At 44.2% G+C, this 288358-nt stretch overlaps 2 protein-coding genes across 2 annotated transcripts; both read right to left on the minus strand.

Moving 5' to 3' along the window:
- Positions 1-45265: 45265 nt before the first annotated feature.
- Positions 45266-172748, minus strand: LOC138643121 (uncharacterized). The gene is made up of 24 exons (XM_069731884.1): positions 172650-172748; positions 172299-172367; positions 170177-170556; positions 169605-170079; positions 168037-168166; positions 166066-166241; positions 164982-165118; positions 163848-164017; positions 162099-162219; positions 161725-161875; positions 161564-161646; positions 159086-159162; positions 125018-125169; positions 123122-123241; positions 121537-121686; positions 120885-121025; positions 103865-103978; positions 102458-102577; positions 100362-100435; positions 98029-98239; positions 82775-82927; positions 67271-67441; positions 46885-47110; positions 45266-45521 (listed from the first exon to the last, which is right to left on the minus strand). Exons 1-24 carry the CDS (start codon positions 172728-172730, stop codon positions 45382-45384), a joined length of 3822 nt encoding a protein of 1273 aa, XP_069587985.1. The 5' UTR covers positions 172731-172748; the 3' UTR covers positions 45266-45381.
- Positions 172749-173731: 983 nt separating this feature from the next.
- Positions 173732-255332, minus strand: LOC138642473 (uncharacterized). Its single transcript, XM_069730690.1, has 8 exons — positions 254241-255332; positions 252904-253005; positions 216957-217145; positions 197967-198082; positions 194070-194252; positions 184075-184234; positions 183749-183853; positions 173732-173761 (listed from the first exon to the last, which is right to left on the minus strand). The coding sequence occupies exons 1-8, from the start codon at positions 255321-255323 to the stop codon at positions 173732-173734; spliced, it is 1968 nt and encodes a 655-aa protein (XP_069586791.1). The 5' UTR covers positions 255324-255332.
- Between the last annotated feature and the right edge of the window lie 33026 nt (positions 255333-288358).

Raw genomic sequence — 288358 nt, forward strand, 5'->3', positions numbered from 1 at the left:
CGGCGAATAAGCCTCCTTACCTTGACAAGCCAGCTGGTATGTCACTCTCCATAAGGAGAAACGATACCCCTTAGACCCCAGTCCAGAGCCTCTCACCTAGCCAAATTAGTTCTCATGCTTCGGACTGACGAGGGCCAACAGCCCGAAACACCGTGTCTGTGAATTGAGATATTGATTTGGCTTTTATACTAAGTCATATTGCACGACTCGTTAGAGGGTTGATTGTGAGTTGTAGGATCGCTACTTCCAACAGGTGGCGCTATAGAGTTTAAGTCCTCTTTTTCTCAGAAGAGGCAATTTGCATAATATGGTGTTTTTCATTTTGCCAGAACAAAAAGAACGAGTTGCATCCATGGTGGATCGGCACAAAGATTATCCTCACTCAGAGGGTCTGATTCTTCAGGGCTAAACTGCAGCTGAGAAGAATGAGCCCACCTGTTCTTCTTGCAGATGTTTTTATCCACGTCACAAACAAAAAGCAATGCATTTTTTTCTTCTTTATATTAATAGGGTATAAAATACCTTGTTCACTTAGACTGGATGCAAAATGTTAAAGGATTTGAGGAAGTCTCACTAAAATCCTGATACCCTAACTGTATCTAATGATCTTGCTTTATTTATCATATCTATGCAGTGAGTTTCACTGTTGCTTTATCTGTTGTACAGTGTAGCAGATCATTGTAAAATTGTGGTCTCAAGCCCCCCCCTCCCCCCCCCCCACACAGCGTAGACAGCTTTTAGCCAAACGATGGTTTGGCTGATGGTTAGGCCACCAGCTATCTTGCCTGACTCATACCACGCAGCTCTCGCTGTGCCGAGCCCTCCTGTGTTCTTTATGAAACAGTCGCTGCCAGACATCTTTGGCTGTTTTTCATGGTAGCCGGCTTTGCTGTTATACCCATGGTAGCTGGTTTATCTCAATGAGAACAAAGGATTGGCACACCAGATCTTTAACGCCTCGACAATCATCTGTCAGGGGGCTCCATACACACTAACACACTAGTCTCTTGACGAATCCGGCGTTATCGGCAAGTTGTGATTAGGGGGTCTTTAGGTAGACCATACTTTTAGTATAGCTCATGGTATCATACTTAAAGGTGTTGACTAGTGATGAGAGAATATACTCGCTACTCGAGATTTCTCGAGCATGTTCAGGGGGTCCTCCGAGTACTTTTTAGTGCTCGGAGACTTAGTTTTTCTTGCCGCAGCTGAATGATTTACATCTGTTAGCCAGCATAAGTACATGTGGAGGTTGCCTGGTTGCTAGGGAATCCCCACATGTACTTATGCTTGCTCATCACTAGTGTTGACCCATTTGCTTCAGGGAACCAAATCTTTCTAGAGAACAAAGGCATGTTGGATTTTGTGAGGTATATGGAGGCAAAAAGCACCTATGCACTTGCCAATTATCATCATGATACATCACTTTCTAAAATGACAAAACCTGTACCATTCGGTAGAGGTTTTACCGTTTTAGAAATTGGTGTATCATGATAATAATTGGCAAGTGCAATGGTGCTTTTAATGATGGGTGTATCAATATACCTAATTTGGATGTGTCCGTGTGTCTGTGCACAATGAGTTACCCACAGTTGGGCGTAACCATGGATACTTAAGGAGAGGAGTTCCCCCTGGTGGCGAGTTAAGGCATGAGCCTTTTTTGAATGTTAGCCTGTGAGGCAACACTGTGAGGCAAGATTGCAAAGATCAATCAATATACCTAATTTGGACGTGTCCGTGCGTCTGTGCACAATGAGTCATCCACAGTTGGGCGGAACCATGGATACCTAAGGAGAGGAGCTCCCCCTGGTGGCGAGTTAAAGCATAAGCCTTTTTTGAATGTTAGCCTGTGAGGCAACACTGTGAGGCAAGATTGCAAAGATGGATCAAATTGAGCACGCTGCTGCACATAGAGAAGCGAATCGCATACGGATGCGTAACTTGCGTCTTAATGAAACAGAAGATGAACAAAATTGTCGGAGAACTGCTAATGCAGCCCGACAGAGGGCGGCCAGAGCAAGAGAAACGAATGAATTAACTGAATTACTTAGAGAATCTAATGCTGCACGACAACGAACAATACGCAATGCACAAAGTGATACACATATTTCACAAAAAAGAGAACAAGATAGAATACGTGTACAAAATGCAAGAGTCACTCGATGACGGCAAGTTACATTTGCCGCTAGAGGACTTCTCAATCAAATTGATGAGACACGTATTGAAGACCACTATGCTGGCAAACTGACATTTCGATGTCAGTTCTGCCAATCTAAAAATTTCAAAGACGAAATGGCGCAGGACGAAACATTCCCTTCCTGATGCAAGAGAGGGCAAATCCAATTACGTCCCATTCGTATGGATGATCAATCAAGTTGATGAAAGGAGAGCATCAGCACTCCAATAACTTTATGGCTAATATAAGACAATACAATAGCTTGCTTGCTTTGGCATCAATGGAAGCACAATAACGCTAACTTCTGGGCATGGTCCATACTGTTTTCGAATTCATGGACAAATTTACCACAGAACTGCCCCATTGCATCCCGCTGTGGGTAGTACTCCCAAGTTTGCCCAGATTTATATCTTGGACAGTGAAGAAGCATTAAGTACAAGAAGTTAAGCAAATAAAAAGTGCCTCCCAGTACTGCTATCGTCTCTTGGAGAGAAAATGAAAGCAATTAACCCACTCGCAAGAGCCTTCACATTGATGAGGGAATTTGAAAAAGAGGAAGAGAAGATTGCTGAATTAGAAAATCGCGATCCACTCTAAATAACAATTTCAATTATAAATGACTACAACGATGACCAGAGGCGCTACAATGCACCAAGGTGCAATGAAGTAGCTATAATTTATCAAGATGCAATGGGTGAACCCCCATTTAATAGGGACATCAGAGTTCGCCTCAAAAGTGAAAACCAAACTGTTCAAATCAGCTTTCTTCACAGAAAGTGTGATGCAATGACATATCCACTTCTATTCCCATATGGGGACAGTGGATGGACAATAAATTTGACAACTCCAATTGCCCTAAGTGAGCAACATCAAGGAATTGGTGACATTCATCGACCATCCATACCAGTGGATCAAGATCGACAAGAAAAAATCACCCTGTTGCAGTACTATGCATAGAGGCTTGCCATTCGTGACGAGTTAAATCCCCTTTTAAATGGTGGGAAGTTGACGAAACAATTTATCATTGACAATTACGTCAAAATTGAATCCGACAGGATCGAATATATAAAACAAAATCAAAAGGCATTACGCGTCGACAGTTATGCCGGCGTTATGGATCACATCCATAATGCTGCATTACACCAAGGGTTAAAAGCTGGGACACCAGTAATTTTACCGTCCACTTTCATTGGAAGCCCAAGAGCTATGCAGCAAAATTACCAAGACGCCATGACAATTGTCCGAAAATTCGTAAAGCCAGATCTTTTTGTTACGATGACCTGTAACCCAAAGTGGAAAGAAGTTACTGAAAACTTAGAACCATGGCAAAGGCCAGAGTTCAGACCAGATTGGGTTGCACGAGTATTTAAAATAATACTCCAAGCCCTACTTAACGAGATTTTGAAAAAACACATTTTTGGCCGTGTAGTTGCCTATGTGCATGTAATAGAATTTCGGAGAGGAAGATAAACAGAGGGACAAAGAAATAATTGACGAATTGGTCTCTGCTGAAATCTCAAATGAGACAGCAAATCCAAAACTGCATGAGGCAGTGATGAAGCACATGATTCATGGCCCATGTGGCAAAGATCAACCTGGTGCTATATGCATGACAGATGGTCAATGTGCAGAAAAATTCCCAAAGGAATTTAATACAGAGATAAACCCCAATGTTGATGGTTATCCATAGTACCATCGACACAATACTGGGAAAACCAGACGAGGAACACGAGAAATCGACAATAGATGGGTAGTTCCATCCAACCCTTATTTATTACTCAAGTACAATTGCCATATCAATGTGGAGGTATGTGCTTCAATAAAAAGTGTTAAATATCTTTTCAAATATGCATACAAAGGACATGACTGTGCCAATATCAAGTTTTATACATTAAACTGGAATGAACCAGCCATGTACCTAGATTCTCGGTATATAAGCGCCCCTGAGGGCATATGGAGAATCAGAAAAAATAAAATGCATAGTGCTTCACATACCATTAAAAGGCTTGCTGTTCACCTTGAAAACATGCAGCAAGTGTTTTTTGAAGATGGCAATGTAGATATGTTTTTTTCAGACTCAAAAGTCTCTATTCTGCAGGCTCTTTGAGCTAAACAGAGTTGACGCTTCCGCCCGTGCCCGTCAGTGTTTGTACAGTGAAACCCCTAAACACTATGTCTGGGATAGAAAAGCTGTACTAGCAGGATGGAAAAAACGACGGGCTCAATTTGGGAAAACAATTGCCTGAATGTATACAGCCTCTTTAACAGATGGTGAGCTGTATTACCTAAGACTCCTTTTACTTCACGGAAGAGGAGCAAAGTCTTATGCTGACTTAAGGACTGTCAATGGAGTCGTACATGACACGTTTCAAAATGCGTGCATTGATCTTCATCTTTTGGAAGACGATTCCCAATGGGAAGACGTTATTATAACGGATGCAATCACTTTCAAATGCCCTACCAACCTCGCAACTTATTTGCCATAATTTGTGTATATGGGGAACCAGCTAAACCATTGGCATTATGGCAAAAATATAAAACCGAATTTATGGAGGATTACACCAGGCGGTATACTCCAGAAATTGCTGAGCAACTGGCTCTTCGTGATATTAATGAAGTGCTCTTAAGCAATAAAAAGTCCTGTGCTGACTACGGATTGCCAACTCCAGTAAATTTTCCTGATGAAATACTGGATCAACTGAATTATGCTGTAATAAAGCAGGAGGCTGAGCAATTGAAAGCTATGCTTAATGAAGCTCAGAAATCACCTTTCGATGCAATTATGCAAGCAGTCAATGCTGCATCACAGCCAGACGACACTAGCTCACACTGTTTTTTTTCTGGACGGCCTGGGAGGCAGTGGGAAGACATCTTTGTACAACTGCTTGCACAAGACACTACAAGCAGAAAAGAAGTCTATTTGCTCAGTAGCCTCCACTGTATTGGCGGCTACATTACTACAAAACGGTAGCACCTACCATTCCAAGTTTGGCCTTGGAATTACAACAAATGAGACCACCAAATGAGACCACAGTGTCAAAAGTTAAGCCAACCTCACTTCAAGCAAAGAAGCTTAGGGAGTCATCTGTCGTTATTTGGGACGAAGTAACAATGACTCCCCGTTTTAATATGAACGATGGGGATAATTTGTTCCAAGACATATGTGGAAAAAAAAGACCATTTGGTGGAAAAGTTTTCATAAACGGTAGTGACTTTTGTCAAACCCTACCAATAGTAGAAGGTGGAAAAAGAGCTTAAATTGTAAAGTCCACCATTAAATACTCAAAATCCTGGAATCAGTTTTCACGGTTCCAGTTACAACAGAATATGAGAACGTCTCAGGATGAAGTTGAGTACAACTCATGGTTACTGAAACTTGGCAATGGAGAGTTGTCAAATGTATATGGACACAATTAAAATCCCGAATTCTTTTATTGAAGAGGGTGATTTAATTACAGCTATTTTTGGCGACTCAATTGAGATTACTGATGCAATGGTAGAAGCAATTGCCAATAAAGCAATTCTTACGGAATTGAATGATGATGTTCACGTCTTGAATGACAAAATTCTTAGTCAAGTTAAAGGTGAACACTCAACATATCGCTCCATCGACACAATTGCTGAAGAGGAGGGTGTGAGTCTCACAGATTACCCTGTAGAGTTTCTTAACTCTTTGAATCCCACTGGGATGCCTCCTCATGAACTAAAGCTGAAACCAGGAGCTGTAATTATGCTCCTGCATAATCTTAACAGAAAGTGTGGCCTTTGTAATGGCACAAGGCTTTATGCGAAAAGCTTAAAAGCAAACGAACGTTATTCATGCCGTTGCTTAAAATGGAAAAACAAAGGGTCAGACAGTTCTTATTCCAAGAATTGACCTGATTTCCAAAGATAAAAACTTGCCAGTCCAGATGCAAGGGCGTCAGATTCCTGTCATGTTGGCTTTTGCAATGACCATCAATAAATCTCAGGAACAGCCTTGGATATTGTAGGAATTAATTTGCCTCTCCCAGTGTTTTTATATGGGCAGTTATATGTGGCTTTCTCCAGGGAAAGGAAAAGCCAACAAATAAGGGTGAAAATATTTGAGACACAGAAGCAGGGTAAACTTATTCCTAACGTTGACAAATGGTTTACTGTCAACTATGTGTGCAAAGAAGTCTTTTATTAAGCTTTTCAACAATTGTAAAAGACAAAAAAAATTGTACACAAAAGTGGGACTAACACCTAGCCGCTGTCTACGGATCAAACATTGGGCATGGGCGGGGTCTTGGGGCAGATTCCAAGTGCGCTCAACCATGTGAAATAGCTTACGCTTAGGAACATTGAGGAATAGCGCTATTGGATAGCTCTAACCGTTCATTTCCTTTAGGAATAGGGCTATGGGATAGCTCTACCCGTTCACTTTCTTCATGGATAGCGCTATCGGATAGCTCTACCTGAACAGTATTAACTATAGAGCTTTTTCATACACAAGGTAGGAGTGGCAGGAGAGGTACACCAGGTATTTATGTTTGCTATTAGTCTGCACATACGCAAGTCTGGTGCGTGGGTACACCCATTGCGTGGTTCATAATCACCGAGCGCGCCCAAAGGGAGCGCAATCACTCATTTAAGTTTAATACTCAACATAGTGTGAGCTGTAAATTTCCTATAGTAGCCAGTACCTGTGTTCACTATTACAAATCTGTTCCAGGTATCCTGGGCTCCGCTTCTTTCCCCTGGGTCCACTGCCCTCTGCGATGCACTTTGGAGTTTGCAAGTTTCCTGGAGTGGTTGAATGACATCATCTCTCTAGATCTATTTAAGACCCATTTAGACACACGCCTGTGTCCTGGGATTGAGTCTCTAGACCTCTATGTTTGGTGCGCTCCACCTTCTGTGCATACTGTGTTTTAACTTGCTTCCATCCCTGCTGGATTTCATCTGTACCGTTGCTCTTGAGATTCCTGTGTGTGCCAAGTCCTCGCTGCCCTGTGCCTTCCTGCTTGCTGCATTAATGTCCAAGGTCCGTGTGCCCACTCGGACCTAAGGCTAAGGCCGGTTTCACATTTGCGTTTGTGTCCGCAGCGTTTCTACCGCATATATCCGCATGCGTTGTGTATTCCTATATTTAACATTAGGAACGCATGCGTTTGTGATTGTCCGCGTTTTACGACGCATGCGTCGTTTTGTTGCTTGCGGCTTGGCGCGGAAATGCAACATGTAGTAATTTTTAGAGGCGTCAATTTGCCGCCTGGTAACACATGCGGTTGATTGCGCGAGGTTTGCGCCAAAAAAACGCATTGCTGTCTATATGAATGCATGCGTTCCCAAGCACATGCTTTCGGTTGCGTTTGCGGACGCATGCGTTTCAATTGAAAACAACATGTCTAGCCACCCCCCACATAGTAGGTGATAAAGGGAGGTAGTGGACATTTGCAGGTCACTACTCAGCAGACACTGAAGCAGAGCAGACAGACGCAAGCACCTTGGAGGAAACCAGACTCTGAACAATGTTAGTATATCCTAGCCAATGCCTTTATTTTCAATTTTCTGTCTCTACATGTCCTAATTTCTTGCTTTTCTTTCTTTCTACATGCATCAGAATGTCTTCTTCTTCATCATCTCATGAGGAGTTTCTACCTGGGCCATCAGAAGTCGAGCATGTGAGTGAGGTGAGTACTTGCCTCGTCTGATTGGTAAGTATTCACTGTCACATCCACACATGGGGCAATTTTTGTTTTTCATTTTTTAGAGCTCTTCTTCATCTGCGGCAGAGACTGGCCAGGAGCAGCGGAGTCAAGGTCCGGTGGAAAGACGGCAGCGGGTACGTATACAAGGCTGACTGTTTTTTATGTATCCTCAGTGTCATACTCTTGAATCTTTCTTTCTTTCCATTCGTATTTCTTAACTTTTTTCTTCTGGAATGCTTTTGTATGTTGACTTTCCTATTCATGCAATTTCTCTGCATCTTTTTTCTTTCTTTTCCTTATGTTAATTGACCAAACTTTAATGACTTTATTTATTTTTTAGGTTTCACAACGGGAGGACGATCTGATAGAGAATGAACTCCTCATCGCCCTGGTCCAGGAGCGAGTCCCGTTGTGGGACACCCGGGATCCACTGCACTCAAACAACGTCACATTGCGGCGCCTATGGAATGAGGTGGCCAAAGAGCTGTGGGATGGCTGGGACAACGCCCCGACTTGGGTCCGAAGTGCATTTGGTAAGTATTGCACTGCAGTGTGAAGCAGCAGGAGTTTCTCTCATCACACACAGTTGTGTGAGCACTGCCCAAAGTCATTTTTGTGACCAAAAATTTTTTTTTTGTAACAGCGGGCAAAGTTAAAACACGTTGGCGTTCCATTAAGGACCGCTTCAACAAGGACCTGCGTCAAGAGAGCCGTGTTCCCAGTGGTTCAGGAGCAAGGATCCAAACGTACAAATACCATCGCGTTCTGGCATTTTTAAGACCGGTCCTTGCCCAGAGAGCGTAAGTATTTATCACGTGCATTTGGTTGTATTGCATTGCCATACTATGTATGTTTATATTCCACAGGATTTGGCGTCTTGTTAATATTTGGTAGTAATTTTCATTTTCCTTTTTTCACAGCACATGGAGCACTACTGTTGGCCCAGGTTCTGGAGCGGTCCTTCATCCGACAGCCGCGGACCCATCCCAACCATCCAGCAGCGCAGCAGCAAGTGGGCCTTCCACACTAACTGGAGATCAGGGAACTGGTCCATCAGGTCTTCCCCTTTCGCAGTCCTCTTCCACTGCCCCTTTTTTTTGGGCTCCTCCCGGCAGCGGCAGAGGGCTTCAGACAGGTCACTCATGCCCGAGTTTTTGCACTTGAGCTCGGTTTTACACGAAGCAATCAAGGCTTTAGGTGACCGAATGGATGTTTCACATCACCTCTTGAATGCACGTATCCAGGAGGTCACCAAAAGCCTTGAGCAAGTGAAAGCCGACATCCAGAGGCCAGCTCATCATTTTTTTAACCAAATTGAGCAGGGCATGTCGGAACACCTTACTCCTGATCTCCAGCTGAGTGTCATGCAGGCCTGCAATGCTGCTTACGTGCAGGCTATGCAGCAGAGTCTGTATTTCCAGCAGACAGTGGCGGCCTATCCAACTGTGCCTTCACTGTCACGATTAACTTCAATGCCGACCTCTGCTGCATACCACTGCACGGCCACCTCAATTCCTTCCACAGGCAGACACCACTACAGCGCCAGCACCACGACGAGTGCAGTTGGACATCCCACCGCCACCACCGTGACAACCGCTGCTCCTGCTTGGACCTCCTTCACTGACACCACGATGCAGCAGGACCCTGGCATGGCTTTTCGTACCGGCGCCACTACGATGCAGCAGGACCCTGGCATGGCTTTTTGTACCGCCACCACCACGATGCAGCAGGACCCTGGCATGGCCTTCCGTACCGCCACCACCATGATGCAGCAGGACCCTGGCATGGCCTTCCGCTCTACAAGTGCTATGGACTCTGGCATAGCTGCACCCTCTACGAGCACTATGGACTATGGCATGGCTGCATGCTCTACGAGCACTATGGACTCTGGTATGGCTGCACGCTCTACGAGCGCTGTGGACTCTGACACGGTGCAGCTGGACCCTGACAGGTCACCCACCACCACGCCACATGAGCCCACCAGTGCCTCCCAGAACCCGTCAAACTAAAAAAAACACACACAAAAAAAACAGAGAACTGTTAGAATTCCTCCCCCTTCACCTCCCATTGTGTCTGTAATATTAGGTTTGTCTCACCCTTCCAGTGCATCTCAAGCCTCTCATGTGTCAAGCCCCATCCCCGAACTACCAGACCCCACTAGTTTCATTGCCCCTTCTCCTGTCACCTCTGCGTCGTCCACGGTTAGCCAGGCCTCAGTGCTTCACACCCCCCGTTTACATCACTCTACCCCAAGTCAGCGCAGTTAAATAAATTTTTTGGGTTGTTAAAAAAATAAATACAATTTGATTTGCCACAATTATGTTTGGTTTATTGTGTCTATCGCCGCCGGCAACACACACCATGCGCCAAGAAACTTCGCCACACACTTAATTTTTGGGCCACATCATATCTCCAGTAGTTATTAGAAAAAAATGCACCTTTGTGTGTCTTTAGTATAAAGATATGAGGTGGGCCCAAAAATAAGAGATGTATTAGCTCCATAATCTCTTCTTTCTGCTGTGACTTCAGTTGCAGTCTGAAGAGAAAATGGCGGAAATACAGTGCAGAACTCTACTGAACTGGTCAGGTGTCATTAAAAAAAAAATTAGTTCTGAAACCTGACCTGGTGAGTAGAGAACTGCCTTGTATAACCTCCATTTTCTCTTCTGTGTACATAATCTATTACACACAAATAGAAGGGACAATGGTGGTCACACACGGCATATCTATACTCACCTGCACAGGTGACAGAAATAGTGAATTCATGAGGCTGTTATATGTGCATCATGAATTCATTATTTCTGACACCTGACTTGATGAGTATAGATCTCTTGAATGTGACAGTCATTGTGTCTTCAGTCTGTGTCCAATAGATACTGCAGAACAGAATCAGGACGCAATGACATCACCAAGTGTAAAGCAATATGGCTGCCGTCACACTAGCAGTATGTGGCCAGTATTTTATATCAGTATTGGTAAGCCAAAACAAGGAGTGGAGCAATTAGAGATAAATTATGATATTAACATAACTAGCACCTCTGCCTTTAACACCCACTCCTGGTTTTGCATTACAAATACTGATATTAAATACAGACCAAATACTGCTAGTTTTAGGACAGCCTTGGTTTATAGAGGAAAAACATAGGAGACACGGTCAACACAACCAAAACTAAAGTTTATTAATGAGAAATATAATTATCATTTCAGAAAATTACTTGTACAGATCTAATTACAACAGGACATTTACACAACATTGTCCTGCCATGACACTCGTCCAATATCTGAATCAAAAAATGCAGCAAATTGGTCCCGCATGTGACCAACTGCTGCAATTGACCGCAGCGGGTGATGATGGAAATCGGGCAGTGGGTGTGCAACTGGTTCATCCAGTTCAATGTTGGGTTGCTCCTTAGCCATTATATAATTGTGAAGAACCACACAGGCTTTGACCACCTCGTCGACTGTTTCCACTTTTAGATTAATGGCTGATGCAAGAATGCGCCATTTTGAGACCAGAATGCCAAAGGAACACTCTACTGTTCTTCGGGCCCTGGTCAGTCTGTAGTTAAAGATCCTTCTAGTGTGGTTCAAGTCCCGACTGGAATAGGGCTTAAGTAGGTTTTCACACATCTGGAAGGCCTCATCCCCAACCATAACAAATGGCAGCGGTGGACCTTGAGTGTTGGGGAGAGGCTGTGGCGGGGGAAATTTTAATTTTTGCCATACACACGCCGGCCCATATCCGAGTTCTTGACAGTCTGGGAATCATTGCCACGGCCAAAAGCTCCAATGTCCACGGCGATGAAGCGACAGTCCGCATCAGCTATTGCCATGAGCACAACAGAAAAATATTTTTTAGAGTTAAAAAACTCCGATCCTCTTTTGGCAGGTTTGATAATGCGGATGTGCTTTCCATCCACCGCTCCTAAACAGTTGGGGAAATCACACACACTCCAGAATTTTTCAGTTATTTCAAGCCATATGTTCGCGGTGGGTACGGATATAAACTCATCCCGGACTACATTCCACAAAGCCCGACAGGTGTCCGCAACTATTCTGGACAGGGTGGATATTCCAAGCCGGTATTGGAAGTGGAGGGATGATAAACTCCCTACGGTTGCCAGAAATCTGTAAGGAAAACAGAAACAAAAAAAATTACAATCTATTCTATTGATGATGTGTTTACGCTAAAGAAAGATAGTTAAATAGCCAAAACATACATGTCTGAAAACACAAAATTTGGACTGTCATTGGTTTAGATTTGTAACGTACCTTAATGTAACCAGCAGACGTTCCTCCAGTGGAATCGCTCTACGGAGCTGGGTGTCCTGTCTCTGTATGGTTCCTTGGACATGAGCAAGCAAATCCCGGAACGAGTCTTGCGACATCCTTGTATATTCATGGAATTTCTCCGGGTTGGCATTAAGCTTGCCATACAGCATGTGATAGGCTCCCCGGCTCTCACGTAGTTCGATTATGGGGTGTCTCCAAAAACACCGACGTTGTCTCCTTCTCCATCTTTCACGATTTCTGTCTTGCTCCCAAGCAAAAGCACAGGCAAGAAACAGCTTGATGCTTAAATCCAAGTTGAAATAAAAGCTCTCCATGCGAAGATCCATCATGACACAGGATACAGGAGCAAAATCTGAATATTACAGCTGTTCAGGGGTCTATATAAAGAAAGACCATAATACACGCGCTCTGTAGTCCCATTGGCGGTGTCTGGTTATCTAGATTTTTCTCTTGGGAAATTTCTCATCATGCGTACAAAAAATGCGAACGCAATAAAAACGCATATGAACGCGTACAAACGCGGCGTTTTTTTAACCGCATGCGTTACCGCATGTGTTTAAAAACGCCGCATTTGTACGCGTTTATATGCGTTTTTTCCACCACTTGCGGATGCGGATTAAACGCTGCGGATTTCAACGCAAATGTGAAAGTAGCCTTAGGCCGCCGTCACACATGCGAGTTTTACGGACGTAAGAGCGCAGAATCCACGTCCGTAAAACTCGCAAAAAATACGGCACAATTATTCTCTATGCCCCTGCTCCTATTTGCCGTATTTTACTGATCAGTATTATACGGCTTTCTACGGCCGTACAAAATCGCAGCATGCTGCGTTTGTCACCGTACTGCGCAAGAAATACGCCAATGAAAGTCTATGGAAGCGTGAAAAATACGGATTACACACGGACAAGCAGTGTGACTTGCGAGAAATACGCAGCGCTGTTAGAGAGAAAAGCCGGTAATTCAGTGCGGTGTACAGTAAAATCACACTGACAGCTTACAGTAGAATAGGTAGAATAAATGTGTACACATAGAATAGGTATATATATATATATATGTCAGTGAGACACATATATGTATATATATTAATATTTATTCCAGCGCTAGACAGCTTGAAAGCCGGTAATTCAATTACCGGCTTTTTCCTTCTCCTTCCTAAAACCCGACATGATTTGAGACATGGTTTACATACAGTAAACCATGTCTTCTCTCCATTTTTTTTGCAGATTCCACACTCAGTAGTGTGTATCTGCAAAATTTGGCCGTTCTAGCTCTTAAAATAAAGGGTTCTCTCTAATATATGTGTCTACTGACATATATATATATATATATATATATATATATATATATATATATAGACAGTATATATATATTTTCTTTTCTTTTTGGGACACATGGATCACTTCTATAGCGGTATGTTGGTTTTGCTAGCCTGCGAGAAAACCACGCAGTACGGATGCCATACGGATTACATACGGAGGATGCCATGCGCAAAAAACGCTGACACACCCTGCCTACGGAGGAGCTACGGACCACTTTTTTCGGGACTTTTCAGCGTATTACGGCCGTAATATACGGACCGTATTGTTTTACGCTGTGTGTGACGCCGGCCTTAGAGGTTCCACGTCAGCTGATGAGCAGAACAATGACAGATCAGAGCTAAGGCTCCTGAGTTATTGATTGGGTACTAGTGAAATAAGAAATGACATGGGACTCTTGTTTCAAAACACTGGACTAGGGATTTTCAGAGAAAGTCAATTAGACATATGGTAAGAGTTATTGTGCCATAAAAATATGGCTGTCTCCAAGATGTCTCCACAAACATCAATTATTATACTTGCATACTGTGAGATTTTAGCAAAGACTAATTGTATTAAAACAGTTTTTCTCTCCTGGATCCGGACTGCAGAGGAAATGCTAATAAGATATATAAATTATCAGTAACATCTGGTTACCTTCTCCTGATATCCTGGTATTTAAGTCAAGCAAACTGAATTTCCCCACGAGGATCTTAAAACTAATTTGCGTCTTGTAATTATCCTCTGGAATTGGAAACAGACTGTTTAACAGAGAAAATGACTCAGGCAAATTAGTCAGCTTTATATTAAAGTGCCCTTCGTTTGGTTCAGTTTCTTAGGAGATGCCATATAGTTTGTAATTAAACGGACTTTAAATATGTATTATATGCATCCTGAAATAGGCCATTAGGTGATCAGTGTCTGATTTACATGTCTCCAGGTGGCAGCTGAAGATATGGTCCTAGCTGCAATTTCCTTCTATGTCGTCATTTTTTTGACGTTGCCATATACTATATTGAACATTTTGTTCTATGTTGAAGATGTCCTTTGCCACAATATATGCAGGAACACTCTGACTGCAGAAAATTCACCTGAATATTCATCGACATATGAAACACTGAGTTCAACATAAATATAGAACATGAACAATGCAAAAATAGAAAAATCTCAGCATTTTCCTCAATAAATCTCTTATTTAATCTTACAATTAAGTTAAACTGAGAAACATATAAAGAAATATTTTCTATGAATCTCAGAAATGAGCCATCTCACCAGCAACCTCTTCACTATTTTATGTCTGTCTGTAAGACAACTGACTGCAGCAGGAGCCTCCCCCCTCTACTCTCCATGCAATAGAACAACAGGGCTCAGCCCCACCATTCAGTAAATTTTTTTTATTACCATTTTTATTTTAGTTATTGCACCCCAAAATTATGCCACTGAACAATACAACTTATCTTGCGAAAACCAAGCCCAAGTATGGCTACATTAATAGTGTGATTTGTGATTGTGATTTCCACTAATAACTTTATAACTTTATATCAAACTACAGTAAGCAGCCCAGCAAGTGACACACCATTGGAATCAGGTTCTCTGCCCCTACATCATACTGCTCTCAGAATAGGTGGTAAAAACTTGGTGACAGATTCCCTTTAATTACTTTTAATATATTGATAGATAGGACTTTTATGGACGAGGCAATATGAAATATGTTTATTTTGTTTAGTTTTAAAATGGAAGAAATGGGGTGGATTCGATTGTTTCTATTTTTTTTTTTAGATTTTTCTAAAATTTTCTTTCTTTTTTAGTCCCTTTAGGGAACCTATTCCCATATATTTCAATAATGCTTGCTCTAGTTGCTGCTGTTCAGATCAGGAATAGCAGCATTTTAGATGCAGCATATTTTTCCTGCGTTGTAATCGCATGTGTTTAGGTTACTATGCGGATTTATCTCATCTAAGTACAGTTTATTGTTAGAGAAGACTAGCATATCAGCAACAACAATTAACATGCTGCACCGCGGGTGAGTTTATGCAGCATTAATTAGAACCACAGTGGGCGTGGGATTTCTATAAATCCTTCACTGACGGTATATCAGAAGAAAAAATATGGCACTCACCCCTAGAAATGCTGTGATGAAGTCGTTTATTTGCTACAAACAGCAATCAGGTACACATGGAGAGGCGGCAGGACGTGAACAGGAGAGGGTGCGGGGAACCGGTAAGGACTACGGCCGTTTCGCGCAAAGCGCTTCAACGGGTCCAGGTGCAAAATACACATATGTCACTTCCTTTTAAGGGGATCGACAATCACGTGAACAGAACATACAATTAAGTGAAGAGTTAAAAAATGTTCAATTTGCAAGTAGAAATGCGTACAAAGGCATAATATAGCTAATTTAATAATATTTATAGGCTGTAAGTGTATTGCTATCGGAAGAAAAACATTTTATAAAAAAAAAAAAAAAAAAAATTTATAAATTTATCCTTCCCTTTTTTTTCTTTCTTTTTTTCTTTTCCTTTTCTCTTTTAAATTTTTTTAAAAAAATTCTTCAAAAAACCTTTCAAAAAGTTTTTCAAAAAATTTCCCTCATTTTATAAGAAAACCGCCATATCAAGTTTATCATTGAGCCCGATGGGGCCTTGGGCATTAGTATCCAGGATCCACCTGGCTTCATGCTGAAGCAGAACCTTATTGCGATCACCACCTTGGTGGGGTTTTTTTAAAATTTCCAGGCCGGCGAAACGCAGGACATCCGGATTAGCCCCATGTTTATTTTTCACATGTTCAATTAATCGCAGAGAACCTTTTCCCGTTGAAATTGATCTCTGGTGTTCCCGGAATCTGGTAATTAACGGGCGGATAGTTTTCCCGATATAAAAGAAAAGACATGGACAAAAAATAATGTACACCACGTATTTGCTTCGACAATAAATAAAATCACGAACGGTATGCGTTATGGAACCTATGCGTAACGGATTTGATGTTAGATGAAGGTGACAATAATTACAGTTACCGCATTTATGATTTCCTTTGGGTCGGGACATTTCTAACCAATTTTGACTATCAGATAGAAGTCTATTGTGGACCAAGATATCTCCGATATTTCTAGTACGTTTATACGCAAATTGTGGTTGTGACGACGTGAGTTTAGACAGATCCCTGTCTTTTTGTAACACATGCCAGTTTTTTCTGATCGCAGAATAAATCACATTATCCATCTCGCTATGCGTAAAAGCGAAAGTGAATCTTTGTTCTTTTTGTGATGATCCTTTAATTTTTTTACGATTCTTTAAGAGTGCACCTTGTGACAATTTATTAACCCTGTGTTCGGCTTCCGTTAAAATGCTAAGAGGATATTCTCTTTCTTAACGGATTTGATGTTAGATGAAGGTGACAATAATTACAGTTACCGCTAGGGTTGAGCGACCTTGACCTTTTTAGAGTCGAGTCGTGTTTCGCGAAACCCGACTATCTTAGAAGTCGAGTCGAGTGGAATCGGCCGATTATCGCGAAAAGTCGGGTATCGCCCGAAACACGAAACCCAATGCAAGTCAATGGGGGAGCATAGTCGGCAGTGAGTGGAGGACAAGGAAACACCTACACTGCCCATTTTAATGGCAAAAACATCCATTCTATTTACTGAAGCTTGTCAATCGTAATTTAGCTTATAATAATTGGAAGGCATTTGAAATTGGGGGTCATTTGGCTAAAGTTGTGGGGGGTAGGGCTGGTTCAAGTAATTAGTGGGCCCAGGAAATCTGGAACGCGTCACGGCAGTGGAGCAGGGAGAGGAAAGTATTTCAACTTTGCAAGTGCTGTGATCCTGAGCAAGCAGGGGGGGCCCACTCGTTGGCACTGGCACTGGCACAGGGCCCCTCAAAGTACAGCGGTGTGTTTGCACGGCGGGGGCGCCTCCCACCGGCAGCAACACTTTTGCGTACTATGAGAGGCCCTGTGCCAGTGACATCGCCAACTAGTATTCCTCCCCCCACCTGATGAAGGAACCTGCACTTTCATCTGCACCTTCCTCTTTGTCCCCGTGTAAGGTGGTATGGTATGCGGGAAGAGGAACCTGACTTTCAGCAGGGTCACAATCTTGCTGTGTAGCGTGCAGGGGGCATTGCAGTGAAGGACAACTGGAATGAGAGGCTGACACAGAGAGTAGGCCCAAATCAGTAAGTAGTCGAAATGCAGTTCAAAATTGGCAACCGTAGTAAACAGGCGGCACAGCTTTGTTCAGTGGAGGAGAACAGCAAGGAGTGGCAGACACCGATAGTAGGCCCCAACCCAACTTGTAGGCCAAATGCAGTCTAACATTAACAACTACTTAACGAGAGCCTGAAAATGGAATTTCAGGACAGGAAACCAGGAGAACAGCAAGGAGTGGCAGACACCGATAGTAGGCCCCAACCCAACTAGTATGCCAAATGCAGTTGTTCCATTTAACCACAATTTAATGAGAGCCTGAACATAGAAGCTCAGGAAAGGCAACCTGGAGAACACCTTGTAGTGTAACACACCATCTCTCTACACCCCATACCCAATTTGTAGGTCTAATGCAGTGTAGTTTCCAACAACTACTAAACGAGAGCAGGAAGATCGAAGCAATGGCGAGGAAACCTGGGGAACACCTTGGAGTGGAACACACCATCTCTCTACACCCCATACCCAATTTGTAGGCCTAATGCACTGCAGTTTCCAACAACTACTAAACGAGAGCATTAAGATCGCAGAAATGGCGAGGAAACCTGGGGAACACCTTGGAGTGGAACACACCATCTCTCTACACCCCATACCCAATTTGTAGGCCTAATGCAGTGTAGTTTCCAACAACTACTAAACGAGAGTCGGAAGACCGAAGCAATGTGGATGAAACCTGGGGAACACCTTGGAGTGTAACACACCATCTCTCTACACCCCATACCCAATTTGTAGGCCTAATGCACTGTAGTTTCCAACAACTACTAAACGAGAGCAGGAAGATCGAAGCAATGGAGAGGAAACCTGGGGAACACCTTGGAGTGTAACACACCATCTCTCTACACCCCATACCCAATTTGTAGGCCTAATGCAGTGTAGTTTCCAACAACTACTAAACGAGAGCAGGAAGATCGAAGCAATGGCGAGGAAACTTGGGGAACACCTTGGAGTGGAACACACCATCTCTCTACACCCCATTCCCAATTTGTAGGCCTAATGCACTGTAGTTTCCAACAACTACTAAACGAGAGCATTAAGATCGCAGCAATGGCGAGGAAACCTGGGGAACACCTTGGAGTGGAACACACCATCTCTCTACACCCCATACCCAATTTGTAGGCCTAATGCACTGTAGTTTCCAACAACTACTAAACGAGAGTCGGAAGACCGAAGCAATGTGGATGAAACCTGGGGAACACCTTGGAGTGTAACACACCATCTCTCTACACCCCATACCCAATTTGTAGGCCTAATGCAGTGTAGTTTCCAACAACTACTAAACGAGAGCAGAAAGATCGAAGCAGTGGCGAGGAAACCTGGGGAACACCTTGCAGTGGAACACACCATCTCTCTACACCCCATACCCAATTTGTAGGCCTAATGCACTGTAGTTTCCAACAACTACTAAACGAGAGCATTAAGATCGCAGCAATGGCGAGGAAACCTGGGGAACACCTTGGAGTGGAACACACCATCTCTACACCCCAGACCCAACTTGTAGGCCGAATGCAGTGTTGTTTTCAACAACTACTTAAGAAGAGCCTGAAGATCAAAGCTCAGAAAAGGCAACCCGGGGAACACCTTGGAGCGGCAGACACTGGTAGTAGGCTGTAAACCCCAAATTTTGGTCAATGGAGTTTATGAAATGTTCCAGGGGTACACAGGCAGCATTGGTGTGGTAAGCGGAGGACAATTTATATTTGGGACTGCAGACAGACTTTGTAGGCTGTCCCCTGTGGACCATGCATCCACAACATTAACCCAGTGCGCCGTAATGGACATCTAACCTTTCGTGGACATGCCTACTGGTCCCTGCATCTGTTGTCAGGTGCACCTTTCTACTATTAGATAGCCAGAGAGCATGGACAATGCAGATTTTTACATGATGCTGTAGTGCTGGGATGGCTTTTCTCACAAAAGAAGTGACGACTGGGTAGCTCTTACCGTGGTACAGCGTAGTCCATCTGGGCTTTATAATTGTAAAATAGAGAATAAAAATTGGCTGTATGCACTTTAAAATAGGTTACAGGGGAACACGGGCGGCAGTGGTCTGGTCAGTGTAGTTGTAGTAGAAGGAAGGGACCGCAGACAGGCTTCGAAGGCCTAACATAACAAATTGGACAGGCTGTAGGCACTTTTACATTGGTTCCAGGGGTACACGGGCAGCAGTACAATGGTCAGTGGAGGCCAAGTGGAAGGAGGGACCGCAGACAGGCTTCGAAGGCCTAACATAAAAAAATAGGGCTGTTGGCAATTTACAATTGGTTCCAGGGGTACACGGGCAGCAGTACAATGGTCAGTGGAGGCCTAGTGGAAGGAGGGACCGCAGACAGGCTTCGAAGGCCTAACATAACAAAAATAGGGGTGCAGGCAATTTAACATTGGTTCCAGGGGTACACGGGCAGCAGTGGTCTGGTCAGTGTAGTAGTAGTAGAAAGAAGGGACTGCAGACAGGCTTCGAAGGCCTAACATAACAAAATTGGGCTGTTGGCAATTTAAAATTGGTTCCAGGGGTACACGGGCAGCAGTACAATGGTCAGTGGAGGCCTAGTGGAAGGAGGGACCGCAGACAGGCTTCGAAGGCCTAACATAACAAAAATAGGGGTGCAGGCAATTTAACATTGGTTCCAGGGGTACACGGGCAGCAGTGGTCTGGTCAGTGTAGTAGTAGTAGAAAGAAGGGACTGCAGACAGGCTTTGAAGGCCTAACATAACAAAATTGGGCTGTTGGCAATTTAAAATTGGTTCCAGGGGTACACGGGCAGCAGTACAATGGTCAGTGGAGGACTAGTGGAAGGAGGGACCGCAGACAGGCTTCGAAGGCCTAACATAACAAAAATAGGGGTGCAGGCAATTTAACATTGGTTCCAGGGGTACACGGGCAGCAGTGGTCTGGTCAGTGTAGTAGTAGTAGAAAGAAGGGACTGCAGACAGGCTTCGAAGGCCTAACATAACAAAATTGGGCTGTTGGCAATTTAAAATTGGTTCCAGGGGTACACGGGCAGCAGTACAATGGTCAGTGGAGGCCTAGTGGAAGGAGGGACCGCAGACAGGCTTCGAAGGCCTAACATAACAAAAATAGGGGTGCAGGCAATTTAACATTGGTTCCAGGGGTACACGGGCAGCAGTGGTCTGGTCAGTGTAGTAGTAGTAGAAAGAAGGGACTGCAGACAGGCTTTGAAGGCCTAACATAACAAAATTGGGCTGTTGGCAATTTAAAATTGGTTCCAGGGGTACACGGGCAGCAGTACAATGGTCAGTGGAGGACTAGTGGAAGGAGGGACCGCAGACAGGCTTCGAAGGCCTAACATAACAAAAATAGGGGTGCAGGCAATTTAACATTGGTTCCAGGGGTACACGGGCAGCAGTGGTCTGGTCAGTGTAGTAGTAGTAGAAAGAAGGGACTGCAGACAGGCTTCGAAGGCCTAACATAACAAAATTGGGCTGTTGGCAATTTAAAATTGGTTCCAGGGGTACACGGGCAGCAGTACAATGGTCAGTGGAGGCCTAGTGGAAGGAGGGACCGCAGACAGGCTTCGAAGGCCTAACATAACAAAAATAGGGGTGCAGGCAATTTAACATTGGTTCCAGGGGTACACGGGCAGCAGTGGTCTGGTCAGTGTAGTAGTAGTAAAAAGAAGGGACTGCAGACAGGCTTCGAAGGCCTAACATAACAAAATTGGGCTGTTGGCAATTTAAAATTGGTTCCAGGGGTACACGGGCAGCAGTACAATGGTCAGTGGAGGCCTAGTGGAAGGAGGGACCGCAGACAGGCTTTGAAGGCCTAACATAACAAAAATAGGGGTGCAGGCAATTTAACATTGGTTCCAGGGGTACACGGGCAGCAGTGGTCTGGTCAGTGTAGTAGTAGTAGTAGAAAGAAGGGACTGCAGACAGGCTTCGAAGGCCTAACATAACAAAATTGGGCTGTTGGCAATTTAAAATTGGTTCCAGGGGTACACGGGCAGCAGTACAATGGTCAGTGGAGGCCTAGTGGAAGGAGGGACCGCAGACAGGCTTCGAAGGCCTAACATAACAAAAATGTCAATACAATGGTATTGTCAGTGCCAGGCATTGAAGGATGTCAGCGCATAGACTAAACATTGGTGGAGCTGTGAGAGATAATTATGCAAGTGGTAGAGCACTGTTTGAGCTGGGGGGGGAACTGTCTTGTGGCCGGCGGTACAGGCCCAGGGCCCCTCATATTACAACGGTGTGTCTGACGTTGGGTGCGCACCACCACCGCCAGAGACACTTTATTGTACTATGAGGGACCCAGTGGCAGTGCCGTCGACCAAAAGCGGGCACACCCACCTCTTCAGAAAAAAAACAGCACTCTCACGGGTGCTGGCGCCAAGTGGCGATACCACGGCCCCGTGTGGGGAGTTTGGCCATTTAGGGAGGTATAAACATGTCGTATGCTGGACAATCAGGTGCAGCAAATTACGATATTGGAAAAGTCATTCATAATAGTCCACAGGGAAGACCTTTTCATAGGAAAGCTAGGTGTCAGCCGGGCAAGGTGGGGCAAAAGATTTCGAAATCCAGTTGTGGTTCATTTTAATGAAGGTTAGATCATCTACATTTTGGGTAGCCAGACGAGTCCTTTTTTCTGTTAGTATTGAACCTGCAGCACTGAATACTCTTTCTGATAGGACACTAGCTGCCGGGCAAGCAAGCTCCTGCAATGCATATTCTGCCAATTCTGGCCAGGTGTCTAATTTGGATGCCCAGTAATCAAATGGGAATGACGGTTGAGGGAGAACGTCGATAAGGGATGAAAAATAGTTTGTAACCATACTGGACAAATGTTGTCTCCTGTCACTTTGAATTGATGCTGCAGTACCTGTCCTGTCTGCGGTCATAGCAAAATCACTCCACAACCTGGTCAGAAAACCCCTCTGGCCAACGCCACTTCTGATTTCTGCCCCTCTAACACCTCTGGTCTGCTGGCCCCTGCAGCTCGTGTGAGAACGATCACGGGCGCTGTGTGCAGGGAATGCCAGAAGCAAACGGTCAACAAGAGTTGATTGTTTGGTTGCTAATATTAGTTCCAAGTTCTCATGTGGCATTATATTTTGCAATTTGCCTTTATAGCGAGGATCAAGGAGGCAGGCCAACCAGTAATCGTCATCGTTCATCATTTTAGTAATGCGTGTGTCCCTTTTGAGGATACGTAAGGCATAATCCGCCATGTGGGCCAAAGTTCCAGTTCTCAAATCTGCGGTTGTGCTTGGTTGAGGGGCAGTTTCAGGCAAATCCACGTCACTTGTGTCCCTCAAAAAACCAGAACCCGGCCTTGCCGCGCCAACAATTTCCAGTGGCCCCGGAAAAGCTTCCTCATTAAAAATATAATCATCCCCATCATCCTCCTCGTCCTCCTCCTCCTCTTCGCCCGCTACCTCGTCCTGTACACTGCCCTGGCCAGACAATGGCTGACTGTCATCAAGGCTTTCCTCTTCCTCAGCTGCAGACGCCTGATCCTTTATGTGCGTCAAACTTTGCATCAGCAGACGCATTAGGGGGATGCTCATGCTTATTATGGCGTTGTCTGCACTAACCAGCCGTGTGCATTCCTCAAAACACTGAAGGACTTGACACATGTCTTGAATCTTCGACCACTGCACACCTGACAACTCCATGTCTGCCATCCCGTGTATGTGTATCCTCCCACAAAAACATAACAGCCCGCCTCTGTTCGCAGTCTCTGAAGCATGTGCAGTGTTGAGTTCCACCTTGTTGCAACGTCTATGATTAGGCGATGCTGGGGAAGGTTCAAAGAACGCTGATAGGTCTGCATACGGCTGGAGTGTACGGGCGAACGGCGGATATGTGAGCAAAGTCCACGCACTTTAAGGAGCAGGTCGGATAACCCCGGATAACTTTTCAGGAAGCACTGCACCACCAGGTTTAAGGTGTGAGCCAGGCAAGGAATGTGTTTCAGTTGGGAAAGGGAGATGGCAGCCATGAAATTCCTTCCGTTATCACTGACTACCTTGCCTGCCTCAAGATCTACAGTGCCCAGCCACGACTGCGTTTCTTTCTGCAAGAACTCGGACAGAACTTCCGCGGTGTGTCTGTTGTCGCCCATACACTTCATAGCCAATACAGCCTGCTGACGTTTGCCAGTAGCTGCCCCATAATGGGAGACCTGGTGTGCAACAGTGGCAGCTGCGGATGGAGTGGTTGTGCGATTGCGGTCTGTGGACGAGCTCTCGCTTCTACAGGAGGACGAGGAGGAGGAGGGGGTGCGAACGGCTACAGCCAACTGTTTCCTAGACCGTGGGCTAGGCAGAACTGTCCCAAAATTGCTGTCCCCTGTGGACCCTGCATCCACAACATTCACCCAGTGTGCCGTGATGGACACGTAACGTCCCTGGCCATGCCTACTGGTCCATGCATCTGTTGTCAGGTGCACCTTTGTGCTCACAGATTGCCTGAGTGCATGGACGATGCGCTCTTTAACATGCTGGTGGAGGGCTGGGATGGCTTTTCTGGAAAAAAAGTGTCGACTGGGTAGCTCGTAGCGTGGTACAGCGTAGTCCATCAGGGCTTTGAAAGCTTCGCTTTCAACTAACTGGTAGGGCATCATCTCTAACGAGATTAGTCTAGCTATGTGGGCTTTCAAACCCTGTGTACGCGGATGCGAGGCTAAGTACTTCCTTTTTCTAACCATAGTCTCATGTAGGGTGAGCTGGACTGGAGAGCTGGAGATCGTGGAACTAGCGGGGGTGCCGGTGGACATGGCAGACTGAGAGACGGTGGGAGATGGTATTGTTGCCGCCGGTGCCCTAGATGCAGTGTTTCCTACTATGAAACTGGTGATTCCCTGACCCTGACTGCTTTGGCCTGGCAAAGAAACCTGCACAGATACTGCAGGTGGTGCGGAAAATGGTGGCCCTACACTGCCGGAAGGGATGTTGCGTTGATGACTAGCTTCATTGGCCGAGGGTGCTACAACCTTAAGGGACGTTTGGTAGTTAGTCCAAGCTTGCAAATGCATGGTGGTTAAATGTCTATGCATGCAACTTGTACTTTTCAGATTCTGCCCTCTGCTTAAGGTAGTTGAACATTTTTGACAGATGACTTTGCGCTGATCAATTGGATGTTGTTTAAAAAAATGCCAGACTGCACTCTTTCTAGCATTGGATACCTTTTCAGGCATTGCAGACTGAGCTTTAACCGGATGGCCACGCTGTCCTCCAACAGGTTTTGGCTTTGCCACGCGTTTTGGGCAAGATACGGGCCCGGCAGATGGAACCTGTTGCGATGTTGATGCCTGCTGCGGCCCCTCCTCCTCCGCTTCAGAACATAGTTAGTAAGGCCGAAAAAAGACATTTGTCCATCCAGTTCAGCCTATATTCCGTCATAATAAATCCCCAGATCTACGTCCTTTTACAGAACCTAATAATTGTATGATACAATATTGTTCTGCTCCAGGAAGACATCCAGGCCTCTCTTGAACCCCTCGACTGAGTTCGCCATCACCACCTCCTCAGGCAAGCAATTCCAGATTCTCACTGCCCTAACAGTAAAGAATCCTCTTCTATGTTGGTGGAAAAACCTTCTCTCCTCCAGACGCAAAGAATGCCCCCTTGTGCCCGTCACCTTCCTTGGTATAAACAGATCCTCAGCGAGATATTTGTATTGTCCCCTTATATACTTATACATGGTTATTAGATCGCCCCTCAGTCGTCTTTTTTCTAGACTAAATAATCCTAATTTCGCTAATCTATCTGGGTATTGTAGTTCTCCCATCCCCTTTATTAATTTTGTTGCCCTCCTTTGTACTCTCTCTAGTTCCATTATATCCTTCCTGAGCACCGGTGCCCAAAACTGGACACAGTACTCCATGTGCGGTCTAACTAGGGATTTGTACAGAGGCAGTATAATGCTCTCATCATGTGTATCCAGACCTCTTTTAATGCACCCCATGATCCTGTTTGCCTTGGCAGCTGCTGCCTGGCACTGGCTGCTCCAGGTAAGTTTATCATTAACTAGGATCCCCAAGTCCTTCTCCCTGTCAGATTTACCCAGTGGTTTCCCGTTCAGTGTGTAATGGTGATATTGATTCCCTCTTCCCATGTGTATAACCTTACATTTATCATTGTTAAACCTCATCTGCCACCTTTCAGCCCAAGTTTCCAACTTATCCAGATCCATCTGTAGCAGAATACTATCTTCTCTTGTATTAACTGCTTTACATAGTTTTGTATCATCTGCAAATATCGATATTTTACTGTGTAAACCTTCTACCAGATCATTAATGAATATGTTGAAGAGAACAGGTCCCAATACTGACCCCTGCGGTACCCCACTGGTCACAGCGACCCAGTTAGAGACTATACCATTTATAACCACCCTCTGCTTTCTATCACTAAGCCAGTTACTAACCCATTTACACACATTTTCCCCCAGACCAAGCATTCTCATTTTGTGTACCAACCTCTTGTGCGGCACGGTATCAAACGCTTTGGAAAAATCGAGATATACCACGTCCAATGACTCACCGTGGTCCAGTCTATAGCTTACCTCTTCATAAAAACTGATTACCGTATATACTCGAGTATAAGCCGACCCGAGTATAAGCCGACCCCCCTAATTTTGCCACAAAAAACTGGGAAAACTTATTGACTCGAGTATAAGCCTAGGGTGGAAATGCAGCATTTACCGGTGAATTTCAAAAATAAAAATAGATCATTATTTCCCCATAGCTGTGCCATATAGTGCTCTGCACCGTTCATATTTCCCCATAGGTGTGAACCATATAGTGCTCTGCACCGTTCATTGTGCCCCCTAGCTGTGCCATATACGGTGCTCTGCACCGTTCATTGTGCCCCATAGATGTGCCATATACGGTGCTCTGCACCGTTCACTGTGCCCCATAGCTGTGCCATATACGGTGCTCTGCACCGTTCACTGTGCCCCATAGCTGTGCTGTGCCATATACGGTGCTCTGCACCGTTCACTGTGCCCCATACATAGCTGTGCTGTGCCATATACGGTGCTCTGCACCGTTCACTGTGCCCCATAGCTGTGCTGTGCCATATACGGTGCTCTGCACCGTTCACTGTGCCCCATAGCTGTGCTGTGCCATATACGGTGCTCTGCACCGTTCACTGTGCCCCATAGCTGTGCTGTGCCATATACGGTGCTCTGCACCGTTCACTGTGCCCCATAGCTGTGCTGTGCCATATACGGTGCTCTGCACCGTTCACTGTGCCCCATACATAGCTGTGCTGTGCCATATACGGTGCTCTGCACCGTTCACTGTGCCCCATAGCTGTGCTGTGCCATATACGGTGCTCTGCACCGTTCACTGTGCCCCATAGCTGTGCTGTGCCATATACGGTGCTCTGCACCGTTCACTGTGCCCCATAGCTGTGCTGTGCCATATACGGTGCTCTGCACCGTTCACTGTGCCCCATAGCTGTGCTGTGCCATATACGGTGCCCTGCACCGTTCACTGTGCCCCATAGCTGTGCTGTGCCATATACGGTGCTCTGCACCGTTCACTGTGCCCCATAGCTGTGCTGTGCCATATACGGTGCTCTGCACCGTTCACTGTGCCCCATAGATGTTCCACATAAATTTGTGCCGCCGCTGCCGCAATAAAGAAAAAAAAACACATACTCACCTCCCTTGATTGCAGCTCCCGGCGTCTCGTTCCGGCGCCTCCATCTTCCCGGCGTCTCTGCTCTGACTGATCAGGCAGAGGGCGCCGCGCACACTGTATGCGTCATCGCGCCCTCTGCCTGAACAGTCAGAGAGCAGAGACGCCGGGAAGATGGAGGCGCCGGCCGGGAAGATGGAGCGGCGCCCGGCGGCTGGAACGAGGACAGGTGAATATAACATACTCACCTAGTCCTGGCGATCCTCGCGCTGTCCCCTCCTGTCTTCGGCGCTGCAGCTTCTTTCTCTATCAGCGGTCACCGGCACCGCTGATTAGAGAAATGAATAAGCGGCTCCGCCCCTATGGGAGGTGGAGCCGCTTATTCATTTCTGTAATGAGCGGTCCCACGTGACCGCTGAAGAGAGGAAGAAACTGCAGCGCCGAAGCCCGTGGGACGGCAGGGACAGCGCGAGGATCGCTGGGACTAGGTAAGTATACCTCAGCGCCCTCACCCCCTCACCTGCCGACCCCACCGCTACCGTGACTCGAGTATAAGCCGAGGGGGGCACTTTCAGCCCAAAAATTTGGGCTGAAAATCTCGGCTTATACTCGAGTATATACGGTAGATTGGTTTGACAGGAGCGATTTCTCATAAACCCATGCTGATATGGAGTTAAACAGTTATTCTCATTGAGATAATCCAGAATAACATCCCTCAGAAACCCTTCAAATATTTTACCAACAATAGAGGTTAGACTTACTGGCCTATAATTTCCAGGTTCACTTTTAGAGCCCTTTTTGAATATTGGCACCACATTTGCTATGCGCCAGTCCTGCGGAACAGACCCTGTCGCTATAGAGTCACTAAAAATAAGAAATAATGGTTTATCTATTACATTACTTAGTTCTCTTAGTACTCGTGGGTGTATGCCATCCGGACCCGGAGATTTATCTATTTTAATCTTATTTAGCCGGTTTCGCACCTCTTCTTGGGTTAGATTGGTGACCCTTAATATAGGGTTTTCATTGTTTCTTGGGATTTCACCTAGCATTTCATTTTCCACCGTGAATACCGTGGAGAAGAAGGTGTTTAATATGTTAGCTTTTTCCTCGTCATCTACAACCATTCTTTCCTCACTATTTTTTAAGGGGCCTACATTTTCAGTTTTTATTCTTTTACTATTGATATAGTTGAAGAACAGTTTGGGATTAGTTTTACTCTCCTTAGCAATGTGCTTCTCTGTTTCCTTTTTGGCAGCTTTAATTAGTTTTTTAGATAAAGTATTTTTCTCCCTATAGTTTTTTAGAGCTTCAATGGTGCCATCCTGCTTTAGTAGTGCAAATGCTTTCTTTTTACTGTTAATTGCCTGTCTTACTTCTTTGTTTAGCCACATTGGGTTTTTCCTATTTCTAGTCCTTTTATTCCCACAAGGTATAAACCGCTTACACTGCCTATTTAGGATGTTCTTAAACATTTCCCATTTATTATCTGTATTCTCATTTCTGAGGATATTGTCCCAGTCTACCAGATTAAGGGCATCTCTAAGCTGGTCAAACTTTGCCTTCCTAAAGTTCAGTGTTTTTGTGACTCCCTGACAAGTCCCCCTAGTGAAAGACAGGTGAAACTGTACAATATTGTGGTCGCTATTTCCTAAATGCCCAACCACCTGCAGATTTGTTATTCTGTCAGGTCTATTAGATAGTATTAGGTCTAAAAGTGCTGCTCCTCTGGTTGGATTCTGCACCAATTGTGAAAGATAATTTTTCTTGGTTATTAGCAGAAACCTGTTGCCTTTATGGGTTTCACAGGTTTCTGTTTCCCAGTTAATATCCGGGTAGTTAAAGTCCCCCATAACCAGGACCTCATTATGGGTTGCAGCTTCATCTATCTGCTTTAGAAGTAGACTTTCCATGCTTTCTGTTATATTTGTGTGAACTGCTGCCGCCTGCACCCTGTTCCCCCAATGGCTGCCAATCGGGGTCAAGAACTGGGTCATCTATTACCTCTTCTTGTATCTCGTGTGCAACTTCATCTGTGTCACCGTGTCGGTGGTATAGCGTTCGTGATGGGGCAACATAGTCTCATCAGGGTCTGATTCTTGATCATTACCCTGCGAGGGCAATGTTGTGGTCTGAGTCAAAGGACCAGCATAGTAGTCTCGCTGTGGCTGTGCATCAGTGCACTCCATGTCAGATTCAACTTGTAATGGGCATGGACTGTTAACTGCTTCACTTTCTAAGCCAGGGACGGTATGTGTAAAGAGCTCCATGGAGTAACCCGTTGTGTCGCCTGCTGCATTCTTCTCTGTTGTTGTTTTTGCTGAAGAGGACAAGGAAGCGACTTGTCCCTGACCGTGAACATCCACTAACGACGCGCTGCTTTTACATTTACCAGTTTCACGAGAGGAGGCAAAAGAGCTAGAGGCTGAGTCAGCAAGATAAGCCAAAACTTGCTCTTGCTGCTCCGGCTTTAAAAGCGGTTTTCCTACTCCCAGAAAAGGGAGCGTTCGAGGCCTTGTGTAGCCAGACGACGAACCTGGCTCCACAGCTCCAGACTTAGGTGCAATATTTTTTTTCCCACGACCAGCTGATGCTCCACCACTACCACTACCCTCATTACCAGCTGACAATGAACGCCCCCGGCCACGACCTCTTCCACCAGACTTCCTCATTGTTTTAAAAACGTAACCAAACTAACGGTATTTGTTGCTGTCACACAACTTACACGGTGAGCTATAACTTCAGTATGATTTAGCTACCCCTTTACAGGTGGGTGAGACCACAACGAAAATCAGGCACAATGTTACACACTCTGTTTTTGGTGGCACCAAATGAGAGAGATGCCACACACGCAGGACTGTCACTGAAGCACAAATGTAAATATTAATCTCCCACTGTTTTTTTTTATTTTTTTTATTTTTTTTTCAGGGAGACTTTAGAAACAAAATAAAATAAAATGATTTTTTCAGGAAGAATTTAGAAACCAAATAAAATAAAATGATTTCTTCAGGGAGAATTTAGAAAACAAATAAAACAAAAAATAGGCTTTCTATGGCCCACTGAGTGAGAGATGACACGCACAGGAGTCAGGAGTGGCACACAAGCCCAGAGGCCAATATTTTTCTCCCAATGATTGATGTAGTGATTTTTTCAGGTAGATTTTGGAACCCAAATCAAGCAAAAAAAAATAATAGGCTTTCTATGGCCCACAATTGGAGAGAGAGAGAGAGAGATGGCACACCCAGGAGTCAAGACTGGCACACAAGCAGAAAAGGCAATATTAATCTCCCACTGATTTTTTTTTTTTTCAGGGAGACTTTAGAAAAAAAAAATAGAATAAAATGATTTTTTCAGGAAGAATTTAGAAACCAAATAAAATAAAATGATTTTTTCAGGGAGAATTTAGAAAACAAATAAAACAAAAAATAGGCTTTCTATGGCCCACTGAGTGAGAGATGACGCACACAGGAGTCAGGAGTGGCACACAAGCCCAGAGGCCAATATTTTTCTCCCAATGATTGATGTAGTGATTTATTCAGGTAGATTTTGGAACCCAAATCAAGCAAAAAAAATAATAGGCTTTCTATGGCCCACAATTGGAGAGAGAGAGAGATGGCACACCCAGGAGTCAAGACTGGCACACAAGCAGAAAGGGCAATATTAATCTCCCACCGATTTCTTTTTGATTTTTTCTGGGAGAATTTCGAAACACAATAAAAAAAAAATAGGCTTTCTATGGCCCACTATTTGAGAGAGAGAGATGGCACACCCAGGAGTCAGGAGTGGCACACAAGCCCAAAGGCCAATATTAATCTCCCTTTTTTTTTCAGGGAGAATTTATAAAACCAAAAAAAAATAAATAAATAGGCTTTCTATGGCCCACTATTTGTGAGAGAGATGGCACGCTCAGGACTGGCACACAAGCCCAAAGGCCAATATTAATCTCCCACTGATTGATTTATTGATTTTTTCAGGTAGAATTTAGAACCCAAATAAAGCAAAAAAAAAAAAATAGGCTTTCTATGGCCCACTGAGTGAGTGATGATGCACACAGGAGTCAGGAGTGGCACACAAGCAGAAAAGGCAATATTAATCTCCCAGTGATTTTTTTTTTTTTTCAGGGAGACTTTAGAAAAAAAAAATAGAATAAAATGATTTTTTTCAGGAAGAATTTAGAAACCAAATAAAATAAAATGATTTTTTCAGGGAGAATTTAGAAAACAAATAAAACAAAAAATAGGCTTTCTATGGCCCACTGAGTGAGAGATGACGCACACAGGAGTCAGGAGTGGCACACAAGCCCAGAGGCCAATATTTTTCTCCCAATGATTGATGTAGTGATTTATTCAGGTAGATTTTGGAACCCAAATCAAGCAAAAAAAATAATAGGCTTTCTATGGCCCACAATTGGAGAGAGAGAGAGAGAGATGGCACACCCAGGAGTCAAGACTGGCACACAAGCAGAAAGGGCAATATTAATCTCCCACCGATTTCTTTTTGATTTTTTCTGGGAGAATTTAGAAACACAATAAAAAAAAAAAGGCTTTCTATGGCCCACTATTTGAGAGAGATGGCACACCCAGGAGTCAGGAGTGGCACACAAGCCCAAAGGCCAATATTAATCTCCCTTTTTTTTTCAGGGAGAATTTATAAAACCAAAAAAAAAATAAATAAATAGGCTTTCTATGGCCCACTATATGTGAGAGAGATGGCACGCTCAGGACTGGCACACAAGCCCAAAGGCCAATATTAATCTCCCACTGATTGATTTATTGATTTTTTCAGGTAGAATTTAGAACCCAAATAAAGCAACAAAAAAAAATAGGCTTTCTATGGCCCACTGAGTGAGTGATGATGCACACAGGAGTCAGGAGTGGCACACAAGCCCTGAGGCCAATATTTTTCTCCCACTGATTGATGTAGTGATTTTTTCAGGTAGATTTTGGAACCCAAATCAAGCAAAAAAATAAATAGGCTTTCTATGGCCCACTGACTGAGAGATGGCACACACAGGAGTCAGGAGTGGCACACAAGCCCTGAGGCCAATATTTTTCTCCCACTGATTGATGTAGTGATTTTTTCAGGTAGATTTTAGAACCCAAATCAAGCAAAAAAATAAATAGGCTTTCTATGGCCCACTGAGTGAGAGATGGCACAGACAGGGATGGCAAAAATGTAGCTTCCACTATCCCTGCACACCGAAGGTGGTGTTGGACAGTGCAAATCGCTACAGCACAAGCGGTTTGGTGGTTAATGGACCCTGCCTAATGCTATCCCTGCTTCTGACGAAGCGGCAGCAACCTCTCCCTAAGCTCAGATCAGCAGCAGTAACATGGCGGTCAGCGGGAACGCCCCTTTATAGCCCCTGTGACGCCGCAGACAGCAAGCCAATCACTGCAATGCCCTTCTCTAAGATGGTGGGGACCAGGACCTATGTCATCACGCTGCCCACACTCTGCGTTTACCTTCATTGGCTGAGAAATGGCGCTTTTCGCGTAATTGAAAAGCGACTTTGGCGCGAAAGTCGCGAACCGCATGGCCGACCCCGCACAGGGGTTGGATCGGGTTTCATGAAACCCGACTTTGCCAAAAGTCGGTGACTTTTGAAAATGAACGACCCGTTTCGCTCAACCCTAGTTACCGCATTTATGATTTCCTTTGGGTCGGGACATTTCTAACCAATTTTGACTTTCAGATAGAAGTCTATTGTGGACCAAGATATCTCCGATATTTCTAGTACGTTTATACGCAAATTGTTGTTGTGACGACGTGAGTTTAGACAGATCCCTGTCTTTTTGTAACACATGCCAGTTTTTTCTGATCGCAGAATAAATCACATTATCCATCTCGCTATGCGTAAAAGCGAAAGTGAATCTTTGTTCTTTTTGTGATGATCCTTTAATTTTTTTACGATTCTTTAAGAGTGCACCTTGTGACAATTTATTAACCCTGTGTTCGGCTTCCGTTAAAATGCTAAGAGGATATTCTCTTTCTAGAAATCCTGACTTAAGCTCGGTAAGTTGCTCCTTAAGAATTAAATCATTATTATTAATTTTTCTATACCGAACCATTTGACCGTACGGGATACATTTTTTCGTTCGTATAGGGTGCGCACTGTTAAAGTGAAGCATGTTGTTCGTTGCAGTGGATTTTTTATGTACCCGGGTGATAAATTCGCCATCGGAGACATTAATTTTAACGTCGAGAAAATCTAACTGGTTTTCGCCGAAAGTGGACGTGAACTGCATATTTTCTTTATTCACGCTATTAATGTGCGCTACGAAATTATCAAACTCGCTTTTAGAACCGTCCCAAATCATAAAAATGTCATCCGCAAATCGTACATAAAATTTCATGTGTCTCAAAAACGGATTAGCAATCGATGTGATGTACTCTTCCTCGAATGCGGCCAGAAACAAATTCGCAAAAACGCATGCGACCGGCGTGCCCATGGCCGTACCAGTACATTGTAAAAACCATCTGTCCATGAATTTAAACGCATTGTGCGATAGTACAAAATCCAGACTTTCTATGACAAAAGCAATAAAGGTGGAATTTTTTTCCGTGTTGCTTAGGATTCTCTTGATGGCCTCCAAACCTTTATTGTGCGGAATACGGGTGTATAGGCTAACGACGTCTATGGAAGCAAGAGAAAACCCAGGTTGCCAGTCTAAACTTTTTGAAAGGTTTTTTGAAGAATTTTTTTAAAAAAATTTAAAAGAGGAAAGGAAAAGAAAAAAAAAGAAAAAAAAAAGGGAAGGATAAATTTATAATTTTTTTTTTTTTTTTTTTTATAAAATGTTTTTCTTCCGATAGCAATACACTTACAGCCTATAGATATTATTAAATTAGCTATATTATGCCTTTGTACGCATTTCTACTTGCAAATTGAACATTTTTTAACCCCTTCACCCCGAAGCCTGTTTTCACTTAAGTGACAGGGCCAATTTTTACAATTCTGACCACTGTCACTTTATGAGGTAATAACTCTGAAACGCTTCAACGGATCCTGGCGATTCTGACATTGTTTTCTCGTGACATATTGTACTTCATGATAGTGGTAAAATTTATTTGATATTACCTTCGTTTATTTGTGAAACAAACGGAAATTTGGCAAAAATTTTGAAAATTTTGCAATTTTCAAAATTTGAATTTTTATACCCTTGCATTAGAGACTCATATCGCACAAATTAGTTAATAAATAACATTTCCCACATGTCTACTTTACATCAGCAACATTTTGGAACCAATTTTTTTTTCGTTAGGGAGTTATAAGGGTTAAAAGTTAAACAGCGATTTCTCATTTTTTCAACAACTTTTATAAAACCATTTTTTGTAGGGACCACATCATATTTGAAGTCACTTTGAGAGGCTTATAGGATTTAAAATACCCAAAAGTGACACCATTTTAAAAACTACACCCCCCGAGGTACTCAAAACCACATTCAAGAAGTTTATTAACCCTTCAGGTGCTTCACAGGAATTAACGGAATGTGGAAGGAAAAAAATAACATTTAACTTTTTTTTTTCCACATAATGATCTTTTAGCAACATTTTTTTTATTTTCACAAGGGTAAAAGAAGAAAATGGACCACGAAAGTTGTTGTGCAATTCCTTTTGAATACAGATACCCCATATGTGGGAGAAAACCACTGTCTGGGCGCACGGCAGGGCTCGGAAGGGAAGGAGCGCCGTTTGACTATTTCAAACCAAAATTGGCTGGAATTGAGATCGGACACCATGTCCCGTTTGGAGAGCCCCTGATGTACCTAAACAGTGGAAAACTGCCACAAGTGACCCCATTTTGGAAACTAGACCCTTCAAGGAACTTATCTAGCTATGTGGTGAGCACATTGAACCCCCAGGTGCTTCACAGAAGTTTAGAACGTAGAGGCGTGAAAATAAAAATTCACATTTTTTCCCCCAAAATTATCTTTTAACAACAATTTTTTTATCTTCACAAGTGTAAAAGGAGAAAATGGACCTCTAAAGTTGTTGACCAATTTATCCTGAATACACTGATACCCCATATGTGGGGGAAAACCACTGTTTGGGCACACAGCAGGGCTCGGAAGGGAAGGAGCGCCATTTGACTTTTACAAACCAAAATTGGCTGGAATTGAGATCGGACACCATGTCCCGTTTGGAGAGCCCCTGATGTGCCTAAACAGTGGAAAACTGCCACAAGTGACCCCATTTTGGAAACTAGACCCTTCAAGGAACTTATCTAGCTATGTGGTGAGCACATTGAACCCCCAGGTGCTTCACAGAAGTTTAGAACGTAGAGGCGTGAAAATAAAAATTCACATTTTTTCCCCAAAAATGATCTTTTAACAACAATTTTTTTATCTTCACAAGTGTAAAAGGAGAAAATGGACCACTATAGTTGTTGACCAATTTATCCTGAATACACTGATACCCCACATGTGGGGGAAAACCACTTTTTGGGCACACGGCAGGGCTCGGAAGGGAAGGAGCGCAATTTGACTTTTACAAACCAAAATTGGCTGGAATTGAGATCGGACACCATGTCCCGTTTGGAGAGCCCCTGATGTGCCTAAACAGTGGAAAACCGCCACAAGTGACCCCATTTTGGAAACTAGACCCTTCAAGGAACTTATCTAGCTATGTGATGAGCACCGTGAACCTCCAAGTGCCTCACCAAAAATTATAACGATGAGTCGTAAAAAAAAATAGAACACATTTTTTCCACAAAAATGATCTTTAGCAAGGTTTTTTTTGTTTTCCCAAGGGTTATAGGACAAAATAGAAAGAAAAAAATGTTGTGCAATTTTTCACGAGTACGCCGATACCCCATATATGGGGAAAAACCACTGTTTGTGCACATGGCAGAGCTCGGAAGGGAAGGAGCACCATTTGGAATGCAGACTTAGATGGATTGGTCTGCAGGCGTCACGTTGCATTTGCAGAGCCCCTGATGTACCTAAACAGTGGAAATCCTCCACAAGTGACCCCATTTTGAAAACTGGACCTCCCAAGGAATTTATTTAGATATGTGGTGAGCACCGTAAACCTCCAAGTGCCTCACTCCACAAGTGACACCATTTTGAAAACTGGACCTCCCAAGGAATTTATTTAGATATGTGGTGAGCACCGTAAACCTCCAAGTGCCTCACTCCACAAGTGACCCCATTTTGAAAACTGGACCTCCCAAGGAATTTATTTAGATATGTGGTGAGCACCGTAAACCTCCAAGTGCCTCACTCCACAAGTGACACCATTTTGAAAACTGGACCTCCCAAGGAATTTATTTAGATATGTGGTGAGCACCGTAAACCTCCAAGTGCCTCACTCCACAAGTGACACCATTTTGAAAACTGGACCTCCCAAGGAATTTATTTAGATATGTGGTGAGCACCGTAAACCTCCAAGTGCCTCACTCCACAAGTGACCCCATTTTGAAAACTGGACCTCCCAAGGAATTTATTTAGATATGTGGTGAGCACCGTAAACCTCTAAGTGCCTCACTCCACAAGTGACACCATTTTGAAAACTGGACCTCCCAAGGAATTTATTTAGATATGTGGTGAGCACCGTAAACCTCCAAGTGCCTCACTCCACAAGTGACCCCATTTTGAAAACTGGACCTCCCAAGGAATTTATTTAGATATGTGGTGAGCACCGTAAACCTCCAAGTGCCTCACTCCACAAGTGACACCATTTTGAAAACTGGACCTCCCAAGGAATTTATTTAGATATGTGGTGAGCACCGTAAACCTCCAAGTGCCTCACTCCACAAGTGACACCATTTTGAAAACTGGACCTCCCAAGGAATTTATTTAGATATGTGGTGAGCACCGTAAACCTCCAAGTGCCTCACTCCACAAGTGACCCCATGTTAGAAACTACACAGTGTGTTGTGTCAACAGGGTATAAACTAATTTTTATTAATTTGTGGACGTGTGGTATGCTTTGAAGCAATCCTTAATGCAAAGGCCAGGTTTCTCAGGGCAGGTTTCACAATGGTAAATTGTGTCCTTTCGGATTCCCCTCTTGGAACACACTCTGCACCGTTTTTGTGATCGTCCTGTCCTCGCTGTTTGGGGAACCTGTCCTGGGAAATGTTGACCTTGGACAATACGGGCACTATCAGATTCAGAAGTACTGGGACCCTCACCTCCCTGAGTGCCAAACATTAGGGCCTTGATGACTTGATGACTACCTCCTGAAACTGAAGGAAGGTCCCCGTATTGCCTGCAGATCGGGACAGCACAAAAGCATTGTACAGTGCCATCTGTACAATGTGTACGGCCAATTTTTTGTACCATACGTAAGCTTTTCGCATGGCACTGTATGGTTGGAGGACCTGATCTGAGAGATCCACACCCCCCATGTACCGATTGTAATCCATGATACAATCTGGTTTGGGACTTGTGTTGTGGTCCCACGAACAGTGACAAGGGTGCTGTTGTCATGGTGTATGGTGGTCAGGATAAGGACATCCCTTTTGTCCTTATACTTGACCACCAGCATGTTGTCGCTGCATTTGGCTCTGCTTTCCCCTTTTCTCAGCGTTTGCCCAATTAGCGGCTTAGGGAGGCCTCGCTGATTTTTTCGCACGGTGCCACATGCAGCTGTACCTCTGGCAGAGAGGGCCTTGAAGAGTGGGATGCTGGTGTAAAAGTTGTCAATATAAAGGTGATAACCCTTATCCAGCAGTGGGTGCAGCAATTCCCACACAATTTTCCCACTCACCCCCAGGATGGGGGGGCATTCAGGGGGGTTAATCTGGGTGTCCTTACCCTCGTAGACCCTAAATCTGTGGGTGTACCCTGAGGTACTCTCGCACAGTTTGTACAGCTTTATTCCGTACCTGGACCTCTTACTGGGCAGGTACTGTCGGAATTTTAGCCTCCCTTTGAAATGAACGAGAGATTCATCAATAGCGATGTCCCTCTGGGGTGTGTACGCCTCAGCAAATTTTCTGCTGAAGTGTTCAACCACTGGACGAATTTTATATAGACGATCAAAGTTTGGATCGTCTCGGGGAGGACACTGCGCATTATCACTGAAATGCAAAAATTTTTGGATCGCTTCAAATCGTGTCCTTTTCATGGCCATGCGGAATACCGGTGTACTGTAGAGAATGTCAGTACTCCAGTATTGCCGAAGCTTTGGCTTTTTGATTAGGCCCATATGCAGCACAATTCCCCAAAATGTCATCATCTCTGCTGCATTTACGGGGGTCCATCTGGCATAAGATGATGTGGGATTTTGGGTGAAAAATTGTTGGGCATACAGGTTCGTCTGGGCCACCATAATATTTATTATTTCATCACTGAAAAAGAATTTGAAGAAGTCAATTTCAGTGAGACCAGTCGTGTCAAACTGGATTCCTGAGCTGCTGCTGAAATCCGGAATGACGGGCTGAAAATTTTCCGGGGGTGCAATCCATACGGGATCGATTGCTGCAGGAGTTGCCTGGGTCCTACGGCGCCTTGTTACGGGTCTTTCCTCACCAGATGAGGAGGAGGATGAGGAGGAGGAGGAATAGAGGAATGTGGGATCTTCCTCACTGGCTGAATCCGTGTCGGACGCAAGGATGGCGTAAGCCTCCTCTGGTGAATAGCGCCTTGTTGACGAATGGGCCATTTTTTTTTCCCAAACCCTGGGTATGTGTGTGTAAGTGGTGCTTTTACACGTGTAATGTGTGGGGCTTGTGTATAGGGTACTCTTTATTAAAACCAATCAGAGAGAAAAAACAAGTAGTGAGACAAAATGTAGAAGAAACAAGAAAAAAAGATGAAAAGAAAAATCAATGTAAAAAAATAAGTTTGTATAAAAAAAAGTATAAATTTACCCTACGCAACTAAATATTTTTTTTTACAAAAGAAAAGCGAACGCCACTAACAGTGTGACGTACGCTCCCCTAATGCACTAGAGATTATCCGGCGATAGCAGATTTTTTTTATGCACAAGACGCTACCTCCCTACCTATAAAACTCAGTACGATTTTTTTTTTTCTAAAAGATGATCGGTCGTCACTAACGCTGTGACGCTGGCTACACTAACACGCTACCACTAAACTACTCTGTCCAATTTTTTTTTTCTCTAAAAAAAAAAAAAGACTGGTCGTCACGAACGCTGTGACACCACGTCTAAGACTACACTGTACTAACTACTATTATATTTTTGTAAAAGAAAAAAAAAAATCGGACGTTGCTTAGACTGCGAAGTCCGTTACACTAACTAGCTAAAAAATAAAAGTCCTGTAGCGCAGTCTCTGATCAGCAGCGATACTGATCAAAGAGCTGCGGACACAGGAAGAGCACGAATGCTCTGCGCGGGACGCCACGCACAGGAAAAAAGCGCAAAAAAGTGCGCAAAAAATTGAATTGGAGGGGGGTACTTGAACAGGGATGGAGGGACGTCACCAAACACTGACGCCGGCTACGCTACCTTGTTACGTCTAAAACTACACTGTACTAACTACAATTTTTTTTCTAAAAAAAAAAAAACGGACGTCGCTTAGACTGCAATGTCCGCTACACTAACTAACTAAAAAAAAAAAGTCCTGTGGCGCAGTCTCTGATCAGCAGCGATACTGATCAGAGCGCTGCAGACACAGGAAGAGCACGAATGCTCTGCGCGGGACTCCGCGCACAGGAAAAAAAGCGCAAAAAAGTGCGCAAAAAATTTCAATTGGAGGGTGAGGGAGGGAGGGGGTACTGGAACAGGGATGGGGGGATGGGAAAGGGGTGGGGGAGGTGCTGCTGCTGCTGTGATCACAGGAGTCACACAGCAGGCAGATGGCAGCAGAGAGCACACAGCACGGAGCACAAGCTGGATCAGGAGAATAAGCTGGAGGCAGGAGATCGCAGGGAGGATCGCACTGGCCACCAATGGATTCCTTCACTAAGGTGACAGAGGGGCTTAGACCACCGCTCTGCACGCCAAATCTGAGGGAAAATTGTTCAGCCAATCAGCGCCATAGGGGTTAATCAGGTGAGGTGACGTGTGAATCACCCCACCTACTGTGACGGCTGTGATTGGTGCGACGTCACACAGCATCAATCACAGCCTGTCACATGCTTTTTTTTTTTGAAACTTTATTGTCACTTCGCTGTGATTGGCTGGTCAGAATTTACCAGCCAATCACAGCGATCGCTGATGCGGGGGGGCGGTGCAGGCACCCGGGGCTGCGTGCAGGGATGGTCTGCTGTCAGGGACAGCAGACAACGGAACCCGATCACCGCGCGATGCCGCGCGGTGACCGGAAAATGGCGGCGCCGTACTAGTACTGCGGCTGGCACTAATGCAGTGTCGGCAGCGCAGTACTAGTACGGCGCATGGCGCGAAGGGGTTAACTCTTCACTTAATTGTATGTTCTGTTCACGTGATTGTCCATCCCCTTAAAAGGAAGTGACATATGTGTATTTTGCACCTGGACCCGTTGAAGCGCTTTGCGCGAAACGGCCGTAGTCCTTACCGGTTTCCCGCACCCTCTCCTGTTCACGTCCTGCCGCCTCTCCATGTGTACCTGATTGCTGTTTGTAGCAAATAAAGGACTTCATCACAGCATTTCTAGGGGTGAGTGCCATATTTTTTCTTCTGATATACCGTCAGTGAAGCCTTTGGTCCTCTGTGGATTGTTCTGTGAGCACCACCCTGAGCTGTTTTCTCTGGATAGTGTTGCAGCCGACGCTGCCGCCGCTCATCCACACACCTGTGAAAAGTTGTGGTTCTAGTGCCGCACGGCTACCATTCTTTGGTTTGCTTCTGGTTATTTCTATAAATCCCATCCACTGTGCGTGCTTGTAATGTAGAACACAGAGGTTTCAATGCAAATGTGCCGCATCCAAAACGCTGCTATTCCTGATCGTGTGCACATAGCTTACAGGTAGATGCCGGCTATGCAACAGACAGACAGGCCTCAGCGCAGATGTATGGTTAGGTACTTATGCCGACTCAAGAACTTTGACTGGTAAAATTGCAAAAGGTTTATTGAAACAAGCAACTATGCTATTTACATGTTATTAGAAGTTCTTTCAAGAACTAAGCAATTTTACATTTTATTGTTTACAATAACAATTACAGCTAGTTGCAGCATTACGGCTGCTAGACAGCCTGAGTACATGTGGGGATTCCCTAACAAACAGGCAACCCCCACATGTACTCAGGATGTCTAGCAGCCGCAAATCATGCAGCTACGGAGATAGAAACTAAATCTCCGAGAACATCCAAATACTTGGAGATCACCCGCGCGTGCTCGGGAAATCTCGAGTAACGAGTATACTCACTCATCACTAATGCTGAACTGTGCTGTCAATCAAGCAGTAGTGCACTTTTACCTAGCAAGTAAAAAAAGCCACAAGCCTGGGGATCGGTGCGCTCCTACTTGAGAAGAGTAGACAGTCCTTTTAAAACCCAAACTGGACAGGATTAAAAAGTAGTGCAAACCAAATACGTGTTTCCAGTTGTACTAATGAGATTACAGTTCTTATTTGTTTAAAGGAAAATTACAAACTAAAGAGAAAAAGGAAAATTAAAGCTGTGATCTGCCTGGTTGTATTGAACTCCTCCTACACTGCTTGATTTCTGATGTTAATTTTCTTAAAAGCTATTTTATTCTTATCTTAGAGTTGACATTTATAATTTTATTTCCAAGATGTCAGACTAATAGTTATTAAAATTAGATTGCTCTCGGACCTGGTCTCCTTCCAGACATCTTGAGTAAGCACTGTTATTCCCAGGAAAGGAACATGAACAATAATGTCCTGATGATGTTGTAAGAGCCGGACAATCCATCTGTGCATGCCCCGCCACCGGGAATGACTGTGCCAGTGCGACAGTCAGTCTCTGTGGCCTCCTCCACCACCTGAGATCTCGCACAGGTACCATTATTCATGGGGTGGCACATGTGCAGATGGGCAGTCTGGCTCTTGCATCATCATCCGGACCTTATAGCGCATACAGCTCCCCCTTCTCCACTCTCGAAAATGAAAGCTCCTGTGTGTGATTTTGTCCATGGGAGCAGGTGAAAGGGAAGAGCGACCTGTCAATTGTTGGTAGGAGGACAGCAGCAGAAGGAGAAAGAGGGAGAGAGGCAAGTACACTGATGGATTGCAAGACAACAGACTCACAAACTTATAATATAAATTTATGGAAGTGAAGATCATTACAGGTACTATACTGTGATGACATTACTCTGGGGACTAAAAACCTCCTGATAGGTTTCCTGGTTCCCTTTAATAGTTAAGAAATTGGAAATAAATATTTTTCAAGTTAGGTAGATGAAGCAATGGGAGGGATCACACTACAGTAAAGGAGGTTGTTGACTGTGTACATCCCTTGTCGTTAGAATCGTCCACTGAAAGTGTGAAGGATGACACCGGAGAGATCACAAAGAATCCCACCACATGTGACAGACCCCCATCTCGCAACCCGCCTGACTTCACTATTATGTCAGATGGATCATGTAATGCGATCGCCCCACTATCACCAACATGACTTTCTGCACCCCCTGGGGACATGTAAGGTCAGCTTGGTACAGTTTTACACAGACATCCCCAGTCTACACGGATCAGGAAGGCACAGGAAATGAAACAATGTGGCCCATACAATAACTGACATGGCACCAAACTCACAACCATGACAGGTTGGGAGGCCCCCAGCACCAGTGAAACAAAGCCCTGCCACCCTGGTAGGACTGTCACCAGTTCCTCGCTAGATACAAGACCGGTCCATTAACAGGATTTTATCAGGCCAGAAGCCAGTTCTGGTAACATGAAAAATTAAGCCACAAAATGGATTTGTGGATTCGGGGATCGAGATAAAAGCGCAGCCCAAGGTTAAATTATTAATTTAATCGCCTTAAGGGCACACTAGACAATATACTATATACACAATGGTTAAATATATACAATGATCAGATATACAAATACATATAATGGTATGACAAAATAAAAGCAGACTATATTGGTCAGTTACCAGTAGATGAAAGGCCTGGATTTTGAGGGAGGGGCTGACATATGGGAGGCTTGTGGTCCTCTCTGTTACTTGACTTCTCCCCACACGATATGTTGTCGCGACATCCCCAGAGAAAAAGCAATAGGTCATGCTGTACACAAGCATTTAAGTTCTCTTGGTCACGCTCATCCTGTCATTTGGGCTGAACCTAAATCCCCTCCACTTGCCTAGGGTAGCTAAAATTTCCAAACTCTAAGTTGTCATAACTCTTTAATGGTCGGTCCTAGGGAGGCGGTTTTGGCGCAACCACAGAATTGCTATCTGGTTTCTACTGGCTGTTCTATATATCTCCATAATATCCCTGGGTCCTAGATCCAGGGGGGCATTCACTATGTTCTGGGGATCTCGGAAATATACACAATGTACGGCTAGAGCGTATAGTATCTCCAGAACTCCTTATGGAATCATAGCTGACTCAACAAAGCGGTTTAGACAGCATAGTATCCACAAGGCAAGCAAGCCTTTTGTTCTGAGCTGACTCATAGCCTTTTAACTCTTGACCACCATCCCTGCTGCTAGCTGCACACTGAAGGGAGTCTAGGTGTTCTGTTACAGCTGCACATTTTCAGGTTTGTAAGCTGTCAATAAATCACCCCCATCCTTCAAAAAAAAGTAATCAAATTATAAGGTGTTGTGTGATATTCAGCAATCAGCTGCAATCTGACAGCAAGCATTCACTTCCCCTACGGTGACATCTGTAGTGCAGCGGGATTGGTTCAGTGTGACAGACAGTGACCACAGGGAAAGTTTACAGCAAACATGTTTTAATGTCTGCACTCACACAGTGAACCGCACACGGTATCCTCCGGATCGCAGCCAGGTAACAAAATATTCTGTGGGAGTTCGGTTGCTGAGGGTGACGGCACCACCGTATCACGCTGCGGGGTGCCAGGAGTTCGCTCTGTTGGCTCTGTGTTAACTCACACAGGCTGAGCTTCTGCTGCAAGGGTTTCAACAATCAACCTGTGGCCATAGGCCACATGGAAAACCCGGCCGGAGGAAACGGACCGCCCCGCTACCTTTCTGTAGTCTCTTTCAAAAATAAAAGCCCATAACAGGTTTTCCTGAAAAATGCCTTGGCCAAATAGCTTGACCAGGTCCACGCTTACTTTTATTTTTCTTTGTGAGTCACAGGCGTCCTGCTGTGACCAGTAGGCACTCCAGCAGGTCTAACAGGGCTTCGGCCGCATCCTGAGAGATACATATCGACCCTCGCATATGATCCCCCTCCCTGCCTCACACATCACAATGGAAATAAAAGAGAATAGGCTAACAGTTTTGTCTTCTACCGGGGCAGAAATGCCACACTAGATCAACAGTGTTATACTGTATCTGCAATAACATCAAGACAACATAATGCCGGTTTTATAAAACACGGAGGATTTGCGCACCCTAATTGTGACTTCTCAAATTACATATAAAAAAGACTAAAAAGCAATACTTAGTGTATTTTAGATATGGTAAACTTTAAATTTATCAAAAATAATCAAGTAAATTACATTTATTTTTCAGTAAGATTCAGTAAGTTTGAATAAAAGTCTGTACTTTGCCATGCTGTATGTCTACAATATTCTAAAAAAAACAACAAAAAGGATATTATAGGCAAATTCTGTAAATTCAGCGGACAGGGGGTAACTAAAAGATTAAGGAATATTGGCATATAAATGGGAATAAATACATTTTATCAGCTTCTGATAAAAAGTCTTTAAATACAGTTTTAGTGACAGACGACAGTATTTTTTTTAAAAAAAAGACCAGGAATAAAGATAAGAAAAAACACAAAAATCTTCTTCAGCCTCCCATACCAGTGCATTGGCCGTCTGTGTCCATACTGATGCCATGAGGTATGACTGCTGGGGCCAATGGTTCAAGGCTGTCATAATGTTTTGAACACTGTATCATTATGACCTGCCACAGCCGATAGACACATCATTCATGGTGTGCTGTCCCTGTGGATGCAATGTCACTGCTGGCTTTCAAATCTAGGGGACCACCTGAATAATAAGAGTCACGTGTTGTTGAAAAACGTCTTTAATATTAATCTGTAACGAAACCTATTGCCAAAGTATGAACTGACATAATGCCCCCAATACCAGTAAGTTAATCATGTTACTATTGCCTTCCCACTTTGATGAATCACTGACTCTGGGAAGACTCTTGCAGAATTGTGATAGCTTGCTCATAATCCTCAATGGCTTCCTTAGCCAATCCCATTTTTCCTCTTATGTCCGCTCTTAACTTGTACATCAAGGGATCTCCAGGTTGAAGAATCAAAGCTGAAAAAAAACATGGTCTCTGGTGAGATCCTTCGGATTACATTGCTGAAGAGTCAATTTAAAAAATCAGAAGCAATTATAAAGAATACTGATACTCCCTTTCCAGAGGCACGTACGAATAAATGTAGAAATGTTTGACACAAGTACATACCATGAAGAGATACTATACATACATAGGTTGAAGCCCTATCTGTGCAGACCGCTTGTATAAACAGAACTGCAGCCACAATAGGGCCAATTATGCGTAAAAACTAGCAACACATTTATATATCACTTTTATAATACACTCTTCAACCAAAAAAATTGCAACACCAAGAAAATGTCATTGGAATCACAGGATGGATAGACATATGTTAATGATATGCAGATGATGAACAAATGAAAGCAAAATTTTCAAAACCTCTTGATTTATTTAATATCCAGTACGTGCGCCATGTGCAGAAATTTCCGCTCTTACACCAACCTTGGCTGCTATCAATTACATTATTAATGGTTTTCTGAGGAATGTTCTACCGTGCTGAATGCACTTGGACAAATCATCAAGATCTGCTGTTGGCAGCTCCCTTTGTTATTGTCGACCAATGACATCCCAGATGTGCGGCCATTTATCCAGTGTCCCAGGAGACCTTTTTCAACATGACAATTCTAAGCCTTACGCTGCTTGTGCTACTGTAAATGGCCTATGTGGCCTAAATGTGCTATTATTGCCAGCATGACAAAGTGTGTAAGTGTGGATATTTCTATACACAGCACTCATACTCAATACTGAATGTTTTGAAAATATAATTTCTATTTTTTAATAATTTGTGTGGAATTATCATGTCTATAAATCCGGGGATTTTCAGAATTCCATGATTTCTCCTTCTAGGTGTTGCAGTTTCAATGGTGGAGGAGTTTAGCTTTGGTGTCTTAGAGTGAAGCAAGTCCACAAAATACTATCCTACCTATCTGGTTACCTTGAGCAGCATGTATTATTTGTATGGAGTAAAAAATAGTAAGATTTAGAAAATGTCATATGTCGGTTGACAGTGAGGATATGGGGAATTGTAATTCCAAACTGCTTTTTTTTTCTAATCTCCCAGTCCATAAAGGGAATAATTCCCACCATAGAGGAGATAAAGATGGTGGGATCGTTCTTTCTTTGTTATATAAGTCCATGTAAAGTAAATCTCTATTTTAGTTTAAACCAGAAGCATAAGAGTCAATACCATTGTCAACGTAGGACTATCAGACCAATATCACAAAATGTATGGTCTCAAAATATGCTCTTTAACTCATGATGACCTTCTGAAGAAATCAAGCCACTATCCGAAACCTTGTAAAATGTGCTTTGTTAATAAGGGAGACGTGATGAGCGTTGTACCTTGAGTTATGTCACGTTCAGCTTGCTGGTATTCATGCAAAGTGTTATGTAGAGTAGCACGATTGAAGTATGCCGCCGAAAATACAGGACACAGGTCTATGACCGTACAGAAATCCTCCAGTGCTTCTCGTACATCATGTAAGAGCATATTTGTGATCCCACGGTTCAGAACAGCAGATTCATTGTCAGGATCCAATTCAATAGCTTGGGAGTAGTATTCTTTAGCCTGTGTAATATACAAAGAAATGTACTATTAACAATGAACAACTTCAAGTGAAACAACTAAATTATTCAAATGACTCAATGAAGTTGAAAAAAACAGATGTGTGTGGGCAAAGTCACAATTGCATCCGAAATGCATGATAAAATCTGAAAATGGTTTTTGTCGTCGTGCCTGCTAAGGTAATGCAACAGCAAAGGTGTATTGTAATGATGGTGGGTCTGGCCACAGCAGATGGAAACCAAGAGCAATGACTTTATGCAGAAAGTAATGTCTTTTCTAAATCACGGTGTAGTATGACCTTTACATCTTTTTTTTTTTTTATAGAAGTACATACAAATGGTCAAAAAGCTACAGAGCAAATTGTCATAAAAATCAGACTAAAAAGATAAAACCAGTACATGTGCAGGCACACTTGGGGAGAACGTGGACAAAAGACGACGGCCGTTTTGCGCTGCCGCGCTTCTACGGGTCTCTTTGATTGAAACCCGTAGAAGCGCGGCAGCGTGAAACGGCCGTCGTCTTTTGTCCACGTTCTCCCCAAGTGTGCCTGCACATGTTCTGAATAAAGAACTATCGTACAAGAGACCGGTGAGTGCATTTCTCTTTTTTCTTTTTCTTGGATTTGCATACTCGTCTTTTTAAATGCACCCAGCGTCTATAAATGGCAAATATGGCACAGCAGCGGCATTCAGCAGCACTTTGTATCTTAGGAAGTGGTGATACATAGGTACAACAGTACTGTGGACTTTTTCTATTTTTCTACAGTAAAACCAGTACAGATAGTTCTTTCTTTTTAGGGTAAAAGGTATAAAAGCCTGTGAAATATATTGACACATCTTATACTGTACTAGGACTCACTCTGCAAATCAGCAGTCTTTGTTTGCTGCCGGTATCTGAAAATGTGTAAAACCAAAACCACGTCCAGCCCAATGGCCCACACTAGTGCACATTAATATCTTCCGAAACTATGCAGCTATGTCACTGGTTTGGTATATTTCTTATTCCCCTATATTTCTATGGTACAGTGCTAGAATTGATCCAAGCAGGGAAAATGAAGATCGCTCTCAGGAGCGCAGAAAGAAGACTCGAACACCAGGTTGTATTTGAACCACAATGCGTTTCAACGGATAACACCGTCTTCATCTGGTGGGCAGAATTGATCCAAGGCTCCCATGCTGCATAATACCTGTCTGAAATTCCTCTGTGTAAATATAGTAAAGGAGTTGTTCACTACTCAGACATCCCATTCTGAATTACTATATTCTCCCATGTAAAAAAAAATCAGCCTGTATTCACCTCCAATGCCAGGTCTCCTTGGCTTAAGTGATGTTATGCCATGTGAGCAAGACAGCGGCCGATTCCCTCTCATTTCTTTTGCATGTAATTGACATTCGGAGAAAGTCAGAGAACATCAGCAGTTCTTCTTTCAGATATCAGTTTCTTCTGAAGGAAGTGAGAGTGAAACAACAAATTGATTGGCTGCAGGGCTCACGTGGCATAATAACGTCATGCAAGCCCTGGGAGACCCAGCGCTGGCAGAGAATAGAAGCTGTTTTCTATTTTACATGGGGAATATAGTAATAGAAAAGGGGTTGTCCGAGCAGTGAAAAACCCTTTAATTTCTTGTATGGTAAACATGTATTTATGTAGGATATCCACTGAGCAAGAGATGATACATTTTCACTGATCCATAATCAAGCAATTATTTTTTTAGCCTGAAACATGACCTCATGTAAGAAGGTGGAATTAGTTACTGAAAAAGGAGGTAGATAAAAAAAAGTAGCATCTAGGGTCCAGTGGAAACTGAAACTGAATAACTTAATCCCAGAGGTCCTGTATTTGAGGGCAGTTCCACAGCAAGTGAAAAAGGTATCCAATTTTTGGCCACATTTCGAACAGAAGTCTGTATACAGGTCCTTCTCAAAAAATTAGCATATAGTGTTAAATTTCATTATTTACCATAATGTAATGATTACAATTAAACTTTCATATATTATAGATTCATTATCCACCAACTGAAATTTGTCAGGTCTTTTATTGTTTTAATACTGATGATTTTGGCATACAACTCCTGATAACCCAAAAAACCTGTCTCAATAAATTAGCATATTTCACCCATCCAATCAAATAAAAGTGTTTTTTAATAACAAACAAAAAAACCATCAAATAATAATGTTCAGTTATGCACTCAATACTTGGTCGGGAATCCTTTGGCAGAAATGACTGCTTCAATGCGGCGTGGCATGGAGGCAATCAGCCTGTGACACTGCTGAGATGTTATGGAGGCCCAGGATGCTTCAATAGCGGCCTTAAGCTCATCCAGAGTGTTGGGTCTTGCGTCTCAACTTTCTCTTCACAATATCCCACAGATTCTCTATGGGGTTCAGGTCAGGAGAGTTGGCAGGCCAATTGAGCACAGTAATACCATGGTCAGTAAACCATTTACCAGTGGTTTTGGCACTGTGAGCAGGTGCCAGGTCGTGCTGAAAAATGAAATCTTCATCTCCATAAAGCATTTCAGCCGATGGAAGCATGAAGTGCTCCAAAATCTCCTGATGGCTAGCTGCATTGACCCTGCCCTTGATGAAACACAGTGGACCAACACCAGCAGCTGACATAGCACCCCACACCATCACTGACTGTGGGTACTTGACACTGGACTTCAGGCATTTTGGCATTTCCTTCTCCCCAGTCTTCCTCCAGACTCTGGCACCTTGATTTCCGAATGACATGCAAAATTTGCTTTCATCAGAAAAAAGTACTTGGGACCACTTAGCAACAGTCCAGTGCTGCTTCTCTGTAGCCCATTTCGGCACCTGTAGCCCATTTCCTGCACACGCCTGTGCACGGTGGCTCTGGATGCTTCCACACCAGACTCAGTCCACTGCTTCCTCAGGTTCCCCAAGGTCTGGAATCGGTCCTTCTCCACAATCTTCCTCAGGGTCCGGTCTCCTCTTCTCGTTGTACAGCGTTTTCTGCCACATTGTTTCCTTCCAACAGACTTACCATTGAGGTGCCTTGATACAGCACTCTGGGAACAGCCTATTTGTTGAGAAATTTCTTTCTGGGTCTTACCCTCTTGCTTGAGGGTGTCAATGATGGCCTTCTTGACATCTGTCAGGTCGCTAGTCTTACCCATGATGGGGGTTTTGAGTAATGAACCAGGCAGGGAGTTTATAAAAGCCTCAGGTATCTCTTGCATGTGTTTAGAGTTAATTAGTTGATTCAGAAGATTAGGGTAATAGGTCGTTTAGAGAACCTTTTCTTGATATGCTAATTTATTGAGACAGGTTTTTTGGGTTATCAGGAGTTGTATGCCAAAATCATCAGTATTAAAACAATAAAAGACGTGACAAATTTCAGTTGGTGGATAATGAATCTATAATATATGAAAGTTTAATTGTAATCATTACATTATGGTAAATAATGAAATTTAACACTATATGCTAATTTTTTGAGAAGGACCTGTATCTAGTAGAAATACAGACTAGTGTCCTTGTTGTGAAGCAAGCTCTATGTATAATATGCAGGTCATACTCTCTGGGTATCTACCGTAGATGTTTTTCCGGGGTACATTCAGAATGTCTTCCAAGTCTTCTTGATCTATATTTCCCAGTTCCTGCTCCCAGTTGGACTTACTATGGGCTACTACATAAAATTGACTTTTGGCAATTAAACAGCTCTAATTAATATAATTAATTTGGAGCTACCCTTCATCAGTACAGAAGAAACTGAGAAGTCAGCAACTTACAGATAGTCCTGACCGAATTGAGTGTTGGAGGCAGGTAAATATCGAAATAGCATTGAGTTAGGAAAATCAAGCTTCTTCTTTAGTGTCAGGAATGTTTTTTTCCCAGACTGTGAATAGATATTTTCTAGGAAGATTATCCTTTTACTTATCCAAAATTACTGATCTGGAAGATTGAGAAATTCAGGGAAGCTAGTATGAAACCATAGAGGTGTGAATTTGTGAACATTGGATGGTATCATAGAGACGCATTGTAGTGCACCATAATTGTCTAGCTTGGTGTAGAATATAATTTGGCTGAGGTGGGGACACATGACATATAGTTTTGAGAAATACCATATACCTTGGATCTAGGTTATCACTTCCTGTAACCAAGCCAAGCTTACGTTCACATTCCAATCCATCTCAATGATGTAGGTGATAGAGTTGGGCTTCTACGTAAAAAAATGAGTGGTTTGGGAATTACTACTCCTTCATAGTCTCATGAATTCTGCAGCATCTTCCATGCTAACTTGGCTCTACCCATATGCCATATGATGGCAAAATCTAATTTAATTTTTTCGAATATGTGTATAGCTAAGTATATAGGTGATTGTTGGATAACATAATAATTTAGGTACCAATATCATCTTAAAAAGACCTACTCTGCCCACTAGATCGTGGCGCCAAGCCCAAGTTGTGCACTTTCCACAACTATAGGCAATGAGGGGTATCAAGCTAAGGGTGTATGCCTACTTACTTCTATGCCCAAGTATTTTATTTTGCCACACCACTGTAAGGAGTTATCTAATTGTTTTTGGGCCAGAGGGAAAATATCCAAGGGCAAAATATGAACAATCGAGGGATTTATTTTAAGGCCTTAATAAGTACCAAATTCATCAATGAGTGCATATAGACCTATATATTCCTCTGGGGACCTCTTCAAAAGCTAATAAAAAGATCTGTGCGCATACGTTGAGCCAGAGACTGCACAAACAGAGAATACAAAAGGGATGAGGGGAGCAGCCCTGCCTTGTACTTCTATATTACAGAAAAGGGTCAGACTGCTATCCGTCTATGCTTTCTTGTGGGACATGGTATAGAAGTTATATCCAAGATATAAAGGTAGGGCCAAACCCAAAAGCTTCTAGAATAGCCCACAAATAGGGCCAGTCTACCGAATCAAACAAGAGACACTTACAGACACCTGAGTGCTTACATCTTTTTGTACTGCATGGATACTAGCATGAAGCCTCCTAACACTAAAAATGTGTCTTTGTATGGCATAAATCCTATTTGTTCTTGGCTGATTAAAGATTAACTAACTGTATCATATCCATTTGTGAATATTTTTGCCGAGATTTTATTGTTGTCTGAAGAATCAAAATTACACGATAAGAATAACATAATGTGGGGTCTTTCCCTGGCTTGGGGAGTACTATTATTATTACCACACATCCGGCGCCCTAACTGTAGTGAAAACTTCCTTTAAATGAGGGGTAAGGATGTCGGCAAACTTTTTATAAAGTTTGCAAGGTGGCCCAACTTCTTTCCATTTTAAAAGGATGAGATGGCTTATGCGATCTTGTAGTCTCCTAATGGCTTGTCTAAGAATGTCTGCTGTTAGAGATGGTAGCGTAATAAAAGCGAGATAGTGATGTGTCTCCTGATGTGTCATACGTGTATGCGAGCTGTACAGGTCCTCATAGTAAGGGGCAAGTTGTATAGAGATATACCTATACCAGCATGTGTCCTATATATCTTACGTCAGTAACTGGCACTATATCAGATCAGGGCACGGCATTAAAGATTGTGCTCCTGGGTTTTCAACATACATTTCTCATAACTCATGGGACATAAAATACAATAATGTGATGAGCTGGGAAGTGTCCTTAGGATCATGGGTTCATGTAATTGGGATGGATCTAGTAGCTTATATGTACTACAAATATACATGCACAGGAGATCTCTTTGTAGATTATTAACATACTGTCATGATCCATTTTTGGATTCATGACAGCTCTGGCTCTGCTTTAGTTAAACGTTGTTTTTTTGCTTTCATGCCTGCAATGGTTAATGTGAGTTTTCCTTGCGGCGAGCTGCTGAGTTGCTAGGTCAGCTGATGTGGGTGGTGACCATTCCCACCATCCTTCAAATAGTCACATGATGCCTCAGCTGACTGTTGGTGATAGAGTTTTCTATGGAGACCAGCCGTGGAGTTGCCGCTCTCTGGTGTCAGCGCTGAATCAGCTACTTCTGTGGAGTTCAGGGTCCTGTTTCCATACCCTCTTTGGTGTAGAGCTTGGCAGTAAAGTCTGGAGCTACATTTTGTTTATTTACCTTGTTTGTCTCGTGTTGTCACTATCCCCTGTGTTTGTATAATCTGCAGTGGTGAGTCTAGTGTCTTTGCTGGCCAGTGCACTAGCCAGGGTTAAGTGAGGTGACAGCGGGGGAAGGACCCACATAGGGCGTTAGGGGAGATTAGGGATAGGCTCAGGCTGAGTTTGGTGGTGCCCCATCATTCATTCCCTACTGTTAGGGCCTTCCCTCCCCTTTTCCCATCCCGCTGTTGGTGTTTGTTGTGCCATCCTCTGGACTGACCCTTGTGGTCGTGACACCTACAGGTTGAACACCAATAATACAAGTTTTAGTTTTGGTTAACTTTACAAATTATTTTCAATAAGTTTAGTTTCGGTCCAGTGATGGTCTTAAAACACACTGCATTTTGTGCCTGCAATGAGGAGAGATCCATCAGCACGGACATAAAAATCTTCTTGAGTGGTACCTCTTAAATTCAAAATAACATCCATATTGGCTTAGAGCAAAAAAAAACACTGACGCATTTCTTGTGCATCAAGCACCTTTAGTCATGGACCATTTTACCATGCCTAAAGGTGCTTGAGGCATCATAAGTGCACTGTTATTTTTTATTGCTCTAAACCAATTTGGATGTTATTTGGAATTTTAACATATACCAATCAAGAAGATTTTTATTGTGGTGGAGCTGGAATGCTCTTCTTCGCTTCCAGTTTTGAGTGTTTTGGCAATAACACTATCCGTGCTCTGAACAGAACTGGATTCAGGCATTACTATAGCATTTGTTACCATCCACCTCTCGTGTCTCCCCTTTTCCTCATAGTTTGTAAGCTTGCGAGCAGGGCCCTCATTCCTCCTGGTATCTGTTTTGAACTGTATTCCTGTTATGCTGTAATGTCTATTGTCTGTACAAGTCCCCTCTATAATTTGTAAAGCGCTGCGGAATATGTTGGCGCTATATAAATAAAAATTATTATTATTATTATTACTGGGGAGCTGGACTTTGTTTCTTCACATTTTGTGCCTACACAATTCTGAAGATGAACAGCTGTCAGTAGAATGATCTTTTTGGCCTAGCATGTATGTGTTTTTAACCCCTTAATGACCACCAATACATCTTTTTACTGACCTGAGAGAAAAGAGAATAACATCCCCGTACAGGTGACAATTTAGCAGCTGTCGGCTGTACACTATAGCTGACAACTTTCTGCATCAGCCACGATCAGTGTCGGCACCATCCATATCTGTTTAACCCCTTAGATGCTGCTGTCAATAGTGACTACATCATATAAATGGTTAACAGAGTGTGGGGGCTTCTTCTTTATCCCCATCAGCGCCCTGAGATCATGATTGTGTGGCCCTGATGTTTGCTATGGCAATTCACAGCCAAATCTGCCGGCTATAGTGACCTGTTCAGAAGTTAGCGACACTTAGGTGGTAAGAATACACTTTTTCATTCCTGTCATGTCACTTTGTATTAATTCCTGAAAATCACCTGAATGGTTAATAAACCACTTGAGAGCAGTTTTCAATATGTCAGGGGGTGCTGTTTTTAAAATGTTATCACTTTTGGGGGTTTTGCAATATATAAGACCCCAAAGTCACTTCAAACCGGGATAGCTCCCAAGAAAATAAATGTTGTAAATTTCCTTGAAAAATTGCTGCTACATTTTTAAATACGGTATCTTAAAATGCTGACAAAATAACATTACATTTGACAAATTGTGCTGATTAAAAGCAGAAAGGAGGGAAATGTTATTTATTAATGGTTTTCTATGGTATGACCATCTGTATTGAAGGGATAATCATTCAAAGTTTGAAAATTGCAATTTTTTTTTACATTTTTGTCAAATTTCTGATATTTTTTTATAAATAAACACCAAACATATCGACCTAAATTTACCATTATCATAAAGTATAATGTACCAAGAAAAAAACAATCTCAGAATCAATGGGATCCGTTGAAGTGTTCCAGAGTTATTACCACATAAAATGACCCTGGTCAGATATTAAAAATGTGGCCAGGTCACTAAGGGGTTAATAGGGAGCAGAAAGTACTCTTTAGCGCGACATGTTTATTAGGCTGGGATCACACATACGCGCGAGATACGGTCGAGACTCGCAGGTGAAAAAGCTTGGCACCGGCACTCCGGAGCGGAGAGCGCAGCTCCAGGTATTGCTGTGCGGCTGCACGCTCCGCGTATGTGTGATCCCGGCCTTAAAAACAAAATGATAGAGTTAAAATTGAACATGCCCCATGCTAATCTCACAGATTATGTCAGTGGAGAGTTGGGAGGCTCCCAGACACAACTTTCGCCGCCATTAGTTCTATGCCGAACAGTACTAACTTTTATTTGAAAATTTTTAAACTTCTTGAACAATAGAACAAATTCCAAAGTTTTGAATTTACATTACAAAAGGATCATAATAGCGACAACAATTCCAAACATGATCCTTTCTTTCAACCACTTTAATTATTCTTCTCTTTGAGAATTGTATTTATGCCTATTCATGTGCAAACCTTCTAATTTAGTAGAAACATATAATCTACTATATAAAGCTGAATGTGTGTGTGTGTGTATGTGTGTGTGTGTATGTATGTCCGGGATTGGCATCTGCACCGTCGCAGCTACAGCCACAAAATTTTGCACAGTCACACGTCTGGACCCCGAGAGCGTCATAGGCTATATTGTGAGGCGAAATTTTAACCCCGCGCGTTCCAATTCACCAAACAATTTTGCCCCTATCTACATAATGGGGAAAAAAGTGAAAGGAAAAGTGTTGGAGGCGTCGCAGCTACAGAAACAAAATTTTGCAGTCACACGTCTGGACCCTGAGAGCGTCATAGGCTACGTTGTGAGGTGAAATTTTAACCCCGCGCTTTCCAATTCACCAAACAATTTTGCCCCTATCTACATAATGGGGGAAAAGTGAAATGAAAAGTGTTGGAGGCGTCGCAGCTACAGCCACAAAATTTTGCACAGTCACACGTCTGGACCCTGAGAGCGTCATAGGCTATGTTGTGAGGTGAAATTTTAACTCCGCGCTTTCCAATTCACCAAACTATTTTTTCTCTATCTACATAATGGGGAAAAGTGAAAGGAAAAGTGTTGGAGGCAAATTGACAGCTGCCAGATGTGAACAAGGGGGACTTAAAGAATGAGAGCGATGGCGCCAAAGAGTATATACCAATCAGTTGCTAAGGTGGGGCCCCGACATGAGATACCACACATGGGGATATGAACACACACACAAAATGCGCCACACACTACCACGTGCTTGAACACATATACCACCCTCAGCACACATTTCACCACACATACACCAACCTCGCCACATAAAAGTCGAAACACAAAAGTCGCCGCTCAAAACTCACCACGCGCAAAACTCGCCACATGCAAAAACTAGGCTCACGCAAAACTCGCCACAAGTGCAAAACTCACCTCATGGAAAACTCGCCACACGCAAAACTTGCACACGCGGAAAAATTGCCACATGCACAAAATTTGCAACACATGCAAAAGTTGCCTCACACAAAACTTGCACATACTCAAAAGGCACCAGACATAAAACTCACCACGCGCAAAACTCGCCATGCGCAAAACTTGCTGCACACAACTTGCTACACTAACCTGTCACATGCAACTCGACACACAAAAAGTTGCTACACGCATGTTGCCACACAAAACTCATCTCACAAAAGTCGCTACATGCATGTCGCCACACACAACTCAACACACACAACTTGACAAACGAAACTCGCCCTAAAACACACACAAGTCTGGTATTAGCCTTCAAAAATAAAAATCTGATTAATAAGCAGACAAACTACAAGAGCAACAAATGTACCATATAGGAAATACGGCAGCTGTCAGTCACATGACCTGTCTATTATGTGTATGTGTGAGCTAATATATACTGCCAGGGGGAGGGCTTCCTGTTGGCTGGGGATTTATCAGGCTGCCAATTTATCTTACAAATACTGAGGTAAAAATACTGAGCAAATAACGTGTTAACGAGGTCTAATACAGGAGATCACACAGGTATATACTATATACAGGGGAGATGACACACAGATATATACTATATACAGGAGAGATGACACACAGGTATATACTATATAGAGGAGGAGATGACATACAGGTACATACTATATACAGGAGGAGATGACATACAGGTATATACTATATACAGGAGGAGATGACACACAGGTATATACTATATACAGGAGCAGATTACCTACAGGTATATACTATATACAGGAGGAGATGACATACGGGTATATGCTATATATAGAAGATGACATACAGGTATATACTATATACAGGAGGAGATGACACACAGATATATACTATATACAGGGGAGATGACACACAGGTATATACTATATACAGGAGGAGATGACATACAGGTATATACTATATATAGAAGGAGATGACATACAGGTATATACTATATATAGGAGGAGATGACATACAGGTATATACTACATATAGGAGGAGATGACATACAGGTATATACTATATATAGGAGGAGATGACATACAGGTATATACTATATACAGGGGAGATGACACACAGCAGGTATATACTATATACAGGGGAGATGACATACAGGTATATACTATATACAGGAGATGACATACAGGTGTATACTATATATAAGGGAGATGACAAACATGTATATACTGAGGTGAAAATGAGAGGTGTGAGGTGAAAATGAAAAGGTGTGAGTGCAAAATGAGAGGAGTGAGGGAAAATAGTGTAGTGATCGGAAAATGACAGATGTGAGGTCGAAATGACAAGTGTTAGGCGGGAATGAGAGGAGTGAGGGAGAAAATGAGAGGTGTGAGGGGAAAATGAGAGATGTGAGGGGGAAAATTAAAGATGTGATTGGGAAAATGAGAGGCGTGATGGGAAAATAAGAGAAGTGACGTGCTATAACTAACCACAGATATTTACTATGCCCAGGCAACTCCGGGCTCTTCAGCTAGTCTAATGTATAAAGCTGAATGTGTGTGTGTGGGTATGTGTGTGTGTGTGTGTGTGTGTATGTCCGGGATTGGTATCTGCACCGTCGCAGCTACAGCCACAAAATATTGCACAGTCACACATCTGGACCCCGAAAGTGTTATAGGCTATGTTGTGAGGTGAAATTTTAACCCCGCGCGTTCCAATTCACCAAACAATTTTGCCCCTATCTACATAATGGGGAAAACGTGAAAGGAAAAGTGTTGGAGGCAAATTGACAGCTGCCAGATGTAAACAAGGGGGACTTAAAGAATGAGAGCGATGGCACCAAAGAGTATATACCGTACAGTTGCTAAGGTGGGGGCCCGACATGGGATACTCACCACACAAGGGGATATGAACACACACACAAAATGTGCCACACACTACCACGTGCTTGAACACATATACCACCCTCAGCACACATTTCACTACACATACACCAACCTCGCCACATAAAAGTCGAAACACAAAAGTCACTGCTCAAAACTCGGCACGCACAAAATTCGCCACATGCAAAACTAGGCTCACGCAAAACTCGCCACAAGTGCAAAACTCACCTCATGGAAAACTCACCACACACAAAACTTGCACACGCGAAAAAATGGCAACATGCACAAAAGTTGCAACACATGCAAAAGTTGCCTCACACAAAACTTGCACATACTCAAAACGCACCACACATAAAACTCGCCACGCGCAAAACTCGCCATGCGCAAAACTTGCTGCACTGTTATGATCTGGTGGCCTAGGAGCAGCATGAGACGGACTCTGGAGAAGGTGGTCCCTGTACTGACCGCAAACCCTGAACCTAGCAGCGCAACTAGAAGTAGCCGGGGGGGGGTACCTAACACTCCCTAGACCCCTCGACACAGCCTAAGATCTAACTTCCCCTAAAGACAGAAACAGGAAACCTATCTTGCCTCAGAGAAAATCCCCAAAGAATAGATAGCCCCCCACAAATATTGACTGTGAGAGGAGAGGGAAATAACATACGCAGATATGAAATCAGATTTTAGCATAGGAGGCCATACTAGCTAAAAAGAAAGAATAGAACAGAGTACTATGCGGTCAGTATTAAAACACTAGAAAATATCCACCACAGAAAATACAAATCACTACATCTGACTAAAGACATGGAGGGTATATCTGCATCTCCAGAGACACAGCTTGGCTACAAAAAATCCTTCACAGACAAAGCTGGACAAGACAAAAACATAAATATGCACAGAACTATAAGGTCCACAGCAGGTGGACCGCAAAAACAAAGCCAGGACTTATCTTTGTAGAAAAGCACAGCAAACTGGAGAGACCAGCAGGGAAGTGAATCCTCCAAAAACAATGGACAACTGGCAGGGACTAAAGAGTCCTGCAAAGCTATATACCCCAGTCAGTTTTGCAATTAGTAGATACACCTGTCCAATCCTGCAGTCCAGACACAACTGCATTACCCTCTACAACCACTGGAGGGAGCCCAAAAGCTTAATTCACAACAGTACCCCCCCCCCATTGAGGAGGGGTCACCGAACCCTCACCAGAACCCCCAGGCCGATCAGAATGAGCCCGATGAAAGGTAGGAACCAAATCAGCGGCATGGACATCAGAGGCAGAAACCCAAGAATTATCCTCCTGGCCATAACCCTTCCATTTGACAAGGTACTGAAGCTTCCGCCTCGAAAAACGAGAATCCAAAATCTTCTCAACAACATATTCCAACTCCCCATCGACCAACACAGGGGCCGGAGGATCAACAGAGGGAACAACGGGCTCCACATATTTCCGCAACAAAGATCTATGGAAGACATTATGAATAGCAAAAGAGGCCGGAAGCGCCAAGCGAAAGGACACCGGACTAATAATCTCAGAAATCCTATAAGGACCAATAAATCGAGGCTTAAACTTAGGGGAAGAAACCTTCATAGGAACATGACGGGAAGATAACCAAACCAGATCCCCAACCCGAAGCCGGGAACCAACACACCGACGACGGTTAGCAAAACGTTGAGCCTCCTCCTGAGACAGCACTATTTTTGCACTTTTGTCTGTGCCTTGTGGGCTCACCTGCCTTGGAGAGGAAAAAATTTTTTTCATTATGGACTAATTTTTGGTCTGCCCTCTTTTTTCTATTTTTTTCTATTTTTTCTATTTTTCCTATTTTTTCTATTTTAGGGTTTAATAGGGATAGTCGACGGGAGCGGGGGCACCACATGCGCAGGATATTAGGGTGCCAACCCCCGCTGGCAGGTAGGGCGTATTTATAGGTACAGTTAAGTTTTTTCTGTGTAAGGCGTTATATGTGCAATATAATAAATGAGTGTTTAATTATACACTGGTTGCAAAGCCTTTGAATTGCACAATAGATGTATCTAATATATGTGCAATATTATCTTCTCTTAGTGGTACCCTATTTTCCACACGATAGGGCTTTTTAGGGTCAGATTGGGCTAGTCTACGTTGAGCGGGGGCGCCAATGCGCAGGTTTTATAGGGTGCCAACCTCCGCTACAAGGTAGGGTACAGATAGTTGGCCCTATAGGGATTTTGTGCACTCTGTATCTTTATTAGCAGCCATATGTTTTTACAGGTCGTGTATGGTGTATTGTTTTAATATTTGAATTAGTAAATGTTAAGTTTTATTGGTGTCATTTACTGTACCTTTATGGTGTCATATGTCGGTGAATTGTTTAAAAAAAAGGGACACTTTATTTGATTCTCTGTGAGATATAGCCTCCTCCTGAGACAGCACCAAATTGTCCACCACATGAGCCCAAATCTGCTGCAACCTGTCGACCACAGAATCCACACCAGGAAGGTCAGAAGGCTCAACCTGCCCAGAAGAAAAATGAGGATGAAAACCAAAATTACAAAAAAAAGGCGAAACCAAAGTAGCCGAACTAGCCCGATTATTAAGGGCAAACTCGGCCAATGGCAAAAAAGCCACCCAATCAACCTGATCAGCAGACACAAAGCATCTCAAATAGGTCTCCAAGGTCTGATTAGTTCGCTCAGTCTGGCCATTTGTCTGAGGATGAAATGCAGAAGAAAAAGACAAATCAATGCCCAGCTTGGCACAAAAGGCCCGCCAAAACCTAGAAACAAACTGGGAACCTCTGTCGGACACAATATTCTCCAGAATACCATGCAAACGTACCACATGCTGAAAAAACAACGGAACCAAATCAGAAGAAGAAGGCAATTTAGGCAAAGGCACCAAATGAACCATCTTAGAAAATCGGTCACAGACAACCCAGATAACTGACATTCTTTGGGAAACAGGAAGATCGGAAATAAAATCCATAGAAATATGTGTCCAGGGCCTCTCGGGGACCGGTAATGGCAAAAGCAACCCACTAGCGCTGGAACAGCAAGGCTTAGCCCGCGCACAAATCCCACAGGACTGCACAAAAGAACGCACATCCCGCGACAAAGAAGGCCACCAAAAGGACCTACCAACCAAATCTCTGGTACCAAAAATCCCAGGATGGCCAGCCAACACAGAACAATGAACCTCAGAAATCACTTTACTAGTCCATCTATCAGGAACAAACAGTTTCCCCACTGGACAGCGGTCAGGTTTATTAGCCTGAAGTTCCTGAAGAATCCGTCGTAAATCAGGGGAGATGGCAGAAAGAATAACCCCTTCCTTCAGAATGCCGACCGGCTCAAGAACCCGAGGGGAATCAGGAAAAAAACTCCTACAGAGGGCATCCGCCTTAACATTCTTAGTACCAGGAATGAACGAGACCACAAAATCAAAACGGGAGAAAAACAGGGACCATCGAGCCTGTCTAGGATTCAGCCGTTTGGCAGACTCGAGGTAAATCAGATTCTTATGATCGGTCAAGACCACAATACGGTGCTTGGCCCCCTCAAGCCAATGTCGCCACTCCTCAAATGCCCACTTCATAGCCAACAACTCCCCATTGCCGACATCATAATTGCGTTCCGCAGGCGAAAACTTCAGAGAAAAGAAGGTACACGGTTTCATCAAAGAACCATCAGAATTCCTCTGAGACAAAACGGCCCCTGCCCCAATCTCAGATGCGTCAACCTCAACCTGAAATGGAAGAGAAACCTCTGGCTGACGCAACACAGGGGCAGAAGTAAATCGGCGTTTAAGCTCCTGAAAGGCAGAAACAGCCGCGGAGGACCAATTCGTCACATCAGCGCCTTTCTTTTTCAAATCGGTCAGAGGTTTAACCACACTGGAGAAGTTGGCAATGAAACGACGATAAAAATTAGCAAAGCCCAAGAATTTCTGAAGGCTCTTCACAGATGTGGGCTGAATCCAATCATGAATGGCCTGAACCTTAACCGGATCCATTTCTATAGATAAGGGTGAAAAAATGAAACCCAAAAAAGAAACCTTCTGCACTCCAAAGAGGCACTTTGACCCCTTCACAAATAAAGCATTATTATGGAGGATCTGAAATACCATCCTGACCTGTTTCACATGAGACTCCCAATCATTGGAAAAAATCAAAATATCATCCAAATATACAACCATGAATTTATCAAGATAACTCCGAAAGATATCATGCATGAAGGATTGGAACACAGATGGAGCATTAGAGAGTCCGAATGGCATCACAAGGTATTCAAAATGGCCTTCGGGCATATTAAATGCAGTTTTCCATTCGTCACCCTGCTTAATACGAATAAAATTATATGCCCCTCGAAGGTCAATCTTAGTAAACCAGCTAGCTCCCTTAATCCTAGCAAACAAATCAGTAAGCAAAGGCAAATGGTATTGAAATTTGACAGTGATCTTATTCAAGAGGCGATAATCAATAGAGGGTCTCAAGGAGCCATCCTTCTTGGCAACAAAAAAAAACCCCGCTCCCAACGGTGAAGAAGATGGCCGAATATGCCCCTTCTCCAAAGACTCCTTAATATAGCTCCGCATGGCGGCATGTTCTGGCACAGACAGGTTGAAAAGTCGGCCCTTAGGGAACTTACAATCTGGAATCAAGTCAATAGCACAATCACAGTCCCTATGCGGTGGAAGGGAACTGGATTTGGGCTCATCGAATACATCCTGGAAGTCTGACAAAAACTCAGGAATTTCAGAAGAGGGGGAAGAGGAAATTGACATCAATGGAACATCATCATGAACCCCCTGACAACCCCAACTAGTCACAGACATGGATTTCTAATCTAACACCGGATTATGTAGCTGCAACCATGGAAAACCCAGCACAATATCATCATGCAAATTATGCAACACCAGAAAACGACAATCTTCCTGATGGGCTGGCGCCATGCGCATGGTCAGCTGTGTCCAAAACTGAGGTTTATTTTTAGCCAACGGTGTAGCATCAATGCCCCTCAAAGGAATAGGGTTCTGCAAAGGCTGCAAGGGGAAACCACAACGTCTGGCAAATTCTAAGTCCATTAAGTTCAGAGCGGCGCCTGAATCCACAAATGCCATGACAGAAAATGATGACAATGAGCAGATCAAGGTCACAGATAACAGAAATTTAGGTTGTATAGTACTGATGGTAACAGAACTAGCGATTCTCTTTGTACGCTTAGGGCAATCAGAAATAACATGAGCAGAATCGCCGCAGTAAAAACACAACCTATTCTGACGCCTGAATCTTTGACGTTCAGCTCTAGACAAAATCCTATCACACTGCATAGGCTCAGGATCCGCTCAGAGGACAACGCCACAGTGTGCACAACTCTGCACTCGCGCAAGCGCCGATCAATCTGAATGGCCAGAGACATAGAATCACTCAGACCAGCAGGCGTGGGGAACCCCACCATAACATCTTTAACGGATTCAGAAAGACCCTTTCTGAGAATTGCCGCCAAGGCATCCTCATTCCATTTAGTCAGTACAGACCATTTTCTAAATTTCTGGCAATACGATTCTGCCGCTTCTTGACCTTGACACAGGGCCAACAAGATTTTCTCAGCCTGATCCACAGAATTAGGCTCATCATACAACAACCCCAATGCCTGAAAGAAAGAATCAACATCAAGCAAAGCAGGATTGCCAGTTTCCAGGGAAAATGCCCAATCCCGTGGGTCTCCAGCAGAGATATGATGATTTTAACCTGCTGAATAGGATCACCAGAAGACCGGGGTCTTAATGCAAAAAACAGTTTACAGTTATTTTTGAAACTCAAAAATTTGGATCTGTCACCAAAGAATAAATCAGGAGTGGGAATCTTAGGTTCTAAGGCAGGAGTCTGAACAATATAATCTGAAATACCCTGTACCCTAGCAGCAAGCTGATCCACCCGAGAAACTAACTCCGGAACATTCATGTTAATACTAGATTCCGTAGCCACCCAGAGATTAAGAGGGAGGAACAGGCTAAGGAAAAAAAAATGGCTCAAAACCTTCCCTCCCTTCTTCTGAGATGCAATTAACTCATTGTTGGCCAGTTGTACTGTTATAATCTGGTGGCCTAGGAGCAGCATGAGACGGACTCTGGAGAAGGTGGTCCCTGTACTGACTGCAAACCCTGAACCTAGCAGCGCAACTAGAAGTAGCCGTGGGGGGTACATAACACTCCCTAGACCCCTCGACACAGCCTAAGATCTAACTTCCCCTAAAGACAGAAACAGGAAACCTATCTTGCCTCAGAGAAAATCCCCAAAGAATAGATAGCCCCCCACAAATATTGACTGTGAGAGGAGAGGAAAATAACATACGCAGATATGAAATCAGATTTTAGCATAGGAGGCCATACTAGCTAAAAAGAAAGAATAGAACAGAGTACTATGCGGTCAGCATTAAAACACTAGAAAATATCCACCACAGAAAATACAAATCACCACATCTGACTAAAGACATGGAGGGTATATCTGCATCTCCAGAGACACAGCTTGGCTGCAAAAAATCCTTCACAGACAAAGCTGGACAAGACAAAAACATAAATATGCACAGAACTATAAGGTCCACAGCAGGTGGACAGCAAAAACAAAGCCAGGACTTATCTTTGTAGAAAAGCACAGCAAACTGGAGAGACCAGCAGGGAAGTGAATCCTCCAAAAACAATGGACAACTGGCAGGGACTAAAGAGTCCTGCAAAGCTATATACCCCAGTCAGTTTTGCAATTAGTAGATACACCTGTCCAATCCTGCAGTCCAGACACAACTGCATTACCCTCTACAACCACCGGACGGGAGCCCAAAGGCTGAATTCACAACACTGCACACAACTTGCTACACTAACCTGTCACATGCAACTCGACACACAAAAAGTTGTGTCGCCACGCAAAACTCATCTCACAAAAGTCGCTACATGCATGTCGCCACACGCAACTCAACACACACAATTTGACACATGAAACTCGCCCTAAAACACACACAAGTTTAGTATTATCCTTCAAAAATAAAAATCTGACTAATAAGCAAACTAAAAGAGCAACAAATGTACCATATAGGAAATACAGCAGCTGTCAGTCACATGACCTGTCTATTATGTGTATGTGTGAGCTAATATATACTGCCAGGGGGGAGGGCTTCCTGTTGGCTGGGGATTTATCAGGCTGCCAATTTAGCTTACAAATACTGAGGTAAAAATACTGACAAAATAATGTGTGAATGAAGACTAATACAGGAGGAGATGACACACAGATATATACTATATACAGGGGAGATGACACACAGATATATACTATATACAGGGGAGATGACACACAGGTATATATTATTATATACAGGAGGAGATGACACACAGGTATATACTATATACAGGAGGAGATGACACACACATATATACTATATACAGGGGAGATGACACACAGGTATATACTATATACAGGAGGAGATGACATACAGGTATATACTATCTACAGGAGGAGATGACACACACATATATACTATATACAGGGGAGATGACACACAGGTATATACTATATACAGGTGAGATGACACACAAGTATATACTATATACAGGAGATGACTTAAAGGCATATACTATATACTGGAGGAGATGACATACAGGTATATACTGTAAACAGAAGAGATGACATACAGGTATATACTATATACAGGGGAGATGACATACAGGTATATACTATATATAGGAGATGACATACAGGTATATAATATATACAGAAGAGATGACATACAGGTATATACTATATACAGGAGGAGATGAAATACAGGTGCATACTATATACAGTGGAGATGACACACAGGTATATACTACATACAGGAGCAAATGACACACAAGTATATACTATATACAGGAGGAGATGACATACAGGTATATACTATATACAGGTGAGATGACACACAAGTATATACTATATACAGGAGATGACTTAAAGGCATATACTATATACTGGAGGAGATGACATACAGGTATATACTGTAAACAGAAGAGATGACATACAGATATATACTATATACAGGGGAGATGACATACAGGTATATACTATATATAGGTGATGACATACAGGTATATAATATATACAGAAGAGATGACATACAGGTATATACTATATACAGGAGGAGATGACACATAGGTATATACAATATACAGGAGGAGATGACATACAGCAGGGATATACTATTTACAGAGGAGATGACATACAGGTATATACTATATACAGGAGATGACATACAGGTGTATACTATATATAAGGGAGATGACAAACATGTATATACTGAGGTGAAAATGAGAGGTGTGAGATGAAAATGAAAAGGTGTGAGTGCAAAATGAGAGGAGTGAGGGAAAATAGTGGAGTGATCGGAAAATAACAGATGTGAAGTCGAAATGACAAGTGTTAGGGGGGAATGAGAGGAGTGAGGTGCTAAATGAGAGGGGTGATGGGAAAATAAGAGAAGTGAGGTGCTATAACTAACCACAGATATTTACTATTCCCAGGCAACGCCGGGCTCTTCAGCTAGTTTTATAATAAAGTAACACCATTACAGAAGCAGGACCTCCCTTTCTAGTTGTACTTCCTCTCTCCATTACATCCACATATCTCCTTTTTCCTTCCCTTCCTAATTATTCCCCCTTTTATTTCTTTGACTGATATTATTGATCTCTTTAATTGTAATAGTCTGTGTTCTTATGTGTTCTAAAACAAATAAAGAATAAAATTAAAAAGTCAACTACAGAAGGATAAGTGATATACCGTACTTGTGAGAATTGACGGTTATGGAGAAACAGATTTGCTGCATTGAAGTAAGCCAATGAATATTTAGGGTTGGTGGCAATCGCTGACTGGTAATCCCGCATTGCATTTGGTAACTTCCCCATGAACTGGTGGATGACTCCTCGATTTGTCAGCAGCTGAGCAGTCACACCAAGCTGTAGGGATAAGGAAGGGACAGAGGCATAAGAAAATTGAAAGAGACAATAGCATCAACATAATTTAAAAAAAACAGACATATGCAAAGAAACATACTGGTCAGTTGAAGTTTAACTACAGAGAGTCTTACCTATCCACAAAAAAATGCCCTCCACAAGAGAGAGATGGAGGTCCCATCGGTTGGATACATGCAGATCAGTAAGTGATAGGGTATCCTACAGATATACTATCACACCATATCTCGTGATGGTAGAGGGAATACCTTTTTAACATACCAACATAAGACAATCCTGCTTAAGGGTTTTATGAGACTAGAAAAACATGGCTGCTTTCCCCCCAAAACAGCACCACACCAGTCCAAAGGTTGAGGGTTGTATTGCAGCTCAGCGCCATTAGGTTAAAATTAGCTGAATTTTAGGATCAAGCAAAACCCACAGGCAGTCATGTTATATATGCATGTACAATTTTTCCCGAACAATTTTCCCACGAACAAAGTACATTTTAATTACCGGTAACAGATCTTGGAATAAAAATAGGTTCCACAATTGGATGTGTTTAAAAAAATGTTCCTGTGCTGAGATAATCTTATAAATGTGTCCCTGCTGTGTGCTGTGTAATGTCTGTGTCTGATCGTGCAGGAACATGGTCTGATCATACCACAGCTCCTGGGCAGGGGGAAGGAATATATTAGTATACAGACATTATAGCAGGGTATTCTTTTTGCGAGGCAAAACATTACACTGTTTTTAAGCAATGTCTTACTTGACAGAATTATTTGTTATCTTGTGCTGTCCTCTATGTATCACCTCTGTCATCATGTTTGTTATGTTCCTGTACAGTCAGACACAGCCATTACATAGTACACAGCAGGGGCACATTTATAAGATTATCTCAGCACAGAAACATTTGTTTAAAACACATTTGAAAACATATCCAATTGTGGAGCTTATTCTTATTAAAAGATCTATTTGTTAAAATAGGATGGGAGGTATTTTCGCTTTTGCATTTTCGTTATTTGCTCTCATTCTTCCCAGAGCCATAACTTTTTTATTTTTCAGTCACAATGGCCATGTGAGGGCTTGTTTTTTGCAGGACAAGTTGTACTTTTGAACAACACCATTGGTTAACATATTGTGTACTGGAAAATGGGAAAAAACTTCCAAGTGCGGTGAAATTTCAAAAAAAGTGCAATTCCACAGTTGTTTTTTTTTATTACCATGTTCACTAAATGCTAAAACTGACCTGTCATGATTCTCCAGGTCATTACAAGTTTATGGACACCAAACATGTCTAGGTTCTTTATTATTAAGTGGTGAAAAAAAACAACAAATTTTGTAGCATCTCTATTTCTTGTGATCTGGGGCTGGGTGAGGGCTTATTTTTTTGTGCGCCGAGTTGACGTTTTTATTGATACCATTTTTTGATCGCCCTTTATTGCATTTTATTGCAATGCAGCGGTGACAACAAAAATCTTATTTTTCGGACTATCAGATGCACTTTCTTCCTCCCAAAATGTGAAGGAAAATGGGGGGTGCACCTTATAGTCCGGATATATTGGCTCTGGCTGTGGTGGGGAGGTGGGGGAGCGGTATCGGAGGAGCAGCGGGTCACAGAGGCAGGAGCCGGCGGCCCCTGCTAACTCCTGTGCCCGCTGCTAAAAAGAAATGAATATGCACTGCATTCCACGCCTAAGGGCGTGGAGGGCAATGAATATTCATTTCTTCCTGGCATCCTGGTATGATTGATTGGCCCCATCCCCTTGCTGGTATGATTGGCCCCAGCAGAAAAGATTAAAAAAAAAAAAAACTTTACTCTTACCTTCCCCAGCTCCCTCGCAGTCGCTGTGTCCTGCTCCGGTGCCAGCAGCTGCTTAATGCTTGTAAGCAGTGCATGGCAGGGACATTATATGTTGCTCACAAGCAGAGCACAGCTGCCGGAATACTCACCGGGTGTTCATCAGAGATCGTGGGGAGTATTCATTCTTCAGTAGCGTGCACTGTCAGCCGCCTGCTTCCTGCTGCTGCCGGCAGTCACATGTGCCGATAATTAAGAGAAATGAATATTCTGAATATTATTTCTCCTAAGTATCGGCACACGTGACCGCCGTCAGCAGCAGGAAGGGATGGGGCCAATCAGTCATACCAGGAACTGGATGGGGCCAATCAATCATATCAGGAACTGGATGGAGCCAGTCAATCATACCAGGAAGTGGATGGGGCCAATCAATCATACCAGGAACTGGATGGGGCCAATCAATCATACCAGGAACTGGATGGGGCCAATCAATCATACCAGGAACTGGATGGGGCCAATCAATCATACCAGGAACTGGATGGGGCCAATCAATCATACCAGGAACTGGATGGGGCCAGTCAGTCATACCAGGAACTGGATGGGGCCAATCAATCATACCAGGAACGGGATGGGGCCAATCAATCATACCAGGAACGGGATGGGGCCAATCAATCATACCAGGAACTAGATGGGGCCGTGTATACCAGGAACTGGATGGGGCCAATCAATCATACCAGGAACGGGATGGGGCCAATCAATCATACCAGGATCAGGATGGGGCCAATCAATCATATCAGAATAAGAATGGGACCATGCATACCAAGACTGGGATGGGGCCAGTCATACCAGAATAAGGATGGGGCCATGCATACCAGAATAAGCATGGGACCATGCATACCAGGATGGGGATGAGGGCCATGCATAACAGGATAGGGATGAGGGGACCATATTTACCAGAATAGGTGATCTTAAGTATAGAATTTACCACTTTTTTTGCTTCAGTTTTTTTTTCCTAATTTCCTCCTCTAAAACCTAGGTGCGTCTTATGGTCCGGTGCGTTTTATAGTCCGAAAAATACGGTAATTCTGGTGCTTTTAATTTTTTTTCTCGCTACACAATTTAGTTATTGAGTTAATTTTGTTTTTATATTGATAGATTGGGCAATTCGGAACGCGGCGATACCAAATATGTGTATGATTGATTTTTTTATTGTTTTATTTTGAATGGGGCGAAAGGGGCAAAACAGCTGATATGTGCCGGGAAAGATGTGGGCTCAGCGCTGGAGCCCACATTAAAGGGAGGGAGTACAACATGGGCGTATTATTACGCCCAAGGTTGGAAAGGGGAATCCGTCAGTAGAATCAACTCTCAAAAGCCGTCTATATGGGCATGCAGGTTATAGAAGACTGAATAAAATACTCTACATTTTTCTTAATATGTAAATTAGCTATTAAGATCTATGGCCCGGTCATAGATCTCCCTGAGATTCTGCCTCTAGAGCTTATTTTAAAGGAAAGAGGATGTTACTAGTGTGAGACTGACAGTCTGCTCTCCTGATCTACATGTCTCATGCTGTTAATGCCCCTTTCATTTATAATGAGCTACTGGAGCAGATTCTCAGGGAGATCTATGTCCGGCCCATAGATCTTAACAGCTCATTTACATATTAAGAAAAATGTGGATTACTCTGGAATGAGACATCAGATTGCAGATATCAAGGCATCATTTTATTCAACTTTCTAAGAACTGCATGTCCATATAGAAGGGTGGATCCTGCTGACAGATGCCCTTTAAAACCTATCTTTGTTCTACATTATTAATATACTGTGATGGTAACATATATTTTACATTCATTTCCCTTGAGTGAATTTAGCAATTCTAATAAGTGAATTTAGTAAAGACACTGCATATTTGACCCTTGCAGCATATATTCAGCAAAACTGGTAATTTATGCAGCTTGACCACTGTGCAGTTCATGTGATAGGAAAAGTAATTTTCTTTACAGTTCATTCTGTATAAATCTTAAACTGGGTTTAGAGAATTATTATTTTTTCATTCATGCGCCTCTTGGCTCTACCCCAGGCAGTTCACCTTGAATGAAAATATTTCCACTTACAAATTACATTACCAAGAGGGTATTACAATTCAAGCCCATAACACGTTCGTCTCCCTGCAAATGTATTCAGATTTAAAGGTGAATACTCTTTATAGGGTACACGTTTGTGGAGGAGAAGCTGTTGATATACCAGTGTAAAATAGTTGGTTTTATTTTAAAGATATAAAACATAATAAAGGATGTACATGATACAGTAGTTTTATAGCATACATAAAGAAAAGTTGTACAGCGGTTGTACCCTTTCAGAGAACTTTTAGCAATATGCACAGTTTCTTGTAAATAAATAAACTTTGTCTCCGCCTTTGACCTGGTCTTGGATGCTTGGCAGCAGAGGCATATTCACGACAACATCACTATATAATTCAAAAGTGGTATCCTGGATGGAAATCAGATAGCCATTGCCAAAATGGATAAGTACCGTATTTATATTGTCTCAACCTAGTAAAATAACAGATGAAACCCTGCAAACACAGACACAATGACTATGTCCACTCATGGCATAGATGTCGGCCACAGACATGCAGAAAGCATTAAAGGGGTTGTCCTCTACTTTCAATTAACCCCCCAATGTACCCCTCGGGACCCCTAATGAATTTTGTAAATACCTTCTGTTGCCATTTTAGCCTGTGAGCGGCGCTATACCGGCGGCTGAGTCCGGGTCACGTGACCCCCAGGCTGCAGCCGCCGCTGATATCCGCCGACGTCACGTCAATTTCCTGACTCTGGAAATTGACGTGATGTCATCAGCCTCCACAGACAGCGGTCACTCAAGAGTGACTGGGCTGTGGGCGGTGCTAGGGTCTGCGTGCGGGGCTGTCCGGGGGGTGTGCTGACCTGTCCGGGGGCTGTGCTGGCCTGTCCGGTAGTCTGCATGGCTGTTCGGGGGCTGGGCTATCCGGTGATCTGCATGGCTGTCCGGGGCTGTGCTGGCCTGTCCGGGGGCTGTGCTGGCCTGTCCGGGGCAGTGTGTGTGTGTGTCTATGACGCCGATACAGTTGAATGCAATGATGGAGGAGAGAGCTTCTGCTGATGCCCCCTCTCCCATCATTCCCCGCTCTGCCTCTGACACTGCGGGTGCGCACGCACTCACTGTGTACCAGGCAGTGCAGCGGCAGCCGCCGAGACAGGAGCAGGGAGCAACGCGGGCACAAAGAGAGGTGAGGAGTGTGTTTTTTTTTTTTTACTGGACTGTGGGGCCATTTTCGGGGGGGGGAGGGGGGGAGAGTAGCGGGCTGTGCTGTATACTACTATGTGGGCTGTGCTGTATACTACTATGTGGGCTGTGCTCTATACTGCTACGTCGGCTGTGCTGTATACTGCTACGTTGGCGTGCTGTATACTGCTACGTGGGCTGTGCTGTATACTGCTACATGGGCTGTGCTGTACACTGCTACGTGGGCTGTGCTGTATACTGCTACATGGGCATGCTGTATACTGCCACGTGGGCTGTGCTGTATACTGCTACGTGAGCTGTGCTGTATACTGCTACGTGGGCATGCTGTATACTGCTACGTGTTCTGTGCTGTATACTGCTACGTGGGTTGTGCTGTATACTGCTACATGGGCTGTGCTGTACATTGCTAAGTGGGCTGTGCTGTATACTGCTATGTGGGCTGTGCTGTATACTGCTACGTGGGCTGTGCTGTATACTGCTATGTGGGCTGTGCTGTATACTACTGTGTGGGCTGTGCTGTATACTACTGTGTGGGCTGTGCTGTATACTACTGTGTGGGCTGTGCTGTATACTACTACATGGGCTGTGTTATCTGCTATGCAGGTTGTGCTATATACTATGCGGGCTTTGCTATATACTATGGGGGGTATATTATATTCTATGGGGGAGGCCGTGCTATATACTATGGGGGGTATATTCTATTCTATGGGGAATGCCGTGTTATATACTATGGGGGGGTATATTATATTCTATGGGGGAGGCTGTGTTATATACTATGGGGGGCTGCATTATATTCTATGGGGGCTACATTATTCATTATGGGGAGGTGGGCTGTATTACATTCTATGGGGGCTGTATTAGATTTTATGAAGGATCATTGCATCATACTCTTTGATGGGGCTGCATTATATTCTGTGGGGAGGTGGGCTGCATTATATTCTATTCGGGGCTACATTATATTCTATGGGGGGCTGTATTATATTTATATTCTTTGAGGGGTGATTGCCTCATACTCTATAAGGGGGCTGCATTAAACTGTGAGGGGGGTTGCACTATATTCTATGGGGTGGCTGCATTATACCCTGGGGTGGCTGCATTATACAGTACTCTAGGGTGGCTGCATTGTATTCTGTAGGGTGGTGGCTGCATTAAACTATATGTAGGCTGCATTATACTGTATCAAGGACTATGGGGAATACGTTATACTATATGAAGAACTATGGGGTGCATTATACAAAGGGAGGTGAATTGTACTACATGAATGACTATGGTGGTGCATTATACTATATGGAGCACTATGAGGAGTGTATTATGCTATATGGAGTACTGAGCAGTGTATTTTAATATATGGAGGACTATAGGGAGTGTATTATACTATATGGAGGACTGTGGTGCACATTATAATATATAGAGGACTATGGGGTGTAACAAGTAAAATGCTGCATATTCAGATTGTTTTTGCTGGAACAAAAATCATTGTTCTCAGCAGCACATCGCTGGTGTAAACTGTAGATGTGCTGCTGATAACATGATACTGTATGGTGATCTGTTAGTGATCTATTAGTGATCTATTAGTGATCGTTCTGTTCCATCATTATTCCTCAGTTGGTGTAAAGAGGCCAGGAAACAAGCGTTGAACAACTCCAATATTGTCGATCAAACTCATTTACCGGTCTGAACTCAGCGCTTGTAGATACAAGTGAAATGCTTTTGTGTGATGTGCAATATGTTAGCATTTGGGGCCCATTTTAAACTTTGTCTAGAGCCCCACTTTGCCTAAAACCGGCCCTGCCTACAAGTGTACAAAGATATTATACAGTCAGCATGTGACAAGTGGGCCTGTGTAACTTCAAATGCCAGGGCTGAATTTTAGTCCCATCGGGCTATTCCTGCTACACTGTCAGTGAGTGACATATTAGCCAATGATGGGACAGTAGTAGTCCCATCATCCGGCTAATGTGTTGAATGTAAAAAAAAAAACCACACAGAACATACAACATATAAAATGCAGAACATACATATAACATACAACACATAACATAGATTACATACTTACCAATCACCTAATTCCCCGAAGCCCTCGTCTCCTTTAATAAAAATAACATAATAAACCAACCTATACTTACTTTTCTGCCTTAGTCCAATTTAACGAGGGTCCCACGACAATCTCCCGTGTAGAACACTGACATCGGATGATTTCAGCCGCTCTACAGGGGCTCCAGCTACAAAATGACAGGCGGAGGTAATCCTCCACTGTGTATCCCTCCGCCGCCGGGAAAGAGGTCCCGTAACCCTAACCCTAATTCTAAAGCAGCATTGCTGTAAAGTGAGCCTGAACTCAGGTAACCTCAGTGATGCTCTACAGGAGCCATTGGGAAGAGAGGGGCTAAGTGCCAGAATTGGCGCATCTTAGAGATGCGCCATTTCTGGGGCGGCTGTGGGCAGGTATTTGTAACCAGGGGGGACCAATATCCATGGCCCCTTCCTAGGCTATGAATATCAGCCCGCAGCTGTCTGCATAGCCTTTCTGGCTATAAAATATAGGGGGACCCCATCATTTTTTTAAGGGGGTCACCCTATTTTAATAGCCAGTAAAGGCTATGCAGACAGCTGCGGGCTGATATTCATAGCCTGAGAAGGGGCAATGGGTATTACCCCCTCCCAGGCTACAAATATTGGCCCCCGGACGTCGGATTTCCCCCTCTAGCACAGAAAATTGTGCGGGAGCCAACGCCATTTTTTTTTAGCTGAAACATATTGTTCATTAAGAAACATGGATATGACTATATCTATGGATATATCTATGGATATATGTATGGATATATATACTGTATCTATGCAAATATCTTTAGAAATATCTATGGATCATATATATATATATATATATGTATATATATATATATACATATATAGATAGATAGATAGATGGATAGATATAGATAGATATATGGATAGAAATATCTCTGTATGTATCTATGTATCTATCTATCTATCCATCTATCAACTATCTATCTAAAAATATTTAGAAAAATAGGCAGCTCTCCTTGCTGTTAGTGAATTTCTGTGATTTAATTCAGACCCACATGGCAGGCGACGTTAATTGCATATTCATTACTGTAATGAGCGGTAACGTGACCGCTCACTACAGAAAGAAGCTGCAGCGCCGGGGAAGCAGTGACTGCACAGCGCTAGGAGCAGGTAAGTATAATGCGGAGGGGGAGCGCTGCGCGATACTCACCTGCTCCTCGTTTCGGCGCCGCTCCATCTTCAGCAGTGGCGCTCAGGTCAGAGGGCGCGGTGACGTGGTTAGTGCGCGCCCTCTGCCTGAACGTCAGTGCTGAAGATGGAGCGGCACCGGAACGATCAGCACGTGAATATTGAAAGCGCCGTGGGCCTGAGCGACGGAGAGGTGAGTATGTGACTTTTTTTTTTATCACAGCAAATGGGGCAAGTGTCTGTATGGAGCATCTATGGGGCCATAACGTTTGTGCAGCACTATAAGGGGCCATAACGTTTGTGCAGCACTATATGGGGCCATAACGTTTGTGCAGCATTATATGGGGCCATAATGTTTGTGCAGCACTATAAGGGGCCATAACGTTTGTGCAGCACTATAAGGGGCCATAACGTTTGTGCAGCACTATAAGGGGCCATAACGTTTGTGCAGCACTATATGGGGCAAGTGTCTGTATGGGGCCATAATCAATGTTTGTGCAGCACTATGTGGGGCAAATATCTTTATGGAGCATCTTATGGGGCCATAATCAGCATTTGTGCAGCATTATATTGGGCAAATATGTCTAAGGAGCATCTTATGGGGCCATTATTAACCTTTATGCAGGATTATATGGTGCATATTTTAATATGGAGCATCTTATGGGGCCATAATGAACTTTATGGAGCATTATATGGGGCTCCTGATTCAATATGGATATTCAAAAACACAACCTACTGATGTCTCAATTAATTTTACTTTTATTGGTATCTATTTTTACTTTTGACATTTACCGGTAGCTGCTGCATTTCCCACCCTAGGCTTATACTCGAGTCATTAAGTTTTTCCAGTTTTTTGTGGCAAAATTGGGGGGGGGGGTCGGCTTATACTCGGGTCGGCTTATACTCGAGTATATACGGTATATTGCGGTGCTTATATAGTCCATCACTTAAGGCATGATAGCACCACTTATATTGTGGATTTAGGAAAAATATTATATCCACTGTTATGTCTTTTGATAGCAAATATTATATGGGTATAGGGTTTAAACATATGAGCATACGGACTATGTGGAACACCCTGGTGTACCTGACGGTGCCTTATACCTCCTGCAACCAATGGTATCCTCGGGAGACATTTAACCTACCTGTTAATGTTGTCTGTCTTGTTTTTTCAAAGGGCCCACATCTGAATTGATCAGTATATCTTTGAGGTTTTTATTTTTCTTATATGAAAAAAGTGGAGGATTTTTAAATTCCTCTACATTGGGTAGTGAAAGGAAGGAATGTTATCCCTGTTTGACAAGCATAAACTGCCCTCTAATTATTAAAGGTAGTTCTTTTGAACATCCTAATACAAATAAAAAATACTCCATTAGACACTTCTTAACGTGTAATTTAGATTTTGTGATCTATTTATTACAATGTCCATGCAATTTATGGTATACTAGATGGTGGCCCGATTCTAATGCATCGGGTATTCTAGAATATTATGTATGTAGTTTATTTATGAAGTTTTCAGAATAATGCAAGTTATACACAGGATTCGGCCGGCCGGCCGCGACCAATTAGCGAAGCGTGGTTCAAATTCCGTGCCAATTCGCGGGTGGACTGCAACTGTCGGTGATTGTTCGCGGCCGGCATGACCAATCAGTGAAGCCAGGGCCGGCTCCAGGTTTTGAGGGCCCCGGGCGAAAGAGTCTCAGTGGGCCCTGAAAATGTGCTGCTACAGCATGATAAAAGGTAATATTGCTGAAATAAACACAGTGGATGTTTTGAGTGGCACATAATAGCAAGATTTATGAAAAAAAAAAGTTATAGTAGTGGACAACTTCTTTAAGGAACTGCAAAAACCCAGTATGACAAAGGATCCAAAAGATATTGTGACACACTGGAAATAAAGGTACCATCACACATAGCGACGCTGCAGCGATACCGACAACGATCCGGATCGCTGCAGCGTCGCTATTTGGTCGCTGGAGAGCTGTCACACAGACCGCTCTCCAGCGACCAACGATCCCGAGGTCCCTGGTAACCAGGGTAAACATCGGGTTACTAAGCGCAGGGCCGCGCTTAGTAACCCGATGTTTACCCTGGTTACCATCCTAAAAAGTAAAAAAACAAACGCTACATACTTACCTACAGCCGTCTGTCCTCGGCGCTCTGCTTCTCTGGTCTGGCTGTGAGCGCCGGGCAGCCAGAAAGCAGAGTGGTGACGTCACCGCTCTGCATTCCGGCTGACCGACGCTCACAGCCAGAGCAGGAGGAGAGCAGAGCACAGCGCTGGAGGACAGACGGCTGTAGGTAAGTATGTAGTGTTTGTTTTTTTACTTTTAGGATGGTAACCAGGGTAAACATCGGGTTACTAAGCGCGGCCCTGCGCTTAGTTACCCGATGTTTACCCTGGTTACCAGCGAAGACATCGCTGAATCGGTGTCACACACGCCGATTCAGCGATGTCTACGGGGAGTCCAGCGACGAAATAAAGTTCTGGACTTTCTTCCCCGACCAGCGACATCACAGCAGGGGCCTGATCGCTGCTGCCTGTCACACTGGACGATATCGCTAGCGAGGACACTGCAACGTCACGGATCGCTAGCGATATCGTCTAGTGTGACAGTACCTTAAGAAGAGAAAACTAAGAACGATCAGACTGTTTCTGAACAAATGGTCGTAGTCAGTACAAGTCCAAACAATACAAGTGAGCAGATACAACTGAGGTCAGATACAGAACCATGCCGTTCAACAAGAGAAAATGAAGGTATGCCACCTGTATGTCTCTCATAATGATGCAAGCACTGTCAATGTACCAAGGTCTTGGGGAGACAAATCTCAGCACTCACAAGGGGAAGCCATTAAAAGCTACAAAGGAAGGAATTAAATCCATTAATGAGAACAAAAGATGTCCTGACCTCACACTGTTGGAAAGTCTTCTCACAAGTGCCAGACATATTATTGTGAAGTTGAATTTTCTGAGGAATCTTGAAGGGCAAGAAACTTCTGCACTTAAAGAACTACCCAACTGAGTACTGTACTGTGAATATTATTAGCAAAGCCATTAACTGCAAAAAGAGATGTTCAAGGCTGATGAAGAGGCCGGCACCTAATGACTTGAGTCTGAGCTGTTAAGAAGGGGTGTTAGTGTATTAAATAGTTGCAGGGTAAGCAAAAGGCCCTGTTTTAAAGATGCATATATTTTCTAATTAAAGGTGTGTTAGTGATGAGAGACCGCCTTCGGATACACTGCTATCTGAGCATGCTCGTGTCCATATTGAGCATGCTCAAAAAATATGCTTGAGTTGCCGCCGCTGCATGTCTCGCGATTGTTGACAGCCGCAACACATGCAGCCGCAGGGATTTGAGCATATTTTTTGTAGTGTGTGTATTATTATTCTCACCTACCACTAAGAGCCGCATTGTCATACTAAACTAATCCCAGGGGCTAGTCAATTTTTTTAAAGGGGTAAATTAGTACATCACCAGAACCAAATTTTGAGTATTTGATAAGGGTTTGGAGAGTTTCAGCTTAAAAAAAAAATCAGTGTGAACACAAGCTAACTGATTTTTTTTAGCAGACACTCGCCAAATCCTCCTCATAATCTCAAATCTCTAAGTTTTGACACTTTTAAAGGTTTATTGTAACCATGAAACATGTTATGGATGATTACATATGTACAAGAACAGAGTGCAGCATCAAAACCGCCATCAGTACATGAATGTAGTGCCAGAACCACTGTCAGAACATAAATGCAGTATAAGAAATACTGTCAGTACATGAATGCAGTATCAGACACAAGGTCAATAAATGAATGCAGTGCCAGAAACACCATCAGTACATAAATGCAGCAAGAGAAACATCAGTTCATGTATATAGCGCCAAGCTTAGTACAGCGATCAATTGTAATGTCAGGTCAGCACCATATAAATTTCTATTGCATGAACCTACAATTCCCAGTATGTACTTAACAATGGTAAGGAGATATTGGGAGTTGTTGTTACAGCCCTCAGACTGCAGACCACACAGGAACCACAGTGATGATGAGATGTAGGCAGGATCACAAATAAAATTTTACACCTAAGTTCCTTATAGGTGACATCTTCTCTGATTGGGGTCGCTCCCATCCCTTTTGTCCCCATGTAGCACAGACGTTATGATGAGATTTCATGCCCAGTGATCATCTTTCCGGACTTCTCTTTTCTCCATCTTCAGCAGCACAAATTGATATGGTGACCTTAAAAATTAAAGCATCATAACACTGCTCTATAATTCAAAAATATCTTCTATGTTCTGCTCCTGAATAAATAATTGTACCTCACTGTGCTTCTTACACAAAATACCCCCAACTGCCCTTCTCCAAAATATTCCCCCCAGATTTCCACTCTTTATAATAACCCCCCAATGCCCCACTTCAAATATCCCCCACAGTGTCCCTCTCCAAAATATCCTTCCATACTCCCCCTCTCCAAACATACCTCCCTCTTCCACAGACACACTGCTCTTCTACAAAATATCACCGCACACTGCCCCTCTGTATAACATCCCCCATACAGTCCCTCTCCATAATGTCCCCCCCACATACTGCCCCTTTCTATATCTTTCCCAAACTGCCCCTCGCTACACTATGCTCCCTTTCACAATCCCCCCCCATTCTCTCCAGAATGTGCCAAACTGCCCCATAATTTCCCACATTACTGCATTATGTCCCCTTGTAGTAACACAACCCTCCCCTCAACTGGCAACCTCATCTAAAATAACAGCACATTTAATCTCCAGCTCCTCCTGGAGGGCTTACCAGTGCCCTATGTCTCCTCTGCCTGTGTAGACCCGACAGCAGTGTGATGACATCAGCAGCGTGCTCACCTCATTGCGCTGCTGCACATCGAGGTGGGGGCTGACAAGCGCTCCTCTGCCCCAGTTCCGGCGCCATAGTGTTCAAATGTATTCACGTTGGGTGGCATGTGGCCAGAGGGTCATTTGTTGTGCAGGACTTCTCTATGTTCTATGCGTGACAGGGACATCTTTTTTACAATGAAAGCCTATGGACCCCTTGCTCTGACACTCTATAGGCTTAGACTGTAAAAGCCACTTCTGGGTCACGCAGAGCGCAGCATAGTCTGCAGAAGGATGACGTCACTGGGGAGAGGAGCAGAACAGTGCTGGACACTGGAGAGAAACGGTAGGTGAGTATATTAATGCAGAAGCAAACCACAAAAAATATGATAGAATCCTAGAACACACTAAAAAACCTAAAAAAACAAGGATCCCTAAAATATAACTTTTATTTCAATAAAAGTTATATTTTAGGGATCCTTGTTTTTTTTTATGTTTTTTTAGAGTATATTAATGCACTCATGCTACTGTACATTCATGTATACACTTTTCTAAAAAAAATATATATATAGCTGGGAGTGCTTCTTTTACTGTCATAGTTTATTTATGTGCTTGTATTTCCTTTGCAATCTGCACTTTATGTCCTCTCATTTTTGTTTATTCCGGTTCTTACTGTCATCCTCCATATTGTGCTGATGCAGATAATGACATCTACAGTATGTCCAGAGTAAAATAAAAACTATAGTTTTCCAAGCACTTACTATGTGTCACATTCAGACACAGGTAAGTCCGGCGGATGACACAGCATACAACAATAACTGGATGGAAACGGGGAGAGGAAGGCCCTAAATGTAGGGAGCAAGGCATGGGACACCTCCTGACACCAACCTGTGCCTGTCGCTAAACTCCCCTAATTCCCTATGTGGGTCCTTCTCCCTCGCCACAGTCACGTGCCTATTCCCTGATTGTCACCTCAATATACCCTGGCTAGTGCAATGGCCGGCAAGGACACTAGCCTCACCACTGCAGCAGATGGTAAAAACACAGGGGAAGAGACAAACATGGGACAGACAAAGAAAAAGCTCCACTGCCAAGCTCCACAGCAGCATGGAAAACAGCACCAAGAATCTGAACTCCCGCAGCTTTAGCAAAACCACCGACACAGGAGAGCTCCTCACTTCAGGGTGGTTGCCATAGAATAAGACTACTATTGACGATCAGCTGATGGGTCATGTGACTATTTAAAGGAAGGTGGGAGTGGTTACCAACCAAAGTAAGCTGACTAGCATAAAAGCAGCTGCTAGCAAGAGACTGACATTAACACTTGCTGGACCAAAAGGAAAAAACAACAGAACCAGAGATGCCACGAATCCCATAATGAATCGTGACACCATGTGTGCAAGAAAAATTAAGCAATAATGCTTACAAAAACTATAAAACCATACAGGAAAACTAACCATTAATTTGCCAATGGTAAAAAAATCCTTTCAAGGGTGACGTCGTGAACAGGATGACGGGACTTTTTCCAGACAGATGAGGTCTTTTTCAAGTGGATTCTGCCTGGAACCCGCTTGAAAAAGCACTGCAAAAAAAAAAAATGAACATAATGCACAGCAATAAAAAAAGGACTGTGCTGTACGCATGTTACATCTAATGTCACTTCTTTTCTTTGCTTCAGGGTTCGGAAACCACAAAGCTGATAAAAGCAGCATGATCATTCAAGCAGCTAGCTAGTTATAGTTGAAGGTTTAGAAAAAAAAGACACTGATGGCAGAGCCGCCACAAAATGTTAGCAAAACCGCCAGTGAAACGCCTTCCGGAAAAAAAAGAAGCGCCTTTTTCCTGAAATGCATTTACATAGTCAAACGTTGGCGAGTCCAATGGCATCGAGAGTTTTGCAAATTTCCTGGGATAATTCAAGATATGGAAACAAAAGATAAGTGAGTGATGCATATCTGTCATTCAAGTGTCCAGAAAAAATAAGTGACAGACCATGTTGGACCAGAAATGTGGCCATATTAGTTGTAACCTAGCTATAAAATAGTTATAGCTCCAGAGTGGCTAAACCGAAGGACAGATCAAGTACTTGTATTTATTTTATTGGGAAGCGAAGTTTACATGAAACATGACGTGAAATGTATATATTGATGCCTGACACTTAGATTTGTTCTAGAAACACTGTGATGTATCATTAACGAGATCACCTTTAATGCAGCATTCATGTCCTGCAGAGCAGCAAACGTGTCCCCTATTTGCAAATTTACAATAGAGCGGCCCTCAAATCCCAGAATACTTCTTGCATCAATATCCAGCGCCACAGTAAACTGGTTCCAAGCTCTCTGAAGAAGTCCCTGGGCCTGAAGAAGACAGGAATATCTGCTAAATATATTACATATTTACACAGGCACATATATGATGATGGAAAAATTGAAAGGCAAACATTTAGCAAGTGTGATGATCTGAGCAACTTCGACAACAGAAAAACTGTGATGACTAATTTACTGGATCCAAAACAGAAGTGTCTACATAAAGTGGTGGACTGATGATTCATTATTAGGCCTAACATGGGAAGCATGCAGGTTCAGCGCCACAAAAGCAGTACTGTAGAACAAATTACATCCACACTTTGACACGTATCTCCAAGTACACCCCTTTATGGCGACAATATTCTTTAATGGCATTGGCCTCTTTATCAGCAGGAGTATGCGCCCTGACACACTGCTAAAATTGTCCAGTAATGGTTTGAGGAACATCACAGAGTTGAAGGTGTTAGCTTGACATTCAAATTTCCCAGATCTCAATCCAATCTTATATATGAGGGAGGTGCTGAAAAAAGAAATCCAATCCATGGAGGCCACACCTCACAACAGGTTGCATGGTCCTCTTCAGCAGGAATGCGCTGTTCTTCTCCCTCTCGATTTCCTGCTTGCTGGGGGATGTTGTGTTCCTGCTTGACTAGCTCAAACTGAGTGCTATCCAAATCTGCAAACAGAGGCCACCTCTGCAGCAATAGAGGAGTGCAATAACACCAAAGACTACCAGATCCTGCCCCAGAACAAAGCATTGTGCTCCTTCCCTTAGAGTCCAGCAACTGCTGGTAGCCTGTAGCGGTGGCCGATAACCTAGTCAACAAGCAGTGAACTAAAAAATTAAAAACAGAGAGGATTTTTAACAACAAGGATATTGCAAAAAAAATTTAAATTCGTTTATTAAACATCAGAAAACAGAGAACAATAAGACATGCATGTTGCCTACAACCAAGCCAGTACAAATGTATACCCCAAGTCTTATCAGTACATATCTTAGTACATAGACCTGGTCTCATAAAACTTAAAATAATACAGTATATCTAAAGGACCTGTAATAAAACGCTAAAACTGTTTTACTGCCAAAACCAATTCCATTTTGATAGTATTTAAATGTTGAAACGAAGCGCGAACCAATGTGAAATTCTACCATTTATTATAGTGAAGCTGGGCTGTCTGTCACGTGACGACATGGTGAGGTATGATGAGTCCCATATATCCCAGATCTTTCCAAACTTCCCCATACATCCCCTATTCTGGTCTAACTTACGTTCATAAGGTATAATTGAGTTCACTAAATCAATCCAGGCCCTAAGAGATGGGTGATTGTTTCCCATCAAACGCAAAGCTATTATTTTTCTTGCCATAAAAAGCGTTTCTCTCAAAAAAATTTGAACATGGTGTCCCCATGTCTCTTCTTCCAGTACCCCGAATAAGCATATTAATGGGTTCAAAGGAACGGAAATATGTACAAGGGAGGTTAGTAACGTTGTCATCTCGCTCCAAAAGGATTGAATAACTGGACATCCCCAGACCATATGTATAAAGTCTGCTTCCCCTGTATGGCATCTCATACATTCTGAAGAGTTAGTCCAACCCATTTTAAATACTCATGACGGGGTTAAATAGGATTGACATATTATAGTTGGATCATTTTATTGTTGGCTGAGGGAGATACCACAGATGGGGATTCAAGAATTGTCTCCCAGTCCTCATCTTGAAGATCAGGAACTAGGAGTTTCCATTTTTCTTTAACCGGCAATGCCGCCGAATCAGCACCCACGGACAACATATATGTATACAATGTGGATATAAGACCCCAGGGTCCCTGTGATTTAAGGATCCCTATTAACGGGAAGGATGATATTGTTAGGATGGTATTTACTCTGCACATGTGCGATTGTATTGCTGATCTGAGCAGAAGATTGGGGCCTCGGGATATCATATTTAATCTGTAACTGTTCAAAAGACAAAAGGATATTCCAAAGTTGCTTGTGTGTAAAAGCAGTTAGCAGTTTTCCCTATTGATGATGATGATGATGATGATGATGATGATGAAACAACCGTTTAGGCTATATTCACACTTAGCGGTTTTTACCGCGGAACCGCCGCGATTTTGATGCTGCGGGTCCGCAGCAGTTTCCATAGCGTTTACAGTAACATGTAAACCCTATGGAAACCGCAAACCGCTGTGCACATGCTGCGGGAAAAACCGCGCGGGAACGCAGCGGTTTACAACCCGCAGCATGTCACTTCTTTGTGCAGAATCGCTGCGATTCTGCACCCATAGGAATACATTGAACCGCTTACTTCCCGCATGGGGCTGTGCCCACGTTGCGGGAAGTAAGCGGATAATGTGCGGGTGGTACCCGGGGTGGAGGAGAGGAGACTCTCCTCCAGGCCCTGGGAACCATATTTGGGGTTAAAAAATAAAAAATCTGGTTATAATCACCCTCTGATGTCCGGAGCTCCTGGGCGCTGCACGCGGCCGTCCGGTCAGAGTTGCTGTGCGACCAGGACCTGCGGTGACGTCGCGGTCACATGACCGTGACGTCACGAAGGGTCCTTCTCGCACAGCATCTTTGGAACCGGACCGCCGGGTGCAGCGCCCAGGAGATCCGGACATCAGAGGGTGAGTATAACCAATTTTTATTATTTTTAACATTACTATTGATGCTGCATATTGCTGCATATGCAGCATCAATAGTATAGGCGGAAACCCGCAGCGGAAACCGCGGAACAAACCGCGATAAATCTGCAGGGAGAACCGCAGTTGTTTTGCCCTGCAGATTTATCAAATCCGCTGCGGGAGAACCCGCAGGGACCCGACGCAAGGTGTGAACATAGCCTTAAAGTATCCACTGCTTATGTCTGATAGAAGACACCTTCAAAGGCTTTCATTCCTCCATAAGTAGGTCAGAGCTGTTATGGCGGCTTGGTGGGGGACCTACACAATGTTAGGCAGGTGGTTTTAATACTAATAATTACCGTATATACTCGAGTATAAGCTGAGATTTTCGGCCCATTTTTTGGGCTGAAAGTCCCCCTCTTGGCTTATACTCGAGTCATACTCGGGGTTCGGCAGGTTTAGGGGAGCGGGGGCAGTGTAATTATACTTACCTGCTCCCGGCGCGGTCTCTGGACGTCCCTGCTTCTTCCCCGGCGCTGCAGATTCTTCCTGTGCTGAGCGGTCACCGTTACCGCTCACTACAGAAATGAATATGCGTCTCCACCTCCCATAGAGGTGGAGCCGCATATTCATTAATGTATGAGCGGTAATGGTGACAGCTCAATACAGGAAGAATCTGCAGCGCTGGGGAAGAAGCAGGGACGCAGCACCAGGAGCAGGTAAGTATACGGGGAGGGGGAGCGCAGCGCTGCGCGATATTTACCTCTCCTCGTTCCAGTGCGGCTCCGTCTTCATCGTCCTCTGGCAGTGACGCTCAGGACAGAGGGCACGGTGACGTAGTCAGTGCGCACCCTCTGCTGAACGTCAGTGCCGAAGATGGAGCCGCACGAGGACCAGGTAAAAGTGCCAGGGTCCTGAGCGACGGAGAGGTGAGTATGTGATTTTTTTTTTTTTATGGCAGCAAAAGCAAATGGGGCAAGTGGCTGTGCGGAGCATCTGTATGGGGCCATAACACTTGTGCAGCACTATATGGGGAAAGTGGCTGTGCGGAGCATCTTATGGGACCATAACACTTGTGCAGCATTATATGGGGCAAGTGGCTGTACGGAGCATCTTATGGGGCCATAACACTTGTGCAGCATTATATGGGGCAAGTGGCTGTACGGAGCATCTTATGGGGCCATAACTCTTGTGCAGCACTATATGGGGCAAGTGGCTGTGCGGAGCATCTTATGGGGCCATAACACTTGTGCAGCACTATATGGGGCAAGTGGCTGTACGGAGCATCTTATGGGGCCATAACACTTGTGCAGCATTATATGGGGCAAGTGGCTGTACGGAGCATCTTATGGGGCCATAACTCTTGTGCAGCACTATATGGGGCAAGTGGCTGTGCGGAGCATCTTATGGGGCCATAACACTTGTGCAGCACTATATGGGGCAAGTGGCTGTACGGAGCATCTTATGGGGCCATAACACTTGTGCAGCACTATATGGGGCAAGTGGCTGTACGGAGCATCTTATGGGGCCATAACTCTTGTGCAGCACTATATGGGGCAAGTGGCTGTGCGGAGCATCTTATGGGGCCATAACACTTGTGCAGCACTATATGGGGCAAGTGACTGTGCGGAGCATCTTATGGGGCCATAACACTTGTGCAGCACTATATGGGGCAAGTGGCTGTGCGGAGCATCTTATGGGGCCATAACACTTGTGCAGCATTATATGGGGCAAGTGACTGTATGGAGCATCTTATGGGGCCATAACACTTGTGCAGCACTATAAGGGGCAAGTGGCTGTACGGAGCATCTTATGGGGCCATAACACTTGTGCAGCACTATAAGGGGCAAGTGGCTGTGCGAAGCATCTTATGAGGCCATAACACTTGTGCAGCACTATAAGGGGCAAGTGTCTGTGCGGAGCATCTTATGGGGCCATAACACTTGTGCAGCACTATATGGGGCAAGTGACTGTACGGAGCATCTTATGGGACCATAACTCTTGTGCAGCACTATAAGGGGCAAGTGGCTGTGCGGAGCATCTTATGGGGCCATAACACTTGTGCAGCACTATAAGGGGCAAGTGGCTGTGCGGAGCATCTTATGGGGCCATAACACTTGTGCAGCACTATATGGGGCAAGTGGCTGTGCGGAGCATCTTATGGGGCCATAACACTTGTGCAGCATTATATGGGGCAAGTGACTGTATGGAGCATCTTATGGGGCCATAACTCTTGTGCAGCACTATATGGGGCAAGTGGCTGTGCGGAGCATCTTATGGGGCCATAACACTTGTGCAGCACTATATGGGGCAAGTGACTGTGCGGAGCATCTTATGGGGCCATAACACTTGTGCAGCACTATATGGGGCAAGTGGCTGTGCGGAGCATCTTATGGGGCCATAACACTTGTGCAGCATTATATGGGGCAAGTGACTGTATGGAGCATCTTATGGGGCCATAACACTTGTGCAGCACTATAAGGGGCAAGTGGCTGTACGGAGCATCTTATGGGGCCATAACACTTGTGCAGCACTATATGGGGCAAGTGGCTGTGCGGAGCATCTTATGGGGCCATAACACTTGTGCAGCATTATATGGGGCAAGTGACTGTATGGAGCATCTTATGGGGCCATAACACTTGTGCAGCACTATAAGGGGCAAGTGGCTGTACGGAGCATCTTATGGGGCCATAACACTTGTGCAGCACTATAAGGGGCAAGTGGCTGTGCGAAGCATCTTATGAGGCCATAACACTTGTGCAGCACTATAAGGGGCAAGTGTCTGTGCGGAGCATCTTATGGGGCCATAACACTTGTGCAGCACTATATGGGGCAAGTGACTGTACGGAGCATCTTATGGGACCATAACTCTTGTGCAGCACTATAAGGGGCAAGTGGCTGTGCGGAGCATCTTATGGGGCCATAACACTTGTGCAGCACTATAAGGGGCAAGTGGCTGTGCGGAGCATCTTATGGGGCCATAACACTTGTGCAGCATTATAAGGGGCAAGTGGCTGTGCGGAGCATCTTATGGGGCCATAACACTTTTGCAGCACTATAAGGGGCAAGTGTCTGTGCGGAGCATCTGTATGGGGCCATAACACTTGTGCAGCACTATATGGGGCAAGTGGCTGTGCAGAGCATCTTATGGGGCCATAACACTTGTGCAGCACTATAAGGGGCAAGTGGCTGTATGGAGCATCTTATGGGGCCATAACGCTTGTGCAGCATTATAAGTGGCAAGTGGCTGTACGGAGCATCTTATGGGGCCATAACACTTGTGCTGCACTATAAGGGGGAAGTGGCTGTGTGGAGCATCTTATGGGGCCATAACACTTGTGCAGCACTATATGGGGCAAGTGTCTGTGCGGAGCATCTGTATGGGGCCATAACACTTGTGCAGCACTATATGGGGCAAGTGGCTGTGTGGAGCATCTGTATGGGGCCATAACACTTGTGCAGCACTATAAGGGGCAAGTAGCTGTGCGGAGCATCTGTATGGGGCCATAACACTTGTGCAGCACTATATAGGGCAAGTGGCTGTGCGGAGCATCTGTATGGGGCCATAACGCTTATGCAGCACTATATAGGGTAAATATCTGTTATGACCTGGTGGTTAGGAGCACCAGGAATGACCTGATGGTTAAACTCACAGGACAAGCTCTGGGAAGTGGGAACTTTGCTGACCGCAATCCCTAATCCTATCACACACACTAGAAATAGCCGTGGAGCGTACCTAACAGGCTTAGACGCCTCGGCACAGCCTAAGAACTAGCTAGCCCTAGAGATAGAAAATAAAGCCTACCTTGCCTCAGAGAAATTTCCCCAAAGGAAAAGGCAGCCCCCCACAAATATTAACTGTAAGTTAAGATGAAAGTCACAAACACAGAAATGAAACAGGTTTTAGCAAAAGGAGGCCAGAGTAACTAAATAGACAGAGGATAGGAAAGGTATCTTTGCGGTCAGCACAAAAACTACAAAAGACCACGCAGAGTGTGCAAAAAGACCCCCGCACCGACTCACGGTGCGGAGGCGCCACCCTGCAAACCCAGAGCTTCCAGCTAGCAAGACAAAATCATGAAAGCAAGCTGGACTAAAAAACCATGAACAGAAAATAACAAACGGGGACTTAGCTTCTTGCAGGAAGAGACAGGTCTCCAGAAAGATCCAAGAGCGAACTGAACCAGCACAGGAACATTGACAGCTGGCATGGAGTAACGATCTGAGTGGAGTTAAATAGAGCAGCCAACCAAAGGATAAACCATGTCACCTGTGTAAGGAACCTCAGAAGCAGCAGCTTCACTCACAGCCACCAGAGGGAGTCCATGGACAGAACTCGCCGAAGTACCATTCACGACCACAGGAGGGAGTTCAACAACAGAATTCACAACAAATATCTCTATGGAGCATCTTATGGGGCCCTTATTACCCTTTATGCAGGATTATATGGGGCATATTTTAATATGGAGCATCTTATGGGGGCCCATCACAAACTTTATGGAGCATTATATGGGGCTCCTGATTCAATATGGATATTCAAAAACACTTAAACTACTGATGTCTCAATTAATTTTACTTTTATTGGTATCTATTTTTATTTTTGACATTTACCGCTAGCTGCTGCATTTTCCACCCTAGGCTTATACTCGAGTCATTAAGTTTTCCCAGTTTTTTGTGGCAAAATTAGGGGGTCGGCTTATACTCGGGTCGGCTTATACTCGAGAATATACGGTATATATTTCTTCTAAATATCATAGCTCATAGTTGAAGACCTAATCATAGATTTTTTAACCAAAAAGAAAAGATAAGCCCTTTAGTAAAAGTATACCTAGGTATTGAGATCTATCTATAATATCCGTTCACGGCTGGCATAAATATGCACAACAGACCACTAGTTTTCCATGCGGTATTGATCTGACGGTAAGAAAGTCTTTTCTACAATTCCGTATATTCCGTGGATTATAATCTACTGTTCCCTACTGTCATCCATTCCAGGATGAAGAAAAGATTGCTTTAAGTCTTTTTCACTTGGGTTACTGACAAAAAACCCAGTGAATTGTCCATTAACATCAGTATAAAGTTGATTGCTATGAAAAAAAAAGAGAATTTTTTTAGATGCAATGCCATACATGTAATGATAGGGAATACATTACTCTGCCAGAGAATTTCTTTTTACAATAATTCATAGTCAATTTATGAATATGAATATCTGTAATACTGCATACCATGTAGGGAAGGCGATAAATGATCCTTATCCACAGTCCTTCATGGATTCTATAAAAAGCTTGACAACAATTGTTATGTAGTGTAATGAAATCTATGAAGCACAGTCGAATTTATATGATGTGGAAATATAAACCTGTTAAGGGAATAATACCCTGGAGCTATTCACACTGCAAACGAAGGAGACTGCATGGTACTAGTCTTCATACAGAGGTTTAAATTATACATTGGTACAATAATTTAAAAAGAATCTGACATACTTTCCTCCACATATGGAATTATACTGATGCAGGAAGTAAAAAAAGGAAAAAAGAAAGCAAATTGAGTGAGAAACTTTTACATTAACATTTACATTACTCCTGCTCAGTTCGGCTATGAAAAACAGTCTAGGGAATCCTCTTTTAATAACTGTGTTTATACATGTAATATAAATAAAAAATGACGACAAAATTACATGTTGGGATGTTCAAATGAAGCGTCATAAGGGGTCAAAGGCTGCGGTTACTGTTGCAGCCCCTCCTCCCCAAAACAAAGCGCCATCAGGGGTAAAGGCTGCAGTCACTGTTGAAGCCCCTGCCCACCCCCAAAAACGAAGCGCCATAAAGGGGCAAAAGCTGCAGTCACTGTTGAAGCCCCTGCCCACCCCTGAAAATGAATTACCATAAAGGGGCAAAAGCTGCCGTCACTGTTGAAGCCCCTGCCCACCCCCTAAAATGAATCGCCATAAAGGGGCAAAAGCTGCAGTCACTGTTGAAGCCCCTGCCCACCCCCTAAAATGAATCGCCATAAAGGGGCAAAAGCTGCAGTCACTGTTGCTGCCCTTATCCCATCCCTAAAATGAAACGTTATCAGGGGGCAGAGGCTACAGTCACTATCGCAGCCCCAGCTCCCTCCTTAAAATAAAGTGCCATCAGGAGGCTGAAGCTGCAGTCACTGTCACAGCCTCTGCCTCCTCCCTGAAATGAAGTATCATCAGTGCCACTCATTTCAGGGGTGGTGCTAGCCCCTGTGCAATGTGCACAGTGCACAATGCGTGCTGCCTGTTGCCGGCTCAAATCAGTAGTAACGAGTTGGCAACAGAGCAGTGCGAACTGTTAGTGCGCATTGTCAGGATACCCAACGCTCAGAGACCATCGCCGCCTCCACAAGTGATGTCACTTGTGGGGGTGGCATTGTTCTCTGCTCACCGCCGTGTATTCTGAATCCGCACTCTGACAGTGCGCTGTCCTCTGTTTTGTTGGCTTGTACGAACTGAGCTGGCCACACAAACTGTGTAATGGGCACTTTGCACACCACGCAGGGAATAGCACTGCCCCTGACGATACTTCATTTCAGGGACAGGGCAGACGCTGTGACAGTGACTGCAGCCTCTGCCCCTAATGACACTTCATTTTAGGGAGGGTGCACTGACTGCAACAGTGACAGCAGCCGCTGTCCCCTGATGACGCTTAGTTTGAGCATCCAAGAATGCACTGGGATACTCAAATGAAGTGTCATCACACAGGAAGGGGGGAAACAAAATACAAAAACTATTAGTGTAGTTAGGGAAAGGTAGGGAATTTTTTAGCACAGTTGCCTGGGATTTTTTTATGTTTTGGTTATTTTTACAACCGTATTGTTTTTTGCCCACTCTGAACCACTACAGTTCTTTTGCTCTCAGGCAACTCCCAAAAAGGACATTAGTCCTTAGTCATTAGTTAGTTGTTGTGACTTTCACAAACACACAAGGTGAGACCCTACCCTTATCTCTGGTAATATTACTCTGCCCGGCTCTCTGCATTATTTGCAGCTGTTTTGAAAGTGTCATTCTTGATGGTATACAGCCAACATGCCTTTGGTCTTCCGTTTCCTTTTACCACTAACCATTCCATGTAGCACCTCCAATTCTAATTTATCCTCATTACATATCCAAAATAGGTTAGGTTCTGTCCGGTGATCTTGCCTTACATGATAACTCTGGGTTTATATGATCAAGACCATTTTTTTGGTGATCCTAGGGGTCCATAGGATTTGTAAAAGTCTTCTCTAGCAGCAACAGCTCAAAGGCATCAATTTTTCTTCTGTCTGGTTTTTTGAGAATCCACATCTCACAGCCAAATGTTGCAATTGGGAAGATAATTAAACTGATCAGTCTTGTATGACTGAGAAGTCCTCGCTATATATATGCATTCTTCTCTATTGTATGGCAGAGTCTGGATTTTAATTTTATTTTTAAATTTAACTAATAAAACAATTTTTTATGACCATATTCTTGCTTTGATTGTTTTTATGGAATTTTTTTCTATGCGGAGTACTTGAAATTTCCCCTTTATGTAGTGGTTCACTACAAAATTTGCACACTGGGTGTCCATAGAGTGTTATTATTTATAGAGTGATATATATATATATTTTTTGATATAAATATATATATATATATATATATATATATATATTTTAATTAATTGATTTTTTACTCTGTACATTAGTGTGTTTTTAATTTGAAGCCTGATGATGATAATGCTCCTGCTGAAGAATGATGATGATAATGCTCCTACTGAAGCCTGATGATGATAATGCTCCTGCTGAAGAATGATGATGTTAATGCTCCTACTGAAGCCTGATGATGATATTGGTCCTGCTGAAGCCTGATGATACTGCTCCTGCTGAAGTCTGATGATGATAATGCTGCTGCTGAAGCCTGATGATGATAATGCTCCTGCTGAAGCATGATAATGATAATGCTCCTGCTGAAGCCTGATGATAATGCTCCTGCTGAAGCCTGATGATGATAATGCTGCTGCTGAAGCCTGATGATGATAATGCTCCTGCTGAAGCATGATGATGATAATGCTCCTGCTGAAGCCTGATGATAATTGTCCTGCTGAAGCCTGATGATTATAATGCTCCTGCAGAAGCCTGATGATAATGCTCCTGCTGAAGGCTGATGATAATGCTCCTGCTGAAGCCTGATGATGATAATGCTCCTGCAGAAGCCTGATGATAATGCTCCTGCTGAAGGCTGATGATAATGCTCCTGCTGAAGTCTGATGATGATAATGATCCTGCTGAAGCCTGATGATGATAATGCTCCTGCTGAAGCCTGATGATGATATTGCTCCTGCTGAAGGCTGATGATGATAATGCTCCTGCTGAAGGCTGATGATAATGCTCCTGCTGAAGGCTGATGATGATAATGCTCCTGCTGAAGCCTGATGATGATAATGCTCCTGCTGAAGACTAATGATAATGCTCCTGCTGAAGCCTGATGATGATAATGCTCCTGCTGAAGGCTGATGATGATAATGCTCCTGCAGAAGCCTGATGATGATAATGCTCCTGCTGAAGGCTAATGATAATGCTCCTGCTGAAGCCTGATGATGATAATGCTGCTGCTGAAGCCTGATGATGATAATGCTCCTGCTGAAGGCTGATGATGATAATGCTCCTGCAGAAGCCTGATGATGATAATGCTCCTGCTGAAGGCTAATGATAATGCTCCTGCTGAAGCCTGATGATGATAATGCTCCTACTGAAGGCTGATGATGATAATGCTCCTGCTGAAGGCTGATGATAATGCTCCTGCTGAAGCCTGATGATGATAATGCTCCTGCAGAAGCCTGATGATGATAATGCTCCTGCTGAAGCCTGATGATAATAATGCTCCTGCAGAAGCCTAATGATGATAATGTTCAATCTGAAGCAAAGGCTGTTCTGTTCGACTGTTGTGTTTCATGCACTGCACTAATAGTGAATAATTTATCCTTGTTAGAGGTAAGGGAAAAAATATAGTTTAAATTGTATATCCACATCCCATGGGGAATAGACTATATTAGCAATTAAGCAAAACGAAAAAAAAATTTAAATGTCACACTTTACAAAACTCACCGAATGGTCCTTGCATGATCAATATTCCTCATCCATTTATTGCGTTCAAATTAATGTCTAAATTAACTACAATTTTTTTGTGTAATGTGTCTAGAATTGCAAGAAACAGTAGCTATGAATTTAATAACTTGTGAAATCAGCCTACAAATTATTTACAGTAAATCTGGAGACTTTGTATTCTGTACCGGCACTCTTCTATAAAACAGTGGATCGATATATTATTATATATACAGTATATAAATTATTTTTTTTATTTTGTGAATAGGTATAGGGGAAAATTTATCAAGACTGGCTAACACCTCTTAATAAATAAATATATATATATATATATATATATATATATATATATATATATTATATATACAGTTATATGAAAAAGTTAAGCTTAATGTTTTATAAAAATTGTTTTTTTTTTCCAACAGCTATTTCAGTTTCATATATCTAGTAACTGTTGGACATAGTAATGTTTCTGCCTTGAAATGAGGTTTATTGTACTAACAGAAAATTTGCAATCTGCATTCAAACAAAATTTGACAGGTGCATAAGTATGGGCACGCCACCAGAAAAGTGACATTAATATTTAGTAGATCCTCCTTTTTGCAAAAATAACAGCCTCTAGTCACGTCCTGTAGCTTTTAATGAGTTCCTGGATCCTGGATGAAGGTATTTTTGACCATTCCTCTTTACAAAACAATTCCAGTTCAGTTAAGTTTGATGGTCGCCGAGCATGGACAGCCCTCTTCAAATGATCACACAGATGTTCAATGATATTCAGGTCTGGGGACTGGGATGGCCATTCCAGAACAGTGTAATTGTTCCTCTGCATGAATGCCTGAGTAGATTTGGAGTGGTGTTTTGGATCATTGTCTTGCTGAAAGATCCATCCCCTGCGTAACTTCAACTTTGTCACTGATTCATGAACATTTTTGTCAAGAATCTGCTGATACTGAGAGGAATCCATGCGTCCCTCAACATTAACAAGATTCCCGGTGCCGGCATTGGCTACACAGCCCCAAAGCATGATGGAACCTCCATGAAATTTTACTGTGGGTAGCAAGTGTTTTTCTTGGAATGCTGTGTTTTTTGGCCGCTATGCATAACGCCTTTTTGTATGACCAAACAACTCAATCTTGGTTTCATCAGTCCACAGGACCTTCTTCCAAAAAGAAATTGGCTTCTCCAAATGTGCTTTTGCATACCTCAGCCGACTCTGTTTGTGGCGTGCTTGCAGAAACGGCTTCTTTCGCATCACTCTCCCATACGGCTTCTCCTTGTGCAAAGTGCGTTGTATAGTTGACCGATGCACAGTGACACCATCTGCAGCAAGTTGATGCTGCAGCTCTCTGGAGGTGGTCTGAGGATTGTCCTTGACTGATCTCACCATTCCTCTCTGCCTTTCTGATGTTTTTCTTGGCCTGCCACTTCTGGCCTTAACAAGAAGTTTTTATAAAAATTGTTTTTTTTTTCCAACAGCTATTTCAGTTTCATATATCTAATAACTGTTGGACATAGTAATGTTTCTGCCTTGAAATGAGGTTTATTGTACTAACAGAAAATTTGCAATCTGCATTCAAACAAAATTTGACAGGTGCATAAGTATGGGCATGCCACCAGAAAAGTGACATTAATATTTAGTAGATCCTCCTTTTTGCAAAAATAACAGCCTCTAGTCACGTCCTGTAGCTTTTAATGAGTTCCTGGATCCTGGATGAAGGTATTTTTGACCATTCCTCTTTACAAAACAATTCCAGTTCAGTTAAGTTTGATGGTCGCCGAGCATGGACAGCCCTCTTCAAATGATCACACAGATGTTCAATGATATTCAGGTCTGGGGACTGGGATGGCCATTCCAGAACAGTGTAATTGTTCCTCTGCATGAATGCCTGAGTAGATTTGGAGTGGTGTTTTGGATCACTGTCTTGCTGAAAGATCCATCCCCTGCGTAACTTCAACTTTGTCACTGATTCATGAACATTTTTGTCAAGAATCTGCTGATACTGAGAGGAATCCATGCGTCCCTCAACTTTAACAAGATTCCCGGTGCCGGCATTGGCTACACAGCCCCAAAGCATGATGGAACCTCCATGAAATTTTACTGTGGGTAGCAAGTGTTTTTCTTGGAATGCTGTGTTTTTTGGCCGCTATGCATAACGCCTTTTTGTATGACCAAACAACTCAATCTTGGTTTCATCAGTCCACAGGACCTTCTTCCAAAAAGAAATTGGCTTCTCCAAATGTGCTTTTGCATACCTCAGCCGACTCTGTTTGTGGCGTGCTTGCAGAAACGGCTTCTTTCGCATCACTCTCCCATACGGCTTCTCCTTGTGCAAAGTGCGTTGTATAGTTGACCGATGCACAATGACACCATCTGCAGCAAGTTGATGCTGCAGCTCTCTGGAGGTGGTCTGAGGATTGTCCTTGACTGATCTCACCATTCCTCTCTGCCTTTCTGATGTTTTTCTTGGCCTGCCACTTCTGGCCTTAACAAGAACTGTACCTGTGTTCTTCCATTTCGTTACTATGTTCCTGACAGTGGAAATTGACAGGTTAAATCTCTGAGACAGCTTTTTGTATCCTTCCCCTGAACAACTATGTTGAATAATCTTTGTTTTCAGATCATTAGACAGTTGTTTTGAGGAGCCCATGATGCCACTCTTCAGAGGAGATTCAAACAGGAGAACAACTTGCAAGTGGCCACTTTAAGTAGCTTTTCTCATGATTGCATACACCTGGCTATGAAGTTCAAAGTTCAATGAGGTTAGAAAAACAAAAAAGGTGCTTTAGTAAGTCAGTAAAAAGTAGTTAGGAGTATTTAAAACAGGAAAATGATAATTGTGCCCATACTTATGCACCTGTCAAATTTTGTTTTAATGCAGATTGCACATTTTCTGTTAGTACAATAAACCTCATTTCAAGGCAGAAACATTACTGTGTCCAACAGTTATTAGATATATGAAACTGAAATAGCTGTTGCAAAAAAAACAATTTTTATAAAACATTAAGCTTAAGATTAATAGGGGTGCCCAAACTTTTTCATATAACTGTATATCTATACACACCATATATATATATATATATATATATATATATATATATATATATGTATACATACAGATCAGAAATGCTGCAAAAGTTTAATTTATATAACCAAATATTAAGTGTTTAGAGCTAAATAATGAATTCATATATCACATGTAGATGCAGGTGGACCTGATCTATAGAAATCCATGATGGACCTTAATTTTAATTAGTATTATTTATCTATATTGCACCATTGATTTCCTGGTGCTGTACATGAGAAGGGGTTACATACAAATTACAGCCATCACTTACATTAAGCAAACTAGCAATGACAGACTGATACTGAGGGGAGAGGACCGTGCCCTTGCGGGCTTACATTCTACAGGACCTTAATACAAAGAAATCTAGTTCTCACCTGCAAATTATATCCCAGACAGATCCTTGCTGCAGTACATGTGGGTTTCAAATGAAGGGCCTTCACAAAGTCCGCCTGAGCATGCTTAATGCCGTTTTTATGCCCATACTCCATATACGCATTTCCACGGCCTATGTAGCCCTCAGAAGTCAGAGGGTTTATTTGTAACACTTGACAAAATGCTTGCACAGCTTCTTCATACTGCCGTAACCTGGTAGAGGGGAAGTGTAGGGTTTCACTCTAGCTGTACAGAACCATTTATTATATAAATATATTTAGAATTGAGAGTCCTCAGTGGTTGATACCTTTTAATGGCTAACTGAAAAGATGGTAATAAATTGCAAGCTTTCGAGACTACACAGGTCTCTTCATCAGGCAAAGACTAAAACAAATTCTGAAGAATCACATATATATACTTGGCAAAGCATTTATTATATAGTAATAAGATATCCTGTCATGCTGTGACGGTCTTAGGTAGGAGAGGGGGGTCTCAAACTGTCTCTGGAACTGGGATCTTAACTATCGCTGTCCTGAGGGTACTCTTGATGGTAGAGAGGCCCGAGTCTCCAACCTCACTATGCTCCTGTTCATCCCTGGTCTGTCCCCTCCCAACCCCATGGAGCCTGGGACAGAAATGTAATGTGAAAAAGACACAAAGGACAAAACAGGGATAACAGAAACCTTCTATCATACAAAAGCACAAACCAACAATAGGGAGGAGGATAGGGACAGAGAGGAATAAACTAAACGGGAACAATGGCCAGGAGATTATCACACACTTACTACAGAACACCTATACAACAATATCTCTCCAAATACTTAGCATGAGCACACAGCAGAGGAAGACGAATTTCCAGTAGCAACAAAAAACTCCTATTCAGCACAGCGTCTCTTAAGAGCAAGGAAGCAGACCTTTCACTGCAAGACAGATAGGGTCTAGCCAGGTGTTATAGGAAGAGTTAACGACCAGATCAGAAGCAGTTGAAATGGAGCTGCATATTTCTGACCAGCATAGAAAGGGTCGTTATATAATCGTTAACTTATTCAGCACCAAAGGAAACCAAATTAATTTAATATGGGATCCAAACACACAGGCTAAATGGAAGATCTGCGATTCACAATAAGCAGTTATATTCTACCACCAGATCTCCCAGGATGGCATAACACACTGGTGATAAATCCTCTAAGGTGCCATCTTTCCATTTATGTGCCAGTGTAACACCATATAATACGTATAAATGATTTACAATATAAAAACTTGCGCCTTTTTTGATAAAAATAAGAAGAATAGAGGAAAAAATAACAGTGCTGCCCATGTGAATCAATAAAAAAAAACGATTCTATATTCTAACCTTTAAAAGATGGTTGCTTTAATCAGCAGCGCTGCTTCCTTTTGTTTCACCTTTTACAAGTGACCTTTTTGGAACATTTATTTTTAAAGAAAACCTGTCATCAGGTCAAAAGTTGCCACTTTTCATAGTTCATTTATTCCAGCTATTCCCCTGAGTATTCGGGTCTTTTCTTCTTTTCTTTTAAATCCACCATACAGCACCAAAGATATGGGCCTTTTTATTTAGTGCTTATTTTTATGGTCTTTATCAAAGGGGTTGATTCACAAAGTAATAATGCAGAGTATCCTAAATACACGCCCCAGAGGATCCTGTAAGCCATGTCCTCTCGGGGGAGACTGTAAAAATTATCAGTAACTAAAAAGGCCCATATCTCTGAAACGTATGGTAGAACAAGAGAATGAAGCTGCACAAACAAAAGTGCAGATGTAAATGCCTGACCGCAGGCTGCAACCCACCATCCTCAAGTACATAAAAAGCAAGAAAATTAAAAAAATTGGCCTTGCTGCAATCTAAAAGGCTAGTGCCATAAATTGATGGTGGTGACAGGAGTTGAGGTGTAATTTGCCATGTCTGGATTCGTATCACATAAATCATATGAGCCCTTGCGTACACCATCAATCAATTGGTTTCTAGTGCACTGTAGATTATACATTTCTACCATCAATTACTCAAGAAGTTCAGCTTGTGACACAAAAACTCCTTTAAGAATACAATACGGCCCTATCATGTCAGCACCAAACAATACTCTAGAACCTCATCCCAATGTTACAAAACCCGCTCTCAGAAAAATCAATGTCTTAGTAAAATTCTCAGGGGTGCATTGAGGAACAGGGTGTATTTTGCTATGCAAGCAGCAACATGTGACTGTAGCTACATATAAAAAGGAGTCAAAAGAACAAAGGAGAGTAACACTATAAAACAATTTGTGGCAGAAGAACTTCTCTGCTCCTTATCTTCTGACTTTTGGCTTAATATAAATACCTGTGATGACAGTTTCCTATAACCTGATGGATCTTGTCATCAGCAGGAGTCTTCATGGCCACAGCTTTAAAATCCTGTTAAAATAGAAAAATAGATGTTATTAGAGTAAGTGTCTAAAATGATTATTAAAATAGAGTTGCCATTTGTTTATAAAAGAGTATTTTTTTAGTCACTTTATTTCCTAATGTTTTTGTGATTGTGTGATTGTAATTGTGTATATTTATAACGTAACTTTTTATCATAACCTCATGGATCCGCTCTTCTCACTGATGCTTGGTCCTTATGCACATGACGCATGAGCACAACAAAACATTGGAAAAACACATAATTTCGGGATATAACGAGATTAAAATATTCATCAAGAGCAGCACTGGACTAAAATGAGCAAAATTCATTAAGAGGAGTATGCCTCATAAAGGTAATATATAACAAAAAAAAATACCTAATAAAGAAATGAGATTTTTCTCTTCAATTCATTTTTAAAAATCTGAGGTAATGTACTTTTTCCGTATCACAATTTGTATTAAAGAGAAAAAAAAAATTAGCAATTTAACCACTGGCCGCTGTGTTCTTTTATTTCAAGGTAACGCCTTGTTGTTTCAGGAAACAATAAATTTACATAGCCACAATGGTCAGACTCTGACCCTGTCTTTTGCATTGAAGTGTCTAATGAGCATGTGCAAAGATCACTGTGAATGGAGAGGGAGCAGGGTTGGCTGAGTCGTGGCCTATTGTGACTGGTGGCTCCTGTATTATCAGCTGTGTCTAAAGGCATTACCTGTCATTGTAATCCTGCCCTGGAGTGGTACCTGGTGTCTAACGGCGACCCAGCCTATCCTCACCATCAGAGACCCTAGTGAATACCCGGTAGAGACTTAGTCAAGCCCCTCTAGGGTAAGCCCGGCCAGTGGCGCAGTGGTCCACACCCACCAGCGTTACAAAAGAAGTCTGCTGAAAATTCTTACTGACAAAAAAAGGAAGCATGAGTCTAAAAAAGCCCCAGTGGCCAGCGTAAAAATTGTAAGAATAGGATTTTCTTTTAATAAAGAGATGAAAGAAAAAAAAAACACAGATTGCAAAAAAAGTTTCCAAAATACATTTAACACAAAAACGTGATTTAAACAATAGGTCATTTTCTGATGACAATTCTCTTTAATGAACTTTGCACATCTTTCAGCTGCTCATTCATTACAGTCAAAAATAATAAATTTATGCTATCATTTCTGGTGTGATTTATCGTTAATCTGCTTGACAGCGCACGACCATGCCCTCTTCTTCTAAGCTCTGTCACATTTCAAAGCCCCTTTTTTTGATGTATGGCCATTGTGAGCGCGCATTTACTTCCCCATTGATGCCATTGTACCTGTATTTTTCAAGGTTTTAATTGTTATTTAATAAAGTTTATCTATTTATGGGACGTTATAACTGCCATTTCATCGTTCTTTTCTGTTGGTATATAAAATTTGCAGTTGGCCCCGAATGGTCCTTGCATGCATGTATTCTAATGACACGTATTGTTAGTGTTGTGATAAAACTTGATTGGATTTTTTTACATGTAACATGCTTGCTACAATTTGGTTATGTTCACATTTCAAAGAATTAGAGGAGGTGGTGTTACAGTGCCAAAACTTGCTAATTTTTTTCTGCTACTCCATTTTTGACATTTTTGTGTCAGTTTTCTGGAAAAAAAGGAGATTGATGAATCGACCCCTTAGTCTTCGATATTTCCTATTATTATTATACTATTATTACCAGTGTTTACTCTATAAACTCTATGAACTATATTTATCAGCATTTTACAGCTCACAGATATCTGCTGGTAATATGTATATATGAGTATACTAAGCTATAGACCTGTATTATCTCTGACTTTTATAGCTTATTATCGTATTCTATTTTGACTGTAAAAAATGTAGGTTGTCTGCGATTTTTGCATAAGTTGTCCAGACTAAAAAAGACTCTTGGCAAGTTGTAATGAGTAGATATGGATCAATGAACATATGATCCAAAAATTCCAATAAATGTCACTAAATTAGATGCAATAGGTACATCAATAAGTTTCTTGTGCGTTTCATGAATGACGTATGATTTGATACCTCTAGTGCATTGGCATAGTCATGTAGTTCAAGGTACAGCAATCCACGATTCACAAGAACCTTCACATCTACTTCCTTCCACCCTCCAAGGAGAAGAACGATACTGTAATCCTTCAGTGCCTGCAAAGTTATAAAGCAAAGATGAAACAGCCACCACAATATTTCACAGCATACTGTACCAACATCATAAAGTAAGCTCTTTTTGGCTGAGTACATTGTTTTTATCGATTTAAAGTTCAATGGTGTCTGTTAAATGTTAAATTGGTACCCCCAGAGAAAACGTCGTCCTATCCTGTGTAGTGCAGCGGGGTTCAAAGAAACTGTCTTTAATGTCAAAAAGAACTCCCAAATGGAAAACATATGGTATCGCAGCTGGGGTGACAAAACCGTCCGTATCTGAGACCGTTTGCCTTCGGGGACTACACCGCCATGTCACGCTGAGGGGTGCCAAGTGTTTTTGCTTCCCTTGGCTCCATGTTACTTCACACAATGTTGCAGAGCCACCTGCTCTGCAGTTTGCAAACCAAGACTGACACACCCAACCCTTTGTTGCGGCTGGAGGGAGGCAACCGCCCCACTACAATCCTGAAGTTCGCTGCAAAAATAAAAGCCCTTAATGGGTTTTCCTGAATATTGCCCTGGCCAAATAGCTTGACCAGGTCCACGCTTACTTTTATTTTGCACTGCAACCACAGCTATGCCTGTGACTGCAATAGACTCCAGTGGCCACAATATGCTTTTTGCGCATCCTGGGGGATACATATCAACCCTCATACTGTATATGATCCCCTTCACACCTGTAATAGTAATATACATATTGTTAAATAAATAATTAAGATAAATCCTTATCCACTCTGTTCTGGTCTTTTTGTTTGTCCCACATGACCTGCACTCTGACTCCTAGAATCCTGTAGTGTCTTCATTATGCTGCAGAATTTAGATTTGAAATGCATCCTTATGAGCATCAAATCGAGGTTTTGGTATCCTTTATACTTTATATTGTGGGTCATATTTTACAAAAAAAGGCTGCAATAGAGAGGAAAATTCACTAATGAAGTGATTGGTAAGAAAACAAATTGCGCTGCTTGCAATCTCAATATAAGGGCTCATTCAGACTTCAGTTTTTCCTCATACGAGTGACATCTGTTTGCAGGCCACCGCAGTGAATCATGCACTAAGATGACTTGATAATCTAAAGCTACTGTATATTATGTGAAGGTTTATATCACCTTCTCCTGCTTGCATTGGATCTCCCACATCAGTATTAACATCTGTTTTCTATTCCTGTAGCCTCTGCTCAAACATCTATTTTACCATGTATACCAAGTCCGTGAGGCTGCTGCTTTCTATCAATAAACACACGTGCCTTGCTTAACGGTTATCTAATCCAGGCTCTCATCATCCTACCTCTTCATACATCTTGATCTGATGAAAGCAAACTCCTCTGTTGTAATACACAATAGAGCAAAATGGATCCAACTCTGCTGCTTTTGTCAAGTCTTGAATTGCGAATATATATGCCTGGAATGGAAAAAATATTGATTATATCTTGTGTAATGACGTCCTCTCCACAACAAAACCCTCATGTGACGTGCTTGTAAATTCTTCCTTTCTTTTATGAAGGATTCAATTTTTTCTAAAGAAATATACAGGTGTATCTCACAAAATTAGAATATCATCAAAAAGTTAATTTATTTCAGTTTTTCAATACAAAAGTGAAACTCATCGGAGTGCACGATCAGAAGGCTAAAGAATACATTTCAAAAACCTGACCGGCACATCCAAACATAGACTAAGTGTGAACAGGTGCTGAACCTAGAGTCGCCAACTCGTATATAGTTAAGTAAATAAGGCAGCACACTGCAGCGCTGAAATATGCAAACTTGAAACACGAAATTTGAACTGCATTACTGCACTAGAAATATGAAAAATGAGAGCGTTTAGCGCATAAAAATGGCCAATTTTATGTGTACCTGGTAGCCCCTTTACGGCATCTCTCTTATACCAGGTCCTACACTTGCCTTACCTCGCTGAGAATAAACGTCTCCATCTGAATGGGTACATGCGAAACCTCTTCCTAGACTAAAATTCTCTCTCTCTGTGGTGGCTTTATTTCGCCCCATCCTACGACGTATCTTGTCTCTTCTTTATCCATGGCGCACTTCTTTGGATTTATGGTAAACTCTGCCTTCCTCAGTGTATCAAGGACCGCCTGGACCTTCTGCAGGTGACTTCCCAAATCCAGGCTGAAGAGCACTGTGTCATCCAGAAAAGCTGCGGCATACTTTTTCTGAGAGGCTAGGATCCAGTCCATGGCTGTCTAGAAGGTAGATGGGGCTCTCTGCAGACCGATTCTGTCAGGATTTCATGCTCTACAACCTGCACCCGTAAGCAGGACCCAATGCTGCTGAAGCAGCTCTCAGCACTGTTGTTTCTATGTCAGTGACAGTGTCTCTGCCACAGTGACATTCTCTACCCTGGCGTCAGGATTGGCTTCCAGTCATGTAGCTTCCATCGATTCCCTGTCTCGCCATAGTTTGAACAGGTAAATCTAGTCCACTTGGTACGGCTTTCTTCTCCCTCCCTGGTGGACCTTGAAGTTTACGTACTTTACATCACTTTAACTTTTCGACCACCTCGAATGGCGCTTGCCACATGGCCAAGAACTTATTTTCTACCGTGGGGATCAATACTAGCACCCGGTTTCCAGGGCTAAACTGTCTCAGTTTTGGCAACCGGTTGAAGACCCTTGCCTAGGCCTCTTGTGCTTGAAGGAGGCTCTCCCTCACAATCGGCATCAGCCTCTCAATCCTGTCCTGCACCAGGAACACATGTTCGATAATGCTTTGGTGGAGTGTTACCTCTACTTCCCAGGTCTCCTTTTCAATGTCCAAAAGTCACCGAGGGTGCCATCCGTATAGCAGTTTGAACGATGAGAACCTCGAATAGGTCTGTGGGACTCCTCTAATGGAGAACAGTAGGTACGGTAGTAGGCAATCTCAGTCTCGCCTTTCCTCCTCAACCTTCTTCAGCATAGATTTCAAGGTCTTCTTGAACCACTCCACCAGGTCTTCCATCTGCCTATGGTACATTGACATTTACAGTTGAGTAATCTGAAGAGCCTTACACAACTCTCTCATCACTTTGGACATAAAAGGAGTCCCTTGGTCCGCCAGGATCTCTTTTCATTAGCCCTGTCCGGGAGAAGACATGGACTAGCTCTCGAGCTATACTCCTGGTGGAGGAGTTTTTTAGTGGTACCGTCTCTGGGTACCGTGTTGCATAGTCCATCACCATCAGGATATATTGGTGACACCTGGCAGACTTAACTAAGTGCTCGACAAGGTCCATGACAATCCGGTCAAATGGGACCTCTATAATGGGCAACAGCACTGGGGGACTGCAGAACTGGGATACAGGAGCAGTTAGCTCACTATTTTAGGTAAGGCAGGATCGGCAGAAATTAACAATGACTCGGCGACACCCAGGCCATTAAAACTTCTGAAGAATCCACTCTTGAGTTTTGTATACTGCCAGATCCCTACCCAAGACATGTGAATGGGCCAGATCTAACACTCTATGCCTACAACTGCTCTATCGATTCCCCTCTTGGTTTAGTGACCCGATAAAGCAGCTCTTCATTTAAAGTGAAATATGGAAACCTGGTATTGGCCCCCAGCTTTTGAACAACCCCATTTATTACAGTCACATTATCAAATGCACTTTTTAACTCAAGATCCTGCATCTGGCCTTACAGGATGCCCGGGAATATGCCAAATTAAAAACAGATATTGGCACACTCACTATGTCTGTCAGAGCCCAAAGCATTCATCCCCTGGCGGATTATGGCGACAAACCACCTCGCTCTCAGATGTTTGACTTACTATATCTGGTTCAAAAATGGTTGCAGCCAGAGGCCTCCACTCCAGCCCAGATGGTCAAGCAGGTGGTTATGGACAGATTTATTCACTCCCTCCCAAGGCCAGTGCAGACCTGGGTTGCCCAGGGAGACCCCCGTAATGCTGATGACCTGGTCGGCCTAGTAGAAGAGTACCAGGTGGTCGAGAGGTCCCTAAGGAAGCCGGAGGTGGTGCATCTCTATACTGGGGTACTCAGCAGAAGCCAGAGTATCAAAAGAGGGGTAGTAGAGCCACCACTTGGGGAATTCCTAAATACCAAGGGGTCGCAGAGGGGTTGCTAAAGACTACCCAGTTGCCAGAGTGTCTATAAAAACAAAGTGTGGGGCCGAGACCCATGAGGTTGGGATCGGTATTAATAATAATAATAATTTTATTTCAATAGTGCCAACATATTGTGCAGCATTTTACATTTCAGAGGGGACTTGTACAGACATTACAGCATAACAATCACATAAACAACAGATACCAAGAGAAATGAGGGCCCTGCTCGCAAGCTTACAATCTATGAGGATATAGGGGAGATACAAAAGGTGGATGGTAACAATTGCTTGTATTGTACGGACCAGCCATAATGTAAGAAATTGGGTGTTCATGTAAAGCATCATAAACCGGTTATAGGCCAGAATATGTAAAAGTAAAGACATAGAGGGCTATTAAATGCATAAAGCATGTGAGAACATGATATGATGAACCTCGTTATGGTGAAAATTTTAAATGGGCAAAACAGGGATAGTTAAATAAATGTGTTGAGGCGGTAGGCCAGTCTGAAGATATGCATTTTTAGGGCACACTTAAAGCTGTGAGTATTGGTGATTAATTGAATTATCCTGGGTAGTACATTCCAAAGAACTGACACAGCACGTGAGAAGTCTTGCAGACAGGAGAGAGTGGTTAAAGACTTGCTACACCTGGTGATAATAGGGCGGGACTTTAGCCTGTTCTGGGACTTATGGTGGATGGAGGGGATACTGTTATGATAAGGTAATTCAGTACCACAATGGACATAGAGGTCAGAGCACATACAGTAACCTGACAATAACCCAAAAACATAGAACGAGCTCTGAGACGTGGGAACTTTGCTGACCGCAATCCCTAATCCTCTCCAACCACACTAGAGGCAGCCGTGGATTGCGCCTAACGCTCCCTATGCAACTCGGCACAGCCTGAGAAACTAGCTAGCCTGAAGATAGAAAATAAGCCTACCTTGCCTCAGAGAAATACCCCAAAGGAAAAGGCAGCCCCCACATATAATGACTGTGAGTTAAGATGAAAAGACAAACGTAGAGATGAAATAGATTTAGCAAAGTGAGGCCCGACTTTCTGAACAGAGCGAGGATAGGAAAGGTAACTTTGCGGTCAACACAAAACCCTACAAAAACCACGCAAAGGGGGCAAAAAGACCCTCCGTACCGAACTAACGGCACGGAAGTACACCCTCTGCGTCCCAGAGCTTCCAGCAAGCAAGAAAAAACAAATAGACAAGCTGGACAGAAAAAAACAGCAAACAAAATAGCAAAGCAAAACTTAGCTATGCAGAGCAGCAGGCCACAGGAACGATCCAGGAGGAAACAGGTCCAATACTAGAACATTGACTGGAGGCCAGGATCAAAGCACTAGGTGGAGTTAAATAGAGCAGCACCTAACGACTTCACCACATCACCTGAGGAAGGAAACTCAGAAGCCGCAGTACCACTTTCCTCCACCAACGGAAGCTCACAGAGAGAATCAGCCGAAGTACCACTTGTGACCACAGGAGGGAGCTCTGCCACAGAATTCACAACAGTACCTCCCCTTGAGGAGGGGTCACCGAACCCTCACCAGAGCCCCCAGGACGACCAGGATGAGCCATATGAAAGGCACGAACAAGATCGGGAGCATGGACATCAGAGGCAAAGACCCAGGAATTATCTTCCTGAGCATAACCCTTCCACTTAACCAGATACTGGAGTTTCCGTCTTGAAACACGAGAATCCAAAATCTTCTCCACAATATACTCCAACTCCCCCTCAACCAAAACCGGGGCAGGAGGATCAACAGATGGAACCATAGGTGCCACGTATCTCCGCAACAATGACCTATGGAATACGTTATGTATGGAAAAAGAATCTGGAAGGGTCAGACGAAAAGACACAGGATTAAGAACCTCAGAAATCCTATACGGACCAATGAAACGAGGTTTAAACTTAGGAGAGGAAACCTTCATAGGAATATGACGAGAAGATAACCAAACCAAATCCCCAACACGAAGTCGGGGACCCACACAGCGTCTGCGATTAGCAAAACGTTGAGCCTTCTCCTGGGACAAGGTCAAATTGTCCACTACATGAGTCCAAATCTGCTGCAACCTGTCCACCACAGTATCCACACCAGGACAGTCCGAAGACTCAACCTGCCCTGAAGAGAAACGAGGATGGAACCCAGAGTTGCAGAAAAACGGCGAAACCAAGGTAGCCAAGCTGGCCCGATTATTAAGGGCGAACTCAGCCAAAGGCAAAAAGGACACCCAGTCATCCTGATCAGCAGAAACAAAGCATCTCAGATATGTTTCCAAGGTCTGATTGGTTCGTTCGGTCTGGCCATTAGTCTGAGGATGGAAAGCCGAGGAAAAAGACAAGTCAATGCCCATCCTACCACAAAAGGCTCGCCAAAACCTCGAAACAAACTGGGAACCTCTGTCAGAAACGATATTCTCTGGAATGCCATGTAAACGAACCACATGCTGGAAGAACAATGGCACCAAATCAGAGGAGGAAGGTAATTTAGACAAGGGTACCAAATGGACCATCTTAGAGAAGCGATCACAGACCACCCAAATGACTGACATCTTTTGAGAGACGGGAAGATCTGAAATAAAATCCATAGAGATATGTGTCCAAGGCCTCTTCGGGACCGGTAAGGGCAAAAGCAACCCACTGGCACGAGAACTGCAGGGCTTAGCCCGAGCACAAATCCCACAGGACTGCACAAAAGAACGCACATCCCGCGACAGAGATGGCCACCACAAGGATCTAGCCACTAACTCTCTGGTACCAAAGATTCCAGGATGACCAGCCAACACCGAACAATGAACCTCAGAGATAACTTTATTCGTCCACCTATCAGGGACAAACAGTTTCTCCGCTGGGCAACGATCAGGTTTATTAGCCTGAAATTTTTGCAGCACCCGCCGCAAATCAGGGGAGATGGCAGACACAATTACTCCCTCTTTGAGGATACCCGCCGGCTCAGATAAACCCGGAGAGTCGGGCACAAAACTCCTAGACAGAGCATCCGCCTTCACATTTTTAGAGCCCGGAAGGTACGAAATCACAAAAAAGTCAAAACGGGCAAAAAACAGCGACCAACGAGCCTGTCTAGGATTCAACCGCTTGGCAGACTCGAGATAAGTCAAGTTCTTATGATCAGTCAGGACCACCACGCGATGCCTAGCTCCTTCAAGCCAATGACGCCACTCCTCGAATGCCCACTTAATGGCCAGCAACTCTCGATTGCCCACATCATAATTTCGCTCAGCAGGCGAAAACTTCCTGGAAAAGAAGGCGCATGGTTTCATCACCGAGCAATCAGAACTTCTCTGCGACAAAACAGCCCCTGCTCCAATCTCAGAAGCATCAACCTCGACCTGGAACGGAAGCGAAACATCTGGCTGACACAACACAGGGGCAGAAGAAAAACGACGCTTCAACTCTTGAAAAGCTTCCACAGCAGCAGAAGACCAATTGACCACATCAGCACCCTTCTTGGTCAAATCGGTCAATGGTTTAGCAATACTAGAAAAATTGCAGATGAAGCGACGATAAAAATTAGCAAAGCCCAGGAACTTTTGCAGACTTTTCAGAGATGTAGGCTGAGTCCAATCATGGATGGCTTGGACCTTAACAGGGTCCATCTCGATAGTAGAAGGGGAAAAGATGAACCCCAAAAATGAAACCTTCTGAACACCAAAGAGACACTTTGATCCCTTTACAAACAAAGAATTAGCACGCAGGACCTGAAACACCGTTCTGACCTGCTTCACATGAGACTCCCAATCATCCGAGAAGATCAAAATGTCATCCAAGTACACAATCAGGAATTTATCCAGGTACTCTCGGAAGATGTCATGCATAAAGGACTGAAACACTGATGGAGCATTGGCAAGTCCGAATGGCATTACTAGATACTCAAAATGGCCCTCGGGTGTATTAAATGCAGTTTTCCATTCATCGCCTCGCTTAATACGCACAAGATTATACGCACCACGAAGATCTATCTTGGTGAACCAACTAGCCCCCTTATTCCGAGCAAACAAATCAGATAACAACGGCAAGGGGTACTGAAATTTAACCGTGATCTTATTTAGAAGGCGGTAATCTATACAAGGTCTCAGCGAACCATCCTTCTTGGCTACAAAAAAGAACCCTGCTCCTAATGGCGACGATGACGGGCGAATATGCCCCTTCTCCAAGGACTCCTTCACATAACTCCGCATAGCGGCGTGCTCAGGCACAGATAAATTAAACAGTCGACCTTTTGGGAATTTACTACCAGGAATCAAATCGATAGCACAATCACAATCCCTATGCGGAGGTAGGGTATCGGACTTGGGCTCATCAAATACATCCCGGTAATCAGACAAGAACTCTGGAACCTCAGAAGGGGTGGATGACGAAATAGTCAGAAATGGGACATCACCATGTACCCCCTCACAACCCCAGCTGGACACAGACATGGATTTCCAATCTAATACTGGATTATGGACTTGTAGCCATGGCAACCCCAACATGACCACATCATGCAGATTATGCAACACCAGAAAGCGAATAACCTCCTGATGTGCAGGAGCCATGCACATGGTCAGCTGGGTCCAGTACTGAGGCTTATTCTTGGCCAAAGGCGTAGCATCAATTCCTTTCAATGGAATAGGACACTGCAAGGGCTCCAAGAAAAACCCACAACGCCTAGCATACTCCAAGTCCGTCAAATTCAGGGCAGCGCCTGAATCCACAAATGCCATGACAGAATATGATGACAAAGAGCAGATCAAGGTAACGGACAGAAGAAATTTTGACTGTACCGTACCAATGGTGGCAGACCTAGCGAACCGCTTAGTGCGCTTAGGACAATCAGAGATAGCATGAGTGGAATCACCACAGTAGAAACACAGCCCATTCAGACGTCTGTGTTCTTGCCATTCAACTCTGGTCAAAGTCCTATCGCACTGCATAGGCTCAGGTTTATGCTCAGGTAATACCGCCAAATGGTGCACAGATTTACGCTCACGCAAGCGTCGACCGATCTGAATGGCCAAAGACATAGACTCTTTCAGACCGGCAGGCATAGGAAATCCCACCATGACATCCTTAAGGGCTTCAGAGAGACCCTTTCTGAAAATAGCTGCGAGCGCACCTTCATTCCATTGAGTGAGTACGGACCACTTTCTAAATTTCTGACAATATACCTCTATCTCATCCTGACCCTGACACAGAGCCAGCAAATTTTTCTCTGCCTGATCCACTGAATTAGGTTCATCGTACAGCAATCCGAGTGCCAGGAAAAACGCATCGATATTACTTAATGCAGGATCTCCTGACGCAAGAGAAAATGCCCAGTCCTGAGGGTCGCCACGTAAAAAAGAAATAATGATCCTAACTTGTTGAACTGGGTCACCAGAGGAGCGAGGTTTCAAAGCCAGAAATAGTTTACAATTATTTTTGAAACGCAGAAATTTAGTTCTATCTCCAAAAAACAAATCAGGAATAGGAATTCTCGGTTGTAACATAGAATTCTGAACCACAAAGTCTTGAATATTTTGTACTCTTGCCGTGAGCTGATCCACACATGAAGACAGACCATTAATGTCCATCGCTACACCTGTGTCCTGAACCACCCAAATGTCTAGGGGAAAAAAAAGGCAAACCACAGTGCAGAGAAAAAAAAATGGTCTCAGAACTTCTTTTTTCCCTCTATTGAGAATCATTAGTACTTTGGGCCTCCAGTACTGTTATGATAAGGTAATTCAGTACCACAATGGACATAGAGGTCAGAGCACATACAGTGACCTGACAATAACCCAAAAACATAGAACGAGCTCTGAGACGTGGGAACTTTGCTGACCACAATCCCTAATCCTCTCCAACCACACTAGAGGCAGCCGTGGATTGCGCCTAACGCTCCCTATGCAACTCGGCACAGCCTGAGAAACTAGCTAGCCTGAAGATAGAAAATAAGCCTACCTTGCCTCAGAGAAATACCCCAAAGGAAAAGGCAGCCCCCACATATAATGACTGTGAGTTAAGATGAAAAGACAAACGTAGAGATGAAATAGATTTAGCAAAGTGAGGCCCGACTTTCTGAACAGAGCGAGGATAGGAAAGGTAACTTTGCGGTCAACACAAAACCCTACAAAAACCACGCAAAGGGGGCAAAAAGACCCTCCGTACCGAACTAACGGCACGGAAGTACACCCTCTGCGTCCCAGAGCTTCCAGCAAGCAAGAAAAAACAAATAGACAAGCTGGACAGAAAAAAACAGCAAACAAAATAGCAAAGCAAAACTTAGCTATGCAGAGCAGCAGGCCACAGGAACGATCCAGGAGGAAACAGGTCCAATACTAGAACATTGACTGGAGGCCAGGATCAAAGCACTAGGTGGAGTTAAATAGAGCAGCACCTAACGACTTCACCACATCACCTGAGGAAGGAAACTCAGAAGCCGCAGTACCACTTTCCTCCACCAACGGAAGCTCACAGAGAGAATCAGCCGAAGTACCACTTGTGACCACAGGAGGGAGCTCTGCCACAGAATTCACAACAGGATACCAAGGGTCTCAGATAGAAGCCAGTTCAAACCTCATAAAACCCTATCGCAGTCGGAGGTTGATGATTTCCTGAGCTGAGGATGCCTGGGGGAAACTTTGGGACTGCTCAAATGCGGGATCTTACCCTAAAAGGGGCATTTGAAATTGTGACTGTAATAAATAGGGTTGCCCAAAAGCCATGGGCCGACACCAGGTTCCCTTAATTTGCAGTGAATGAGGAATTGCTTTATCGGGTTACGAAACAGCGAAGGGAAATATTAGAGCAGCGATTAGTCCCGGGACCCTACAAACGTAGGGTATTAGACCTGGCCCATTCTCATGTCTTGGGGTGCATCTGGGCATAGATAAAACCCAAGATCGGGTCCTTCAAAGGTTCTACTGGCCTGGGTGTCACTGGGAAATTGTTAATTATTGTCAGTCCTGTCCTACATGTCAATTACACTGCTACCGTTTCCCACTTCTGCAGTTACCTAGTTCTGTTACCCATTATAGAGGCAAAAAGTGCACAACCATTTATCAGGACAACATTGTGATCTTTAGCCCAGATTGGGGAAGTCACCTGTAGAAGGTCCAGGCGGTTCTGGATGCACTGAGGAAGGCAGGGTTTAACATAAACCCAAAGAAGTGGGCCCTGAGGAAAGAAGAGGCCAAAAACTTGGGCTACATCTGCAGGAGGGGCAAAATAAAGTCGCAAATAGATAAGGTGGAGGCAATCCATAAGTGTCCACAACCGGTCTCCAAAAGGCAGGTCAGGGCGTTTCTGAGAATTCTGGGATACTATTGGCAATTTATCCCAAATTTCACCATGATAGCCACCCCCCTGACTGATCTTCTCAAGTGCACAAATAAGTCAATGGCCAATGGTCCTCTGAAGCAGAGATGGCATTCCAGGAATTGAAGCTCGCCCTGTCCAGACAGCCGATCTTGGTGGCACCAGATTTCGCTAAAGAGTTTTTGCTCCAGACAGACACCTCCGACGTTGAGGTTGGGAGCTGTGTTGTTTCAGGAGATAGATGGGACGAACATCCAGTCCTATACCTAAGTAGGTAATTCCCTACTGTGAAAAGAACTATGCCATTGTAGAAAAAGAGTGCTTGGCCATCAAACAGGCAATTGACAGCCTGAGATACTACCTGTTAGGCCGCAAGTTCAGGTTAGTGATGTGTCAGATCATACACCTGTGCTATCCCTGTGTTGCTCCAAAGCAGGCAGCTCACGGCAGATGTATGGACTGTGTTACAGCATTTAGTTTTTTTGTTTTCCTGTTGTGCCCAAAGGGCTGTTTATTTTTCCTTTCATTTTGGTTTATGCAGTCTATGTAATAAGCCATCAGAAGATTTAAAGAGACAGTGTCCTGTTTTCTACCTTCGTGTACCGCTGAATGAGCTAAACTACCATAATATATACAGTAGGGAAAATGAAGAATGCAAAGAATGGAGAGGTCTGTAATTTTTATTTTCGGTACACTTCAACTGTCAGAGACAGAATCTACAATTAAAAAACAGAAAATCACATTGTATGATTTTTAAATAATTAAATTGCAATTTATTACATGAAAAAAGTATTTGATCACCTTCCAAACAGCAAGAATTCTGCTTCTCACAGACCTGTTAGTTTTTGTTTTTTAAGAAGCCCTCCTACTCTGCATGCATTACCTGTATTAATTGCACCTGTTTGAACTCAATACCTATATAAAAGACACCTGTCCACACACTCAATCACACTCCAACCTCTCCACCAGGGCCAAGACCAAAGAGCTGTCTAAGGACACCAGGGACAAAATTGCTCACCATTCAAGACTCCATTGCGGAACAAAAAGCATGTTCATGATTGTTTAAAGTTTGCGCAACAACATTTAGACAAGCCTGAGAATTACTGGGAGAATATAGTCTTGTCAGATGAGATCAAAATTGAACTCTTTGAATGCATAATACACACCATGTTTGAAGGCCAAAAGGCACTGCATATCACCCCAAAAACACCATACCAGCAGTGAAGTTTGGAGGTGGAAACATAATGTTGTGAGGCTCTTTTTCAGAATTCGGCACTGTAAAACTTCATATAATTGAAGGAAGATAATGAATGAACAAATGTACAAATACATTCTTAACCCCTTTACCCCCAAGGGTGGTTTGCACGTTAATGACCGGGCCAATTTTTACAATTCTGACCACTGTCCCTTTATGAGGTTATAACTCTGGAACGCTTCAACGGATCCCAGTGATTCTGACATTGTTTTCTCGTGACATATTGTACTTCATGACAGTGGTAACATGTCTTTGATATTACCTGCATTTATTTGTGAAAAAAACGGAAACTTGGCGAAAATTATGAAAATTTCGCACTTTTCCAACTTTGAATTTTTATGCAATTAAATCACAGAGATATGTCACACAAAATACTTACTAAGTAACATTTCCCACATGTCTACTTTACATCAGCACAATTTTAGAACCAAAATTTTTTTGTTAGGGAGTTATAAGGGTTAAAAGTTGACCAGCAATTTCTCATTTTTACAACACCATTTTTTTTTAGGGACCACATCTCATTTGAAGTCATTTTGAGGGGTCTATATGATAGAAAATACCCAAGTGTGACACCATTCTAAAAACTGCACCCCTCATGGTGCTCAAAACCATATTCAAGAAGTTTATTAACCCTTCTGGTGCTTCACAGGAATTTTTGGAATGTTTAAATAAAAATGAACATTTAACTTTTTTTCACAAAAAATTTACTTCAGCTCCAATTTGTTTTATTTTACCAAGGGTAACAGGAGAAAATGGTCTCCAAAAGTTGTTGTACAATCTGTCCTGAGTACACCGATACCCCATATGTGGGGGTAAACCACTGTTTGAGCGCATGACAGAGCTCGGAAGCGAAGGAGCGCCGTTTGACTTTTCAATGCAAAATTGACTGGAATTGAGATGGGACACCATGTTGCGTTTGGAGAGCCCCTGATGTGCCTAAACATTGAAACCCCCCACAATTGACACCATTTTGGAAAGTAGACCCCCTAAGGAACTTATCTAGAGGTGTGGTGAGCACTTTGACCCACCAAGTGCTTCACAGAAGTTTATAATGCAGAACCGTAAAAAAAAAAAATCATATTTTTTCACAAAAATTATCTTTTCGCCCCCAATGTTTTATTTTCCCAAGGGTAAGAGAAGAAATTGGACCCCAAAAGTTGTTGTACAATTTGTCCTGAGTACGCTGATACCCCATATGTGGGGGTAAACCACTGTTTGGGCGCATGGGAGAGCTCGGAAGGGAAGGAGCGCCGTTTGACTTTTCAATGCAAAATTGACAGGAATTGAGATGGGACGCCATGTTGCGTTTAGAGAGCCACTGATGTGCCTAAACATTGAAACCCCCCACAATTGACACCATTTTGGAAAGTAGACCCCCTAAGGAACTTATCTAGATGTGTTTTGAGCGCTTTGACCAACCAAGGGCTTCACAGAAATTTATAATGCAGAGCCGTAAAAATAAAACAAAAATTTTTTCCCACAAAAATTATTTTTTTAGCCCCCAGTTTTGTATTTTCCCAAGGGTAACAGGAGAAATTAGACCACAAAATTTGTTGCCCAATTTGTCCTGAGTGCGCTGATACCCCATAAGTGGGGGGAACCACTGTTTGGGCACATGGGAGGGCTCGGAAGGGAAGGAGCGCCATTTGGAATGCAGACTTAGATGGAATGGTCTGCAGGTGTCACATTGCGTTTGCAGAGCCCCTAATGTACCTAAACAGTAGAAACCCCCCACAAGTGACACCATTTTGGAAAGTAGACCCCCTAAGGAACTTATCTAGATGTGTGGTGAGCGCTTTGACCCACCAAGGGCTTCACAGAAGTTTATAATGAAGAGCCATAAAAATAAAACAAAAATTTTTTCCCACAAAAATTATTTTTTAGCCCCCAGTTTTGTATTTTCCCAAGGGTAACAGGAAAAATTGGACCCCAAAAGTTGTTGTCCTATTTGTCCTGAGTACGCTGATACCCCATATGTTGGGGTAAACCCCTGTTTGGGCACACGGGAGAGCTCGGAAGGGAAGGAGCACTGTTTTACTTTTTCAACGCAGAATTGGCTGGAATTGAGATCGGACGCCATGTCGTGTTTGGAGAGCCCCTGATGTGCCTAAACAGTGGAAACCCCCCAATTATAACTGAAACCCTAATCCAAACACACCCCTAACCCTAATTCCAACGGTAACCCTAACCACACCTCTAACCCTGACACACCCATAACCCTAATCCCATCCCTATTCCCAACTGTAAATGTAATCTAAACCCTAACCCTAACTTTAGCCCCAACCCTAACTGTAGCCCCAACCCTAACCCTAATCCTAGCCCTAACCCTAGCCCTAACCCTAACCCTAGCCCTAACCCTAGCCCTAACCCTAGCCCTAACCCTAACCCTAGCCTAACCCTAGTCCTAACCCTAACCCTAGCTCTAACCCTAGCCCTAACCCTAACCCTAGCCCTAACCCTAGCCCTAATGGGAAAATGGAAATAAATACATTTTTTTAATTTTTCCCTAACTAAGGGGGTGATGAAGGGGGGTTTGATTTACTTTTATAGCGAGTTTTTTAGCGGATTTTTATGATTGGCAGCCGTCACACACTGAAAGACGCTTTTTATTGCAAAAAATATTTTTTGCTATAATTTTTCCATATTTTGGTCCACAGAGTCATGTGAGGTCTTGTTTTTTGCGGGACGAGTTGACATTTTTACTCGTAACATTTTCGGGCACGTGACATTTTTTGATCGCTTTTTATTCCGATTTTTGTGAGGAAGAATGACCAAAAACCAGCTATTCATGAATTTCTTTTGGAGGAGGAGTTCATACCGTTCCGCGTTTGGTAAAATTGATAAAGCAGTTTTATTCTTCGGGTCAGTACGATTACAGCGACACCTCATTTATATAATTTTTTTATGTTTTGGCGCTTTTATACGATAAAAACTATTTTACAGAAAAAATAATTATTTTTGTATCGCTTTATTCTGAGGACTATAACTTTTTTATTTTTTTGCTGATGATGCTGTGTGGCGGCTCGTTTTTTGCAGGACAAGATGACGCTTTCAGCGGTACCATGGTTATTTATATCTGTCTTTTTGATCGCGTGTTATTCCACTTTGAGTTCGGCGGTATGATAATAAAGCGTTGTTTTTTGCCTCGTTTTTTTTTTTCTTTTCTTACGGTGTTTACTGAAGGGGTTAACTAGTGGGCCAGTTTTATAGGTCGGGTCGTTACGGACGCGGCGATACTAAATATGTGTACTTTTATTGTTTGTTTTTTTTATTTAGATGAAGAAATGTATTTATGGGAATAATTTTTTTTTTTTCATTATTTAGGAATATTTTTTTTTTTACACATTTGGAAAAAATTTTTTTTACTTTTTTATTTTGTCCCAGGGGGGGACATCACAGATCAATGATCTGACAGTTTGCATAGCACTCTGTCAGATCACTGATCTGACTTGCAGCGCTGCAGGCTTCACAGTGCCTGCTCTGAGCAGGCTCTGTGAAGCCACCTCCCTCCCTGCAGGACCCGGATCCGCGGCCATCTTGGATCCGGGGCTGGAGCAGGCAGGGAGGGAGGTAAGACCCTCGCAGCAACGCGGTCCGTGACTGCTCCTGGCACATAGTGCCGGATGTCAGCTGCGATAAGCAGCTGACTCCCGGCCGCGATCGGCGGCGCTCCCCCCGTGAGCGCTGCCGATCGAATATGACGTACTATCCCGTCGGTGGTCATAGGGGCCCACCCCACCTCGACGGGATAGTACGTCTGATGTCAGACAGGGGTTAATAAAAATCTGCTGCCATTTACCAGGATGATAAATACGAGGGTGGACATTTCATCAAGACAATGATCCCAAACACACAGTTAAGGAAACTCTCAACTGGTTTCAGAGATATGAAATAAAGCTGATAGACTGGCCCAGCCAATCGCCTGTCTATTATCACCTGCCACCTACACAAGATAATCAATACTATTTACTTCATTTTTAGTTGGTTGATGTAAAGTATACACTTAAAAAAGGTTATCTGGGACTTTGTGAGGGGTTTTCTCATTGTGCTAACAACTTACCAGTAGGTTGTAATGCCTGCTGCAGCGCAGTAGCACACAAACTCCACCAGGGGGTGCGGGTGAAGGAAAACAGGTACACTCACAGTGAAACACAGGGCAGCAGTCAGAAGCCATTAGGTGGCGAAAGAGTAGTCAGAAAAAGCCGGGTCAGCAACAGAGAGGGAATGAAGTACCAGAGGTCAGAAACAAGCCAATGAAGTCAGAGCTGACCGGGAGCAGGAAAGCCAGAGACACAAGACAGTCAAACAGGTCAGAGGACAAGCCGACTCAAATTCCAAGGGGTCACAACACAGAGAGCGAGTACTACAACGAGCGAAGTCACAGGGGAACACAGGAAAGGGACCTAGGTAAACAGGCAGAGGACAAATCAGGGTATAAAGGGTCAGCTGCTCAAGCCAGAGACAAGAACTATAACTGACACTGGTTGCCGGTAACAGCGGACTGAAATAGCCAGACAGATCCCAAAATGAGGCAAGGAAGATTAACCCCCACATGACCATCCCGGGGAGAGAATAATCAGAAACAAATCCCGGACTGGATCATGACAAGGTAGTTATTAACTACATGCCTGTTCTGCCCTGCAATGATTTGTTCTAGCTCAGGCATTGATTATCCAGCTTCCTTTGACCTCACCACAATAGAGCAGCTCTTTCTCTTCCATTCTGCTCTGTGGAGTGAGCGTTACTGCTAATGTCATTCTGATTGACAGCTGGCTCACCGCAGTTAGGTAGTGGGGAGCCGGTTGTCAATAATCATGAAACTGGCAGTGACGGCCCTTCAACAGAGCAGAGTGGAAGAGAAGGATCTGCTGTGTTTACGTGATGTCACCAGAAACAAAAGAATCCCTGGCAGGAGTGTTCCATGACCATTCTGAGTTGGAACAAATCATTGCAGGGCAGAACAGGCAGTCATCAACTACCTGCCAATAAGTTCTTAGTTCCACAGGGAAAAAAAAGTCATGGATAACACCTTTAATTGTGATGATGCCATAAAGTATATTGCCTGTATGCTCCATTTGTGCTATTATGTGACGGGTCAGTTTTCAGCATGAGTTCCCGTCTTTCTTTTTCTTTAAAAGAATAGAAAAACAGAACACAGAACGCCAGTGTCATCCGAGCCTAAGCCCTATTGTGATCAAGTCGCAGTAGTGCTTACCTTGGGATTTATAGGCTGCAATATAGTTTGATGATTTCTGAATAGTAACTGTAGCTTTGGCTTTATTGAAAGATGTAAAAAAAAAACGATACTCACAAAATATCTGTGCCAGGGATAATTTTTGATTGTGTATATTTGGTATCAGTGCACTTAAGGGAGATTTGTTTCTAAAATATATATTAGCCTTGGTCATATGGTTTCTGGCTTTGCATCTACAGCCAGCGCTACTCGTACATCACTACAAAAAGTATGTAAATTTTAATTCTTTAGAAAAGAACCTATTGATTGACAGTGATCAACAAAGCTCAAATTTTCTCCAAGAACAAAGCCCGTAGTACCAACGATACCAACTGGAGACAAAGTGGAGAAATTACCTAAAACCCCCTTGATTGACAATTACTTACAGAGACAAGCTTCAGGCATTTTAGAGTAGTTAAAAGGCTGTTCCATAAATAGAGGATCTCACCTTAATGTAGTACTTTAACGCTCCTCTGTAGAGATAAGCTCTTACGCTGCGTGGCTGTACTTTGATTGCAGAATTGCAATTCATGATGGCTTTGGAATATCGCTTTCTAAATCCATAGAAAGCTGCTCGGCACAAATAGGCCTGCATTAAAAAGCAAATTATTATGGTAGGAAGTGCAGGATGAATATGAACAGCTGTGCCCCACACTTAACAGCAGATGAAAACATACTGTACCTACATTCAAAAGTCATCATACAAACACACCTGCAACATACGGATACAAAAGAAATACAACATGCCCGATACCAAAGGATGTGCTCCATTCATATTACTTAGATAGTAAATCCAGCTCTTCACTAATTAATATTTCTTGAGGCTCCTGAGCACCCATTGCAAAATTTTTAACATCCTCATCTCTACAGTTATTTTATGCTGCTAGTCTCATCATATGAGGCAGAGACCTTTTGGACCCCTTCAGACTTCTAGGCCCAAGTGTGACTGCAACCTACAGTATGTACCCCCTATAGTACCACTTTTGCGGATCATGCACACCACTACAACACGATCAATCAATACCATCAAATTAATTTAACAACTCCCCTCTTCCGCAAAATATATTACATTTTTAGCTTGAATCAATATCTTTTTGCACCTGAAAATGTTCTGGGTTTATCTCAAGGGTTTTATTGAAATCCTGCACACAGTTTGCTTGTTGGAGACGCATTCGGCAGAGTCCTCGTTGATAATAGGCATCGCAAAAACCAGAGCGATTCTTCACTGCACTGGTCAAAGCCTCAAGAGCCTGGATTATATTGGAGTGTTGATTGCAGAAGATATAATGGATATATATGACAGCTTTACATATTATGAACAGTCAGCATCAATAAATCAATACAGAAAAGTGATAATAAGAAATATGTGATGATATGAAACTATAAGCTGGCAAATCCACCCACTTAAAGGGATTGTCTGGTCTTAGGCGACAAGTCTGCCGATACTCTATGCGACTGCAGACTTGTGAATTCTCACATCGTGCGCACTGCGCGTTGTGAAGATTGTCCACGGCTGGTGCTGGGACCACCGGGCATGTAAACGCAAGTATGTGATTTGTATACGTGCGGTCACCTGCCGACTAGATGGCAGTGACCTCGCTCTATACAAGTGTATTGAATGAAGCCGGACACGTCTAGTTGGAATGCGGGCAAAAGTATGCAGATCGTATACTTGTGGTCACATGACCGCCCATCCCTATTGCCGGCACCGGAAAATTCTCCTGTGAGGATTCAAAAGTCTATAGTCACGTAAAGTGACAGCAGACTTGTGGCCTAATGCCGGATAACCCTTTAACATGATTGGCATAATAGAGGAATAATCATTTTTTAAAGGACAAAAAGAGTCTAGAAAGATTCCAGAACTGAGTTAATGTTTAATGAACATGACAGCGTGGAGGCATTCGATGGCCATGTTTGATCTAGTGACAGACCGGATTTAAGGTAACTACTGCTTCATTGTACATTGAATCAAAAGCACTAATGCCCTGTGGCATTATAATACTGTTTCCAAAGTATCTCCAAAACGACCGCAGTATATGGAAGAACACCAGTCACTGGCAATGTTATGTTGCAAATGTGTGTATTTAGCATTTTATCCTGAAGTATTACTAGGCCACCAGCAGTTCAATACAACTCTCATTATACCCATCAGTCTCATTTATACTGAGTCAGGCTGAAGAGTGAAACACCACAAATGGGAAGCATCGCCTTCTGAGCGTGCTCAAGTAGCCACGTGAAAACTTTTATTTGTATGTATACTTTAAAAGAACAAACCTTATTGGAAAAACTAAATCTCAAATGATGCATTCCTTTCACAAGGAATTAAGAACGTGCTGTCCATGGTGCTGAATTAAAATTACAACATGATGAGAGTGATAGAAAATACAATTAACAAGTTAATATAATAACAGTCAAATATATAGTACTATTCAAAATGTCACTGCCTACAGTCCCTAATAATGCAAAGTCCCCATTTCACAGATTCCTGATACTCAATATTGCCACTATGATTGTACCCATTTCAGTTTGACAGTAATATTACTATCCAACTGCACTGGCCAGACAGTGATGTAGCCGAAATTGAGCATAGTTGGATACCTGGTCCTCTATACCATACTATGTATATACATGTGCTTTATACAAATAAGATAAGATACACACAGAAAGTTTTTATCACCCACTCACCTGGAGAAATTTAAGTTGCTCCATGTAACACAGGCCTAGCAGGTAGAAAACTTCGGCCTTATCAGAGGTGGGTGATTGGTTCAATAGGTCAAGTGCCTGTCTGAAGCTTTCACTTGCATCCTATTAAATTGTGCAGGTACAATTTTATTATAAAAAAGGAACAACTATTAGCTTATTATTAGTGATGAGCAAGTATTATTATTATTGTTATAATATACTCATTGCTCGGGTTTTCCCTAGCACGGGTGGTCTCCGAGTATTTGTGACTACTCAGAGATTTAGTTTTCCTTGCCTCATCTGCATGATTTGCAGCTACTAGCCAGCTTGATTACATGTGGGGATTCCCTAGCAACCAGGCAACCCCCACATGTACTCAGGCTGGCTAGCAGCTGTAAATAATGCAGCTGCGTCAACAAAAACTAAATCTCCGAGCAGCCACAAATACTCGGAGACCACCTGAGCGTGCTCGGGAAAACCGAGCAACAAGTATACTCTCTCATCACTACTTATCTTTTCTGACTTTCTACAACAAGTTGCAGAACTTTAGGTTCACAGTCATTGTCTGTGACATATCCATTTATAATTAAAAACAAAAAAAGAAAAGAAAAACATAGTACAATTCTGCATGAAAACTAAAGTAACTCTGAAAATGGTTTTCAATAAAAATGTCCTCCTGTTTTATGTTAGCAGCGTCTATACAGTGTTTCCAAACTACAGACTGCAGCCTTGTGAAGTCTGATCCTCCCTTTTATTTTTCCCCCTATTACTTTTTCCCCTATTACTTGATAAACTGCATTCAGTGCATTTTAAAGGGAACCTGTCACCTGAATTTGGCGGGACTGGTTTTGGGTCATATGGGCGGAGTTTTTGGGTGTTTGATTCACCTTTTCCTTACCCGCTGGCTGCATGCTGGCTGCAATATTGGATTTAAGTTCATTCTCTGTCCTCCATAGTACACGCCTGCACAAGGAAAGATTGCTTTGCGCAGGCGTGTACTATGGAGGACAGAGAATGAACTTCAATCCAATATTGCAGCCAGCATGCAGCCAACGGGTAAGGAAAGGGTGAATCAAACATCCGAAAACTCCGCCCATATGACCCAAAACCAGTCCCGCCAAATTCAGGTGACAGAGTCCCTTTAAGCAGTGGACACATGCAGGATCACACTACAGAGGGTCTACTTGGTTTATGGAGATACATATGTATGCATAAGAGCTATAGACACACAATGGTGGGCTATTTCTAACCCATAATATTCACAAAGTTGCTTCATTTTCTACAAAAGGAATCGATTATATGTCCTCAAATGATATTAACCTGCAGATATAGGGTTAATCTGCAGGTTAATAGCTTTACAATGCTATCCGACAGCTCTACTCAAAGCACGTCTAGTGGGAGAAAATGAACTTTATTCCTCCTGGGAATCACCGGCTTTTAGTCATAGAGGCATGCCCGAAGCGGCTACAATCACTACTCACAGCAATGTGAGAGGCGCCTGGCACTTTGACAGCTCGCTCTACACAGATGCACTGCAGAGTCGGCTATCAATCAAAGTGTCCAGGCATGCTTACAGCCGTTGCTCACTGTGTACTAACTGATTACAGTGTAATCAATCTGGGAACGCCTCTAAGACTGAAAGCTGGTGGCTCCAGGGAGAAGTAAAGTTCATTTTCTCCCAGCAGCTGCGCTGGTAATGGCATTTGGAGACAAGACAGGTTCCCTTTAAAGTAAATTTGTCTGAATAGTAAAAGATACTGAAAGCAATGATATAGTAACTGACTTGACTCATGCCTAAGTTTTTTTGCATTTCCTTTCAAGAGGTTTGAAACAACATTGCATGTATCTAAAACATGATGGATTTTTCACACTTTTTTGAACATTAGAAAATTTAGATACCTTGTTTTTCTTGGCTTTCATCTGAATTTTTCCTAAAAGTATCAACAGAGCAGGCATTGGCTTCTCCTTTATGGCAGAGACCAAGCAGCTAATGGCACTGCTGTTTTGATGGAGGAATGAATGGACAAGGGCTTGCTGCACTGGAGAAGAACCTGGAGAAAATCATTAGAAGGCATTAGGAAAGGAGTTTCAACTAGCATGAGCTGGCACTTCGTTCTCTCATATTTTACTATTGCACAGGGCCAGATTACAGGGAGGACAAAAGTGTTGATTACTCAGTGGTTTCCCCTACTCCTAATTCCAGTAGATACTTCCAAGATGCTCATTGCAGCAAGAGGTACAAAGCTGAAAAGTTTTTTTAAATATCCCTATAACCAATTAAAAGTTTTAATATTTTGCAGAACAAGTCATTATGCAGCTTTTATTTGAAGGATTGGAAAGCTTTTCTCTTTTTCAGAACATTGTTGTCCACTTAAACTGTAAGAGACAAAATCTAAAAATAAAAATATAAAATTACATTGCATTATTTTAAAATAATTAAATTGCATTTTACTGCATGAAATAAGTATTTGATCACCTGCCAACCAACAAGAATTCTGGTTCTCACAGACATATTAGTTTTTCTTTAAGAAGCCCTCCCACTCTGCACTAATTACCCGTATTAATTGCACCAGTTTGAACTTGTTACCTGTATAACAGACACCTGTCCACACACTCAATCACACTCCAACCTCTCCACCATGGCCAAGATCAAAGAGCTGTCTAAGAACACCAGGGACAAAATTGTAGGCCTGCTTAAGGCTGGAATGGGCTACAGGACAATAGGCAAGCAGCTTAGTGAGGAGGCAGCAACTGTTGGCACAATTATTGGAAAATGAAACACAAGATGACTGCCAATCGTCCTCAGCCTTGGGCTCAATGCAAGATCTCATCTCATGGGGTATGGATGATTCTAATAAAGATCAGGAATCAGCCCAAAAATATACGGGACGACCTGATCAATGACTTGAAGAGAGGAGGGACCACAGTCTCAAACATTACCATTAGTAACACACTATTCCGTGATGGATTAATATCCTGCAGGGCAAGCAAGGTCCCCCTGGTCGTGCCAGCACATGTCTAGGCCCATTTGAAGTTCGCCAATTACCATCTGGATGATCTAGAGGAGGCATGGGAAAAGATCATCTGGTAAGATGAGATCAAAATAGAATTTTTTGGTATCAACAACACTCGCCGTGTTTGGAGGAAGAAGGATAAGCACAAACCCAAGAACACCGTCCCAATCGTGAAGCATGGTGGGAATAAAATCATACTTTGGGGATGTTTTTCTGCAAAGGGGACAGGATGACTACACCGTATTGAAGGGAGGATGGATGGGGTCATGTATCGCAAGATTTTGACCAACAACCTCCTTCCCTCAGTAAGAGCTTTGAAGATGGGTCGTGGCTGAGTCTTCCAGCATGACAATGACCAGAAACACACAGCCAGGGCTCCATAAGAAGCATTTCAAGGCTCTGAAGTGGCCAAACCAGTCACCAGACCTGAACCCAATAGAAAATCTTTGGAGAGAGCTGAAATTTAATGTTGTCCAGCAACAGCCCCGAAACCTGAAAGATCTGGAGAAGATCTCTATGGAGGAGTGGGCCAAAATCCCTGCTGCAGTGTATGCAAACTTGGTCAAGAACTACAGGAAACATCGGACCTCTGTAATTACAAACAAAGGTTTCTGTACCAAATATTAAGTTCTGTTTTTCTATTGTATCAAATACTAATTTAATGCGATAAAATGCAAATTAAGTATGTAAAAATCATACAATGTGATTCTCTGTTTTTTATTGTTAGATTCTCTCTCTCACAGTTGAAGTGTACCTACGATAACAATTACAGACCTCACTTGCAAAATCGGCAGTGTATCAAATACCAATTTTCCCAACTGTATGTAATGTGTTTGGCCACACATCATATGCCATTGTTACTAGAGAGGGGTCTCCACCAAATATTAGCCCATGGACCCTGTTCTTCTATAACCCCCCAGCCCTGTTCTAATTGTATTTCTTTTTAAGAGCACTATGTTTTGCCTCTGTCTGTCAATTACAGTTAAAAGTATTTTTAAAGTTTTAGCCATGAGTTTCTCGTGGCTCAAGCACTGCAAGTCAGCTGAGGATGCTGGTCTAGATTTGGCTTTCTATTTGCTTTTATCCTACTAATCCTATTAGTTTTGTGACATTTCATTTATGCTACAATTTATAAGAGCTAATAATATTGTACAAATGCAGCATACGTTGCACATTGTATAAAAAAGTTCCCCTTGTGATCCAGCAAAGAGAGGATCAAGTGGGGTCACACATCATCCGTCAGTTCTAATTGCATTGCCCTGCGTGAGCTGTGTCATAATACAAGAAATCTCCAGCACAATCATTACAATGATAAATTAGATAGAAGGATGCTGTGGATACCAAACACAGCAAGTGCACACTTCAGAGATTCACGTCTTTGTATTTAAGGCGATGCTGACTACATAATGACTCAGCTAAACCAAATGCAGCCCCAGTTCTCTTTAGCTTAATTATAGTTTATTCTCTAAACTGTTCTCATCTGAAGTGCTGACACAGAGGACGCCAAATGTGCCAATCACAGACTTTGTGGGAAATACTATTTAGCAGACATTGTTTATTAGAAGTCAATTGTAAAATGCCAGGCAAGCATGTTGGTTTCATTCTTAATTTTTAATGGAAATACGCAGATAAATCACATTCTATAGATACTGCGCTGGCCCTTCTTTCCTCCTTCTGTTTTTGCAAATGATTTACTCTTCTAATAAAATTATATAATTTGTTTTCTATCATAAAAATAAGAATAAGTTTTGTATTGTAATAATCTACTAAATAATTGTCTAAGGGTCACTTCCGTCTGTCTGTCTGTTCTTCTGTCACGGTTAATCATTCGCTGATTGGTCTCCGCAGCTGCCTGTCATGGCTGCCGCGACCAATCAGCTACAAGCACAGTCCAATTAGTCCCTCCCCTACTCCCCTGCACTCACTGCCCGGCGCCCGCTCCATAATCCCCTCCACTCATGGCTCACACAGGGTTAATGGCAGCGGTAACGGCCCACGGTGTAACGCACTCCGTTACCGCTGCTGTTAACTCTGTGTGTCCCCAACTATTTACTATTGATGTGGCCTATGCAGCATCAATAGTAAAAATATGTCATGTTAAAAATAATAAAAAAACAAAAAAACCTGCTATACTCACCATCCGCCGCCTTTCCAGCTCCTCGGGACGCTCCCGGGATCGCTCCATTGCAAGCGGCAGCTTCCGGTCCAAGGGCTGGTGTGCGACAAGGACCTGCCGTGACGTCACGGTCATGTGACTGCGACGTCATCACAGGTCCTGCTCATACCAGCCCTGGGACCGTAAGCTGACGCTTGCAATGGAGCGATCCCGGGAGCGTCCCGAGGAGCTGGAAAGGCGGCGGATGCTGAGTATCGCAGGACTTCAACGGGCCTTCGGAAGGTGAGTATATGTTTGTTTGTTTTTTTAAGTCTCTATACTACGTGGCTCTGTGCTGTATACTCTGTCGCTGTTCAATATACTATGTGGCTAGGCAATATACTACGTGCCTGGGCAATACACTATGTGACTGGGCAATATACTATGTGGCTGGACAATATACTCCGTCGCTGTGCAATATACTACATGACTGGGCAATATACTATGTGGCTGGGCAATACACTAGGTGACTAGGCAATATACTACGTCACTGGGCAATATACTACATGGGCTGTGCAATATACTACATGACTGGGCAATATACTACATGGGCTGTGCAATATACTACGTGACTGGGCAATATACTACGTGGCTGGCAATATACTATATGGCTGGCCAATATACTACATGACTGGGCAATATACTACGTTGCTGGGCAATATACTACGTGGCTGGGCAATATACTACGTGACTGGGCAATATACTATGTGACTGGGCAATATACTACGTGGCTGGGCAATATACTACGTGGCTGGGGAATATACTACGTGACTGGGCAATATACTACGTGACTTGCCAATATACTACATCGCTGGGCAATATACTACGTGGCTGGGCAATATACTACGTGACTGGGCAATATACTACGTGGCTGGGCAATATACTACGTGGCTGGCAATATACTACGTGGCTGGCCATATACTACGTGACTGGGCAATATACTACGTCGCTGGGCAATATACTACGTGACTGGGCAATATACTACGTGGCTGGGCAATATACTACGTGGCTGGGCAATATACTACGTGGCTGGGCAATATACTACGTGACTGGCCAATATACTACGTGACTGGGCAATATACTACGTCGCTGGGCAATATACTACGTCGCTGGGCAATATACTACGTTGGCATGCATATTCTAGAATACCCGATGCATTAGAATCGGGCCACCATCTAGTTCTCTATACAATTATTATTACAGATGAGCAGATAAGAGTTTGAGTTGAATTTCCTGAATTTTGCGGTTTCACACGAATTAGAACACTTTGAGAATTAATTTGCGAAGCAAAATCTTCTCCTGTGCTATTTCCCACATTGCTGAAGAATCAGAGAGTGGGAGAATGTATGTATGCTGCCTCCAATAATGCCGGATATGACATCTTACGGATTATCATACCTTGTACAGTGGGGGTCAGTACTGGGGCCATCACAGATCAGTGATTCACAATGGAGCACAGTTTGTTCTGCAGAGTTGCTTTCCATTTCCAGTGTCACTGGGTAAGCCTGACTCTTCTATATAGTGTAAACTTTTGTAACACCACCACCTGTGTGGCTTCCCATCCCATACCATACAGGGACACTGACGTACTCACCAACAAAGGCCGTGCAGTGAGCTCTTTAATTTTTGCTTGCTGTGTGCTGTAAGCCTGTGCTGACTGTGCATGTTTTCTGGCTACATGTTTAGGGCGCATGCCCAGGAACTCCCTGATTATTAAAGAGACAGTGAGTGTGCTCCTAACGTGTCCCCAGCCTTTTGCTGAGAGGCACTTGGTACTTAAGGCACCTCCACCTGTTGGAAGGTGCCTGACCAACATTCTCTTTCAGTGTGTGTGCAACTACTGAGTTGCCAGGTCCTGTCCTGCTTCTGCTCTTGTCTGAACTTGTTTCCCTTGGTCTGTACACCCAGGCTTGAACCCTGAATCTGTACCTGTATCTGATCTTTACGGTTTCTGCCACCTTGGGGGCTGAATACCCAAGCCTGAACCCTGAACTTGTGTCTGTCCTTTTCTGAATTAGGACCAATCCTTGAACCTGTTTGCATCTAAGTCTGGATTTTTCCTTAAACCTGTTGTGTCTGTACCTGTACCTATCCCTAAATATGCACTGTCTTAACCAGTGCCCACAGCGAATCTGCAGTGTCTGAACCAGTACCTATTGCTAAACATCCTATGTCTGTACCTGTACCTAACCCTAAACATCCTATGTCTGTATCTGTACCAAACCCTAAACCAGCAGTATCTGTACCTATCTTTGATACCTGCAGTTTCTGAACGAGTGCCTTCATCGGTTGTCGCTGTGCAATGTTAGTTTTCAGTGAAAACACTTGTTACTTCATTGTAAGTACCCTGTGTGAACTTTTTCCAGTTTGTCTTGTCCGTACCTATCCTTGTATGGGTCCTGTGTGAACCTGACCCTGTCTACTCCTTGTTAACAAAGCCCTGTCGTGCGCAGGGGACGGTAAAGGTCAGAGAGGCCCAGCGCCTGCGCACTGCAGTACTTTGCTCTGCCCTCAAAAGGGCAGACAAAGTACACCTGCGCAGGAGCCGCGGCAAGAAGACAAGAAGAGGACGACATCGTATGAAGATGGGAGGCACCGGACTCGGACCGCGACAACCATCGGACCGGACCGCAGCGGGACCGCCCCAGGTGAGTATAATATAACCTGTTTTTCTTATCTTTCAGGATACATCGGGGGCTTATCTACAGAATTACAGAAGGCTGTAGATAAGCCCCTGATGCCGGTGGCCTTAGTTTATAGGCCAATTTTGGGGTGACAGATTCCCTTTAAAAAACATAAATCTACATAAAATGTAAATGATTCCAAATCATATGAGACAAAACAATAATAAAAATCAATTGTTAGAAAGAGGAGAAAATAAGTAAAATTCCAATACAAAAATACTTATTTCTGTTTATAGCAGACCCATATGTTTCATATATTTTTATTAATCAGAACCTCACCTAGCTAAGCCATATGATGCTCAATCAATGGGTGTGCTCAATACTAATGTTCAAACCCTCTGGATGCAAAGAAGACAACTTACATATCCAGAAGGACTCTCGGTTATTCAGCCTCTGTATCAGATCTGGACTGGTCACAGCTATATATTCAAGAATGGTCAAACATAAATTATCAGGCCTTTTTTGGTGATATATATACCGTAACTTATTTACCGTATATACCGTAACTGTTTTAATAATGACACTAACTTTATTAAAAATCCTTATAAGACAAGATGGGAATCTGATGTAAATACGGTACTTAATTTTTTCCTGAGCAATGGGAAAATGCCCTTACTTTTACCTACGTCTCGAATATATCTAAGGATTTGCATGAATCTTATTATAAAATGTTTGCTAGATGACACTACGGCCCAACTAGGTTAGCCCACATAAATGCAGACCTTTCACCTCTATGTTTGAGAAACTGTGGTCAGCAAGGTAGTCTTCTCTATATTTTCTGGAATTGCCCTAAAATTAAACCTTTTATAGTTTCAAGTATCCTCTTTAATCAATAGACTTCTCAACAAGAATGTATAATATAGTTCATTCCCCAAATGGCCCTTCTTTCAATTGATTTGGAAAATATAGACCCTTCTTTTAGATATGCTATAATTCATATTTTTCTGGTAGTAAAAAATGTGATCGCCTTTCTCTGGAAAAATAACCCTTTCCCCCTAATTTTTCTGACATTGTGGAAAAAATTACTCTTCATAAATCACTTGAATTGAGATACTCCATTGTTAATAACTTTAAGAAATACACAAAAAATGGAAATGCTGGTATTCTGTTTTTCATTGATCTCTCCAAAACCTTTGAATTCTTATTCTCCTGGTCTCTTTGTTAATAAGGAAATTATTGGTCATTTTTTCTGGTTGTATATATAGGTTATTTATGTATACATTTTACAATGACTGAGTTCTTCCTTATTTTTCCTTTCATTTACCTTTCCCATATTCCCACCCTCCCTCCTTTAAGCCCTTTTTCCTTTCCTCTTGTCTTTATTGTCCCTATAGTCATTTTCTTGCCCATATTTACAGTGCCTTGTGAAAGTATTCCCCCCCCCCCCCCCCTCCGGAACTTTTCAGCCTTTTCCCACATATCATGCTTCGAACATAAAGATACCAAATGTAAATTTTCGGTGAAGAATCAACAACAAGTGGAACACAATTGTGAAGTTGAACGGAATTTATTGGTTATTTTACATTTTTGTGGAAATTCAAAAACTGAAAAGTGGGGCGTGCAATATTATTCGGCCCCTTTACTTTCAGTGCAGCAAACTCACTCCAGAAGTTCATTGTGGATCTCTGAATGATGCAATGTTGTCCTAAATGCCTAATGATGATAAATATAATCCACCTGTGTGTAATCAAGTCTCCGTATAAATGCACCTGCTCTGTGATAGTCTCAGGGTTCTGTTTTAAGCACAGAGAGCATCATGAAGACCAAGGAACACAACAGGCATGTCCGTGATACTGTTGTGGAGAAGTTTAAAGCCGGATTTGGATACAAAATGATTTCCAAAACTTTAAGCATCCCAAGGAGCACTGTGCAAGCGATCATATTGAAATGGAAGGAGTATCATACAACTGTAAATCTACCAAGACCCGACAGTCCCTCTAAACTTTCATCTCAAACAAGGAGAAGACTGATCAGAGATGCAGCCAAGAGGTCCATGATCACTCTGGATGAACTGCAGAGATCTACAGCCTAGGTGGGACAGTCTGTCCATAGGACAACAATCAGTCGTACACTGCACAAATCTGGCCTTTATGGAAGATTGGCAAGAAGAAAGCCATTTCTGAAAGATATCCATAAAAAGTGTTCTTTAAAGTTTTCAACAAGCCACCTGGGAGACACACCAAACATGTGGAAAAAAGTGCTCTGGTCCGATGAAACCAAAATCGAATTTTTTGGCAACAATACCAAATGATATGTTTGGCATAAAGGCAACACAGCTCATCACCCTGAACACACCATCCCCACTGTCAAACATGGTGGTGGCAGCATCATGGTTTGGGCCTGCTTTTCTTCAGCAGGGACAGGGAAGATGTTTAAAATTGATGGGAAGATGGATGGAGCCAAATACAGGATCATTCTTGAAGAAAACCTGTTGGAGTCTGCAAAAGATCTGAGACTGGGGGGGTGTGATGGATGTGGAGCTGAGCGGACGTGCGAGGCTCGAGCTCCCTAACCACCAGCTATTATAAGAGGCCCAAAGCACAGTGAAGTGACTGGAGGAGGTCAGATCGGGAGATAAGATAAGCGAGGTGGTATTGCGCAGCAGGAATGAAGGGTGGGATAAGGAGGGAGCAGGCGCGGCCGGTAGCTGGATCCAAGATGGCGACCGCAGCCCTCACCACACGGCCGCAAGCAGCAGGGGTAACAGCAGTGTGAGGCAAAGGTCAGAGCTGCACACTGAAACACTCCATCAGCCCCAAACTCCCAGCAAAGCTGCAAACTCCCTGACCACACAGAGCTATTCCCCCATGCTGCAATCCCTGCTCCTTCTCCCTGCTAGGAATGCTGAAGGTCCAGAGCCTGAAGATTTACAACTACCAAACACAGCCCTGACCGTCTCCTTAGACTCTCCTATTAAAGACTCCAATTCTGCCCCAGTCACTGTAGCCACACTCAGATCCCTGCTGGGAGACTTGAAGCAAGCCATTCATACTGATATCACAACGGCTTTCACTGCGCTACATAAAGAAAATACACAGATTAGTGAGGGAACCTCACACATAGAGGGGAAACTGGAGGAATATACTACAGCGCACAACCAACTAGTAGATGCGCATAATGAAGCGGACGAAGAGATCATGGCCCTAAAACTGAAGCTTGCAGACGTAGAAGATCGATCCAGGCGCAATAACCTATGTTTCAGAGGAATCCCTGAGAGTGTGTCAGTGGATACACTAAAGGAGTTTCTAATGGACTTTTTTACAATTCTGGTGCCGTCAGCAGAACAGAGAGACCTGCTGATTGACAGGGCACATTGGATCCCCAAACCAAAGTCTGCTCCTGGCTCGGCACCGCGAGACATAGCGGAGAGATAGCCAGGCTGCACTTCTATCACTTCAAGGAGGCAGTGACCAAGGCAGCGACAGCAAAGCAAGAACTTCCAGAAAGTTTCCGGAACATCCTAGTGTTCACCGACTTGTCTGCGACAACCCTGAACAGGAGGTGGGAATTCTCATCCACAACCAAGATTCTACGGGACAATAATATTGTCTACAAGTGGGGATATCCAGTAAAGCTCATTGTAACAAAAAAAACAGAGCTTCACACGTCCTTGTGTCTCCCAGAGAGGCCATGACCCTTCTCCAGGAATGGTCCCTGACGTCAGTGGATGAAGACACCAGCTCCCCACTAAAAAAAAGACTCCCGATGCTGAACAAAGAATAGACCTGATTCTCACGCAAGTACTCTGTAGCTACTGTATATGTATCCCCTATGTGCCTATGCCAGGACACCATACTGCTATTTTTTTGCCTGGCTGGCAGGTTGAAGGGACATAAGAATAAGGCTTTCGGTTTTTCTATTCTCTCCCCGTTTAATACTGGATTTGAACGATTATCCGGTTGGTTCACATAGAACCGCCCTTTGAGTTGTACAAGTTGTACTTGTAGTTGTTATTAATAACTTTAACCTCTTTGTTTCCCTTATTATCCTGTATCTGGTGACTGATTGAATTTTTTTTATTTTTTGTAACTGATGGTATTTCAAATATCTAGCATTAATGTGAAAGGTCTAAATACAGTAGCCCTTTCAAGAGATCGTTATTATGGAAAGAAGCCCAGGCACTCAAAGCGGACATACTATGTGTCCTAGAAATTAATTTAAATCGTGAAGATACACATAGATTACAACATAAAAATTACCCCCATATCTATGCCTCATATGTGGCGAAAAAGAAGAGAGGGGTAGCGATTGCAATAAAAGACACTATAGCATTCCAGCTTGTTGATCTGGATAATGAAGGCAGATATGTAATATTGATATGTAATATCAATAATAAGGTGTATACAATTGCATCTATATACGCACCCAATTCAGGTCAAATCACTTTTATTAAAGACCTTATAACTAAATTATCCAAAATAAAACCAGGATCCCTGCTAATCTGTGGAGATTTTAACATCGTCCCGATACCTAATATAGACAAATCTTGGTGCTCAAAGAAAAAGTCCAATCCCATGCGTTGTCCCAGTGTCTTATATCAGAAGAATTGTATGACACGTGGAGGATCCTTCATGCTTCTGAACGGGATCATACATATTACTCCCACCCACATAAAGTATATTCAAGAATAGATCTAATAGTAGTGGATAAATGGCTCCTAGAAAATATACAATCTGCAAAAATAGGGAAGATAACCTGGTCGGACCACGCTCCTGTAACATGCCAAATTAAAGAGACGTACAATAATTTAACTTATTCCCCGTGGAGAAGTAATAACTTTTTAATAGCCTCAGATAATATCAAATCCCAACTAAACGACCTTCTCCAGGAATTTTTTGATATCAATAGTACCCCTGACATATCCCCGACCATAGTGTGGTGCGCCCATAAGGCCTATATAGGAGGGCGACTAATACAGAGAGCAGCGCAACACAAAAAATTAAGAATGTGACAAATAGAAGAGCTTAATAAAAATGTAGCAACATTGGAAAATACCCATAAACATAGTCCCTCACCCACGGTATATAGAAATCTACAAAAGGCAAGATACGAACTATATCAGCTATTCCAATATAAATATGAGCATAATTTGAGGAGGAATAAAGCCAAATACTATTGGCAGGGGAATAAAGCAACTAAAATACTTGCCAATAAGATTAAAGCGAGACTAACCCCTTAAGCACCAAGGGTCGTTTGCACGTTAATGACCGGGCCAATTTTTACAATTCTGACCACTGTCCCTTTATGAGGTTTTAACTCTGGAACGCTTCAACGGATCCCGGTGATTCTGACATTGTTTTCTCGTGACATATTGGGCTTCATGATAGTGGTAACATTTCTTTGATATTACCTGCGTTTATTTGTGAAAAAAAAGGGAAATTTGGCAAATATTTTGGAAATTTCGCAATTTTCCAACTTTGAATTTTTATGCCCTTAAATCACAGAGTATGTCACACAAAATACTTAATAAGTAACATTTCCCACATGTCTACTTTACATCAGCACAATTTTGGAACCAAATTTTTTTGTTTTGTTAGGGAGTTATAAAGGTTAAAAGTTGACCAGCAATTTCTCATTTTTACAACACCATTTTTTTTAGGGCCCACATCACATTTGAAGTCATTTTGAGGGGTCCATATGATAGAAAATAACCAAGTGTGACACCATTCTAAAAACTGCACCCCTCAAGGTGCTCAAAACCACATTCAAGAAGTTTATTAACCCTTCAGGTGTTTCACAGGAATTTTTGGAATGTTTAAAAAAAATGAACATTTAACTTTTTTTCACAAAAAATTTACTTCAGCTCCAATTTGTTTTATTTTACCAAGGGTAACAGGAGAAAATGGACCCCAAAAGTTGTTGTACAATTTGTCCTGAGTACGCCGATACCCCATATGTGGGGGTAAACCACTGTTTGGGCGCATGGCAGAACTCGGAAGGGAAGGAGCGTCATTTGACTTTTCAATGCAAAATTGACTGAATTGAGATGGGACACCATGTTGCGTTTGGAGAATATTGAAACCCCCCACAAGTGACAATTTTGGAAAGTACACCCCCTAAAGAACATATCTAGATGTGTGGTGAACACTTTGACCCACCAAGTGCTTCACAGAAGTTTATAATGCAGAGCCGTAAAAATAAAAAATCATATTTCTTCACAAAAATGATCTTTTCGTCCCCAATTTTTTATTTTCCCAAGGGTAAGAGAAGAAACTGGACCCCAAAAGTTGATGTGCAATTTGTCCTGAGTACGCTGAAACCCCATATGTGGGGGTAAACCACTGTTTGGGCACACAGCGGAGCTCGAAAGGGAAGGAGCTCTGTTTGACTTTTCAATGAAAAATTGACAGGAATTGATGAGACGCCATGTTGTGTTTGGAAAGCCACTGATGTGCCTAAACATTGAAACCCCCACAAGTGACACCATTTTGGAAAGTAGGCCCCTAAGGAACTTATCTAGATGTGTTGTGAGAGCTTTGAACCCCCAAGTGTTTCACTACAGTTTATAAAACAGAGCCGTGAAAATAAAAATTATTTTTTTTTCCACAAAAATTATTTTTTTAGCCCCCAGTTTTGTATTTTCCCAAGGGTAACAGGAGAAATTGGACCCCAAAAGTTGTTGTCCAATTTGCCCTGAGTACGCTGATACACTATATGTGGGGGGAACCACCGTTTGGGCGTATGGCAGAGCTCGGAAGGGAAAGATCGCCATTTGGAATGCAGACTTAGATGGATTGGTCTGCAGGCGTCACGTTGCATTTGCAGAGCCCCTGATGTACCTAAACAGTAGAAACCCCCCACAAGTGATCCCATATTGAAAATTAGACCCTCCCCCAAGGAACTTATCTAGATGTTTTGTGAGAACTTTGAACCCCCAAGTGTTTCACTGCAGTTTATAACGCAGAGCCGTGAAAATAAAAAATCATTGTTTTCCACAAAAATTATTTTTTAGCCCCCAGTTTTGTATTTTTCCAAGGGTAACAGGAGAAATTGGACCGAAACATTGTTGTCCAATTTTTCATGAGTACGCTGATATCCCATATGTGGGGGGAACCCCTGTTTGGGCACACGGGAGAGCTCGGAAGGGAAGGAGCACTATTTTACTTTTTCAATGCAGAATTGGCTGGAATTGAGATCGGACGCCATGTCGCGTTTGAGAGCCCTGATGTGCCTAAACAGTGAAAACCCCCAATTGTAACTGAAACCCTAACCCAAACACACCCCTAACCCTAATCCCAACCACACCCCTAGCCACAACCACACCCCTAACCCCAACACACCCCTAACCCTAACCATACCCTTAACTCCAACACATCCCTAACCCTAATCCCAACCATAACCCTAACCACACCCCTAACCCTAACACACCCCTAACCCTAATCCCAACCGTAAATGTACCCACGGCCATTTTGGATCCGGGGCCTGCAGGGAGGAGGCGCTCGGTACAAGGTGAGCACATCGCCTTGTACTGAGGGTCTCAGGGAAGTCCGCAGGGTTTGATCGCAGTGTTCTGGGGGTTAATGTGCGAGGAGCGGTCCGTGACCGCTCCTGGCACATAGTGCCAGATGTCAGCTGCGATAGTCAGCTGACACCCGGCCGCACTCCCCCGGTGAGCGTGGCCGATTGCATATGACGTACTATCCCAGGTCACCTTGACGGGATAGTACATCATATGGGATTAAGGGGTTAACAAAGCAAAAAATAGCTCACATGCAAGATGATCAAAAGAACAAAATATACAACCCTAAAGAGATTGCGAATACTTTCGCAAGATATTACTCCTCACTCTGTAATCTCAAGACCAATAACCTTATCCCACAACCCAATGCTGAGCTAATTAATAACTTCCTGAATAGCATATCTTTACCCCAAATCCCAGAGGATAAATTGATGGAAATAAATCAACCTATGAGCCAAAAAGAAATCCAACAAACCATTCAGGCAACAAAAAATAATAAATTCCCAGGACCGGATGGTATAACTAATGAATACTTGAAGTTATTTGACCACAGACTGTAGGCAAAAGGGCCAACAAGTGCTAAGCATTTCTGGGAACTCCTTCAAGATTGTTGGAAGACCATTCTCGGTGACTACCTCTTGAAGCTCATAAAGAGAATGCCAAGAGTGTGCAAAGCAGTCATCAAAGCAAAAGGTGGCTACTTTGAAGAACCTAGAACATAAGACATAATTTCATTTGTTTCACACTTTTTTGTTAAAGGGACTCTGTCACCTGAATTTGGAGGGAACAATTTTCAGCCATAGAGGTGGGGTTTTCGGGTGTTTGATTCACCCTTTCCTTACCCGCTGGCTGCATGCTGGCTGCAATATTGGATTGAAGTTCATTCTCTGTCCTCCGTAGTACATGCTTGCACAAGGCAAGCCCCGCAACATAAAAGACTGTTTAGTCCGTGCCGACATAGGCTCAATACAACCTCACACTACTCAGCGGTTCTTGAGCAACCCTAAAACAGGAACTTTCCCCTGTCTGAGTTGCAATCAGTGCAACAGTGTCCTTAAAGGCAATGTCATTCATCATCCGCACACAGGCAAGAGATACCCCATTAACGGTTTTTTTACCTGCAACACCAACTTTGCTGTATATCTGATTAAATGCCCCTGCGGGCTCCTGTACATAGGTGAAACCACCCAACCAGTCAAATCTAGGATTTCTAAACACAAATCGACAATAAGATGTAAGAATCTCTTACTTCCCAAACCAGCACATTTTGCCGAAAAAGGCCACAACATGTCCCAGCTCAAATTTCAAATAATAGAACACATTACATCACCTCGCCACGGTGGAGACCGCGTCTCAATTCTCAAACGCAGAGAGGCGTATTGGATACACGAGCTCAACACACTGAGCCCCAGGGGTCTCAACAGAGATTATGAGTTATCATCATTTATTTAAGATTACTGTCACAATATCACCTCCTATAGAATACCCCAGGGGGCCAGTTGAGCTCTACGGCTTTCGGAACATGTGATGTCACTTTGTATCTGTCCGTTTTTGATGACTGTTTATTATTTTCAGCTCAACCGCATTTACCAAATGTACCACTGCGTTCCTATATGTGATGCCCGCTAACCAGGTCTCCTCTCTGTATCATACCACCACATAGCTGGGCACCTCTATTTATGTTTGCTTTTTTCATTCATTTAGCATAAATGTATTTACTCACACATTTTGTGATCAACAATATGATCATATGCGTAATCACCGTTCCAGATGACTAGTAATGTGTTTTCTTATGTTAAAGAAATGTACATGGGGCGTGGCCTGAGAGTCCATGTGAGCGGACGTGCGGCTGTGAGCTCCCGCCGCTGTATATTGTAAAATCCTGCAGAGCCGCTGCTGTTTGGTCCCTGCGGGGGCTTACTGGCTGCGGGGAGACTTGGAGAGGCCGGCGGTGCTGTTCGGTAGCGCTGGAACCGACGAACATGACCAGGAGACGGCAGAAGGACGCGGGAGCCGGGGATGCAGGTGCAATCCAAGATGGCGCCGACTTGAGGGAAAAGGCAGACAAGGAGAACGCTGCATGCAGAAAGCGCATGGAGGTAGCGGCAAAGCCCCAGCAGTTTGCGAGAGCGGAGGCCGCAGAGGAGGGAGCCGGAGCTGATACCGAAGAGGAGGAGGAGGAGGAGAGCCCAGCAGGAGAACATGAGGTACAACAGGGGAGAAAGGAGAGTAAAATGGCGGTGGCAGAAGGGGGACCCGAGGAAATGGCGCCAGAAGCTGAGCCTACCCTAAGAGACGTTTTTGCGCTAGTCTCTTCATGTAAACAATCTCTGACCATACAGATACAGGAGGTTAAGGGGGACACAGCCCAGATAAACGCAGCCATGCAGAAGATTGACAAACGTGTGGGGGAGGTAGAGGAGAGAGTGAGCACTGCAGAAGACCATATAGTGCAGCTGCAAAAAGCAGAGAAAAAGTTCACTCAAGCAATAGCTGAATTGGCTGCGAAAAATGAGGACCTTGAGAACAGGTCCAGAAGAAATAATATTCGCATAGTGGGCATCCCTGAAAAAGCTGAAGGGAGGAATCCAACGGAATATATTGAAAAATGGCTGTTAGAGACATTTGGAGATATGGCGCTAACAAAAGTGTTCGCGGTAGAAAGAGCGCATAGGGTCCCGCCGAAACCACCTGTCCCTGGAGCGAATCCCCGTACCATGCTCGCCAAAATTCTAAACTATAGAGACAGAGACATTATCCTGAGGAAGGCCAGAGACATGACGGATCTGACAGTTGAAGGTCAAAAGATTGCTATATACCCAGACTATTCTACTCTGGTGCAGAAACAACGGATGATGTTCACGGGTATCAAGAGACGGCTGAGGGAATTGGGTGTGCAGTATTCCATGATGTTCCCAGCAAGACTGAGGGTGGTGGCGTTTGATAAAATTCATTTTTTCCAGAAGCCGGAGGACGCTACCCAGTGGATCGATATTAATGCTAAAAAGCTTAAAGGAAAAGGAGACTGAAACTGTGGGAAGAGTCTGAAGTTGTTTACTTATCTGTCAGTTGGAAAAGAGTCATGTGATTGACAAGCCAAGGGGTATGGGGGGGGAAGAAGGGAGCTGGATTATATCCAGTTAAAGTTAAAGGGATGGTGTAATGGCTGCTGGGAAAGGGGGAGGAAGGGTTTGCGACATATTTTAAGTTTATGCAGACTTCTTGTGTGTGCAAATAATTCTAAGTTAAAATGTTTTGAGAACGTTATTTTTCAAAATGTCTGAAATCCTGTTATGTACAGTGGTGGGAGGAGGGTTGGGAAGGTAATGCCAAACGGAGTGTTCGCTATGGGCGATGATGCCCCACTCTTGGAAAGAGGTGGAATGGTTAGATGTGAGGGGGGAAGGGTGGGAGGGGGAGTTGGGAGGGGCGGGGGGGGGGGGAGGGTAGTTAGACAGCCTGAGCTCAAAATTGATGATACTTATAGTGAAGATGAGCCAAGTGATGGGGACCCGTTTTAAGATTTTGTGCTGGAATGTGAGAGGCCTAGGGGAGAAATCTAGACGTGCTGCGTGTTTGCAATATGCAAGAGACCAAAGGGCCTCAATGATATGCTTGCTGGAGACGCATTTGGTAAGGGAAAAAGTGGATGTTTTGAATAGACGATGGATCCAGAGGGGATATCATTCTACCTTCTCCACGTATGCAAGAGGAGTCTCAATCTTGGTTCCAGCGGGAGTTCAGTATGAGGAGGTGAAGGTATATGTGGACGTGGAGGGACAGTATGTACTATTACGGTGTATACTGTATGGAGTGATGCTGTGTGTTGCCGCGATGTATATTCCGCCTCCCTACTCTAGCAGGAAGATTAGAGAAGTAATGGAGCGAGTGGAAAAATGGGGACCGACACCGTTAATAATTATCGGAGATCTAAATAACATCTGTGATGAATATTGGGATAAAAATAAAAATACTCAGAATAGGTCGGAGGGACACATAACAACATTTGGCACCTATATACAGGAGATAGGTTTGATTGATCTGTGGAGGGTTAGACATGTGGGGGAGAGAGGGTACTCATGTTATTCACCGGCACATGCCACACTCTCTAGGATTGATATGGCTCTGGGTAACAGGATTTTGGACACATTGGTTGGGGAGGTGAGATATCTGCCAAGGGCCTTGTCGGACCATAGTCCAATTGAAGTAGAGGTTAGATTGGAGGGGGCTCGCTCGCTAAGTGGGAGAGAATGGAAGATTCATCCTAATTGGTTACAGAGTATTGAGTTGGAAAGTATAGGACGGGAGGTGGTGGAATTCTTTCTCTTAAATGATGGAAGCGCCGACGCTCTTACAATTTGGGATGCAATGAAGGCGTACCTGAGGGGACTACTGTTTAGGGACATTAGTAGGTGTAAGCGGAGGACGAGAGAGGTAGAAAAAGCGGCAGTTGAGGAGTTGAAGGAAGCAGAGGATGGGATGGCCACACTGGGAACCCCTGAGGCAGAGAGAAGAATGAAAAACGCACAAAATCATTTGGAAAAAATTCTGCTAGGCAAAGCTGAGAGGAAACGAGATTTCCAAAGGGTATTGTTCTATCAGGAGGGAGAAACAGTGGGACATATGCTGTCGGTAGTGGCTGCTGCTCAGAGAGGTTCTTCATATATACACTCTTTGGATTCTGCTAGTGGAGGTAAAATAACGGAAACACCTGAAATTTTGAGAGCCTTTGCGGACTTCTATGCAGATTTGTATTCCTCTCGGGTTGGTGAATCGGTCGAGGATGCACTGACTTTCTTGGAAGATCTGGATTTGCCGAGACTGAGTGAGGCAGATAGGGAGAGCCTTGAGGCCCCTATCACTGAGGAGGAATTGAGTCGGGCATTGATGTCTATGGCCAATGGGAAGGCGCCTGGGGTCGATGGGTTACCCGCTGAGATCTATAAAGGGTTGGCAGAAGTGTTGATTCCTAGATTAAAAATGGTATTGGAGGAAGCTAGGTCTTGTGGGCGCTTGCCAGCCTCTATGAGAGAGGCCATAATAGTGGTCATTCCAAAGGAGGATAAGGACTTGGGGAAACCGGAGTCGTACCGCCCAATTTCTTTACTAACAATTGATGTCAAGCTTCTGGCCAAGGTGTTGGCTCTCCGCCTCTCTAGTGTTATTGCGAGTCTGGTGCATTCGGACCAATCTGGCTTTATGCCGGATAGATCAACGGCGATCAATTTGCGGAGGTTATATGTAAATTTGCAGGTAGAGTCTGATAACTGTGGTCGAAGAGTGATTGTATCGCTAGATGCACACAAGGCGTTTGACAGCGTCGAATGGGGGTACCTCTGGCAGGTGCTGGAATGTATGGGGTTTGGCCCACAGTTTGTGGCCTGGATACAGCTGTTGTACTCATTACCATCCGCCAGAATTAGAGTAAATGGGGAGCTATCTCGTCCTATAGGGCTGGCTAGGGGTACTAGGCAGGGATGCCCGCTTTCACCCCTCCTGTTCGCGTTGGCTGTAGAACCTCTTGCTGCTAAGATTCGGCAGTCGGATGGGGTCCCTGGGTTTAGGTATGGCAAAGTAGAGGAAAAAATAGCGTTATATGCGGATGATGTTTTGCTGTTCCTGGAGGATCCAGACAATTCACTAAGAGGGGCCGTTGAAATTGTTGAGAGATTTGGTACTGTGTCGGGACTAACAATTAATTGGGATAAGACGGTTCTTTTTAGAGTGGATGACGTAGGAGAGAATGTGAGTGAGGATGTTGGGGATGAGAGGCTGAAGGTGGTTTCCCAATTTAAATATCTTGGAATATGGATTTCGGTGCCGGTGGCGGAGTTTCTGCAAAGAAATTTGACTCCTGTTATGGGGGTACTCAAGGCAAAGGTAGACGCCTGGAATAAGCTACATCTATCGGTCGTCGGTAGGGTAAACCTTATTAAAATGGTCCTTATGCCCAAAATTCTTTATGTTCTGCATAACGCACCAATTTGGATCCCTCGGGGGAAGTTCAGGCAGATTAATGCCCTCTTTAGAAGTTTGATATGGGGTAGACAATATCCACGTATTAGCTTGGAGACGCTTCAACGACCCAAGGAAGATGGTGGTTTGGCTTTGCCCAACCCGGAAATATACTTCCTTGCGGCCCAGAGCCAGCATTTGAAGGGCTGGGCGCGAGGGGCGTCATCCAGTGCAGTACAACAGCTATTGGAAGAGGTGACGGACCGACGACCGATGGCCAGGTGTTTGGAGGATGGCTCATTGGGCGCGCTGGGGAAAATATACCCAACCCTGTTCCTGATTCGTAAATTATGGAATAGATTAAGGCAGATTCGTGGGGTTACAGGGTTGACTAAATTCACACCGATATGGTCTAACCACAACTTAAAGGATTTTGAGGCCCTGGGAGGATTGATGGAATGGCAGAATAAGGGAATTTGCTTTGTTCACCAGATAATCCAGCAGCAGGAGCTGAAGTCCTTTTCCCAATTGCAGGAAGAATTTGGTTTGCGATCCACAGGGGAATATCAGTATGCGCAGATGAGACATGCCTTTAGAGCTCAGAATAAGAAGGCTGATATCAGGGTTCAAGATGATATAGTGTTGGAGTATGTGTGTGGTGAGGGTACTACAAGGGGAGTTATTTCCACTCTGTATAAGGACCTTATGCACACATTTCTGCTAGATTTCCCTATAAAGGCGAGGGCTAAGTGGGAGAGAGAAGTGGGGCCGATGGAAAATGAAACCTGGGAATCGGTGATGGAGTGGGTTCCGCGACTATCCTTGAGTGAACCATATAGGCTCTCGCAGCTATACATTTTGCATAGGGTATATAAATCTCCGGAAGTGTTATACAAAGCGGGATTGCGTGCCAATTCTGGGTGTCCGAGGTGTGCGAGTGAGAAGGCAGGAATATATCACATGATGTGGACGTGTCCGAGACTGGCTGCCTTTTGGGTGGTGGTTTTGAGCCGAGTTGAAGCAGCGTATAAGTGCAGAGTTGTTAGAGACCCGATAGTATGTGTGCTGGGATATGTGGAAGAAATTGGAGTTGACAATACTTGGAAGATTGCAATTGCTAGGCTACTCTACATGGCCAGGAAAGTAATAGCACGAAACTGGATAAACGCGGAACCACCTGTGAGAAGGGAATTTCTCCAATATGTTCAACATGGTCTAAAATTGGAAAAGGGGGTGTACAGTAAAAGGGGGAAAATAGAACTCTTTAATAAAATATGGTCTCCTTGGCTTGATTTGGATTGAGGAGTATAGGCGTCGTGTTTCCTAAGACCTGGAAGAGGATAAATTACAAGAGGCAGATAATGCCTCGGTGGGGTGGAGATTGAGACTGAGCTGTCTTATGGGGGAGGGGGGTAGTTGGGGTAATGTTGGGGTTTATTAAAGTAAGAAAATGTGTATCTGATATAATGCAATGTAAATGGCATTCTGTTGTTCTCCTTTTTTTATATTGTTAATAAAAATCTATTTAAATTAAAAAAAAAAAAAGAAATGTACATCTGCCACATTTTTCTGTATGGTACGTACAGGACCGCTGTTTATTTATCATGCTGTCATTTGGTATTTTGCTAATCTTCTTTCTTCTCCTTACAGAATCGGCCTCTCTGAATTCACCCTTCTGACATCTGTGACACCCTGCGGCCACCGTATTGCACCTCTGCACCAGCTAGTATACTGCTCTGGAACGCACCTCCATCTTTTATTTCTTTAGTGGAACGCACTGCACACCACCCCTTGCGGTCATGTGACACCCTCGTCACCTCCCTCCGCCTCTTCCGGCTCCTTTGCCGGCATTACAATGCACACACTACCCCCTCCCTCTACTATTTAGGAAGGTCCCGAGCGCACCGTCCTCAGCCTGCACTTGCGGTGGACACCGCATGCTTCCTGTTGCTGAGAAGGCGGGTAAGTTCTATGCTCCACATGCCCTACATGCTTTCCACTGTAGCAGTCCAGCTTGTCATACATGCAACGTCCTTTCTCCCTCTATGCAGATAGTGCGCATTATTCTTGCAGCCCAGACTGGCGTTGTATACTGTGTGGCCCCTACTTCATTCAGCAGGTGAGTCCTCTGCATTACATGCCTATATAGTGCTAGCAGTCCACTGTGCCATAGGTGTCATATTATCCTTTGTTCTGCAGATAGTGTCAGTTTGTGACACACTATCTTATCTCCATAGTTTGTGCCTACCCCTTGAGCACTATTTTGCAGCCCATACTGGCGGTACATACTGCGTGCCTCCTGCTTCATTCAGCAGGTGAGTCATCTGCATCTTGTGCCCACATAGTACTAGCGTGTCCCCGTGCCATATGTGTCACACTACCCTTTCTTCCGCAGATAGTGTCAGTCCGTGACACATTACCCTATCTCAGTAGCTTGTGTCTACCTCATGCGCACTATTTTGCAGCCCATACTGGCGGTATATTCCGCGTAGCTCCTGCTCCATCCAGCAGGTGGGTCCTCCGTAGCACATGCCCATATAGTATCAGCGGTTCACAGTGTCATATAGGTTACACCTTCTTCTCTCCTGCAGTTAGTGTCACTTGTGACACACCATTGTATCTCTGCGGCTTGTGCCTACCCCTGCGACCTATATATCTTCAGGCTTTTTATTGGTAGGTGAATTCTACTACATATGATACACCATACGCCCTATCAGTTTTTCACGTAGCCTATATATTCACTCTTATTATCACTTCAACTTGCATATTGACCTCTCTTTTTAGATGCAATCTAATCTTACTACTCGGGGCTTCTCTAAGCATACTAGTATATTAGGTAGGTTTATCTTTCTCATGTTTTCCCATCCTACCACCCCCTCCTACCGTAACCCCTTATTTTTCTCCGTGATACACTACCTTATCTTTATACGCATACGTTCAATTTGTCCAGCTGTTATATCTCGGCTATCTTGTTTGATGTCTTGCTATTGGAGTTGTGTTTTATTATTCTCAATCATGACTGTATTCTCCCATGTGATGTATATCTTTTGTTTTTTCTGTTTTTTTGTTTATGTTTATTTTCATATTTTGATCCTTTTTTTATACATTGGATGTCACTTTCTCTGTATATATTTCCCTTCAGCACACTGATGAAGGTCCAGTAACGACCGAAACGTTTGTGAATACTGTATGTAAATAAAACCCCCACTTTGCATCACAACACTTTTGGAGTGTGCTAGTCACTTGTATTGTACAATTTTCATAGTCATGAAAATACAGAAAAATCTTTAAATGAGAAGGTGTGTCCAAACTTTTGGTCTGTACTGTACCTGTTTGAGGTTCTGGCCAGATTCGGATTTAAGGGGAATATTGTTAAAGCAATCACTCTGCTATATTCTCACCCATCAGCGTCAGTTTCTGTCTCTGGAATGATGTCGGATAGGTTTACTATTACTAACGGGACGAGAACGGGATGTCTGCTATCACCCCTTATATTCGCTTTGGTGATTGAGCCTCTAGCGGAGAAAATTAGATCACACTTGATCATATCAGGAATTCAGGTGAATAAAACGGAACACAAAATAGGTTTATTTTCGGACGACATCATTCTTGCGTTAACAAACCAAACAGAGTCATTACCGGCAGCAATGCAAATAATCGAATTATACACTAAAATATCATATTATAAACTAAACATGTCTAAATGACAGGTATTAAACCTAACCCCATTCATAAAATACCCAAAAATCTTTGAATATAAATACCCTTTTAAATGGGAAAATGACAATATTGAGTATTTAGGTATTCGGGTAACACTCTCAGCAGATAAAATGTAATCATTGAGTTATGAGGCTCTGAGGATGAAAATCCAAACTGATATGTTACGCATGAAGAAATACGAACTATCATGGCTGGGTAGGATTGCGTCAGTGAAAATGTTCATTCTCCCACAAATACTGTATTTGTTCTCCCTGTCATATTCCCAATGAAAATATTAAAAGAGATTCAAGCAATGATTGTAAAATACATCTGACGAGAAAAAAACCCAGAGTCCAAGCCGACACGCTTTACATCCCTATGAGTAAGGGTGGCCTGGGATGCCGTTACTACAGGGCCGCATTATTCGAACAGTTACACGATTCATGTGGAATAATGATGATGACCGGCACTGGATAGCAATTAAAAAACATCTGGTGAGAACCTCCAATGTCTCAGCTTTTTACCATGCACATCAAACTATAGTCCTTAATAAAAACCTAAAAATGTCCCCAACAATAGACGTGGCTCTGGAGCTATGGAGAGTGTTGACTAATAAATTAAGCCTTATACAAACCGTATTTATCAAGGCTCCTATAGAGACACTGTAGCATTGTATCCCGGACCTCAAACTTAAAAATTGGAATTTACCCAAAACCACCTCAATTGGGAACCTGTATGAGGGGGAGGAAATAATTACTTTTACATCATTGCGAGATGAATACAATGTCCCTCAAATGGATTTTTACAAATATTTGCAGATCCGGCATTTCCTAACTGAAAGGAAAAAACAGATGCCTACACCGCCATCTAAACTCTACTCTATGCCGATGAACCCGACATCACAGATTAGGGCGCTGTCCACAAGCTACGACTGTATGTTGGAGAATACCCTGCCCGCTCTAACTACATACCTGCAAAAGTGGGAAAAAGACCTAAAATGCACATTCACACCGAATCAGTGGAGAGCATCCTTCTCAATTATTGGAAGCCAATCTAAATGTACTGTGTTGTTATATAGATGGTATTTCACTCCCAATAGATTGTCTAGGATGTTCCGCAGTTCCCCAGACACGTGCTGGAGGTGTGGAGACCCCTGTGCAGACATGCTACCTGTATGGTGGAGTTGTGACAGAATTGGACGTCTGTGGGCAGCCATAGATCATCTGATGTTCCAGATTTGTGGTATACCGGTGACTCTTAATGCACAGCAGGCATTACTCGCTATTGATTTGGACTCGTTTCCCTATGAGTTCCGTACAGTGATTGTACATATTATTGTAGCAACAAGAATCAAAATTGCTAGTTACTGGAAAAACTCCAAGTGCCCCTCACTGCCCGAGGTCGTATCACTGATCAACGAAAATTGCCTATCAGAAAAAATAATCGCTACATCTAATAATAATATAGCTCAATTTCATAAAAAATGGAACAAATACTAATCTTTTCATTTAAATACCGTTATTAGATAATTTTGCAGATTCGCACATAGAGAATGTGATTGGATACTTATTGTAATGTCACCATTTCCCCTATCCTCCTCCCTTCCCTAATCCCCATAACATTGTGTTAATCACTAAGAATTTACTGTCATTAAGATGTAATGCTCGACACAATTTGTAAATAAATAAAAATGTATGTTTCAAAAAAAGACCTGAGACTAGGACGGAGATTTGTCTTCCAACAAGACAATGATCCCAAACATAAAGCAAAATCTACAATGGAATGGTTCACAATTAAACGTATCCAGGTGTTAGAATGGCCAAGTCATAGTCCAGACCTCAATCCAATCGAGAATCTGTGGAAAGAGCTGAAAACTGCTGTTCACATACGATCTCCATCAAACCTCACTGAGCTAGAGCAGTTTGCCAAGGAAGACCTGGCAAGAATTTCAGTCTCTCGATGAACAAAACTGATAGAGACATACCCCAAGCGACTTGTAGCTGTAATCGCAGCAAAAGGTGGCGCAACAAAGTATTAAGTTAAAGGGGCCGAATAATATTACACGCCCCACTTTTCAGTTTTTGAATTTCCACAAAAATTTAAAATAACCAATAAATTTCGTTCAACTTCACAATTATGTTCCACTTGTTGTTGATTCTTCACCAAAAATTTACATTTGGTATCTTTATGTTTGAAGCATGATATGTGGGAAAAGGCTGAAAAGTTCCAGGGGGCCGAATGCTTACGTAAGGCACTGTACTTTATTTAAAAATTTAATACAAATTATTTGAAAGAAATTCAGTACATCCATGCTTCAACATTGTGCAGCATAGACACTTAGTGTTTCCAGACTTAATCATGCCCCTACATTTTTGGGTAAATCAACCGACAGGACTGGATCAGTCCCCAAAATAAACCAATACTTTTTCAAAAAAGGTTTTTGACAATTTTATGAGACATACTAAATGTGGTTCCAAAACTATATCTATATATTGTCCCCAGCAGATTAATTGGATATTTCCATTTCCATCCCTGTATCCCTTATATTGTTCAAACAATCTGTTGGAAATTCCTTGTTTTCTTAGATGCATCTTTAAGGATTCCTTTCGGATAACCTTTTTCCAAAAACTTTTGATCTAAGTCTAATGGAGCCACCTAGGGGGATGGGTTTTTAGGAGTATTTGAGTATTTGAATTGTATTTATTTTTCTCTTTTTTCTAACAATTGATATTAATTTTTTGTATATTAATGATTTTTATTATTGTTTTGTCTTATGATTTGGAATCATTTAAATTTTATGTATATTTACCGTATGTTTTTTAGGTTTTTATGCAATTAATAATCAACAAATCACGTTAGTTTCTGTCCATTTAAAGCACTAAGCATGGTATACATTTTGTAATCACCTGGTGAAGGGGATGGATCATCCCTGAAACAAGTTGTGTGTTGAATAAATCGACTTCTCTTATCTGACCTGGGTGGTTCCTGACTGAGCGTGGCACCTTGTGGATTTCCACTGCCCACCTTTCATCTTCCGTCTTTCCTGTACAGTGTAATCTCTAATTTTCAGCGGGGTACTCTCTCTCCTGTAGAGTGTAAGCACTTATGGTCAGTGGGGTCCTCTTTCTATCTCCTGTAGAGTGTAAGCCCTTACGGTCAGCGGAGTCCTCTTTCTCTCTCCAGTAAAGTGTAAGCTCTTAAGGACAGCGCAGTCCTCTGTCCTGTAGAGTGTAAGCTCTTATGGTCAGCAGGTTCCTCTTTCTGTCTCTCTTAGAGTGTAAGCTCTTATGGACAGCGGGGTCCTCTATCTCTCTCCTGTAGAGTGTAAGCCCTTATGGTCAGCGGAGTCCTCTTTCTCTCTCCAGTAAAGTGTAAGCTCTTATGGTCAGCGGTGTCCTCTTTCATGGGTCCCATATAGTGGGTCCCATATAGTTGAAAGTAACATTCAAGTGAATATATATCTTTACCCATGTAAAGTAGCAGGATAATAAGTGTATACTCCTAATACAAGTAATTAACCAAAAACAATGGAGTTCCATACACAAAAATTTAAAAATGAAAATAATGTATTACATATGATAATACAAAATATATAAAAAATGAAGCGCAAACATAGAACATTAAACCCTAGTGAGAAGCACCTGGGTCCAAGGCATAAACAACATTGATAATGATACACATCATCATGGTACTAATATAAAGCACTGTAAATTTCAACAGCATATGGTATGCACCTTGTATGTCAATAACGCATTTGGACCTAATGTAAACCCAATGCTAACAATCATGCAACCGAAGTACACATTCTATATTGAATTATTTGAGGCTGCCACAGTGGTGATGCGCCCCCACAAAGAGGAAGAAAAAAGAAAAAGTGCCCTTAACAGCTAAGTACCGTAGCTTACCCATGATGGGGAATAACATGGTGCCGAGGAACCAGATCCAACCCCTGACGCTCGTTTCGTGTAGGCTTTATCAAAAGGGAATGAATAAAGCTTCCCCAAACCGGCGTTTTACAGTGGCATTCATCATGCGGCGTGTCGTTATTGTGCACGCGCACCGCCGCCATCACCAGAAATAGTTCCCCGCTCCCCGGCATTCACAAAGAGCGCACGTCAGGGGGAAATTCCCCGGTGATATCAATAGACATGCGCACTTGGAAAAGTGAACCTGAAGACGCAAGGTCCCTCAAGCCTTGCCAACGAGAGAGGATTGCATCAGATGGCAACCATGATATAAAAGTCCAGCAGAGTGCACAGATTAGAGTTAGTAAGTGAACCCATGATAATAACATGTGCAGACCATGAATATAAAGTGCATAAGTGCAAGGCAATGCATCAAATTAATGGCGAAAAATAAATAATTATGTGCATGATGAGAAAAGACATATATAAATATATACATGTGAAACATGCTAAAATAGTGCATGAATTTTATATGTATAAAAATGCATCATCAATTATAAAGAATGATGCATAATCATCCCGTGTAAAAATGAGTGATATGCCTAATTGGTTCATAAATATATGAAATCATTACACATTCATGAAATACACTGTAATGACTATGTGCTGAAAAACGCCCCCGATTTGCACTCGCCGTCTTGTCAAAAAGCAAGCAATAACATGGTTCCATATGTTCTTCCTTTAAATAGGTCCCACCATCTTCAGATGTAGAGTTTAATGATAAAAAATATATCATCCTCCTTGATTCCTCAAACTTTATGTACAAAATGCTACCACACAACGCCCAGCATGGGAAAACCCAATTTAGGAATGCAAAAATAAAAAACATAAATAAAGACAAAACACAACAAAATAAATAAAAAAAGTTAAAAATACAAAGAATATACACTTATTGCACAGAGAAGACACGTCGGAGCAAGGACCCTCACAAAAATGGAGCGAAGCTCAATTTTTCGTTTAATCCCACAGAGGTAATGGAATCTAAAGTCACGATCCACCTACATTCAATTTGTGCCAGCAACCGCTTAATATTCCCTCCTCTGCTACCACAGTGTGCCTGATCGATCCCAAGGATCTGTAGACCCCTGGGATCACATCCATGTAACCTATGGAAATGTTTCGGGAGGGTTTTCAGGGTACTGACATCCTCAACTTCTCTTGCATTTGTAATATCCCTCACGTGCTCCCTTACACTGACACGGAGTTGACGTGATGTCAGCCCTACATCTTGGAGCAAGGACATGTGACCAGATATATCACATATGTACTACTACAGCCTATATGATGCCGAATCTGAAATATTCTCATTCCATCTGATGACATAAAATGGGTACCCCTAATTAGATTCTTTTCTTTGCATGCCAGACAGTCACCGCACGGGTAACATCTCCAAGTTGGACCCCTGTTACTTGGCTTTAAGGGATTGGTTACCTTTGCCACATAATGGCTTTTCACTAATAAGTCTTTAATACTTTTACCACGTCTTGCGGTAAAGCACGGTCTTGTTGTAATATTGGTTGCTAAAACTGGATCCGTGAGAAGTACTGACCAATGTGTGTTTATCTCCTGCATACGTTTCCAATGGAAATTGTATGTGGAGATGAATCTGATCTTACTTTCAGATGTTGCCTTTTTCTATTTTTAAACAATAATTGGTGTCTCTTTGTTTTTTTTGGCCCTCACGTATCCATGTTTTATGCATCGGTTACTGTATCCACGGGTTTTGAACCTATTTTTCAAATCTTCTGATTGAGCCTCAAATTTTTGATCTGTTGAGTAGATCCGCTTCATCCTGATGAACTGTCCAACTGGGAAGGCCTTGATGGTATGTGAGGTGTGGGAGGAGGATGCATGCAACAAGGAATTTACAGAAGCATGGTATACATTTTGTAATCACCTGGTGAAGGTGACGGATCATCCCTGAAACAAGTTGTGTTGAATAAACCGACTTCTCTTGTCTGACCTGGGTGGTTCCTGACTGAGCGTGGCACCTTGTGGATTTCCACTGCCCACCTTTCATCTTCCATCTTTCCTATAGAGTGTAATCTCTAATATTCAGTGTGGTACTCTCTTTCCTGTAAAGTGTAAGCTCTTATGGTTAGTGGGGTTCTCTTTCTCTCTCCTGTAGAGCGTAAGCTCTTATGGTCAGCGCAGTCCTCTGTCCTGTAGAGTATAAGCACTTATGGTCAGTGGGGTCCTCTTTCTGTCTCCTGTAGAGTGTAAGCCCTTATGGTCAGTGGAGTCCTCTTTCTCTCTCCAGTAAAGGGCAAGCTCTTATGGTCAGCGGAGTCCTCTTTCTCTCTCCTGTAGAGTGTAAGCTCTTATGGTCAGCAGGTTCCTCTTTCTGTCTCCTGTAAAGTCTAAGCTCTTATGGTCAGCAGGGTCCTCTTTCTCTCCTGTAGAGTGTAAGTGCAGCGCCCCAGGGTACTGGTCATTGCAGTAATATCATTCTCCTCTAGGGGGGAGTGATGTTACGTTTGAAGGCAATAAAGGAGATCTCTTTACCAGGTATCACAAACCATGCAACACATTTCACACTCTAGTCCACCAGGGGGGAGCTATGCTCCTATTTATTAGGGCACTCTTCACAATTAGGTAAAACTGGTTGTCTGGATAGGAAGTTAGTCAGAAGCTGGCTGAGCTTCGCTCAGTGAGTTCCTGTCAGGCAGACAGAGAGGAAAGAGGAACATCTATCAGTTGCCAACAGAGTGTTCCCTGACAGGGGTGGGATCCTGTCAGAGGCCTAGACAGAAAGCCACGGAGCTGCGCTTGCCCGACGTGCGGCAGCATCCTAAGAAAAAGACACGAACAGTGAATTGTATTGTAGAGGGTGAGAAACGAAGTCACAGCAAAAGGAGAGGAAACCAGAAGGAGTTCTGCCCTATGCAGGCTGCCTCCTTCTGAGGCGCAGGATCCGGTAGCCGAAACACCGAGACCAACAGTCTCTATGCCTTGCTCCAGAGACCGGCAGGACAGATAATTCCACGTTACCTGCCCGACCTATACCCAGGAGGCATGGTGGCAACTTGTGGGGGCTGGGGCGTGCTAGAGTCCCTGTAAAAAGCCTCAGGCCTCCAGTCATACGGGTTTTCTCCTATCCATCTGGGGGACAGAGAGAAAGACATAACATCTAGAACACCAACAACAGTTGTGAGGACCTCAGCAGTAAGGTACTACAACATACAGACGCAAGAGGAAGGCTACTGATTTCCATCTGGATAAGGGGACTCTGGATTTGCCTTCAAACCATCCGGACTCTGCCTGCCCCGTGATCTGGTGCTTTGGACTGTGGATGCTGAACCTTCAGTAAAAAGGTAAAGAGACTGCCACCTTGTGTCCTCGTTCTTCACTGCGCCTCTCACCATCCACCACCTACACACTGGGAAGCCCTGGGGACATACTTCACCTGTGGGAAGGTATACCATCTGGCTGCCATAACATCACCCCAGCGAACCCCTTAAAGCAGCGTCGGTCACCCTGACTGAATACCACAGGTGGCGTCACAAACATATCCCTTTAAAGACCTTTCCCCCATTTTCACCAGACGTCCCTAGGGCCACGGAGTGGGTCAGCCACCCGTGACATCCCCCTTGAGAACCGAAGGACCCGGTACCGAGTACCCCATTGCCCTACACAGGGGCGATCCATAAGCTCTTATGGTCAGCGGAGTCCTCTTTCTATCTCCTGTAGAGTGTAAGCTCTTATGGTCAGCAGGGTCCTCTTCATCTCTCCTTTATAAGATATTATAGTCAGTGGGGTTCTTTTTCTCTCTCCAGTAGAGATTAAGCTCCTATGATCAGTGGGATGGCGTATGCTGTGGTAGGCTCTTAAATGGTCAGTTCATGCTTGAAAGCCTTCCACCAGAGCAGAATGTAATGAAAACACCCATAGCGATGTAAAAAACTTATGATTAGTTATCAGATAAATGCTTGATTGCAATTGTGGGTACTGGTCATAATTAAAGGGAGCAGTTTCATAAAGTATTTTGCGTCAACTTGCTTAAACACATCACATATTAAGAAATTTCCACTCCAGGGCAAACTGGATATTCTCACCTTCCAGTGGGCCCCCGCAGCCTTCCAGCTCTTCGCAATGCTCCCGTTCCCAGTAATGCCTTGCGACAATGACCTGTGATGACGCAGCGGTCTCGAGTGATGCCACGTCATCTGGGGTCATTGCCGCGAAGCATTACTGGGAACGGGAGCTGCTGGGAGCTTCGCGAGGAGCGGGAAGGCTGCCGGGGACGCCGGAAGGTGAGAATATCACGATTTTTTATTTTTTTTATTACTTTTAACATTATATCTTTTTACTATTGATGCTGCATAGGCAGCATCAATAGTAAAAAGGTGGTCACACTTGTCAAACACTATGTTTGACAAGTGTGACCAACCTGTCAATCAGTTTTTCAAGCGATGCTACAGATCGCTTGAAAAACGCTAGCATTCTGCAAGCTAATTACGCTTGCAAAACGCTAGTGTTTAGCAGGAATATGCATGCCAATTCTGCATGCGTATTTTCCACGGCAGGGAGTTGCAGAATTGCAGCGGAAATTTCGGCGGCAATTCTGCAACGTGTGCACATAGCCTTTATCATGACCAATATAGAGCCTTGTAATGATACTCTTTTATATCCTACCAGAATGATAGAATTTGTAGAGAAATGCTTAGTATAGTTGGGAAAATGATAAGCCATGTATTACAATTCCAGTTTGCGTTATTATTGAAAGTAATTATAGTCATGAACACCATATCACTGAGGAACAATGGACATGCTGATCATGGGGCTTCGGTGTATGGACAAAGGACGGATAACAAGAGTTGAGTTTCATTTAATTAAAATAACAGAATAACAGAAAAATTTATATTTTACATACTTTATAACAAAACATGTTCCCACTGCCAACCTGAACAATCAAAGTGTATGTTCATTGGCCTTTTCATCACCACATGGAACTGTAATGATAAGCCCCATTGTTAATAACGGGCAAATGAAAGGAATAGTCCAGGAAACTGAAATGAATTGGTTAAAGCATGAAAAAAAATGAATTAACTATAACTCACCTGTTGGTTTCACCTTCAGTGCTGTTCCCTGCCGGTCTTGGCTTACTTAGCTGCAATGATGTCAATCAAGTGACTGCTGCAGCCAATCATTGGTGTCAGTTTGGCAAGTGAACATAGAACATAGCATCACAGCAGGAAAGTGAAGACCAGTGAGGACCACCGGAGTAGAAGTTCTGGTTAAAACAGGTAAGTTCTGGTAATAATTTTCCTATATTTTAGCTATATTTTCTGCTGATTACTTCAGTTCCTGGATAAACTTTTAAACACCAGCACTGGAAATGTTCCTATTTTCTACCAGTGACAATCTGAAAAAAAAACTATTCCTCTTCCACTGTAAATTGAATACTGTTCTTTTTGTTGTAATTCTTCAGGCGTCATGCATTAATCATTAAAATTAAACATATAAATGCACAATACAGTCACACAGTGACATAATGAGGACTGCAACAAACCAAAGCCAACTGATACATTATGGCACGCGGTATGATTAGAAGGACAAGCTCAGCAGTAACCTGTCCTAGGAGATTATTTCACAGTGCTGGTAAGTAAGCTTGATGGTGTCGCCACAAAACATGCCCTATAATCACATCTAACTCAACCCTCATTACTAGCATTAGCTTTTACGCACTGATATACTATAGTGTGGTTCGGTCCTATATACGTCCGGTCCTACTGATAAGCAGCACAGCTGAATAAGTGGTTCACATTATGGATCTGGATTGGAAATGTAATTCATCCAGCATCAAATTAAGAAAAAAATGTGTAGGTTCTTGCTGTGCATCCTACGTCTGTGAGGCATCTTGTTTGTAGCACTGAAAGCTGCAGATTGGCATCTAGTTGGAAACCGAATGCGGAATTATTAAAAATGATGATTGCTACACGGTTCTTGCAAGATAATAGCATACAGGGACTCACTGCCCAGCCGCTCGGCGGTGTCTCCTTTCTCTGTAGGACTCCCTGGTCTCCTGATCCCAGGTCAGGTCTCATGGTGGGGCGTTTAGTGCGTGCGTGCACTTCCCGCCTCTTACAGGGGTAGCAAGCACTCTGAATCTTCCCCCAGTCAATAGCTGGGAGGCATCTAGTATTTAAGGAATGCTCCCCTGTAGGGAGGTGCCTGTACAACACTTTATGTAGTGTTAGTGTGAGTTTGACCTTGCTAGTTAGTTATCAGGTCCCTGAACTTATCCTTGAACCTGTTCTGTTTGAACATGAACCTGTTGCTATACCCAACTAGTCTAAACCCAAACCCGTAGCTGTGTTACCTGAACCTGAAACCGCTTCGGCAGTACCTGAACCAGTACCATTGTCCGTCTTATCAAGTGTTCCAGGGAGGGTCTGTACTGTCTGAACCTGCATAAGTGTCAGTCCTATCAAGTGTTCCAGGATTAGCACTGTCTGATCAGCATCAGTATCCGGTCTTGCCTTTGTATCGGGACTGCCGTGGAGTGGTACCTGGTGGCCACCTGCAGCTCAAGCCTAACTCCACTACCAGGAGGTCTATTAGCTATGCCCCTCTAAATGTAAGCCTGGACCGTGGCATAGTGGGTCCACGATTCACGTGCGTGACAAACTAAAGGCAGATATTCTCATTTTCAGCACCTGAATGCTGTAAGGTTGCAGTTCCAAAGACCCCACTAGGTCACCCAATATTCAATATACTGTAGCCAATTCTATGTTTAAACAAAAAAAGAATGTAACTATGAATTGTGGATTCCTTGAGGTTTCTTTTAGCTTTTGTGACAATAGCTGTCATTTCAAAGTAATGGCAATATGAACAGCAAAGGTTGCAAGTACACCTGCGCCCATCCAGGCTTCTTGTAGCATAAGAGAACAGAGGCATGTCAAGTGAAGAAGGAGAGATGCGATGACATGAAACCAATTCTAAGAAATTCTGTGACTTTTACTTTTGGAGCCCTGAAGTTATAGAGGTTTGCCGCAGTACCAGCCTTCGCTACTCAGGGCACAATGGTCCTTACCTTGAGTCATCTCTGCTGTGTGATGAATACAGAAGCTGGCAAGGTCATACCTCTTCATCTCATACAGATACTGTCCCCTGCAGGAGACAGACAAAGTAAATCACTAATGACCAATATGACCTTTATCCGGGAGCAACAAGTCATTATGAAGTGTGACCTTTAAGAACCCTGTGGTTCTCATTATAAGGAAATAAATGTATGAATCAGCCTATTATTATGTTTTACATAAGACACTGTACTTACTTCTAACTAATAACCATCAGAATATTTCAATCTTGAACCAATATTGAAGAGCACATCCTACCATTGCACATCAAGATAAAAAGCCTAAACAGAGCCTCGGGACCCAGCACACTCGAATATTACATACAAGGGCGGTGATAACATTGGCATCATGCAAGGCTTCATTTACCTGGTAGATTAAAGGGAATCTGTCACCACATTTCACCTATTTAAATTATTAATATGGAAATTAAGGTTATAGAATCCCGAGGAGAGTTATACCTGTATGTCTCCTATCAGATGTGTTGTTGCTGAGAAATCATCTTTTATCACTTTTAGAGATAGGCGAACCCAAACAGTAAAGTTTGGCATCCGTACCGAACACATACTGATAGAGTACGCACACCGAACACGGACTTCACTAGGAAGTCTGTGTTACTATTTGGGTTTGGCTCCCCCGCACACCCGATTGTTTGTTGCGCTGTCATGTACATGACAGCACGGCAAACATTTCTTTTGATTGGCGGTAAAATCATTACTGCCAGTCAGACAGCCACGAAATGACAGTGTGAGCCGCAGCTGTTATCGGAGGTAAAAAGATTACCTCCAGTCACTGGGGTCGGCTGATGGGACGACTGCTCCCATCAGCCTACGCCTGCTGTTGCTATTAACAGTGAGAGCAGGCGACAGCTAATGGAAGCATTCATCAGCCAGCGCCTGTGCTCTAAATACATTTTTTGTGTGGTTTCCTCTGTATTTTTGTAACTGTCAGCTGTCAGCTTCAGCAAGTCTGGTTATCAAGAACAGCTTGGTTGGTTGTCAAAAATGAGGTGGACCCCAAGCCTATTTTTTTAATTATTTAAATAATTTAAAAAACTGGAGTGGGGGCCCCTCTATTCTTGATAACCAGTTTTGCTAACACTGACAGCTAAGGGTTGCAGCCCCCAGCTGTGAGTTTTGCCTGGCTGGCTATCAAAAATAAAGGGGAACCCATGCTGTTTTTCTTTAAATACTATTTTAGAGTGCAGGTGCCAGCTGAAGAATACTCCCATCAGACACCACCTGCTCTCAATGTTATTAGTGGCAGCAGGCTTAGGCTGATGGGAGCAGTAGTCGATAGGAGGTATGTGTCGCAGAGCAACACAGAGATGGTTGCTCTCTGTGATGTAACCCAGAGTATTTTCTCTAGTGAATGTAAGCACGAAGAGGTTCGTTTGTTGCACCTGGGACCGGGTTACGGGTAGCTGTAAGAGATGGGCTGGTCTAGCTACCCACATACCTCACCTCTGGGTGTGGTTAACAACCTATTATAAGGGAGGCTGTTGTTTGGCACATGGTCTGTGTGTTGGGAGGGAGAAGGCCTCCTGTGTGTTTGGCTCCACAGGGAGCATGAATATTGGATTCTACCACAGCCCGTGTGCCCACAGACCTGGCGAAGCAGAGCTCTGCTATGGACATTTTAAATTATGTTTGTCTGATCTAAAGGCTGTTTGTTTTCCGTTTGGCTTCTGGGGTTTATGAAGGGATAAACCCACATGAACGTTTAAAGGAACAAGACTCCTGATCTCCTCCAGCTGCACCAAAGTGAGTAAAACCCCATATATATATATATATATATATATATATATATATATATATATATATATATATATATATATATACACCCACACGGTACATATTTGTTATATCTATATATACAGTATGTGGTAAGTATAGTTTTTTGTCACCATCTAGTGGTTTTTCGATAACACTACAGGCAAAACTTTTCTCTTTATCTTCACATATTCAACTAATAGTCTGTTCAAAAAAAAAAATTAAATTAAAATATTAGAAATAATGCTCTACCATGATTGGTAACCTGTCAAATATTGCTTTCAATTTCTGACAGCTGCATTTGCAATGCGCCAGCGGGGAACATCATGCCATGCCTCCATGTCATGATTGTGGGGCGCTGGTGAGTTGCCAACTCTATACATAACAAGCACTATAGCATGTACACATAAAATATATGAAATTTTAATTACATTAATGTTCTAGAAAATAGGAAAAAATGGAGATGCTTAGCTAAGCTAGACCAATAACACTGCAAGGGAAATATAGTATGAGTATGATATTGCATAAAAATATCACAACGTGCAACTACCGTATATCATATATCGCCATTGTTATTCTTTATGGCACTGCAGATTAAAGCCTCTTAACAACTACTGTATTTCCATAAATAAAATCTGCTCAAATTATTTCAAAACTACTCACCTGATTATATAGGGTTCAGGAGAGTCTGGATGCAGATGAATAGCACGTGTTATATCCTTCAAGGCACTATGCAAATCTTTCATCTGTGAGAAGTGGGACAAGGAATAAATGCAAAGTCCAGGAGGTAATTAGAACTATTGTATCTTCTGCAATTTCCATACCTGTTTGTGGGCCTGAGCCCTACAAAAATATGCTCGGGTACAGAGGGGGTTGACTTTTATAGCTGCAGAGAAGTGGCGCACTGCTTGAGAATATTGGGCTCGGTGAAGTAAGCAAATCAGACCCAGGTTGATATGTGCCACGGGCACGGCTCTGTAGGAATATACAATACAATCTTGTAAATCAATTCATCTAAATTGGGAAACAAGTATGAGCTTGGCATATTGAGTGCCCTCCTCTTATGTCCGCCTTTTATCACAGTTTACACACTTAATAAATGTAGAAAACGCAACAAAAAAAGCAACAAGTTCACATACCCTATCTGTTCTTGAAGTTTTTAGAGTATGTTAGTCTTATAGTTACACTTAAAACGTACTTATCTAAGGCAAGGACATGCTCAAAATCAAATGCCGCCTCCGACCACAGGCACAGATCTGTGTAAAGAACTCCACGGTGAAGAAAAGCACTGAGGTTCTCAAATCCATCATGAAGAAGCACTACGACATAGTAAATTAAAAACCAATATATTCTGTATACACTCAAAAGTATATTTATATGCAAAAACTAAACATCAATGCCATTATTTTAGGATAGAAACCAAGGTTGGAGGCAGAGCAGATGTATGGAAAGAAGGTGGAGAGTGGTGGAAATCTTGAATGACTAGAGTCTTAACAGATAAAAGTAACCACATGCACTCTGCTGACCCTGCCATTGTATGAAATGGACAATGTAAGAGAAATATTTGATGGAATCACTTTTTTATAACATATAATGATGCACAGCATTTCATTGCAAAACGCGCGTCGGGTGTGGTGGACTCCTGGACTCTCTCCATTGTTTTTGGTAAATGTATGTTCTTTTATGTACTATATTAGACACGTATTTAAGATGGTTGTACTTGGACATTGTGCATGTCGATATATATGGCACATTTAGCCTTATCCATTAATATTCGACACATGCTTGTCCATTTTGTATGCAGGTATTTATACATTTATTCTTTTATTATAAGGCTATAGCACTGGCTAGGAATAAATTAATAAGGGCCATTTTGTGTCCTTTTTCTCAAATTCTACCATCTTGTTACCTTAATGAGAGTTATATTTATACACTGGTATTTATATTTTATTATTAACTTCCAGGTTTGTCCATCACTTTTTCTGTGTTTGTTGTTTCTCACCTTTGCCTGTTTTGGCTTTTTATGACCATGCTTGGTCTTGTTTTTGTCATTAATAAACATACTTTTATATTATCTGTGTGTGGTGCCTCTCTTTGTAGGTGTATTTATATTGTTCGGCTAACCATTTAGGATATATTATAGGTGTTTTGATGCACAGCATTGGAAAAATATATTAAAGGGAACCTGTCACCTGAATTTGGCGGGACTGGTTTTGGGTCATATGGGCGGAGTTTTCGGGTGTTTGATTCACCCTTTCCTTACCCGCTGGCTGCATGCTGGCTGCAATATTGGATTGAAGTTCATTCTCTGTCCTCCATAGTACACGCCTGCACAAGGTAAGATTGCTTTGCGCAGGCGTGTACTATGGAGGACAGAGAATGAACTTCAATCCAATATTGCAGCCAGCATGCTGCCAGCAGGTAAGGAAAGGGTGAATCAAACACCCGAAAACTCCGCCCATATGACCCAAAACCAGTCCAGCCAAATTCAGGTGACAGAGTCCCTTTAAATCACCATTCCAGTGTTTTTTTTAAAACTGGAGTGGTGCTAATGTAAGGTCCCTGTCCGTACTCTCATACTTATCTGCCACCATCATCATCTTTTATCAGTGCTTCTCTGGTCGATCTCCAGCAGTTTGAGACCTGCCGGATCACTCCAGCGTTTGGTGAGAGAGCCGGAGGTCACTTTTCAATTCAAGTCTAGGAGAACCTAGTTCTGGCTTTCATTGACTTGCATTGAGAGCATGTGACCATCACCTCTGACGTTCGGATAGTCAGAAGTTGCCGTCACAAGGGGCACCAAGAAGAGCTGAAGACGGCGGCTGTTAAGTATAATTTTATGTGCAGGGATTCTGTGTTAGTAGCACCACTCCAGCGCGGCAATAAAAAAAAAGCTAGAGTGGTGCTTTAAGAAAAAGGGCAACTATTAAAAAATCTGTCATCTTACCGGAGATGCTGAAGTCTTGAAGTGCGTGTTTTGGATAGCATTTACGCAACAGGCATCCTCGATAATAAAAAGCCAACCAGTTTCTCGGATCCAAATGAACGACAGCTGAAAAATCTTCTGCCGCTTCACTGTAGCGGGTAAGTTTAGTGTAAGCTCTTCCCCGGTACAGTCTGTTTGACAGCAAGGACCCAGGTTACTTATACAGATTCTTTATTTTCTAGGAGGTATTTGCACAGAGGGAGACTACTCTGTTCCTATAGCGTTCTTGGAGAAAGATACAAGAGATGGCTGAGAGTCAGTTCGCAGGAACCGATCCATCAGCCAAGACCACGAGACTGGAGCCCTGAGAACTGCCTCTTACCTGACTGCATCAGCGGCTCTACTTTTGATTAGTGGGCCTGGCGCATGGGCATCATTGCACATAACTTCATGCTAGGCCAGTTAATCAAAAGAAGAGTTGCAGATGGTGATCGGTAAGAGACTTCAGTCTAGTGGCCACACGTTACTGATGTGGTCGATGGACAGGGTCCTGAGAAACGATTTGCCCCCACTCTGATACTAACCCCATTACAACTGGGTGATGGAAGGGTGTATAGGAGTTTCCGCCTCCAGAAGACCTGATTTCTTTGCAAACATAGGTGTCGAACCATATTCCTCAAAATGTTATGGAGGAGAGATCAAACATCAGGGCATCTATTTCGAGTTGCAGCACCAGAATGGGGTACCTTTTTAGACTTTTGCTATATACTTTCTCTTCTATCGATTTTACAAACTATAACCAGATAACTAGCTATGGGGCAACCATACGGTAATCAAAGTGTATGACACTCACTGCAGGACATGCAAGATGGCATAATCTGACCCAAAAAATGGAACATCACCATCAAAAATGATTGGAAATGTTTCTATGTTATGTCTATTTATAAAATATAAATCGTGGACGACCAATGTTTAGACCAATGAGAAGGATGAAAAGGTATGCCCATATATATTGAGATACATTACTTACTAATGCTTTCTTACTTACTACGATTACCATTCTATAGTAATGTGTAAAGACTAATGCAACATGGAGCAATTTGTTCTATGTTATGACCATGTAATGGTGACGGTAACAGCGTGATTGTATCAGACCTGGCCTCTATGTTGTCAAAGTCTTGTTTGATGATGGCAGTGAAATCCTGCACAGAGACGTTCCAGTTACTGTTCCTGAAATAGTACAATCCGTGCTTCATGAGAGCATTCACATGGCTGGGGTTATGGTGGAAGCACTGCAAAGGTAGAAAGAAAAGCGGGGTCAATGTCCAATAACAGAGATGAAAATGACATACAGTATACACAGTACAGGCACAAGGAATTTAGTGTGCAGGCCAATCGTAAAAAAATAAGAACCTGATACATATGGTATGGATCAAACGCATGTTCTGTTCTCTCACTATTAGGGATCTAGCCCCTGTGTAAGGGCCTTAAAGGGTTATTCTGAAGTTGTCTCCTAAGCAGCATACAGATTTCCTAAATAGTTCACTTGCTGGTTTCTGGCAGGGGGGCTCTCCACTTTAAGTGACAGCTTAGGTGAATAGTATTAGTAGAACTATAGAGCTCAGCACAAGTTCTGCTATAACATATTCAGCCACCAGTGGTTTGTTCTGGAGTCTATACTAAAATCACTATATTTACACATAGAAAAAGGCAATTGAACAAGCACACTGCTCTGAACAGCAAGATCAGAGAGCCATGATTAGGAGACCTTCCCTGAAAGCAGTGAGGTGGTGATTTATAACTGCATCTCTTCAGAAGCTGAGAGGGAGGTGAGCAGATAACTGCTGTGCAGAAATCAATGGGCTGGAGAAAGCTGGCTGGGATGTTAAGTGTTCACCCCTCTGCAGAAATGTAGCAGGCAATGTCTGGGCAGACATTGGTGCTCGAGCTCCATGGAATCCAGCTGTACACTATGAAAGATAAGAGCTCTCATTGCAGAAGAATGACAGCAGGTAGAAAAAGAAGGTCAAATGCAAACTTTCTTATTTCATGCTGTCTAACTAATTAAAGCAATTTAAGAACTTGAGAGTACCCCTTTAAAACAGGGCCAGGTGACTTGTATACCATCGACTGTTACTCTTTACTAGATGAAAGCTGCCCAAGTAACTCCTAACGTTACCATTCAATGAAACCCAGCTAGCTAGAATTTAGCTTTTGGTGAACATGAAGCTGTAAATACCTGTGCATAGTCATCCATGGCTATTATGAGTTCATCCTGAGCCTCATACATCTGCGCTCGCCGATAATAAATGTCATCGTCAGTAGGTCGGCATTTAAGAGCTTGTGTGTAATTCACAATAGACATGGTATAGTCTTTTTTCTGCTTGTAGATCTCAGCTTTGGACAAGTAGGCATCTGTGTTATATAGGAGATATTACATAACTGACTTGCATAAAACCATCCACATATTATATCTGTATATTTTAGAAAGTTAACCCTTCCTAGAACTGCAGCCACTATAAGTTTAGCTCGGTAGATGCGTAGAGATCAAGCGCTGGACTATTGACTCATTTTGCCAACTTACCCAGTGATTAGGTTGATTTGAAATCTTTTCTAATTTAGTGGAAGAATATTTACATGGAAAGTGGTTCATATATTGCTTCAAATAAAGACCAACATGATCTCAAAACTAAAGCTGACCATTCAGCTTGCTTTTCTTGGTGAGAAGAGTTATTGATCATGCTTTACATTTTTTCCAATGTCCTATGTCCTATGAGCCATCATCACCAAACCTGCCCTTCATTCTACATTAGTGGAAAACCTACAATGCAAAGTAACCGTACACTGCTCAGTTCAATGAACATCACTTATAATACTGCAAGGATTTCATTTCAATTCAATTGGAAAGCCCTCGTCAGAAAATGACCTACGGTTTCAATCATATTTTTGTACTAATCGTTTTTTCTTTTGTAATTTTTGCATTTTTTGTCATAATACAATCTTGATTTAAAAAAATAGTAATGTTGCAATTTTAACACTGGCCACTGGAGCTTTTTGATAAACTGACACTTCCTGGAAGTGTTTTCAGCAGTCTCCTTATCATCACAGGCAGGTTTACATTGAGGCTGCCGTCACACTATCAGTATTTGTTCAGTATTTTACATCAGTATTTGTAGCCAAAACCAGGAGTGGGTGATAAATGCAGAAGTGGTGCATATGTTTCTATTATACTTTTCCTCTAATTGTTCCACTCCTGGTTTTGGCTTCAAATACTGATGTAAAATACTGACCAAATACTGATAGTGTGACGGCAGCCTGACAGGTATCACCTCTATACACAGCTGATATCTCAGGACTGACCAATCATAAAAGGCAATATTATTGCTGAGCATTCTCCCACAATGACTTTTTCACATGCTTATTAGACACATCAATGCAAGACATAGGGCGGGGTCTCACCATTGTGTCTAATGTGAAAATTGCAAGATTTCTGTTTTTTTTTTTTTTTTTAATACAGATTGTCATATGTAAAACAAAACAAAAAAAAACTGAAACATTTGATTTAGATAATAGGTCTTTTTCTGATGATTGCTTCCTTTTAAAGGGATTTTGTAGGACTTAGATAAAGATGCCCCATCCCTAAGATAGGTTGAGAATATCTGATCAGTCTAGGTTCGACACCTGTTACCACTACCTTTGCGCTGTTTGTGGCTATTCTCTGCGGGTACAATGTGTAGCGGCTGTTCTCAGGTACTCCTATTGAAATGAATGGAGCAAATGCAAAAAGCTGATCACAAAGGGCGCGTGTCAGTCTCCCACTGATCCCATATTGATGACCTATCCTACGTCATCAATTGTAAAGTCTTGGAGAACTCATTCAATGTACAATAAAGACAAAGCACCTAAGGGGTGTCAGAAAATACACTATTTACAACCACTATTAAGCTGCCGTCACACTATCAGTATTTGGTCAGTATTTTACATCAGTATTTGTAGCCAAAACCAGGAGTGGAACAATTAGAGGAAAAGTATAATAGAAACATATGCACTTCTGTATTTATCACCCACTCCTGGTTTTGGCTTACAAATACTGAGGTAAAATACTGACCAAATACTGCCAGTGTGACGGCAGCCTTATCCGAACCTCAAGGTATTAAACGCTGACCTGTGGGGCTAGGGGTTTTTTTTTATCAGGTTTTCTATTTCTTACCTGCATGAGTTTTATTATTTTTAATAATAAAGTTCAGGTCATCCAACGCTTCGCTGGTCTTGCCTTGCAGAAGGTAAATTAAATGTCTGTGCCAATACGCATCTAGCAGTTGGGGTTCAAGTCTTATAACCTGCGGAGAAGAGCAAAAAACAGGAAAATATAAAAGACAAAGCAAATCCCATTTAAAGGAGCATTAAACCTAGAAAACACAGATTTTCTGCATGATTTTGAAAGTAAAAGATCTTGCTAAGAACACAGGGGTTAACTTGGCCCATACATTTTTATCCGAAACATTAAAGAGCGGGTGAGTCTTACTAAAGAAATGGGGTCTGCAATGTAATGGGGAAAAGCCCCTAGGACTCATGCACACGTCAGTGATTTTCTCATAAAAGAACACTTTTATCAATGTTTTAGATCAGATTTTCATAAGAGTTTGTTCCACATTTTATCTGATGAGAAGCAAAACAAAAGGTTTCTCCATGTTCTCCTATCAGTGTGTTAAAAACGCACAGCACTCAGATGGCATCCGAGTGCTGACTTTATTCACAGACCAATAGACTTTCATCGAGGAGATGGATACGACTCTCGGATCAACAATGGACAATCATCTCTGCAATTCTGCACAGTCCACAAAAATCATTGACATGAGTGCTATTTGTGAAAAACAGATAGCAATTGTATGGGAAAAACTGATGTTTGAATGAGCGCTTACAGCCACAGACCAGTCTGGCCAAAGCTTTGAGGAAGGAGGAAAGAAATAGATCATCTTCTGGGACTATAGTGCTTCTTAATAAAAACTAAAAATCAGGAGTGATAGTAAGACAACAGCTAACATTAGGGTAACTCCATGCTCGCTCTGCAGTTTTCTCAGCTCCTATAGAAATAAATGGTGAGAGTCTCCCAGGCATGGCTACATCTCTATTCCTCATTGTGCACAGAGGCCCGGTACCCAGAGATGGGACCCACAGCTCAGAGACACTCTGTGAACATGCCATAAATGTCTCAGATAGCGCAACCCCTAATTTCAAATTATGTCTTGTAGGACCAGTTCCTACAAGTTCCTTGGGCTCACCCTAAGAACTGATTCTGTGGGTGTTAGTTGCAATGATTTTATATAAAAGCCTGGTCCTGTCTTTGGACCTCTAATGCAAATTGTCTCTTCAGAGAGGAAGAGGACTAGAACTCTAGTGCCACCTATTGGAAGTAGCAATCCTAACAGTCAATGTCGACCCTTTAACGAGCCTTGTCACATGACTTAGGATAAAAGCCAAACCAGAATCTCAATTTGCAGACACTGTGTTTTGGGGTACTGCCCCCCGTCAGTGCAAAGTGGAGATCTGGTTTGGCTGAGTGAGAGGAGGAGGATTGCAGCTTTAGATCTCCTCATCTCGGTATGCTAATCATGTCACTCTCCGCAAGGAGAAACGATACTTCTTGGACCTCTAATGCCCTAAGCTAAGATTTCCCCTTCTAACTTTCCTTCAGTCTCACCCCGCTTGTGACCAGGATATTCTTCTAGTGCTATACGGATGTAAACCGAGACTTCTTCATTTTTTCAATATTCTTACCAAGTCTAAATCTTGAAGTGCCAGTGTTAGGTTCCCAATCTTTCTGCTGAGCGCTCCTCTTCTACAGTAGTGAAATATAGAAGGTTTCCTCTGTTGCTCTATTAGATCAGTCAAATCGGAAATTTCTCCCATTACATCTTGTAGTGATGCAGAGGGATCTTCCACCAAAAGAGGGGCTATTGCATTCAGGTCTATGACCCATGAAACTTCCTCCTTGGCAACTTCATCAGTGTCAAGGACACGAGTCATATCAAAGTACTTGTGCTCATCTTGAATGGATGCCTGACTTGGTGGAAACACCTCATCAAACCAGTGATTCCAGATATCTCTCACCCACTCACGAACATCCTGACCATCCTGGATGCCACCATGTGTCTTCAGGAAGTGAGGAAAATCTAGTTGTCGTGGAAGACTCATGCATCGCTGGGGCATTGCTGAACTTATTCTGGTTGGTGATCTTACAAGGGAGACTGATCTATAGAAGATGAGAATGGTACATGCAATATAAGGTACTATAGTAGTGACCATGACGAGATATACTCGTCAGCGGCCCTTTAATATTTTGGGCTTACCTCTGTATGGTGCGGGGAGGTTGTCTCAACTTCTGCAAAACTTCCTGTAACTTTGATGGATCTAGGAGTCTTTTCTTTTTCTTTGATTTCTTCTTAAAGCTAATTACACGCTTTCCGACGTGAGCGGTGACAATGCCAGCGTCAGAAGGCACAAAATCATTGCCCTTCTGCGCGAGTAAGGCCGGCTTTATGGTGTCTTCTGCCGGCGGCTCTGCCGTCTCTGCTGGTTCTTCGTGATCCGGACTAGCTGATGACGGTTTCGCTAACTTATAATTCTGCCCTTTCCATATTTCAAGTTCTTTCATACTGGTCTGAAAATCAGCCGAAAGATGAAACATACATTCCATATGGATTGATAGATTGGGAGTAGAGGTTGATTTCTAGGCAAAAATAAAACACAGAATAAGTACTTTCAAAAAGAAAAAAAAAACTTTGATAACATAAAACTAATAAACAAATATAATGGACAATTAAAAAATAAAATAAACAATATTTGTTAGAAAAATAAAACAAAAGATTTTAGTAACAATATATTGTAACTTATCTGTTCAAAACCTACGTAACTAATCATCCCAAACAGGATTATAAGGATCACTGCTCCCAGCCAATTAATAATACTTTGGGGGGCATTTTTTTTCTTAAATGCATGTATTTTTGGTTAAAAAAAAAATTGCTTCTGCAATTGGGATTTATTTAAAAAAATGTCAGCCTTTGCTTCCTTCAGCCTGTCTAATGCTGGCTGCAGAATGAGTGAACTGAGACACAGTTATACTACACACAAAACTTTTTAGAGGGTTTTTGGAGCAGAAAGTTTACAAATCCATCCCCAAATTTCAAAATCCTGGTATTTCCCTTAAGTTTCTGCTCTGAAAACTCAGCAAAATAACTCTGTGTGCACATAGCTTTTGAGAACTTGTTTTTCCGGAAGAGTTTACAACTCTGAGTCTTTCTAAGCTGCTCACAGCTGATTTCTGACCACAAAGTTTAGATCTGATGGGGTCATACGTCAGATGAGAAAAGCCTAGAAAAGGGAGGATGAGCGTAAGAAACTCTGCTGTCATCAGAAATAAACTGGAACAACAATATAGCACAAATGGGGTTTTATCAGGGTAACAAAGGGGAGACCTAAGGCAATGGTACTCACCTTGTGCGGTTGTGTGACCATAACCACTAAAGAGCTCAAGAAAACAGGTAATTGGATTATAAGGGTTAATTCTGCGCTGCCAGTGCAGAAAATAGATGGGAAGGATATCCAAGAATATAGTTTGTTAGTCAACGCGTTTCGAAGTTCCAAACTTCTTCTTCAGGACTAAACAGAGTGTCTTGTCCTGATGAAGAAGTTTGGATCTTCGAAAAGAATTGACTAAAACTCTGCTGTCAGCATGATCTCACTGATAAACATTCAGTTAACTCATAAGCCAGCAATAGGCAATGCAACACATATGGCAACAATAAATAGAAATTGAGCTGTTATGTGTATGTGTTTCTCTTAAAGGGGAAGTCCACTACTACAGAACCCCTTCTTAATAACTTTATGGCTCCTTAGGGAATTAAAACAATGTATTATTATTATTATTATACTACTAACCACTCGCAGCAGCGCTATTCCTGACAGCACCACTAATCCTGACATTGTTGTGTCTCATGCCCGCTGTAGTCAGACAGTGGTAGCTGATCGGCTGCCGCCGTCATGTGACACAATAATGTCACGTTGCCAGCCGGTATTAGCGGAGCCAACATTGCAGGAACGGCGCTTCTTTGGGAGGTGGGTATGCATGTAATTTGTTTTTCTTCTCTACCAGGCTCAACCCCTTTGCACTGTGTAACACCTTTGCGTATACTCTGTCTTCTAGCTACTTAAATCAAGCAATAACATTTTTATAGAAAATGACAATGCAGAATTACACGATGCTGTCATTTTTTGGATTTGATTTTACTGATATCAAATTTTAGCAAATTGGTTCATACAATTTGGCAACACATTTAAAAAAAAATTCTTAGGACTATACTGTCTATCCCGTCACCCATGTATACAAGTATCTTAGGGGTGATTTATTGACTTACAGCATTGCCCCTTGTATAAAAGAGACCAATATTTACTGTACCATAAGCCATCGCTTACTTTCAATGATCCAGAAGATGACATGTGGATATCAGGCAATGACTTGTATCTCCGGGATAAAATTCTGTGCTATAAAGACAGAGAAATATAAAATAAAAAGTTATTCCAAAAAAAGAAGGACTGGGCCCTAGTTCTGGATATGATATGATATCATAACAAAAGCATATGAAATTATATAAATGGACAGATGACTATTGTCCTATAGACAGATATTTCCTGAAGTACTCTGTGCGTCTGCACTTATAAATTATTGCATATTTTCAGGACATCCCCCAGTCAAAATGTTTTCGCCATCTTAAACAAACATGTCCTTCAGAAATGAGATGACACCATTGAACATCCGGAATTTACCAGCATCGACAGGTCTTCGGGATCGACGTCAACCTCATCCGATGACTCGCTGTCTGCCAGCACGGACGCAAAATCTTCCATTTCATCCTGCTCACGCAAGCAGCTCTAGAAAATGTTGAAACAGATTCTGATATATAGTTGCAGACGTGTCAAATAACGTTAAGGGGAATCTTTTTCCAGATTTCATAATGTCATCTATCTATATTGATGTCTGGTGAACGCAGTAACCGGGTCATTGCAGCAGATTTCAATGCAAGACACCATACGCAAGAAAACTGTCCCCATTCCCATGTTATTTAGGTGTATCCATATAAATGGCCCACCCAAAAAAGTTTGCCTCATCACTGAACATAATGTTCTGTGTAAACTGAGGGTCCTGTTCCAATTTTTGTTTTGCCCATTCAGCAAATTCAGCTCGCCAATCTGGCATCAGTTGAACATCCCTTCGGCGGATATTAGCTACTCACAAATGGCACCCTTACAAAATCCAGCTGCTGCAGCATCTCAACGAGGATGACACAGATCGGCGAGCTGAATTTGCAGAATGGGCAAAACAAAAATTGGAACAGGACCCTCAGTTTACACAGAACATTATGTTTAGTGATGAGGCAAACTTTTTTGGGTGGGCCATTTATATGGATACATGGGTGTCTTTCATTGAAATCTGCTGCAATGACCCGCGTACTGCGTTCACCAAACATCAACACAATTTCTATCGGCTCCTCACGTGTTAACCTCTGCGACATGTCAATGGCTGTAAACAAAGAGAAACTTGTAAATAACTCATGAAAGAATGAAGATATGTTAAAACAAAGCACACCATTGTTTTTTTTGTGAAATTCTCAGTCAGTTTGATGTGTCACATGACCCTCTTCCCATTGGAAAAAATAAAGTTGGATCCAAAATGTCTGACTTCAAAATGGCCACCATGGTCACCACCCATCTTGAAAAGTTTACCCTTCCCATATACTAATGTGCCACAAACAGGAAGTTGACATCACCAACCATTCCCACTTTATTTAGGTGTATCCATATACATGGCCCACCCTGTATATCTGTTACACCTAGTGGGGCTGGTGTATTCACTTTAATCCTTTCTCAAGTTTTGCGGCCTGAAATGACAATAACCATTAGAGCATTAGGCCGGAGTCACACTAGAGAGTTTTACGGACGTATGAGAGGCGCAAAAACAACGCATTGCACACGGACCAATGATTCTCTATGGGGCAGCTCCTATCTGCCATATATTACGCATCCGTATTTTACGGGCGTAGAAAATCGCAGCATACTGCGTTTGTCAGCGTATTGCGCAAAAAATCTGCCAATGAAAGTCTATGGGTGCGAGAAAAATACGGATTACACAAGGACCAACAGTGTGACTTGCGAGAAATACGCAAGAGTTCAGCAGGTGACAGGAAATGTGCCAAGGCCTTTTTCCAACCTCATGAGGGCCATACTCAAAATCCTTATGGCCAATACCCAACTGGCCAATATGAGCAAGGACAGCATTTTGATCAGGGAAAGACATCATACACACAGGTTGATGGACAATTGGCCCAACAAGGCCACTTGACCAGGACCCTGAGCGGCCGCCATCACCTCCACCAACTTACAGGAATCTGTAATTCAAAATGTTTTCTGGTGTAAATATTTTTGGTTGCTAACCATGTTTTGGTTTTACTCTGCTGTGATAGCACTTTGTTCTATTTTTCTAAAAAAATGGGTTATGTCAAGTTTGTTTAAAAAAAAAAATACCATATGATATTAATATGGTGTTTAACAAAAAAAAAGGCTTTTGCTATAATAAAAATATATAGTCAAAAGTCAATTTCAGTTTGCTGGACCAATCATTACAACATCATACTCAATTACTAGGTTCCTAAACATGTGTTAAAGAAGTCTATTGAAACACACATAGTTAAGTAATTTAAGTAATTTATGCATTTTTTTAGGCAAAAATATTTAGGTATAAAGGAAAAAAACTACAACATAGAAATAGCATTATCTTGCCAGGGAGTAGCACCCTGAGGAGAAATAAAATAATCTGTAAAAATATCCCTAACTTTTATGCCAGAAAGGGGACGCCGCTGAGGAAGGACTTGTGTTGTAGGCCTACCCACATTAGCCAACATGCTTTCACCACTGTCAGCTGAGGAGCTCTCATGAATTCTTGTGAAGTTGTGTAGAACAACACAAGCTTTTATGACTTCATTTACATTTGACTCACTCAGCTGAATGGCAGACTGGAAAACACGCCATTTGGATGCCATAATGCCAAAGGCGCACTCCACCAGTCACCGTGAAAGTCTGACATTAAAGACACGCCGCCGGTGGTCAAGGTTGCGCCTGGGATAAGGCCTCATGACATGCCTGGTCAATTGGAAAACCTCATCTGCCACAAGGACATATGGCACTGCTTCAGCATTGGAGCCTGGGAATTGTCGTGGTGGTGGGAGATCCAACAGGTTTTCACGTAGCCGCCGACCCATAATGGACGTGTTGAAGTCTCTAGAGTCTCCAGTTCGCCCATAGGCCCCAATGTCTACAATTATAAACCTGTAGTTACTGTCAACTACAGCTAACAGAACTACAGAGAAAAACTGCTTATAATTGTAGAATTGGGAGCCCGAGTTCGACGGCTTACGCACCCTGATATGTTTCCCATCCAGGGCTCCAATACAGTGAGGAAAATCACAAGAGTCAGACAATCCACGGGCTATTTTCAGCCAATCCTCCCTTTTGGGCTAAGGCATCACAAGTTCATGTAGTTTGTCCCATATTTGAACACATGTATTACGCAAAATGCCGGAAATAGTGGACCGCCCTATGAGAAATTCCAGATGTATTCCGGTATAAGACAATCCAGTTGACAGGAATCTGAAAGCACAACAAAAAAAAAACATTAGCAATCTTACAATGCTTGGTCAAAACCATAGTAAAGCAAAGTAATATGAGGATATAAAAAGGCAGGAGACCAGTGTACCTTACTAAATTTACACTGGCTACTAACATTTAATATTTACTACATATTTGTATCGGATTTTGTACAAATAGATTAATATAATTTAAATCTGATGCTAGGCAAATCAAAATAGTACAAAAAACATCATCAACATACATGTGAGGATGATGAATACATACCGTAAGGTAAGGAGAAGACGCTCTCTGCGGATATGCATTTCCACATCCTGGTGTCCTGATACGTTATTCCTGGACGTACTGTCTCCAACAAGATATCAAATGTGGGTATTGTCATGCAACAGTACTGGAAGAATTTGTCCGGATGTGTCCGCAGAGATGAATATAGCCTGTGAAAATGTCTTTTAGCGAGACGTTGCCGCAAAAGTGGATGCACCCACATTCTTCTTCTCCACCTTCGCGGATCCACTATCACTGGGTATGGCTGGCCAAAGCGACGTGACAACACCCGCTGAGTTGGTGTGAAATGTAGGAGGTCACACATGTTGCCCAAGTATCACCAAAAACACTTACACAAGCACAGCAACAAAATCGCCATATGGGAGGGTTCCACTTGTTGTAGAGGCCTTAAATAGGGTTTATGCTGATGATTTAAATTAATTTCAGGCCTTATAACCGTTAAATGTCCATTTTGTAAGGTTGCGTGAAAAAAACGCAGTACGGATGCCATACGGATTACATACGGAGGTTTTACAGGATCACTGTTTTGGGATCATTTCTGCATATTACGCCTGTAAAAAACGGACCGTATTTCCCTACACTGAGTGTGACCCCGGCCTTAGCTGGAAAATGCTATTTTAAGAACACTTTCAGCCACTTTGACAAAGCTAACCTCATCAGGTCTAATATATCTATTTAATAATATATTCAGTTTTCATTGTGAAATCTGGTGATAGAGCTGCTTTAAGCAGAACTGTAAAAAAATTATATACACTGTTCAAAGAAATAAAGTGAACACTTAAACAAAACATTGTTACTCCAAGTCAATCACACTTCTGTGAAATCAACTTGTGCAGTTATGAAGCAACACTGATTCTAAATCAATTTCTCCTGCTGATGTGCAAATGGGACAACAGGTTCAAATGATAGGCAATCAGCAAGAATACCCCTATAGAGGAGTGGTTCTGCAAGGGGTGACCACAGACCATTTCTCTGTTATCATCCTTTTTGGCTGTTGTTTTGGTCACTTTTGCATCTCGTAATTGCTCCCACCCCTACAGTAGCATGAGGCGGTGTCTACAACCCACAGAAGTTGCCCAGATAGTGCAGCTCATCCAAGATGGCACATCAATGCCAGCTGTGGCAAGAAGGGTAGCTGTATCTGTCAGCACAGTGTCCACAGCATAGAGCAGATACTAGGAGACTGGCCAGTACACGATGAGATGTGGTGGGGCCATAGGAGGGCAACATCCCAGCATCAAAACCACTACCTTCTCCTTGGTGATAGGAAGAACAGGAGGCGCAGTACCAGAACCATGCAAAATGACCTCCAGCACTAACATCAAACTGCTCAAACTGTCACAAACAGACCCTATGAGGGTGGTATGAGGGCCCGATGTCCAGAGGTGGGGGTTGTGCTTACAACCCAACAAGGGCCATTGGCATTTGCCAGAGAACACCAAGATTGGCAGATTTGACATTAGCTCCCTATTCTCTTCACGGATGAGAGCAGGTTCACACTGAGCACACGTGACAGACATGACAGAGTTTGGAGACACCATGGAGAATGTTTTGCTGCCTGCAACATTCTCCAGCATGACTGGTTTGGTAGAGGGTAATGGTGTGGGGAGGCATTTCTTTGGAGGACAACAAACACACATGCTATGCAGCAGGGACAACCAATTAAATACCAAAAATTATTAGAGTCAACACAACACCAAAAATTTTAAAAACAGCTCATACTATACGCTCCCATGAATGGGATCCACCCACAGGACAGGAAAAACACCATCAATCCCAAAATATACCAACAATTTATGTAATAATACAATGAACCTATTCAAAAGCACTGTGCACCTGAGTTGTAATTTTGAAGCATTTCTTTGGAGGGTCGCAGAGCCCTCCATGTGCTCGCCAGAGGTAGCCTGACTGCCATTAGGCACCGAGATGTGATCCTCAGACCCCTTGTGAGACCATATGCTGGTGCAGTTGGCCCTGGGTTCCTTCTGAATCATGACACTCCTAGGTCTTAAGAGGCTGAAGTGTGTCAGCAGTTCCTGCAAGATGAAGGCTTTGAAGCTACGGACTGGCCCGCCCGTTCGACAGACCTGAATCCGATTGAACACATCTGGAACATCATGTCTCGCACCATCCACCAACGTCACATTGCACCACAGACTGTCCAGGAGTTGGTCTAGGTCTTGAGGCATTTCCACTGAAGTTGGATCAGCCTGTAATGTGATTTTCCATTTTGATTTTGAGTATCATTCCAAATCCAGACCATATCCATTGGATATTCATTTTGATTTACTTTGATCATTTTTATGTTTTATTGTTCTCAACACATTCCACTATGTAATGAATAAAGATTTACAACTGAAATATTTAATTCAGTGATATCTAGGATGTGGTATTTTAGTGTTCCCTTTATTTTTTTGACGATTGTATATAATAGTATCATGTGCATTTAAAAACCTGTAGGGATATGTCCACATATAGGCTTGATTCAAGCCGAGATCAGATTTATTACATGATGATTCTCATTGACTTTGATAGGGTCCAGTAGGATTTTCATCATTTCACAAGAAAAAATAGTGCATATGTATTAAATTTCCAACAGAATCTGCAACCACAGAAAGCACGCATACAAGAAAATCCAAATGAGCTCCAAGATGTCGTGTCCAGGTTCCAGCAAACAAAATATTAATGCTGTCATGCCATCATCTGGACATTAGTGGTACTGCATCTATAATGAATGAATGCATACAAAGGCGAAACAAAGGTACAACAAAGTACAATACCACCAGAAAGTTATTTCACATATTTAAATGCTGCTGAAAATGCACTATGATGGGTCTGTAGTCAGTATTATTTTAGGGGACCAGGACTGGGGTTTGTATTTGTTTACGGTGACCTGTATGGGGAAAATATTAATATTCTAGGTTTGATCTTTATTTGTTAAGGGGGCCTAATTTGGGGTTTGTACTAGTTTAGGGGTCTGGGTTCTGTGATTATGAGAGCCATATGCAATGTTCCTTGTGTGTCTTTGTTGCTAACAAGTTGAGAAGATAGTGATCAGACCATTTCAACCTCTAGGAAAGACAACATAGAACTGCATCACATTTATGTAAAGGTACCGTCACACTCAGCAACTTTCCAACGATCACGACCAGCGATAAGACCTGGCCGTGATCGTTGGAAAGTCCCCGGGTACCAGGGTAAACATCGGGTTACTAAGAGCAGGGCCGCGCTTAGTAACCCGATGTTTACCCTGATTACCATTGTAAATGTAAAAAAAAAAAAACACTACATACTTACATTCCGGTGTCTGTCACGTCCCTCGCCGTCAGATTCCCTGTTATGATACGGTGGTTTAGGAGCAACATGGACCGAGCTCTGAAGGAAGTGGTAACTGTACTGACCGCAGTCCCTAAGCTCAACACAACACTAGAAGTAGCCGTGGGATGCTCCTAACTCTCCCTAGGCACCTCGTCACCGCCTAAGAGCTAACTACCCCTAAAGATAGAAGCAGGAAAACTATCTTGCCTCAGAGAAAATCCCCAAAGGATAGATTAGCCCCCCACAAATAATGACGGTGAGTGGAGAGGGAAAAGACATACACAGAATGAAACCAGGATGAGCACAGGAGGCCAGTCTAGCTTGATAGATAGGACAGGATGGAATACTGTGCGGTCAGTATAAAACACTACAAAAATCCACGCAGAGTTTACTAAAAATCTCCACACCTGACTAAAGGTGTGGAGGGTAAATCTGCTTCCCAGAGCTTCCAGCAAGACAGAATTAATTCATACTGATTACGCTGGACAAACATAGAAAGCACAGAACGGATAAGTCCACAATCAGTGAACAGAAAAAAGCAAGCAAGACTTAGCTTTGCTGAACTGGTCAGGATAACAGGGAAATCCAAAGAGATGTGAATCCAACCAGGAACCATTTACAAGTGGCAGTGGCTGAAGAAAGAGCCAGGCCTAAATAGCTGAGCAGAAAAGACGATCAGTGAAAGCAGCTGCTGACAGCTAACCAAGGAGCAGCCATACCACTTGAAACCACAGGAGGGAGCCCAAGAGCAGAACTCACAAAAGTGCCACTTACAACCACCGGAGGGAGCCCAAGAACGGAATTCACAACACTTCCCGCACTGACTGTGAGCGCCGGCCGTAAAGCAGAGCACAGCGGTGACGTCACCGCTGTGCTTTACGGCCGGCGCTCACAGTCAGTGCGGGAAGCTGACGGCGAGTGACGTGACAGACATCGGAATGTAAGTATGTAGTGTTTTTTTTTCTTTTACTTTTACAATGGTAACCAGGGTAAATATCGGGTTACTAAGCGCAGCCCTGCGCTTAGTAACCCGATGTTTACCCTGGTTACCATTGAACACATCACTGGATCGGCGTCACACACGCCGATCCAGCGATGTCAGCGGGTGATCCAGCGACGAAATAAAGTTCTGGCCTTCTAGCTCCGACCAGCTATGTCACAGCAGGATCCAGATCACTGCTGCGTGTCAAACACAACGAGATCGCTATCCTGGACGCTGCAACGTCACGGATCGCTATCGTTATCCTTGTAATGTTGTTCAGTGTGAAGGTACCTTAAGTGGCCCTGCTAATCAGCTAGAAAGCAGAGGGACACATAGCATCCAGGCAAACAGTGCAGTGAAGGTTATTGTCTGCATCCACTCATGGTCAAGAAACGGATGACTGTCTGTATTACTGGATGACATGGGCAGTCAACTGTTAAAGGGGCATTCCCATCTCCAAGATCCTATCCTAATATGTAGTAAGTGTACAGTAGTAATATTAGCAAATACAGTACTTCCAATTAGAAATGTAGTATAGCTCTTCTGATTCGCTGTCGCTTACCCCATGTGCAGGGCATTGCAGTAGCTTAGATATCCATGGTTACGACCTCTCATATTGTGACAGTTAGTTGTTGGTGGTCGTAACCATGTATATCGAAGCTACTGCAATGTCATGAACATGAGGAAAGTGACATAGAGTATCAGAAGAACTATACTACATTTTAAATTGGAGATATTTGATAATATTATTATTACATCTACTACATATTGTGATAGGAACTTGAAAATGGGAATACCCCTCTGATAAAATATGACAGTAAAGTTTTATGTATCAGCATCTCCAATGCGCTCAGGTTGTAAAAGTGATACTGTTAATATTGCTTGTCGTCTAGGACAATGTGACAATCCATGGTAAATCTGAGGAGTGAAGTAGTTAATATCTTTATTCTGGTTGGACAGTGATAGGGTTAATGTACATGTGACAGGTGATCTGTGGCATTTAATGTATCAGTGCCAGCATCCATTGTGATTTAGGGCAGTGAAAGGGTTAATGTCAGTATAACTGGTGATGGGGTCAAAGGTTCCCTGATGGTCTAGAGCAGCGAATGGATTACTATCAGTGTAGCTTCCGGCAGACAAATTATTAAATTGAAGGTTTTTGACCTAGGGTGAAGGAAGAGTTAATGCTGCATACCTGGTGTCCAGTGAGTGCCTTAGTTCTCCTTTCTCCAGGGTTCTCCTTTGTTGTATCTGATGTTTCCATCCGGCACTGACAATATTAATGAGTGCAGCGGGACATAACTGTACAGCTGGACAGTTCTCTCTATGATAGGGCAGAGTGATTCAGGAACGCTCTGCCTTCTGCCTGATCATTAGCGTAGCAGTCTTCCACTGAACAGGAGTAGCCTCGGAGCTGGGCGACTGTACAACTTAGAGGGAACTATGGTCATGTTTCCTATTTATAATTCACAGGCCAAAGGTTGGGGGCATGTCTAAGGGGTTAAAAAATGTGCACCCTGTGCAAAAGCCACTTTTCAGAATCTCACTGATGTCCCATAAAGAGCACTTTACTACAATGGCAATGTAAACTAGAATCAAGGCAAAACCAACAGATCCATCTTTTTACTCTTTAAAGGGTTGTCCGGGCTTAGGACACAAGTGCAAACCACTTGTGAATCTTTACAGCGTGCAGTGTGCGCAGCGTGCAGTGTCCACATTGTTAGGATTCTCCAATGCCTGGAGAATTCTACTTGCAGTCACATAACTGCCACCACCCAGCGCTGACGAATCCTGACAGTTTGCACTGTGCGCTTTAAGTATTCACAAGTATGCAGTCTCATAGAGCGACTACAGCAGGGGTGGGGAACGTCCGGCCTGCAATATCATCTGCTGAGGCCCTCAGCCACTTTGTCCATTATTGGCTGCGGGCCCTTTATTTCTGCAGAGCTGGACGGGGAAGGCCTCTCTGTGGCCTGGTGCCGTCCTCATCACTCATTCAACTTATCGGTATCAAAGACGACGATACAGCTGAAAGCAGTGAGGGATGAAAGAGCGTCAGATGTTTCCTCTCCCATCACTCCCCCTCTGTTTGTGACTCAGCGGGAACGCGATGACGTCACTTCATTGTGCGCCATGCTGTACTTGCAGTGGAGCCGATGAGACTGGAGCAGAGCCTGGAGCAGGTGAGTATTGTGCGAGTGTGTGTGTATGCATTATTGTGTGTGTGTGTGTGTGTGTGTGTGTGTGAATGCAGGGGCTTCACTATACTGTGTGTCTGCACTATACTGTGCATTAGGCGAGCTGCACCTGAACTATACTGTGTGTTGGTGGGGAACTGCACTGTACTGTGTGTTGGGTGGGGAGCTGCACTATACTGTGTGGGGGGGAACTGCACTGTACTGTGTGTTGGGGAGCTGCACTGTACTTTATGTTGGTGAGCTGCACTATACTGTGTGTGGAGGGAGCTGCACTATACTGTGTGTTGTGGGGAGCTGAACTTTGTTGTGTGTTTGGGAGCTGCACTATACTGTGTGTGGGGGGAACTGCACTATACTGTGTGTGGGGGGAATTGCACTATACTGTGTACTGGGGGAATTGCGCCTGCACTATACTGTGTGCGGGGCAGTTGCACTATACTGTACTGTGTTGGGGGGAGCTGCACTATACTGTGTGATGGGGAGTTGCACTATGCTGTGTGTTGGGGGAGCTGCACTATACTTTGTGTTGCGGAGCTGTACTATACTGTGTGTGGGGGGGAGCTGCACTACACTGTGTATTGGGGAGCTGCACTATACTGTGTGTGTCTGCACTATACTGTGTATTGGGGGAGCTGGGCCTGCATTATACTGTGTGTGCGGGGAGCTGCACCATACTGTGTGTGTGGGGGGAGCTGCACTATACTGTGTGTTGGGGGAGCTGCGCCTACACTATACTGTGTAATAGGGGGAGCTGCACTATACTATGTGTTTGGGGGAACTGCACTATACTGTGTGTGGGGGGAGGTGCACTATATTGTGCGTGGGGGGGAAGTGCACTACTCTGTGTATTGGGGGAGCTGCGCCTGCACTATACTGTGTGTTGGGGGAGAACTGCACTATATTGTGTGTGGGGAGGTAGCTGCACTATACTGTGTGTAGGGGGAACTGCACTATACTGTGTGCGGGGGGAGCAGCACTATACTGTGTGTGTGGGGGGAGCTGCACTATACTGTGTGTGTGAGGGATCTGCACTATACTGTGTGTGGGGGGAAGCTGCACTATATATACTGTGTGGGGGGATCTGCACTGTACTGTGTGTGGGGGGAAGCTGCACTATACTGTGTGGGGGGAGGGGAGCTGCACTGTACTGTGTGTGGGGGGAAGCTGCACTATACTGTGTGTGGGGGGGAGCTGCAATTTATTTATATCTTTGATTCAATATAGTTTGCTAATTTTTAAGTTAATATTTTGATACGGCCCTTGAATGATATTATAAAATTCCAAAAGGCCCTTGGCAAAAAAAAGGTTACCCACCCCTGGACTACAGACTTGAGCCTCAAGCCTGGACAACCCCTTTATAACAGGTTGTGTATGCATTATCACAGCCATATGATGTCATAAGTCTACACTTACAGTGAATATATCTATGCCGTTATTATTACCTCATACTTGGAAAACAGGGTTCTTTGCAAGAGTGATAGAGGAGCTGAGAATTTGGGGGGAGCTGGAGCCCAAAACATCTTCAGAGTTCCTGGATTCACAAAAGCCTACATATTAACAACAGAGACATATGGTTACATACAATATACATACTGTACATACAATATAAAATACACATTTGTGAATACCCCATATATCAAATGTATAATAAGGCACAGGAGAACGCCACCTGAAGCCTTATAATAAGTTAATGGAGTTATTTTAAATCCATCACATCTTTGGAAGGGTCATGTCACGGCTTTTTTTTAAATTCTGGAAGCCATGTTACCTGTTCTCCAACAAGCTGCATTTGTGGGCCTTCCACATAATACTCAGCAATCTTCTGCCACTGCTGTAGACTCTGTGGACTTCGAGGGGGCAGGGTAACAACACCACCCTTCTGGTCCTGAAACTTAAGCGAAGAGGCTGGAATGCCATCATGAAGAAGCCTGCAATGACACGACTGCTCTCTAGTAATTCATATATAAAGCCTAGTTCACACGGGGTGAAAATATATCAACAAAAGAAAAGAAACAAAAAAAGAGCATTTATAGTACGGTAATTCCAGAGGTTAATAGCATTAGGCTAGCGCTTCATAGCATCATGAAGACTGTAATGACGCCCAGTGACTACAGTTGAGCAAATTTTTCAAAATTTGGTCCTGATTATGATCGACGACGAATAATGTTTTTGCAACATTCGCCGAACAGAGCCAAATGTCATTGGAGTCAATGTGAGTAGAAATGAGCGAATATGTTCGGAACTGATCATCAAACAAACTGGGGTACCAATATGGCACTAATATGGCAAATTCAGATTCGGCAACCGATTCTGAACATATTCGCTCAAATCTACTTGTGACATCTCATGTAATGACTGTCAATAGCACTGCAACGTGACTCACAACCGCAGCGCAACCGCCAGAAATCAAATCTGTTGGAATTCAGGTTGCAAGTCTGGACTTTGCCCTATGAACTTCAATATTAAGCTGACTGTGACTTTCATTCAATATGTTTAGGATCTGACAGTTTTTCACAACCACAAATCAGTTGTAAAAAAGCCACATGGCAGCAAATTGGCTTAAAGCTTTCGCTCATGTACTAGTCTTAGACTTGCTTATGTCCGGCCCATGTTGTCATGTGGCTTTAGTCTTAGGCTACAAATACGTTTTCTGCCACGTTTTTTATGGGTTGTAAATATCGCTGTAATTTGCAATCCTTTTATTTTAAAGCTTTTCTGTGACTTTTTTCTATAAACATATGTATGTGAAAATAACAGAGCACATGACAAACAGACATCTAAATGAAGGCTGAGGGTATGTACATAAGCCGCACTTTTCCCAAGTTTTTCTGCCCGTTTTTGCCATCAAAATCGCAGCAATTTACAGTCCCAGCAAAGTCAATCAGTTTTTTGTAATCTCATGCACACGTGGCTTAGATTTCGTAGATTTGAAGCAGTTTCATAAATGAAGCATGTTAATTCTTTCAACGTTTTTCATACATTTTAATGAATTAAAAAAATATATGTATTAAAAAAACACATAAAAAATGCATGCAACAATATGCACTGTGTTTTTCCTGCCAACACATCAGTATTTGAAGCAGATTTTTCTGCGGCCAATATTGACCGTTGTCACTTACCCTTAGTTTTGAAAAAAATGTCAAGGACACTAAAAAAAAGCAAATGACAAAAAAGCTTCATATTTGTCTATTGACTGATAGTTAACATCTGGTTATAGCCTTTTTTGCTGCTAGAATTGTGGACAAAAATGACAGAAAAAAAGGCAGTTTTGCAAAAAAATGTTCCATGAGCATGAAGCTAGAACATAAAACTAGGTCCTCGTGAATCCACGGCAAAATCCACATTTCACATAAGCAGATTTTGTTGCTGATTTGGAGGAGAATTCACTGCAGATTTAATCCCTCTTCAATGATTCTGTACCAAAAAATCCACAACAGACAATTTGTGAATTATAACATTCTACATCACATGTCAATTTCTGTGCAGGGTATTTTCCAGCCTTTACATGAGATCTATTCACACCCTTATTGCAGATACTGTAAGGGCTTGTTCACACACTGCATTTTTGCCATGTTTTTTTCCCTGCGGGAAAAAAGCAGCATTTTACAATACATACAAACTGAATGACATTTCGGAAATCTCATGCACACGCTGCTTATTTTTTCCTTGCTGATTTGAACCATCTAAGCGTTTTTCACATTTGCAGCGTGTCAATTGTTTCAGGGTTTTTGCAGTGTTTTTCACCCGTTTAAGTTAATGAGAAAAAAACACAAGAAATAATGCACCAAAAACGAGTGTGAAAAAAACATAAAAATGCAAACAAAAATCCGAGTACAAATGCATAAAAAATGCACACATTTTGTGTTTTTTCTACCAGCATTCTGGTTTTAAAGGGACTCTGTCACCTGAATTTGGCAGGACTGGTTTTGGGTCATATGGGCGGAGTTTTCGGGTGTTTGATTCACCCTTTCCTTACCCGCTGGCTGCATGCTGGCTGCAATATTGGATTGAAGTTCATTCTCTGTCCTCCATAGTACACGCCTGCGCAAAGCAATCTTGCCTTGTGCAGGCGTGTACTATGGAGGACAGAGAATGAACTTCAATCCAATATTGCAGCCAGCATGCAGCCAGCGGGTAAGGAAAGGGTGAATCAAACACCCGAAAACTCCGCCCATATGACCCAAAACCAGTCCCGCCAAATTCAGGTGACAGGTTCCCTTTAACAGAAGAAAAATCTGCTGCAAATACTCAGGATGTGCACATATCCTAACCCGCTGTGGATTTTTCCATATGTAAATGAATGCTCAGTGTGGACGGAGCCCATCAGGATGAATTTTTCATGCCTATTCCTTTTGGTTATTCCTGAAATAAACCTAGATAAATCACTGATCCTCTCTGCCCCACTCAATATAAGCACTCTGACGCGTTAAACACTCATGTTAAGGCCGGCGTCACACTTGCGAGTTTTACGGACGTAAGAGCGCAGAATCTACGTCCGTAAAACTCGCAAAAAATACGGCACAATTATTCTCTATGCCCCTGCTCCTATTTGCCGTATTTTACTGATCAGTATTATACGGCTTTCTACGGCCGTACAAAATCGCAGCATGCTGCGTTTGTCACCGTACTGCGCAAGAAATACGCCAATGAAAGTCTATGGAAGCGTGAAAAATACGGATTACACACGGACAAGCAGTGTGACTTGCGAGAAATACGCAGCGGTGTTAGAGAGAAAAGCCGGCAATTCAGTGCGGTGTACAGTAAAATCACACTGACAGCTTACAGTAGAATAGGTAGAATAAATGTGTACACATAGAATAGGTATATATATATATATATATGTCAGTGAGACACATATATGTATATATATTAATATTTATTCCAGCGCTATACAGCTTGAAAGCCGGTAATTCAATTACCGGCTTTTTCTTTCTCCTTCCTAAAACCCGACATGATTTGAGACATGGTTTACATACAGTAAACCATGTCTTCTCTCCATTTTTTTTGCAGATTCCACACTACTAATGTCAGTAGTGTGTATCTGCAAAATTTGGCCGTTCTAGCTCTTAAAATAAAGGGTTAAATGGCGGAAAAAATTGGCGTGGGCTCCCGCGCAATTTTCTCCGCCAGAGTAGTAAAGCCAGTGACTGAGGGCAGATATTAATAGCCTGGAGAGGGTCCATGGTTATTGGCCCCCCCGTGGCTAAAAACATCTGCCCCCAGCCACCCCAGAAAAGGCACATCTGGAAGATGCGCCTATTCTGGCACTTGGCCACTCTCTTCCCATTCCCGTGTAGCGGTGGGATATGGGGTAATGAAGGGTTAATGCCACCTTGCTATTGTAAGGTGACATTAAGCCTAATTAATAATGGAGAGGCGTCAATTATGACACCTATCCATTATTAATCCAATTGTAGTAAAGGGTTAAATAAAACACAAACACATTATTTAAAATGATTTTAGCCTGGGAGCTTTCTAGGTAAGTTCCCACGATCTATGAACAGCCAGCAGAGGGCGCCTGACCGCAAATGAAGCTAAATATAGATCATTGATCTATTTTTAGCCTCATTTCCTGGGGTTTTGCAGCGAGGAGCAGCCTGCATTAGCACAGCTCCTTTCTGCAAAATGTTTTAACCCCTTCAGAAGGATTTACATCGTTGGACGTTACAGATCTGCGGAGGGTAAGTATATTGTTGGTTTATTATGTTTTTTTACTCACAGAACGAGGGTCTTCAGTGACTGGATTGGGCGTTGAATAAAATACTCCAACAACCATTGTTTTTATTTCATTAAAATAATTTTAAATAATGTGTTTGTGTTTTATTTAACCCTTCACTACAATTGGATTAATAATGGATAGGTGTCATAATTGACTCCTCTCCATTATTAATTAGGCTTAATGTCACCTTACAATAGCAAGGTGGCATTAACCCTTCATTACCCCATATCCCACCGCTACACGGGAATGGGAAGAGAGTGGCCAAGTGCCAGAATAGGCGCATCTTCCAGATGTGCCTTTTCTGGGGTGGCTGGGGGCAGAAGTTTTTAGCCAGGGGGGGGCCAATAACCGTGGACCCTCTCCAGGCTATTAATATCTGCCCTCAGTCACTGGCTTTACTACTCTGGCGGAGAAAATTGCGCGGGAGCCCACGCCAATTTTTTCCGCCATTTAACCCTTTATTTTAAGAGCTAGAACGGCCAAATTTTGCAGATACACACTACTGACATTAGTAGTGTGGAATCTGCAAAAAAAATGGAGAGAAGACATGGTTTACTGCATGTAAACCATGTCTCAAATCATGTCGGGTTTTAGGAAGGAGAAAGAAAAAGCCGGTAATTGAATTACCGGCTTTCAAGCTGTGTAGCGCTGGAATAAATATTAATATATATACATATATGTGTCTCACTGACATATATATATATATATATACCTATTCTATGTGTACACATTTATTCTACCTATTCTACTGTAAGCTGTCAGTGTGATTTTACTGTACACACTATATATATATAGACAGTATATATATATTTTCTTTTCTTTTTGGGACACATGGATCACTTCTATAGCGGTATGTTGGTTTTGCTAGCCTGCGAGAAAACCACGCAGTACGGATGCCATACGGATTACATACGGAGGATGCCATGCGCAAAAAACGCTGACACACCCTGCCTACGGAGGAGCTACGGACCACTTTTTTCGGGACTTTTCAGCGTATTACGGCCGTAATATACGGACCGTATTGTTTTACGCTGTGTGTGACGCCGGCCTAAGGGTGATCAAAGCCTGTGAGCTAATTTCACAATTCTGCAGATCCATGGCCACCATCTCTCAGATATACACATATATATCTTCATCTGGTACAGCAGATATACACTGTGTGCAGAATTACTAGGCAAGTTGTATTTTAGAGGATTATTTTTATTATTGATCAACAACTATGTTCTCAATCAACCCAAAAGACTCATAAATATCAAAGCTTAATATTTTGGAAATTGGAGTGGGCTTTTTTTTTAGATTTGGCTTAGGCCATGTTCACACTTTGCGGCGATTTTGCAGCTGCGGGTCCGCTGCAGTTTCCATTGCGTTTACAGTAACATGTAAACCCTATGGAAACCGCAAGCCGCTGTGCACATGCTGCGGGAAAAACCGCGCGGGAACGCAGCGGTTTACAACCCGCAGCATGTCACTTCTTTGTGCAGAATCGCGGCGGTTCTGCACCCATAGGAATGCATTGATCCGCTTACTTCCCGCATGGGGCTGTGCCCACCATGTGGGAAGTAAGCGGATAATGTGCGGGTGGTACCCGGGGTGGAGGAGAGGAGACTCTCCTCCAGGCCCCGTGAACCATATTTGTGTAAAAAAAAAAAAGAATTAAAATTAAAAATAATGCTATACTCACCTCCCGGCGCTGCACGCGGCCGTCCGGTCTCAGGTTTGCTATGCGAGCAGGACCTGCGGTGACGTCGCGGTCACATGACCGTGACGTCGCGGTCACATGACCGTGACGTCACGAAGGTCCTTCTCGCATAGCATCTCTGGAACCGGACCGTCGCCTGCAGCACCGAGGAGATCGGGACGTCAGAGGGTGAGTATATCATTATTTTTTATTATTTTTAACATTGCTATTGATGCTGCATATGCAGCATCAATAGTAAAACCAGTGCAGGATAAACCCGCAGCGGAACCCGCAACACAAACCGCGATAAATCTGCAGGGATAACCGCAGCTGGTTTGCCCTGCAGATTTATCAAATCCGCTGCGGGAAAACCCGCGGGAGAACCCGCAGCCCCCTTCCTGCGTGTGAACATAGCCTAAATCTGCAGGGATAACCGCAGCGGGTTTGCCCTGCAGATTTATCAAATCCGCTGCGGGAAAACCCGCAGCCCCCTTCCTACGTATGAACATAGCCTTACTGTGCAGAATTATTAGGCAACTTAATAAATACCAAATATATTCCCATCTCACTTGTTTATTTTCACCAGGTAAACCAATATAACTGCACAAAATTTAGAAATAAACATTTCTGACATGCAAAAACAAAACCCCAAAAAATTTGTGACCAATATAGCCACCTTTCTTTATGATGACACTCAACAGTCTTCCATCCATAGATTCTTTCAGTTGCTTGATCTGTTTGTGATCAACATTGCGTGCAGCAGCCACCACAGCCTCCCAGATACTTTTCCGAGAGGTGTACTGTTTTCCCTCCCTGTAGATCTCACATTTTATGAGGGACCACAGGTTCTCTATGGGGTTCAGATCAGGTGAACAAAGTGGCCATGTTGAGCATTGTCCTGCATGAAAATCATGTTTTTCTTGTTCGATACTGACTTCTTCCTGTACCACTGCTTGAAGAAGTTGTCTTCCCGAAACTGCCAGTAGGTCTGGGAGTTGAGCTTCACTCCATCCACAATCCGAAAAGGTCCCACAAGTTCATCTTTGATGATACAGTCCATACCAGTACCCCACCTCCACCTTGCTGGCATCTGAGTCTGAGTGGAGCTCTCTGCCCTTTACTGATCCAGCCTCTGGCCCATCAAGAGTCACTCTCATTTCATCAGTCCATAAAACCTTTAAAAAGTCAGTCTTAAGATATTTCTTGGCCCAGTCTTGACGTTTTATCTTATGTTTCTTGTTCAAAGGTGGTCGTTTTTCAGCCTTCCTTACCTTGGCCATGTCCCTGATTATCGCACACCTTGTGCTTTTTGTTACTCAAGTAACGTTGCAGCTCTGAAATATGGCAAAACTGGTGGCAAATGGCATCTTGGCAGCTTCACGCTTGATTTTCCTCAATTCATGGGCAGTTATTTTGCGCCTTTTTTGCCCAGCACGCTTCTTGCGACCCTGTTGGCGATATGCCATGAAACGCTTGATTGTTCGGTGATCACGCTTCATAAGTTTGGCAATTTCAAGACTGCTGCATCCCTCTGCAAGACATCTCACAATTTTGGACTTTTCAGAGCCTGTCAAATCTCTCTTCTGACCCATTTTGCCAAAGGAAAGGAAGTTGCCTAATAATTAAGCACACCTTATATAGGGTTTTGATGTCATTAGACAACACCCCTCCTCATTAGAGAGATGCACATCACCTGATTGGCTCTCAAGCCTGAACAGCTTGGAGTAGGACAACATGTATAAAAAGTATCGTGTGATCAAAATACAACTTGCCTAATAATTCTGCACACAGTGTATAATGGAATCTCTTTTTGCAAGTTTCTTTTTTAGACTTGGTATTTTCTTGATCACTGAGGTTTGTAACTTTAAACCATTGTTCTGGCAGTTTGGATAATTCCAATAGATAACACCCATAGATAAGAAAACAAGCCTTGGTTATTTGTATTGCTCCTTATTTGAATAGTGAAACCAATAAACCCCATGAGGTTAAGGATCACTGGGGATTGTAATTGGAAACCATTGTTTGAGTCGTTTGCTCAGTGGACACAGACACTATGCCCGATCTGCAAGCTCAAGTAGAATTAAAACTTGCCCTTTCTGCCATCTTACGACCCTTAGATGGAAGATATGCAGTTTGTCCATTTTAGTAAGGTCATTTAATACAAATAATTGCGGCATTTCTGATATTTTGAATATGGTCACTCCCAAATCTTCCCTGGGTTGAGGACGTAGAGCTGAGCGTTTCTTAATTCTGCAATCTCTATCAGAAGCGATAGGTTTTGATACGGAGATTGGGGTCAATCAGAACAGTTTCACTAGTCTGAGTTTCATGGTCTATGTATGAAAAATTTTGTGACCGGTAGACAGAACTCAACAGCCACATACGAGTTTGTTGAGTTTGGGTCATGAAACCCATGGCCAGAAGGGAATTCGTAGTCTGTTCATGGACCATGACATTCGGACACATAAAACAGACCTTGCAGGCAAAACCCGAATATCTCCATTTATGGGGTCTTAATAATTTGTAATGAACATTAATAAAAGGGGTCTACATATATCCAAATGATATACCATAGCTGTCCAATACATGGTTGCACTATGTGGCCACCTCTACACAGGTGGCGTCACACAGATGTGCCTTGATTGCTACATAGATGAGGCTCACAGGGTTTGGACATTTATGGGATATATCATGCACATTGCAATAATTTTCTAGACGGAACAACCCATACGATATTTTGGAAAGGTGAAAGACAATATTCACCATAAACTTTAGGCATCAGGCATTTCAATGCAATTTCTAAAAATAACAATGAAAGTGTAGAGATGATAAGCAGGTGAGCTAAAATTCAGTCAAACCATGTAATGTGTTGTGTGAGATCTTGAGGGGTCCAGGGTGGACACAGTGACTGGCGAAAGTAAATACATATCATTCACTGGATGGGCGACAAGTGGGGCCAGGTCGCTGACGATGGATGGCAGTTCTTGACACACTGGGAATCAAGCGTTCCCTCCACACGCTTCCCGTAATGGGCTCTTTGTGTAAATGGGAGGGACTGTCATGGATAAGTGATTTCTTAAGAGAGGCTACATTCCTACAGGAAAGATAATGACTGTCAACCAATTACACCTGTCTTCAGCATTACCCACAAATCTACTTTCCTTCAGGACCCCCAACTCAGTGAGCAAAATAAATCCAGGCTGACATTGCAAACAACAGTGTAGAATTCTGGCTGGGAATATGTAGCATAATGCTATATATTCAAACAGTGAAACACGAGTATGAACTGTGAAGTTTGAAGTTGTCGAAGGTCTCCTGACCCAATCTCAACAGCCTCATATATACCTACAAGGCTAAGGAGTTCAGATCTGTATACCACAGTCTGTACTTGAATCATGTTTCACAGATCTGTCGGAGTACACAGACTCTTGGAAAAAGAAGAAGGGATGAGGATACACAATGGTATACATGGCCATGTCCCAACTTTTTTTTTAGAGGTGGCTAAACATCTGCAATGTTTACACGCTCTTTCATAGTGAGATTATAAATACTACTGTGAGACTCGCCAGGATCCCTGAAGGCCACTGATAGCTACTGATCTAAGCCAGCTTTAGTGGCAATGCTCTGAAGCTGGCCGAAATCTCTGGAGGGCACTGATAGCTTCTGATCTTAGCCAGCTTTAGTGCCATTGCTCTGATACTGGCCTGGATCTCTGAAGGGAACTGATATCTCCTGATCTAGGTCAGCTTTAGTGCCATTGCTCTGAGGCTGGCCGAAATCTCTGGAGGGCACTGATAGTTTCTGATCTAAGCCAGCTTTAGTGCCATTGCTCTGAGGCTTGCCGGGATATCTAAAGGGAACTGATGCCTCTTGAGCTAAGCCATTTTCAGTGCCATTGCTCTGAGGCTGGCCGCGATCTCTGAAGGGAACTGATATCTCTTGATCTAAGCCAGCTTTAGTGCCATTGCTCCGAGGCTGGCCGGAATCTCTGGAGGGAACTGATATCTCCTGATCTATGCCAGCTTTAGTGCCATTGCTCTGAGGCTGGCCGGAATCTCTGGAGGGCACTGATAGCTCCTGATCTAAACCAGATTTAGTGCCATTGCGATTCTGATGCTGTCTCATGGAGCAGCATTGGGAGCGTATGGTTTGAACCAGCAGTGCGATGATTTGCTAACCTTAACTGCTAATCAATTAGGAGCCCTTGTCTCCCGGGAGGGAGGAAGTCGAGAGACTCAGGAATGATGGGCTCCTGAAAAAAGAAGATGTAATTAACCTTTAAATGCACCTTCAGGATGTTTTAAAGAACACTGGCAAAACCAGAGATGACTTATTACCAACAGTAATATATTAAAGACATTATTACCTCATGTCTTCTTCACAGCCATTTGGCAAGAAATCATGTTTGGCATCAATTATATTCGACTCAGTATGATGGCCTTTTCTGTCCACTGTGTGATGCACCCGCGATGACACTTGTAGGTAGCCTGGTAAAACATGGCTTGGGGACATTGTGCACAGGTGATGGATTGTCTGATGTTCACCAAATCTGAAAGTAAAAAGAAATAGAATTAAATGACTGCTCTGACATTCTAATATGGAATGTAAATATTAAATACAGTGGGGGAAATAAGTATTTGATCCCTTGCTGATTTTGTAAGTTTGCCCACTGACAAAGACATGAACGGTCTATAATTTTAAGGGTAGGTTAATGTTAACATTGAGAGATAGAATATCAAAAATGATTTAGTGAGAAACACTTGGCATCTGATACTTTGTGTAAGGACCCAGGAGCCATAGAGCTCAACATACCAGAATAGATCTATAGGTAGATTCCATCTACCTGGTCCCTAGTGGCAAATTCAATGGATTTGTGCCCTTGCACACAACATATGCAGTGTGTATTTTCAGCACTCAATGGGTAAGTGTGCATATGATGAGGCTTTAAATTTAGTACATATGCCAGCAAATCTCAGCAGTGTATGTACCAAAAGTAACTCCATAACATGATATGGATTGAGCCTAACATGGTCAGCATTAAAGGGGTTGTCCAGGTTTGTGATGAAAGTCAGCACTCACTGTATGTGACTGCAGACTTTTAAATCCTTACAGTGTGTGCACCACGCACTGTCAAGATTCTCTGGTGTCGGTAACGAGAGCAGGCGGTCATGTGACTGCAAGTATGTAATATGCATACTTACAGCCACATTCAGACTGGACTGGCAGGGCCTCGCACATCTAGTCAGAATGTGGACCCAAGTATGCATATGGCACACTTGCGATCATTGACCCCCAGCTCTTGCAAGCAATACCAGAGAATCCTGACAGTAAGCGCGCAGCAAGCTATAAGAAGTGTGCAGCCACAGAGAGTATGTGCAGACTTTCATCCCATGCCTGGACAACCCCTTTAAAAAACTGTTGCATTTTATTATTTGACCTTTCTCTTTTGGAGGAATGCTTTTTTTTTTAGATTTGTTTCATCCAGTAAAAAATAAATGGAAACCCCAACAGAGACTGGGACAGACCTATAATACCTTCATTATAGATTTAGTAAATCTGTATTCCATAGCACCAGTGTGATGGTCAATTTACTGATAAATCAAGCAATTTATCAAGCAATTTACTGATAAATCAATGTGTCATTCTAATACATGTTATTTACTGTCACGTATAGATCAAGAGTCTGAAGCCAAAGTATTTGGGCTTAGAGAAATCATGTAGAAAAAAAAATAATGTTCAGTCATAACTTTGAGCGCTTGCTGATGCCCCAGGGTTATTGAGGATGGCTTCAATGTCTTTATATCAGTTTATACAGGAGCAGTAGAGAAAACTAAACTTTTATGCTGTATACTTTAGGACACAGAAAAGTTAATCTTTTTTCTGGATTTTCACAAGCTCATTATCTCCTAGTCCACCACTTTGGCAAGAAAGCTGAGCAGTAAAACACTTGGTCCTTTGCACAAAAATAAACAGAATACTAAAACTCTACGGCCCCTAAAGCATTTCACTATTGTCTAAGGTTTTAACAATCCTACAAAACATGTAGCTGACCTCTGCACGATGTCACCCTGTCACCTCAGCCCTTTCTCTCAATGAATAGTCAAGAAAGCCAATGTTTGGCAGGACTGTCCTGACAGCCGCCCCAGGAACTTTCCTCGTTGGCAAACATTCCCAGAAGTCTATCAGCAGAAATGAGTTGTTTTTGGCGTGTTGCAGGTAAAAAGGTACATGTTTTTATAGCCTCACGTCTCCTTAGCCCAGCTATTTATCACTCTTTATGCTGGGAGACAGAGGAGTGCTGAAGCTCCGTGTGTGGCCAATTTCGGCCTAATGCACAGGGGGGAAAAAATATTTTTCTGCTTTGTGAGACTGGAGAAGGAAGAACAACGTCAGTGCATTTCTGAGCCATAATCTGACAGTATTTATTGAAGGGGTAGAAGGTCTTTGTCTTTTACTGCTATCTTTTCTCATACCTAATCTGGCCTAGGTGAAGAAGCTGCAGATAAGTAAGGGCATGTATGGAGGGGTCACCAAAATGCCAAGGTGATTGCTTTAGAAAATCAGGCCTCTTCTTATGAAGCTGTCTTGAAATGAAATGCTCGAAGTAGTTTTATGAATTTATAAAGGTCAACAACGTTCGGTTTGGGTATATTCTTCTTCACTTGGGATATAGTGGCGGGTGATCAGTTTCCAGGCAATGATGTGAGAAAACCCAGGAGAAAATTATGGCAGTCTGGTTCAGAAAATGTGAATATAAGTTCTGCATTTTCCTTTGTTGCCGAGTACATTTATTTATGACGGTTGCAAGTGGCATTTAAATGACTAAGGAATTGTGAATGATCGTGTTGATTGGATTTTCTATCAGCTATGTAAAAATATATTATTCTTATACACCTGTCAAACATTTAGGTCTGTTTCGCGCCGGCAAAAAAAAAAAAGAGATATGTTTTCATACATGGTCTATTTCTCATCCAGTTGAACCCATGTGGCAATCGTTTTTTGGAAAGAGGTTTCCCATGGATCTTCTAGCAACCTATCTATGAAAAACAGAAAGCACACAGATGTCATGCGCTTTGCGACCGTTTGTAGATCTGTCCTTAAAATTAACCAGAGCAGGACAAGTCACATGGACATGCTTCTGCAGACAATGAGTCCACAAAAAAACATTGTGGATACGCCACACAGAATATAATCTGTACCAGTGTTGTTCCTGGAAAAACAAAATAGACCTCTCATGTACAGCAAATGTTGACATGTGACTAAAACTTAAATTTACCATTAGGATAAGGCCCTAATCCTCGACCATAATTACCTTTGGCATCTAATTCAGAGGGTCTTCTATCCAGGTAAGAGCTTCTATTTGTCATTTATAATATAAAACCCCTTTAAAAATGTCCAAAATTACTGCTTACAGAATTATGTTCTGCATATTTTTCATATGATTAGTTTGGTAACTCTATAACTTGGGTCTTTTCACAATTCCGATCTTGATCTGACGTAACAAGGCCTAATGCTGTATGGAGATGCTGCTCCTGATTATTGTCGCACGTCGACATGGCAGCTACCAGCACGGAGAAAAAGCAAACATTGTGGCATCTTTTACTGTGCCTAAAAAAATGATTATTATCAGAAGCGCATCTCTCCATGTAAATAGGAATATGTGCAGCCCACAATATGCAAACTGCATAGGAACCAAAACATTTTTGCATCTACAGACAGTTTGCCTTGGCCTGTAGACAAATGGCTTCACATGATCGCCGATTAGCTTGTCATAATCAATTGCCGCACGTTATGGCCAGAAATGTTACTTTTTGTAAGGTGCATGAGATTGCACTTTTAGAAATTGTTCACGTGCCATGAATTTCTGAAAGCAAAACTGCAAATACACAAGACGGATGCCATCAAATGTTTTCCTTCACAATAAGATAATTTTAGCGGCATGATGAGCGCTAACAATCTCTTCCTCCTATTTCCTCAACGACCCCCTTCTCAGCAAAGGGTCTGTAGCGCAGACGCTTCCTCTAGATTGTCAGCTCTTTTCCTCATGGCCCTGATTTACAATTCATAGAGAAGCCATACTTCTATGCTCGATATGAGGGAGACATGTTCCTAGCGATTTTGGCTTTTGCCATCTTAAAAATATTTTAAGGCATGTGGCATTTCCTACCACATTGTGCTAGGTTCCGGGTGTACCAATTGTATACAAAATGCATCAAATAACTCAAAATTTCTCTTTTTCTTTTAGCATTTATACTAAGATTACTTTGTCCTCGGCTTCCAGGTGGCAAGGAGAGCTGCACTAGGGTGAGTCTTTGTTGTCTCACGTCTCATCGGTGGCGCTGCATCTTCTTTTAGGTGAATGATGTCGGCGAAAGAGATCTGAAGAAAAAAAAAGAAAAAACAAGATAAACATTTCAGGGGTTTAAAAAGGGAAAATAAGATTTTTTTTCACAATAAGCAAAAATACAAACAGTTATCCTGTCATCGCCTGGTGATTTCTCACCGCTGCCCCTCCCTCAGAATACAGCCAGGGAGTCGCCACTGCTCACAAAAGCAACAGACCCTCAGTTCCAACATAGCAAATACTCCACTTATCCTTGGATACAATGGAATTGGTAAGGGTCACAGTTAGCATAATAAGACCTAAAAAAAATGGCATGCATGATTGCTATCCATACAGTCGGCAAATATATTACACATGGATTATAATACCGTGACCGGCATCATGTGATCAGCACTCTGCAAGTCATAGAGAACAGATGCGAAAGTATTCTGCATCCTGAAACTGAAAAGTGGGGTGTGCAATATTATTTGGCCCCTTTACTTTCAGTGCAGCAAACTCACTCCAGAAGTTCATTGTGGATCTCTGAATGACCCAATGTTGTCCCAAATGCCTAATGATTATAAATATAATCCACCTGTGTGTAATCAAGTCTCCGTATAAATGCACCTGCTCTGTGATAGGCTCCGGGTTCTGTTTGAAGCACAGAGAGCATCATGAAGACCAAGGAACACAACAGGCAGCTCTGTGATACTGTTGTGGAGAAGTTTAAAGCCGGATTTGGATAAAAAATTATTTCCAAAACTTTACACATCCCAAGGAGCACTGTGCAAGCGATCATATTGAAATGGAAGGAGTATCATACCACTGCAAATCTACCAAGACCCGGCCGTCCCTCTAAACTTTCATCTCAAATAAGGAGAAGACTGATCAGAGATGCAGCCAAGAGGCCCATGATCACTGTGGATGAACTGCGGAGATCTACAGCTGAGGTGGGACAGTCTGTCCATAGGACAACAATCAGTCCTACACTGTACAAATCTGGCCTTTATGGAAGAGTGGCAAGAAGAAAGCCATTTCTCAAAGATATCCATAAAAAGTGTTGTTTAAAGTTTGCAACAAGCCACCTGGGAGACACACCAAACATGTGGAAGAAGGTGCTCTGGTCAGATGAAACCAAAATCGAACTTTTTGGCAACAATGCCAAACGATATGTTTGGCATAAAGGCAACACATCTCATCACCCTGAACACACCATACCCACTGTCAAACATAGTGGTGGCAGCATCATGGTTTGGGCCTGCTTTTCTTCAGCAGGGACAGGGAAGATGGTTAAAATTGATGGGAAGATGGATGGAGCCAAATTTGAAGAAAACCTGTTGGAGTCTGCAAAAGACCTGAGACTAGGACGGAGATTTGTCTTCCAACAAGACAATGATCCCAAACATAAAGCAAAATCTACATTGGAATGGTTCACAAATAAACGTATCCAGGTGTTAGAATGGCCAAGTCAAAGTCCAGACCTCAATCCAATCGAGAATCTGTGGAAAGAGCTGAAAACTGCTGTTCACAAATGATCTCCATCAAACCTCACTGAGCTCGAGCTGTTTGCCAAGGAAGAATGGGCAAGAATTTCAGTCTCTCGATGTACAAAACTGATAGAGACATACCCCAAGCGACTTGCAGCTGTAATCGCAGCAAAAGGTGGCGCAACAAAGTATTAAGTTAAAGGGACCGAATAATATTGCACACCCCACTTTTCAGTTTTTGAATTTCTACAAAAATTTTAAATAACCAATACATTTTGTTCACCTTCACAATTGTGTTCCACTTGTTGTTGATTCTTCACCAAAAATTTACATTTGGTATCTTTGTTTGAAGCATGATATGTGGGAAAAGGTTGAAAAGTTCCAGGTGGCCGAATACTTTTGCAAGGCACTGTACATTATCGCTGACGTACAATGTAAAATCTGCAGATTATCAACCCCTTTACCCGCGAAGGTGGTTTGCATGTTAAAGGGAATCTGTCATCCCAAAAATGGCCTATAAACTAAGGCCACCAGCATCAAGGGCTTTTCTACAGCATTCTGTAATGCTGTTGATAAGCCCCGGATGTATCCTGAAAGCAGGGCCGGTGTTTGGCACAGGCAGACCAGGCAGTCGCCTGGGGCCCCCACCTAGAAAGGGGGCCCCCTGCCTCTGCAGCCCCTGTATGAAATGCCCAGAGGGTGTACAGCAGTGAAGCAGCAGTCCCAGAACATGTCTCCCAAACCCCCCTTGAGACCCCCTCAGTGCTGTGATTTACTCCTTTGGTCCAGGAGCTCTGTGATGATTGCTGTAGGATCAGGTTTCACAGTCACATACAGCAGGGATCAGCATGGGCTCTGACCAGTCACTAAATCATTGCTTGTAATCTGATAGGGCGATGTCCTGTCACTACTGTCTGGATGACACAAGACAGGAATATTGTCTGCTGAATCAGAGCATTTATTATATAGAAATAAATGAATTCCCACGTGAAATAATAAGGATAAACCATACACATAGTACAGGTGTGCATAAGAATCAGCGTTTTTGGTGCATTTTTCTTTTTTTGCAGCCAAAGCCTGCTCTCTTGGCAGTAAAAACACTGCTTTCAAAACACCCATTTTTTAGGGTATGTGCAGAGGATCCGGAAATGGCAGCCCTTTGGATGCAGCGGACATGTGCTGCGTCCAAAGTGCTGCCATCTTTTGAACACAGGTGATTCCGCGTGTGTTCATTGAACCGTGTGGAATCCCTGGTCCTATACATTGCAGGGGTGAGATTTCTCTTGCGGAGACTCGCGTCTGCGCAAGATAAATTGACATGCTGAGGTCTGGAGAGACGCAGTTGCGTAATTCAGTCAACGGAAAATAAAAGGGTGTGCAGGAGATTTCTGAAATTCTCAGTTTTTGCTTATGTTGTAAACAGCTGTAAACTTATTATTTGCAGAAGAAAAAGCTGCAAAAATTCTGCCTATGAACATGGCCAACAGCTGCTTTTCAAATGTGCCAGCAGTGACCCTGCATACAGCTAATAGTGGCAGACCCATTGGCCGATATAAGGCCCCTAAATATGGGGGCCACAGTGCAATGTTATCATTTGGGGCCCCCACTTTAAATTTTTGCCTAGGGCCCCACTTTGTCTAAAACCGGCCCTGCCTGAAATATAAGAAAAACAGGTTATATTATACTCACCCAGGGGCGGTCCCGCTGCGGTCCAGTCCGATGGGCATCGCGGTCCGGGTCCAGCGCCTCTCATCTTCATACGATGTCGTCCTCTTCTTGCCGCGGCTCCTGTGCAGGCGTACTTTGTCTGCCCTGTTGAGGGCAGAGCAAAGTACTGCAATGGGCAAGCGCCGGGAAAGGTCAGAGAGGTCCATCGCCTGCGTACTGCAGTACTTTGCTCTGCCCTCAACAGGGCAGACAAAATACGCCTGCACAGGAGCCATGGCAAGAAGACAAGAAGAGGACGTGATCGTATGAAGATGGGAGGTGCCGGACCCGGATCACGACGCCCATTGGACCGAACCGCAGCGGGACCGCCCCTGGGTGAGTATAATATAACCTGTTTTTCTTTTCTTTCAGGATACAGTGGGGGCTTATCCACAGCATTACAGAATGCTGTAGATAAGCCCCTGATGCCGGTGGCTTTAGTTTAAAAGCCATTTTTGGGGTGACAGATTCCCTTTAATGACCAGGCCAATTTTTACTATTCTGACCACTGTGATGGTAATAACTTTGGAATGCTTCCATGGATCCCGGTGATTCTGACACTTCATGATAGTGGTAAAAATTTCTTTGATATGACTTGTGTTTATTTGTGAAAAAGATGGAAATTTGACAAAAATTTTGGAAATTTCGCATTTTTCCAACTTTGAATTTTCATGCCCTTAAATCACAGAGATATGTCACACAAAATACTTAATAAGTAACATTGCCCACATGTACTTTACATCAGCACAATTTTGGAACCAACATTTTTTTTGTTAGTAAGTGATAATGGTTAAAAGTTGACCAGCGATTTCTCATTTCTACAACAAAGTTTGCAAAACCATTTTTTGTAGGGACCACATCACATTTGAAGTCCATTTGAGGGGTCTATATGATAGAAGATATCCAAAAGTGACACCATTCTAAAAAGTGCACTCCTGAAGGTGCTCAAAACCACATTCAAGAAGTTTATTAACCCTTCAGGTGCTTCACAGGAATTTTTGGAATGTGGAAAAAACACTGAACATTTAACATTTTTTTTTTTTAAATTACTGCTGATCCAATTTTATTACGGTATTTTGACAAGGGTAACAGGAAAAAATGGACCCCAAAATTTGTTGTGTAATTTCTCCTGAGCATGCCGATACCCTATATGAGGGAGAAAACCACTGTTTGGGCGCACGGCAGAGCTCGGAAGGGAAGGAGCGCCATTTGACTTTTTTAAATCAAAATTTTCTTGAACAATTGGCGGATGCCATGTTGCGTTTGGAGAGGCACTGACGAGCCTAAACAGTGAAAATCCCCCAGAAACTAGATCCCTCAAAGAACTGATCTAGATGTGTAGTGAGCATATTGAACCCTTAGGTGCTTCACAGAAGTTTATAACGATGAAAATAAAAAAAATCAAATTTTCCCCACAAAAATGTTATTTTATCCCCAAATTTTGCATTTCCATAAGAGTAACAGGAGAAATTGCACCATACAATTTGTAGTGCAATTTCTGCTGAGTACGCCAATACCCCATATGAGGGAGAAAACTACTATTTGGCCGCACGGCAGGGCTTACAAGGAAAGGGGTGTCATTTGACTTTTTGAATGTAAAATTTCCTGGAATCATTAGCGGACGTCATGTAGCATTTCGAGAGCCCCTGATGTGCCTAAATAGTGGAAACCCCCCACAAGAGACCCTATTTTGGAAACTATACCCCTCACAGAATGTATTTACAGTAGATGTGTGGTGAGCATCTTGAACCCCCAGGCGCTTCACAGGAGTTTATAACGTTGAGCCGTGAAAATAACAAAATCACATTTTCCCCACAAAAATGTTATTTTGGGCCCCAAATTTTGTAGTTTCAGAAGGATAACAGGAGAAATTGACTATACAGTTTGTTGTGCAATTTCTCCTGAGTACACCGATACCCAATATGTGGGAGAATACTACTTTTGAGTCACAGTGCAAAGCTCAGAAGGGAAGAGGAGCCATATTGGAGTTTAGATTTTGCTGGAATGATTTGATGGTGCCATGTCATATTGGGAGAGCCTCTGAGGTGCAGAACAACACAAATTCCCTATATGTGAACTCAATTTTACAAACTGCACTTCCTAATGACTTCATCTAGGGGTGCAGTGATCATATTGACACCATATGTGCTTCACAGAATTTTATACAACTGAGCGGTGAAGAAAAAATAAATTACATTTTTACCACTAAAATGTTGTTTTAGCCCCAAGTTTTAATTTTTCTAAGGACTAATAGGAAATTTTTTTACAACAAACTGAGGGCCATTTTTTTCTGAGTGTGCCAATACCCAACATGTAATCTGGAAATATTTTTCAGGCACCGTGCAAAGCTCAGAAAGCAAGGAGCACCAGATTTTACTGTTGTGGTTTGCAGGTGCCATGACCCACTGGAAGAGCCCATGAGGTGCCAGAACAGCAGAACTCCCCATAAGTGACCCCATTTTACAAACTACACCTCTTAATGAATTCATCTAGGGATGCAGTGATCATGTTGACACCACTGGTGTGTTACAAATTTTTATACCATTGGGCAGTGAAGAAAAAATAACTACATTTTTACCACCAAAATGTTGTTTTAGCCCCAGATTTTACATTTTCACACAAGAAGTTGGTAATAATGGCACCAAAATGTGTTCCACAATTTCTTCTGAACGTGGCAATATGAATATGTGGCTGTACAATACTACTTAACATACGGAGAGACTCGGAAGGAATGGAGCGTTATTTGCCTCATGGAGCACAAATTTTCCTCGAACAGCTTGCGGACTCCATACACAATTTTGCTAATTGATAGAAGAGCAGAATCCCCCCTCAAGTGACCCCATTTTGGAAACTGGAATTCATCTACAGGTGTAGTGACGATTTTGACTCTATTGGTATTTTCCAGAAACAAGCAGCAATGAATGTTGCTGAGTGAAAATTGCAAGCTGCCATTGTAGTGACCAGTACGCTGTAGTGACCAGTACGTTGTAGTCACCAATATGTTATGCCCAGCCTAGTTATGCGGGCTCTCATCGCTTCAGAAATTTCAAATGTAGACATAATATGTGGTTTAGGTACTGTGGGGCTCAGAAGGGAGGGGGGCATTTGAATCTGAGAGCAGAGAATTTGCTGAATTTCTTTTGATGGATGAGGATTGAGGAGCCATTTTGTTTTTCCAGAGCCTTTGTGCTACCAGTAAAGTGGAAGCCCCCTATATTTCCGTTAACAGATGACAGACCTGAGTGGGGACTTGCTTTTTTTGTGGACGGAGTTGAAGCTTTTATTGGGAACATTTTACATAACGTTTGGGATCACATTTATTTGGCGATCTACGCTGACCACATACTTTGGGGTTTCCATCTAAATCTCTGAGTGACGTTATTCAGATGAAACCCCCGACCGATCCATTCACTTTAATGAAGCAGCAGAATTACTCTGGACTCTGTCTGGCCTCTGTTCAGTGGTGTCCTTCTTTTCAGAAGTGCACAAAACTGTGCCTGATCGCACTTTTATGCAATCCTAAGAAGAAGGACACCACCAGATCACAGGTCAGACAGCGTTCACAGTGCCTTCATCTGCCTCATTATAAGGAATGTTCAGCCAGAGGTTCTGTCTGAATCACGTATTTCAGAGATTTACACGGAAACCCTGGTGTGAGCGCTCAGCGCAGAATAAATGTGCACCGAACCTTACTGCAATCTTTGGGAGGCAGAATTAAAAATCAACTGCATGTGAAGAATTGGTTTTATTGACTTTTTACGCCGTTCGTCATGTGGTATAAGTGATTAGATGACTTTGTTCTTCGGGTCGGTGCGATTACAGCAATACCAGATTTATATCGGGTTTTTATGTTTGGTTGCTGTCACACACACTAAGAGACACTTTTTATTGCAAAAGATAGTTTTTGCATCACCATATTTTGAGAGCTATAATATTTCCATATTTTGGCCCACAAAGTCAGGTGAGAGATTGCTTTTTGCGGGACGAGTTGACATTTTTATTGGTACCATTTTCGGGCATATGCCATTTTTTGATTGCTTTCTATTCCGATTTTTGGGAGGCAGAATGAACAAAAAACAGCAATTCAGATATTGCTTTTGGGGGGTTATGTCATTCCGTGTGTGGTAAAATTGTGGATGTGTGACAGTCACAACACATGCATGGAGAGCCTTTTTGCTGGGCTCTCCATGAATGTGTAATGACTGTCACGCAGCCGCGACACATGCAGCTGCGGCACCAAACATCTGATTATCAGGAGCGTTCCAGGAATCCAGGTTACAGATCCAGCTATTCGGTAAGCTCTATAGCTATTTGGATAAGCTGTTATCCGAAGCTATTCGATCATCACTAGAAATAATCCATCCCTGATCAAATAGGCCCAGGGTACAGGGACGGATTATTACGTCAGATGTCAGAAAGGGGTTAATGAATTAGATTATTAGATATGAGGTTGTAAACGTTGGGCTTGTTTAGCTTAGAAAAAAACGTCTCAGAGGAGATCTCATTTCTATGTATAAATATATGTGTGTGGTCAGTACAACGGACTGGCGCATGACTTATTCCTTCCAAGGACCATACTAAGGACCAGGGTGCACTCATTGCGCGTGGAAAAGAGGTGATTCCGGCAGCTAAATAGGAAAGGGTTCTTGGCAATTAGAGCAGTCAGACTGTGGAATGCCCAATCACAAGGGGTGGTAATGGCAGACACTATAACAGCTTTTATACAAAGGATGTATTATTTCCTCAATACAAATAACATTGCAGGTTATAGATAATTAGTGACAAAACGAATAATTGGTGGAGAACAGTTGAACGTGATGGACCTAGGTCTTTCTTCAACCTATGATACATTATAGACAGATTGCAGAGTTCACAGCAGAGTGCAGACTAGCATAGGACACTCACTTATCACTGTGTGAAGAGCAGAACAAAAATGATTACCTCAATGAACAAAAAATAAAAAAAAAGAATTTGTGATAAATATTGACCTGTCCATTCAAGGACATTTTAGCTATAGTATGAAATCCTGTTTTTCTTGTCTGTGGAATTGCCTTTGTACTGTTTGTTGTGAAACTGCCGCCCACAAAACTGTTTTCTTTTCTTTTCTTTCTTTCCTGTTTTGTCTCTTTGTTTAAACATGCAAAACTTGTATAACCACTAAACCTACTGAAAACAACTATATAAAGAAGGGATAGCACTTTGAAGGCAGGCGTGCTTCAGAGACTTCCCAGTGATACACTATACAAGACGTGTCTTGTGTATTATTTCTGGTGATTTCCCACTTCCAAAGGCTGCTCCGACTGAGTGTGATCCCGACATTTCCTGGCGCCTGAACAGGGACCCGAGGTCTGTGTATTCCTTCAAGAACACCAGCAGAATACGAACGAAAAGAGAATCTGGGATAATGGACGGCAGATGAACAAAAACCTGGCCAGGTAAGAGACACTGTTAGATCTCTTATATCTGCCCTGCACTGTCCGTAAGATTTTCTGTGTCGTGTTCTTTAGCGGGTAGTTCTAGTAGAGGAGGATACCTATAGCTCGGGTTCTTGAACTATTTAGGAATTGATCACCTCACGGAGTACGGCATTGAATGAGAGTGAATGTGAATAGAAGGTGTGTGGAAGTTGGGAATAGCCCTATAAGCCGCCCAGGGGGTTGAAACAGAAGAAGTGACTGTCCCACTGGGCAACGTGGTTGCGTCCTTTCGGGGAGACCTCCGCGCCTATGTTCAATCTCTGATCCTGTCTTTGACAAAAACCTGGTGACGGATAAGTGTATGATAGTATGAGCCCAGGACAGATAAATTAGCCTGGGAGAAGAATACGTTGTATGTGATAGTATAAGCCCAGGACAGATAAATTAGCCTGGGACAAGATACGTTGTATGTTCTTTTTCTTTTTCTGTCTGGTTGCATTTGTGTTGTTTGCTATAGGTGTAGGAATCAGGATTTTCTTACATCAACACAGTTTAAACATCCTAGCTCCTTAGGAAGAAGGTAACGAGGTATTCTCATACCCAAACGCCACCTAGGGCAAGAAAAAAGACATCCTAGCTCCTTAGGAAGAAGGTAACGAGGTATTCTCATACCCAAACGCCACCTAGGGCAAGAAAGCTCAGGATAAGAAAATGGGGAATAAGCAAACAAAGTCGGAACCAGAAGAATTAGATATCTATACTATCATAAAGGAGAGAAGTGGTGAAGATGCCACTAAGGGGCTGAAAAAGATTTTTAGTAAGTTTGGAGTTACTAGGGCAGAAGCTTTTAGTAGAAAACTATGGGAAGGAATTCAGGAAAGGAAAAAAGGCATAATCAGAGACAAGAAATGGATAGATCAGATCCAAGCATTGATTGATGTCTCTAGGGTAGCAGAAAATGAGGGATGGACATATAATCAACAGAGTAAAAAGTGGTGTATTAGACCCACAGGCTGTGGAGAAAAACAAAATGTGGAATCTAAAAATACCCCACCCCCATACCTTAACCCACATGCCCCATCTTTTCTCCAAACACCACCTCAAAGTTTAGCCGGACCAGGAGGATGGGTATGTCCGCACTGTGGACAACAAAATCCAGACTGGAGAAATGATTGCCTAGCCTGTGGTACACCTAGACATGGCGCTGTACTTGCCCCTGTTAGGGTAGTACCAAGACCCTTTAGGGAACCTGGTGCTGACAGAGTAATGGGAACGAGATATCACCAAACTCGACAATATTTCCCTTGGTCCCCCGCTGAAGGCATGTCTCTCTTGCACAACGCACCAGATCCCACCCAGTGTCCAGTAGATTTGCACAATATATACAGCAAATTATGCAGACTCACGCTGGAGTTTGGGCAGATGGAGAAGAATTATGTAGAATGAAAATGACTCCTGGACTCTTCCAGGAGCTATTAGCAAATCTACAGGTACATAGGCCCCAAGCAGGAGATGGTGCCTTACAAACGATAGAATCAGGTACACAATTTGTAGATCACTTAATGGTTTTCATGAGGGAGAGACAGAGGCAGAGAGGAACAACGGGAGTGGTGGCTCAGAAATCTGGACAATCAGTAGACGAATATTATCTAAAGGTACCTTCACACATAACGATATTGTTAACGATATCGTTGCTATTTGTGACGTAGCAACGATATCGTTAATGAAATCGTTATGTGTGACAGCGACCAACGATCAGGCCCCTACTGGGAGATCGTTGGTCGCTGAATAAAGTCCAGAACTTTATTTCGTCGCTGGACTCCTGCTGACATCGCTGGATCGGCGTGTGTGACACCGATCCAGCGATGTCTTCACTGGTAACCAGGGTAAACATCGGGTAACTAAGCGCAGGGCCGCGCTTAGTAACCCGATGTTTACCCTGGTTACCATGCTAAAAGTAAAAAAAAACAAACAGTACATACTTACCTACCGCTGTCTGTCCTCCAGCGCTGTGCTCTGCACTCCTCCTGTACTGGCTGTGAGACGGAAAGCAGAGCGGTGACGTCACCGCTCTGCTTTCCAGCTCCCAGACAGTACAGGAGGAGAGCAGAGAAGCAGAGCGCAGCGCTGGAGGACAGACGGCTGTAGGTAAGTATGTACTGTTTGTTTTTTTTTACTTTTAGCATGGTAACCAGGGTAAACATCGGGTTACTAAGCGCGGCCCTGCGCTTAGTTACCCGATGTTTACCCTGGTTACCGGCATCGTTGGTCGCTGGAGAGCGGTCTGTGTGACAGCTCTCCAGCGACCAAACAGCGACGCTGCAGCGATTCGGATCGTTGTCGGTATCGCTGCAGCGTCGCTAAATGTGAAGGGGCCTTAAGTGTAGAAAATAATTTCAGAGATGAAGGCATGGATCTAACCGCTCCAGGAATGATGAGGTTAGTTACAAAAACCTTTATAGATGGATTGTCTCCAAAAGTGAAGGAAAAGCTTAAGGCCGCAAACCCTGATTGGAGAACCTTGGAAGACCCACACCTGGCTAGACAGAAAGCTGTAGGGATAGAAATGGACTTAAGAGAAAATTCTAAGCCAGTAAGAATTGCACAGGCTAATACTGGCTCTGCTAATCAAAAGTTTACTTGTCATTACTGTAAGAAGCCAGGACATTTCCAAAGGGAATGTAGGAAGAGAAAAGCAGATATAGATTCAGGAACCTTTGTACCCAAAAATAGGATAAATAACCCAGTGCCTGATCAAACAGACAGCTCAGAATGACTGATAGTTATGCAGGTCTCTCTTCCTTCTAGAAGACCAATAATACAAGTTGAAGTTGAGGGTAAAAATGTACCTTTTCTGATAGATACGGGAGCAACATCCTCCATTTTAAATCAGGACTTTTTACCATATCCTGACAATATATCCCCAAAGGTTACATATGCAGAAGGGTATGATGGTAAAATTCAGGCGTTGCCCTTTACAAAACCTTTAAATGTGAGCTTTGGCCCTAAAACTTTTGTATCCAAATTTTTATTTGCTAAAGGTGCACCTACCTGCTTGTTGGGTACTGATGTCTTAAGTAAAATGCATGCAAACATCCATTTTAGAGAAGATGGCACAGTTATGCTGACCATCCCTGAAGATGCAGAAACTCTGGAACCATATGTTAGAATACAGGCAATGGAGGATTTTCCCGAAATTTACACTCAACAAGCAAAAATTGACTTGTCTCGGGTTCCTGACAGCCTATGGGCAAAAGGAGACACTGATGTAGGATTTTTATCAGTAGCTCCTATACTGTTAGAAACTGCCCCGGGAACCATATTACCTCAGCTTAGGCAATACCCCATCAGCGCCCAACAAGAACAGGCGATTTCTCAACAAATTCAGGATTATGTGTTACAAGGTGTTTTGGTAGAAATCAGGTCACCCGCCAATACACCCTTATATCCTGTTAAAAAGAAAGTGTCCTCCAAAGAAACTATGGTGAAATATCGCATGGTGCACGACTTACGGGAAATCAATAAGGTTTTGGCACCGGTCACCCCTGTGGTACCGAATCCTCATACCTTACTGTCTCAAATTCCCAGCAGTGCTGCATATTTTACGGTAATTGACTTATCAAACGCATTTTTTTCTGTGCCACTACATAAGAACTGTTGGCATTTGTTTGCCTTTACATTCAAGGGTAAACAATTAGCATGGACAAGATTGCCACAAGGTATGGTACACTCACCAACTTTGTACTCTGAAGCAATGCAGACCGTGCTAAAAAATTTCATCCCAGAACCAGGAGTAGTCATTCTACAGTATGTAGATGACTTACTTATTTGTTGCCCTGATGAGCAGACGGCAGTTACCTCAACTGTTAATTTCTTAATTTTCCTAGCGCAAGAAGGCTGTAAAGTAAATAGACAGAAACTCCAGGCTTGTCAACAAACAGTCGTGTTTTTAGGTCACTGCATATCACAGGGCATCAGACACCTCACACCTCAACGTACGGAAGCCATACGTAACATGCTTGAACCCAGGAATCACAAACAGCTGCGTGCTTTCCTAGGTATTGTTTCACACTGTAGACAGTGGATCATACATGCAAGTCAACTCATGCAGCCTTTATATGACTGTATTGCCAACACACCATATTCACTCAGTGAAGAGGCTAAACAGTCATTTTCCTCTTTGAAAACAGCACTGGTATCAGCTCCGGCTTTGGGACTCCCAGACTACACTAAACCTTTTCAATTGATGGCAGCTGAGATATCCTCACATGCTACAGGGGTGCTCACACAAAAACATGGAAACAAACAGAGACCTGTGGCATACATATCAGCTCATCTGGACCCTGTAGCTAGAGCCGCACCTTCTTGTGTAAGAGTAGTAGCCGCAATTTCACTGTTATTAGATAAAGCTTCTGAGATTGTTCTTGATCACCCACTTCTAGTTCAGACCACTCATGATGTACATGGCATTCTTAACCAGGTCCAACCTAAACATATTTCAATGGCCAGACACCTCCGTCTCCAATGTTCCCTACTACTGCCGCCCAACATTTCCTTTGCCAGGATTCAGACTCTTAATCTCGCGTCTTTGCTCCCTTTAGAGTCTGAGGGGGGTACCATACCTGAGGGAACTGCAACTGCACTCTCCAACTCCTTTGACCCATCAAAGTCAATGCATGATTGTGTACAATTAATGGAACAAGAGACTCAGGGCTTATGTAATGTACGTGACAAGCCAGTCTGTAATGCTACATTTGAACTTTTCATAGATGGCAGTAGATATGCAGATATGAATGGACAATTTCATACAGGTTATGCGGTAGTAACTCAGCATGAAGTGCTGAAAGCAGAACCTCTCCCTGCTAATCAGTCTGCACAAGAAGCAGAACTTACGGCATTAGTTGAAGCTCTAAAAATAGCCAAAGATCAGACAGCAAACATATACACTGATTCTAGATATGCACATGGCATTATTTTCGATTTTGGCGTAATATGGAGAGCCAGAGGTTATATGACTGCTTCAGGCCAACCTGTTAAACATGCCTCCCTCATTAGACAGATTCTGGAGGCAGCACAAGAAACTAAAGAAATAGCGGTGATAAAGGTAGCTACACATGTGAGACTCGACACCGAGGAAGCCAGGGGTAACGATAAAGCCGATAAGGCAGCAAAACAGGCAGCACGTAAACCCTTACATCATGCCCACACACTAGATAGCTCTGAAGATGATGAGGAAAGATTGAAGGAAGCTCAGAAACAGGTAGACGACGAAGAACGAGGGCAGTGGCAGAAAAAAGGGGCAGAAGATCACCAAGGATTATGGAAAAAAGGAACTTTGTTGTGTTTACCCAGAGCCTGGTACCCCGCAGTGGCAAGTGACCTCCACCTACCCACGCATGTGTCGGCAAATGGTATGACGCTCAAGGTAAAAGAAAGGTGGTTAGCTCCAGGTTTTGGTAATTTTGCTCGGAACATGTGTGCTGCATGCGCTATATGCCTGGCACACAATCCAGGTCAGGCCATTAAAACCCCAACCAAGCATCATGTAAGACCACTGTATCCCTTTCAAAGACTCCAGATCGACTACATCCAACTTCCTAGGTACAATGGATACGAATATGTGCTTGTGTGTGTGGACATGTTCTCAGGGTGGCCAGAGGCTTATCCAGTTCATAAAGCCTCAGCAAAACCTACTGCCATTAAAATAGCACATGAACTGATACCCCGTTACGGCATGCCTGAGGTGATCGAGTCAGATAGGGGTACCCATTTTACTGGGGAAATATTCCAGAATGTTATGAAAATGTTGGGAGTAGAAAACCAGTTTCACACTCCATATCATCCACAGAGTTCAGGTAAAGTGGAAAGATTAAATGGGACAATAAAATTAAAAATCCAGAAGGCCATGGCAGAAACAGGAAAGCCTTGGACCGAGTGTCTACCACTTGCCCTGTATTCCATCCGAAACACCCCAAGGGGGAAGGCTAAGCTGTCACCACATGAGATTCTTTTTGGTAGAGCAGCAAATTTGGGTTGTTATTTTCCACAACAACTGATGTTGAATACTGAGACTTTAACTGCTTAAGTACAAGAATTACAAAAACGTTTAACTAAAGTGCATTCGCAAGTTTTTGCTTCCCTTCCAGATCCAGAAAATCTCGAAGGAGGCCACAAGTTGGAACCTGGTGATCAAGTCTACGTGAAAAGACACACCAGAAAGACTCTGGAACCGAGATTTGACGGACCTTTCCAAGTCCTGTTAACAACTCCAACAGCAGTCAAGCTTGAAGGAAAGGCATCATGGATACATGCAAGCCATTGCAAAAAAGCAGTATAAGACTCATGATATTGATGTTAATAATGTTAACCTCAACGGAGGCATAGAAAAGACTGAATTCTCTAGCCCCTTTGAACAATAGATTCGTACAACATCATAGAAAATTAGTGCATGACTTGTTAAATAATACGTTTTGTAATATCACAAAAAGAATGACTAAAATGATCGACAAGGTTTTGAATGGAATATGTCAAAGTTAGGATTGTGAAGAGCAGAACAAAAATGATTACCTCAATGAACAAAAAATAAAAAAAAAGAATTTGTGATAAATATTGACCTGTCCATTCAAGGACATTTTAGCTATAGTATGAAATCCTGTTTTTCTTGTCTGTGGAATTGCCTTTGTACTGTTTGTTGTGAAACTGCCGCCCACGAAACTGTTTTCTTTTCTTTTCATTCTTTCCTGTTTTGTCTCTTTGTTTAAACATGCAAAACTTGTATAACCACTAAACCTACTGAAAACAACTATATAAAGAAGGGATAGCACTTTGAAGGCAGGCGTGCTTCAGAGACTTCCCAGTGATACACTATACAAGACGTGTCTTGTGTATTATTTCTGGTGATTTCCCACTTCCAAAGGCTGCTCCGACTGAGTGTGATCCCGACAACTGGCTTGTTCTGCGCTCTCTAAAAGTTGATACTTCTACATTGTAGTAAATGTGGAGACAAATACATTTCAATATCACTCTCTAACCTAATGCTAGAAATGAATTCTGCATCCTGCAATAAAACCAATAGCAAGGAATAATGTGTTACAGTGAAGGAAATAAGTATTTGATCCCTTGCTGATTTTGTAAGTTTGCCCACTGACAAAGACATGAACAGTCTATAATTTTAAGTGTAGGTTAATTTTAACATTGATAGAATATCAAAAATAAAATCCAGAAAATCACATTGTATAAATTATATACATTTATTTGCATTTTGCAGTGAGAAATAAGTATTTGATCCTCTACCAACCATTAAGAGTTCTGGCTCCTACAGACAAGTTAGACGCTCCTTACCTGCATTAAAGACAGCTGTCTTACATAGTCACCTTTATAAAAGACTCCTGTCCACAGACTCAATTAATCAGTCAGACTCTAACCTCTACAACATGGGCAAGACCAAATAGCTTTATAAGGATGTCAGGGACAACATCATAGACCTGTACAAAGCTGGAATGGGCTACAAAACTATAAGTGAGACACTGGATAAAAAGGAGACAACTATTGGTGCAATAGTAAGAAAATGGAGGTGCAGCAAATATATTTGAGATAATCTATGGGATTCGCTTAGGGACAATTATGAAACTTTTTCCAAAATTTCAAACCAATGGCTTTCTTCGATAAGACCTATCACACCCTCCCATTTTTCCCTTGAACGCATAGGGTATTTCATTAGAACATAATCCATCATAATATTATTATTAGCTTATTTGACTGAAGACGGTGCTAAAGTAAGAGACGCTGAGCTCTTCCACCCCCCAGGACCATCCCACCCGCAAATATGAGTTGAACTGCCATATAATAAACCCATAGATTCGGGACTGCAAGGCCACCCATTGCTTTATTTCTTTGCAGTATTTCCAGCTTAATTCGTGGCGCTTGTCTTCCCTATATTAAATCTCTAAACTCAAGATTAACCTTGAAAAAATGTCTCTAGGTTAACCAGATTGGGCAATTGTGTAGGTCATACAATAACATGGAGTGGATTTTTAATGAGCGGTAAATTTCAAATTTGCTTGTTTTTGTAATTTTACCCATGTCTTTGTAATTTTACCCATTCAAGCACTTAATAATAACCATTTAAAGGGAATCTGTCATAAGATTTTTGCTAACTCATCTGAGAGCAGCCTGACGTAGGTAAAAAAAAAGCTGAATCCAAACATGTATCACTTAATTTACTGGGTGCAGCCATTCTGACACAATCAGAATTTTTAGATTTAGCAATGAAGCCAAGCTGAGAAGCCTAACCCTGCCTACACCACATCTAACCCCTCCCACATCAGGCTCTCCATGTACAAAGTCCATAGACTGTGAGGTGCTTATCCAGGGCCGGCTCTAGATTTTTGTGGGCCTTGGGCAAAAGAGTCTCAGTGTGCCCCTTTAACACATACCACGATTCATGATGCACAGATACCGCAGAGAAATATAGGTATAATACAATGCCAAAGATTTCATTTCTTACATTACATGAGTGATATCTATTGTAAATTCTACAATAGCTCGGAAACCGGCAAATTCTCAAACCACACAGTGCATGCCCTGGGGAAATTTAAAAGTTTTCATTTTAGCCTGGACAGTATAGTCCTCCATATGGTATTATAGGCACCACATAGTCCTCCTTAAGGTATAATGGGCCCCTTATATTGCTCCATACAAAATAATGGGCCCCATAATGCTCCACACAGAGTACTGGACCCCATAAACTACTCCATACAAAATAATGGGCCCCATATATTGCTCCATACAGAGTAATGTACCCCATATATTGCTACATACAATATAATGAGCCTCGTATATTGCTCCATACAGTATATAATAGGCCCCATATAATGCTCCATACACTATAATGATCTCCATATATTGCTTGATACAGAATAATGGATTCCATATATCTCTTCATACAGAATAATGGGCCCCATATAATGCTCCATTCAGAATGGGCTCAATATAATGCTCCATACAGAATGGGACCCATATAATACTTCATACAGAATGGGCCCCATATAATGCTCCATACAGAATGGGCCCAATATAGTGCTCCATACAGTATGGGCTCCATATAATGTTCCATACAGAATAGGCCCCATATAATGCTCCATACAAAATGGGCTTCATACATAAAAAATAATCAAATACGTACCCCTCCTCGTTCCCCACTGACTTCAGCTCTGGTCTCTTCAGCTCCGGTGTGTTTAGCCTATTCTGGCTCTCTGCATTGGTCAGCACAGAGGGGGCGGTGAAGTGTAATCATCACGCCCTCTACCCTGAGACGTCAGAAGATGTGGGAGAGACCGGACATGTAGCCGGGGGGAACGAGGAGAGGTGAGTATTTCAAACAGTTTAAAGTACGGGAAGGGGGCCTGGTGCCAGCTGTTAATGTCTTAGGCCAGTTTCACACTTGCGTTTGGGTAGAGTGCGTAGGGCTGCGTACTTCCTCCCTTATGCTCCGCCAACTTCCTAACTTCTTCCCTCAAGTTCCGCCTACTTCCGCATGCATCCTGCGTACCTATCTTTAACATTGGGTACGCAGGGACATGCGTTGTATGTGGATGTGTCCGCATGCGGCGTTTTGACGTGCCCACCAACAGCAAGAAAATGCAACATGTTGCGTTCGGCGGGCATGTCAAAACTCCGCATGCGGACGCATCCGCATACAACATATGTCCTTGCATACCTAATGTTAAAGATAGGTACGCAGGTCGAAGCAGGACGTAGGTGGAGCGTAGGCGGAGCTTAAGGGAGGAAGTACGCAGCTATACGCAGACCAGCCAAACGCAAGTGTGAACCCGGCCTTAGTGATAAATCCTTCACAATTAGTAAACAACAGCACGCACTTTGACAAGTGACCCAACCTTGAATTCTGTGTTTCAGCCTTTATCTCCTGCTGTCTTCAGATTATATAGCAAAAACACAAAATTCCCTTTAAGGGAATCAAAAAGATTTCCAATTTACCTTTTGAAAACTGAAAGTATCTACATGACATCACTTTACCACAAGTACTGAAAAATAAAGTTACATAAGTAGTACGCAGCGCCATGCAAATTACTTTTGCACCTTTATTTTCAAGGGTTTACATGAATAATCCTCAGTCAGACTTCTCTGGCAGCAGCTTTTCTCCTGACCAGCATATTGAAATCCAATTTAACTAATCCTTCTTCCACCCCCCAAACATCAACTACTAGGGGGATTCCTGGACTGCCCCCACAGTGATCTAATATGTCAACTGTAGTCTTTAGATATAATGCATGTGAGAGAGAAGCTATGTGGTCCTGTACCTGAGCAGATGCTTTATGGATTTCATTGGCTTCATCTCTCATTTCTTCCACCTTCAATGATTTTCTGGATTCCTCCCTAGCTGATATGAGTCCTTGATGACTTGTTTGTTCCTCATCTATACCCATAGAGGGAGTCGAAAGGTAGTCATCAGTCAGTGTGACATCTGCCTCAGGAACCTGGAGCTCAGGCTGATCATAATACAGAAAATGACATCAAGTGAAATCACGAGTAAGGCATAACTGACAGTGGAACATATTAAATATGCATTACTGCATGTTGTCAAGTTTATAAGGTAGAAATTAACTTTTGTAAATTGTAAGAACATGGATAAAAATAAAGTGCAGTCATATTTTTCAATCTGTAATGCATCTGAAATAAAAAATCTTTTCGGAATATGTATGTACTTATTTTTTCAAGATTATTCCCATTTTAGACATTTATGGCATATCCATAGTATATCCTATAAATATCTGATACATACAGGCCCACTTCCCATCCTATTCCTATCCCCTTTGTCAATGGACTGTGCCCCGCACATGCTGTTAATAGTGATTGGATAGCATCAGAATGTATAGGGACACACCCACATTTGGTAACACCCAGTTGTCAATTTTTGCATATACAGTATTTCTATGAAGAATAACGGGAACACAGAGCTCAAGGAAAATATGCTCAAAATTGTTATGTTAGATGAAATACGACTATTTATCAAGGCAGACAAAAGAGACAAATCTCCTTTAAAGGGAAGCTGTAATCAGAAAATTACCTTTTGTTTAAATCGGGTTTTTTGTATTACGTGTATTTAAAAAAAATTGCAATATATATTTTTAAAAAACAATAAAGGTTGCACCATTGTTTACCAAGAATGATTACTCTAGAACATTGAAAATGCATTACTGCCATAGAAAATAGGAAAAAAGCGCTATATAATTTACACATGAAATATTTATCTGCAAAAATTGTTATGAAAAAAGGAAGGTACTTCACGCATAAATTGGCCAATGTATGTGAGCCCAATTGCCACGTCAAAGACTACAAATTATGGGTCAGGAGTAGTGTTGAGCGATACCTTCCGATATCGGAAAGTATCGGTATCGGATAGGATCGGCCGATATTCAAAAAATATCGGATATCGCCGATACCGATACCCGATCCCAATGCAAGTCAATGGGACCAAAATATCGGAATTAAAATAAACCCTTTCTTGCCTTGTAGGTTCATTCTACATGAAGGAAAACAACTAAGAATAATGCAGGATGTATTTGGGGAGGTGGCGGAGACATTAAAGGCATAGAGGTTTAGCCCAATCAAATAGAATAGCATGTTTTTTTTTTTTTTTTTAAAGACGTTCGGAGTGACAAAGATATTGACTATGTAAATTTTTTTTTTATTTTGCCAGATATTGATGTTTCACTATTCCACGCCCTTCCCCTTCTTTTTTTTTTACTTTTCCCACACTTTCATCTTCATCATCATCAGCATCTTTGACATCAACTTCTTCTTCACCTTATTCATCTTCTTCTTCATCCTTTACCTTTTTTTTTTTGGATTACATTCTTCATATTCATTTTATTCAACTATTATTATTCTTCCTATTCTACATATTCATTTTATTCAACTGTTATTATTCTTCCTATTCTACTTCTTCATCATATTCTCATTTGTGACAGGCATTCCCGTAGTTGTTATCTATAAAAGTTGGAAGATTACACCTTCCGTTCTGCCAGTCACAAAAGTTACATTTGTCCGCGTTCAGTTTGGCCTGCAGCATCAGGCTTTATCCAGGGGCACCACGAGGAGGAACGGACTCACCTCCATACACTGCTTAGTCTTCTTCTGCATATAATTTAGATAATATCTTTTGCTCTGATATTAAGTGTTATGCTTAATGTTCTTCTGCTCTTTGTTCTGCAGCCTCTTGTTCTTCTGCTTCTCGGTCTTCCATGTCGTCGTCTCCAGGGTCGTCGTCTCCAGTGTCGTCGTCTCCGCCGTCGTCGTCTCCGCCGTCGTCGTCGTCGTCATCGGGGTGGTCTTCCGGGTCGTCGACGTTAGGGTCTTCAACTTGGAAATGTAGCAGAATGTACAAGAAGGCTGAGAAAATGCCAATAACCAGCTGATGGAACTGGAACTCGGATGGCTACCCGAAGGTTCAAGAGCCTATGGAACTACCGAGGACCAGCTGACGTTACTGGAACCCGGTTACTAAGCAGGAGGTACCCGTGCTAAAAAGCACTACCAAGGACCGCCTGACGTTGGCGGAACTCGGATACCCAGAAGGAGGCACCTAAGCCAAAGGCTCTGCCCGGAACCAGCTGACGGTACTGGAACCAGGATGGGGAGCAGAAGGTACAAGAGCAAAAGACACTGCCGAGAACCAGCTGACGGTACTGGTACCCGGATGGGTAGCCGAAGGTCCAAGAGCCAATGGAACTACCGAGGACCAGCTGACGTTACTGGAACCCGGTTACTAAGCAGGAGGTACCCGTGCCTGAAAGCACTACCAAGGACCACCTGACGTTGGTGGAACTTGGATACCCAGAAGGAGGCACCTAAGCCAAAGGCTCTGCCCGGAACCAGCTGACGGTACTGGAACCAGGATGGGGAGCAGAAGGTACAAGAGCAAAAGACACTGCCGAGAACCAGCTGACGGTGCTGGAACCAGGTGGTGGACCCGAAGGTCCACAGGAGAGGAGAGAACAGCTAGGCCGCGAGGCAGCCGCAGTTACCGAACCCCAACAGTCCTACAGGGGGAGCTGGGCCTACTGGCACTACAGAACCAGCCTTGACTACCAATTCATGCAGCCCACATAGGAAGCTCCTAAACTGGAGGCACCCTGGAGTTGGCTAACCCGACCGCAACACGACGGGGCAAGCATAGGTGTCTCAGTGAGTTTGACAGTACCCGGAAACAGCTGACGGTGCTGGAACCAGGCTGGGCACGAGGGAGTACCCGTGACAAAAACACTGCCGAGAACCAGCTAGCGGTGCTGGAACCCAGATGCGTTGCCCCAGTGTGCAAGAGCCAATGGCACGACCGAGGACCAGCTGACGGTGCTGGAACCCGGTTACTAAGCTGTAGGTGCCCGCGTTTAAAAGCACTACCAAGGACCGCCTGGCGTTGGCGGAACTCGGATACCCAGGAGGAGGCACCTAAGCCAAAAGCTCGGCCCGGAACCAGCTGACGGTGCTGGAACCAGGTGGTGGACCCGAAGGCCCACAGGAGAGGAGAGAACAGCTAGGCCGCGAGGCAGCCGCAGTTACCGAACCCCAACAGTCCTACAGGGGGAGCTGGGCCTACTGGCACTACAGAACCAGCCTTGACTACCAATTCATGCAGCCCACATAGGAATCTCCTAAACTGGAGGCACCCTGGAGTTGGCTAACCCGACCGCAACACGACGGGGCAAGCATAGGTGTCTCAGTGAGTTTGACAGTACCCGGAAACAGCTGACGGTGCTGGAACCAGGCTGGGCACGAGGGAGTACCCGTGACAAAAACACTGCCGAGAACCAGCTAGCGGTGCTGGAACCCAGATGCGTTGCCCCAGTGTGCAAGAGCCAATGGCACGACCGAGGACCAGCTGACGGTGCTGGAACCCGGTTACTAAGCTGTAGGTGCCCACGTTTAAAAGCACTACCAAGGACCGCCTGGCGTTGGCGGAACTCGGATACCCAGGAGGAGGCACCTAAGCCAAAAGCTCGGCCCGGAACCAGCTGACGGTGCTGGAACCAGGTGGTGGACCCGAAGGCCCACAGGAGAGGAGAGAACAGCTAGGCCGCGAGGCAGCCGCAGTTACCGAACCCCAACAGTCCTACAGGGGGAGCTGGGCCTACTGGCACTACAGAACCAGCCTTGACTACCAATTCATGCAGCCCACATAGGAAGCTCCTAAACTGGAGGCACCCTGGAGTTGGCTAACCCGACCGCAACACGACGGGGCAAGCATAGGCGTCTCAGCGAGCTTGACACAACCCGGAAACAGCTGACGGTGCTGAAACCAGGTTTGGCACGAGGGAGTACCTGTGACAAAAACACTGCCGAGAACCAGCTGGCGGTGCTGGAACCCGGATGAGTTGCCTCAGTGTGCAAGAGCCAATGGCACGACCGAGGACCAGCTGACGGTGCTGGAACCCGGTTACTAAGCTGTAGGTGCCTGCGCTTAAAAGCACTACCAAGGACCGCCTGACGTTGGCGGAACTCGGATACCCAGGAGGAGGCACCTAAGCCAAAGGCTCGGCCCGGAACCAGCTGACGGTGCTGGAACCAGGTGGTGGACCCGAAGGTCCACAGGAGAGAACAGCTAGGCCGCGAGGCAGCCGAAGTTACCGAACCCCAACAGTCCTACAGGGGGAGCTGGGCCTACTGGCACTACAGAACCAGCCTTGACTACCAATTCATGCAGCCCACATAGGAAGCTCCTAAACTGGAGGCACCCTGGAGTTGGCTAACCCGACCGCAACACGACGGGGCAAGCATAGGCGTCTCAGCGAGCTTGACACAACCCGGAAACAGCTGACGGTGCTGAAACCAGGTTTGGCACGAGGGAGTACCTGTGACAAAAAACACTGCCGAGAACCAGCTGGCGGTGCTGGAACCCGGATGCGTTGCCCCAGTGTGCAAGAGCCAATGGCACGACCGAGGACCAGCTGACGGTGCTGGAACCCGGTTACTAAGCTGCAGGTGCCCGCGCTTAGAAGCACTACCAAGGACCGCCTGGCGTTGGCGGAACTCGGATACCCAGGAGGAGGCACCTAAGCCAAAAGCTCGGCCCGGAACCAGCTGACGGTGCTGGAACCAGGTGGTGGACCCGAAGGCCCACAGGAGAGGAGAGAACAGCTAGGCCGCGAGGCAGCCGCAGTTACCGAACCCCAACAGTCCTACAGGGGGAGCTGGGCCTACTGGCACTACAGAACCAGCCTTGACTACCAATTCATGCAGCCCACATAGGAAGCTCCTAAACTGGAGGCACCCTGGAGTTGGCTAACCCGACCGCAACACGACGGGGCAAGCATAGGTGTCTCAGTGAGTTTGACAGTACCCGGAAACAGCTGACGGTGCTGGAACCAGGCTGGGCACGAGGGAGTACCCATGACAAAAACACTGCCGAGAACCAGCTAGCGGTGCTGGAACCCAGATGCGTTGCCCCAGTGTGCAAGAGCCAATGGCACGACCGAGGACCAGCTGACGGTGCTGGAACCCGGTTACTAAGCTGTAGGTGCCCGCGCTTAAAAGCACTACCAAGGACCGCCTGGCGTTGGCAGAACTCGGATACCCAGGAGGAGGCACCTAAGCCAAAAGCTCGGCCCGGAACCAGCTGACGGTGCTGGAACCAGGTGGTGGACCCGAATGCCCACAGGAGAGGAGAGAACAGCTAGGCCGCGAGGCAGCCGCAGTTACCGAACCCCAACAGTCCTACAGGGGGAGCTGGGCCTACTGGCACTACAGAACCAGCCTTGACTACCAATTCATGCAGCCCACATAGGAATCTCCTAAACTGGAGGCACCCTTGAGTCGGCTAACCCGACCGCAACACGACGGGGCAAGCATAGGTGTCTCAGTGAGTTTGACAGTACCCGGAAACAGCTGACGGTGCAGGAACCAGGCTGGGCACGAGGGAGTACCCGTGACAAAAACACTGCCGAGAACCAGCTAGCGGTGCTGGAACCCAGATGCGTTGCCCCAGTGTGCAAGAGCCAATGGCACGACCGAGGACCAGCTGACGGTGCTGGAACCCGGTTACTAAGCTGTAGGTGCCCGCGTTTAAAAGCACTACCAAGGACCGCCTGGCGTTGGCGGAACTCGGATACCCAGGAGGAGGCACCTAAGCCAAAAGCTCGGCCCGGAACCAGCTGACGGTGCTGGAACCAGGTGGTGGACCCGAAGGCCCACAGGAGAGGAGAGAACAGCTAGGCCGCGAGGCAGCCGCAGTTACCGAACCCCAACAGTCCTACAGGGGGAGCTGGGCCTACTGGCACTACAGAACCAGCCTTGACTACCAATTCATGCAGCCCACATAGGAAGCTCCTAAACTGGAGGCACCCTGGAGTTGGCTAACCCGACCGCAACACGACGGGGCAAGCATAGGTGTCTCAGTGAGTTTGACAGTACCCGGAAACAGCTGACGGTGCTGGAACCAGGCTGGGCACGAGGGAGTACCCATGACAAAAACACTGCCGAGAACCAGCTAGCGGTGCTGGAACCCAGATGCGTTGCCCCAGTGTGCAAGAGCCAATGGCACGACCGAGGACCAGCTGACGGTGCTGGAACCCGGTTACTAAGCTGTAGGTGCCCGCGCTTAAAAGCACTACCAAGGACCGCCTGGCGTTGGCGGAACTCGGATACCCAGGAGGAGGCACCTAAGCCAAAAGCTCGGCCCGGAACCAGCTGACGGTGCTGGAACCAGGTGGTGGACCCGAAGGCCCACAGGAGAGGAGAGAACAGCTAGGCCGCGAGGCAGCCGCAGTTACCGAACCCCAACAGTCCTACAGGGGGAGCTGGGCCTACTGGCACTACAGAACCAGCCTTGACTACCAATTCATGCAGCCCACATAGGAAGCTCCTAAACTGGAGGCACCCTGGAGTTGGCTAACCCGACCGCAACACGACGGGGCAAGCATAGGCGTCTCAGCGAGCTTGACACAACCCGGAAACAGCTGACGGTGCTGAAACCAGGTTTGGCACGAGGGAGTACCTGTGACAAAAAACACTGCCGAGAACAAGCTGGCGGTGCTGGAACCCGGATGCGTTGCCCCAGTGTGCAAGAGCCAATGGCACGACCGAGGACCAGCTGACGGTGCTGGAACCCGGTTACTAAGCTGTAGGTGCCCGCGCTTAAAAGCACTACCAAGGACCGCCTGGCGTTGGCAGAACTCGGATACCCAGGAGGAGGCACCTAAGCCAAAAGCTCGGCCCGGAACCAGCTGACGGTGCTGGAACCAGGTGGTGGACCCGAAGGCCCACAGGAGAGGAGAGAACAGCTAGGCCGCGAGGCAGCCGCAGTTACCGAACCCCAACAGTCCTACAGGGGGAGCTGGGCCTACTGGCACTACAGAACCAGCCTTGACTACCAATTCATGCAGCCCACATAGGAATCTCCTAAACTGGAGGCACCCTGGAGTTGGCTAACCCGACCGCAACACGACGGGGCAAGCATAGGTGTCTCAGTGAGTTTGACAGTACCCGGAAACAGCTGACGGTGCTGGAACCAGGCTGGGCACGAGGGAGTACCCGTGACAAAAACACTGCCGAGAACCAGCTAGCGGTGCTGGAACCCAGATGCGTTGCCCCAGTGTGCAAGAGCCAATGGCACGACCGAGGACCAGCTGACGGTGCTGGAACCCGGTTACTAAGCTGTAGGTGCCCGCGTTTAAAAGCACTACCAAGGACCGCCTGGCGTTGGCGGAACTCGGATACCCAGGAGGAGGCACCTAAGCCAAAAGCTCGGCCCGGAACCAGCTGACGGTGCTGGAACCAGGTGGTGGACCCGAAGGCCCACAGGAGAGGAGAGAACAGCTAGGCCGCGAGGCAGCCGCAGTTACCGAACCCCAACAGTCCTACAGGGGGAGCTGGGCCTACTGGCACTACAGAACCAGCCTTGACTACCAATTTATGCAGCCCACATAGGAAGCTCCTAAACTGGAGGCACCCTGGAGTTGGCTAACCCGACCGCAACACGACGGGGCAAGCATAGGTGTCTCAGTGAGTTTGACAGTACCCGGAAACAGCTGACGGTGCTGGAACCAGGCTGGGCACGAGGGAGTACCCGTGACAAAAACACTGCCGAGAACCAGCTAGCGGTGCTGGAACCCAGATGCGTTGCCCCAGTGTGCAAGAGCCAATGGCATGACCGAGGACCAGCTGATGGTGCTGGAACCCGGTTACTAAGCTGTAGGTGCCCGCGCTTAAAAGCACTACCAAGGACCGCCTGGCGTTGGCGGAACTCGGATACCCAGGAGGAGGCACCTAAGCCAAAAGCTCGGCCCGGAACCAGCTGACGGTGCTGGAACCAGGTGGTGGACCCGAAGGCCCACAGGAGAGGAGAGAACAGCTAGGCCGCGAGGCAGCCGCAGTTACCGAACCCCAACAGTCCTACAGGGGGAGCTGGGCCTACTGGCACTACAGAACCAGCCTTGACTACCAATTCATGCAGCCCACATAGGAAGCTCCTAAACTGGAGGCACCCTGGAGTTGGCTAACCCGACCGCAACACGACGGGGCAAGCATAGGCGTCTCAGTGAGTTTGACAGTACCCGGAAACAGCTGACGGTGCTGGAACCAGGCTGGGCACGAGGGAGTACCCGTGACAAAAACACTGCCGAGAACCAGCTGGCGATGCTGGAACCCAGATGCGTTGCCTATTAAAGATTGTCTTCCTAGAGCCCCAACTAGCGGTGTTGGAGCAAAGGGTAAGCAGGGGGAGCAGAGTGTAGGCTGAAGCCTGCACTGGAGGCAGCTTTGTGTCTGCGTTGCGTTTGCAGGACACTTTGCCGGCTACACAGTGGGGGAACAGCTGGCGTTGCTGAACCCCACTAACACAATGGCGGGTGTTTTTCTCTGTGCAGCTAGCACTTGCGGGCAAAAACTAGCGATGTTAGAGCCCGTGGTGAAGCAGGAGGAGGAGGAGAGGAGCAGAGTGTAGGCCGAAGCCTAGTTGAACCAATTTCAAAGGAAACCTTTAATCCCCCCTCAGGTGTTACAAAGTACAAGAGACACACCTTGTGCAGTATTAATGCTGCACAAGTGAAAGGTTGCTCTATTAATTTGTCTACTTGCACATGCTGAATGAAAGACGTACACAATTTAGCCCATTGTACAGTCAAACTGTAGTGGATGCGTGACTTGGCTTTTTAAGGAGACGCAGCACAGGTGTCCCAAATAACGCCTTGGTGCTTGGCGCAACTTCCTGAGCGTTGTTATTTGCTGTACAGGAATCTGCGCTCTTGTGTTATCCCTTGGCAATGCCCTGTTAGCGCTGCCCGTCTTATGACCTCATTTCATGTTGGCCGGTGCGGTTAACGATGGCTGCCATAAATCCCAGACCCACAGTGCCTTTTCATAAAGTCACACTGCGGTGCTGGGGTTCGTGGCCTTGAGCAGTAAACATTTTCGCTGCTCACACACGTCCTTACACCTGCTTCAGACTGGGCGGCCTCTGCTGATCCCTTCTCGCATGCCGCGGCCATGAGGCTGCACAGTCTGAAGAAGGCGGAAGGAGATGAGTGACGACAGGCGAACATATGCACTGCTCGTGCCCATAAACCACACCCTCGCTGACAAAATAAATAAGAAACCGAGGGGCGTTGTTTGGAGCAGGGCGGACGCACAGGCGCAGCCAGCTAACCAATGATGTCAAAAGACGGGAAGTGCTACCAAGGCTGGTGCTGCGTATCATTAGAAAGGAAAGTCACACCTCAGGGACAGTGGAATGGTCTCAATGAGACACATTTTGTATGTGTTGAGTTCCACGTGGGCAAGTAGAAAAAGTCAGCCACCTTGTACAAATGCAGCAGTACTGCTGTACAAGGTGGCTATTATACATAGAAACACCTGGGGGTGGTGGGCAGGCTTCCTTCAATTTCAGTTCATGTGCCTGCGTGGCGTTTGCAGGTCACGTTGCCGGCTACACAGCAGGGGAACAGCTGGCGTTGCTGAACCCCACTAACACATTGGCTGGTGTTTTTCTCTGTGCAGCTAGCACTTCCGGGCCAAAACTAGCGGTGTTTGAGCCCAGGGGCAGCAGCAGGAGGAGAGGAGAGGAGCAGAGTGTAGGCCGAAGCCTGCACTGGTGGCAGCTTTTGGTCGGTTGTGCCAGCGTGGCTTGTGCTGGACACGATGCCGGCTACACAGCAGGGGAACAGCTGGCGGTGCTGAACCCCACTAACACATTGGCTGGTGTTTTTCTCTGTGCAGCTAGCACTTCCGGGCAAAAACTAGCAGTGTTAGAGCCCAGGGTCAGCAGGAGGAGGAGAGGAGCAGAGTGTAGGCCGAAGCCTAGTTGAACCAATTTCAAAGGTAACCTTTAAACCCCCCTCAGGTGTTGCAAGGTACAAGAGCCACATCTTGAACAGCATTAATGCTGCACAAGTCAAAGGTTGCTCTATTAATTTTGCTCCTTGCACACGCTGAATAAAACATGTACACTATTTAGCCCATTATACTGTCAAACAGTAGTGGAGGCGTGACTTTTCTTTTTAAGAAGACGCAGCACAGGTGTCAAAATTTACACCTAGGTGCTGGGCGCAGATTCCTTAGAGTTCTTATTTGCAGTACAGGAGACTGCGCTCTTGTGTTATCCCTTGGCAATACCCTGTTAGTGCAGGCCGTCTTATGACCTCATTTCATGTTGGCCGGTGCGGTTAACGATGGCCATAAATCCCAGACCCACAGTGCCTTTTCATAAAGTTACACTGCGGTGTTGGGATTCGTGGCCTTGTGCAGTAAATATGTTCGCCGCTCACACATGTCCTTACACCTGCTTAAGACTGGGCGGCCTCAGCTGATCCCTTATTGCCTGCCACGGCCATGAGGCCGCACAGTCTGAAGAAGGCGGAAGGAGGGGAGTGAAGACAGGCGAAGATATGCACTGCTCGTGCCCATCAATCACACCCTCGCAGTCATAATATATGAGACAACGAGGGGCGTTGTGTCGGGCAGGGCGGACGCACAGGCACAGCCAGCCAACCAATGATGTCAGAAGACGGGCAGCGCTAACAATGGGGGTGATGCGTGTCATTAAAAAGGAAAGTCACACCTCAGGGACAGTGGAATGGTCTCAATGAGACACATTTAGTACGTGTTTAATTAAACGTGGGCAAGGAGAAAAAGTCAGCCACCTTGTACAAATGCAGCAGTACTGCTGTACAAGGTGGCTGTTATACATAGAAACACCTGGGGGGGTGGGGCCTGGTTCCCTTTAATTTCAGTTCAGGTGCCTGCATGGCGTTTGCAGGACACGTTGCCAGCTACACAGCAGGGGAACAGCTGGCGTTGCTGAACCCCACTGACACATTGACTGGTGTTGTTCTCTGTGCAGCTAGCACTTCCGGGCAAAAACTAGCGGTGTTTGAGCCCAGGGGCAGCAGGAGGAGGAGAGGAGCAGAGTGTAGGCCGAGGCCTGCACTGGTGGCAGCTTTTGGTCTGTTGTGCCAGCGTGGCTTGTGCTGGACACGATGCCGGCTACACAGCAGGGGAACAGCTGGCGTTGCTGAACCCCACTAACACATTGGCTGGTGTTTTTCTCTGTGCAGCTAGCACTTCCGGGCAAAAACTAGCGGTGTTTGAGCCCAGGGGCAGCAGGAGGAGGAGAGGAGCAGAGTGTAGGCCGAGGCCTGCACTGGTGGCAGCTTTTGGTCTGTTGTGCCAGCGTGGCTTGTGCTGGACACGATGCCGGCTACACAGCAGGGGAACAGCTGGCGTTGCTGAACCCCACTAACACATTGGCTGGTGTTTTTCTCTGTGCAGCTAGCACTTCCGGGCAAAAACTAGCGGTGTTTGAGCCCAGGGGCAGCAGGAGGAGGAGAGGAGCAGAGTGTAGGCCGAGGCCTGCACTGGTGGCAGCTTTTGGTCTGTTGTGCCAGCGTGGCTTGTGCTGGACACGATGCCGGCTACACAGCAGGGGAACAGCTGACGTTGCTGAACCCCACTAACACATTGGCTGGTGTTTTTCTCTGTGCAGCTAGCACTTCTGGGCAAAAACTAGCGGTGTTTGAGCCCAGGGGCAGCAGGAGGAGGAGAGGAGCAGAGTGTAGGCCGAAGCCTAGTTGAACCAATTTCAAAAGTTACCTTTAACCCCCCCTCAGGTGTTGCAAGGTACAAGAGCCACACCTTGAACAGCATTAATGCTGCACAAGTCAAAGGTTGCTCTATTAATTTTGCTCCTTGCACACGCTGAATAAAACACGTACACTATTTAGCCCATTATACTGTCAAACAGTAGTGGAGGCGTGACTTGTCTTTTTAAGGAGACGCAGCACAGGTGTCAAAATTTACACCTAGGTGCTGGGCGCAGATTTCTGAGCGTTGTTATTTGCTGTACAGGAGTCTGCGCTCTTGTTATCCCTTGGCCATGCGCTGTGAGCGCTGCCTGTCTTCTGACCTCATTTCATGTTGGCCGGTGCGGTTAGCGATGGCCATGAAACCCAGACCCGCAGTGTCTTTTGTTTAAGTCACACTACGGGGCTGGGATTCGTGACCTTGCGCAGTAAATTTTTCCGCCTGTTACTCATGTCCTTACACCTGCATCAGACTGGGCGGCCACAGCTGATCCCTTCTTGCATGCTGCGGCCATGAGGCCGCACAGTCTGAAGAAGGCGGAAGGAGATGAGTTAAGACAGGCGAAGATATGCACTGCTCGTACCCATCAATCACACCCTCGCAGTCAAAATAAGTAAGACAACGAGGAGCATTGTTTAAGGCAGGGCGGACGCACAGGCGCAGCCAGCCAACCAATGATGTCAGAAGACGGGAAGCGCTACCAAGGGTGGTGCTGCGTATCATTAGAAAGGAAAGTCACACCTCAGGGACAGTGGAATGGTCTCAATGAGACACATTTTGTACGTGTTGAGTTCCACGTGGGCAAGTAGAAAAAGTCAGCCACCTTGTACAAATGCAGCATTACTGCTGTACAAGGTGGCTGTTATACATAGAAACACCTGGGGGTGGGGGGCAGGCTCCCTTCAATTTCAGTTCATGTGCCTGCGTGGCGTTTGCAGGTCACGTTGCCGGCTACACAGCAGGGGAACAGCTGGCGGTGCTGAACCCCACTAACACATTGGCTGGTGTTCTTCTCTGTGCAGCTAGCATGTCTGGGCAAAAACTGGCGGTGTTAGAGCCCAGGGTCAGCAGGAGGAGGAGAGGAGCAGAGTGTAGGCCGAAGCCTGCACTGGTGGCAGCTTTTGGTCGGTTGTGCCAGCGTGGCTTGTGCTGGACACGATGCCGGCTACACAGCAGGGGAACAGCTGGCGGTGCTGAACCCCACTAACACAATGGCGGGTGTTTTTCTCTGTGCAGCTAGCACTTCCGGGCAAAAACTAGCGGTGTTAGAGCCCAGGGTCAGCAGGAGGAGGAGAGTAGCAGAGTGTAGGCCGAAGCCTGCACTGGTGGCAGCTTTTGGTCGGTTGTGCCAGCGTGGCTTGTGCTGGACACGATGCCGGCTACACAGCAGGGGAACAGCTGGCGGTGCTGAACCCCACTAACACAATGGCGGGTGTTTTTCTCTGTGCAGCTAGCACTTCCGGGCAAAAACTAGCGGTGTTAGAGCCCAGGGTCAGCAGGAGGAGGAGAGGAGCAGAGTGTAGGCCGAAGCCTAGTTGAACCAATTTTAAAGGTAACCTTTAACCCCCCCTCAGGTGTAGCAAGGTACAAGAGCCACACCTTGTGCAGCATTAATGCTGCACAAGTAAAAGGTTGCTCTATTAATTTTGCTCCTTGGACACGCTGAATAAAACACGTACACTATTTAGCCCATTATACTGTCAAATAGTAGTGGAGGCGTGACTTGTCTTTTTAAGGAGACGCAGCACAGGTGTCCAAAATAACACCTTGGTGCATGGGCGCAGCTTCCTGAGCGTTGTTATTTGCTGTACAGGAGTCTGCGCTATTTTGATCCCTTGGCCATGCGCTGTGAGCGCTGCCTGTCTTCTGACCTCATTTCATGTTGGCCGCTGCGGTTAGCAATGGCCATGAATCCCAGGCCCGCAGTGGGTTTTCAAAAAATCACACTGCGTGGCTGGGATTCGTGGCCTTGTGCAGTAAATATGTTTGCCGCTCACACATGTCCTTACACCTGCTTCAGACTGGGCGGCCTCAGCTGATCCCTTATCGCCTACCACGGCCATGAGGCCGCACAGTCTGAAGAAGGCGGAAGGAGATGAGTTAAGACAGGCGAACATATGCACTGCACATGCCCATCAATCACACCCTCGCAGCCAAAATATATGAGACAACGAGGGGGGTTGTGTCGGGCATGGCGGACGCCCAGGCACAGGCAGCCAACCAATGATGTCAGAAGACGGGCAGCGCAACCAAGGGGGGTGGTGAGTGTCATTATAAAGGAAAGTCACACCTCAGGGACATTGTAATGGTCTGTATTGAGACACATATTTTACGTGTTTAATTCAACGTGGGCAATGAGAAAAAATCAGCCACCTTGTACAAATGCAGCAGTACTGCTGTACTAGGTGGCTGTTATACATAGAAAGACCTGGGGGGGTGGGGCCAGGTTCCCTTTAATTTCAGTTCAGGTGCCTGCATGGCGTTTGCAGGACACGTTGCCGGCTACACAGCAGGGGAACAGCTGGCGTTGCTGAACCCCACTAACACATTGGCGGGTGTTTTTCTCTGTGCAGCTAGCACTTCCAGGCTGCAACTGGCGGTGTTATAGCCCAGGGTCAGCAGGAGGAGGAGAGGAGCAGAGTGTGGGCCGAAGCCTGCACTGGTGGCAGCTTTTGGTCTGTAGTGCCAGCGTGGCTTGTGCTGGACACGATGCCGGCTACACAGCAGGGGAACAGCTGGCGGTGCTGAACCCCACTAACACATTGGCTGGTGTTTTTCTCTGTGCAGCTAGCACTTCCGGGCCAAAACTAGCGGTGTTTGAGCCCAGGGGCAGCAGCAGGAGGAGAGGAGCAGAGTGTAGGCCGAAGCCTGCACTGGTGGCAGCTTTTGTTCTGTTGTGCCAGCGTGGCTTGTGCTGGACACGTTGCCGACTACACAGCAGGGGAACAGCTGGCGGTGCTGAACCCCACTGACACATCAGCAAGTGTTTTTTCTGTGTAGACAACACTTCCAGGTGGCAACTGACAGTGTTGAAACCCAGGGAATCAAGAGGAGCAGAGTGTAGGCCGAAGCCTGCAGTGGAGCAAGTTGAAAGGGAACCTTTAACCCCCCGCCCCCCCAGGCATTTGTTGCTGAAAGAGCCATCTTGTACATCAGTAATACTGCACATGGAAAATGGTGGCTCCGAAAATTATGCTCCTTGCAAACGCTGAAGTACACACTCATATAATGTGTCCCCTCACACCGTCAAACCGTCCCGGAAGTGGGACTTTCCTTTGTAATGTGACACAGCACAGCCGTCATTCCAACCCCCTTGGTGCCGTGCGCCACCTCCTCAACGTTGTTTGGTTCTGTCACGGAGCCCGCGCTGTTATGTTATCCCTTGGCCATGCACAGTTAGCGGTGCCCGTCTTCTGACATCATTTAGGTGTCAGGCTGGCAGTGCCTGTGCGTCCAAGCTGCCCGAGATCCAACCTCGCAGTGTCATCTAATGTAATCCCACTGCGGGCCAGGGATCCATGGGCATGCGCAGTGCATATCATCGCCTCTCACTACCCTCCTTCCTGCTTCTTCAGACTGTGCGGCGTCACGGCCGTGGCATGCTATTAGGGATCAGCTGACGCCGCCTAGTCTGAAGAAGCGTGAAGAAGGGGAGTGAGAGGCTAGTATATGCACTGCGCATGGCCATGGATACCAGGCCCACTGTGGGATCACATTAGACGACACTGCGAGGTGGGATTTCTGGCAGCGTGGACGCACAGGCGCAGCCAGGACGACAACAAATGATGTCAGAGGACGGGCAGCGCAAACTGTGCATGGCCAAGGGATAGCATAACAGCGCAGGGTCCATGACGGAATCAAACAGCGCTAAGGAGGCAGCGCACGATGCCAAGGGGGTAGCAATGACGGCTGTGCTGCGTCACATTACAAAGGAAAGTCCCACCTCCGGGACGGTTGGACGGTGTGAGGGGACACATTACATGAGTGTGTAGTTCAGCGTTTGCAAGGAGCATAATTTCAAGAGCGACCTTTTCCTTGTGCAGTATTAGTGCTGCACAAGGTGGCTCTTTCAGTAACAAACGCCTAGGGGGGGGGGGACAGGTCCCCTTACATTTTAGTTGTGCCAGCGTGGCGGTCGCATGACACGTTGCCGGATACACAGCTGGGGATCAGCTGACGTTACTGAACCCCAATAACAGAGGAGCGACTGTTGACTGTGCAGACAGCACTTCCAGGCACCAACTGGCGGTGTTAGAGCCCAGGGACAGCAGGAGGAGCAGATTGGAGGTATTGCCGCACACACAGCTGGGGATCAGCTGACGTTACTGAACCCCAATAACAGAGGAGCGACTGTTGACTGTGCAGACAGCACTTCCAGGCACCAACTGGCGGTGTTAGAGCCCAGGGACAGCAGGAGGAGCAGATTGGAGGTATTGCCGCACACACAGCTGGGGATCAGCTGACGTTACTGAACCCCAATAACAGAGGAGCGACTTTTTACTGTGCAGACAGCACTTCCAGGCACCAACTGGCGGTGTTAGAGCCCAGGGACAGCAGGAGGAGCAGAGGAACAGAGTGTAGGCCGAAGCCTGATTGGAGCAAGTTGAAAGGGAACCTTTAACCCCCCCCCCCAAGACGTTTGTAGCTGAAAGAGCCATCTTGTGCAGCACTAAGGATGCAAAAGGAAAAGGTTGCTCTTTTAATGCAAACACAGAAGTTAACACTAAAAATGTGTCCCCTTATACCGTAAAACCGTACCGGAGGTGCGAATTTCCTTCGTAATGGGACACAGCACAGCTGTCATTCCTATCCCCTTGGTGCCGTGCGCTGCCTCCTCAGCGTTGTTTTAAGCTGTCACAGAGCCTGCGCTGTTCTGTTATCCCTTGGCCATGCCCAATTAGTGCTGCCTGTCTTCTGACATAATTTGGTGTCAGGCTGTCAGTACCTGTGCGTCCACGCTGCTCCAGATCCCACCTCGCAGTGTCGTCTAACGTAATCCCACTGCGGGCCTTGGATCCATGGGCATGCACAGTGAATATCCTCGACTCTCACTCCCCTCCTTCCCTCTTCTTCAGACTGTGCGGTGTCACGGCCGTGGCATGCTATTAGGGATCAGCTGACGGCGCACAGTCTAAAGAAGGCGGAGGGAGATGAGCGAGAGCCCGAGGGGAAGATATGCACTGCGCATGTCCATGTATCCCAGGCCCGCAGTGTGATTCAATCAGAAGACACTGCGAGGCGGGATCTCGGGCAGCGCGGCCGCACAGGCGCAGCCAGCCTGACACCAAATTATGTCAGAAGACAGGCAGCGCAAAAAGGGCATGGCCAAGGGATAACAGAACAGCGCAGGCTCCGTGACAGCTTAAAACAACGCTGAGGAGGCAGCGCATGGCACCAAGGGGGTAGGAATGACGGTTGTGCTGCGTCACATTACGAAGGAAAGTCCCAGCTCCGGGACGGTATAACGGTATCAGTGAACACATTTTATAAGTGTTAAGTTCTGCATGTGCAAGGAGCTAAACTAAAAGAGCTACCTTTTCCTTGTGCAGCATTACTGCTGCACAAGATGGCTCTTTCAGTAACAAACGACGGGGGAAGGACAGGTTCCCTTACATTTAGGTTGTTGTGCCAGCGTGGCGGTCGCAGGACACATTGCCGGCTACACAGCTGGGGATCAGCTGACGTTACTGAAACCCAATAACACTGGGTCGTATGTTTTTACTGTGCAGCCTGCACTTCTGAGCCGCAACTGGCGGTGTTGGAGCCCAGGAATAGCAGTTCAGGTGGTAGAAAGATGAACACAGCAGGAGACCTGGATGACACCCAATTACTTAATCAGGCAGAGGAGTGGCAAATTCCTGCGAGATCCAGGCCTGGTTCATTTTCAGGAAAGTAAGCCGGTCAACGTTATCGGAGGATAGTCGCATGCGACGGTCTGTTAGTACACCACCTGCGGCACTAAAGACACGTTCCGATAAGACACTTGCCGCAGGGCAAGCCAGCACCTCCAATGCATACTGGCTTAGCTCTGGCCATGTATCCAGCTTAGAGACCCAAAACTTGAACGGGGAAGAGCCGTCTGGGAGTACAGTAAGAGGGCAAGCCATGTAGTCTGTCACCATCTGACGGAACCGTTGCCTCCTGCTGACTGGAGCCGCCGGTGATGGTGTAGACATTTGGGGCGGGCACACAAAAGTGTGCCAGAGTTGTGCCATACTGGGCTTGCCTTGGGCAGAGGCACTGCTTCTGCTCCCTCTTTGGGCAGAGCCTCCCCCACTGCCTCGACGCACTGAGCTGCTTTGTAAAGCACTAGCAGCACTCCTCTCAGTTGGACTGGAGAAGATGATGGAATTCACCAGTGTGTCGTGGTACTCCCGCAATTTACGCTCCTGGGTCAACGCTGGGATGAGGTTTTGGACGTTGTCCCGGTAGCGAGGATCGAGGAGGGTGAACACCCAATAATCAGGCATGTTGAGAATGTGGTCGATGCGGCGGTCGTTTCTCAGGCACTGCAGCATGAAATCCACCATGTGCTGCAGACTGCCAACTGGCCCAGAAACGCTGTCCCCTGCTTGAGACATGATCTCTGCCCGCTCGTCATCACCCCACCCTCGCTGTACACACTGACCACTGGACAATTGTGTCGCTCCCTCCTCTGGATGGAGCTCTTCCTCCTCCATTGACTCCTCCTCATCCTCCTCACAAAGTGGCCCCTGCGTACCCCTTTGTGAGGAACCACGTGGCGCTGACTCTCCAGAAGCTGATGGAAAAGGTGACTCCTCATCCACCACCTCTTCCACAACATCATCTCTTAACCCTTGCAAAGTTTGCTGAAGCAGGCAGATAAGGGGGACAGTCATGCTGACTAGTGCATCATCTGCACTTGCCATCCGCGTGGAATAATCAAAAGGACGCAAAACCTGGCAGACATCCTTCATAGTGGCCCACTCTGTGGTTGTGAAGTCTGATCGGCGCTGACTGCGACTTCTTTGCGCCTGATGCAGCTGGTACTCCATAACTGCTTGCTGCTGCTCACACAACCGCTCCAACATATGTAACGTGGAATTCCACCGGGTAGGTAGGTCACATATGAAGCGGTGTTCCGGAAGGCGGAATCGGCGCTGCAGAGCAGCAATGCGGGATCTTGCCAAGCTGGAACGCCGCAAGTGAGCACACTCTAGGCGGACCTTGTGCAGCAGGGCATCAAGATCCGGATAGTCCCTCAGAAAACTCTGCACAACCAAATTGAGCACATGTGCCAGACATGGGATGTGAGTGAGGTTGCCAAGGGCCAAAGCTGCCACCAGATTTCGGCCATTGTCACACACTACCATGCCTGGCTGGAGATTCGCTGGCAGTAACCACACATCGCTCTCCTGCTTGATGGCATTCCAGAGCTCCTGCGCTGTGTGGCTTCGATTCCCCAATGAAACTAGTTTCAAGACGGCCTGCTGACGTTTGGCCACGGCTGTGCTCATGTCGGTCATAGGTAAACGTTCACGGGTCCATGTGGAGGTGGTCCTGCAGAGATGATTCTGAGGAACTTGTGTAAGAGGAGGAGTCAATGCGTACAGACTGGATTCCTGCAATCCTTGGAGTGGGCAGGACACGTCCTGCGCCACTCGCACGATCTGTACCTGGCTCAACAACATTAACCCAATGGGCAGTGAGGGAAACGTATCGCCCCTGTCCATGCTGACTGGTCCACGCATCAGTGGTGAGGTGGACCTTGCTACTGACGGCGTTCAGTAGCGCATGTTTTATGTTTCCCTCAACATGCCTGTGCAGGGCAGGGACAGCTTGCCTGCTGAAGTAAAAGCGGCTGGGCACCTTGTACTGTGGGACTGCCAATGCCATCAAGTCACGGAAGCTGTCAGTCTCCACCAGCCTGAATGAGAGCATTTCCAGGGACAACAGTTTGACAATGCCTGCATTCAGAGCCTGTGCTCGGGGGTGGTTGGCCGAGAATGCCCACCTTTTCTCCCATGCCTGTACTACCGATGGCTGTAGAGTAGACTGGGAGTGCGAGGATGACTGGGAAGGTGGTGCTGTGGGTGGAATTACACAAGGTCTCTGGACAACAGTGCCAGAGGTTCTTCCATGGCGATCCTGGGAGGAAGCCAAACCAGCTGTGCGTGAGCTGGAGGAAGAGGCAACACGAGCTGAAGAGGTGGTAGCTGCCGCTGTTGGTTGGCCTACATCTTCAGTGTGTTTCTGTAACTCCACCGCGTGCCTGGTCCGCACATGTTTCCACATATTTGTGGTATTGAGGTTGCTGACATTTTTCCCTCTTTTTACTTTCTGATGACACAGCTTGCATTTGACAAAACAAATGTCATCTGCAACTGTGTCAAAAAAGGACCAGGCACTGCAAGTCTTGGGAGCGCCCTTTTTGGCTTTGGAAAGAGACAGGCTACTAACGGGTGCCAAAGTGGAGGCTACAGGCTCCGCAGTCTTCCCCCTCCCTCTCCCTCTTTGGCCCGTTAGGGGAATCTCTTCCTCAGAGCTGCTCCCACCACCTTCCGGTTCCTCACGCCACGATGGGTCAACGACCTCATCATCTCCACTACCCTCTGCCGCCAACTGCTCCTCCTGGGTAGTCTCGGCAGCACAGTACGCACCAAAAAGCGGCACCTGAGTTTCATCATCAGATGCGTACTGCGCTGTGGTCACCGGAGCCACTGGCCCACCCGCCTCTTCAGAGTCAGAGAGACAAAGCTGTTGGGCATCACTGCACACTGCCTCTTCTTCCATTTCTCCAATGCTGCTTGGCTGGCCCCCTGTTTCCAAGCCAAGAGATTCAGAGAACAGAAGTAGAGACGGCTCCTGTCCTGGGCTCTCTGACTGCCTGGCCAATTTGGCAGGTGGTGAAGAGACAGATGGCTGCTCTCCAGTGCTCTGTGCCTGAGAGGATGTGGCACTAACTGAAGTCGATGCCGAGGCGTTAGCTGCCATCCACCCGACAACGGCTTCAATTTGGTCTTCACGCAGCAGCGGTGCACGGCGCTCTCCGACAAAGCTGCGCATGAAGGACTGTTCCCTGCTGAAACTGAGTGACGACGAGTCACCGGTGCCCGCAGCAGGCACAGAATCACCACGTCCTCTCCCTGCTCCTCTCCCTGCTCCGCGCCCACGCCCACGTGCCTTACTCCCTGCCCTCTTCATCTTGGTTGACAGATAAAGATAAGCAGAAAAGTACTAAGGCCTTAGTGTGCTTATTCCTGAAATGCTCCTCCTAACAGGTGTAAGAAACACTAATGTTGTAAAGTGTGGACTAAACTTTATTATTTTTCAAATGTGGCCTACACAAGTGTTAAGTTGTGTTTGGTGAACTTTCCTTTTTTTTTTTCTGCAGATCGGACTACAGAGCAAGTTTAACTCACACGGGGACCGTGCAGACAGCCGTAAACGGCGCTGCAAGGCCCAAAAACCCTCCTCTAGGTTATCCTATGTAGTGTTTTTCCACTATTTAGCTGGAGACGGGTGGAAAGACACTAATAGGAAATTTTTTTTTAAAATTTTAAACAGGCTGCACTATTTGAAAAAAAGGAAAATTTTTTTCAAGGTATGAGGCAGTAACGCACCCTGAGCTGAATCCAACCGGCTATGGCTGCACACAGACTACAGGGCGAGCTGCGCTCACACAGAGACCGTGCAGACAGCCGTAAACGGCGCTGCAAGGCCCAAAAAACCCCCTCTAGGTTATCCTATGTAGTGTTTTTCCACAATTTAGCTGGAGACGGGTGGAAAAACACTAATAGGAAATTTGAGAAAAAATGTGCAGCAGGCTGCACTATGAGCAAAAAAGGACAACTGTGTGAGGCAGTGTGAACCCCCCCTGAGCTGAATACAACCGGGTATATGGCTGCACACAGACTACAGAGTGAGCTGCACACACACACACACACAGAGACCTTGCAGAACGCTGTTAAAACAGCGCTGCAAGGCAAGAGCAAGGTGAACAGTGAAGAACACACAGCGTTTTGCTAAATTAGCCTTGGGAAAGGAAAATAAAGCAATTAGCTATCTCAACTGGCCCTCAGTTAGAACACAGCGTCCTGTCCCTAACTGAAATCACAGCAGAGTGAGCGCAAAATGGCGGCAGCGTTTTTTATAGTGCAGAGTGACATCATTTCAGCAGCCAATCACAGCCTTGCGAGTACTTACATGCCCACCATGCTAAACAGGATGTGCCCACACTTCCATTCATTCCTCATTGGCTGCTGTGTTCAGTTTGAATTCTGGGAACTTCCGATTCCGGTATCCGATACGCGGGAAGTATCGGAATTCGGTATCGGAATTCCGATACCGCAAATATCGGCCGATACCCGATACTTGCGGTATCGGAATGCTCAACACTAGTCAGGAGTGGACCAGCTAACTACCGTACTTATAATCACCTGTGGCATTTGGGAGTGCACACACATGTCCAAAAAGGCTTAATACAAATAGAGAACAAGACCAGCACATCCAAGCTAGTGTGAACATTGGTAAATAATAGTGCAACCTGTATCGTTTTTCAACTTATGTTTTTTTGGTTGGCGCCTGTTCACACTAGCTTGGATGTGCTGGTCTTGTTCTCTATTAATATATGTCACAGCTGATACTGCTCCCTCTTCCACCTTTAAACACTTAAATACAACAATTAAAGTTGGACTATGCACCTGTGTTGTTTCCTGACACAACAGGAAGTTCAAATCTAAAAAAAAAACCTAGTGTAGTGGTCCATTGCAAAATTGCAAAATTTCTATTTTATTATTTTGAATAGACTGGAATGTGAAAAAATTGAATAAATGATGAATTGGGGCACTCAACAAAGAGTAGAAATTCAGCAAACTTTATTGCAAAAGCATTAAAATTCTGCATGTATTCCCAGTACCCCACATGCCTCTTCGATGTATTTAAATGCTTTTGGAATAAAGTTTGCTGAATTTTTACGTACTGGTGAGCCAGAATTCATCTCATGTGACATAATTTTCAATTATCCTTTAAACTATCTACTTTTTATTGCTCATTACCACTCATATGGACGGGGTAGTGTCTTTTGCTGAGTGCCGGTATTGATTCTCATGTGAAAGACAAAAAAGAAAAAAGTGCTCCTAGTGCAATCTACCATATATGAGAAATTAAGTCTTGTGAGTTGTTACTCTCACCTTGTCATGTTGTGCAAGACAGGCACCACACTGACAATTAGTGGAAGGATCTCACGCCGTCGGCTGCAGCTACGTCCGAAAGAGACCCGGGGCTTGGAAATGGCAGTGAAAAAGGAAAAACACAGACTTGATGTGCGCTGCCAGGAAGATTAGGATCCAATGGTAAGTGTAAAAACCTTTTTATTCAGACTACTTGTGTCATGGAATGTAGTGACCCAACAAGGGTGTCGTAAAGGGGACGGCACGACACACACACAACAGGATGGAAATGGAGAGAGGAAAGCCCTACAGATAGGAACTGATGGACGGGACACCTCCTGAGCTCCAAGCTGAGCCTGTCCCTGCACTCCCCTAACGCCCTAAGCAGGTCCTTCCCCCCGCTGCCATCACGAACCTCGTCCCTCGCTGTCACCTCGCACTGCCTGGCAACGACGCTAGCCTCACCACTGCAGATGGTACAACACACAGCACAGGGGTTGGTGACAATCAGGAGACAGACTAGGTATAAACACAACACTTAGCTTCCAAGCTGGTGCTGCAAACTCCGCTCAGCAGAGGATACAAAACCAGGACCTCCAACAGCTGATGCACGCTGGCACCACAGAGCTCCTCACATATAGGCTGGTCTCCAGAGAAACTCTATCACCATCAGTCAGCTGATGCATTAGGTGACCATTTAAAGTATGGTAGGAGTGGTCACCACCCATATCAGTTGACCTAGCAACTCTGCAGTTGCAACAGATTGCCAGCAAGGGAAACTGACATTCTGTCCTGAAAGGAAAAAAGCTACATAGTGGAACCAGAGCAGCGACAAATCGAAAAATGGATCGTGACAGTACCCCCCTTTCAATGAGGGGCCTCTGGACCCACAACACTGGACCTCATTGGAAACATCGTATGGTGAGGATGCCTCGGATCCACAAAGATTCACCTCCGCAGTCACCTGATCCTCAGGTTTAAGGCAAAAGCAGCCCAATGGAGATGGAAATAACGTAGGCTCCAGAGGCGCAACAAATCTCCAGAGCGCCGACCTGTGGAATACGTAGTGAACGTGTATTACGGGGGGAAGCTCCAGCTGGAAAGAACCCGGGTTGAGAATGGTTGACAACCGTTATGGCCCAATCATCCTAGAACTCCAGGCCCCAGAAGCATGCTTCCACCTCATATTTTTGGTGGACACCCACACGTACTCATTCACACACAGGTCCGGAACTGTACGTTTATTTCCACGCATGCGTTTGCCAAAGGATGGTGAACTCTTTGAGGAACCGACAACAGAGGCGTCCCCCTGTGTCACCAAACTCATACCTTTACTACTGTACATACAGAGGGAACCATCACTCTCCCCTGACCTCTCCTCCTATGAAAACTCAGAGACTCAGGGCTTACTTGTGATGAGGGTTGAATCTTGCCCCTACTCTCTGGCAGCACCTCAACTGCCCCCACCGGAGAAGAAGGGGTAGGTTGGAGAAGGATGTTTGAGATTGTAGCTCCCAGGCAGCCATCCTTACATGACTGGTCCCAGCTGACTACTTCCCGGGACCGCCAATTTATGAACGGGTTGTGTCTCTTCAGCCAAGGAAGGCCTAAGACGATGGAAGTTGGCATACCCTCCAAGATGTAGGACGACAGGGACTCCTCATGAAGAGTCCCTATATGCAGGTTAATATTATCTACAACTTGGGTCACCCTCCCCTGGCTGAGAGGAACAGAGTCAATTGCCTGAACACTGATGGGTTTTGCCAGCATCCTACCCATCAGACCATGGGTCTGAACAAAGCGAGAATCCACCAAATTGACTCCAGCTCCCCTATCCACAAGCACCGGTATTGTCTCAGTAACCCCGCCAACCACCACTTCAGCAGCAATGGTACACTGAGACAAAAAGACGTGACTAGGGGGACGCGGCTTTGGAGATGAAGTACCAACTTTGGCATGAGATGGGCAGACATTAATGTAATGACCCGTAAGACCACAATAGAAACATGCCCCCATACCATGGCGATCCGCAGGTAACCCTGTTTGAGAAGAGACTCCTCCCGCTTGCATAGGTTCGTCCATCTGCACCAATGTGTCCTCCCCCTAGAAAGAACAACAGGGGGCAGTGTTGTGAATTCTGTTGTCAAGCTCCCTCCTGTGGTCGTGAATGGTACTTCGGCTGGTTCTGTCCATGGGCTTCCTCTGGTGGTTGTGAGTGGGGCTGCGGCTTCTGAGTTTCCTTCCACAGGTGACGAGGTTAATTCGTTAGCTGGCTGCTCTATTTAACTCCACTTAGATTATTGCTCCATGCCACCTGTCAATGTTCCAGTATTGGTCTTGTTCACTCCTGGATCGTTCTTGTGACCTGTCTTCCCAGCAGAAGCTAAGTTCCTGCTTGTTTTTCTTTGTTTGCTGTTTTTCTGTCCAGCTTGCTATTTTGATTTTTGTCTTGCTTGCTGGAAGCTCTGGGACGCAGAGGGAGCGCCTCCGCACCGTGAGTCGGTGCGGAGGGTCTTTTTGCGCCCTCTGCGTGGTCTTTTGTAGTTTTTTGTGCTGACCGCAAAGTTGCCTTTCCTATCCTCAGTCTGTTCAGTAAGTCGGGCCTCACTTTGCTAAATCTATTTCATCTCTGTGTTTGTAATTTTCATCTTTACTCACAGTCATTATATGTGGGGGGCTGCCTTTTCCTTTGGGGAATTTCTCTGAGGCAAGGTAGGCTTTATTTTTCTATCTTCAGGGCTAGCTAGTTTGTTAGGCTGTGTCGAGTTGCATAGGGAGCGTTAGGAGCAATCCACGGCTATTTCTAGTGTGTGTGATAGGATTAGGGATTGCGGTCAGCAGAGTTCCCACGTCTCAGAGCTCGTCCTATATTATTAGTAACTATCAGGTCATTCCGTGTGCTCTTAACCACCAGGTCCATTATTGTCCTAACCACCAGGTCATAACAGTACAGGTGGCCCAAAGTACTAATGCATCTCAATAGAGGGATAAGAGAAGTTCTGAGACCATTTTTTTTTCTTTGCAGTGTGTTTTGTCTCTCTTTTCCCCTTTACCTCTGGGTGGTTCAGGATACAGGTGTAGATATGGACATTCAAGGTCTGTCCTCTTGTATGGATAATCTCACTGCAAGGGTACAAAACATTCAAGATTTTGTGGTTCAGAATCCGATGTTAGAGCCTAGGATTCCTATTCCTGATTTGTTTTTTGGGGATAGATCTAAGTTTCTGAATTTCAAAAATAATTGTAAATTGTTTCTTGCTTTGAAACCTCGCTCCTCAGGTGACCCTGTTCAACAAATGAAAATCATTATTTCTTTGTTACGTGGCGACCCTCAAGACTGGGCATTTTCCCTTGCGCCAGGAGATCCGGCATTGCGTGATGTTGATGCGTTTTTTCTGGCGCTCGGATTGCTTTATGATGAACCTAATTCAGTGGATCAGGCAGAGAAAAACTTGCTGGCTCTATGTCAGGGTCAGGATGAGGTAGAGATATATTGTCAGAAGTTTAGGAAGTGGTCTGTACTCACTCAGTGGAATGAATGTGCCCTGGCAGCAATTTTCAGAAAGGGTCTCTCTGAAGCCCTTAAGGATGTCATGGTGGGATTTCCCATGCCTGCTGGTCTGAATGAGTCTATGTCTTTGGCCATTCAGATCGATCGACGCTTGCGTGAGCGTAAAGCTGTGCACCATTTGGCGGTATTATCTGAGCATAGACCTGAGCCTATGCAATGTGATAGGACTTTGACCAGAGCTGAACGGCAAGAACACAGACGTCGGAATGGGCTGTGTTTTTACTGTGGTGATTCCACTCATGCTATCTCCGATTGTCCTAAGCGCACTAAGCATTTCGCTAGGTCTGCCACCATTGGTACGGTACAGTCGAAATTTCTTTTGTCCGTTACTCTGATTTGCTCTTTGTCATCCTATTCTGTTATGGCATTTGTGGATTCAGGCGCTGCCCTGAATTTGATGGATTTGGAGTTTGCTAGGCGCTGTGGTTTTTTCTTGGAGCCCTTGGAGTATCCTATTCCATTGAGAGGAATTTATGCTACGCCTCTGGCCAAGAATAAGACCCAATTGACCATGTGCATGGCTCCTGCACATCAGGAGGATATTCACTTTTTGGTGTTGCATAATCTGCATGATGTGGTCGTTTTGGGGTTGCCATGGCTACAGGTCCACAATCCAGTATTGGATTGGAAATCTATGTCTGTGTCCAGCTGGGGTTGTCAGGGGGTACATGGTGATGTTCCATTTTTGTCTATTTCGTCATCCACCCCTTCTGAAGTCCCGGAGTTTTTGTCGGATTACCGGGATGTATTTGATGAGCCCAAATCCAGTGCCCTACCTCCTCATAGGGATTGCGATTGTGCTATCAATTTGATTCCTGGTAGTAAGTTTCCTAATGGCCGACTGTTCAATTTATCTGTGCCAGAGCACGCCGCTATGCGGAGTTATGTAAAGGAATCCTTGGAGAAGGGTCATATTCGCCCGTCGTCGTCACCATTGGGAGCAGGGTTCTTTTTTGTGGCCAAGAAGGATGGTTCTTTGAGGCCTTGTATTGATTACCGCCTTCTTAATAAGATCACAGTAAAATTTCAGTACCCTTTGCCACTGCTGTCTGATTTATTTGCTCGGATTAAGGGGGCTAGTTGGTTCACCAAGATAGATCTTCGTGGTGCGTATAATCTTGTGCGTATTAAACAGGGCGATGAATGGAAAACAGCATTTAATACGCCCGAGGGCCATTTTGAGTACCTGGTTATGCCATTCAGGCTTTCCAATGCTCCATCAGTATTTCAGTCCTTTATGCATGACATCTTCCGAGAGTACCTGGATAAATTCCTGATTGTATATTTGGATGATATTTTGGTCTTCTCGGATGATTGGGTGTCCTTTTTGCCTTTGGCTGAGTTCGCCCTTAATAATCGGGCCAGCTCGGCTACTTTGGTTTCGCCGTTTTTCTGCAATTCTGGTTTCCATCCTCGTTTCTCTTCAGGGCAGGTTGAGTCTTCGGACTGTCCTGGTGTAGATACTGTGGTGGATAGGTTGCAGCAGATTTGGACTCATGTGGTGGACAATTTGACATTGTCCCAGGAGAAGGCTCAACGTTTCGCTAACCGCCGGCGCTGTGTGGGTCCCCGACTTCGTGTTGGGGATTTGGTTTGGTTGTCATCTCGTTATGTTCCTATGAAGGTTTCCTCTCCTAAGTTTAAGCCTCGTTTCATTGGTCCGTATAAGATTTCTGAGGTTCTCAATCCTGTGTCGTTTCGTTTGACCCTTCCAGCTTCTTTTGCCATCCATAATGTATTCCATAGGTCGTTGTTGCAGAGATACGTGGCGCCTGTGGTTCCATCCGTTGATCCTCCTGCCCCGGTGTTGGTTGAGGGGGAGTTGGAGTATGTGGTGGAGAAGATTTTGGATTCTCGTATTTCGAGACGGAAACTCCAGTACCTGGTCAAGTGGAAGGGTTATGGTCAGGAAGATAATTCCTGGGTCTTTGCCTCCGATGTTCATGCTGCCGATCTGGTTCGTGCCTTTCATTTGGCTCGTCCTGGTCGGCCTGGGGGCTCTGGTGAGGGTTCGGTGACCCCTCCTCAAGGGGGGGGTACTGTTGTGAATTCTGTTGTCAAGCTCCCTCCTGTGGTCGTGAATGGTACTTCAGCTGGTTCTGTCCATGGGCTTCCTCTGGTGGTTGTGAGTGGGGCTGCGGCTTCTGAGTTTCCTTCCACAGGTGACGAGATTAATTCGTTAGCTGGCTGCTCTATTTAACTCCACTTAGATCATTGCTCCATGCCACCTGTCAATGTTCCAGTATTGGTCTTGTTCACTCCTGGATCGTTCTTGTGACCTGTCTTCCTAGCAGAAGCTAAGTTCCTGCTTGTTTTTCTTTGTTTGCTGTTTTTCTGTCCAGCTTGCTATTTTGATTTTTGTCTTGCTTGCTGGAAGCTCTGGGACGCAGAGGGAGCGCCTCCGCACCGTGAGTCGGTGCGGAGGGTCTTTTTGCGCCCTCTGCGTGATCTTTTGTAGTTTTTTGTGCTGACCGCAAAGTTGCCTTTCCTATCCTCAGTCTGTTCAGTAAGTCGGGCCTCACTTTGCTAAATCTATTTCATCTCTGTGTTTGTATTTTCATCTTTACTCACAGTCATTATATGTGGGGGGCTGCCTTTTCCTTTGGGGAATTTCTCTGAGGCAAGGTAGGCTTTATTTTTCTATCTTCAGGGCTAGCTAGTTTCTTAGGCTGTGTCGAGTTGCATAGGGAGCGTTAGGAGCAATCCACGGCTATTTCTAGTGTGTGTGATAGGATTAGGGATTGCGGTCAGCAGAGTTCCCACGTCTCAGAGCTCGTCCTATATTATTAGTAACTATCAGGTCATTCCTTGTGTTCTTAACCACCAGGTCCATTATTGTCCTAACCACCAGGTCATAACAGGGCAGATTCAGTGTATGTCTCTCCCTGAGGCATCTATCCACCTGGATAGCAAGAGCCATGGCGGCATCCAATGACCCAGGAGTAGCATACTGCACCAAAGTATCCTGTAGCCTAGCTGACAGATCCTGACAGAAATGACTCGTAAGAGCAGGGCCGTTCCTCTGGGTGTCAGTGGCCCATCTCCTAAACTCTGAGCAGTACTCCTCAGAAAGCAGGCCCCTCTGCTCTGCTTGATTTTACGGAGTCTAGACTCAGCCAGGGAGACGCCATCAGGATCCTCATACACAAGCGCCAATGCCGCAAAAAACTCGTCCACCGACCGCAAAGATGGGGAATCAGTCGGCAGGGAGAAGGCCCAGGATTGGGGATCACCCTTGAGAAGGGAGACTATAATCCCCACACACTGTTCATCACTCTATGAAGAATGAGGACAGAGCCTGAAATATAGCTTACAGGTCTACTTAAAAATCAAAAATTTATCTCTCCCTCCAGACAGCCTGTCAGGGAGAGAAATCTTGGGTTCCGCTTGAGCCTGGACATGAGCCGAGACCCAGAATCCCGAGACCTGCTGCAGCTGCTGCACCACCTGACACCGCAGCTCCTTAACCTCATCTGTGAGGGTCTGGGTCAGCTGAGCAAAAGCCCGTGCTTGAGTCATCAATTCACCGGAAAAAAGTTCTGGTTGGTGATAATGTCACGTGTTTGAGAGACAATCTGGCCCCTTCCTCAGGTTCATAATAATAGGATATTGGTCATGATCTTGTATTGTGGTCATTGATGATGTGATAAGTTGATTTCACAATACGAAATACATACATACAACATAAAAAATGCACAGTATATTTTATCTATATCATAAAACCCTTTTTATATCCATAATATTATATGGGTGAACAAAAATTTCTATCACATACAGTGGGGGAAATGAGTATTTGATCCCTTGCTGATTTTGTAAGTTTACCCACTGCCAAAGACATCATCAGTCTATAATTTTAAGGGTAGGTTAATTTTAACATTGAGAGATAGAATATCAAAAATAAAATCCAGAAAATCACATTGTATAAATTATATACATTTATTTGCATTTTGCAGTGAAAAATACATATTTGATCCCTCTGGCAGACAAGACTTAATACTTGGTGGCAAAAGGGTTTGCAAACATGTCAGGAGGAATTTTGGCCCACTCCTCTTTACAGATCATCTCTAAATCATTAAGATTTTGAGGCTGTCGCTTGGCAACTCGGAGCTTCAACTCCCTCCATAAGTTTTCTATGGGATTAAGGTCTGGAGACTGGCTAGGCTACTCATTGACATTAATGTGCTTCTTTTTGAGCCACTCCTTTGTTGCCTTGGCTGTATGTTTTGGGTCATTGTCTGGCTGGAAGACCCAACCACGACCCATTTTTAATGTCCTGGCGGAGGGAAGGAGGTTGTCACTCAGGATTTTACGGTACATGGCTCCATCCATTCTCCCATTGATGCACTGAAGTAGTCCTGTGCCCTTAGCAGAGAAACTCCCCCAAAACATAATGTTTCCACCTCCATGCTTGACAGTGGGGACAGTGTTCTTTGGGTCATAGGCAGCATTTCACTTCCTCCAAACACAGCGAGTTGAGTTAATGCCAAAGACCTAAATTTTTTTCTCATCTAACCACAGCACCTTCTCCCAATCACTCACAGAATCATCCAGGTATTCATTGGCAAACTTTACACGGGCCTGCACATGTGCCTTCTTGAGCAGGGAGACATTGGGGCACTGCAGGATTTTAAATCGTTACGGCGTAATGTGTTACCAATGGCTTTCTAGGTGACTGTGATACTGTTGTACTAGCTGCCTTGAGATAATTAACAAGGTCCTCCCGTGTAGTTTTAGGCTGATCTCTCACCTTCCTCATGATCAAGGATACCCCACGAGGTGAGTTTTTGCATGGTGCCCCAGATCGATGTCGATGTCATTTTGTATTTCTTCCATTTTCTTACTATTACACCAACAGTTATCTCCTTCTCACCCATTGTCTTACTTATGGTTTTGGAGCCCATTTCAGCTGTGTGCAGGTCTATGATCTTGTCCCTGACATCCTTAGAAAGCTCATTGGTCTTGCCCATGTTTTAGAGGTTAGAGTCTGACTGATTAATTGAGTCTGTGAACAGGAGTCTTTAATAAAGGTGACTATGTAAGACGGTTGTCTTTAATGCAGGTTAAGAGTTGATTAGGAGCGTCTAACTAGTCTGTAGTAGCCAGAAGTCTTAATGGTTGGTAGAGGATCAAATACTTATTTCTCATTGCAAAATTCAAATAAATTTATATAATTTATACAATGTGATTTTCTGGATTTTGATATTCTGTCTCTCAATGTTAAAGTGAACCTACCCTTAAAATTATAGACTGTTCATGTCTTTGTCAGTGGGAAAACTTACACAATCCGCAAGGGATCAAATACTTATTTCCCACACTGTATCATTAACATAAAATAAAATATAATGAAATAAAAATATTTGACATCCAATCAAAAATGATTAGTGAAGTTAAACTCTGCGATCAACATATACAGTGGGGCAAAAAAGTATTTAGTCAGTCAGCAATAGTGCAAGTTCCACCACTTAAAAAGATGAGAGGCGTCTGTAATTTACATCATAGGTAGACCTCAACTATGGGAGACAAACTGAGAAAAAAAAATCCAGAAAATCACATTATCTGTTTTTTTAACATTTTATTTGCATATTATGGTGGAAAATAAGTATTTGGTCAGAAACAAAATTTCATCTCCATACTTTGTAATATATCCTTTGTTGGCAATGACAGAGGTCAAACGTTTTCTGTAAGTCTTCACAAGGTTGCCACACACTGTTGTTGGTATGTTGGCCCATTCCTCCATGCAGATCTCCTCTAGAGCAGTGATGTTTTTGGCTTTTCGCTTGGCAACACGGACTTTCAACTCCCTCCAAAGGTTTTCTATAGGGTTGAGATCTGGAGACTGGCTAGGCCTCTCCAGGACCTTGAAATGCTTCTTACGAAGCCACTCCTTCGTTGCCCTGGCGGTGTGCTTTGGATCATTGTCATGTTGAAAGACCCAGCCACGTTTCATCTTCAATGCCCTTGCTGATGGAAGGAGGTTTGCACTCAAAATCTCACGATACATGGCCCCATTCATTCTTTCATGTACCCGGATCAGTCGTCCTGGCCCCTTTGCAGAGAAACAGCCCCAAAGCATGATGTTTCCACCACCATGCTTTACAGTAGGTATGGTGTTTGATGGATGCAACTCAGTATTCTTTTTCCTCCAAACACGACAAGTTGTGTTTCTACCAAACAGTTCCAGTTTGGTTTCATCAGACCATAGGACATTCTCCCAAAACTCCTCTGGATCATCCAAATGCTCTCTAGCAAACTTCAGACGGGCCCGGACATGTACTGGCTTAAGCAGTGGGACACGTCTGGCAGTGCAGGATCTGAGTCCATGGTGGCGTAGTGTGTTACTTATGGTAGGCCTTGTTACATTGGTCCCAGCTCTCTGCAGTTCATTCACTAGGTCCCCCCGCGTGGTTCTGGGATTTTTGCTCACCGTTCTTGTGATCATTCTGACCCCACGGGGTGGGATTTTGCGTGGAGCCCCAGATCGAGGGAGATTATCAGTGGTCTTGTATGTCTTCCATTTTCTAATTATTGCTCCCACTGTTGATTTCTTCACTCCAAGCTGGTTGGCTATTGCAGATTCAGTCTTCCCAGCCTGGTGCAGGGCTACAATTTTGTTTCTGGTGTCCTTTGACAGCTCTTTGGTCTTCACCATAGTGGAGTTTGGAGTCAGACTGTTTGAGGGTGTGCACAGGTGTCTTTTTATACTGATAACAAGTTTAAACAGGTGCCATTACTAGAGGTAATGAGTGGAGGAAAGAGGAGACTCTTAAAGAAGAAGTTACAGGTCTGTGAGAGCCAGAAATCTTGATTGTTTGTTTCTGACCAAATACTTATTTTCCACCATAATATGCAAAAAAAATGATAAAAAAAACAGACAATGTGATTTTCTGGATTTTTTTTCCTCAGTTTGTCTCCCATAGTTGAGGTCTACCTATGATGTAAATTACAGACGCCTCTCATCTTTTTAAGTGGTGGAACTTGCACTATTGCTGACTGACTAAATACTTTTTTGCCCCACTGTATTTAATTGCGGATAGTGAAATGTATTTATTAGGGAAAGGAAGAGACATTCACGTCCTAATCCTACTAAACAAGTGTATTCACATATGCCAATCACGTGGGTGAATGGCCAAAGCTAATCCTCGGTGAAAACAGTCATTTGATTAACTCTTCGTTAGTCTGTATTTTCAATACACCCATTTAGGCTATCAGGTGTTATTTTGGATAATTTGAAGATTCAATAGGTTTCTCTGTTAATGAGTTTTTTATAATGACTGGGGGTGTTTTCAGGTATCTTGTTATTAATAATAATAATAATAATAATAACTAATTCTAAACCACTAGGATCCTTCAGGTGTTCAGTTAAAAAATGATGTCTTGAAAGACCATGATTAGTTATCCCAATACAAATATTATGCCTATGTCTGTTCATTCTCTTACGTGTTTGTTGTATGGGCCTACCCACATATTGTAAATTGCATTTGCATTGTAGTAGCTATATCACATACGGTAACTTGAATTGCACTTCACCCAAGTGCTTGGCCTATGCGAATACACTCATTTAGTAGAATTAGGACATTTTACAATCAGCAATTAAATACTGTATATGTCGATCGCAGAGTTTAACTCCACTAATCATTTTTGATTAGATGTCAAGCAGATTGTTTTTATATTTGATATAAATAATATGTGATAGGAATTTTTAGTTCACCAACATAATAATATGGATATATATAGGGTTTTATGATATAGATAAAATATACTGTGCAGTTGTTTTTTTTTTTTTTGTATGTATGTACTTCTTTTTGTGAAATCAACTTATGACATCATTAAATGACCACTATAAAACATAATGACCAATATCCTGTTATTATGTACCTGAGGAAGGGGCCAGATCTGCTGCAAAATGCGTAGTCTGAATAAAAAGGGTTTTAAACGTACCATTGGATCCTATCTTCCTGGTAGCGCATACCGAGTCTGTGTTTTTTCTTTTTCACTGGTATTTATTCTCAAGACCTGATTATCTTTGGACTTTATTCGGAAACAAAATTACCATAAATTAATAAAAATAAAAACATCTAACACAAAAATCTGATTTAAATGACAGATCAATTCCTCATGATAGTTTCTCTTTAAAGGGAACCTGTCACCTGAATTTGGCGGGACCGGTTTTCGGTCATATGGGCGGAGTTTTCGGGTGTTTGATTCACCCTTTCCTTACCCGCTGGCTGCATGCTGGCCGCAATATTGGATTGAAGTTCATTCTCTGTCTTCCGTAGTACACGCCTGCGCAAGGCAATCTTGCCTTGCGCACGCGCAGTATGCTTTGCCCAACTGCGGGCAAGTGCACATGCGCCGGCACACTATGTCCCGGAAGTATTTCGCTGTGTTCCGGGACATAGTACTCCAGCGCATGCGCACTAATGCTTTTCGGCTTTGCCCGCATTTGGGCAAAGAATACTGCACGTGCGCAAGGCAAGATTGCCTTGCGCAGGCGTGTACTACGGAGGACAGAGAATAAACTTCAATCCAATATTGCAGCCAGCCTGCAGCCAGCGGGTAAGGAAAGGGTGAATCAAACACCCAAAATCTCCGCCCATAAACCGAAAACTGGTCCCGCCAAATTCAGGTGACAGGTTCCCTTTAAGGATAATATCAAGTACGTTGTGAGTGTTATATCGTTTTTTCTCTATTATACCTTATGGGGCTAAGGAGGTTTTCCTTCTAAACATTAAAACATTACCAGCCACCGATTTACCTTAATGCTTTCTGTTTTTGGCTGCTATAAAGATGCAGTTGGACAGGTCCTTGGTGGGAGGTATGTGTCACAGAGATGGCTGGAATATGTGATTTGAATCCCGGAGAGAAGGCTCCAGCAAAGTAGTTGGACCCAGATTTTTAGGTACGGTTTTAGGAACGACCAGAAAGCTGGGTGGGAAAAACTGTTCATTTTCTTATATTGGAAGTGTTATGGAGTTTTAATAAACGTTCCTATGTGATGAAAACACTTTGTGTCTGTGCGTATACATCAACTGCTGCCAGACAGAGTGAAATCACTACACTGCTTTTATGGTTAAATCTGTTTTGGGAAGCTATGTGACAATGACCACGAAACCAGATCCCATAGCGTATGTCAATCAGTTTGTCTAAACTCCTAAACTGTAAACCATACAAATCTAAGTTATGCAGGAGTACCAAAAATGTATGTTTTAGTTAATACTTGTATTCTCCACACAATAATGACTTTGAAGCATCTTTTCTTGCATTGAACGAGTAAAATGACAACTGGGTGTTATCATTCCACATCAATAAGATGTGACAAGTGTCAAACTGTTTTGGGACCGGACCTTTGACAAGTGGACTAGTAATGCTTAGTTGTCAATTTTCAGAAGGAATAACAAAATAAGGTCATAAAAAGGATGATAAAGATTTGTATTTACTAAACGCAGTTTTTTTATGGCTGTCATACCTTACCTGCTCTGGACGCTGAACTTCCACAAATGACGTTTCTGCACTTTCCAGTTGTGGCTGCTGTGTTTCTTCCTCTTGTACATCAGTTTTTTCTTCTGTAGTTTCCTGAAACAATAAGTTACTGATTACACTGTCCGTGGCCCTTGCGGTTTCCTCAACACACTGTGAGGATAGAGTCCCACAATGCGCTTGTAAAACACTCTCTGAAGGGCACAGTTGTTTTTTGGGAAACAAAAACAAGAAACATCCCATATTCCAGAAACCACCATGAAGGTGCATTTAGATTGCAAATTCTCATGCACCGATTCTTGACCAATCTTCCCGATTATTATCTACCCATTAAAACATTCCGGTGATCACCCGACAAACAAGCAATGCACCTGTTCGTCACGTGAGATGATTGTTTACGCCAGCATAAAAAAAAACCTTTGTTAACGTCAGCACATCACTCAGTATAATCAGGGGTTATACTGCTGATAAAACGTTGTTGTACGGGGACAGATGGACATTGGATCATTTTAACGATCGTTCTCTTCTAATCAGTTATTTGTCGACCTGTTTAAACATGGCAGTAAATAAGTGTCAATCACCTTGCGGATTGTCTATCCGTGCTCATTAACGGGCCAAAATCGACCAGTTTAAATTAATCGTAAAGTTCCTAAACCCACAAAACTATGTTTTACAAGCATTTGTTATGACCTTTTCTCTTCATTTTTTTTTTAAAGTTTTTAGTACCTGCGTTTTTTTTGTTGTGGTTTTATTGCATTACAAGTTATGGGTTTAAAAGAGGTCATCCGGGGCTTTATTTTTTTATGACGGGGCTAAGAACGTACCAGAAGTTAGTCACTAACTATCTGCCTCTTCTGCCCTGGGACAATGTCTCCCGAATCAGGCAGTGATTCTCTGGTTCCTTTTGACATTATGCCAACATAGCATCTCTTTCTCTTTCCATCTGCCCTGTCTATGGAATGTTACTGCCAACGTCATGCTGATTGATAGCCGGCTCCCCACAGTTAAGCAGAAGAAAGACGGTTGTCAATCATCATGACGTCGGAAGTAATGCTCTATTGACAGAGCAGAACAGAAGGTGCTGCTCTGTCAATATGTTGTCCCCAGAAGCAGAAATCTTGATAGCAGAAGCAGTCTGAGCAGGGAGAGATCATTGCAGGGCAAAACAGGTAGGTAGCTAGTAATTACTTTCTGATAAGTTCTTAGCCCCATCTTAAAACAAAATGACCAAAGTCCCAGATAACCCTTTAATGACTGTGTGATTCCAAAAATACTCATAGAAATCACATGAACTGCAAAGGTGCAAGAAGATCTAAAAAAGGAAGACTTACCGCACATAATACGTTATAGTCCAGTCCTAACACACTCTCCATTAACTGTTTTATCATCAGGTCTGACGCTGTATACGTCTGAGGCGACCGCAGGGAGGCTATTATTTCATCTACCGACCTTGCTGTAGTGTTACTTGGTGGCAACACACATATATTTGCATTGTCTTTTATCCCTTTTGTGTTGTTCCGATCAACGTTTGAGTCAGTAGAGGATGGTTCCGCCATGTGGGGTAACTCATCTGCTATAGGAGATGGAGACCTTTTGGGGTCATTACTACCACCTTGAACTTGCCCCGATGTAGCCAAGGTCTGGCATTTCTTTAAACGCTGTTTCTTTTTCTTTTTACTAGTTTTTATTAGTTTCTCTGAGTCACTGCTATCCTGGGAATCAGAACTTGAAGAGGTGCCATCGTCATCACTGTCTTCAGTTGACCTTACAACAACTTTCTTCAACTTGCAGGAAGATGCTGGCTTCACTTTTTGTTTTTTTGTCACCTTCTTCTCTTTTACTGAAGGCTTCTTAGCTATATGGAGCTTGAACGACTCCTGGGGCATGTAAGATCTAGGCTTTGATGGAGGTTCTGGTCGGGTGAACACCATAATAGGTTTGGTAGTCCCAATGAAAGATGCAATAGCAGGCCTTGGCACATGATGTTCACTCCCCAGGACGTCTTTGAGTACATGCTGTGTCTGGTCTTTTGGTTCTTGGGCAGTTTCTCCAGTTGTACATGTAGCATCTTTCGAGATCATACAGATTTTATTATAGTCAAGCTGTATCTGTGCAGTTTTAGAAATAGTCTCCCTTTTTGATACAGCTGAAGTTGGTGCAGATTGACAGACAGCTGAAGATGACTTGCTTCTAACCCCAGATCTTGGACGTGATGAAGAATTAAATTGATTTGACTGTGGGATAGAAGGGTCCTGCGTCAGAGATAGGGGTGAGGTGCTTTTGGGCCTGAGTTCCACCATATCATGTCTGATAGCCCTATGAGGGGGCTTAAGCAATCTTTCCAGCTCTTTCTTGATTCTCAGCTCCTCTGCATAATTGAGTCTAAAATGCAAATGGCCCCTTCTGTCTGACATCTCTTCTGTGGTTGCCTGTATAATAAATTAACAAGAGCATTAGCTTTTTTTTCCACCAGCACTGCTTTTCATTTTCAGAAGCATGACTCGGTATTTGGAAATAATCTAGTGGTCGATGCTTCCTAAATACGCAATTTAATGCACTGTTAAATCTAATTTTCCTTGCAGTTACTGCTGATCATCTCCTAGAAACTTGCCCTGATGGGATAATCCTATTCATCACACATTAATTCCAGTCACAGATTTCTCAATTTAGCAGGTCAATCTTATTTCACTGTTTGTGAATTATTTTACCTGCTTTATCCCTTATGTGGGTGGGCTTTTGAAATATGATTTATCGAGGATAAAGAGCATTGCTGTGTATCTGGATTTCTTCTCTGCACAATGCCCCAAGAAATGTGACTTTCAATTGCAGAAAAGGATAGTTTCCTCTTAAAAAAACTCAATACCTGGCACAATGATATACTATGTTATATGGTGGGTAAAAGTAAAACACTAAGGCTCGGGTAACACACAACCATTTTCTCTACAAGAAAAATTGTACAGAAAAATAAAAGTTTCTCTACTTTTTCCATTCTGACAGTCCATGAAACTCATACTGCACTCGGCTGTCTTCAAAAGCGCTGCTACTTCTGGATTGTGGCCACATAACCTTAAAAAGTTGTGTGCATGAGCCCTAATACTGATTACTAAACCAATAATTACAATAATGGCATCATGCAAACACTACAGAGCCAGTGGCACCTCAGTCACCTTGCATGGTGCCTCAGTCTGGCGGAAAATGTTGGATATATTCTACCCTAAACTCCTGAACTAGCACCGTTTCAGTGGGTCCCCCAATGCTCGGGTGACATTGTTAAATCACTTGAGCGCTGCAGACAATCAGTGACCTCTAACCGGCTGTTGGGACAGATTTCTCAACACTGCCTAATCCTTGGACACTACAAACTTCAACTAGGCAGTCTTAAAATGAGATTGTTTTACCACAGTGATTCCTGCTTTTTGATAAATCTGATGCATCATTAGATTGTCTAGTCCAAGATTGCACCTTCCATAAATTACGGTAGCTTCCCACAAAGTTAGCTAATTTATAGAAGTTGCACAAAATATTTGGCTCCGTTTTTAGCACAAGAAGCCACATTAGGTCACAATATTTTATGTTAAACATAAGCCTCATATCTGCAGGGTATCATCTGCAGGTTAATAGCATTTTGACACCGGGCAGCGCTAGAACTGAGAGCCCTGATGCTAAGGCCGGTTTCACACGTCAGTGGCTCCGGTACGTGTGGTGACAGTTTCCTCACGTACCGGAGACACTGACTCACGTAGACACATTAAAATAAATGTGTCTCTGCACATGTCAGCGTGTATTCACGGACTGTGTGTCCGTTTGCAAAACACGGAGACATGTCAGTGTTCGTGGGAGCGCACGGATCACACGGACCCATTAAAGTCTGGTCGGTAACCGGCAACAATAGATTTTTCCTATTGGTTCAATTTGATCCAATTTGATTGATAGACCCTAACACAGTGATCAAAATAAAAAAAACATTGTAAATTAAACCCCCCTTATCCCCCCCTTAGTTAGGTAACAATAATAAAATTTTAAAAAATGTATTTTGTTTCCATTCTTTGCAGTTAGGGTTAGGGTTGGGGTTAGGGTTAGAGCTAGGGTTGGAGTTGGGGTTTTGGTTTGGGGCTAGGGTTAGACTTGGGGCTAGGGTTGTGTTGAGGTTACAGTTGGGGTTACGGTTGTGGTGTTGGGTTAAGGTGCTTAGGGTTAGGGCTGTGTTAGGGTAACGGTTGGCGTTATGGTTGTGTTTTGGGGTTAGAGTGGTATTGGGGTTGGAGTTAGGGTTGTAGTTAGGGTTATGGCTAGGGTTGGTGTTAGGGTTGTGTTGTGGTTAGGGTTGAGGCTAGGGCTGTGTTAGCTTTGGAGTTAGAATTGGGGGTTTCCACTGTTTAGGTACATCAGGGGTCTACAAACGCGGCATGGCGCCCGCCATTGATTCCAGCCAATTTTGCGCTCAAAAAGTCAAACGGTGCTCCCTCCCTTCTGAGCTCTGCTTTGCACCCAAACAGTTGCTTTCCCCCACATACGCGGTATCGGCATACTCAGGAGAAATTGCACAACAAATTTTGTGGTCCATTTTATCCTGATACCCTTGTGAAAATAAAAAAGTTTGGTTCTAAATTAAATTTTTTGTGAAAAAGTAAAATGTTAATTTTTTTCCTTCCACATTGCTTTAGTTCTCGTGAAACACCTGAAGGGTTAATAAACTTCTTGAATGTGCTTTTGAGCACCCTGAGGGGTGCAGTTTTTAGAATGGTGTCACTTTTGGGTATTTTCTGTCATATTGGTCTCCCAAACTCACTTCAAATGTGAGGTGGTCCCTAAAAAAATGCTTTTGTCAATTTTGTTGGAAAAATGAGAAATCGCTGGTCAAATTTTAACCCTTATAACTTCCTAACAAAAAAAATTATGTTTCCAAAATTGTGCAAATGTAAAGTGCACATGTGGGAAATGTTATTTATTAACTATTTTGTGTTACACAACTTCTTGATTTAAGGGCACAAAAATTTATAGTTTGAAAATTGCAAAACTTGCTATATTTTAGCCAAATTTCCATTTTTTTCATAAATAAACGCAAGTTACCCTACCATTCCAAAGTTTAGGGTCACTTAGAAACTTCCTTATTTTTTAAAGAAAAGCACAGTTTTTTCCAATGAAGCTAACATTACATGATTCAGAAATACACTCTATACATTGTTAATGTGGTAAATGACTATTCTAGCTGCAAATGTCTGGTTTGTAATGCAATAGCTTCATCTACTATATAATTGTCTAAGGGTCACTTCCGTCTGTCTGTCCTTCTGTCTGTCACAGTTATTCATTCGCTGATTGGTCTCTCCAGCTGCCTGTCATGGCTGCCGCGACCAATCAGCGACGGGCACAGTCCGGAAGAAAATGGCCGCTCCTTACTCCCCGCAGTCAGGGGCCGGTGCCCACATACTCCCCTCCGGTCACCGCTAACACAGGGTTCATGCCGGCGGTAACGGACCGCGTTATGCCGCGGGTAACACACTCCGTTACCGCCGCTATTAACCCTGTGTGTCCCCAACCTTTTACTATTGATGCTGCCTATGCGGCATCAATAGTAAAAAACGTAATGTTAAAAATAGTAAAAAACAAAAAACCTCCTATACTCACCCTCCGTTGTCCGGTGAGCCGCTCGCGCCAGCTGCCATCTTCCTTTCCCAGCAATGCATTGCGAAATTACCCAGAAGACCTAGCGGTCTCGCGAGAACGCTAAGTCATCTGGGTAATTTCGCAATGCATCCTGGGAACGCAAGATAGCGGCAGCCGCGCGCCCCTTCGGCACAGCGCCGTTGGATCCCAGGAGGCAGAGAGACGGGACGCTGAGGAGCAGCGACCAGAATGGTGAGTATGTTAAACTACAAGGGGCCCTCGGATCGTTAGGTGAGTATGTTTAATTTTTAACCTGTGACATATGTGGCTGGGTAATATACTACGTAGCTGGGCAATATACTACGTGGCTCTGTGCTGTATACTACGTCGCTGTGCAATATACTACGTGGCTCTGTGCTGTATACTACGTGGCTGGACAATATACTACGTTGCTGGGCAATATACTACGTGGCTGGGCTATATACTACGTGGCTGGGCAATATACTACGTGACTGTGCAATATACTGTCACGGGGAGCCTAGGTAGGCAAAGCTAATAACCCGGGCCCCTGCGATATCCCTCAGACTAGGGAAACCCTGTCTGTCCCTCTCCCAGAGATTACACTGATGGTGTGCTTCTCTGGGCCACCAGGCCTGTCCCTAACTCCTGTTTCAGTACTAATCTGAAACCTCCACCCTCCACCCAGTGATATTCCTCAATCCAACCCCTACAGAAAGCACAGACAGGGAAAACCAAAAACGCACCACGCCGCAAACACACTCAGGAAAACACTATAATGTGCACAGGGCAAAACAAAACACAAATAGGAAGGAGAAATATGACAAAGGATCATACACCACCAGATATGATATTTCCACTCCAAGACCACCACTCCGAACCGAGATCACCAGGTACAAGACACAAGCTATAATCGGCGGCGCCCAAAGTTCAGAAGAACTATTTAAAGGCCGTGGGCGTGACCCAGCCTCCAATCCGAGCACCAGCTAGATTAACCCCGGACAACCTAGATAAAATCTAGCCGGCGCCACTGAGCGCATAGTGGACGAATGAAGAATTACAGCTGTCTGTCGGACGCCCTAGTGTGAATAGCGTCCGACATGACATATATTACGTGGCTGGGCAATATACTACATTGCTGGGCAATATACTACGTGGCTGGGCTATATACTACGTGGCTGGGCAATATACTACGTCGCTGGGCAATATACTACGTCGCTGGGCAATATACTATGTGGCTCTGTGCTGTATACTACGTCGCTGTACAATATACTACGTGGCTCTGTGCTGTATACTACGTAACTGGGCAATATACTACGTGACCGGGCAATATACTACGTGACTGGGCAATATACTACGTGGCTGGGCAATTGTTATGACCTGGTGGTCAGGACAATAATGGACCTGGTGGTTAAGAGCATACGGAATGACCTGATAGTTACTGATAATAAAGGACGAGCTCTGGGACGTGGGAACTCTGCTGACCGTAATCCCTAATCCTATCAAACACACTAGAAATAGCCGTGGATTGCGCCTAACGCTCCCTATGCAACTCGGCACAGCCTAAGGAACTAGCTAGCCCTGAAGATAGAAAAATAAAGCCTACCTTGCCTCAGAGAAATTCCCCAAAGGAAAATGCAGCCCCCCACATATAATGACTGTGAGTAAAGATGAAAATACAAACACAGAGATGAAATAGATTTAGCAAAGTGAGGCCCGACTTACTGAACAGACCGAGAATAAAGAAGGTTACTTTGCGGTCAGCACAAAAACCTACAAAAAGACCACGCAGAGGGCGCAAAAAGACCCTCCACACCGACTCACGGTGCGGAGGCGCTCCCTCTGCGTCCCAGAGCTTCCAGCAAGCAAGAGAACAACAAAAATAGCAAGCTGGACAGAAAAATAGCAAACAAAAGAAATACAAGCTGGAACTTAGCTTCTGCTGGGAAGACAGGTCACAAGAACGATCCAGGAGAGAACTAGACCAATACTGGAACATTGACAGGTGGCATGGAGCAAAGATCTAAGTGGAGTTAAATAGAGCAGCCAGCTAACGAATTAACCTCGTCACCTGTGGAAGGAAACTCAGAAACACCCACCAGAGGAAGTCCATGGACAGAACCAGCCGAAGTACCATTCATGACCACAGGAGGGAGCCCGACAACAGAATTCACAACAGTACCCCCCCCCCAAAGGAGGGGTCACCGAACCCTCACCAGAGCCCCCAGACCGACCAGGATGAGCCAAATGAAAGGCACGAACCAGATCGGCAGAATGAAAATCAGAGGCAAAAACCCAGGAATTATCTTCCTGACCATAACCCTTCCACTTGACCAGGTACTGGAGTTTCCGTCTCGAAACACGAGAATCCAAAATCTTCTCCACCACATACTCCAACTCCCACTCAACCAACACCGGGGCAGGAGGATCTACGGATGGAACCACAGGCGCCACGTATCTCCGCAATAATGACCTATGGAACACATTATGGATGGCAAAAGAAGCAGGAAGGGCTAAACGAAATGACACAGGATTGATAACCTCAGAAATCTTATACGGACCAATGAAACGAGGCTTAAACTTAGGAGAGGAAACCTTCATAGGAACATAACGAGACGACAACCAAACCAAATCCCCAACACGAAGTCGGGGACCCACACAGCGCCGGCGGTTAGCGAAACGTTGAGCCTTCTCCTGGGACAATGTCAAATTGTCCACCACATGAGTCCAAATCTGCTGCAACCTATCCACCACAGTATCTACACCAGGACAGTCCGAAGACTCAACCTGCCTTGAAGAGAAACGAGGATGGAAACCAGAATTGCAGAAAAACGGCGAAACCAAAGTAGCCGAGCTGGCCCGATTATTAAGGGCGAACTCAGCCAACGGCAAAAAGGACACCCAATCATCCTGATCAGCAGAAACAAAGCATCTCAGATATGTTTCCAAAGTTTGATTAGTTCGTTCGGTTTGGCCATTTGTCTGAGGATGGAAAGCCGAGGAAAAAGACAAATCAATGCCCATCCTAGCACAAAAGGATCGCCAAAACCTCGAAACAAACTGGGAACCTCTGTCAGAAACGATGTTCTCCGGGATACCATGTAAACAAACCACATGCTGGAAAAATAATGGCACCAAATCAGAGGAGGAAGGCAATTTAGACAAAGGTACCAAATGGACCATCTTAGAAAAGTGATCACAAACCACCCAAATGACCGTCATCTTTTGAGAGACGGGGAGATCCGAAATAAAATCCATAGAAATATGCGTCCAGGGCCTCTTCGGGACCGGCAAGGGCAAAAGCAAACCCACTGGCACGAGAACAGCAGGGCTTAGCCCGAGCACAAGTCCCACAGGACTGCACAAAAGAACGCACATCCCGTGACAAAGACGGCCACCAAAAGGATCTAGCCACCAAATCTCTGGTACCAAAGATTCCAGGATGCCCAGCCAACACTGAACAATGAATCTCAGAGATAACTCTACTAGTCCATCTATCAGGGACAAACAGTTTCTCCGCTGGCTGGTCTATCAGCCTGAAATTTTTGCAGCACCCGCCGCAAATCAGGGGAGATGGCAGACAAAATTACCCCCTCTTTGAGAATACCCGCCGGCTCAGGAACACCCGGAGAGTCAGGCACAAAACTCCTTGACAGGGCATCAGCCTTCACATTCTTAGAGCCCGGAAGGTACGAAACCACAAAATCAAAACGGGAGAAAAATAACGACCATCGAGCCTGTCTTGGATTCAACCGTTTGGCAGACTCAAGATAAGTCAAATTCTTGTGATCTGTCAAGACCACCACGCGATGCTTGGCTCCTTCAAGCCAATGACGCCACTCCTCGAATGCCCACTGTTATGAAAGGCAATTCAGAATCACAATGGACATGGAGGTCAGAGCACATACAGTGATCTGACAATAACCCAAAATAATAGAACAAGCTCTGAGACGTGGGAACTCTGCAGACCGCAATCCCTAAGCCTATCAAACCACACTAAAGGTAGCCGTGGAGCGCTCCTGACCAGAACCTAGGCGCCTCGTCACAGCCTGAGAAACTAGCTAGTCCTGAAGATAGAAAAATAAGCCCACCCTGCCTCAGAGAAAATCCCCAAAGGAAAAGGCAGCCCCCCACATATAATGACTGTGAGTAAGATGAAAACACAAACATAGAGATGAAACAGATTTAGCAAAGTGAGGCCCGACTAGCTGAATAGAACGAGGATAGGGAAGATAACTTTGCGGTCAGCACAAAAACCTATAAATAACCACGCAGAGGGGACAAAAAGACCCTCCGCACCGACTAACGGTACGGAGGTGGTCCCTCTGCGTCTCAGAGCTTCCAGCAGGCAAGAAAAACCAATAAAGCAAGCTGGACAGAAAAATAGCAACAAAATAACAATAGCAAAACTTAGCTTTGCAGAGCAGAAGGCCACAGGAACGATCCAGGGAAAAAACAAGTCCTACACTGGAACATTGACCAGAAGCATGGATCAAAGCATCAGGTGGAGTTAAGTAGAGAAGAAGCTAACGAGCTCACCAGATCATCTGAGGGAGGAAACTCAGAAGCTGCAGTACCACTTTCCTCCACAAACGGAAGATCCCAGAGAGAATCAGCCGAAGTACCACTTGTGACCACAGGAGTGAACTCTGCCACAGAATTCACAACAGTACCCCCCCCCTTGAGGAGGGGTCACCGAACCCTCACCAGAGCCCCCAGGCCGACCAGGATGAGCCACATGAAAGGCACGAACAAGATCGGGAGCATGGACATCAGAGGCAAAAACCCAGGAATTATCTTCCTGAGCATAACCCTTCCATTTAACCAGATACTGGAGTTTCCGTCTTGAAACACGAGAATCCAAAATCTTCTCCACAATATGCTCCAATTCCCCCTCCACCAAAACCGGGGCAGGAGGCTCAACAGATGGAACCATAGGTGCCACGTATCTCCGCAACAATGACCTATGGAATACGTTATGTATGGAAAAAGAATCTGGAAGGGTCAGACGAAAAGACACAGGATTAAGAACCTCAGAAATCCTATACGGACCAATAAAACGAGGTTTAAACTTAGGAGAGGAAACCTTCATAGGAATATGACGAGAAGACAACCAAACCAGATCCCCAACACGAAGTCGGGGACCCACACGACGTCTGCGATTAGCGAAAAGTTGAGCCTTCTCCTGGGACAAGGTCAAATTGTCCACCACCTGAGTCCAAATCTGCTGCAACCTGTCCACCACAGTATCCACACCAGGACAGTCCGAAGACTCAACCTGTCCAGAAGTAAAACGAGGATGGAACCCAGAATTGCAGAAAAACGGTGAAACCAAGGTAGCCGAGCTGGCCCGGTTATTAAGGGCGAACTCAGCCAAAGGCAAAAAGGACACCCAGTCATCCTGATCAGCAGAAACAAAGCACCTCAGATATGTTTCCAAGGTCTGATTGGTTCGCTCGGTCTGGCCATTAGTCTGAGGATGGAAAGCCGAGGAAAAACACAAGTCAATGCCCATCCTACCACAAAAGGCTCGCCAAAACCTCGAAACAAACTGGGAACCTCTGTCAGAAACAATATTCTCTGGAATGCCATGCAAACGAACCACATGCTGGAAGAACAAAGGCACCAAATCAGAGGAGGAAGGCAATTTAGACAAGGGTACCAGATGGACCATCTTAGAAAAGCGATCACAGACCACCCAAATGACTGACATCTTTTGAGAAACGGGAAGCTCAGAAATAAAATCCATAGAGATATGTGTCCAAGGCCTCTTCGGGACCGGCAAGGGCAAAAGCAACCCACTGGCACGAGAACAGCAGGGCTTAGCCCGAGCACAAATCCCACAGGACTGCACAAAAGTACGCACATCCCGCGACAGAGAGGGCCACCAAAAGGATCTAGCCACTAACTCTCTGGTACCAAAGATTCCAGGATGACCAGCCAACACCGAACAATGAAGTTCAGAGATAACTCTATTCGTCCACCTATCAGGGACAAACAGTTTCTCCGCTGGGCAACGATCAGGTTTATTAGCCTGAAATTTTTGCAGCACCGCCGCAAATCAGGGGAGATGGCAGACACAATTACTCCTTCCTTGAGGATACCCGCCGGCTCAGACAAACCCGGAGAGTAGGGCACAAAACTCCTAGACAGAGCATCCGCCTTCACATTTTTAGAGCCCGGAAGGTACGAAATCACAAAGTCAAAACGGGCAAAAAACAACGACCAACGAGCTTGTCTAGGATTCAAGCGCTTGGCAGACTCGAGATAAGTCAAGTTCTTATGATCAGTCAATACCACCACGCAATGCTTAGCTCCTTCAAGCCAATGACGCCACTCCTCGAATGCCCACTTCATGGCCAGCAACTCTCGGTTGCCCACGTCATAATTTCGCTCAGCAGGCGAAAACTTCCTGGATAAGAAAGCGCATGGTTTCATCACTGAGCAACCAGAACCTCTCTGTGACAAAACAGCCCCTGCTCCAATCTCAGAAGCATCAACCTCAACCTGGAACGGAAGAGAAACATCTGGTTGACACAACACAGGGGCAGAAGAAAAACGACGCTTCAACTCTTGAAAAGCTTCCACAGCAGCAGAAGACCAATTGACCACATCAGCACCCTTCTTGGTCAAATCGGTCAATGGTTTAGCAATACTAGAAAAATTGCAGATGAAGCGACGATAAAAATTAGCAAAGCCCAGGAACTTTTGCAGACTTTTCGGAGATGTCGGCTGAGTCCAATCATGGATGGCTTGGACCTTAACAGGATCCATCTCGATAGTAGAAGGGGAAAAGATGAACCCCAAAAATGAAACCTTCTGCACACCAAAGAGACACTTTGATCCCTTCACAAACAAAGAGTTAGCACGCAGGACCTGAAAAACCGTTCTGACCTGCTTCACATGAGAGTCCCAATCATCCGAGAAGATCAAAATGTCATCCAAGTACACAATCAGGAATTTATCCAGGTACTCTCGGAAGATGTCATGCATAAAGGACTGAAACACTGATGGAGCATTGGCAAGTCCGAACGGCATCACAAGATACTCAAAATGACCCTCGGGCGTATTAAATGCAGTTTTCCATTCATCGCCTTGCTTAATTCGCACCAGATTATACGCACCACGAAGATCTATCTTTGTGAACCAACTAGCCCCCTTAATCCGAGCAAACTGATCAGATAACAATGGCAAGGGGTACTGAAATTTAACAGTGATCTTATTAAGAAGGCGGTAATCTATACAAGGTCTCAGTGAACCATCCTTCTTGGCTACAAAAAAGATCCCTGCTCCTAATGGCGACGATGATGGGCGAATATGCCCCTTCTCCAGGGATTCCTTCACATAACTGCGCATAGCGGTGTGCTCAGGCACGGACAAATTAAACAATCGACCTTTTGGGAATTTACTACCAGGAATCAAATTGATAGCACAATCACAATCCCTATGCGGAGGTAGGGTATTGGACTTGGGCTCATCAAATACATCCCGGTAATCAGACAAGAACTCTGGGACCTCAGAAGGGGTGGATGACGAAATTGACAGAAATGGAACATCACCATGTACTCCCTGACAACCCCAGCTGGACACCGACATGAATTTCCAATCTAATACTGGATTATGGGCTTGTAGCCATGGCAACCCCAACACGACTACATCATGCAGATTATGCAACACCAGAAAGCGAATAACCTCCTGATGTGCAGGAGCCATGCACATGGTCAGCTGGGTCCAATATTGAGGCTTATTCTTGGCCAAAGGCGTAGCATCAATTCCTCTCAATGGAATAGGACGCTGCAAGGGCTCCAAGAAAAACCCACAACGCTTAGCATATTCCAAGTCCATCAAATTCAGGGCAGCGCCTGAATCCACAAATGCCATGACAGAATACGATGACAAAGAGCAGATCAAGGTAACGGACAGAAGAAATTTTGACTGTACAGTACCAATGGTGGCAGACCTAGCGAACCGCTTAGTGCGCTTAGGACAATCAGAGATAGCATGAGTGGAATCACCACAGTAGAAACACAGACCATTTAGACGTCTATGTTCTTGCCGTTCAACTCTGGTCAAAGTCCTATCACACTGCATAGGCTCAGGTTTACGCTCAGGTAACACCGCCAAATGGTGCACAGATTTACGCTCACGCAAGCGTCGACCGATCTGAATGGCCAAAGACATAGACTCATTCAAACCAGCAGGCATAGGAAATCCCACCATGACATCCTTAAGGGCTTCAGAGAGACCCTTTCTGAATATTGCTGCCAGCGCAGATTCATTCCATTGAGTGAGCACTGACCACTTTCTAAATTTCTGACAATATACCTCTATCTCATCCTGAGCCTGACAAAGAGCCAGCAAATTTTTTTCTGCCTGATCCACTGAATTAGGCTCATCGTACAGCAACCCAAGCGCCAGGAAAAACGCATCGATATTACTCAATGCAGGATCTCCTGACGCAAGAGAAAACGCCCAGTCCGGAGGGTCGCCGCGCAAAAAAGAAATGACGATCCTAACCTGTTGAATTGGGTCACCAGAAGAGCGAGGTTTCAAAGCCAGAAATAGTTTACAATTATTTTTGAAACTCAGAAATTTAGTTCTATCTCCAAAAAACAAATCTGGAATAGGAATTCTCGGTTCTAACAAAGAATTCTGAACCACAAAATCCTGAATATTTTGTACTCTTGCCGTGAGCTGATCCACACATGAAGACAGACCTTTAATGTCCATTGCTACACCTGTGTCCTGAACCACCCAAATGTCTAGGGGAAAAAAAAGACAAAACACAGTGCAAAGAAAAAAAAATGGTCTCAGAACTTCTTTTTTCCCTCTATTGAGAATCATTAGCACTTTTGGCTTCTGGTACTGTTATGAAAGGCAATTCAGAATCACAATGGACATGGAAGTCAGAGCACATACACTGATCTGACAATAACCCAAAATAATAGAACAAGCTCTGAGACGTGGGAACTCTGCAGACCGCAATCCCTAAGCCTATCAAACCACACTAAAGGTAGCCGTGGAGCGCTCCTGACCAGAACCTAGGCGCCTCGTCACAGCCTGAGAAACTAGCTAGTCCTGAAGATAGAAAAATAAGCCCACCCTGCCTCAGAGAAAATCCCCAAAGGAAAAGGCAGCCCCCCACATATAATGACTGTGAGTAAGATGAAAACACAAACATAGAGATGAAACAGATTTAGCAAAGTGAGGCCCGACTAGCTGAATAGAACGAGGATAGGGAAGATAACTTTGCGGTCAGCACAAAAACCTATAAATAACCACGCAGAGGGGACAAAAAGACCCTCCGCACCGACTAACGGTACGGAGGTGGTCCCTCTGCGTCTCAGAGCTTCCAGCAGGCAAGAAAAACCAATAAAGCAAGCTGGACAGAAAAATAGCAACAAAATAACAATAGCAAAACTTAGCTTTAGTATAGGGAGCAGAACGGCACTAGAGCAGAATGTTTCCAAGCATGCAGGACTGTTAATGGACAGCTGTGTATTCAGGCGTCACAATCGTAAAGGGTAATGGTGCTCTGCATGAATGTCCAGAGAGTAATCGGTATGCAGTAAAAGAGAAGAAACTAATGCGGCACTCACCCCGAATTTGCTGTGAAGATTGTGATCTTTAATGGAGAAAGATGAAAATTACATCCATCAGGACATCAGGTACATATGAGGGTGCGGTATAGGAGCACCCTCATACCTCCTATACCGCACCCTCATATGTACCTGATGTCCTGATGGATGTAATTTTCATCTTTCTCCATTAAAGATCACAATCTTCACAGCAAATTCGGGGTGAGTGCCGCATTAGTTTCTTCTCTTTTACTGCAAAACTTAGCTTTGCAGAGCAGCAGGCCACAGGAACGATCCAGGGAAAAAACAAGTCCTACACTGGAACATTGACCAGAAGCATGGATCAAAGCATCAGGTGGAGTTAAGTAGAGAAGAAGCTAACGAGCTCACCAGATCACCTGAGGGAGGAAACTCAGAAGCTGCAGTACCACTTTCCTCCACAAACGGAAGATCCCAGAGAGAATCAGCCGAAGTACCACTTGTGACCACAGGAGTGAACTCTGCCACAGAATTCACAACAGCCCACTTCATGGCCAACAACTCACGATTACCAACATCATAATTACGCTCAGCAGGCGAAAACTTTCTAGAAAAGAAAGCACATGGCTTCATCACCGAGCCATCAGAACTTCTTTGCGACAAAACAGCCCCTGCTCCAATCTCAGAAGCATCAACCTCAACCTGAAACGGGAGCGAAACATCTGGCTGGCACAACACAGGGGCAGAAGAAAAACGACGCTTCAACTCCTGAAAAGCCTCTACAGCTGCAGAAGACCAATTGACCACATCAGCACCCTTCTTGGTCAAATCAGTCAATGGTTTAGCAACAGTAGAAAAATTAGCGATGAAGCGTGGATAAAAATTAGCAAAGCCCAGGAACTTTTGCAGGCTCTTCACAGATGTCGGCTGAGTCCAATCGTAAATGGCCTGGACTTTAACAGGGTCCATCTCGATAGTAGAAGGGGGAAAAAATGAACCCCAAAAATGAAACCTTCTGAACTCCAAAGAGACACTTTGACCCCTTCACAAACAAGGAATTTGCACGAAGGACCTGGAACACCATTCTGACCTGCTTCACATGAGACTCCCAATCATCCGAAAAGACCAAAATATCATCCAAATAAGCAATCAGGAATTTATCCAGGTACTCTCGGAAGATGTCATGCATAAAGGACTGAAATACTGATGGAGCATTGGAAAGCCCGAATGGCATAACCAGGTACTCAAAATGGCCCTCGGGCGTATTAAATGCTGTTTTCCATTCATCGCCTTGTTTAATACGCACAAGATTATACGCCCCTCGAAGATCTATCTTGGTGAACCAACTAGCCCCTTTAATATGAGCAAACAAATCAGACAGCAACGGCAAAGGATACTGAAATTTGACTGTAATTTTATTAAGAAGGCGGTAATCAATACAAGGTCTCAAAGAACCATCCTTCTTGGCCACAAAAAAGAACCCTGCTCCTAACGGTGATGACGACGGGCGAATATGGCCTTTCTCCAAGGATTCCTTTATATAACTCCGCATAGCGGCGTGTTCTGGCACAGATAAATTGAACAATCGGCCCTTAGGAAACTTACTACCAGGAATCAAATTAATTGCACAATCGCAATCCCTATGAGGAGGTAGGGCACTGGCTTTGGGCTCATCAAATACATCCCGATAATCCGACAAAAACTCTGGAACTTCAGAAGGAGTGGAAGACGAAATAGACAAAAATGGAACATCACCATGTACCCCCTGGCAACCCCAGCTGTACACAGACATAGATTTCCAATCCAATACTGGATTATGAACCTGTAGCCATGGCAACCCCAAAACGACCACATCATGCAGATTATGCAACACCAGAAAGCGGATATCCTCCTGATGTGCAGGAGCCATGCACATGTCAATTGGGTCCAGTACTGAGGCTTATTCTTGGCCAAAGGCGTAGCATCAATTCCTCTCAATGGAATAGGATACTGCAAGGGCTCCAAGAAAAAACCACAGCGCCTAGCATACTCCAAGTCCATCAAATTCAGGGCAGCGCCTGAATCCACAAATGCCATAACAGAATAGGATGACAAAGAGCAAATCAGAGTAACAGACAATAGAAATTTAGACTGTACCGTACCAATGGAGGCAGACCTAGCGAACCGCTTAGTGCGCTTAGGACAATCGGAGATAGCATGAGTGGAATCACCACAGTAAAAACATAGCCCATTCCGACGTCTGTGTTCTTGCCGTTCAGCTCTGGTCAAAGTCCTATCACATTTACGCTCAGGCCCATGCTCAGATAGTACCGCCAAATGGTGCACAGCTTTATGCTCACGCAAGCGTCGATCGATCTGAATGGCCAAGGACATAGACTCATTCAGACCAGCAGGCATGGGAAATCCCACCATGACATCCTTAAGGGCTTCAGAGAGACCCTTTCTGAAGATTGCTGCCAGGGCACATTCATTCCACTGAGTGAGCACAGACCACTTTCTAAACTTCTGACAATATATCTCCGCTTCATCCTGACCCTGACACAGAGCCAGCAAGATTTTCTCTGCCTGAGCCACTGAATTAGGTTCGTCATGAAGCAATCCAAGCGCCAGGAAAAAAGCATCAACATCACGCAATGCCGGATCTCCTGGCGCAAGGGAAAATGCCCAGTCTTGAGGGTCACCACGTAACAAAGAAATAATGATCTTTACTTGTTGAACAGGGTCACCTGAGGAGCGAGGTTTCAAGGCAAGAAACAATTTACAATTATTTTTGAAATTCAAGAACTTAGATCTATCACCAAAAAACAAATCAGGAATTGGAATCCTAGGCTCTGACATCGGATTCTGAACCACAAAATCTTGAATGTTTTGTACCCTTGTAGTGAGATTATCCATCCAAGAGGACAGACCTTGAATGTCCATGTTTACACGAGTGTACTGAACCACCCAGAGGTAAAGTGGAAAAGAGAGACAAAACACACTGCAAAGAAAAAAAAATGGTCTCAGAACTTCTCTTATCCCTCTATTGAGATGCATTAGTACTTTGGGCCACCTGTACTGTTACGACCTGGTGGTCAGGACAATAATGGACCTGGTGGTTAAGAGCACACGGAATGACCTAATAGTTACTGATAATAAAGGACAAGCTCTGGGACGTGGGAACTCTGTTGACCGCAATCCCTAATCCTATCAAACACACTAGAAATAGCCGTGGATTGCGCCTAACGCTCCCTATGCAACTCGGCACAGCCTAAGGAACTAGCTAGCCCTGAAGATAGAAAAATAAAGCCTACCTTGCCTCAGAGAAATTCCCCAAAGGAAAAGGCAGCCCCCCACATATAATGACTGTGACTAAAGATGAAAATACAAACACAGAGATGAAATAGATTTAGCAAAGTGAGGCCCGACTTACTGAACAGACCGAGGATAGGAAATGTTACTTTGCGGTCAGCAGAAAAACCTACAAAAAGACCACGCAGAGGGCGCAAAAAGACCCTCCGCACCGACTCACGGTGCGGAGGCACTCCCTCTGCGTCCCAGAGCTTCCAGCAAGCAAGAGAACAACAAAAATAGCAAGCTGGACAGAAAAATAGCAAACAAAAGAAATACAAGCTGGAACTTAGCTTCTGCTGGGAAGACAGGTCACAAGAACGATCCAGGAGAGAACTAGACCAATACTGGAACATTGACAGGTGGCATGGAGCAAAGATCTAAGTGGAGTTAAATAGAGCAGCCAGCTAACGAATTAACCTCGTCACCTGTGGAAGGAAACTCAGAAACACCCACCAGAGGAAGTCCATGGACAGAACCAGCCGAAGTACCATTCATGACCACAGGAGGGAGCCCGACAACAGAATTCACAACAGGCAATATACTATGTGACTGGGCAATATACTACGTGGCTGGGCAATATACTACGTGGCTGGGCAATATACCATGTGGCTGGACAATATACTACGTGGCTGGGCAATATACTACGTGGCTGGGCAATATACTACGTCACTGGGCAATATACTACGTGGCTGGGCAATATACTACGTGGCTGGGCAATATACTACATGGCTGGACAATATACTACGTGGCTGGGCAATATACTACGTGGCTGGGCAATATACTACGTGACTGGGCAATATACTACGTGGCTGGGCAATATACTACGTCGCTGGGCAATATACTACGTCGCTGGGCAATATACTACGTGTCTGGGCAATATACTACGTGGCTGGGCAATATACTATGTGGGCTGGGCAATATACTACGTGGACATGCATATTCTAGAATACCCGATGCGTTAGAATCGGGCCACCATCTAGTAGGTGTATAAAGGCCCATTTCCAGCAATCATCACTCCAGTGTTCTTATGGTACTTTGTGTTTGCTAACTGTGTAAGAAGGCTAATGGATGGTTATAATACCCTTGAAACCCCTTGTGCAAGTATGTTAGCACAGCTGAAAACAGTTTGGCTGATTAGAGAACCTATAAACCTGACCTTCCTTTGAGCTAGTTGAGAATCTGGGGCATTACATTTGTTATATTCTTGTTCTTAGAAATGAAGGCTATTCCATGCGAGAAATTGCCAAGAAACTGAAGATTTCCTACAACTGTGTGTACTACTCCCTTCAGAGGAGAGCACAAACAGGCGGGACCTTCTCCTCTTCAGTGAGGTCTATCATGGTCACAGGTCGAGGCTGTTTCCTCCATGCCGCCACCAGGCGTCGCTGGTGTTCCGTCACCGGCAGGATTCTCAAGTCCGGCTCCTGCGGGGTGCGACTCCCTGGTCGGGTGCAAGGACCTGACGCAGCCGTAGTGGGTAGAGAGGACACGGGGGAGAGACGGATCTCCGTCGGGTAGCCCAACCGGGAACTCACCCGAGCGCGGGCCTCCAGGCAGCGCGCCAGCCACCGAGCCTCAGCGGCGGCCACCCAGCTATCAGGCATCCATCCGCCGGGTTTTCCCTCAGGCAGCTCCACAGCAGTCGATCTCTGCAGCGGCGTTGACTCCGGGGTCGCTGCGGGTGATGCAGGCCTGCGCCTGGCCGGGTCGTCTCCATGCAGTGGCCTGGAAGTCGCCATCTTTGTCCCCTCTGTATTTTCTTCCCGGGCTATTTTTCGGGGGCAGCTCCGTCCCCACTGTCCCCACCCTCCATAGAGGATGAGAAGGCGGACCTCAGCGGCTGACGGGCCCGCCCTCAGGATACAACAATACTTAGACTGGGCGGCCATTATCTTTCGCGCTCTTCAGTTCTGTCAAACCCCTTTCCACGCCCTTCTTCTTCACCTGCGCTCCTCGTGGCGCTGTAATGGCGGCGGTCTTGGCGGGAATCTTGCGGCAAACAGCAACACACAGTCTTTGCAATGAATCACAGCCCAACACGTTTCCATCACAGTTCCAAGGCACACATGACCCAATTCTTCAGGCTTAAGTACGATCCTGTTCGTGACGCCAAGTTGGAGCGCCCCCAGACACAGGGCCACGCGTTTCGGTACCGGGCCTCTCTGGTTCGGTTCTGAGGCTGTCACGGTGGCTAGACCCGGTCCGCGACCCTGCTAAGGGGCGTCCAATGAAAGTGGTATTGCAGTCTGTCAGGGGTTCGTGACGCCACCTGTGGTGTTCGGTCAGGGTGACCGACGCTGCTATGGGGTCCACTGGGGTGATGGAACGGAAGCTGGATGGTATATCTTCCCACAGGTGAAGTATGTCCCCAGGGCTTCCCAGTGGTGTAGGTGGCGATGGTGAGAGGTGCAGTCAATAATGAGGACACAAGTTTGCAGTCTCTTTACCTCTTTACTGAAGGCTTCAGGATCCTCTCTCCAGAGTACGTTTAACAGGGCTTTCAGAGACCGGCCGGTCCGATGGGCACATCCAGAGCTTCCTTCACAGATGGAAATCGTTGCCTACCAATAGCGCCTGTGTGTTGTAGTCCTATCCTGCTGAGCATTCGGAATAGTCCTCACAACTGCTGTTCTCGTTCGTTCTCTACAGCTCTCTCTCTCTCGTTCTTTGGTTCCAGATGTTACTAGTTTCTAACGTTCCCCAGGTATGTTATGGCTAGGACGCCACCCGTATGACGGGAAGGCTTGGAGGTCTTCCGGTACCCTAGAGACGCCCCTCTCCTAATGTTGCCCCCTATGTCTTCGTAGGTGTAGAAGGTAGACAGCCAACCTATGACTGACTGTCCAGCGGAGTTTGAAGTAAGGCCTGAAGTCAGTTACTCCTACGGTGTTCCGGCCACCGACTATGCGCCTCAGTAAGATGTTGCCTTTCTCTCTCTCGGCACGACTCTTACTGGCTCTCCTTTGTGCTTGATCTCGTTTACACGGTTCCACAATATCCTTCCCTTCGTGTCTCTTTCTTAGGATACCGCCGCAGGGTGTGCAGGCGCGGTTCCGTTACATTCTGCTCTGTTCGCTAGGCACCTGCCAGGTTCCCACGCCTGACAGGGGCCCCCCTGTGCCTTCTCCCTGCAACACCCCCTGCCACGTGATGTTGCCTGGTTCCCGCCCAGTCAGCTTCTGACTAACTTCCTCCCCAGCCCCTAGTTTTACCAGTGTGAGGAGTGGCCCAATAAATAAAGCCTTTTTCTCCCCCTAGCGGCCGGAGTGTGAAGTGTAATGTGTTCTGGTGATACCTGGTCAGGAGAACTCCTTAGTGCCATCAGACGTACCGCTGCTCCCCTTAGCGGCGGAGCGCCATACTGCAATGACCAGGTCTCTGGGGCGCTGCATCCCCATCGCTAGTGCCCCCCAATATCACACCATTGTGTCCCTGGTGTCCCCATCCTTAGTGCACCCCAATATCACACCATTGTGTCCCTGGTGTCCCCATCCTTAGTGCCCCCAATATCACACTATTATGTCCCTGGTGTCCCCATCCTTAGTGTCTTCCCAATATCACACCATTGTGTCATGGTGTCCCCATCCTTAGTGCACCCCAATATCACACCATTGTGTCCCTGGTGTCCCCATCCTTAGTGCCCCCAATATCACACTATTATGTCCCTGATGTCCCCATCGTTAGTGTCCCCCCAATATCACACTATTATGTCCCTGGTGTCCCCATCCTTAGTGTCCCCCCAATATCACACTATTATGTCCCTGGTGTCTCCATCCTTAGTGCCCCCCAATATCACACTATTATGTCCCTGGTGTCCCCATCCTTAGTGTCCCCCCAATATCACACTATTATGTCCCTGGTGTCCCCATCCTTAGTGTCCCCCAATATCACTCCATTGTGTCCCTGGTGTCCCCATCCTTAGTGCCCCCCAATATCACACCATTGTGTCCCTGGTGTCCCCATCCTTAGTGCCCCCAATATCACACCATTGTGTCCCTGGTGTCCCCATCATTAGTGTCCCCCAATATCACACCATTGTGTCCCTGGTGTCCCCATCCTTAGTGCCCCCAATATCACACCATTGTGTCCCTGGTGTCCCCATCATTAGTGTCCCCCAATATCACACCATTGTGTCCCTGGTGTCCCCCAATATCACACCATTGTGTCCCTGGTGTCCCCCAATATCACACCATTGTGTCCCTGGTGTCCCCCAATATCACACCATTGTGTCCCTGGTGTCCCCCAATATCACACCATTGTGTCCCTGGTGTCCCCCAATATCACACCATTGTGTCCCTGGTGTCCCCATCCTTAGTGTCCCCCAATATCACACCATTGTGTCCCTGGTGACCCCATCCTTAGTGTCCCCCAATATCACACCACTGTGTCCCTGGTGTCCCCATCCTTAGTGTCCCCCAGTATCACACCATTGTGTCCCTGGTGTCCCCATCCTTAGTGTCCCCCAATATCACACCATTGTGTCCCTGGTGTCCCCATCCTTAGTGTCCCCCAATATCACACCATTGTGTCCCTGGTGTCCCCCAATATCACACCATTGTGTCCCTGGTGTCCCCCAATATCACACCATTGTGTCCCTGGTGTCCCCATCCTTAGTGCCCCCCAATATCACACCACTGTGTCCCTGGTGTCCCCATCCTTAGTGTCCCCCAGTATCACACCATTGTGTCCCTGGTGTCCCCATCCTTAGTGTCCCCCAATATCAAACCATTGTGTCCCTGGTGTCCCCATCCTTAGTGTCCCCCAATATCACACCATTGTGTCCCTGGTGTCCCCTAATATCACACTATTGTGTCCCTGGTGTCCCCCAATATCACACCATTGTGTCCCTGGTGTCCCCATCATTAGTGTCCCCCAATATCACACCATTGTGTCCCTGGTGTCCCCATCCTTAGTGTCCCCCAATATCACACCATTGTGTCCCTGGTATCCCCATCATTAGTGTCCCCCAATATCACACCATTGTGTCCCTGGTGTCCCCATCCTTAGTGTCCCCCAGTATCACACCATTGTGTCCCTGGTGTCCCCATCCTTAGTGTCCCCCAATATCACACCATTGTGTCCCTGGTGTCCCCATCCTTAGTGTCCCCCAATATCACACCATTGTGTCCCTGGTGTCCCCTAATATCACACCATTGTGTCCCTGGTGTCCCCCAATATCACACCATTGTGTCCCTGGTGTCCCCATCATTAGTGTCCCCCAATATCACACCATTGTGTCCCTGGTGTCCCCATCCTTAGTGTCCCCCAGTATCACACCATTGTGTCCCTGGTGTCCCCATCCTTAGTGTCCCCCAGTATCACACCATTGTGTCCCTGGTGTCCCCATCCTTAGTGTCCCCCAATATCACACCATTGTGTCCCTGGTGTCCCCCAATATCACACCATTGTGTCCCTGGTGTCCCCCAATATCACACCATTGTGTCCCTGGTGTCCCCATCCTTAGTGCCCCCCAATATCACACCACTGTGTCCCTGGTGTCCCCATCCTTAGTGCTTCCCAATATCACACCATTGTGTCCCTGGTGTCCCCATCCTTAGTGCCCCCAATATCACACCATTGTGTCCCTGGTGTCCCCATCCTTAGTGCCCCCCAATATCACACCATTGTGTCCCTGGTGTCCCCATCATTAGTGTCCCCCAATATCACACCATTGTGTCCCTGGTGTCCCCCAATATCACACCATTGTGTCCCTGGTGTCCCCCAATATCACACCATTGTGTCCCTGGTGTCCCCCAATATCACACCATTGTGTCCCTGGTATCCCCATCATTAGTGTCCCCCAATATCACACCATTGTGTCCCTGGTGTCCCCATCCTTAGTGTCCCCCAGTATCACACCATTGTGTCCATGGTGACCCCATCCTTAGTGTCCCCCAATATCACACCACTGTGTCCCTGGTGTCCCCATCCTTAGTGTCCCCCAGTATCACACCATTGTGTCCCTGGTGTCCCCATCCTTAGTGTCCCCCAATATCACACCACTGTGTCCCTGGTGTCCCCATCCTTAGTGTCCCCCAATATCACACCATTGTGTCCCTGGTGTCCCCCAATATCACACCATTGTGTCCCTGGTGTCCCCCAATATCACACCATTGTGTCCCTGGTGTCCCCATCCTTAGTGTCCCCCAGTATCACACCACTGTGTCCCTGGTGTCCCCATCCTTAGTGTCCCCCAATATCACACCATTGTGTCCCTGGTGTCCCCATCCTTAGTGTCCCCCAATATCACACCATTGTGTCCCTGGTGTCCCCATCCTTAGTGTCCCCCAATATCACACCATTGTGTCCCTGGTGTCCCCATCCTTAGTGTCCCCCAATATCACACCATTGTGTCCCTGGTGTCCCCATCCTTAGTGCCCCCCAATATCACACCATTGTGTCCCTGGTGTCCCCCAATATCACACCATTGTGTCCCTGGTGTCCCCCAATATCACATCATTGTGTCTCTGGTGTCCCCCAATATCACACCATTGTGTCCCTGGTGTCCCCCAATATCACACCATTGTGTCCCTGGTGTCCCCATCCTTAGTGTCCCCCAATATCACACCATTGTGTCCCTGGTGACCCCATCCTTAGTGTCCCCCAATATCACACCACTGTGTCCCTGGTGTCCCCATCCTTAGTGTCCCCCAATATCACACCATTGTGTCCCTGGTGTCCCCATCCTTAGTGTCCCCCAATATCACACCATTGTGTCCCTGGTGTCCCCCAATATCACACCATTGTGTCCCTGGTGTCCCCCAATATCACACCATTGTGTCCCTGGTGTCCCCATCCTTAGTGCCCCCCAATATCACACCACTGTGTCCCTGGTGTCCCCATCCTTAGTGTCCCCCAGTATCACACCATTGTGTCCCTGGTGTCCCCATCCTTAGTGTCCCCCAATATCACACCATTGTGTCCCTGGTGTCCCCATCCTTAGTGTCCCCCAATATCACACCATTGTGTCCCTGGTGTCCCCTAATATCACACCATTGTGTCCCTGGTGTCCCCCAATATCACACCATTGTGTCCCTGGTGTCCCCATCATTAGTGTCCCCCAATATCACACCATTGTGTCCCTGGTGTCCCCATCCTTAGTGTCCCCCAATATCACACCATTGTGTCCCTGGTGTCCCCATCATTAGTGTCCCCCAATATCACACCATTGTGTCCCTGGTGTCCCCATCCTTAGTGTCCCCCAGTATCACACCATTGTGTCCCTGGTGTCCCCATCCTTAGTGTCCCCCAATATCACACCATTGTGTCCCTGGTGTCCCCATCCTTAGTGTCCCCCAATATCACACCATTGTGTCCCTGGTGTCCCCTAATATCACACCATTGTGTCCCTGGTGTCCCCCAATATCACACCATTGTGTCCCTGGTGTCCCCATCATTAGTGTCCCCCAATATCACACCATTGTGTCCCTGGTGTCCCCATCCTTAGTGTCCCCCAGTATCACACCATTGTGTCCCTGGTGTCCCCATCCTTAGTGTCCCCCAATATCACACCACTGTGTCCCTGGTGTCCCCATCCTTAGTGTCCCCCAGTATCACACCATTGTGTCCCTGGTGTCCCCATCCTTAGTGTCCCCCAATATCACACCATTGTGTCCCTGGTGTCCCCCAATATCACACCATTGTGTCCCTGGTGTCCCCCAATATCACACCATTGTGTCCCTGGTGTCCCCATCCTCAGTGCCCCCCAATATCACACCACTGTGACCCTGGTGTCCCCATCCTTAGTGCCCCCCAATATCACACCATTGTGTCCCTGGTGTCCCCATCCTTAGTGCCCCCAATATCACACCATTGTGTCCCTGGTGTCCCCATCCTTAGTGTCCCCCAATATCACACCATTGTGTCCCTGGTGACCCCATCCTTAGTGTCCCCCAATATCACACCACTGTGTCCCTGGTGTCCCCATCCTTAGTGTCCCCCAGTATCACACCATTGTGTCCCTGGTGTCCCCATCCTTAGTGTCCCCCAATATCACACCACTGTGTCCCTGGTGTCCCCATCCTTAGTGTCCCCCAATATCACACCATTGTGTCCCTGGTGTCCCCCAATATCACACCATTGTGTCCCTGGTGTCCCCCAATATCACACCATTGTGTCCCTGGTGTCCCCATCCTTAGTGTCCCCCAGTATCACACCACTGTGTCCCTGGTGTCCCCATCCTTAGTGTCCCCCAATATCACACCATTGTGTCCCTGGTGTCCCCATCCTTAGTGTCCCCCAATATCACACCATTGTGTCCTTGGTGTCCCCATCCTTAGTGCCCCCCAATATCACACCATTGTGTCCCTGGTGTCCCCATCCTTAGTGTCCCCCCAATATCACACCATTGTGTCCCTGGTGTCCCCATCCTTAGTGTCCCCCAATATCACACCATTGTGTCCCTGGTGTCCCCATCCTTAGTGTCCCCCAATATCACACCATTGTGTCCTTGGTGTCCCCATCCTTAGTGCCCCCCAATATCACACCATTGTGTCCCTGGTGTCCCCATCCTTAGTGTCCCCCCAATATCACACCATTGTGTCCCTGGTGTCCCCATCCTTAGTGTCCCCCAATATCACACCATTGTGTCCCTGGTGTCCCCATCCTTAGTGTCCCCCAATATCACACCATTGTGTCCTTGGTGTCCCCATCCTTAGTGCCCCCCAATATCACACCATTGTGTCCCTGGTGTCCCCATCCTTAGTGTCCCCCCAATATCACACCATTGTGTCCCTCGTGTCCCCATCGTTAGTGTCCCCCAATATCACACCATTGTGTCCATGGTGTCCCCATCTTTCACACACCCCAATATTTGGTATTAGCTTCTCACAACATAAATGTATAATACAAACGAGTAAAAATAAACAATCATTCATAAGAAATAAACTCCTGATTTCGCGGTGAGTTCCGGTGAGAAGAGGCACTTGTTGTCACTGCACAGACTGCTTCCAGTTTGCACCGCCCGCCTCATGTACATTGATGACACGGTCTACGTGCGGTTTAGTTCTCTCATGCACCCACCTCTCTCTCTCCGGCTCCGGTGTAGCGGGTCACAAGCTGCCCTGAGAGAAGCGGAGCCGTTACCTAGCAACGCCCGGGACACCGGCCCCAAACTTCTCTACATAGTAACAAAGAAGAGACTTTCCATAGCCCCGTCCACGATCCTGACTGTGCTCGCTGCTACCTCCCAGCGGCCGGCTATGGAACTGCAAGACGAATAGCAATGGAGAATCGGATTGTCAGATCACTCAGTACAGTGCTGCTGGGAGGACTGGGCGGCTTTATCTATGGGGCAAAGCTAAAACCTGGACTTGTGACACTGTATCAGCCCACTATAAGCCAAGCAAGACAAAAGCTGTGCTAACCTCTATCCTGGCCAGTGATACACTGCAGAAAACTGCAGCAACAATAAGGCCATGTTCGCGCATACATTATTTGGTCAGTCTTTTACCTCAGTAAAACCAGCAGTGGAACAATCAGAGGAAAAGTAGAATAGAAACATATGCACCACTTCTGTATTTATCACCCACTCCTGGTTTTGGCTGACAAATACTGAGGTAAAATACTGATGACCACGTACTGACCATGTGAATGAGGCCTAATAATGATAATACGAAATCGCTGTGAGTAGGACTAGGACAGAGTACAGACACCTAAACCCTGCAGAAACCTTGAAAACTGAGCGCCGCTGGGTACCAAGATGCAGACTGACTAGTCAGGAAGGCATGTCCGCCATGTCTCCGCTCTGCCCATGAGTGACAAAAATTCTGCCTGTGAAAAAAATGATAATCTTGTCCAGCACTCAATTCCCAATTTTTTCAAGTAAAAAAAGAGCTTTCTTCATCCATTAAAAAGTAAAAAAAAAACACACAAGTTTTAAAACAAGACATCCTGAGAGAATCCTACGCGTTTGGAACCTAGAAATATATATGGTTGTTACTCATGGCTCTTGCTGCTTTCGTGTATAGGGGAAGATCTGTGAATCCGTGGCGGCGGGCGGGGAGAAGCCGCCATGGACCACCCTCCTGTATGACGAGCCTCTAAAGCGTGTCTTTCTCTGAAACGCGTTAACGTTTCCGAATCAAACATATGTGGCTGAAATCATACATCCGGTGCTGATACATGCTCCCTGAGTATTCTAATTTTTTTCCTGTGTGAACGTAGCCCAAAGATGAGAGCTACTAATAGCAGCAATCACACTATCGATATGAGATGCCCTTATGAAAGGAGCATTTCGAATCTGGTGCCCAAAACTGGCGACCGTTGCTGCATTTCAAATGTCAGAACTATTTTATTTTTCTGCTATCATCGCCACATGAGGACTTATTTTTGGTGGGAAGAGTTTTATTCTTATCATGGCACTACATTGGGGTATATGGAGAACATGGAGAACAGCCTCGCGCCTCGTGTGGTCACTCATCGGGCCTCATCTCACAGTAAAGCTGTGTGTCGACCATAGCAACCAGTGCTCAGCTTTCATTTTAGCTGAGCAGTGAAACAAAATGACTGAGGCCAATAATATCATTCCTGCCAGCCAGGCTGCTCTCTGGCTGAGCAGTGTTGTGTGTGAGGGTCCAACATGGCGTATTGTGAAGGAGGCCAACGAATAAACCATTGTTTAGTACTGTGCATGTTGTGTCTCCCCTTTGATGTGGGCTCCGGCGCTGAGCCCACATCAAAGTTGCGACATGTCAGCTGTTTTGTACAGCTGACATGTGCGCGCAATAGCGGCAGGTGGAATCGCAATCCACCCGCCACTATTAACTAGTTAAATGCCGCTGTCAAAGGCTGACAGTGGCATTTAGCTACCGCTTCCGGCCATCGGGCCAGAAATGCACGCATCACCGACCCCCGTCATGTGATCGGGAGTCAGCGATGCGTCGGCTTAACAACCAGAGGTATCCTTGAGACCTCTATGGTTGTTGATGCCGGCTTGCTGTGAGCACCACCCTGTGGTCGGCCCTCTTAGCAAGCCTGCAATTCAGCTGCATAGGAGCGATCTGATGATCGATCCTATATAGCAGAGCCGATCCAATTGTGTCAGTTTCTAGCCTCCCATGGAGGCTATTGAAGCATGGCAAAAGTTTTTTAAAAAGTTTTAAAAAATACGAAGAAAATAAAAAAATATAAAAGTTTAAATCACCCCCCTTTTGCCCCATTCAAAATTAAAACAACAACAAAAAAATCAAACCTACACATATTTGGTATCACCGCGTTCAGAATCGCCCAATCAATCAATTTAAAAAAAAAGATTAACCTGATCGCTAAAGGGCGTAGCGATAAAAAAATGTAAAACGCCAGAATTACGTTTTTTTGGTCGCCGAAAAATGGAAACGCTACGGGTATCGGAAAATGGCACAATTTTTTTTTTTAATTTCTCCTGAAGCCAGCAAGGGCCTGATTCATCAAATGCATTTTTATTTTTCAAGTCACTTTCCTTTTTTTTCAGTCTTGTGACATTTTGTCATTTTTTCCACCAAATTCTTCATAACAGCTGCCCTGGTTCATTAATTTTGCTCAAAATATACAATGTTTCTTACTCCCGATTCATTACTGCATTTGCGCCTGTGTTGGGTGATTTTTGCATGTTTTGCATTTAAACCTAATTCTTCTTTAAATTTGCGCATATTTTTAAAGTCTATTTTACATGTGTTTACCTATTTTATTTTATATCATTCCCAACCTATTTACCTCCATTATCATTTAGGTAAATAAAGTGAAGCACCAATAGAAATATCATAAAATATACTTTATTAGACACAATTAAAAACTAAGAAAAGGTGCAAAAGGAGAAAAAAGACACCTCCCGAAGAAGCGAAGCGAAACGCGCGTCGGGGCAGAGGGATTCCAGTGTGTGACCTAGCAGTACTGCCAGTAAAGGTAATAACATATTTTTTGTCCAATTTTAGCCTCCTATCCTGTATCCTAACCTTATGACTCCTGGTAGTCGTTGAGTTATAGCTAATTTGATAGGATTCTTTGAGGGTATTGGAATGAATTAGGTAACTAGCAATTCAACATGGATACTTCCTGGCAGTTTTGCATTGTTTAGCTGACCATCTGATCTTGAACCCCTGGGCTATTAACCCCTTCAATACCAATGTGAATTCTCATCGTTATTTGGATACTTGATAGTAAATTGAATTGGAGTAGATGTGATTTCAGCTATATATCCTGTTATTTTTGTCGCACATTTAGGATCAAAGTCCCTCTTTTTTGTCCTTTTGCACCTTTTCTTAGTTTTTAATTGTGTCTAATAAAGTATATTTTATGATATTTCTATTGGTGCTTCACTTTATTTACCTAAATGATAATAGAGGTAAATAGGTTGGGAATGATGTTATAGTGGAGTACTATCTACCATTGACAGGTAGATTTATATTGATTGGGGACTAATTTTTTGCAATTCTATTTTATTTTATATAATTATCATTGTGGGGCGGGGTTTCCAAACCTGGTGTTTTCGGCTAATTCTTCAATTGCAACTGTTCAACAGGTTACAAACTTGCCACAAATGTAGCGCAATCCCCTCCCCCCCCATCCCCAAGAGTGATTTTATGTACGCCACTTATTTTAGTGCAATTTTTGCACCAGGTCTCTTGGTGCAATTTTTGTGCCATTTTGCAAAATGTGCAACTTTTCTAGCTATAACGGTGCGAAACAGGACAAACGCGAGTCTCAAGAACAAAAATAAAGACCTTTTTTTTCTTTGTGTCTCAGCTGACAGAAGCTGTATTGTAAGCACACATACTGATGAGCTGCCAGATAAGGGCTGTAACAGGAGGAGAAATAAATCATGTGCCACATCAGTACCATATGGACGGATGCCAGAGAAGAAGCGCTACATTAAGCGCTGTTCCCCGACACCGGATGCTAAAGACGGCTCGCATCATTCTCCCCTGCTCTGTCGGCGATAAGCGCGAACAGGGGAGAATGATGAGAGTTGTATTCTAGTGATTACAATGACAGCAGCCAACCCGACCGTGGCTTTTCCTGTACTCCTCCGAGAGTTCCGTAGGTTCGGGGAGGTTTCAAACTTTAAAGTCAACTACTCCAAGACGGAGGCGCTCAATATCTCCCTGCCTGATGATCTAGTCTCTCAGCTTCAGGCGTCCTTCTCTTTTAAGTGGAAGACCGATGCCTTAAAATATTTAGGAGTCTTAATACCTGCTGACATTAGCGCAACATAGGCTCTGAACTACGTCCCGCTCCTGCGGAAATCTATCTCGGACCTTAAACGGTATGGCAGACCTCAGCTATCTTGGTTCGGACGGGTGGGAGTGGTCAAAATGGATATTTTACCCCGATTCCTCTATCTTTTTCAGACTGCTCCAGTGCAGATTCCGGATTGCTTTTTCAGGCGCCTGCAGTCAGCTATCAATAGCTTTATTTGGGGAACTAAGAAGCCGCGGACTCGATTCTCAGTGTTAGTGAGACCCAAGACTAAAGGGGGGTAGGCCTTCCTGATTTTAAACGTTATTATCAGGCAGTCTTGCTCTCTAGGATTGTCGACTGGAGGTTCGGTGATGCTCATAAACAGTGGGTGCTCCTGGAGAAACTTTTATCGCCCTCTTCTTTGTACTGGCTGCCTTGGCTGGGGGGGACCGGACGCCCACCTGTGTCGAGTTTTGCTCCACTCACACAGATTGTTTTGAGGTTCTGGGATAGATCCTATGTGAAATTACGCCTGACCTCCCGATTGAGCAGACTGAGTCCCCTTTTTGACAATCCGGCCTTTCCCCCAGCAATGAATAGATCTACGTATCTGTGTTGGTCACGACTTGACGGGGTGGGACTGGGTCAGGTGAAGGATAGGCTTGCGGGGCTCTCCGGCATGCGGGGGTTACGAGGTTCTGATCTTACGACACCGCTGTCCTGGCTGGAGTTTCTGCAATTGCGGAACTTTCTTTCCAGTGTGCCGATGGGGGCGCTGACACCATTTGAGTCCCTGATGCTCCCTACCGAGGGTCCCTACCACGTGGTTTCGGTGCTCTATGGCCTGGTCTTGAATTCACTTCCCCCTACTACGCTTGGATTTATGGAGGCTTGGGAGAGGGACCTGGGGATCACCTTTTCTGAGGCGGATAGCCTAAAAATCTTCACTCTTGCACATAAGATGACGATGTCCAGTCAGGCGCAGGAGAGGAATTATAAATTACTGACACGCTGGTATAGGTGTCCCGTCCTTCTCCACAGGATTAATCCGGAGATCTCGGACGCCTGCTGGAGATGTGGCTCCGCCACAGGCTCTATGCTTCATGTTTGGTGGTCCTGTGGTCCCCTGCAACCCTTCTGGAACTCAGTCTTCGATGCCTTTCATTTGATGACTGGGGTCCGCCACGAGCCCTCCCCCCAAATGGCCCTACTGTCCCTGATACCCAGTTCGATAGCTTCCGTTAAAAAGGGGATCCTGAGATTTTGCCTCATAGCTGCTAGGGCAGTTATTCCCCGACATTGGAGGTCCACTGAGGTCCCCTCCACGGAGGAATGGATAGCTGAAATGGATAGATTACATCGTCTAGAGTCGCTGGTGGCGGGTGATGGTGATGCTGCATATGTCCAGGGACGCACCTGGTTCCTCTGGCAATCCTTCAAGGAAAGCACAGGGTTCCTGACTTGGCTGCGTACATACTCAAAATTCTCAATACGTGGGCGTATACATTGCTGGGTCTCCCTTAATCCCCCCTTCTTCCCCATTTCCCCCCCCCCCTTTTTTTCTCTCTCTTCTTCTCTTTCTTTCTTTTTCTCCTATCTCTACAATTGCTTTTCTTACAGGTTCTGTATCCTGTATCCATGTCCCGAGGTGATTCTCAAGATGAGAAACATGTACCCTTTATGTGCCAGAGGCCTTGCTCAAACTACACTTGTGCTGTGTTCTCAGAGGCGTAATGTATAGCTCTGGACATTGTAATGATTCGTTTTATTGTTTTTCCTGTTTAAAATTTCAATAAATATATTTACTGAAAAAAAAAATTACAATGACAGCAGGCGGCGGCTGATAGGACTATTACTCCCATCAGCCTACACCTGCTGCCATTAGTAACAGTGACAGCAGGAATAGCTGATGGGAATATTCATCAGTTACCACTTGGGCTATAAGTAAATAAATGAAAAAGCCTGCATGGGTTCCCCTCTATTTTCTATAACCAGCCAGGCAAAACTCACTATAATGCTAGTTATCAAGAATAGAGGGGTTCCCACACTGTTTTTTTTAATTATTTAAATAAATAATTAAAAAAATGGCATGGGGTTCCCCCCCTTCATTTTTGACAACCAGCCTTGCTAAAGCTGCCAGCTGGAGGCTGGTATTCTCAGGCTGATAAGGGGCCATTGATCTTGGCTCCCCCAGCCTAAAATAGCAGCCCGCAGCTGCCCAGAAAAGGCACATCTATGAGATGCGCCAATTCTGGTGTTTTGCCTGGCTCTTCCCACTTGCCCTGTAGCGGTGGCAAGTGGGGTTCATATTTGTGGGGTTGATGTCACCTTTGTATTGTCAGGTAGCATCAAGGCCATGGCTTAGTAACGGAGTGGTGTCTAAGACACTTATCCATTACTAATTCTATAGTTATATGTTAAATAAAAACACAGCCAGAATAAACTCTTTTACTAGAAATAAAACAAAACACAGTTTTCCATTTTTATTTAGAAATAACAAAACACAGTTATAACCACCTAACGCCTAATTCCACTGAATCCCTCGTCTATTGTAATAAACGAAAAATAAAAAATCAACACTATAACTGACCTATCCGTCGTTCTGTCCCACGTCGTAATCCATGTAGGAGGATTAATAGTTTTCAACCAGGATGGTGCCAAGATGCGACCGTCCAGACTGAGAACCACAGGTAAATGAGCTGCTGCGAGCACAGAATCATTGACCAGCGGTAACATCATCATGGTTACCGCCAGTCAGTGCGGCCGCGTTCCCATGTTTGTACCCATGTGGCATGTTATGGACTTGTTTTGTGGACACTATATCCATGAGTGGGCAGAACTCCACTAGGAAAAGGACTGTGTTTTCTTCCTGTTTATTTTGTTTTTGCTGTTTTGCCCAGAGGGCCGTATTTATTTTCCCTTGCTTGGCTTATGCTGCCTCGATAAACCAAGCACATTCTTAAAGAGACAGTGTTCCGTTTATAGCTCTGTGTCCGGCCAAGCGAGATGCTCTAGAAAAATATATATATAAAATGGATGGTACATGAACGTAAAAAGACGGACATACACACGAATGGCACAAGAGCATAAAAAAATGGACATATGGATGCAATATGGATTTAAAAAATGGACAACCGGAACAAAGACACGGATGCAAAAACGTCAGTTTTTTTTCTGGACAAAAAACAGGCAAATATGTATACGCGTGTGAACATGAACTTATAGGGGCTAAAAATTCCCCTGTTTGGCCAAATATTGTGGATTCGAGTGGTCAGACCTCCACCGATCAACAAGTTGCCATCTATCTTGTGGACAAACCCTTTAAAATGTTCAATGTTTTTGGAAATTTAGATTGAGCATTGCCAACTGATGATAATCAATCTGCTACTGAATTTTGGGATGGCTCTAAGTGATGTCAGGTTCAGTAACCATGGACTGGCCTCAATTCAATAGAACTAACCTATAATCAAGCGCAGTCAAAAATACCGGTATGTTCCGGCAGTAGAATATTTCTACAGGGGACATTCAGATTCAGTTTTCAAGATTTTATTTGGCTCTGCGTTCACCCGAGCATCTGAAGGAATCCTGTAAAGAAAGTCCTGTATTACAGATGCAGACAAAAATAAGACGTTTGAGTTAGGAAGATCTCTCCACCTGTGTGACTTGTATGATGATTAGAGTCACTACGTAGAAGAGGAATTTGCAGACTTATGAGAAATATTATTTTTATGATTTCTAGCTCTTTAGATATTGAATAGGATCATTGTATTCTTATATGCAGT

The sequence above is a fragment of the Ranitomeya imitator genome, chromosome 1, assembly GCF_032444005.1.
Source record: "Ranitomeya imitator isolate aRanImi1 chromosome 1, aRanImi1.pri, whole genome shotgun sequence".
NCBI lineage: Eukaryota > Metazoa > Chordata > Amphibia > Anura > Dendrobatidae > Ranitomeya > Ranitomeya imitator.

Excerpts from the sequence above, each read along its gene's own strand:
- LOC138643121 (XM_069731884.1), bottom strand. The coding sequence starts at position 172,730 with ATGGAAGATTTTGCGTCCGTGCTGGCAGACAGCGAGTCATCGGATGAG. Across the intron at positions 159,163-161,563 it reads CCTGAACCCTATATAATCAG|GGGACAGTATCTGTATGAGA; the intron begins GTGAGTAGTTTT and ends TGTCTCCTGCAG. Across the intron at positions 98,240-100,361 it reads ATAGGAAACTGTCATCACAG|GTTACGGCAGTATGAAGAAG; the intron begins GTATTTATATTA and ends CCCCTCTACCAG.
- LOC138642473 (XM_069730690.1), bottom strand. The coding sequence starts at position 255,323 with ATGTCAGACAGAAGGGGCCATTTGCATTTTAGACTCAATTATGCAGAG. Across the intron at positions 253,006-254,240 it reads ACTATAACGTATTATGTGCG|GAAACTACAGAAGAAAAAAC; the intron begins GTAAGTCTTCCT and ends TTATTGTTTCAG. Across the intron at positions 184,235-194,069 it reads GGCTGTGAAGAAGACATGAG|GCTTCTTCATGATGGCATTC; the intron begins GTAATAATGTCT and ends GTGTCATTGCAG.